The 224,564-nt window shown below is 48.1% G+C and overlaps 4 protein-coding genes across 18 annotated transcripts; 1 reads left to right on the top strand and 3 right to left on the bottom strand.

Annotated features, from left to right (window-relative positions):
• Positions 1 to 7,176: 7,176 nt before the first annotated feature.
• On the bottom strand, positions 7,177 to 54,124 carry MARF1 (meiosis regulator and mRNA stability factor 1). 13 transcript variants are annotated; one of them, XM_039911111.1, is made up of 27 exons: positions 54,091 to 54,124; positions 46,800 to 47,004; positions 42,861 to 43,547; positions 41,185 to 41,359; positions 39,768 to 40,012; positions 38,509 to 38,626; positions 37,940 to 38,112; positions 35,460 to 35,891; positions 35,007 to 35,176; positions 34,763 to 34,921; positions 34,101 to 34,293; positions 33,512 to 33,690; positions 31,264 to 31,344; positions 29,069 to 29,305; positions 28,108 to 28,227; positions 24,074 to 24,249; positions 23,157 to 23,377; positions 22,513 to 22,655; positions 21,422 to 21,555; positions 20,346 to 20,548; positions 19,572 to 19,799; positions 18,627 to 18,857; positions 18,289 to 18,501; positions 13,890 to 13,950; positions 13,651 to 13,815; positions 10,880 to 11,050; positions 7,177 to 9,799 (listed from the first exon to the last, which is right to left on the bottom strand). In XM_039911111.1, exons 2-27 carry the CDS (start codon positions 46,941 to 46,943, stop codon positions 9,558 to 9,560), a joined length of 5,301 nt encoding a protein of 1,766 aa, XP_039767045.1. In that variant the 5' UTR covers positions 46,944 to 47,004; positions 54,091 to 54,124; the 3' UTR covers positions 7,177 to 9,557. The 13 variants fall into 13 exon arrangements, with proteins under 13 accessions (XP_039767045.1, XP_039767049.1, XP_039767047.1 ...); XM_039911115.1 differs by having other exon boundaries at positions 13,651 to 13,791; XM_039911113.1 differs by having other exon boundaries at positions 34,101 to 34,290.
• An 8,328-nt stretch (positions 54,125 to 62,452) lies between these two features.
• NDE1 (nudE neurodevelopment protein 1) lies at positions 62,453 to 80,824 on the top strand. The gene is made up of 9 exons (XM_029057944.1): positions 62,453 to 62,508; positions 68,599 to 68,726; positions 70,304 to 70,457; positions 72,697 to 72,845; positions 73,109 to 73,245; positions 74,009 to 74,188; positions 75,117 to 75,208; positions 77,803 to 77,954; positions 79,160 to 80,824. The coding sequence occupies exons 2-9, from the start codon at positions 68,641 to 68,643 to the stop codon at positions 79,251 to 79,253; spliced, it is 1,044 nt and encodes a 347-aa protein (XP_028913777.1). The 5' UTR covers positions 62,453 to 62,508; positions 68,599 to 68,640; the 3' UTR covers positions 79,254 to 80,824.
• A 795-nt stretch (positions 80,825 to 81,619) lies between these two features.
• MYH11 (myosin heavy chain 11) lies at positions 81,620 to 183,893 on the bottom strand. 3 transcript variants are annotated; one of them, XM_007666036.4, is made up of 43 exons: positions 183,818 to 183,893; positions 173,163 to 173,524; positions 164,254 to 164,410; positions 147,517 to 147,544; positions 135,994 to 136,096; positions 134,377 to 134,397; positions 131,965 to 132,057; positions 129,934 to 129,997; positions 125,399 to 125,497; positions 124,975 to 125,118; positions 121,041 to 121,136; positions 119,183 to 119,301; positions 118,554 to 118,706; positions 117,519 to 117,692; positions 116,537 to 116,710; positions 113,668 to 113,782; positions 112,252 to 112,445; positions 110,968 to 111,089; positions 110,792 to 110,861; positions 110,475 to 110,635; positions 109,370 to 109,478; positions 108,121 to 108,252; positions 107,156 to 107,362; positions 105,870 to 106,007; positions 104,752 to 104,875; positions 104,166 to 104,337; positions 102,770 to 102,982; positions 101,811 to 101,955; positions 101,064 to 101,270; positions 99,097 to 99,201; positions 98,841 to 98,993; positions 98,075 to 98,323; positions 96,244 to 96,456; positions 95,373 to 95,585; positions 93,561 to 93,722; positions 92,471 to 92,599; positions 91,704 to 91,792; positions 90,930 to 91,053; positions 90,123 to 90,331; positions 89,260 to 89,368; positions 88,999 to 89,171; positions 86,847 to 86,879; positions 82,442 to 82,525 (listed from the first exon to the last, which is right to left on the bottom strand). In XM_007666036.4, the coding sequence occupies exons 2-42, from the start codon at positions 173,505 to 173,507 to the stop codon at positions 86,855 to 86,857; spliced, it is 5,832 nt and encodes a 1,943-aa protein (XP_007664226.1). In that variant the 5' UTR covers positions 173,508 to 173,524; positions 183,818 to 183,893; the 3' UTR covers positions 82,442 to 82,525; positions 86,847 to 86,854. The 3 variants fall into 3 exon arrangements, with proteins under 3 accessions (XP_001509016.1, XP_001508844.1, XP_007664226.1); XM_001508966.5 differs by lacking the exon at positions 86,847 to 86,879 and having other exon boundaries at positions 81,620 to 82,525; XM_001508794.5 differs by lacking the exons at positions 86,847 to 86,879; positions 134,377 to 134,397 and having other exon boundaries at positions 81,620 to 82,525.
• An 11,414-nt stretch (positions 183,894 to 195,307) lies between these two features.
• Positions 195,308 to 208,367, bottom strand: CEP20 (centrosomal protein 20). The gene is made up of 5 exons (XM_001509285.4): positions 208,285 to 208,367; positions 203,287 to 203,484; positions 200,901 to 200,985; positions 197,413 to 197,552; positions 195,308 to 195,531 (listed from the first exon to the last, which is right to left on the bottom strand). Exons 1-4 carry the CDS (start codon positions 208,310 to 208,312, stop codon positions 197,417 to 197,419), a joined length of 447 nt encoding a protein of 148 aa, XP_001509335.1. The 5' UTR covers positions 208,313 to 208,367; the 3' UTR covers positions 195,308 to 195,531; positions 197,413 to 197,416.
• Between the last annotated feature and the right edge of the window lie 16,197 nt (positions 208,368 to 224,564).

Raw genomic sequence — 224,564 nt, 5'->3', positions numbered from 1 at the left:
AGTGCTTGGGAGAGTACAATAGAGCAATATGCAGATACATCTCCTGCCCACAAAGAGTGTACTGTCTAGAGGGGCAGACATTATTATTATTAATAATAATAATGGTATTTGTTAAGCTTTATGTGCCAAGCACTGTTCTAACCTCTAGACACGAGGTAATCAGGTTGCCCCACGTGGGGCTCACAGTCTTCATCCCCATTTTACAGATGAGGTAACTAAGGCACAGAGAATAATAATAATAATAATAACGATGTTGGTATTTGTTAAGTGCTTACTATGTGCCAACCACTGTTCTGAGCGCTGGGGTAGATACAGGGTAATCAGGCTGTCCCATGTGAGGCTCACAGTCTTCATCCCATTTTACAGATGAGGTTCACTGAGGCATCGAGAAGTTAAGTGACTTGCCCAAAGTCACACAGCTGACAGGTGGCAGAGCGGGGACTAGAACCCATGACCTCTGACTCCACTCGCCCAAAGTCACCCAGCTGACAAGTGGCGGAGCTGGGATTCGAACCCACGACCTCTGACTCCCGAGCCCGGGCTCTTTCCACTAAGCCATGCTGCTTCCCAAAATAATGGTATTTGTTAAGCGCTTACTATGTGCCAAGCACCGTTCTAAGCGCTGGGGGAGATACCAGATCATCAGGTTGCCCCAGGTGGAGCTCACTGTCATTTTAAAATCCCCATTTTACAGATGAGGCAACGGAGGCACAGAGAAGTAAAAGTGACTTGTCCAAAGTCACCCAGCTGACAATAGGCAGAGCCAGGATTAGAATCCCTGATCTCTGACTCCCAAGCCCGGGCTTTTTCCACTGAGCCACGCTGCTTCTCGATATTTAATATAAACAAATGACATATACGGACATAAGTGCTTTGGAGCTCGGTCGGAGCGCGGGATGAATAAAGGGAGCAAGTCAGGGTGATGCAGAAGGGAGAGGGAGAAGAGGAAAGGAGGGCTTAGTCAAGGAAGGCCTTTTGGAGGAGATGGGGGAGAGTGATTGTCTGGCAGATATGAGGGTAGGCATTCCTGTCTAAGGTGGTGGTCGCGGGGAGGCCTATACATAGTTCTGCCTTCTCACCTCCTGCCCAGGGCCAGTGGGCTGGGTGGTCTAATAATAATAATAATTATCGTAGTTGTTAAATTCTGGGTGTCAAGCACTGTACTGAACACTGGGGTAGACATCAGTTAATCAGGTTGGACACAGTCCCTATCCCCCATGGGCCTCATACTCTTAATCCCCATTGTATAGATGAGGTAACTGAGGCCCAGAGAAATGAAGCGACTTGCCCGAGCTCATACAGCAGACACGTGATGGATCCGGGATTAGAATGCAGGACCTTCTGACTCCCAGGCCTGTGCTCTGTCCACTGATTATAAAAATAATGATGGCACTTCAGTGTTTTCTATGTGCCAGGCAATATACTAAGCACTGGGGTGGGTACAGACCGAGTTAGACCCATTCCCTGTCCCACGTGGGGTTCACTGTCTCATTTCACAAACGAGGTAACCGAGCCACAGAAAAGTGAAGTGATTTGCCCGAGGTCCCACAGCCGACCCATGGAGGAGCTGGGATTCGAACTCATGACCTTCTGACTCCCAGCCCCGTGCTCTACCAACTGCTTCTCCCTAGACCATCCTCCTTCTCCTTCCCAGCTAACATTCTGCTCCATTCCTCAGCCATTTTCTGCCATGATCAGAAGCAAAGTAGGACTCAGGGGAGACTAAGACAAATCTGCCTCAACGGCAACCTCTGTCTCAGGGAATTCTCCTTCAGGAATTCTCCTCCAGGACTGTCCCCCTGGGGCAGACTTCCCCAAGCCCAGCCTGAGAACGTGCTTCTGTGCGTTTTCCCGGAAAGCCGAGCCGTTTAAAGGACGAGACGACCAGGCAGGCTCAGGATCCTCGCCACTGGAACCCAGACCCTCGGAACCAAGAGGCTAAGCTCAGCCTAGACCCCCCCCCCCCCCCAGCCAATTCTTCATCAATCAGGGATTGATTTGTGGTTTGGGGATTAATCGGGTCTCCTGTCTCCTTCTCCCTCCCGCTGTGCAGCACCCCCGCTCCCCTGGGACTTCACCGGAAGATGGGAAGGTGAAGGGAGAGGAGGGGACGCTCAAATCAGTTCACGATGCTCCCTGACCGCAACATCACCAGAAAAGTTTGCAACTGGGCGAAAAGGGGAGATGGAGAGGGGTCAAGACTAAATCGAGAGTCTCAATCACCTGTGGACTTCGGGTAGCCAAGTTCTCCCTGGCCCCATTAGCCGAGATGATCAAAGATCAGCCTCAGCACTGATTCTCCGCCCAGCTCTCTCATCTACGCTCCTGTCCCACTACAGCCCAGCTTGCCCACTGGGCAAGTCGCCGGCTTGACTGGGAGAGATTCAAGGTAATCCAGACCCAGTCCCTGTCTCACATACAGCTCACAGCCTAAGGGGGAGGAAGATGAGGAAACGAAGGTACGCAGGGGTTAAGTGACTCATCCGAGGCCACCCGGCAGGCCAGTGACAAAACCAGGATTAGAACCCAGGTCTCCTGACTTCCAGGCCTACGATTAATCACTCAATCACGCTCTATCCACTAGGCCATGCTGCCTCCCCATTTTTTTTGGAGGAGGGGGGGGACACCTTAACTAGAATCCACCCTGGAAGTCCCATATAATGATATCGGAGGTCGAGGATAAACTGGGCCCCAGATTTACGGTACATCCCACACAACCCCAATCCCTGCTCTTTTCCTTTGAAGCTGTGACCTCAGAAGCTTGATCGAAACTTCCAGGCGATGCCTCAGGTGAACCAGTTAGCCCCGTGAGCCCTCTAGACTGTCAGCGCACTGTGGGTAGAGAACGCATCTAACGCATCTAACTCTGTTATATCGTACTCTCCCAACTGCTCAGTACAGTCTTCTGCACACAGTAAGCTCTCAATCGATGATTTTGCTACAGTAGATTTTTAGGGGCCTTCCTATAGCTGCTTATAACTTTTTTTTTGTATTTGTTTAGGGCTTACTATGTGCCAGGCATTGCGCTAAGCGCTGGGGTAGATAGAATGAAGTTGGACACAGTCCATGTCCCTCAAATGGCTCACGGCCTTAAGCACCATTTTACAGATGAGGAAACTGAGAGGCGAAGTGACTTGGCCAAGGTCTCAGGGCAGATAAGTAGTGGAACCGGGATTAAAGGACCTCCTGGACCACAGGTCAGGCAGGCCTCTGAGCGGGGCTCTCTGTTCTCCTTCGGCTTCGCCCCGGCTGACCCAAAGGTTACGAGGGGCTACGGCTGCCCTGGTGCCACCAGATTTAGGCACATAAAAGGAACTCGGATGAAGGCCATTCAGGTTTCAATCCACTCGAGACATCGAAACCGATTGAATCTGCGCACCTCGGCAAATTCAATTACACCAAGTCCTAGACAAAACATTTCAAATTAAGACGAATGGGACTCGTAACGTTTCTAAATTCCCACTGTTTCCGCTTTACAATCCGTCGGTTTGGGCTTTGTCGACCCCAGCTCCCTGTAAGGCACAAGCTCTAGAAGCCTGGGAACCGTTGGAAAAACTATTTTTTAAGCTGGGCATTTATTCAATTATTTACCTTGACTACTTTATTTGTGACTATTTTTATGTCCCTATCCCTATTGAGAATGTCAGCTCCTTGACTTTATTCTTTCTTGGTTACGTCTTTTCCAAATAACGGCAAAAACTGCTATTTCTACGATGAAGTTTGTCAGCTACCTTAATGTGGAACCTCTCAGTTTAAATGTAAGTACATTAATGTCGCTTTAACACTCACCTATAGCTGACTGATGACAGAATTCTTGGTCATTTAGGTCGTCAGGTGTCTGGTCTGTGGGAGCCGATCCCCCATTAATAATACCGATGCGCCTGTAGTTCCGAATGACCACAATTCGTAATGTGTCATTATGTAATAATAATAATGTTGGTATTTGTTAAGCGCTTACTATGTGCAGAGCACTGTTCTAAGCGCCGGGAGAGAGACAGGCTAATCAGGTTGTCCCACATGAGGCTCACAGTCTTAATCACCACTTGACAGATGAGGGAACTGAGGCACGGAGAAGTTGTGACTTGCCCACAGTCACACGGCTGACAAGTGGCAGAGCCGGGAGTCGAACCCATAACCTCTGACTCCCAAGCCCGTGCTCTTTCAGCTGAGCCACGGTGTCAGGCAGTAATGGCCAGTCATTTGTCGAGTGCTTACTGTGCGCAGAACACTGTACTGAGTGCTCGGGAGAGTGTGATAGAACAATATAACGCCATCATCTCCCAGCTTCCGTAAGCCCCGCCCAAAATGGAAGCCAAATCCCTCCCGGCCACTTCCTTCCCTCTCCTCATCACTTTTTTTTTTTTTCCTTTTATGGTATTTGTTAAGCGCTTACTCTGTGCCGGGCACTCTAAGTGCTGGGGTAGATAGAAGCCAATCGGATTAGACGCGGCCCCTGTCCCACATGGGGCTCACAGTCTTTTATCCCCAAGGTCGTCCACTACAAGTCAGAACTCTCCTATGCCGGGCAGCAGCGGCATGGGAGCAAGCCGAGGGTGAGACTCAAGTTTACTGCGCGGAAGAAGGCAGCGGTCCACCACTTCCGTACTTCTTACCAAGAAAACCCGATGGAGACGCTCTGGGCCGGAGGTGACTCGACAGCAGAAGAGAAGAAACTGAGGCCCAGAGAAGTTAAGGGACTTGCCCAGGTCACACAGCAGGCAAGAGGTGACGTTTAGACCGTGAGCCTGTTACTGGGCAGGGATCGTCGCTGCGGCCGAATTGTACATCCAGGAGCTTAGTACAGTGCGCTGCACACAGTAAGCGTTCAATACGATCGAACGAACGAAGCTGGCCGTAGCATCTAGGTCTCTCGACTCCCAGGGCCAAACTAGTCTCTTTCCATTAGGTCAGAGGATATAAGCCAGAGTGTGTGACTGGAGAATGGGAGGAGGAGACAGCAGAGCCCCTGTGAGCAGGAGAGGAATTTGCAACATAATCTTCACTTACCCCTAGGGCCGGGTCGTCAGGGTCGGTTCTGGACCGGAGCTCCCCAGATTAACGCGTATGTCGATGGAAAAACGCAATCCAGAAAACGGCCACACTCAATAATCCACGTGTTCGAGAACCACAGTCACGGCCGTATCACGGGGTACACTGTATCACGATGTAGAACTCGGTTTTGAGTCTAGACGCAGCTCTTCGGGAACCAACCGCGTCGTAATTCTGAGCCCCTGCTCCGAAACACTGATTACGGGAACTCCAGTCCTGCCTCTCACGGATATCTGATTTCACAAGCCGCTCGAATGTGTTCCAAAGAGCTGTCCTTCCCTAAAATTCATTTGTCTCACCTTCCCCTCCCTGACGGAAAATCCCCCGGACATCTGGTATTCAGAGAATCATTCCTTCCACTCTTCAGCCCGGGACAGGAGCCTTTTGGGACAGGCCAGTGGTCTCCTCTGTTGCACCCAGGACCCCTCTCATACCAAACGTATCGGAGAGAAGCGAGCCCCTGACCGCCATCGCAGTCTTTTTTCCCAGTCAGCCCCGACTACCCAATCCAAGAACCGTTGGTGACTCCTCGAGGGAGCCTTATTAAAGCAATTGCCAACACCTGCTGGTGCTCAGGCTAACAGCTGTGGGGAATGGAATGATTAAAAAAAAAAAACCACCCCATGAGCTTTTTTTTTTTTTTACTCCCCCTTTAGTTTGAAAAATATGACCCCAGTTTCCTCTCAAGAGCAGCCTGTACGCACCGTCTGGAAGCTGACGGTCGCAGGCTGATGGAAAAGAGAGGAAGCATCAAACCGATTCACTCAGTCCTCGGTGACTGTCAACTACGGAGGGAGGAGGAATCCTCCCCATGCCTGATTTTGAACTCTGAGCTACCCGGAGATAAGGACAGGTGTTGGGGGAGAGGCAGGGGCTCCCAGAGAGATCTGCCCTCCGGCTCGAGCTTCCCAGACTGACCTTAAAGGCCGGCCCCGTGCAGATATTTCTTCGGAACTGGCACAAGGTAGGGGGTGAGGGTTCAGAGTCAAGTCCTTATCAATCTAGCGCCTATCAACCTCAAATGTTTCGGTATCGGGCATTTCAAGTCCTCCATCTCGGCCGAGAAGAGATTCACCAGATGCTTTTGCACCAGCCATCCCAGGATGAAAGATCCAGGCGCATCTCCCCCAAGAGGCCTTTCCTCTTTCCCCGCTCATCCCCCTACCCAGCCCCACAGAACCCAGGTTCACATTTGCAATATATATATATATATATTAATGTCCATCTCCCCATCTGGACTGTAAGCTTGTTGTGGGCAGGGGACATGTCTGTTTATTGTCATATTGTCCTCTCCCAAGCTCTCAGTTCAGCACTCTGCACACAGTAAGCGCTCAATAAATACAACCGAATGGGCTCTAAAGAGGCTTCTCTTGTGTGTGGATTTTGCCAAAAACACGGATATCACAATGACACGATCTGCCCAGGCGTTAGGAGTCTCCGGTTCTAGGTCTTTCCAGATTCGGGGTGAGAGCGGCGGTCACGCCGAGCCCGGCCCCCACAGGACCCGCTCAGCCGCAAGATGAGCCGTCCGAGGCGAAGGACGACAGCTACCCGTGACTCCTCCCTGATCGCCGCCGACCGGGCAGCAGCTTATTCGGATAGAGAACGCACCTCAGCTGACACCGAGCAAAGAGCTCGATGCACTAGCCCAAAACTTAATTCATTAATGATGATGATAATAATGATGTTGGTATTTGTTAAGCGCTTACTATGTGCAGAGCACTGTTCTAAGCGCTGGGGTAGACACAGGGGAATCAGGTGGTCCCACGAGGGGCTCACGGTCTTAATCCCCATTTTACAGATGAGGTCACTGAGGCACAGAGAAGTTAAGTGACTCGCCCACAGTCACACAGCTGACAAGTGGTAGAGCCGGGATTCGAACCCATGACCTCTGACTCCAAAGCCCTCGCTCTTTCCACCGAGCCACGCTGCTTCTCCATGGCACAGTCAGAAAAAACCGAGTCCCTCTGTGATGAGGGACCCGGGGCATTTTAAACTGACTCGGCCCAAAAGATTGGGGGAAAGAGGCTTCGGCAGAAGACGGACGCAAAGACGATACGGATGTGTGGTTGAGAATACAATTCCCACCCCCCCACCATCCGCTCGTTTTCAGGACTACGAAACGGATATGCTTGCTTGTAAATTTTATTTGACAACTGTTTGGTCCCAACACACAAAACAGCACTTGAACCACAAAGTAGTGTTCAAACAAAGTAGACAGTTAAGGAAATCACTCCCTCCCTCCAACCCAAATCCAACAGTGCAAGGCAGAAGGGGAGTCTCTCTGACAATTTGGTGGTGGCCTTTTCGAATTGGCAAAATATAAATCGGTATATCTTTCCAACTGGAAATCCGAGCATGTCATTGTCCTAATTCTTTCAGATCAGTAAGTCACATCATTCGATTCAGTCTTTGGACTAAATGATATTGCAGTAAGATTGGCCGTCGTGTAATACACATCATGAACATAATTTTCCTCCGAATACACTTTCCTCCTTGCCAGGAGCACCTGCTGACCTCCACGAGTGGCATAATCCCCCACGTTCCCTCGACAGCACAGAGCTGTGACTCTTTTGTCCCTTATGACCTTGAGAGCCTGCTGTCCTGGACTGTTTCCCGTGATTAGTAATGACACCTCTTGCATCGTCTAATTGTACCAATTTTTTTTTTTCCAGGTCAACAAAAGATCCAAAATGCACAAATCCTATCATGTGAAGTCCACGTTGAAGGTGACAGATGTTCAACATTCATGAAGTCTTTTAAAAGCAGTCTTAAAACAATCCGTTCATCTGAATTTCCTCTTCCTGTAACCATCTCCGCGTGTAGAGGAAATGCACATTGAAAGGTCTCATACTGCGCCGTAACACTCAGAAAAACCTTTCCAGTGTGTGTCTCTCTGTCTGTCTGTCTGTCTGTCTCTCTTAGTGTTGGCTATGCGTTTAGTACTGGGGATGCCTAGCTTTCTTTTAAAAGATTTTTCAGCAAAATCTACCTTGTAAAATTCTCTCTGTAGCCCTTATTCAGTGGCATTTTCCAAATGCTGGCTATGAAATCTGAGCCCGTTTTCCGCCTTTCTTGTACATTACAAAATATATTCCCTCTGAAAAAGAAACCGTTCGACTAGTGGACGACGTTGTGCGACAGGTTTTTTCCGCATTGTGAGCAATGTAGTCTCTTTGCCTGACAAATACAATCCATTGTAAATGTCAGGTTTACCCAGAAGGGGTAAGAGGCCTTCTGTCACTGGACATTTCAGCCAACTCCAAATACGGTCATTCCACTAGTGGAGTGCTGCCTCCAGGCTGGCTTTTCCAAACGCCAACACAAAACACCACGACTCAGTACGCTTCCAACACTAGAAGTAGCCATCAGAATAAAAACAGCACAGTTAAAAGACAATATGCCATCTCTCTCCTCGCTCAGACACACACACACTCATACACACAAACACACACACACACACGCGCGCACACACACAAAGCTTCCCAATGGCCAAAACCTGCTTTAAAATGTCACACGCAAGAGTCAACAGAACCACCACGGCCTTCTCACGTGCAGATAGAATCTCTCTGTCTCCTTCCAGTGGAAATAGTATCGCTACCTCTTTGGTTAAAGTATTTCTCCTCGCCTGCTCTGTGATAGTTTATGCAACTGATGCATATTTTAGAAAATCAGAACCATCCTGACCCATCCTGCCTCGACACACAATCGCACGTGCGCTGTAATCCGAACACTTCCGTGGCGCTCCGAGACCACCTCCGTTTTCCTTAACCCAGTTCATGGCAAACTGAAACTCGACCTAAAAGGGAAGCTCAGAACACCCTCAAACTTCCCGGAAAGCTCCCCGACGGAATCGAAAATGCCGAAGATCGTTTAAAACAAATCTGGTAATGAAGCCACAGTCACCGTCTAGAGACACCTTTAAATGAACGACGAGGTGTAATTACAAGTCACACGGAAGCAAATGCTTTCAAAACCTCCCATCTGCTCATCCCAGTCCAGTGTGCTTTAACACATTTTAAATCGCTTAACAGGCTTCAAGACAATTCATTGGTTAATACTGTTCAAAAATAACATCAGTAAGCAATGGCCTAGAGAATATCGGTCGATCGGGGCACGATTATACCACTCGTGAGGCTCGGTTGAAAATTAAACCCATTTCTTTCTGGCTGAATTAGTAGCCCTTTCTTTTTTCACCCAACACCATTTGATTTGTAACTAGTAAGAAAATTTGGTAAAAATATCTCAAGGATTCTTAAATCAGTGCTGGAAAGTTTTTTCTTTCTTTCAAATCATATTTTTTTTTAAAAAAAACTTTTTCCGCTGGAAACTGTGTTCAGGGTAAAAAAGGAACCAAAACGGGGTGGACTATACCAATAAATAGAAATTTAGTGGACCGTAAGGGGTTTCCGTTAAAACGTGAAAGGAAGGGCGGATAACTTTGAACCTATTTTTGTGTGCAGAGTCAGACAGTTTTCTGTGATCTAATTCTATGTCAAAATCAAAAGTTAAAGCTTGGTTATAGGCGCAAAGGAGAAGTTGGCTGCCAATTTCACTTTGTTTTTGTGTTGTCTTTTGGCCGGGCTTTCCGTCGCATCCTTGCTCGGCCGAGACTCCGGGGTTTCGGAGGATGGACAGGGAGGCATTGGGAGGTTCTCCGGGGTTTCGGCTGCCCCGAGGTCAGGGCGTGTCTGCTCTTCTTTGCTTGCTGTCATTTTCTTTCCTTCGCCTTCTCTTAAAAGCGTCGTTTCTGGGGACAGAGACAGAAAAGCCAGCCCAGTCAGATGTCCGCTTCTGAAAAGCACCTGGCCGATCGAGTTTCTACGGCACTCAGGCTCCGACTGCGACGAGGGTTCTGGCAGAACCGCGCCCCTGGAATCACCCTAAGCAGGGGACCCAGGTGCTGAAGAATAATTGTGGTATTTGTTAAGCGCTTACTATGTCCTAGGCACTGTACTAAGTGCTGGTGGGGGGAGGGGGATATAAGCAAATCAGGTTGGACACAGTCCCCGTCTCGCCTGGGGCTCGCGGTCTCATTCCCATTTTACAGATGAGGTAACTGAGGCCTAGCAAACTAACTTGCCCAAAGGTCACACGGGAGACAAGGGGCAGAGATAAATAAATTGTTGGCGTATGTTAAGCGCTTACTATGTGCCAAGCACTGTTCTAAGCGCTGGGGTAGATACGAGGTAATCAGGTTGTCCCACGTAGGGCTCACAGTCTCCATCCCCATTTTACAGATGAGGGAACTGAGGCACGGAGAAGTTAAGTGACTTGCCCAAAGTCACACAGCTGACAAGCGGCGGAGCCGGGATTAGAACCCGTGACCTCCCGATTCCCAGGCCCCTGCTCTATCCACTAGGCCATGCTGCTTCTGTAACTGGTAAAACAGCAATAGGGAATTATCAAGGCCGGGGGGCCGAGGTCCTAGAGATGACATTTTCCAGGGGTCGATTACTGAGTCTGGGGATTATCCAGGTCTCTCTCTTCCCCGCTTTCACGTCTTTTATAGTTAAGGGCGCTAGCTCCTCCCTAACAGGGGGAACGGAGGCCGGGAGGGGACGCGATTGTCAAAAACTGCTGAAAGGGGGACGGGGCGATAGAAAATAGCGTCTAAAACTAAGGTTTTTTGGACAGTCGGGGAGGATTTCATTTCTCCACTCCATCTCCACCGGGTACGGAGAGTCGCCCTCCAGAAATAACGCGAGGCTGATTTGATACTCTCTGATTTTAACCTCACCGTCGAGAGACCACCCCCCAGCACCGACCTAGACCGAGGTGTCTTATTCTCGGGGAGGAGAGGGAGGAAAAAAACCCTCCAGCATCCTACCAGAGGGGGTTTGAGGACGTTCCTCGAACTGAATGAGGTCAGCAGACTCTAGGACCACCGGATCAGGCCTCAGCTGCGGGGAAGGCAAGCAGGAAGGGACTGGTTCACACAAGAGGTCGATGGGGGATGTATTGGTTAGGCACAGGAGCTCCTGTTCTGTCTGATTAGGACCTGTGGGAAGAGAATACAGCTCATCCACCTGGAAACGGCAGTCTTAATAATAACACCTGTTAAGTGCTTACTATATGATAATAACAACTGTCGTGATATTCTCTAAATGCTTATTACGTGCCAGGAACTCTCCGAAGCGCCGGGATCGAGACAAATTGGGTTCGACGCGGTCCCTGTTTCACATGGGGTTCACAGTCGTAATCCCCATTTGACAGGTAACGGGCACAGAGAAGTGAAGTGACTTGCCCAAGGTCACAGAGCAGACACGTGGCCGAGCTGGGATTAGAACCCAGTGTCTTCTGACTCTCTGGCCCGTGCTCTAGCCACTAGGCCATGATTCCACCACACTCCTATCCTCAAAACATGCAGGGATTAGAAAATGTCTGAGAGGTTAAGGGGATATCCGGTCACGCGGTTCTTAGGAATACTCTTTTGCTGAGGCAAAAATATGCAACCTCCCACCCACCAAAATTTGCTTTTTTTGAAGTCTTTACACAATTCTTCAGCACCCAAAGGGGTGGGATGGGGATCCAGGATGGAATCAAGCTGAGACTGGAAGAGGGTTGGTCAGGAAGGCAAGAGGTAAGCAGATACCGGGCCAACGACAAGGGATTCGACAGTGACATGAAGAGTGAACTGAGGAGGTGGGAGACACGACGAGCCGGGAGAGAGTGAGCTTATTCTGCATCGATAACCTTTGCGGGTTTTCCCAGCGGAATTTTACCACATCTCTTACGCAACGAAACCCAGAAGGCAGAAAAAACAGAAATCAGGACTGCCATTTATTCGAAAAGGATTTGCATCCAGACTACCTAAAATCAGCTTTATCTGTTAAACATTTTTTTCATCTTGAATAAAGATGAAAAGGTAATGTTTGACGACCAAACTGAGGAGAGGGGAGTAAACGGCTCACCTTACCATGATGGTAATTACCTAGTGTCCTGGGGGAGAGAGAGAGAGAGAGAGACAAACCCCCTTCTCCAGAAACTCCCTTACTTCGAAAAGTAGCTACTGAGACTGCCAGGTTAGTTCCTTATTCTGCTCTTGGTGATGACAGTAGTCTGGACTCATTCTTTCTCAAAGGCTCCCAGCTCGGACAGAGGGACACTGGAGGGGAGAAGACCGAAGATGGCAGCCTCAAAAAGGAGAGGAAAAGTACTGACGGCCAGTGATTTACTTGCATGGGACGGGGGTGCCAACTTGTCGGTCCTGGAAGGTGTTGCCCCTTTGAGGGGACTGTGCAGGTGGGTCGGGGGTTGGGAACGACACCAGACCCAAGATATGACACCAAGATTGGACCCATCTGGCCCAAGGACTATGACCCCCGACCTGCTATTCCCCGTGAAAGACCCTGTCAGCTCCCCCTCAGAGGATCTGGGAGCAAAGGCGACAGAGTTGCTGTCATGTAGAGAAGCAGCGTGGTTCAGTGGAAAGAGCCCGGGCTCGGGAGTCGGAGGTCAGGGGTTCGAATCCCGGCTCTGCCACTTGGCAGCTGACTGGGGGCAGGTCACTTCACTTCTCTGGGCCTCAGTTCCCTCATCTGTACAATGGGGATTAACTCTGAGCCTCACGTGGGACAATCTGATGATCCTGTATCTACCCCGGCGCTTAGAACAGTGCTCTGCACATAGTAAGTGCTTAACAAATACCAACATTATCATCACATAGTGGGGATGGGGAAAAAAACCAGCTGGGGGTTACTCAGCTTAACGATGGAATGCTAATCAGGGAGACTTAACTGTCTTCAGGAATAAGATTTGGGTGTTTTGTTTTTTTTAATATATAGGGAGGACACAGACCAGTTGTTTGTCATGTCCATCGAGAACCAAACAAGAAGAAATGGACTTAAACTGCGGAGGCACCCTTTGAACATAAGGATTGCTTGACTATTCTGGAGTTTCTGGAGAAGGGGGTTTGTCTCTCTCTCTCTCCCCCAGGACACTAGGTAACGTGCCGTCCAGGGAGGCCACGGAGTCTCCATCCCTGGAGATCCTCACGGAAGACGACCCAACCCCCTAGCCTTAAAGGCTTATTCATTCACCGTCCGGAGGTAACGGGCTGGACTGACCGGGTGGTTCCTTGGGGCTACGTCCAGCCCTATGATCCAAAGGGAAACACATAGCTTCTTGCTATTCAGGAAGGAGTTCTCCAGAAGATGGATTTATTTGGACCAGGTTCTAACCTGAAATTAATTAACCGGACCCCAGCCGTGTGGAAGAACGAACGTTCTTCCAAAGGTGAGCCATTTATTCCTCTCTCATCAGGATGAAGTGCTTGGGTCGATATTGTGGAAACCAAAAAAGCTTGAAAAATATTGCCTCCAGATGGGTTAACGAAAATAACTGATCACGTCACAGACTGACAGGACCCTGGACCGGGCAGACATTTTACCCAATACCGAACAGATGCGGGTTCGCCTCTTCCCTTGTTCGAAACCCAATAACAAATTGGGGATTGCTTGATTTTAACATCCACGGGTCTGTAATTTTGTCTTCTGAACCTCCTCCTCTGGCTTCCTAGCAGCCTCTCGGCTGGCTCACAACCCTCACCGCCTCATTCGAGTCTGAGCCTGCCATTCGCAGGCCGATCTTTTCTATTACCGTTGCTATATATTCCCAGTTTCAGTTCCAAGGAGGCACAGGATGCAGGTCTCTCCGGAATGAGTCCGCCACCGTCTGTTGGCTGACTTCCAGGGTCATTCACATGATTGTCAGGGGAAAAATTGGGTGAACTAAAACGAGCTACAGGAGAGAAAAATTGACAGTCTAAAAAGCGAAACAATGAAGTCGACATGTACCTGAATAAAAGCAACTATTTTGAAAAAAATGAGCTTACTTACTTTTCATGTCATTCTTTAATACTACAATTCTCTTATGACCATGGCCCTTTATCCAGACAACCTGCAGAAGAGACACATTTCCAGTTATCCAAGAGAAAATGGGGCAAAACTACTTATTGGAATTAAACCGGGTTTAGCTAGTTTAAGCAAAACATCCAGCGAATAATACGAGGAATTTCCATACCGCTGTCCTGCAAAGTGGTCAGAGCACTTCAGAGGCATAAACGAAATCACTACCGCTTCTGGGGGAAAGAGAGTGAGCAGAGAGTAGTGGATGAGGGAGGTTGCTAACGACATTCTGGATAGCGAGGGGGAAGGCACGGCAGATAGCGTTATCCTCGCTTTGCAGCTGAGGAATCTGAAGTGCAGTTTAAGTGATGGGCCCAACGTCGACGAGGTAGAGATGTGACACGCAGGGATGAACATTTGTCATTTCGGTCCCACTTCTGGCCTAGTATCTAGTGGCCATTTTTGCACTGGCATGGATATTGGCAGCGATGTCTGCTCGAGCGCTGACCGGATGGTGTCCCGCATAGCCTTCTCTGTGGTTCGCCTAGGCACGGTCGCGTCGGTTTCCCGTTCCCCACCTCGGCAGATCCTCTCCCGAATTCCCAGCCCCTGAGTTTAGTCTGTCCGGAAAAGATGACTGGGTCTGAAAGGTCCCACCACGTTAGCGGCCAACGAAGGAGCGGCAGAAACGACGCTTCAGGCTCCCATTCGTGGGACTGCTCCGCACGTAGACCCTCCCCCAGGCTCAGGGCGGGGCGTGTGAGAGGCACAAAAGCAGGCCCCGGAGCGGGCCAGCGAATCCCAAGTGGTGGCACACTAAAGATCTCCTGGAATCACAACTGGCAAGCTCTGCACTGTGCCCGAATGCCATTTCAAGAAGGCGGAGAACCTGAAGAATGACTTCTGTCCTGTGCCAATGCCCACAGTATTTCCTTTTCAATCCCCTAGGTAAATGATGACTAATGACTGATGACCAGAAGACATCATCTCACACTCACCCTCTCTATGCTCTGTATTTGATAAAGTCATCAATGAAATTCTTTCATGGTGTTTGTTAAGCGCTTAATGTGTAAGCATCTACCACGTGCCCGGCACTTTACTAAGCGCTGGGGTAGCCGCAAGATAATCAGGTTGGACACAGTTCCTGTCCTCCAAAGGGCTCACAGTCTTAATCCTCATTTTACAGAGGAGGGAACTGAGGCACAGAGAAGTGAAGTGATTTGCCCAAAGTCACACATCAGACAAGTGGCGGAGCTGGGATCAGAACCCAGACCCTCTGACACCCAGGCTCGCGTTCTATCCACTGAGCCGTGCCGCTTCTCGTGAGATTTGTGAGATGAGGCTATTTCAAGGATTAATACACGACAAACCTCTTCCACGCTCTGGGCACATAAAGACCAGCCTTTGACAGGCTGTTGTATTTTCTACTCTCGGGGCCGGCTGGCACTCTGGATCTCACTCGGTTTCATGAATCACCCCATTTCTAACTGTCACATGTTACTTGTTTCACAATCATGCTGCGCTTCTAAACATTTCTTCTTCTCCCTCTTAAAATAAGGTAAGTTGAACGTGCTGTGAAACGTGACCCGAAGTGAACCAGCTCATGAGCAAGTGAGAATGAAATGAGCTGCTTGACACGTCGATAGGTTTTGTATTTTCCTTTTCCCACGGGCTGGAAGCTGCTCCAGAGCAAACGTGTGAAAAGGGCCTATGAAGAAATTCTAAAAATTATATGCCATACTTTTTTTTTTAAAAAAGGTATTTGTTAACTGCTTACTACACGTCAGGCACTGTACTATGCGCCGGGGTAGATACAAGCTAATCGGGTTGGACACACTTCCCGTCCCACATTGGGCTCCTAGTCGTCATCCCTATTTTACAAATGAGGTATCTGAGGCACTGAGGAGTGAAGCGGCTCGTCCAAGTTCACACAGCAGACGTGGTAGAGCTGGGATTCGAAACGAGGTCCTAGTAGGCCCGCGCTCTATCCACTAGACCACGCTGCTTCTCACCTTGACTACTGCATCAGCTCCTCGGCCGACCTTCCTGCCTCCTGTCTCTCCACATTCCAGTCCATACTTCCCTCTGCTGCCTGGCTAACTTTTCTTAAAAAACACTCAGTCTACGCCTTCCCGCTCCTCAAGAACCTTCAGTGGTTCCCCATCCACCTCTGCACTCAACAGAAACTCCTTACCACTGGATTTAAAGCGCTCAATCAGCTCACCTCTTTCCCACCGCACCTTCCTGATCTCCTACACAGTCCACGCACTCTGCTCTTCTAACTCCGCCCTATACCTCGATTTTATCTATCTTGCCGGCGACCCCTTGCCAATGTCCTCCCACTTCATCGACCACCGCTCCCCACCTTCAAAACCTTCAGAGAAGCAGTGTGGTTTAGTGGAAAGAGCCAGGCCTTGGGAGTCAGAGGTTGGGGGTTCTAATCCCGGCTCCGCCGCCTGTCTGCTGTGTGACCTTGCGCGTGTCACTTCGCTCCTCTGGGCCTCGGTTACCTCATCTCTAAAATTGGGGATTAAAAAATGGGAGCCCCACATGGGACAATCTGATCACCCTGCATCTACCACAGCGCTTAGAACAGTGCTCTGCACATAGTAAGCGCTTAATACCATGATTATTATTATTAAAACTTTAATAAATCACATCTCCTCTAAGAAACTTTCCCCAATTAAGCCCTCTTTTCCCCTACCCCTGGCTCCCTTCTGCACCCCCCTTGCAACCGAACCTGTAATCTTTTAAGCACCTGATATTCACCTCACCCTCAGTCCCGTAACACATATACGTAGTTATAATTTATTTTAATATGTCTCTCCCCGTTGCCTGTAAATTCATTAGGGGCAAGGAACGGGTCTAACAGCTGTTGTACTCTCTCAAGGACTTAGCACAGTGCCCTGCACAAAATAACCACTCAATAAATACCACTGCTTGATTGATAGATGCTCTTCTGGATTGGAGTGACCGCAGGGAACCAGTCACCCCACTTTTAAATGACTGGAAAACCTGTCACTTCTTATGCAAATTTTTGTGCCCACAGGGCTATTTTGCTTCACCTTTCCTCCCCCGACCCTTGATTTAGTTCAGCGCACATCACTTTTTCCCCTTGTGACACTGGGGACCTCTCATCCACATGGATTCATCAAAAAAGACGCAGAACTCCTAGTCACGGTTACCTGTCACAGCACACCCTCAAATCTTCCATGTAAACCTCAGTCGATCTCCCGTGACGATGAGGTCCAGGGGAAAGAGCCCTGAGCTGGGAACGAAGTGACCTGGAATCCTCCACCTGCCCTTTTCCCAGATCTCCTGAATAACTGCCAAGTCACTTAACATCTCCAGGCCTCAGTCTCTCTCTCTGTCAAGCGAGGTCACGATTATTAGCCCACCCCTCAGGCAGGGTTGTTTGTGAGGACTCGTGTCAAAAGAGTGAAGTTGGCTAGCATCGGCAGATGAGAAGATGTTGTGGGTGGAAGAAGCTGTTCCAGGAACTGAAGAAAGGTTTTGGAGAGGGAAAGGGCTGAATGGCCCTCCATGAAGTGCAGAAGACCCGAATTGGAGACTGAGTAGAACAGAAGGGAATGACAAAGAGTTACAGGGCCCAAATTTATTTTCTTCTGTCCCCAGGTAGAAGGATAGTTTCAAAACCCGGCTAAGAGGTTAGATGGCAACAGGAGATAGATGTACAAAGGGACGGTGGAGAAAGGGAGCTGGGAAAGCAAGAAGGGGAATAAGAGTGAAAATCCACACAAGGGACTGATCTTATTCCCACTTCTTCTCATACTCTTCTTGCCTCCCAATTTGCTTCTGTTCCTGTGGCATCTAGAGATGTAAAATCTTTACAAGCAAGAAGGCTTGAAAAGAGCTGCCTGAGGGATTCATTTTGGGTGGTGGAAAAAAAAATCAATAGCTAAATTAGTTAAAAGACCGGTTATTACTAATTTAAAAGTGCAACTGAAAGAACAGTAACGTGAAGAGCGACGCGGTACTTAAAAGGAAAAGCGATGAAGACAAACTAAACTAACAGAATGAGAAGAATGTACATAAATGCAAGCGTGTATATTTGTCATGGGCAGGGAACGTGTCCATCTACTGTTATATTGTATTCTCCCAAGCAGTTGGTACAGGGCTTTGCACTCAAAAAATACGACTGAGTGAAAGAATTAATTTTCAACCAATTAGTGTACTTGCATCAAAATCTCCACGGGCACAACGAAACAAGCCCGCTGAAAATAAAGCACTGTATAATAATTCGACACATTTTTCTGATATTGTTAGCGGCAGGATGGATGAAAACACCAGTTTCCCAATGGGACTAATGCCAGCTCCCCGCAATTTGAGAACCGGGCAACTCCAGTCTCCATCAAATACAAACGAATACCTGTGGAATAGCTCCCAAGAGTTCTTCTAGGCTGTTATAGCCATAAGACTTGGACTGCAATACTTCTCCTACATATTTGGTATAGGCCACAGGAAATTCATGGAGGAAGATTTGCTGGTAGTGGTAAGTTTGGAGCAGAGCCCGCACGTTCTTCGCAAACAGGTAGAGACTGGTGAGTTTCACGTTTTCCTCTGCCACATCATTGGTAAAAACCTGTACACAAAATAGCACCCCGCTTTAGAACACAACTCTTATCATTTGGGAAGCCCACCCTGGATTAAAACTCCCCCTCGCCACACTTTTGAAAAGGCTTTTCTCACAGGGAATGACGCTCATACCTCAACTAAGTAAGGCAGACTCTTCAAGAGCTCCGTCAAGGTCATGAATCCATATTCGCAGGGGTTGAGGGGAGCACTGTGGAGAGTTTCATAGTGCCTCTTGAGCTGGTCAACAGAAAGAAAGGAATTTCCTTCCCAAGACATCAACAACACTAGCAACTGGGCAGTGAGAGACCGGAGGGACTTTCGATTTATCAGATGAATCTGTTTCCCAGACTCGGTGTCAGCAACCTGGGGACAAAAAAAAAATAAAATAAACTTCGATTCACAATTCAAATGATAATCTGCAGGTTGTCACCTCAGTTACACTGCTTTCGGGGATCTGAAAACCCTGCTGATAAAAGGGACGTGTGCTTGAGTTGTTTTTCTTTTAAACCGTGAAATCTTGAATGTCAGGCCAATATTCAGACAAAGGAAACCAAGCCACATTTTCTGGGACTCCTCAGGGTTAAACTTAGGAGTAAACTTCCCAGTTAAGACGTGAAAGGAGCCCATGCATTCCAAATGCATGACAATGGGCATTATTTGGCACACAGGGAAGAAGGGAAAATAACCTCGCTCAGTGACTGCCGAGCATCGGAAACTTGGGAAGGAATGTTTAAGCTATCTGAAGAATAATAAAATTATTAGTCAATCAGAGAGGACCCGGATTAGGTAGAGGGACACATTTCAATGCTCTCAGTCAATGGCATTTATTATGGCTTATTATGAGCAGAGCAGTGTATTGAGTGCTCGGGAGAGTACAATACAACAGAGTTAGAAGACACGCTCTCTGCCTAACGAGTATACCGTCTAGAGGAGTGTAAGCTATGACGCTGAAGTCACCTAGAGCATGGGGCCTACATTCGATAGTATTTATTGAGCGCTTACTATGTGCAGAGCACCGTACTAAGCACTCGGAATGTACAATTCAGCATCCAGGCAGTCCAAGAAGGCGACGTTTACCTTCACGACATGACAAAGTTTCTGCATTAAGGCCGGAACTGAACTGACGTCGTAATCTTGGAGGCGCAGGGTGTAGCCAAAGGTTTTCCCATACTCTGTAAGCAAATCGGTCATAAGAAGGCAGTTGTCTTTTTGCGACCTAAGAAGTTTAACAAACTGGGCAGCCAGAGCTTTGACTCGCTCTACCTCTGTCAATGTAAGGATCTTCTCTTCACCACATTCCAATACCTTCCAGTAACAAAAAAAAAAAAAAAACCAAACACCTGGCGGTTACCAAAGGGAAATGACTACAGAACCAACATTCAAATGAAAATAGCAAGGCAAGCACTGAGCGCAAGAATGTGATTGATAAAGGGAGGGTGAAGGAAAGGGAACGAGGAAAGAAAAAGAGACAAGGAGAAAGGAAAGAAAAATACGTCTATTTAACCTTACAACTTTCCTACTTAAATTTACGGCCATGCCCCAACTTCCCCTAAGGATGATAATAATGATAACAACAGGGGTATTTGTTAGGCGCTTATTATGTGCCAGGCACTGTAGTGAGCGCTGGGATGGATGGAAGCAAATCAGGTTGGACACAGTCCCTGTCCCACATGGGGCTCGCAGTCTTATTCTCCGTTTTAGATGAGGCGCCGAGAAGTTAAGTGACTTGCCCAAGGTGACAGAGCAGACAGGCGATGCCATCATCTAGCTAATTAGTTATTAAAAGGGAAATACTTTCCAAATATCACTTGAAAGAGTAACTTGGGTTTACAAAGTCAGACTTGAACTTACTTGTAAAACATCTGGTATGGCTTCAAAAAGTTCGAGTAGTTTGGTAAACCCATAATAAGCAAGCTTGCACTGACGACCAAAATGGTGATGGTAGGAGGGAATAAATTTGTTAAAAGGCATCCTGAAATGAGGCTGATGGCGCAGCAAATCAACGACCTCTTTAGAGAACTGCTTTGTTCTATCAATTTCTTCCTGGGTGCGTTCTGAAACACACGAAGACACAGAAAACGATCACCCTGGTCCACCTCTAGTGTTTATTAAGAACCACTTTTGTCTCACAGGATATACTGCCTTCGCAGAACATCCACCAGCCATTTCTATCATTTAGGAGTTTGTCTGTAGCCCCACTTAACACTTCTGCATATGTAACTGTAACTTCTATTATCTTGACTTCCTGCATTTGTAAATGTGTGCGTATGCCTCCATCCCCTCCTTCTCCTATCCATCGCCCTGTTTTAGAATGTAAATTCTCTGTGGGCAGGGAACGTGTCTTTGTTTTGTAGTCGGAGTGTTCAGTACAGCGCGCTGCACCAAGTCGGGGCTCAACGTCTCTTGGAGAATGGGCACAAACGGTAAATGTTTCACGTGATAGGGAATGGGACGCGTACCACGGGATAACTGAAAGCCACAGATATTACATAACCTCAGTCAAGCCAACAGGCTCAAGCTCCTCCTCCCCCAAACCTATTATCACTTCTGCCCGAAGGGAAAATTACCCCATTTGGGTTTCAGCTTCCCTTTCTGTCTCCTTCCACCCTCTCACAGAAGTGTTAACAGGCTGTCAAATAACCAGAGTATAATTTAGGAGGAGGGAGGAAAAGAAGCATAAACCACTTAGCCCTAATAAGGAGTCCCTGAATAATAGAGGGATAGCTTTACATGGAAAGTCTAGATTTTAAAAAAAAAAAAGATTTCGGGTGACTAGTTTGGGTGTCCGATATCAACAAAGTTGTCTAAGGCTAACTTACACACTTAATCTTCGCCCATTTGGAATTTAAATTGAAGAAGATTGAAGTCTATTGAAGAAGGAATACCCCGTGCACCGTGTCAACTGATCAGGTTTAAAATCAACATACCTCGTTTGGGGATACAGATCACCATTTCACTATCTTGTTGGGACAAACAGATTGTCGTATCTGGAATTTCTGATATTATATCAACCAACTCACATACGCCATATTCGGTAACATCCCAGTCCTTTGAGAAACACCTAAGAGTTGAGAATGAAAAGGAGGCAGGATATAAGAGCATATAGAGAAGTCACTTAGTCTGGGCCTCAGTTACCTCATCTGTAAAATGGGGATTAAGACTGGGAGCCCCACGTGGGACGGACTGTGTCCAGCCCATCTGCTTGTATCCACTCCGGCCCTGAGTACGTGCCTGGCACATAGTTAAGTACTCAACAAATACCATAATCATTATTACTTATTTAAACTAAGCGATTAAACAGCAAGTCACTCTTTATGATTATTAATAACAACGAGTTGGGCACTCAGAGGGGCTCAGAGTGTCAATCCCCACTTTGCAAGGTCACACACAGCAGACAAGTGGGATTAGAACCCGGGTCCTCCCGACTCCCAGGCCGGTGCGAAACCTGCTCATCGGCAATATCCCTTCCACTGGCCCTTCCTCCAACCGGGACGGTGGGGAAACGCCAAAAACAGAAGCCTGTTAAGCAATTCCCTGACACCAGAATGTGTCACCACTCAGTCAACGGGACTTCTGCTGGCCTCTTCCCCAGGCAGGACGGTGAGGATGCACCAGCGGCCCAACCTTTAGGAAAGCCTTGGCCAGTATCGCCTCTGGCCTGAGCTGCGAGGTGCCGCCAGCCACAAGGCCCTATTCCTCTAGTCAAATGTATCATCAATCTTGCCCTTGCCGTTTTTGCCTTTACTAGTTCATCTCTCCTTTTGGGCCAGTCGCCCAACCCTCCATCTCCCCCTATGTTTAAGATGGTGAACTCGTGACCGTTAAGGAACGGGGCCAATTCTCGCCCATGTGTTTCTTTTCCAGCGCTCGGTTCAGGACCTTAAACACTGCTGGGGCTGAATTATGGAACTCCTATTACTTGCACTAGAAAGGTGACGGGCGAATTCAGCACTGATTTTCTTTACAGCCCGAAAGAAGTTTGAAAAAAAAAAAATTTCTTTTCTTCTTCTTAACTTACCAATGATATGCCTGTAAGAACTCTCTCACAATAACCTGTTTACTGGCCTGGGATTTGAGAAGTTTCAGTAAATCTTGAGTAAAGCGCTTCACTTGGGCCCTGTGGGTTAGGGTCAACAAGCGTTTGGAGCCCATTCCAAGGATCTGCAAATCAAGCACATGAGATTTTTACATTCACCAGTCTCGGCCATTTCCCCATTCCTTCCCAACGGTTGCCTGCTTCCTGTTATGACCCAGAATCGCGAGGGACCGACCACCTCGAAAAACTTAGGTTCAACCGTAAGGGGCAGGGCAGAACAACCTAAAGAGAAGCAACGTCCAAGACCCCAAGTCCTTCCTTCTCTTTCCCCATCAACTCTGAGTGATAACTGCCCTCTCGGCTCTAGAGACAATTACGCCCCCGATCACCGAGAACTTCCATTCCGAGGAGGTGAAACCACCAAATGTGAAGCCAGAAGTTACGACTCTTGTCACGTATATGGTACTCGTAAGTCTCAGGCTGTAGAACAGAACTCGTTTTACAGACTGATCTTTCCCGAGCCGGTACCCAACTTCCACAATGCAAAGGAAATCTACAGGGCGCATCTAGTTAACTAAAATGAGAGCATACCATTTATTCCAATAAACCCCCTGCGCATCACTTACTTCTAACACGTGAGGCACGGCTTCTAATAATTCCATTAACTTGGAATATCCGTAGTCTGACACTCGGCACTGCTTTGCAAAATGGTGATGGTAGGTTGGGATGAATTTACCAACTGGTATGATACATGACGGTTGGTTCTTCAGTAAGTCGATCACTTCTCTGCTGAACTGGATAAGTTGGGGGTTACCTATGGGACTTTTAGATCGCAGAAGCCAAGGGTCTGGGGGGGGGGGGAGGAAGAAGAGAGTTTATGCTGTATAAAGACTCGTTAATGGCAAAGTTATCACTCAAAGTCAGTTAACCAGTCTTGCACACGGTTGAATCTTTGGAGAACACGGCTCATCCACACCAGGGTAGTAAGGCCAGTCTACAGTCATTTTGGACCATTCTGGGCTCAGACGCAAGGCTGGATAAAAACCACAAAAGTCAATTCACAACAGTGTTTCTTCGGCAGTATTTTCGGCTATAGGTAGAGACCAAAATCCCATTTGTGCCTTTTGTGGTAAAGTTCCTTTTGTTTCTGACGAGATGAGAGAGTCATGCCATTCGGAGGTGAAAACTATTTCCCTTATACGTTTAAAACCGTGAAAATGAACAATTAGATCATTCTCCACTTTAAAAGCCACAATGAAATCTACGGTCAAGGGGTAATTTTGTGGTTACAGATTTGTGAGTCTGAAATTTTCAGTTTAAATGCAGCCTAAAATGGTGCGTACGTCACGTGTAATTTCCAGCTGTCAAAAACGGAAGCCCACTCGATTCTACGTAACGTTTGCCGTTAGTAAAAGAGTAGATTGAAATAACCAGAGATAGATTTCATATGGCACTGGGCCAGGGAGTGACGGGAAGGCTAAATAAAATCGAGACGTCAGTCAACTAATCGGGGCAGTTTGTCTGGCCTCCCCAGAGCACGTACCTGCGGATGGAGGTGGAGGCTTATTGTGTATCCACTTAACTACTTTGATGCCATTTTGTGCAGTGGCAATGTTCACTCCAGGCACACTGGTAATGAGGTGCTCTAAGGGAACCCCTCCTTGATTTTCCTGCACTATTTTTAGATCACTGAACTCTGCAGAGTAACAGTCTGGAAAGCTACACGGAGAGACGGGAAAAAAACAGTTAAAAAGGAAACTATTCGATCTAGCTCAACAGAACTTAGCTATCAGTATTTCCTAAATTGATAAATCACTCCCATTTAAAAATACCCTTCAGCCATCACTTCGATTTGAATTCTTGTCTGCTGTGTGACCCCGGGCAAGTCACTTAACTTGTCTGGGCCTCGGTTAGCTCATCTGAAAAACGAGGATTGAGACTGCGTGTCCCAGGTGGGGCAAGGACTGTGCCCGAGCTGACGAGCTGGTATCCACACCAAAGCTCGGTACAGTGCTTGGCACGTATTAAGCACTTGAATACCATGAAAACGAAAACAAAAACTCAAAAACCTAATGTCTCATTTTAACGACCACTTCTATGCGGATGACTTCCAAATCAGCCACGCTAGCCCTGAACTCTCTCCTCCTCCTCAAACTCACACCTCTTCTTGCCTCCAAGACAACTCTATATGGATGTCGCACAGGCACCTTGCACTCATCATGTCCGAGTTTGGATATTTCATCTTCCTTCCCAAATTCTCTCCTCCTCCTGATATTCCTATCACAGCTGACCCCATCTCCCCACCTCCTGAGCCCGCTATCCTTCACTCCTGCCATTCATTAATTTGTTCATTTGTATTTATTGAATCTTCACTGTGTGCAGAGAACTCCACTAATCGCTTGGGAGAGTGAGATATAAGAGACGTTCCCTGTCCACAACGAGCTCACCCGTCTCTCTCAACCATTTTCAGTCTGTCACCAAATCCTGCTGGTTCCCTCTCTCCGCACGACTTCTCCAGAATCCACCCCTTCCTCTCCATCCAAACTGCTGGTCTGGCACTTGCCCCCTCCCGGCTTCACTGCTACATCAACCTCCTTCCCTGACCTCTCTGCCTTCAACCTCTCCCCTCCGCAGGCCACCCTGATGATCTGCCCTGACGGATTCCCTAAAACACCACACTGTGCTCACCTCCCCACTCCTCCACAGCCTCCAATCCTTACCTCCTCCTCTCCACTTTCAAAAAATTCTGACGCTCAGCTTTAGGTCACTCTATTGGCTCGCTTGGAGAAGCAGTGTGGTCCAGAGGAAAGAGTACAGGATTAGGGGGCAAGACCCGGGGTCTAATCCCAGCTCCACCGCTCAGGTGCGGGGTGAATTTGGGCGAGTAACCTCACCTCTCTGAGCCTCAACTTCCTCACGTGCCCGAGGATGCCTGTTCTGCCTTCCTCGGAGAATGGGACCCATGTGGGACAAGGACTGTGTCTGAGCTGATGAAATTTACATCTATGCTAGTCGATTAAATCAATGCTACCTATCTACCAATGCTGAGTGCTTACTGTGTGCAGAGCACTGTTCTAAGCACTAGGGAGAGGACAGTGTAAAAGAATTACTAGGCATAGTTCCCTTCCTTAAGGAGGTTACAGTCTAGTCGGATATTTAAATAAATCGGAGAGGGGAAAACGAGTTTAAGGACGGGCACACAAGTGCCATGGGGCTAGGGTGGGGCGAGAAAGGGGGATGTGTGGCTGGGGTGGGAAAAGAATCAAAATGCCCGAGGGGTACGTATTCGATCGGCAACACCGAAGGGAGGGTGAATAGCTGGGGAGATGAAGGGTTGGTCGGGGAAAGCTTCTTGGAGGATGTGTGACTTCGGTAAGGCTTTGAAGATGGGGAGAGTTGGGGGCCGGTCAGATGTTACGGGGGAGGGAGTTCCACGTTAGAGGGAGGACACGAGAAAAGGGTCACCGGTGAGAGGGATGGGACTGAGGTACGGTGAACAGGTCGGCACTGGAGAAGCCAAGCTTGCAGGCTGGACCGGGGTGGGAGGTTGGCAAAGTCAGGTAGGAAGGGGAGAGCGGACTGGGTGCCTTAGAGTCGGTGGCCGAGAGTTTCCGTTTGATGCGGAGATGAATGGGGGCCCGGTGGAAGTTTCTGAAGAGTGGGGAGATGTGGACTGAATATTTTTCTAGAAGCCTGATCCGGGAAGCAGACGGGAGAGGGGAGAGCCTGGAGGAAGGGAAGTTGGTGAGGAGGCTGATTCAAGGCGGGGATAGGGTAAGGGCTTGGACTAGCTTGACAGTAATCTGGATGAAGAGGAAGGGGGAAATTCCGGAGACGTTATGAGGAACTGACGGGATCTGGCGATAGGACTAGTGCTTGGCACACAGTGAGCACTTAAATTCCATCATCATCATCATCATCATCATCATCAGACGCGGGTTGAATCAATCAGTGGAATTTACTGAGTATCTGGTAGGTGGTCGAGTGGAGAGAGAATGGGCCTGGGAGTTGGAAGGATCCGAGCTCTAATCCCGGCTCTGTCACTTGTCTGCTGTGTGACCTTGGGCAAGTCACTTCATTTCTCTGTGCCTCAATGATCTTATCGGTAAAACGGGATTAAAACTAGGAGCCTCACGTGTGGACGGGGACTGTGTCCAACCCATTCTCTTGCACCTACCACAGTGCTTAGTACAGTGCCTGGCACACAGTAAGAGCTTTGATACCATTCTTTTTTAAATGGGCAGAGCATTGTGCTAAGCACTTGGGAGAGTATAACGATGAAAGGAATCGATAGAAGATAATGCCAAGGTTACAAAACTGTGAGACGGGGATGACGGTGGTATTGTCTACAGGGATGGGAAAGACAGAGGGAGGTCAAGGTTTGGATGTGATGAGGAATTCTGTTTAACAGGTTGTTTGAGGTGTCAGTAGGACAGACGAGAAACTATTACAATTATTATAATTTATCCTCACTCTTCTCCCATTAAGCCTCAGATCACATACTTCGATCCTTTAAAAAAAAAATCTAATGGTATTTGTTTTGCGCTTGCTATGTGCCAGGCACTGTACTAAGCACTGGGATAGAAAGGAGTTAATCCGGTTGGACACAGTCCACGTGGGGCTCACAGTCTTAATCCCCGTTGTACAGATGAGGGAACTGAGGCACAGAGATGTGAAGTGACTTGCCCAAAGTCACACACCAGACAAGTGGCAGATCTGGGATTAGAACCCGGATCCCCTAACAACCAGGCCCGTGCTCTATCCACTAGGGCCCCGCTGCTGCTCGCAACAACCTACTCTCACCGCTGATCTCATGTTCTTGCCCTTCGTCATCATCATCACCATAATATCTGTTAAGCGCTTACCCTGTACCAAGCACTGTGTTAAGCGCTGCAATAGGAACGGTTCAACGGGTCGGACACGGTCCCTTTCCCATACGAGGCTCCCGATCTAAGCAGGAGGGAGCACAGACATGGTGCAGTTGAGGAAACCGAGGCACAGAGAAGTGAAGCGACTTGCCCAAGGTCACGCAGCAAGCAGGCGACAGAGTCGGGGTGAGAGCCCAGGCCTGTGCTCTTTCCACTTGGCCGCGCCGCTTCCTTCTGCCTAGAACTCCCTCGCCCTTCCCATCTTGCAGACCACTGGCCTCCTCCTGCTCGAGGCCCTTCGGAAATTTCTCCGCAACTTCCCACCTCAGCCCTTCCGCGTCGCCTAAGCACTCTGGGCGCTCGCATCCCTCCCTTGAACTTCTGACACGTCTTTACACTTCATCGCTTCTTCCTACCTGTGATTTATTTTAGTGTCTGTCTTGCCTGAGAGATTATAAGCTCCTTGAGGACCTGAAATACGGGTGATTGACTGATAAGAGAATACACTGCTTTTCTCCTGCTCTCTCATCCTATTCAGATCTTCACATGGCTTGCTCCAGGTTTGGGGGCCTACAAAAGACTCAACCCAGACTTAAAAGCATGACAGACTACTGAGCTATAGAAAAGTATGCACTTCAAAAAAAAAAAAATGACATCTTGAATCAACATCTAAAGAAAATAAGTAAGGAGGAAAGTAAAAATAATTTACCTTAGTAAAGGCACAGTGCCCTCGTGAGTCTGCAGGAGACCGTGAACTTGGGGTGCAAATTTCTTCAGAGAGAGAATCACATAAGGAATCTGATAAGAGTCTGGATCAAATTCATGTTCACTGCAATAGGGAGGAAAAAAAAACTTTTAGGTCACCTTTTTTGGATTATAACTTGGTTGAAAATTAATCAAAATGTAGCATCGAATCACAGAATATAGGGTGTTCTCTACTGCAGGTTGCCAAAGAGCGTCTTCTTATGGACGGGGAAATCGCGTCATTATAATCGTTTCGGTAGAAATTCAAAGGTCCGGGTGAAGATGGGCCAAAGATTTCACCATAGCAATTTTTCGCTACAAATCCTGATAATTTATTCTAAAGTGCTCAGTACAGTGTTCTGCACAGAGTAAGCATTCAATAAATACGACTGAATGAATCTAAATCTAAAAGTCTACTTGGGAAAAGGATTTAGAGATGTTAGATATACCTGTATCTATTCCTAGCTATAGATATACTATAGGCTTTGTATCAAAAAATGCCACGGTAGAATCTTCCAACTATCTTCCCCTGGACCTATTAATTTCCACTAATTAGAACAATGCAATTTTATATATAAAAGACATATATATATATATATATATATAATGATTGACACCCTTATCACTGTTTGGTATCCTTTCTTATTAAAGACGGTAAAATTACAAAAATACAAAGGATCCCAAAGGAAAGATAAGGCAGGGACCATGGAATCGAAGAGGCAGCATCATCCTTTGACCAACGCCAAGAGTCAGCAGCTTCTTCTTCCACTGAATCGACCTGTTGGTCATGTTCTTCCTGAAAAGCGGCTCCTGTTGTGGGAAGCACAGTCTTTCCCACATCCCGTAACATCCCAATCACGTAACGAATTAGGCCACAGCTGGGTGGTAGAACTAAGATTTTTTTTTAAGAGACTTTCCGGGTATACCTAAATTCTTTTTTAGGGCAATGCTGTTTGCAGATGGGTTCGTGATATTCCAGTTCTTCGAATATTATAGGGCTGCAGTTGGTTGACGAACCATCGTGTGACTGGGAAGACCCTAAAGGGCTCTGTCGGGCTTGACTGCTGGGTAACAGACACACCAACCGGACATTCCCTTGATCACGCATCGCCACGATGTCGGTTAATTTAGACAAGTCCGACGCATTCAACTTGTGCCCAAACCTAAATGGGAAAGGAAAGAACCACGGGGGAAAAGTAAAAAAAAAACCCAACAACTTATATTTAGCTAGTTTTAGTCTTCAGAGCCAGGAAGTCATGACCGGTTAATTCTATTTCCATATAATTTACTATTTTGCGCAGGAACACGAGAACAATAAAACAAAAAAATGAACAAAGAGCTGAATCTATTTTAAATCCCAGAAGCTAATCATCCCAAACTTTAGTTAGTGCAGTTTGGAGATTTCTAATCGTTTTCCTCTGAAAGTCTCATCGCCTATTTCTCCGGTCACTTTTCTTCCCGAGCGTCTCTTCTACCCCTTCACCCCCACCAGGCTCTGTTCTGGATGCCCTACCCTTCGCGCTTTAAACCCACTCCCCTCACGGAACCTGAACGTTTCCAGAGCTTCGGGCACCATCTCTAGGCAGATCGATCTCACTTGCCTCATCCTCCTATCCGCAAGACAACTCCGCGTGGGTTTCTTCTGGCCCCTCACGTACAGTTCGTTGAAAACTGAACTCATCTTCCCTCTCAAATTCTCTCCTCCACTTGAGATTTAATTAATGTTGGTATTTGTTAAGCGCTTACTATGTGCGGAGCACCGTTCTAAGCGCTGGGGAAGACACAGGGTCATCAGGCTGTCCCACGTGAGGCTCACAGCCTTCATCCTTATTTTACAGATGAGGTAACCGGGGCCCAGAGAAGTGAAGTGACTTGCCCACAGTCACACAGCTGACAACGTCGTACGTCCAACCTTCCTCCCCGTGCCCGAAGCCCGCAGGCACGGCTCATTCCTTTCCTCCTTCCCGGGACCCCCGTCCCCTTCAAATCCGCCGGACTGCTGCTCGGCCCAGATCACATCCGCCCAAGTCTCATCTCGGCACTTTCCCGTCGTGACCTCTTCTGCGCAGAGATATTTACATTCATTCTCTGCCCTCTGGCCCTCCCTCCTATTTGTGAACTGCATTCCCTTCGGACCGTAGGCACTAGTAATAAAATTTACTGAGCATCTGGTAGATGTGATGTACTGTACTGAGTGCTTGGGCAGTATCATTCAATGGTATTTACTGAGCACTTATTAGGTGCAGGGCACTGTACTAAGTGCTTGGGAGAGTAAAATACAGTAGAGTTAGCAGACGCTTCCCCTGTACAGCTTGGCGCACGAGCTACGCTTCTTGAGGGAAGGAATTCCCTAATTAGAGAAGCAGCGTGGCTCAGTGGCAAGAGCCCGGGCTCGGGAGTCAGAGGTCATGGGTTCGAATCCCGGCTCTGCCGCTTGTCAGCTGTGTGACCGTGGGTAAGTCACTTCACTTCTCTGGGCCTCAGTTCCCTCATCTGTAAAATGGGGATTAAGACTGTGAGCCTCACGCGGGACAACCTGGTGACCCTGTATCCCCCCCAGCGCTTAGCGCAGTGCCCGGCACATAGTAAGCGTTTAACAAATACCAACATTATTATTATTACACGGGAAGCTCCTTGCGGGCAGGGATCGAGAAGCAGCGTGGCTTAGGGGAAAGAGCCCGGGCTTGGGAGTCAGAGGTCATGGGTCCTAAACCAGGCTCCACCACTTCTCAGCCGTGTGACTTTGGGCAAGTCACTTCACTTCTCTGGGCCTCAGGTACCTCAACTGTAAAATGGGGATGAAGACCGTGAGCCCCAAGTGGGACGACCTGATGACCTTGCATCTCCCCCAGCGCTTAGAATAGTGCTTGGCACATAGAAAGCGCCGAACAAATACCATCATCATCACGTCTACCGACTCCGTTACACCGGACTCTCCCAAGCACGCTGCACACGGTAAGCCTTCGATAAATACGACTCGAGGATCACGTTTTCGACCTTTACCCTCTCCCGAGTGCACAAAACAGTGATCTGCACCTAAGAAGGCTCTGCTCTCAATCAATACTACTTAACGCATGTTAAAGACATTTCCAGGTAAGAGTAAACGTGCATTCTGACTTACTTCTTTTCATAGATATCTGTGAATTTGAACAGAGGCAAACAACAAGCCGGGGCGTCCTGAAGGATGGACACTGTTTCTGAGCTGTAAGAGTGAGTGCATCCGGTTAGAACATCGTTGATCACTTTCGAGGAATTTCAAGCCAGATTTTTACCATCGCTGCTTATAAAAATCCCCGGGATCCTTCTCTGATCATGAGAGCCGAAGGCACCCATCCACCTTCGGGAATTCTCTAATTTCCAAATCCCGGATCTTCTGGATAAGAGCGCAGAGTACTAAGTTGCGTGTTTTTAACTCATTAATTACGCTCATAGGGGACAGTGCAGAATACGCAAACCTAAAGACAGCGGGTGGGCAGGAAACATGGCTACCACCTTTGTTGCAGTTGAGCGCTTATGGAGTGCAAATCACTGTACTAAGCGTCTGGGGGAGTAGAGTGTGCTCTCCCACGCACTTAGCGTAGTGTTCTGCACATGGGAAGCGCTCAATAAATACCACCGACTGACTGATTAAAGGCCGCAGAGTGTTTAAGACCCCCCGCAAACAAAACCAGTGCCGGAAATCGGTCATCACGGGCTGGAATTTGGCTCCGATGAAAGAAGAGGTCCCCGGAGCAATCGTTCCGATATGAAAATGGTTTGGCCACGGCAGCGGTGGCCTTCTCCTCCCGTGGGCGGTGGTGGCCGCCCCTGATCTCGCGAGCCCGGCCCAGGGAGGGGCTGCAAGTGCCCCCCACCCCGCCCCTGCTATCTCTTGGGCACCAGCAGCTGGCATCAGAGGCTGTGGGGGGGTTGGAGGTGGAACCAGGGTGATTGCTCCCCTTCTTGCCTTCTGCTGGCAGGACACCATTCATCCGTATTTACTGAGCGCTTACTGTGTGCGAAGCACTGTAGTAAGCGCTTGGGGCAGTACGACATAACCATAAACGGACACATTCCCTGCCCACCACGAGCTTACTTTCTACCCGGGCCCGAGAAACCCACACTGGGTGCTCCAGGCCCTGCCCGGAGGCTGACCTTCTGTCCCCCACCCCCCGACTTGGCCCGACGCTTTCTCACCGCTGCCGTAAGCGGCAGCATTCCACTCGTGACTCGTTTTTAACTTTCAGCCCCGATTAAAACCATCCACGTTTCTAGGAGGATTAGGGTGGATGTTTAAAATGATAAGGTTAACGAAGAAATGCAAACCCAACAGATATTTCTGGCTTTTCTATCATACTTTGCGTTCTACCTGCTCACAGCCTTCTGCCGGTTAAGCGATAAGTCGGTTTTAAGTAGCTCTCCGGAAGAATCCTGGTCCCCAAGAATAACAAAACCAGCACATTTTAAGGGCGATTCTAACACAAACAGAACCGCTCATCTACTCTGAACGGCAACATTGTCCCCAGAGACTCTCGGGTACGTTTAAATCTACGAATCAAAGGGCTAAAACGGTTCTCAAGAATTTATGGGTTGATGAATTTAGGTTAAGCACATACTGCCGGATATCCTTTCCTTGCGGAGATTTCTGTTCGTGAAAAGTCTATTGTCTGCCGCATGTTTTCCAAGTTAAGGTTTTAGATTTTTTTTTGTTAATAACGACGATTCATCCATTCTAGAATCCACTCGGCAGAGATGCAGTAGCTACTGACTGCTTTTCTTCTGACTGTGGAGTAAGATTAGCTGTACTTTAATTCATTCAATTGCAATTACTGAGCGCTTACTGTGTGCAGAGCCCCGTACGAAGCGCTTGAGAGAGTACAATACAACAGTAAACACATTCCCTGCCCACAACGAGCTAAGTGTTAAGATAGGCTCTCTTGATTTCTAAGCTCAACTTGCTAACAAACACGGCTTCATCTATAATCCGAAAATTTGAAGGGGTACGGAGGAAGTCAGCCTCGTGATAGATTCCCATCCCTGCCTCCCCGTACCCGACTCTACTCAGTCAAAAAGGCGCCTGAGGGTCAAAGCGTTCGCTTTGTAATCACTGCTCCGCCAGAGATGCCGGGGAGGGGAGACGGCCCGGAGCCCACGGGCGCCAAACACCCCCAGGAAACACTTTAGTCCTCGGAATAAACCTACATCTCTCGACATCGGTAATGCTGGACCCTTGGAACAAACCCGTCTATTAACTTCTACAAAAATCCCCCCCCACCTGCTTCCTCGCATAGGGCAGGAATTCAACTACGTTAAGATAGGTCTCTCCCGTCGTACTGCAAAAAGAATACTGTTTGTATTAAGGTTTTGGGTTGTTGGTTTTTTTTTTTTACCTTAACAAAGAGAGTGATTTGTTCGTAGTTCCTGTAGCCAGAGACACCTGGATCCTTTTGCTGCCCACTTTGAATCGGTGAAGGCTATTGACTGCCGTGATTGCTTCTTGTAAACTTTCCATCTGAACGGTAGCCTTCAATTGATAATCTGTGTGTGGACTAAGTTCTACATTCTTAACCTGGTGCAGAAAAAAAATGCAACATCCGGTGACTATGGAGTCACTTACAAAAAATGATCATTTACAATTAGAGCAATGTAAGTCAACCACAATAACTCCAAAAACCTCTGGGGTTTGTTTTGAAAGAGAAACAGAATGAAGTCCGCCACCCATTTCTTTCTTTCTGTAAAGGATAGTGAAGACATTTGAGGGTTAGAACTCTCCCTTTCAGACAATTTGGTATCCTCCAGCAAGTTCTGCACCCTCATCTGCAAACAAAGCAATCCAGAAGCGGTGGTTTTGAACTACGCTGATTTAAAGGGTTCATCCATTCAACGTAGCCAAACGGCATCCTTCGGCAAAGGGAGCGGGGAATGAAACCATAGCAAAAGAAAACGAGTGCTAAAAAACGATTTTCAGAGATGAATTACCTTGCCATGCTTGGAGAAAATTTCTTGCAAAACTTGTTGTAGGTCTTTCCGGGACAATCTGTAATCTATATTGCTGATCTGAATATCAGCACCATTTGCAAACGGGTCAGGACAGTCTGTCCCACCGGCGGGATTGGCCACAGTGAACGTAAGCGGAGAGGCTCTGTTCAAGAGGTTCGGAGACATACTCCTGCTTAAAATGAAAGGTTAGGGTGCAAGGCTTCGGCAATCGGATCCCTCTCCTTGACGACTAAAGCGTCTTCGGAGGCAACGAGTCAACGGGCATTTGAAAATTAGACAGTTTTCCCATTTCCAGTTCGAAAATCTGAATCGATTCCATCCGCGCCTACATCTCCCTCCAAATCAAGCACTAACCGCATTCATTCATTAGGTTTAATGATTCTGCCCTCTGACTTCTTAAAGGAAGATCACTCCTTCCTCAGTCCGGGTCATTCAAAGAGGCAGACTTGCCTTCTCTTTCGGACCTTCTCGGCCGCTCAACAGACTCACTAAAACCGATTTCAAACCAAGGCCCACTGATTTTCGGCTATACCTACTTATCGCTTTCAAATCACCTCCTATAAGGTGAATGCTGAGCCCGCGAAGGAGTAAAAATGCTCCCCAGACAGCTGTAGAAATTAATTTTCAAGCGGCCAACCTACCGAGACGACCAACTCGGAGACACGAGCAGAGGGCTGAGCTGCCTTGGCACTGGTAACTTGCTGAAAGCGGACGGGAAGCTGACTTGGAAGACGATTTCTTCCTTATCCTTTTTCTCCATAGGAGAACTGGTACTGCTTCGGGTAGTGAGAATTTCCTTTCTAATTAAAAGAAGAGGGAGCTTATTTCCACCAAGCCTCATTAAGAAAGTGACTGGATTTTTTCCGTTTTTAAACGACCACCTACTTCAGACTGGTTTTATACATCGCTTCTGCTGAGCCCGCATTTTTGGTTGTCGGAATTTCTGCACCGGCAGGATGCGAATTATTCTGTGGAGAAAGCGCTTCCAATCTCGTCGGATCTTGCTGGTGTTCGTTATTTCTATTACCGGACTTCGATTCCATGCGGCACAGCTCCTTCGAGAAACAGTGACAACATTGGTCTCGATCTGTAGGACGGCTACTTAAAGGAACCGTCACACATCAGTCCATCGCTCGACCCGCGGTGTTTACTGAGCGCTTACTATGTGCAGAGCACCTTACTAAGCGACTAGGAGAGTACGACACAACAAAACAGATGCATTTCCCGCCCAAGAGGAGTCCCTCCTTTCCTCAGTCACCGAAAACAGGGAGCAAAGCGGTTTGCAGACTCTACAGGAAAGATCAAAATCGGCCAGAAGGCCCCCGTCACAACAATTACCTGTAAACTTTTCACGTTTGTGTGTTTCGCAGCAGATCCGGAGTTTGCCGGCAACCCTCTTCCAGAATTGGTTTTGGTATTGGGAGATTGTTCGCTTGCATCTTTGATGAGGCACAGCTTCGGGTTCTTGTTCACCTTTTTGGGAGACTTCACCTTATCAGCAACGGTGTTGGAGTTCTTCGTTTCGTTCAGTTCTTTGTTTTTGGGCATAAAAGACACAACGATCCTATTGCCGAAGACGTCTTCATTTTCCATTCGCTTCTGGGCACGTTCCGCGCTCTCTTGGTTTAAGAAGCGCAGGATCGCGCTACTGCCGGAAATGCTTAGGACTTTCCCTCCACAGTTATCTGACAGCCGCCTGAGTCTGTTGCTGACGCTTTTACCGTCTCTGTTGGTTGGTAGATTGTACACATAGAGCAGTGTGTGGCACTGCTAGAAAAGAAAGAGAAACAAAAGAAACAAGTTTCATGACTCCAGGGCCACACTGTCATGAAAGAAGCAATCACAGTTTGGAAAAACTGTGGTATTTATTTGTGAAGTGCTTGCTGGGGCCAAGTCCTGTACTAAGTGCTGGGGTAGATTCGAAATAATCCAGTGAGACGGCGTCCCTGTCCCGCACGGGGCTCAAAGGCTAAAGGGGAGGGAGAACAGGTACTTAATCTCCATTTCGCAGATGAGGAAAATGAGGCACAAGGTCACCCAGCTGGCCAGGGGCACAGCCGGGATCGGAATTCGGGTTCTCTGACTCCCAGAGACCTGTGCTCTTTCCACTAGGCCACGCTGCTTCTCCAACCAAAAAGTCAAAGCTAAAGGGAAAAAAACAAAAAAACAGGTCACCGCCGACTTAAACAGATCATCTCGATTTTAAAGCACGATTTTAAACACCGCAATCTAAGGGAGAGCCTTCACTTGCTATGGAGAAAGGCAAATGTGATCAGGGAGGTCGCTGGAACCGAATTCGCTGTGAAATCAGAAGTTTTCCTTATTTTAGTCCGGGGAAGAGGTTAATTCTTTCTAAGATGCCTAAGATGCCAGAGGAGACCCAAGATGTCGACGTGGAATCCACCAAATGTCTTGCCCTGGCCACAGAGGGGTCAAAGGGCACAACCCTTTCCATACATTCTAATTATTTCCACCGTGTCTATACTTGACTCATCTCTTTCGCACTACTCTCCCTGGAGAGTAGTTCGATTAAAACCTTCCAAGGAAATAAAGGGTCTTAATTACCTTTAGTGAAAATGAAAACCTGGGCAAGGTAAAATGTCATTTTAGTCACCCGCGGTCATCCTTTGCCTTAGATACAAAGAAACGCAGCTCAGTGAGGCTACTGAGGTTTCCAAAGCAGACAGCACACAAGGGTGGGATGCAGTTTATTCCCAACTCCAAGACACTCAACGAGATCTCTCGAACCCTGCCAAATTTTGAGCACCTCACGGGCCATTTACAGCAACGGGCTGTAGGAACAAAGTGAGGATCAGGAAGCTATTAATATAGGGAATGACAGGCATACTGGGCCACTTGAGTGGACAGGTCACCTAACTTCTCTGTGCCTCAGTTTCCTCAACTCCTCCTACTTAGACCCAGTAACTGCGTCCAACCTGACTGACTTGTATCTACCCAGCCCTCAGAACAGGGCTTGACACATATCAAGAGCTTAAGAAATACCATAAAGAAAAGGGAAAAAAGGGATCGCCCCGAAGCAACTCAAGGACAACCTAACCGGAGAAGGCACCTACAATTATTAAGCTGCTTCGGACATGGAGTGAAAAGAAAAGGCTCTTTAATAAGCTCCAACATACTGTTCCACTTGATTTATGCAGCGGTCATATTCATGGAGCACGTACTGTATGCAGAGCACTGTACTGAGCGCTTCACCGGGCGGCAACATCTACATTCACTACTCATTCATCTAATTTCCTCTTTCCATTCTTTTGCTACTACTAATCGTTCGGCCGCACCCCAGCCTTTCCTCTCGCTTGTTGCACTCTGTGCCGTAGCTAGAACAGCTGACAGGAGAGAACGCAGGTGGGCTGCGCTACGTCAACGCTCACTGACTACAAATCAATTCCTTCCGGCAGGTTCTCGGTCCTCTCACAGGCCGAAGCTCACCGCTGTGTTTGAGAATAGACTCCGTCATCCATTCCCCGCCACGGGGAATCTCCTCCCGCTATTTTTCATTGATTTAGATTGGGAGCCCCATGAGGGACGGGGACTGCGCCCAACCTAATTCATTCGTATCTTCCCCAGCGCTTAGAAGACCGTCTGACACATAGTAAGCACTTCGCAAATATCATTTAAAAAAACCCACCAGGATCAGAACCCAGGTATTCCGACTCCTGGCCTGTGCTTTCCATCAGGCCGTGCTTCTTCCCTGAGTTCCAAGTTTTGACCTTACCCAGAGAATACAATTAAAAATATATTTTGGCGGGGGGGGGGGGCGCGCGGACGGGGGAGAGGACCTCCCGCCCAGAGACACTTACTGGAGTTTTTAGGGGTAACCTCGGCGGCAGGTCCGAAATGAATTCTTCAAATCGGATCAGTTCGTGAGCATGATGCAGCAGGGCTTCAGAGGCCTGGTTTTTGTGTACCAAAATGATGTGGAAACCATGTCTGTGTCTCAGATCGCTAATCTCCAATGCGAAGTTCACATCGGCTGAAAGAGAAGGTTGTCCCCGGCCCCCCCGAAAAAACAAAGAAATTAGGAAAAAAACCACCCTTCACTCTGAGACTTTATTCACAGAGTCTGGCCCTAGATCAAACCTTAATGTTTACACTAGCGATGCCTCAAAAGTTGATCTTTAGCTCATCTTGGCCCTGATAAGCAATTGCCTCACAAAAGCCCGGAGAAGGTGGGACTATCTCCATTTGGAGATGGTTTGCTCTTAAAACGGAGAGAACCATGAAATCCCAGACAGAAGTACTTTCTTTCCACAACTCCCAGCTTCCAAACACAGCCTCCGACCCAACCCCCGCACGGTGGAACTGACTTGGAATCCATTTGCTTCTGGAAAGGCCAGTCCCCATTCGCAAGCCGGCTCAGGAGACTTACTCGAAACGAGGACCACGGTGGCTGGGGCAGTGTGAGTGTCGGCAAACCTCCTGAGACTCTGTTTGAGTTTATCGTCGGCCGCATTTTTGGCTGTGGCGTTGATGTGTGCGACGGTCACCTGCGTCGGAACAACAGGAAGGGCCAACAGTTATTCTCTGCTTCCCCAAACAGCCGATCTCTGAAAATGTCAATTACTACACTGTCCCGGGAAAAAAGGTGACGCATTTGCCTCGGTCACGAAAGGAGGTAAAACGACTACTGTCCACGCTGAATTAATTCAAGTGTGATTCTGAGTGGCCGATTACTCTCTCTGCGCCCTGCTTCCTCCGCTCGTTTCGCTTTTGGCAACCGCTTATTCGCGAGCTCCTCCACGACAGTGGACGGAGAAAGGGCAGGAAGTGAAGCCGAAAAAGTCGTCCGACTCCTCAAGAGGTACGATACGGGTTTGGTCGGGGAGAAAGCCGAAGCTCATCATCAGAATGAAACCGGGGGATTATTTTTCCATCTCGGTAACTGTGCTACTAACACCTCCTCCTCCGGAACGGGTTGGAACAGGCGAACAAGCGATGTGAAAACAAACATATAAGAGGGCTCGAGGAGAACAAAATTACTCTTTTACAAATACATTTTAAAATCTCATGTTTGACACCAAAAAGTGTGGGTCTATTTCTCGAGGAACGGCTTGCAATTTTTTATTTTTTCAAAGATCCCAACGGCCACGGACTGGGCGTCGCGAGGACCTGGGGCCCAATCCCAACTCCGCCACTTGCCTGCTGAGTGACCTCGGACAAGGGGTCTCGACTTCTCTGGGCCTCAATTTCCTCACCTGTAAATTCGAACTGAATACCTGGTCTCCCGAGTCATACGTGAGGCAGGGACTCTACCTGGGGACCGGAAGCAGCGTGTTCTAATGGATCGAGCCCGGGCCTGGGAATTGGAGGACTTGGGTCCTCATCCCGGCTCCGCGGCCTGTCTGCTCTGTCGCCTTGGGCGAATCACTTCACTTCTCTGTGCCTCAGTCCCCTCATCTGCAAAATGGGGATTCAGCACGCGGTCTCCCTCCTACTTAAGCTGTGAGCCCCACGTGGGGCCCGATAAACTTGTAACTATCCCAGCGCTCGGCACCTAAGTCCTTAGACACCACGATCGTCATTACTATGCGACTGAATGAACTCCAGGGTCTAGCACGGCGCTCGGCGCACGCTGGGCAAATACCAGTTGCTCTTATCGTATACCAGACGGTCCTACAAGTGATTTACCTGGCAGTTATTCAGCTCCTGAATAACTTCTTTATTTTCCTTACTGATGTCACACACGCAGATGAATTCGGCTTCTCTGTGGCCTTTAAAGAACTTCTCACGGATCCGCTGGACCACTGCCACAGCTGAGCGGCCCGTGGGAACCGAGCAGTTTTCAATGTCCCAGAAGACTCCGATAGGGGGTAAGTTTTCCAGCACCTGTGCTGTTATTGCAACTTCGGGCGATCCTTCGGAAATTTGACAAGCTTTTTTCAGAGTTACTTGTGGCAAAGAAACGCCAATCGAAGTCAAATCGCTATCATTTGAACTGGCAATATTAGGTCTCTCCGTTACCACTGAGTTCCCCCAAAGAGTGAGATGGTATTTTCCCCATCCTTGGGCAAAAGCGTCATTCGGGTTTTAAAAAAGGAGGGAAACGGATCTAGAGACAAATGACCCGGTAAAGAGCATAATTTACTGCCCATTTAGGAGTCTAAATCCCGTTTAACCGTCACTCGTGGAGGGGGAGCCGCTCGCTAGTCGGTAAACTCCTCGGGGACAGGGAACGGGGTCTACTTTACTCTACCAAGTGCTCGGCACAGTGCTCTGCCCACGGAAAGCGCTTAATAAATCCCATCCGACGACTGATTACCACCGGAGATACTGCGGCTTTGAAACCCATTTCCCCAGGCAGACAAGGGAATTAAAGGAGGCCATAAAATGAAAAATGGCAAGATCTAGCCCAGCACGATGACCCAGTTTAACTTAGGGGCTACAGTGATTCAAAGGCCCAAAAACGGTATTTGGGGCCGGCGTTTCACTATACTGGAGCATTAAGAAATCTGGATACTGTTGGCTCAACATCAGGCTCCGGCTTTCCACTGGCAAGCCTAAAGTAAGGCCCGTTTTAATACCCCTTTTCACCACCCTCACACCACGCACCACCCAGACACACCTTCTTCCGAGAAGCAAAACATTCAGCCTCACCGATCCAGTTCATCTCCGTTAAACGTAACAGGCAGAGCGTACTCTGCTTCCCTAATGGGAAGAGCGCAGGCCTGGGCTCTTGCCATTTGCCTGCGGTGTGATCTTGGGCAAGTCACTTCACTTCTCAGTGCCTCGATTACCTCACGTGTTAAACGGGGATAAATAAAAATACCCGTTCTCTCTCCCTCTTAGACCGTGAACCCTACGTGGGATCCAGGCTGTCCCCCATCATCTGCCCCAGTGGTTAGTCCAGCGCTTGCCACGTGCTAAGCACTTAAATACTACAATTGCTATTGAAACATTTACACATGATTATTTGAAAATCGGGAAATGGCTAACGGGGATTTTTTTTTTTTAAGCTTCAGAGAAAAATGGATCTGTACTTGCAATACTAAAGTCCGAGAGGCTCTGAAGTCCCGCTCAACGAAGTCCTTAAAGAAACACCGTTTACCGTATTTCGCCGCTGCTTTGCCGAGGCTAGTTGCCAGGAGCAAAGTTGCTTCTTTTCCCGTTCCTTTGGTTCCACAGCCATTACACAGCGGGATAGAGAGAGGTGCAGCCTGAGTACTTGGAGGTGGAATATTTGGCCAGACTTTAGCCCCGTCGATTATACTATTTCTTCCTGGCTGTTAAAAATATTGTTTTCAGAGACACATTTTCAACGTCACAGTTATGAGCGACGCACGTTTCGAGAGAAGATACTTCACCCTCTTCCCACTCTCAAGTTAGAGACGAATCCCCATCATTTCTCCCGGAGCCACGTAAGTAAATGTTAAACTTCAAAACCTAAGTGGTGAGTCAAATGTGACCGCGCAAAACCAGTCTGCAGGTTTACGAGGTCAGGCATTCGGCCCCGGCAGTTCACACACACACACACACACACACACTCTTGGCAGAGGATCCGTTTACCTACCAAACTTTTTCACGTTAAAACAGCCAAAGGTTTAGGCTCCCAAAGCTACTTTATAAGAGGTTCTTAAACGTGATAATGCACCTTCTTTTATTTCAGATGCTAAAAAAACCGTATCTGCTTGACGTCCAATCCTGCAAGATCCACCTGCCGCAATACCTACTCTGGCACTCGGCACCCAGGGGGCTTTTATCTTCCCCGTGGGGCTGATCGACCACGTAGAAAAAGAGGAAAAGGCGATCTGGCCAACCGTCTACCTGGTGCTCAGACTCAAAATAAACTCGAGCCTACGTGGGCGCGTGTGCAAAGCGCAAGGACCACTCCCGTGTCACCGGTCTAACCTCTTCGGCCCGGGGTTAAAAATCGGCCTGACCTTTAGGGAAGCGCTCGGCCAGAGGTGCAGAGCGAGTAGAGTCGATGCTAAAAGATGACTTTTCCCACTCGGAAGCCGGGTCCGTCGCGCCAGACGGGCCCGAGTGACCACGAGGACCACCTGGTCAGCCGGGGGGGGGGGCGCCGAGAGCCAGCCTCGGGCCTGCTTCTTCAGAAGCGAAGGAGTTCGTTCAAGGTATCCTGCCTTTTATTTAGGCAGAGTTCAAAAGGCACGTGACTAGCACAACACCAAGCCCCCGTAGCCCCTGCCTCCTAAACCCGTGAAAGCTTCGCTGGGGTCCTCCTCGGCTTCAACCCTTCATCGGGACACACGGGGGCCGTGTCTAATTCCCACCCGTGCAGTCACTCCTAGCATCTAGGCCGGTGCCGGGCAAACAGCCGCCGCCGGGTACGCACTCTTCCTGCCGCCACCGAGAAGCCGCGCGGCTTAGCGAGAGGCCGGAGCACGGACCCGGGAGCCAGAAGGACCTGGGTTCTAATCCCAGCCCCGCCACTTGTCCGCTGGGTGACCCTGGGCAAGTCGCTTCACTTCTCCGGGCCTGTCGCCTCCTCTGTCAGATGGGGATTAAGAGTGTGAGCCCCACGCGGGACAGGGACCGAGGCGAACCGAGCACACAGCAAGCGCTTAATAAGGGCCGTAATTATCATCACCGCCCTTATGCTTCCGCCGTTACCGCTACTAGAAAGTGTGCCAAACGCCCCAACTCGCGACAATTCGCGCCTGGCGTTCTCACCCCCATTCGCGCCACCCGTGCCGCGAGTCCGCGTGCCCCCCTCCGCGCCCCCCCCCCCCCCGCCCCCGCCGCCAAACAGAAGATACGAACCTTGCTTAAACAGTCTTCGCAGTAGTGAGAACCCTTTAAACAAACCGACGGGGCCACGTTTAGGCGCAAAGGGTTGGTGCAGACGTGTGACGTGAGGTCCGACTGAGCCACGTGCTCTTCCAAGTGCCCCGGGGCCCCGCTCGTGAACTCGGAACAGGGGAAATAGCCAGAAGACGAGCAGCTCTGGAGAGCCGGGAACTGCCGCAGCTTGTGCACGTTACCGTGACAGGATTGGAAATGGAGTTTTCCGCAACAGGGCAGGTGCTTGCAGGCGGAGAGGTTACTTTCTAGACACACGGCGGGAAAGTCGCCGGCGACGCCCGCCAGGCTGTTCCTAGCCGGAGCGTTCTTGAGCGAAGGGGCCGCCTGATAGGCGAACCCGGACCCTACTTGGCACGTGATGGTCCCGGTGCCCGGCGAGTCTAACACGGTGCCGGCGTGAATCAAGCTAGCGGCACTTCCGCTCCCCGAGCCTCCGCCACCACAATGCACCGGAGGGGTCGAGGGGTCACTAGAGCAATGAGCGCAGCAGCTTACTTTGGGCCCAGCCGGGAGCTGGATGGGAGGCGGCTGAAGAGGACGAATGTCGGGGAGGGGGATTGCCGGAAAGAGGTTCGGGCCAACACGGAGAGGAGATGGCGTCTCCTTCGGCTCCACGGCAACTTTCTTGTTCTCCATGTCATTTTTCTGCAAGAGAGAAAAATCGGGGTACCGCGGACTGCCGCGCGAGGCCAGGGGTGCCCGCTCCTTTCCGACCCCGCTCTTAGACCGGCACGGAATAATCCCCTCCGGAGCCGGGTTTTCAACTGGGGAAGAAACAAAACGGGGGTAAGGACGGGCCCCGCCCCCTCGTTCTAACGGAAGGGCTCCGGGTCCTCGAGCCGGGGGGAGCTCCGACGAGAAACCAACCGCGCTGCCCTGAAAGACCGCGGAGCTCGCAGATCTGGGTTCCGCTTCTGCCGCTGACTCGCTGGGGGATCCAGGGCCCAGGTCACGTGCGAGTTTCTACAGCTGCCCTGCCTTTCCGTCCCTATAAAATATTCAGTAACTCCACAACTATGGGAGAGGTGAGGAACTCTCTGCGGGAAGAATGAGAAAATTTTGCACCCCAGGAAAGAGGTCGTGGGTGTGCCGCCTCAGAGGCGGGGTTCGATATTTCTGAAATCTGAAAACGGGGAATGAGACACGGCCGACCCTGCCGGCTACGGGAGAAATACAATCGTGTTAGGTTGAAGGTTCCTCGCCCTCAGGGACTGCTGTCCTTCGCCGCTGTCCCGCTCTCCCGCACGCTCGACCAAGCGCCCGGGGTACGTAAATGCCCCCGGCTGACTCGATGAGGACTACCGAGCTGGGAAATCTTGAACATGGATCGATTACGTCCGAGTTAATCGCGAAAGAGCGATACATTACTGGGGTAAGCAAACTTGGAACCACTCAAAAAATACTGGGAAGGAAGATCTCTCTCGAGTAGAAGTTGGCAGGTAAGGCCACGGGCCTTCCAAGCAATTCAACACGGCCCCGTGAGCCAGTCCTAAAACGGCCGTTTCCGCCTCTAGTGGCGCCTGGCATGATTCGGGGGGCAATCTCTTGGCACGCGGTGGCCGAGTCTGGGGTCTCACGGGGCCTAGTGACCTGCGACTAGCTCGGAGTCAGGCTGGGGCTCCCACAGAGGGACGTGGCTCCGCTTCTGCGGCCTAAGCCCCCTCCCAGCCTCCCGACTCTTCCCTGTGGGCTCACAAGCGGCTCCCCAAACCCGGTAAGCGGTCCACAGCCCGAAATGACCGCCCAGCCCGGTCAGGGGGAACCCGCTGAAGATCCGGGAAATAGTCAACGGTCTCAGCGCTGGTGTAGCCAGTGACGGCCTCTCTTCGCCTGAATCTCCGGTACCGCAACGGACAGCTAGACGGATCCGGTGGAAGATCATTTGCAGAGAAACAGGATGCGAAGATGATGAGAGGCTCTCTTAAACGCTATCATTTGGAAACGATGAGGCAAGAAACGGCCGAGGGCATATCGAAAGACAGCCCAGCCGGTCCTCTCATCTTCCCCGGGGGCGTCTTAACAAGGACAGGAGGACGGGGGAGGGAAGTGTCCCGGGCCCGAGCTGGCAGATCTGCGTCCTAATCCTTTCTCTGACTGACTTTTTCCCGTGACCGCGGGCCAGTGACACTCCGGGTATCTGAGTTTCCTCAGATGTAAAGTGAGGGGGGAGTGGGGTCGTGCAGTCTCCTCCCCGCTTCACAGGGATGTGGTGGAATAAAACGACGATCCCCGACCCGAGAGCGCTCCGGAAAGCTAAGCGCCGGGTGAATCTTCTAGCCTGAGTAAGGAGGTTGGTTGCTAAACCGAAACTCCTGCTTTTGTTCTCGTGCGTTTTCTGACCGGTTGGCATCGTGCTACTCTCCCGAGGAGAAAAAGAGTTGGCACGAAGGAGCTTTAGGGAGGGTTTAGGAGAGAGCGGCAGAGCTGGACTACCTTTCGTATTAGTCCTGGCCCAAGGCCGGTCTCTCGGGTGGCCTCCCCGTCTGCCACCACCTCCTCTTCCTCCTCCTCTACTGTGGTTCCTGCTATCACCTCTCAGGCGTGCCCCACCGCCGCCTCTCACACCCTGGCTCTCTCTCTCCCCTTGCCTGCCACCCCGCCGGCCCCCGGTGGTCCCTCCCTGGCCTTTCTGGCTGGCCCCTCACCACGTACAGGGGCCGATTTCTCCGGGCTCGCTAGGCATCTTAAAAATCCAGACCTACGACCCCGTCGCTCCAATTCTGAGACCCTCGGGCCTAGAGAGTGTCAAAATGGCTCCTGCATTTCCCGACAAGCGGGTGGCACAGAAGACCCGTTGTGCGGTCTGGGGGCTAGAATTCTACGACGTGACCGACTTTGGCAAACGACGGCCACCCAGTCCAAGCCGAATGAGCATCTGGATCGACAGGACTTCATTTCCCCGGCGGGATACCTCCCTCGCTCGGGTTGTGGCGGTCAGTTCGCCGCACACCGCGCGACCTAGAAGAAAACCACGGGGCTGCGCTACACCCCGGCAGTCCGTCCTGGCCGTAAAAGGGCGCCCGGATCTTTTCCCCGAAGTGTTTCCTCGTCCCAAGCCCCGTTCTCCTCCATTCCCAGGAGGGGCCGGGGCCCTCGGCGACGCGGGAACCCCGGCCGGGATCCAACTCAGAGTTGGCGGCGAGTCGGGCGAGCGGAGCCCCCCAAGTTGGGCTCTCTCGGGGTGGATGTCGGGGAGTGGGGGCGGCTGGGAGGTGCTGGGCTGATGGGAAGGGGATGGGGGCTCCAGCGGGGGGGGACTCAAGACCCCCGTGCTGCAGTCGGGGATCGCCACTAGCCCCGGTCACCTGACGGCACCGCCGATGAGAGAACGGTCTCATCGAATCCACGGAATTACATTTACGTAGCTTATTGGGACTGCTCTGGAAAATGGATCTTGGCTGCACGGATCTCCTCTTATCCTTCTTGGGCGCTATATCATTTTAATGCCGGGGGTCCTGACTTCTTCCAGCTCCCTCCCACTCCCAGACAGCTCCGATTTTCCAGGGGGCAAGGTGGCTCTCGGTGTGCAGGCTCCCTTCCGTCTCTCCCTTGGAAGTATTCCGCCTGACCCGAAGAGAGAGCTCCAAGCCCCCTATCTATCGACTCCGCATCCGATCCCGGCAGCTTTACTTAGCATCGGATACTCTAACGGCAGATCCCCCGGCGGCCTTTCGGTGGAATAAACGTGAAAGGGAACGCCGGGAAAACCGAGTATTTACCCCTCTACGCCCACAGAACCCGCTCACCCTTTCCGGGACCTCACGAGCAGGGGCATCCCGTGCGGGAACACAGAAGAAGCTCGGCATCGACCGCCAACGGTGGCGGAGTCGGCTACGCGAACCCCGCGTCTAGGAGAGGTTTGAATCTCCTGTGTTTTTAGCAATCCCGCATAGTTACCGTTTTGGGACTAAGTTGCGACGTCTGTTCGGGACGAGAAAAGCAATTAGAGAATTTCCAAAGCCATGGCTTAGCATCGTTATCTTGTCGTTGAAGCCATCCGAGGGATCTACTGCAGGGATTCCGCGTTCCGTTTCCGTCCATTATATGACCATACAGAATCGCTCAACATTCTTTCGGCCTTTCTTGCTTTCATTCTTCCCTTCTGTCAAAAGTTGGTATGATCGAAATATTACTTTTCTGAAGCGCAATGAAAACCACACTCACACAGACGGGAGGCTTCGGTGGATGTGGAAAAGGCAACGGGGCACAGAGCGGTAGTCAAATCTTGACAAACAAGGGAAGAAACAATTTTCACTTTCAGGTTATCTGTAAAGACGCGGAATAGAAGTTACTTTTACTCGTTCGACATCTGAGGGTATTCGACGACCCGGGATTCGGTCGTCACTCTCTGTTCACTTCATACGCCCGAAACCGTTTCGGTTTCTCACGCCAACCCGAAAGAGGTGCGGGGCTTGTTTTCCAGAATGCCAGAGTACTGGTCTTCACGAAAGGATGAACTGAGACTGGAACCCATCTTAGTTCTCCAACGTCTCCGCGTCTCCCAAATTCACCGCATTTAAGATTACTCTTCCCTTTGGATGAATTCCCACACACCTACTGGTAGGGAACTGCCTGGGGTCAACCTGTGACTACGCGGAGCAACGGAAAGAGCCATCGTTTCCAAAGGTCCGCGGGCGCACGGAGGCCCGCGGAGAGGCAGCGCGGCCCGATGGAAAGGGCACGGATCCGGCGGTCGAGAGAGCCGGGTGCCGATCCTCGCTCGGCCGCCGGCCCGCCGGGCGACCCAGGGCAAAATCGCTTGGCCTCTCAGTTCTCTCCCCCGTAAAACGGCTATCGTCCGTGAGCCCCGTCGGGGACGGAGATCGAGCTCGATCCGACCGTCTTAAACGTTATCCCAGTGCTCAGCACGCGGTAAGGGCTTACTGCCACTAATATTGCTTACTGCCGTTAATATCTTTTAATATCCGTGAATCCCATGTAGTTTCGAGACTTGGGGAAAAAATTAAGGAGAGGTCTATCTGTGAAAAATCGGAGAGGGGAGCGTAACTCATCTGTATCAGAACTAATGCTTTACGATCTACTGAGTGAACATGGGGAGACAGAAAATAAAAGACGGCCATTCTGCGCCTCATTCGTTTCACCGCTAACTTGGACTAAGTGTTCACAAATCAGAGCTCCCTAAGAGAACACGCCAACTGTTGTAGAAATCCGTAAATCGACGAAGAGCCCGCGGCCGGGTTCCCTTCCGGGCCCCCCAAAGCCCAGAGGCTCAGAGTGGCGAGAGCGCGCCCCGGGCTTGGGAGCCAGAGGTGGCGGGTTCTAATCCCGGCCCCGCCACTTATCGGCTCTGCGACTCGGGGGCGGGTCCCTTCGACTCCCCTGTGCCTCGGTTATCTCATCTGCAAGACTGCGAGCCCCAGGAGGGACAACCCGATCCCCCTGTATCTACCCCAGTGCTCGGCACGCAGTAAGAGCTTAACAGACGCCGTCATCATCAAGCGACGTGACGCCCCGCGGGTCGGACAGCGTATCGGACGACCGCTCGTCAGACCCCTGAATTCCCCAAGAGCCGCGGTCAGCGGCTCGGGGAAGGCGGGCCACCGCCCCCCTGGCTTCGGCCCCGGGTTTTCCGGTTATCATTTATCTTTCGGCCGGGGAGACGGTCAACCCTAGCCCACCCCGCTCGTTGGAGCCAGACAAGGAGCCGAGACGGCAGCTCCACTTACAGCCCTCCAGCTGGCAGGCTGCCTCTCCCCCAGCCTAACCCTGCCAAGGTCCCGCGTCGTCCCTCCAGCTCACCCCGGGAAGCAGCACGGCGTAGCGGAAAGAGCCGGGCCCGGGGGTCAGAGGGACCCGGGTTCCGGTCCCGGGAGTCAGAGGGACCCGGGTTCCGGTCCCGGCTCCGCCACTGGCCCGCCGTGCCACTTGCCCAAGGTCTTCTCCGGGCCTCAGTTCCCTCATCTGTAAAACGGGGACCGAGACCGTGAGCCCCACGTGGGACGGGAACGGTGTCCAACCTGATCGGCTGGCCCCCGCCCCGGTGCTCGGCAGAGTGCCTGGCGCACGGTAAGCGCTTAACCAATACCCCGATTATTATTAATTTTGTAGGGACAAGCCAGGGCTCTGGACGCTAGCTGGGAGCTGCTCTTAATTCCGGCCATCTGGGCCTCCGGGCATTCATTCAATAGTATTTATTGAGCGCTAACTACGTGCAGAGCACTGAACTAGGCGCTTGGAACGGACAAGTCGGCAACGGACAGAGACGATCCCCGCCCACTGACGGGCTCACAAGTCTAATCGGGGGGAGGCGGACGGACAAAAACGATAGCAATAAACAGAATCAAGGGGATGGACATCTCACTGACAAAATAAATAGGGTAACAAAAAATAGACAAATGAGCGGACGAGCAGAGCGCGGAGGGGAGGGGAGAGGGGGAGGAGCAGAGGGAAAGGGGGCTTAGCGGAGGGGAGGTGAAGGGGGAGCAGAGAGGCGGCAGAGGGAAGAGGGGAAGCTCAGTCTGGGGAGGCCTCTCGGAGGAGGGGAGCCCTCATCCATCTCGTGCCTGGCCAGAGAGTCTAGCAGAAGGTGAGGGCAAGTGGGGGGAGCTCCTCTCGCCCCGCCAGTTTGGGGACTGGGCCGGCCCGCTCTCGCCAGCCCCCCCCCGGGCACCTCGTCCACCCTCTGTCACCGGGCTCCGGTGCTGGTTAGCTGGGCCTTTCCCCATTCCCTCCCTCGCCCTTACTGCAGCCCGGGTCCGAGGCTTTTCTCGGGGGGTCTAGAGAAGCGGCGGGACTCAGCGGCAAGAGCCCGGGCTCGGGCGTCAGGGGTCGTGGGTTCGAATCCCACTCGGCAGCTGTGTGACCGTGGGCAGGTCTCTGCGCCTCTGTTACCTCATCTGTCAAATGGGGATGAAGACCGCGAGCCTCCCGTGGGACGACCCGATGACCCTGTATCTACCCCAGCGCTTGGAAGGGTGCTCTGCACGTGGTGGGTGCTTAACAAATACCAATTTTTTTTTTTTTTCCTCCCGTCGGCCCCTGGCCCAGCAGAGGCTCTCTGCAGCCCCCCCACCCACCCCCGGCTCAGAGAACCATCCCACGTCCTTCCCCGGGCTCCAGGTTTTCACTCCTGGCTTGAAACCCTGCCTGCACCTCAGATAGGCCTTTTCGGGGTCGGGCAAAGTGCGGCATTTTGAGCACCGAAATTCTTAAAAGGTGAAAGAAAGCACACGCTCCCGGCACCAATCCTCACGGCTACGGAAAAGCAGCTCTCCTGGCATTCCTCGGGCGCACACTGGGCAAATTCTGCATTTTACAGCTCAATTATCCGGCATCCAGGACAGAGCTCTCAAATGCCTGCTCCGCTCCAACTTTCCGGTGTCCTCCGGTTTTAATCTGGGAGACAACCAGAAAACACTCGCTATCGGACTGCCGGTTTTATCTTATTTGCCATCCGTCCCGTCTTTTAGGCAAGACCATTCCCTGCGCTGGCAGCAGAGAGGCGGCGTGGCTCACTGGAAAGAGCACGGACCTGGGAGTCGGAGGTCGTGGGTGCGAATCCCGGCGCTGCCGCTTGGCAGCCGTGTGACGGTGGGCAGGTCGCTTCGCTTCTCCGGGCCTCAGTTCCCTCACCTGGAAAATGGGGATGAGGACCGGGAGCCTCACGTGGGACCACGTCATGACCCTGTCTCTCCCCCAGCGCTTAGAACAGTGCTCTGCACATAGTAAGCGCTTAAATACCCCCATTATCATCATCATTATTATTACTGAGCTCGGCTTCAGATCATTTCTCTCTCTGCTTCTTGAAGACTGGGACCATCAGTGGAGGCAAGGGCTGGAGAAGCAGCGTGGCTCAGTGGCAAGAGCCCGGGCCTGGGAGTCAGAGGTCACGCATTCGAATCCCGGCTCTGCCGCTCGGCAGCTGGGGGACCGTGGGCAAGTCACTTTACTTCCCTGGGCCTCAGTTCCCTCATCTGTCGAATGGGGAGGAAGACCGTGAGCCTCACGCGGGACCACCCGATGACCCTGGATCTCCGCCAGCGCTTACGGCGGCGCTCTGCACGTGGTGAGCGCTTACCAAATACCAACATTATTATTAACTTTAGTAAGCTCCGCTCCGGCGCCCTTGTCAAAGTCCAAGCCGCGCCGTGTACGCAAGTATGACGACAGCGCGCATCCCCAAGTGTGGCCGAATCCTCCGTCGGCCCCTTCTGGGGGTCAGACGGCTCCGTAATGAGCTCCGCACGGCGGGGAGCTCGGTGGCCTGGCAACTTAATGCCACTCAGTGCCCAGGTCAAGAGGCCGACAGCAGGGCCACAGCCGACGATGACGGCGCCGCTACTTATTAAGCGCTCACCGTGTGCCAGGCACTGTTCGAAGCGCTGGACACGAGCAGACAATGATGTCGGTATCTGTCAAGCGCTTACTATGCACAAAGCACTGTTCTAAACGCTGGGGGAGATCCGGGGTCGTCAGGCGGTCCCACGGGAGGCTCACAGTTAATCCCCGTTTTCCAGATGAGGTCGCGGAGGCCCAGTGAAGTGACTCGCCCACAGTCCCACAGCTGCCAAGCGGCAGAGCCGGCATTCGAACCCAGGACCTCTGACTCCCAGGCCCGGGCTCTTGCCACTGAGCCGCGCCAGCTGTCCCACGGGGGACGCACGGTCTCCGACCCGCTTTACAGATGAGGGAACTGAGGCCCAGAGAAAAATAATACTAATAATAGCAGTAATAACGGTATCTGTTAAGCGCTTTCTGTGTGCCAAGTACTGTTCTAAGCGCTGTGGTAGGTACAGTAATAATGATGGGATTTGTTAAGCGCTTTCTATGTGCCTAGCACTGTTCTAAGTGCTGCGGTAGGTACAATAATAATAATAATAGTATTTGTTAAGTGCTAACTATGGGCCAACCACTGTTCTAAGCGCTGTGCTGGGCACAATAATGATAATAATAGCATTTAAGTGCTAATTATGTGCCAGCCACTGTTCTAAGCGCTGTGGTAGGCACAATAATGATAATAATAGTATTTGTTAAGCGCTTACTATGTGCCAAGCACTGTTCTAAGCGCTGGGGGGGGGGGGGGATACAAGGTAATCGGGTTGACCCACGTGGGGCTCCCAGCCTTCATCCCCGTTTTACAGATGGGGGAAACCGAGGCCCAGTGAAGTGACCTGCCCCAAGTCCCACGGCACAAAAGTAGCGGAGACGGGATTGGAACCCACCGCTTCCGACTCCCCAGCCCGGGCTCTTTCCACTCAGCCTCGCTCCTCCCCCAGACGATGGCGTCTCTCAAGGGCTTTCTACGTGCCCAACGCTGTACTGAGCGCTGGGGTGACGCAGGATCGTCGGGCCGCCCCGCTGTGGGGTTCACGGCCGTCATCCCCATTGTACGGAGGGGGGAACTGAGGCCCAGAGAAGTGAAGGGATTTGCCCAAAGTCACGCGGCTGAGGAGTGCTTAGAACGGTGCTTTGCACCTAATGAGCGCTGAACAAAGTCAGCCCGCTGGGAAGTGCTCAGAACAGTGCTTTGCACCTAATAAGCGCCCAACAGGGCTGAGGAGCTCAGAACAGGGCTTTGCACCTAATAAGCGCCTAACACGTGGCTGAGGAGTGCTCAGAACAGTGTTTAGGAGCTCAGAACAGTGCTTTGCACCTAATAAGCGCCTAACACGTGGCTGAGGAGTGCTCAGAACAGTGTTTTGCACCTAATAAGCGCCCAACAGGGCTGAGGAGCTCAGAACAGTGCTTTGCACCTAATAAGCGCCCAACTCGGCTGAGGAGTGCTCAGGGAAGCAGCGTGGCTCAGTGGAAAGAGCCCGGGCTTGGGAGTCACAGGTCATGGGTTCGATTCCCGGCTCTGCCACTTGGCAGCTGTGGCACCGTGGGCAAGTCACTTCACTTCTCTGGGCCTCAGTTCCCTCCTCTGTCAAATGGGGATTAACTGTGAGCCTCACGTGGGACGACCCGATGGCCCTGGATCTCCCCCGGCGCTTAGGACAGTGCTCGGCACATAGTAAGCGCTTAACAGATACTATTATTAGAACAGCGCTTGGCACCTGATAAGCGCTTAACCAATGCCATCATCCTCGTGGCTCCGTGGAAAGAGCCCGGGCTGGGGAGTCAGAGGTCATGGGTTCTGATCCCGCCTCCGCCCCTTGTCAGCTGGGTGGCCTTGGGCAAGTCCCTTCACCTCTCTGGGCCTCAGTGACCTCCTCTTTAAAATGGGAATGAAAAGTGTGAGCCCCACGTGGGACAATCTGATCACCTCGTATCTCCCCCCCCCCTCCCCCCGGGGCGCTTAGAACAGTGCTTGGCAACACAGTAAGCGATTAACCCATGCCAACATTATTACTATTATGGAGGGGCGGAGGGAGGGATTCGAACCCAGATCCACCGCGTTCCCCACATTTGCATGATGACTATGGAAGGGCGGAAGGGGGATTAGAACCCAGGTCCGCCGTGTTACCAACACTGCCATGATTAGGGGGGAGGGGCGGTGGAGGGGGGATTCGAACCCAGGTCCACCGTGTTAACAACATTATTATTATAGGGGGATGGAGGGGGGATTCGAACGCAGGTCCGTCGTGTTACCAACATTATGATGACTATGGGGGGGGGGGGTGGAGGGGGGATTCGAACCCAGGTCCGCCGTGTTACCAACAGTATTATTTTTATAGAGGTGCAGAGTCGAACATCGGGTCCGTCGTGTTATCAATATTATCATCATTATGAGGCTTATGGAGGGGAGGGTTCGAACCCAGGTCCGTCTCGTTACCGACAGTATTAGGATTATGGGGAGGTGGAGGGGGGATTCGAACCCAGGTCCGTCTCGTTACCGACAGTATTAGGATTATGGGGGGGGGTGGAGGGAGGATTCGAACCCACGTCCGTCGCGTTACCGACAGTATTAGGATTACGGGGGGGTGGAAGGGGGATTCGAACCCAGGTCCGCCTTGTTACCGACAGTATTAGGATTATGGGGGGGTGGAGGGGGGATTCGAACCCAGGTCCGACGCGTTATCAACATTAGGATGGGAGGGTGGAAGGGGGGGGGGGGGTTCGAACCCAGGTCAGTCGTGTCACCAACCGTATTAGGATTATGGGAGGGAGGGGGGATTCGAACCCAGGTCCGTCGCGTCAGCGACAGGATGAGGATGGGGGGGGGAAGGGCCTGAGGGCAGCGGGGCCCGTGTGAGGGGAAAGGCCCGGCCCCGTCCGCGGGACTCACCTCAGCCTCCTCCTCCTCCTCCTCCGTCGCCGCCGCCGCCGCCGCCGCCGCCGCGGTCTTCACATCCCCGGCCTCCGCCCGTCCGCCTTTCCTTTCCTTTCCTTTCTTTCCTTTCCTTTCCTTCCCTCTCCCTCCGGCCGCCCGGCCTCCCTCCCTCCTTCCCTCCTTCCCTCCTTCCCGCCCGCCCGCCGCCCTTTGTTTTGGTTTCCGGGCCGCAGCGCCCTCCGCCGCCAAGCGCTGCCGCCGCCGCCGCTGCCGCTTCCGCTTCCGCCCGCACGACGTGTCGCAAAGCGGCCGCCCTCACTTACGGCCCCGCGCGCCGCCGTCGTTGGGCCGCCACCGCAAGGGAGGACGGGAAGGAGGAGGCCCCGCCCCGCCCCCCCACGGCATTCATTCGTCCGCCCCTCCGTCCGTCCGCTCGCCCGCTTACCCTTCATTCATTCATTCATCCATTCATCCATTCGCTCGTTCCTTCGCCGTTCGTTTATTCATTCGTTCATTGCTCATTTCTTCATTCGACCATTCATTCGTTCAGCCGTTCATTCATCCGCCGTTCATTCATTCCTTGTTCGCTCATTCGTGCAACCGTTTGTCCAGTCCCCGTTCATTCATTCATTGTTCATTCATTCATCCACCGTTCATTCATTCATTGTTCATGCGTTCGTTCAACCGTTCGTTCATTCCCCGTTCATTCATTCATTGTTCATTCTATTCGTCCGCCGTTCATTCATTCATTGTTCGTTTACTCCTTCAACCGTTCGTCCATCCCCGTTCATTCATTCATTGTTCATTCATTCGTTCAACCGTTCATTCATTCATTGTTCATGCGTTTGATCAACCGTTCTGTTCGTTCCCCGTTCATTCATTCATTCATTGTTCCTTCATTCGTCTACCGTTCATTCATTCATTGTTCGTTCGTTCGTTCAACCGTTCATTCAGTCACCGTTCATTCATTTATTCATTCATTCATCAATTCAACCGTTCATTCGGCCACCATTCATTCATCACAGTTCACTCAATCACTGTTCATTCATTCAGCCGTTCACTCATTCATTCACTCATCCAACTGTTCATTTGTCCACTATTCATTATTCAACCATTCATTCAATCATTCATTCAACCATTCATTCACCTGCTCATTCATTCATTGTTCCTTCCTTTGTTCATTCATTCATTCATTCAGGCACCATTCATTCATTCATTCATGCATTCACCGATTTATTCACTCACTTACCATTCATTCATCCGTTCATTCATTGTTCCTTCCTTCCTTCACTCATTCATCACTATTCATTCATTCATCTGTTTATTCATTCATTCATTGTTCGTTCCTTCCTTCATTCACCACTCAATCGTTGTTCCTTCATTCATTCACCATTCATCCATTCGTTGTTCATTCAGTCACTATTCACTCATTTATTCACTCATCTTTGGTTCATTTATTTATTCATTCATTTACCGTTCCTTCATGCATCTGTTCACCAGTTCACTCATTCATTGTTCCTTCCTTCACCATTCATTCATTCATGTACCATTCATTCATTCATTCACTTACTGTTCATTAATTCACTCATCATTCATTCATTCATTCGTTGTGCCTTTCCTTCCTCCATTCATCCATCCATCCATTCATTCATTAGAGAAGCAGCATGGCTCAGTGGAAAGAGCGCGGGCTTGAGAGTCAGGGGTCATGGGTTCGAATTCTGGCTCTGCCCGCTTGTCAGCTGTGTGACTGTGGGCAAGTCACTTCACTTCTCTTGGCCTCAGTTACCTCATCTGGAAAATGGGGATTAAGACTGTGAGCCTCATGTGGGACAACCTAATTACCCTGTATCTCTCCCAGCGCTTAGAACAGTGCTCTGCACATAGTAAGCGCTTAACAAATACCAACATTAATTCACCATTCATTCATTCATGATTTCTTTATTCACTCATTCACTCACTCACTCAGCATTCACTACAGAAGCAGCGTGGCCTAGTGGATGGAGCCCGGGCCTGGGTGTCAGAGGTCGTGGGTTCTAATCCCACCCCCGACACTTTATCTGCTGTGTGGCCTTGGACAAGTCACTTAACGTCTCTGTGCCTCAGTTCCCTCATCTGCAAAATGGGGATCGAGACGGTGAGTCCCACGTGGGACAACCTGATGACCTTGTATCTACCCCCCGTGCTTAGGACAGTGCTTGGCACATAGTAAGCGCTTGACAAATGCCATCATTATTGTTCATTCAATCAATCTTTTAATCATTCATTCCATCATATTTATTGAGTGCTTATTCATTCATTCCATCGCATTTACTGAGCGCTTACTAGGGGCAGAGCACTGTATTAAGCGCTTGGAAAGTACAATTCAGCAACAGATAGAGACAATCCCCACCCAACAATGGGCTCACAGTCTAGAAGCGGGGGGAGACAGACATCAAAACAAGCAGACGGGCAGCAAGGGCATTATTATAACTAAATAGAATTATAGCTATATGAACATCATTAATAAAATAAATAAAATAATAAATATGTACATATAGACACGCTGTGTGCAGGGCACTGTACTGGGCGCTTGGGAAGTTCAGTTCAGCAGCAGAGAGAGACAATCCCTGCCCACAGCAGGCTCACAGTCTAGAAGAAGAAGAAGAAGACTGATGGTACCTGTTAAGCGCTGACTATGTGCCAGGCACTGTTCTAAGCACTGGGGTTCGTACAGAGCGATCAGGTTGTCCCACGTGGGGACTTTTAAACCCAATTTGACAGATGAGGTAACGGAGGCCCAGAGAATGTAAGTGACTGGCCCAAAGTCACAGAGCAGACAAGTGGCAGAGCTGGGATTCGAACCCATGACCTTCTGACTCCCATGCCCGTGCTCTTTCCGCCAAGCCACGCTGCTCCTCGAGCTAACAGGCACAGAGAAATTAAGCGACTTGCCCAAAGTCACACAGCTGACAGTCATATATATTGACGGCTTACTGGGTGCAGAGCACCGGACTAAGCGCTTGGGAGAGGACAACAGTAAACGGGCACATTCCCTGCCCACAAACGAGCTCACGGTCTAGAGGGATGGACGGAGACATCAATAGAAGGAAAGAGACATCACTATAAATAAATAAAATGACAGATCTGGATCTAAGTGTTGTGGGGAGGGGAGGGGAGGGAACAGCAAAGGGAGCGAGGCAGGGTGATGCAGAAGAGTGGGAGATGAGGAATTCATTCATTCACGCCCGGCACATAGGGAGCGCTTAATAAATAGCACAATAACCATCATTCATTCCTGCCTGGCACATAGGAAGCGCTTAACAAATACCACAAATAACAATGATCATTCATTCAGTCGTATTTATTGAGCACTTACTGTGTGCAGATCACTGTAGCCCTAAGTGCTTGGAAGAGTACCATGCAGCAATAAATCTCCCTCCCTCTATAAATCTATATCTCAATATAATCTCTATTTTACAGATGAGGTAACTAAGACCCAGAGGAGTTAAGTGACTTGCCCAAAGTCACCCAGCAGACAAGTGGCAGAACAGGACTCGAACTCAGCTCCTCTGACTTCCAGGCCCACGCTTGAACCACTAGACCACACTGCTTCTTACCTTCCTTCTCCCCCACCCTAAACTGGCAAAAGGTTTAAAGATATTGATTTACAAGATATTTAAATTGAAACCTCTTTGGAGCATAAGCAGTAAGTGCAATATATGATAGAGCATAAAAGGGATACAATGTAGCAACAAATGCCAAAATCAGAAATAGAGGAAGAAAGAAGGAAGGAGAAAGAGAGAAAAAGAAAGGAAGAAAGTATACAAATCAAATGGATGTTTCAGGATGAAATAAAGGAAGGAAGGAAGAAGAAAAAAAAGAGAAAGAGAAAGGAGGAACGAAGAGAGAGAGAAAAGGAAATAAAGGAAAAAAGCAAGAAAGAAGGAAAGAAAGAGAAAAAGAAAGGAACAAAGAATTAATTCATTCAATAGTATTTATTGAGCGCTTACTATGTGCAGAGCACTGTACTAAGCGCTTGGGATGAACAAGTCGGCAACAGATAGAGACGGTCCCTGCCGTTTGACGGGCTTACGGTCTAATCGGGGGAGAGAAGAGAGAGAAAGAAGAGAAAGAGAGAAAAAGAAAGGAAAAAAGGAAGAGTGTACAGATCAAATGGATGTTTCAGGAAGAAATAAAGGGAGAAAAAAGGAAAGAAAGAGAAAAAAGAAAGGAAGAAAGAAAGAGAGAAAAAGAAAGAGGAAGAAAGAAAAAAAAAGGAAGAAAGAAAGAGTATACAAATCAAATGGATGTTTCAGGAAGAAATAGAGGAAGAAAGGAAGAAAGAAGGAAAGAAGGAGAGAGAGAAAAAGAAAGGAATAAAGAGTATACACATCAAATGGATGTTTCTGGAAGAAATAGAGGAAGAAAGGAAGAAAGAAGGAAAGAAGGAGAAAGAGAAAAAGGAAGAAAGAGTATACAAATCAAATGGATGTTTCAGGAAGAAATAAAAGAAGAAAGAAGGAAAGAGAGAAAAAGAAAGGAAGAAAGAGTAGACAAATCAAATGGACGTTTCAGGAAGAAATAAAGGAAGAAAGGGAAAAAAGAAGGAATAAAGAGAAAGAGAGAAAAAGAAAGGAAGAAAGCACATACAAATCAAATGGATGTTTCAGGAAGAAATAAAGGAAGAGAGAAGGAAAGAAAGGAAGAGAGAAAAAGAAAGAAAGGAAGAAAAAAGAGCAAAAGAAAGAATCCAAATCAAATGGCTGTTACAGCACTGTCCTGCAACCTAGTGGAGAGCGTGGGGAAAGGAGTTACTTTAAAATTAAATAAATAAAGATTTAGCAAGGACGCGTCTGGTGTAATTCTTCACCCCGTAAATAGCTGTGACCTCTTCTAAAGTTATAATTCTGCCCGATTCTGTTTATTGAGCACTTCCTGTGTGCAAAGCACTGCCCTGAGCGCTAGGGAGAGTGCAACAGAACAACAAAAAGACCCAGTTCCTGCCTTCAACGAGGGGGACGCAGACATTCATAGAAATAAATAAATTAGAAATCGATAATTATTCATTATTATTAAATTACAGGTGTGTACATACGTCTACATAACACATCTGTATACGATTGCCTGAGTGAACGACGGCACTATATCCTTATGTCTGTTCATCATTACATCGTTTTCTGCCAAGCGCTTAGCACAGTGCTTCGCGCACGCTAAAACCCTCCATAAATACGATCGAATGAATGAATCCGATTTAACGTGTATCTACCTCAGCGCTTAGTACAGGGCCTGGCACCCGGTAAGCGCTTAAGAAATACCATAACAAGTGCTCGATAAAGAATAAAAATTGTGATATTTGTTAAACGCTTACTACGGGACAGGCCCCGGCACCCGGGAAGCGCTTAAGAAACACTGTAACAAGCGCTCGATAAATAATAATCGTTCCGATATTTGTTAAACGCTTACTGTGGGGCAGGCCCTGGCACTCGGTAAGTGGTTAAGAAACACCAAGACAAGCGCTCAATAAATAATAACAAATGTGATATTTGTTAAACGCTTACTATGGGCCAGGCCCTGGCACCCGGTAAGTGCTTAAGAAACACCATGACAAGCGCTCAATAAATAATAATCATTCTGATATTTGTTAAGCGCTTACTATGGGTCAGGCAGGCCCTGGCACCCGGGAAGCACTTAAGAAACACCAAAACAAGCGCTCGATAAATAATAATAATTATGATACCTGTTAAACGCTCACTATGGGCCAGGCCCTGGAACCCAGGAAGCACTTTAGAAACACCATGACAAGTGTTCAATAATAACTGTGATATTTGTTAAGCGCTTACTATGGGCCAGGCCCTGGCACTCAGTAAATGTTTAAGAAACACCATGACAAGCGCTCAATAAATAATAATTGTGGTATTTATGAAACACTTACTATGGGCCAGGCCCTGGCACCTGGTAAGCACTTCAGAAACACCATGACGAATGCTCAATAAATAATAATCATTATGATACTTGTTAAACGCTCACTATAGGCCAGGCCCTGGAACCCAGGAAGCATCGAAGAAACACCATGACAAGCGCTCAGTAAGAATTGTGATATTTGTTAAGCGCTTACTACGGGCCAGGCACTCGGGAAGCGCTTAAGAAACACTATGACAAGCGCTCAATAAAGAATAATTATGATATTTGTTAAACGCTTACTATGGGCCAGGCCCTGGTACCTGGTAAGCACTTAAGAAACACCGTGACAAACGCTCAATAAATGATAATCACTGTGATACTTGTTAAACGCTTACTATGGGCCAGGCCCTGTCACCCAGGAAGCACTTAAGAAATAATAATAATGTTGGTATTTGTTAAGCGCTTACAAGGTGCAGAGCACTGTTCTAAGCGCCGGGGGAGATCCAGGGTCATCGGGTGGTCCCACGGGAGGCTCACAGTTAATCCCCATTTTCCAGATGAGGTAACTGAGGCCCAGTGAAGTGACTTAATAATAATGTTGGTATTTGTTAAACGCTTACTATGTGCCGAGCACAGTTCTAAGCGCTGGGGGAGATCCAGGGTCATCGGGTGGTCCCACGGGAGGCTCACAGTTAATCCCCATTTTCCAGATGAGGTAACTGAGGCCCAGTGAAGTGACTTAATAATAATGTTGGTATTTGTTAAGCGCTGTCTATGTGCCGAGCACTGTTCTAAGCGCCGGGGGAGATCCAGGGTCATCGGGTGGTCCCACGGGAGGCTCACAGTTAATCCCCATTTTCCAGATGAGGTAACTGAGGCACAGAGAAGTTAAGTGACTCGCCCACCGTCACACAGCTGACAAGTGGCGGAGCTGGGATTCGAACTCATGACCTCCGACTCCCAAGCCTGTGCTCTTTCCACCGAGCCACGCTGCCTCTCGATAAGCTAAATAAATAAATGAAAAATAAATAAATGGTGGTATTTGTTAAGCGCTTACTACGTGCAAAGCACTGTTCTAAGCGCTGGGGTAGACACAGGGGAAACAGGATGTCCCACGTGGGGCTCACAGTCTTCATCCCCATTTTCCAGATGAGGTAACTGAGGCACAGAGAAGTGAAGTGACTGGCCCAAAGTCACACAGCCGGCAAGTGGCGGAGCCGGGATTCGAACCCATGAACTACGACTTAAATCCCATACGAAGCGCTCGATAGATAATGATAATTACGATATTTCTTAAACGTTTACTACGGGCCGGGCCCCAGCACCCGGTAAGCGCTTCAGAAACCCCACGACAAGCGCTCAATAAATAATAATCACGATGAGATTTGTTGCGCGCCGCTGCCTATGGGCCAGGCCCGGTCCGAAGCGCGGCGATCCGCGCCAACGGGGTCGGACCCAGTCCCCGTCTCACACTTTTAATCCATTTTAATCCATGAATCCCATCAGAGAAGCAGCTTGGCTCAGTGGCAAGAGCCCGGGCTGGGGAGGTCAGAGGTCATGGGTTCGAATTCCCCCCCCCCCCTGCCCCTGGTCAGCCGGGGGACTGTGGGCGAGTCACTTCACTTCTCTGGGCCTCAGTGACCTCATCGGTCAAATGGGGATGAAGACTGGGAGCCTAAAGGGGGCCCATAATAAGAATAATGTTGGTATTCGTGAAGCGCTTACTAGGTGCCGAGCACTGTTCTAAGCGCTGGGGGAGATGCAGGGTCCTCAGGTGGCCCCACGGGAGGCTCACAGGCTTCCTCCCCATTTGACAGATGAGGGAACTGAGGCCCAGGGAAGGGAAGTGACTTGTCCAAGGTCACACAGCGGACGCGTGGCAAAGGTGGGATTAGCACCCACGACCTCTGACTCCCAAGCCCGGGCTCTTTCCAGGGAGCGCTTAGCACAGTGCTCGGCACAGAGCAGGCGCTTAACAAATACCAACATGACTAGGATTATTTTGCAGAGGAGGAAAGTGAGGCCCAGAGGAGCGACTAGCCCAAGGTCACCCAGCTTACGAGTGGCAGAGGCGGGATGAAAACCAGGTCCTTGAGGCTCCCAGGCCCGGGCTCCACCCAGGAGGGGGCAGGGATCAAAAGGGTCCAGTGATTGATTGATTGGAGGGCTGGAGGGATTGATTGACAGGCGGATCGAGCGCCGGCCCGGCGGAGGGATCGGGCTCCAGGGGCGCGGCCCAGCGCGGACGCACTCGCGCAGCGGGAGGCGCTGCGGCCCCAGCGGGGGGGAGGGAAAAAAGTTTCCAAAAGGCGCCCCGAGGCTCCGATTGGTGGAGGCGGGGGACGCCCGTGGCGCCGCAGCCAATGGGGAGCGGCGCCGGCCGAGGGGGCGGGGCCTGCGGGCTGGCTCCGCCCCCTCCCTCCCTCCCTTGGGCCGGCGGCGCGCGCAGCCGCCCCCCCCCCCCCCCTCGACCCCCACCGTCACCCGGACCGGACCCCGCCGGGATCGGACCGGAGCCGGAGCCCGAGCTGCAGCCCGGAGCCCGGAGCCCGGGTAAGTGCGGACCGGACCGGCTCCAACCGCCCCCCAACGCCCTCCCGCCCCTCCTTCCTGCCTCAGTTTCCCCTTTTCACCCCACCCCGCTGCACCCCCCCCCCATCCGATCACCCCGCTCGGCCTTATTATGATGATGATGATTGCTCCTCCTAGGAATAATCGTATTCATTCAATAGGAATAATGTTGGTATTTGTTAAGCGCTTACTACGTGCAGAGCGCTGTTCTAAGCGCTGGGGGGAGATACAAGGTCACCAGGTTGTCCCCCGTGAGGCTCCCAGTCTTCATCCCCATTTGATAGATGAGGTCACTGACGCCCAGAGAAGTGAAGTGACTCGCCCAGTCACCCGGCTGCCAAGTGGCAGAGCCGGGATTCGAACCCATGACCTCTGCCTCCCCAGCCCGGGCTCTTTCTGAGCGCTTACTATGTGCAGGGCACTGTACTAAGCGCTTGGGATCTTGATGAGATTGACGCCAGACTACTTGTTTTGATCTGTTTTATTCCGCTGTCTCCCCCGTTTGGACTGGGAGCCCGTTTTGGGTCAGGGATGGTCTCTATCTGTGGCCCAGTTGTACTTTCCAAGCGCTCAGGACAGTGCTCAGCACGTAGTAAGCGCTCAGTAAATACGATTGAATGAATGAATGAATGAATGAATGAGAGGACACTAGACTCACAAACGGACCCATTCGCTGCCCACAACGGGCTCACTTGGGGGACCCCGCGGGGACCCCCCCCTGCTCCCGTGGCCTGTACTTTCCCTGGGTCTCCCCCAAAACTTTGAGTTGGGACAAGCTGGAGGCAGGACATTTCTGGGTTCCCCTTGGCCGTCTGCATTCCCTGGGCTGGGGACCGCTCTGCGGTTTTCTTTTCTTTTAATCAAGCAGTCTTTAACAATAATAATAATAATAATGGCATTTGTAAAACACTGAGTGCAAAGCACTGTTCTGTTGAGCGCTTACTGTGTGCAGAGAGCGCTGTACTAAGCACTTGGAATAGTGTAATACACGACAGTTGGCAGATTTTATTTCTTTTCATTCATTCACTCAATAGTATTTATTGAGCGCTTACTATGTGCAGAGCACTTGGAGTGTACAATTCGGTAACAGAGAGAGACAGTCCCGGCCCATTGACGGGCTTACGGTCAAATCGGGGGAGAAGGACAGACGAGAACAATAGCAATAAATAGAATCAAGATAAATAGAATCAAGCAATTCGCAAGTCCGTACTCTGTGCTAGTCACTCTTCTGAAGGCTGGGGGTAGATTGGAGACAGGTTAGACAGAGTCCATCTCTTGCATGGGGTTCACGGGCTATCCCCAATTTATAGATGAGGTAACTGAGGCGGAGAAGTGACTTTCCTAAGGTCACACAGCAGACGAGTGGCGGAGGCAGGGTTAGAACCCAGGTCCCTGGCCCGTGCTCTATCCACTAGCCTGTGCTGCTTCTGAGGTGGAGGGGAATCCCGTCTTCTGCGTGACCCATCCTCCCTGATGTGCACTGGGATTTTTCTCAGAGCCATTTCAGATTGTCAGGAGAATTTAAGGTGCCTTGGCTCACTTCTTCACAGTTTGCAAGAAGAGGCCGGTTCTTTTTACCTTGGGGCCGATGACCTTTTTCGCCTCCTTTTAAAGAAGTTGGCCTTTGCCGAGGATGCTGGTTTGGAGTCTGATGTGTGTTCCTTTCCGTCGACTGCACCGGGATGCCACATTTCAGTAATGGGGAGGGTTTTGGGTGATTGACGGGGCTTCCCGGCCTGTTTCTTCCCCCTAGAGAGCTATCTTTGATGTCTGGCAGTTTTTCAGTCCAAGGTTTCTCCTCCCCTTGGGCTCTGAAGTTAGTTTCAGGCTGAGATGAAGGGTGCTTAAGAGTCTTGCTTGGGAGAGAGAGAGGGAGAGGAAAGACAGAGAGGAGAGACAGAGAGAGAGGAGAGACAGAGAGAGAGGAGAGAAAGACAGGGAGAGAGAGAGAGAGGAGACTCAGATAGAGGGAGGAGAGACAGTGAGAGAAAGAGGACAGACAGAGAGGGAGAGACAGAGGAGAGAGACAGTCACAGAGGGGAGAGAAGAGACAGAGGGCAGAGACAGAAAGAGACACACACTGAAAGGAGAGAGAGGAGAGACAGAGTACAGAGACAGACAGCGGGGAGGCGAGAGACCGGGAAGCAGCGTGGCTTAGTGAAAAGACCACAGATCTGGAAGTCGGCAGACCTGGGTTCTATTCCTGGCTCTGCCGCTTGTCTGCTGTGTGACCTTGGGCAAATCAAATCACTTCTCTGTGCCTCAGTTACCTCATCTGTCAAATGGGGATTACACGGTGAGCCTCATGTGGAAGATGGACAGCGGCCAACCCGATGAACTTGAACGTTCCGCAGCTCGTAGGACAGTGCCTGGAACACAGTTAGGGCTTAATGAATGCCATTTTTAGAAAAGAGAGAGAGGGGAAGGAATGGCCTCCACGGCCCCTGCCTTTCCTTGTCCCCGGTCCAGTCAAATGACCCCTTTTGGAAACCACAGCACATCATCCTTCCAGGTATGTTATTATTCTTTCACTCGGCCTGGTTTGTTGATGTCCCGAGCCAGGGCTTTTGCCCTCCCCATCTCTCGCAAGACTATTTCATAGGACTCTGAGTCATGTGAACAGGAAGCCTGTGTAGATGTTCATCTGCGTAAAGCTTTGGAAGTACACACACATTCAAGTTAACTTTCCTCCAGAAGCCGGTCTCGCCGGCTCTGACCACGTTTGCTCCGGTGATATCATTTTTCCAGGATGTGAGGCTTGCATCATAATCGCAAAGCTGTTGGAGAATGTGCCGATGATATTTGGCAGCTTCTTTTTGGGTGACTTTGTTTTGTTTTCTGGTCAAGAGGGGAGGAGGAGGAGGAAGAGGAGGAGAGGGAGGAGTGTGTAACATCAGTTCCTGTTGGCTTCATGGGTTTTTGTAATGCCTGAGACTAGCTGTGCTGGCAGATTGCAAAAACCTCAACAAGAGTGTTCTGCTTTTTCTGCGAATTGAAATCAGAAGAACACCCCAAGTGTGTATTTTTAAGGTAGACGTTTTTGGTCCGATGGCTCTAACCCATAGCGCGTGGCCTTCTGAAAGCGAAACGACAGAATTTTACGAGGGTACGCGTCTCCCGTTCATATGCGATCGGTTCCAGTTTTACTCCTCCTGAGCACGCGTGTTGGGGCAGATATTTCTACTGTATCCAAACCCGTCAATTTTGCGGACAGATTACGTCTCTCTTCAAAGCAGCGATAGAGGGAAGAAGCTGGGGCATGCATTTCTCGCTAATCGTGGCCCTGGCAGGCACACACCTGCGGAATAGGATTAAAGCCAGCGAAGCACCCTTCTTGCAGAGAACATTTTACTTTGGCAAATGCTGGCTTCTGCCTGAATGAAATATGGAAAAGGCAGGTGTGGGGGGTCAAGGTGACAGGCTTAGATGATGTTTCTTGATGCTGGTCCCTCTTTGCCCCCAGAAGCAGTGGGACGGTAATAATAATAATTGTGGTATTTGTAAGCGCTTACTATGTGCCTGGCACTGTACTAAGCGCTGGGGTGGATACAGTCGGGTTGGACACAGTCCCTGACTCACCTGGGGCTCACTCTCAATCCCCATTTTACAGATGAGGTAACTGAGGCCCCGAGAAGTGAAGTGACTTGGCCAAGGTCACACAGCAGAGAAGTGGCCGAGCCGGGATTAGAACCTTCTGACTCCCAGGCCTCAGCTCTATCCTCTACACCGTATTTTTCTCATAGATCCCATTTCGGGTTGTAGGTGTGGGGATTGGGGCTCTCTCTCTTTTTTTTTTTGGTTTCATTTTGTTTTTTGATGGTATTTGCTAAGCGCTTACTATGTGGCAGGCACTGTATTAAGCGCTGGGGTAGATACAAGCTAATCAGGTTGGACACAGTCCGTGTCCCACTGGGGGCTCACAGTCTTCATCCCCGTTCTACGAATGAGGTAACTGAGGCTCGGAGAAGGGAAGCGACTTACCCACGGTCAAACAGCTGACAAATGGCGGAGCTGGGATCAGAACCTGGGTCCTTCTGACTCGCGGGCCCGGGTCCAGTTTTTATTTGGACCATGAAAAATGTTGTTTTGGGCACCCAAGAACATACAAATCGGGGGAGGAGAGACATCCAGCCCTCAGGATGTTTGATTCCCAGGACAAAAGCTTTGAAATGTTTCTGAGGGGTACTAGAAAACCAAATTAATGCCTAATTGTGTGGTAGCAAGTAAACCTCTTGCTTAGCTCTGCCCGAGAAGTGATGGTGGAAGTCTCCTGAAAACTTGCTTTTAAGATAGAGGCATTTAATATGTAGTCAATCCTTTCCTCCGAAATTTGTCTTCTCGATTTAAGGCTTGAGAAATAGTGCTGGATGGTGGTAGTTAAGTGCTTTACCATGTGCCACGCACTGTACTAAGCACTGGGGTTAGATTCAAGATCATCAGGTTCCCACATGGGGCTCACAGTCTAAGTAGGAGGAAGAACAGGTATCGAATCCCCATTTGGCAGATGAGGAAACCGAGGCCCAGAGAAGTGAAGCGACTCGCCCGAGGTCATAGAGGAGCAGGTACGTGGCAGAGCCGGGATTAGAACCCCGGTCCTCTGACTCCCAGGCCCCGGGCTCTTTCCAGTAGGCCATGCTGCTTCTCACACTGCCCCAGTGTAAGTAAGGTGTGTGACATTACCCTCAATTCCTCCCTTTTCCCAGGAGTGCCTGACTGGGCCTTGTGTAATTAGGGCCTCGCTCTACACTTCAGAGGGCATTTGCTCCAGAAATATTCCTGATTTGATCCTTTTCACCTCTCCCTCAGGTTAGGAAGCATCAGAAAGCTGGCACGTCCAGTAACGCTAGGATCTAGTCTTAGAAAAAGCTTTAAACCGAGAGCTCCTCGCTCATTTTACAGTCAGGGCTGTTGAGATAATTAAGAGAGAGCACTTTACCAAAGTTCATTCTCTTCTAGGTACACGGTTTTAAAGCTTTGTTTGCTTTTTCAACAACTGAACCTAGCCTTTTACCTCCTTGCCTGACGCTATTAATGTCTCCTGAGGAGATTCCTCTTTATTTCGAGATGTGGACTCTGCCGTGGAGGGGGAGCCTCTGTGGGCCCCTTGTGAATTTCTTTCTCGCTGCATGTCGTGGTTATCGTCATCTGATATTTGAGTGCTCTCTGGTGCATGCCACTCTTTTAGGCACTAAAGGGATTTTATTTATTGCAGAATGAAGATGATGTAACCCAGACACTTTGGAAAGGGAGAGATAGACATATTTAACAAAAGCAGGAAGCCGAACAAATGAACAGTTTTTAAATGTTATTTATTAAGTGCTTACACTGTGCCCGGCACTGTACTAAGCACTGGGGTAGATACAAACTGATCAGGTTGGACACAGTTGGGGTGCATGCCTTGTGGATAGAGGACGGGCCTGGGAGTAGGAAGGACCTAGGTTCTAATCCCAGCTCTGCCCTGTGTCTGCTGGGTGACCTTGGGCAAGTCACTTAACTTCTCTGGGCCTCAGTTTCTTCATCTCTAAAATGGGGATTAAGACTGTGAGCCCCATGTGGGACAGGGATTGTGGCCAACCTGATTACCTTGTATCTGCCCCAGCGCTTAGAATGGTGCTTGATGCATAGTAAGTGCTTAAACAACATTATAATACCATTATTATGACCATTATTGTCATTATTAATAATCCCTATTTTACAGGTGAGGTAACTGAGGTCCAGAGAAGTGAAGTGACTTGCCCAGCGTCCCATAGCTGACCAATGGCAGAGCTGGGATTAGAACCCAGGTCCTTCTGACTCCCAGGCCACTGCTGTGTCTACTAGGCCACACTTCTTCTCTAACGCTTCGTCACACAAATGTCAGTTTACATGGGGGTTTGCCCCTCTCCCTAGTCAGAACTTTTGTTTTGGGGGTGGTTGTGTCATGAAATGTTTGGCTTTTTGTTCTTTAATATTGATACTCTGGCACAGTTTGTCTCTGGAGGATAAAAAGAACATGAATGATGTGAGATCTCGACTGAAGATTGAGTTTTTGTGATGTCAGATGTGTATGTCATTTTGTGCCTCTTCCTTCAGGCACCATGAAGTGAGCTCCTGAGCGTACTCCACAGTTTCATCATGGAAGACTCAGGAAGAAATAGTTTCAGCTCTGTGGAGGAAGAAACAAGTTATTGGAAAGACCTGGCTATGAAGTATAAGCAACGGTGAGTTCAACAAATGCCAACCATTCTCCTCCGTGCCCCCCCTTTTGCCCTTGTGGATTTTGTATTAGATTTCATCAATGAATCAATGGTTTTTATTGAGTCCTTACTATGGGCAGAGCCCTGAACTGAGTACTTGGGAAAGTTTGCATTCATTCAATCTTATTTATTGAGCGCTTACTGTGCGCAGACTACTGTACTAAGTGCTTGGGAGAGTACAGTATGACAATAAAGAGACACATTCCCTGCCCACAATGAGCTCAGAGTCGAGAGCGGGAAACAGACATTAATATAAATAAATAAATGACAGGTAGGTACTTAAGTGCTGTGGGGCTGGGCGGGGGGGAATGAATAAAGGGAGCAAGTCAGGGCGAAACAGAAGGGAGTGGGAGAAGAGGAAATGAGGGCTTAGTCAGGGAAGGCCTCTTGGAGGAGATGTGCCTTTGATAAGACTTTGAAGGGGGCGAGGAGGGTAATTGTCCATCGGATTTGAAGAGGGAGGGAAGTGGCAAGACATGGGCAGTGAGAGAGATGAGATCGAGGTACAGTGAGAAGGGGAGCGAAGTGGATACAACAGAATTTGTAGACGTGTTCCCTACTCACAAGGAGCTTGCAGTCTACAAATATCCTGTAATTGTGAGAATCAACTAAAGGCCTCTCTCCCCAGGCTCAGCGTGGTGGGTTTCTTTAATCAAATCTTGGTTTCGGGGTGACCATACATCAGTGTCCAAAAAGATAGCTTACGGCATTAAGTTGCCCTTTTTATTTCTCATATAACTCAAAAGAAAAGGTATCATTCCAGTGGTTCTTATTTTCTGTAAATAGGGATTTAAAGTACTTTAGAATAGGATTTGGTGTTAGCCCTTTAAGTTATTTATGTATCTGTTATGGCATTTAAGTGTTTACTCTGTGTCAAGCACGATTCTAAGCTTTGGGATAGATACTAGTTAATCAGGTTGGACACAATCCCTGTCCCACATGGTACTCGAGTAGGAGGGAGAAAAAGTATTGAATCCCCTTTGCACAGCTGAGGAAATTGATTAATTAATTTAATTTAATTTTGGTATTTGTTAAGCGCTTACTATGTGCCGAGCACTGTTCTAAGCGCTGGGGTAGACAAAGGGGAATCAGGTTGTCCCACGTGGGGCTCACAGTCTTAATCCCCATTTTCCAGATGAGGTAACTGAGGCACCGAGAAGTGAAGTGACTTGCCCAAAGTCACACAGCTGACAAGTGGCAGAGCCGGGGTTCGAACCCATGACCTCTGACTCCAAAGCCCGTGCTCTTTTCCACTGAGCCACGCTGCTTCTCAAATTGAGAAGCACAGAGAAGTTAAATGAGGTGCCCAAGGTCTCCCGGTAGACAAGTGGCAGAGCCAGGATCAGTACCCAAGTCCTCTAATTCCCAGGGCTCTTTCCACTGAGCCTCTCTGCTTCCCAGGAGTTGGGGAAGTGATCCGGGAATTGGGGAAAAAGTTGGAGGATCAAGAGGTGGCATTTTAGAGGGTGTTTATTAAGTTAGTCCAAAATGTTCTTGGTGAACACCAAGAAGTAATCTGGGGATGGGGTATTCTGTTGTAGGGCAGAGAATTCAGAGGAGGAACTGCGTGAATTTCAAGAAGGAAGCAGAGAATACGAAGCGGAACTAGAAGCGCAGTTGCAACAAATGGAAACCAGGAACCGGGACCTATTGTCAGAAAATAATCGCCTCCGCATGGAACTTGAAACAATTAAGGTAAAGGAGACTTGACAGAAAATTAAATCGTGGGAGTTCGTGGGCTTCTAACTGTGAGGAGAGAGGGCAAGATGTGCTAAGGAAATTTTTTTATGATTTCCTAATTTTTGGTAGGTCAGAGCTACCTTTGTGCAGTTAACATAGTACCACAGGCAATCCTCTAGGAGCAATCAATCAATCATATTTATTGAGCACTTACAATGCGCAGAGCACTGTACTAATGTAACAGAGTTGGTAGATACGTTCCCTGCCCCCAGTGAGCTAGACGGGGAGACAGACATTAATATAAATAAAGGATATGTGCGTAGGCGTGCTTTAATGTCTGGAAAGTCCTTGGAGACCCTCTGCCGGGAGGGGAAGCCACCTTGATCACTAGTCATAGAATTAATTTTCCCTCTGGGTCCTCAAAGGTAAAGCAGAATTGCCTCCATTTCTCCTCCAGAGCTACAGGTCAGTAGAAATTTAAAACTATGAAATCCCATTAAGATGACAGTTATCCTAGATCATAAGCTCCTGCCCCTTCCTCTTCCCCTTCTTCCTCCTCCTCCTCCTCCCCGCCCCCACATATTTATTAATTGTCTGTTATATTCAGGACCCTGTTCAAGGTGCTTTGGGAAACATGCAATAGGAGAAGACAAAGTCCCTGTCATCAGTGAGTTTACAATCTAATGGACCAGCACTTAACACATTTTGGAAGTGCAAGAAGTAACACCGATGGTGGAAGATTAATTCCTCAAAACATCCCAAAAGCTCCTAATTGGGAAAGGGATAGGGAGATAGAGTAGTGGAGCGAATTGCAGCTTAAAAAAAACCCTCTCACAAAAAAATACCCAAGCGTGTATTAAAAAGTAAGACTCCAGGATAAAAAAGATTTCATTTTAACACACTCTGTTCCAGTACGCTCCTAAGAGAGCAGCTCGTTGACAATTGACTCATTCATTCTGATCCGACTATAAAAGCCTGTGCGGGAAGAGACAGAGAATCCATTGAGACTGCCTCAGCTGACGATTTATTATAATTAGCAGAAAACAAAAGCGGAACATCTCAGCGACGGTTTTTCTCCTCCGACTGTCGGAGAGAAGATTTGAAATCTCGATGTGTAAAGAGGTCGGATAGCTTTGCTCTCAGGACCTGGGTCCGAATTTAGATCAGTTTTCAAGCCACACACTGTATGTGGCTCATCCACCTCCCTAGGTTCTTGATTGAGAGTTTATAGAGAATCTGCAAATAAATGATGTAATACTAGCAAAGCCTTGCCTAGGGCCTCTGGTATGAGCGTAGGGGCGTTACTGGGAAGTGACATCTCCTCTGCTTCCTTGTTTGGGAACTTTTTATCTGACGCTGATACCAGAGTCTCGGAGCCAAGAACCAGAGCTCTGAAGGGAACAAAAGCTGTAAGAATAGAGAATGTATTTGCTGCTGTCTCCCTGTCATTAATATGCAAGTTTCTTGGAGGTTTTTTTCATGCTCTAGGCCTCGATTACATCATTTACTGCACTTCCAGTGACTGCCTCCTATTTGATTCTAGAGATGGCTTTGTTTACACAACCAGTAAAGAAAAGGAGTGGTACTTTTTTAGTTTTAAATTAGACCGTCTTCCCAAATGAAAGCCTCTGCTCTGAATGATTCAATCCATTTTAGACACCAGGAAAAAATTAATGATATTCTACCACTGATATATAGAAAAATCAGAGGCAAGATTTGTTTTTTTCCCTCTTTTTAAATTTTTCTTAGTTAACCGATCTGTAATCCGAATTGCTAGTTTCATACAAGTCTTTGGAGGTCATCCCTCCCCTTTCTGAACAGATAAACAACCCCCAAGATTAACCTCTGTAAATCATTTTTTATAATGAACATCTTCCCACCAGTAAGCATTCATGCTTCTGAGTCCTTCTGGCTGCAGGGAATATGCTTTTGTTGTCAGGAACACACATTGGAAAGATTGGGGGGCGGGAGGGGGGAGGGGAAGAATCCAATCAAATAGGCCCATTCCTTGAAATGTATTTTCCAATTAACAGAAATGATGGCTCCGTATTAATTGAATGGGTAATCCTTGAGATGTCTGGTAAGGTAAAATGTTATCCTTCTTTCCTGGATAGATTCCGGGAGAAGACTCTAGGTAATTCAGTCAGTAGTTGGGATCCGGATTTTAATTTTGTGAGGCAAGAGGGAGATTGGGTAAATATGCACATCCGAAACACTGGATCACTCACGTGGCATTGGTTTTATTTTTGATTAGGAAAAGTTTGAAACGCAGCATTCGGAAGGTTACCGGCAGATCTCCTCATTAGAAGATGACCTGGCGCAGACTAAAGCAATTAAAGATCAACTGCAGAAATACATCCGAGAGTTGGAGCAAGCTAATGATGACTTGGAAAGAGCAAAGCGGTAGGGTGAAGAAGAGAAAGCTTCGGTTTTGCAAACTGTAGGCTGGTTGAAACTGGATCGGGTGGTAATACGATGCGACAGGCGGGCAGCATTAGATGTGCTTTCTGTCCTCATTCGTTCTCCGGCCTCTCCAGAAGAAAGAGTGGCGGCGATTTCTCCGAGAAAGGGATTCTTTATCTGCTTTGGCCACAGACCTTTCCTTTTGTCTTTTGACACGGTGGGATCTATAGCTTGAACTCCCGGGTCACTTATCTCCTCCTCAGGGCCACGATCATGTCTTTGGAAGATTTTGAACAGCGGTTGAATCAGGCCATTGAGCGAAATGCCTTTCTGGAGAGTGAACTGGATGAGAAGGAGAATCTCCTGGAGTCCGTTCAGCGATTGAAGGATGAAGCCAGAGGTGAGGTTGAGCCCCATGCCACGTGGTCGTTTTGACGGGCCCTTTCGCCCCTACTTTTTACTCACCCCACTTTCTCTTCTTCACCCTGAACGGCCAACGCTAACCAGCTAGCTCCTCCTCTTGTGCCGGGAAGCCATAGCCTCCCTATCGACCGGTGATCCAACTAGACCCTGACTAAACCCTCCTTTCCTCTTCTCCCTCTCCCTTCTGCGTCGCCTTGACTTGCTCCCTACATTCATCCCCACTCCCAGCCCCGCAGCACTTTGGTACATATCCGTCATTTATTTATTTCTAGTAATGTCTGCCTCCCCCCCCAGACTGTAAACTCGTCGTGGGCAGGAAACGTGTCTATTTATTGTTATATTGTACTCTCCCAAGTGCTTAGTACAGTGCTCTGCACACCGTAAGCGCTCAATAAATACGACTGAATGATCAGGTGAGGGCCGACTGGTTAGGCTTCCCGGATTTTTACAATAGGGGAGACACCCTCGTCCTGGTACCCGTCCGAGAGAAAAGGTTCCCTCAGGGCCATGTGTAAAACTGACCCTTTGGCAACGTTGGCAGAAATGATTTCTCAACAAAGCATTCTTCTTAATGGTATTTATAAAGCGCTTACTATGTGTTAAGCACTATACTAAGCGCTGGGGTAGGTACGAGCTAATCAGGTCGGACAGTCTCTGTAATAATAATAATAGCAACAATAGTAATAGTAATAATTATGGTTCTTATAAATGTACCCTCTCTCCACCTCCCGACCCTGAAGACTTACGACAGGAGCTGGCAGTGCAGCAGAAGCAAGAGAAACCCCGAACCCCCGTACACACCTCGCAGGCAGCCGAGAGAACGGACACAGCCGTGCAGGCCACCGTGTCCGTGTCTTCAACGCCCGTGGGAAATCGGGGACCTGGTGCCGGTATAACAACACCTGCGCCCCTAAGGAGAGGTAAGAGTCTAAAGAAGCAAACTTCCTGGGCTGGGGAGACGGGAAGCTGCGGTTAGAAAATGATAGTTTCAGAGCAGGCGAAATGGCTACGACGTCGTGGACTATGCAGTCTAGCCAGAAACCAAAAGCGTGTTTTCCGACACGGCCCCTGCCTGACTGTTGTGGCTCCCGAGAAGGCTGAAGCCTCCCTCTGCCTTGGTTTCCCCATTTTTGAGACAGAGCTAATAATACTCCTCTACTTCCCAGAATGAGAGCGAGAGTAAGCAGTAAATAAGATTCTCAAACTTCCTTTTCTATGCTATCAATGGCTTGTTGGCTTTGTAGAGTTTGTTAGATTTAAATGCAGAAGGATACTATGGGAAAACGTGGTCGATCTCCTTAGAAAATGGGTCTCGTTCAGAGAGGCCCTCTTCAACTCAACTGTTAGTGGTGGTGGTGATCAGACTATAAAAGGAAACTTCTATAGTATGAGCTCATGCGGTCATGGATCCCATTTTCTGACTCTTTGGCACTCTGCCAAATGCTTAGACACCGAGCCCTGACTGTGCACAGAGGAAGAGAAGCAGCGTGGCCTGATGAAAAGAGCATGGGCCTGGAAGTCAGAAGGACCTAGGTTGTAATGCCAGCTTTGCCATTTTTCTGCTCTGTGTGACCTTGGGCAAGTCGCTTAACTCTTCTGTGCCTCAGTTACCTCATCTGTAAATGGAGGAGTAAAACTCTGAGCCCCGTGTGAGACGGGGATTGTGTTCGACCTGATTAGCTTGCGTCTTTGTGCCTGGCGCACGGTAAGGGCTTAACAAATACCATTTTTTAAAAAAGGAGGCACTCAATAAATACCACTGGTTGAACTCTTCAGAATGAAAACGTAAGTGGAAACGTAATTTGGGAACTGAACTCACCTCTGTTTTTTCTTTGCTCTTATCCGAAGGTTTGGATGAGTCCTGCAGTGGGACTCCTCTCACACCGGCAGCCAGAATATCCGCCCTCAACATTGTCGGAGATTTGCTCCGGAAGGTGGGGGTAAGTGAAAGGAGGTGCTTTTCTCCCGCGTTCTTGATGAGATCCCTCCACTCTGTAGACGTTAAATAAAAGTTGGGTAACAATACCAGAAATTGGATCTATCCATGGGCAAATTGTTGGAAGGAATTTGTGAACTTGGATTTAAGCTCTTTCTGCAGCCCATTTTAAATTTTACTCCTGCTTCTCACTAATCCAAGCAGGCCATTTGGAGCCATCGAATAGTTCAGCTTTGAAAAAAAAGCGATGCGTAACATTAAAGGGACCATTTCATCGACGTCCGCAAGGTCTTGGAAGGAACCAGTTGAGGCAGATTTTCACTTCCCTGTGATAACCTGAATGAACCCTGGATCCGGCAGTTTGCCCTGGATCACAAAGCCATTCTAGCCCTTTGCCCAGTGAGGTTGTGTGGTCTAAGCATTTCTTCGTCCAGATGCACCATTTTTCCCAAAGTACATTTTTCAAATGCAACCGACAGATTTTCTCAGTGGAGAAAGTGAGGGAGAATGGCTTACCGTTTTACAACCAGATCCTCTTTACCTCTTTTTGTCCATCCAGGGGTTAATTTCATCAACAGAAGCAGAGGCCAATTCAGAGGACTTGACCTTGCAGGTTTGAAATTAACTATAGGGAGGGCTGCCTTTGTATTCAGGGAACAATATAGGCATTCTTTATCATTTTTTATAATGCCCTGAAGGTGACGGAATTTAAGCACAGCCTGTTCTCTTTCATACAAACAGGTAGAGTTTCTTGGAAACTTGGAATTAATGGTTGGTGATGCTGCTTTAATTTTAGAAGAAGAAAAAAAAAACCCCATCCTCACGACCTTTACTTGTGGATACATTTTTATTGTCCCGGATTCTTGTTGCCAGTGTTGCAGAGAATCTGATGCTCTCTGAGTGCCGTTTTGCTTTATTTTCACGGTGGCAAAACCTTTGCCTTGGTGAACCTATTTAAGTCCAGTGATGGATTTCCGGTAGGCCACAACCTAGAGCGGCAAATTTTGGAGGAGGAGGCTTGGAAATGTTTCAGGGAGAAAACAGTGAAGGAAAAATAAAACAAGGCCAAGCAACATTTACATGAACAGCAAGGAGCTTATAAACTTTTTTCACTTGCCAAGTGTGCCGTACAAATGATATAATAATTTGATAATTATGGTGTTTGTTACACGCTTGCTATGTACCAAACACTGTTCTAAGCAATGCGGTAGATATAAGTTCATCAGGTCGGATAGAACTGCTGTCCCGTATGGAAGTTGGTGGGAGATCAGGTATTGACTTTCCATTTTACAGATGAGGAAACAGGCCCCGGAAAGTTGTGACTTGCCCAAAGTCACACTGCAGGTAATGTGGCAGAGCTGGGATTAGATAGAACCCAGGTCCTCTGGCTTCCAGACCTGTACCCCTCCTAGTAGGCCACGCGGATCGGAGCACTCTTTAAAATTTTTCGGGGGGAGGGGAGTTTGAATTTAAGTGCTTACTATGTGCAAGTTACTGTACTAAGCCTTGGAGTAGATATCAGCCAATCAGGTCTGTACCCCTCCCAGTAGGCCGTGATGATATGAGCACTTTTAAAAATTATTTTGGGGTTTTTTTTTTTTTGAATTTAAGTGCTTAGTCTGTGCACGTTACTGTACTAAACCTCGGGGTAGATTTCAGCCAATCAGGTTAACGGCAGTCCGTGCCCCACTTGGGCTTACAGTCTTAATCCCCATTTTACAAATGAGGTATCTGAGGCACAGAGAAGTTGAGAGACTTGCCCAAAGTCATACAGCAGCAGACAAGTGCCCGAACTGGAATTAGAATTCACATCCTCTGACTCCGAGGCCTGTCCTCTTTCCACTAGGCCACGTAGCAAAGCAGAGGCCTAGGGTCCAATGTGGCAGGATTCCCTCTACAGCTGCAGCATTTTGGGAGTGAGGACGGACAGAGAGAATGCCTTTTTCTCGTAACCACAGAGTGGGACCCATAATAGTAGTGTTGGTCAAGCGGCTGGGTGGCAGAACGTCAAATCCACCCCGTCCGTGTGCTTCGGGCATGGCCCTTGGAAAGGACACGGACCTGGGAGTCAGAGGAGCTGCGTTCTAATTCCTTCTCGGCCACTTTACCTGCTGTGTGACCTTGGGCGAGTTACTTAACGTCTGTGAGCCCCACGTGGGACCTGTTTATCTTGAATCTCCTCCAGCTCATACTTCAGCATTTGGCACAAAGTAAGTTCTTAACAAGCGCAATGATTAGACTGTAAGCCCGTGATTAGGCTGTAAGCCCGTCAGAGGGCAGGGACTGTCTCTATCTATTACCGATTTATACATTCCAAGCGCTTAGTACAGTGCTCTGCACATAGTAAGCGCTCAATAAATACTATTGAATGAATTATTATTATTACCGTCATCGTCATCACCTGGGAATTTGTTACAAATTGTAGATGGGGACCGAAGGATTTGAAAAGCCTCTTTGCTGATTCCATTATGTGGCAGATTCCTTTGGAACTGAATTGGAGAGCCGATCGAATCCCTTTGGCCAACGAAGACCTGTGGACCAACAGATAAGGTTCAGTTTTCAAATTTTTAGAGCTGAAATGTATTTATTTCTCTTTAGGCCTTGGAGTCTAAACTCGCATCTTGCCGAAACTTTGTGTACGACCAGTCTCCGAACAGGATAAATGCCTCATTCTCGGGGCGAGGGAGCAAGATCAGAGACAGCGGCGACAAGAGGCCAGCCAGCACCAGCGTGCCTTCGGGAGATAAAGGGTCAGTGCCATTTGACAAATTTCCTTTGTAGCCGTAAGAGAGCTGAGCTCGTATTTCAGGCTGCGTCTCTAGTTGTGCTGAACCAAGGTGCCAGCTATGGAAAAAGGGAAAAGAGCAAACAGGTAGCTTCCTTTTCTGCCGGGCTCCACGTGGGTAGCTTTTCTAATGGCTTGACACTTGCTGGGGACGAGATTTCTAGTTTGGATAATCCAGTTTCTTGTTTGGGTGTGGTTTTTCTGGTTTATAAATGGATTTTCTCAGAGCTGGCAGCTGCCTCTTCAGGCCTCTATTCTGAATCTGCCGATGATTCTTCGGGCTTCGGACCCTGGCACCTTTTCCCAATAAGTGTATTTCGGTTTTTTTAGAGGTTCAGGAAATTGGACTTCAGTGTAGAAATAATGATTGCCGCTCTCTGCCATCTGCTTCTCTTTTCAAATGAAATAGAACACCAGATTTAAGTTGTTTATTCGGAAATCTACTTGCTAATTTCTTAAGGCAGGAAGTTTTGGTGCGTCCATGCCAGATCTTAAAAAAAACACAAAAAAAACAGAGGCTTAAAGTTTTGATTGGTTTTCTTTTTTTAAGTCATGCTTGGGTTCTAATTTCAGAATTGAAAAGCAGCTCGGCCTAGTGGGTAGAGCATGGGGTTGGGAGTCAGAAAGAATTAGGTTCTAATCCCGGTTCTGCCATTGGTCTGCTGTGTGACCTTGGGCAAGTCACTTCTCTGCCTGTTACTTCATCTATAAATTGGTGATAGACGCTGAGCCCCTTATGGGATAGGGTCCGCATCCAACCAGATTAGCTTGTATCTGTCTCCGTCCTTAATTCGGCACCTAGGAAGTCCTTAACAAGTACCATAAGTAAAAATTGTTAGGAGGCATTAGTCTTCTAACCATGAAACTCTCATAAGTCTTTATCCAAGCATTTATTCACTCAGTCAGTCATATTTATTGAGCGCTTACGGGGTGCAAAACACTGTACTCAGCACTGCCCGGCAGGGGAATGGCAAGTGTTCTGTTTCCCATTCCAAACGTGGGGAAAGGGACTCCTAGAGGTTGAGAATTGTCCTGGGCCTCAAGCTGTTCCCCAGGGGGATGGGGAGAAGGGGTTGCTCTCTTCGCAAACTGTGTTCCCGTCAAGTTGGGGTGGGTCATTAATCGCCGTCCACCATTTCACCCTCTTACACTGGTCGTTTCCCTCTGCAGGTTGGGCAAACGGCTGGAGTTCACACAGATGCCTTCGAATGGCCCCCCACAGTCACTGCCGTCGCCTCAGGGGGTGGTTAAGATGTTGCTCTGAAAGGATCCCGGGAGCGGAAGGCCCGGATGTCCGTCCAGTCCCATCACCTTATTTTTAATTGTTGAAAGAAGGCGGCGATTTACAGTTTGAGCAAAATAACCCAAGCAGCCCCGGTAGCCTAGCGTTCTGGGAGCCGAGAGGAGCCGGCGGAGACGGCTTGGGGTCGAGAGCTTCCACCCTCAAATTCAGTTTGGTGTGCCGGATTCTATGCTGGTCTGCTGCTTCAGGCGATACCAGTAAGAACTTTTCGTCCTTCACTCCGTGTGAAAAAGACTCCCGAATTGGACCGTGACCAAGGCCGTGTTGGATGCTCAAGTATCCCGGCGGTCCTGGCGGCCCCAAGAGCCTCATCCTGATCTAACCCTGCTCGGTTGCTAGGTCCCGCTAGCGGCGATGTTTTTCTCCAGAGCTTCGAAGGGACGGGTGAGCTCGCTTTCCTCTCTGCTCCTTCAAGAAGAAGCTCTCCCTGGGTCGAGGTAGCTACCCGGCCACCTTCCCCCAGAGTCGATCTCTCAGTCCGTCCGCTATCGAGGTTGTGACTCTTCTGTCCCGACGCTTCTCGTTTTTAGCTCCTGGGTAAAATTGTCTTTCGACTACGGTCAGCCGAAGTCTCTTCGGTTCGGCTTAAGTGAATCCCCAGCCTCCCCTGCCTCCCCCTTGGGACCATTTCAGCCTTGAGCTTTGTGACGTACCATTAGGCTAGAAAACTGGGTATGCCAGCCTGCTTTTCTTTTTTTTGTTGCTTTTTTTGTTTCAGGGAGGGTTTTATTTAATGGGGGCCGGCTATAAACTGGCCCAGCCTTTGAAAAGGGAAGACTTCTTTTTGGAAGCCATCCTAGCTGGCATGGAGAGAGAGGCCTCACGCCACCAATTCCTTCCTAGACCTCTGGTGACATTCACAGCGGCCAATCCGTCGCTCTCCCCGTCTTCAGATCGGATGGGGGAAAGAGCACCAGCTTCGGGAGCGTCTTCTTAGCTTGATGCATCGAGAGTTCTGGCTGACAGCCTTCCTTTTGTTATTGGACTTTTAGTGGGAAAAGGGGCAGAGAGGCCCAATCTTTCCTTTGAGTTGGGTTTATGGTCCTTTTTGCTACTGAAATTTTTAAGGGAAAGAATGACCACTGATGATGTTTTCTAACCTAAGGAATATTCTTAACCTGTATCAGAAAGTACTTTATTTTTCTAAAAAAAAATTTTTTATTCGAGAAAGTAATACTACAGCTCGTCTCTAAGTAGTGCTGTTTTAAATGCCATTATAGGCATCATACTTTACAAATGTCACATGTGATCTAAAGTTTGGTTTTTTTTTGTCCTTTTTTTTATCAAGCGACTAAGTAGGAAATTTCTGCCGCCTTATTTTTTAAAGAAAGCGTTATTTCCTCACAGGTAACCTTTTTAAAAACGAGGTATTTGATTGGTGGGGGCACTGATAAGGGGGTTCACGTTATATCATTTTATCTGGGACATTTAGTTTTTATTCTCGGGAGTAACCATTGTCTCTAATTCCCCTCTCTTGAATCTACCGTATCTGGCTGAGTCCGTATACCGAATAAAGATGGATCTGAATGGAATTTGTCTGTGCAACCATCTGCTATCCTTAAAGGTTGAGTTCCTACCCTCTATGGACATTGCAGCAGCTCCTTCGAAGTGTCCCGTGTTGCCCAAGCTTGGAGATATGCTTGGAAAATTAGGCACGTCATAGTTTTCAGAAATAATCATTGTGGTACTTGTTAAGTGCTTACTATGTGCCAAACTCCGCACTAAGCACTGGGGTAGATACAAGCTGATCGGGTTGGACTCGGTCCCTGTCCCACAAAGTCGCTCGCTTTGCACATAGCAAGCGCTTAACAAATGCCATCAGTTATTATTAGTATTACTCCCCATTTTACAGATGAGGGAACTGAGGCCAAGAGAAGCGAAGTGACTTGCCCAAGGTCACACAGCAGACAGGTGGCCAGGTCGGGGTTAGAACCAGATCCTTCTGACTCCCAGGCCCGGGCTTTTTCCACTGGGCCATGCTGAAACCCACCCTTGTTCTGCTTCTCTTAGATGGTGATCCACCCCCTACCCCCGGCAAGGGACGGGGGCTGCGTCTAATCCCTACCGGTGTCTTTTCTCTCCCAGTGCTTAGTAGAGTGCTCTGCACACAGTAAGCGCTCAATAAATACTACTTCTACTCATCCCATCAAGTAGTTTGGCCCTAGGCCCTGCCTGAGGGTCGCCACCCAAGCCTCTTGGCGGATGAAACGTCCCCCTGGGACAACTTTCTCAAATCTCACTCCTCCACCGCCCTCTCAGAAGTAGTCCACAGCTCCTCCAGACTACAGAAATGGCCTCTTGACAGGAAAAAAACCCAAAACACCTCATTCTAGTGATTTATAGCCTTTTATTAGTGAAAGTGTCCTTAAGCACAAAGTGCGTATAAAACAGTGTAACATTTCTGCTTCATTACTTCGAACAAATTATATTTCATTTTTAATACGGGTGGCTAATGAAGGAAGGCACTTGTTGGTTCGGTGAACGGTGCGTCAGAGGTGTGGGAACCAGAAAAAAAAAAAGAGAAAAACCCGGCTCCAAATAAAGGGTTTTCTCAAGACAAACGAAGGGGATGGAGGCTAGGGAAAGAACTGTGGGGGTCGGTTGGGCAGAGGCCCCTGCTCAGGTGACTATCTCCCCTCTGCATGTAAACTAAAGCCCAACTGGGATGGAAAATTGCCACTCAATCGCTGGTATTCATTGAGCACTTACTATGTGTGGAGCACTGTACTAAGCACTGGGGAGAGGACAATACAATAGAATTAGCAGACACGTTCCCTGCCCACAACGAGCTTACAGTCTAGAAGTGATCCTAATACCACGTTTGTGTTGGCTTTCTAAAAACTCCCGTCATTGCACGCTTCCAAAAAAACCCATAAACAAACCAAAAAACCCCAAACCAAAACACCACGATTTCCCAGGAATGCTTTCCTTTTAGGACATCGCTTGAACACATCAGTTTATACCCTGGGTTGTGATTTTTGTCATTCTGGTAAGGGTGTTGGGCGGTGTTGGTGGTATGAGAATCGAAAGTTAATTTATACAGTGCTAAATATTGTCCTTTGGGAATTTCTTGGTGCAGTGAGGTACGCAAGCAGGTTGTTTATTCACTGGCTTTGGTTCCATTGAAATCTGCATCTCTCGCGTCGGCTTCCTCATCTGAGCCTTCTGCGTTTTCGATTATTCTGCGACCTCCGGATCTTCGAGAAGGAGCGAAAGATGTATCATTTCCTCGCCTGTGGGTTTTAAGAAGATGAACAGATTTGAAAAGAGCTATCTTTCGCAAGTCAGGCTTCTGTTGAAGTGGGGGGGGGGGTGGGGGGGATTAATATAAAGCGGTTTCAAGTAGTGGAGAAATTGATTACGCTTCTAAAAAAACTCAGCTCTGCCGATCCAGAAGTTATCTGGCTACTCTGGGCTAAGGAATGTCCAATTTATACTCTGAAAAGGGCCCTTCCTGCCTTTTATGTTAAAGCTGACCTAACTGGGGACTGGTATTAAGTTGATTAGCATCAAATTTTCACGTTCAATTCCTTCGTGTGACTTAAAAGGCAAGTCTACTTTGGGCAGGAATATTTTTAGAAAGGATTTTGAGTGGGGGGAAAAAAAATCAATTGTTGACCTCAACCTGGTCTCAAAGCTCACAGTAGCAGGGACGTCTCTATGCAGACAGTTAATATTTTGGCGGTCACGTCATCTTGGTTTCCTTCCCAGGAACCCTGACGTCCTCCGACAATGCTGTACTTTTACCCCGTCGGGGCAGGGAATGTGTCTATTATTCTAGCGTACTCTCCGAAATACTTAGTACAGTGCTCTGCACACAGCAAGCGCTCGATAAATACGATCGACCCCGTCGTCACCCGGTGGAGGTAGTGGACGGGAGGGTGGGGGAAGGCGGGGAGAAACATAGGGTGGAACACCAGGAATCCAGACAGGCAGCGATAACATGGGAGTTAAGAGAAACTTTGCTTCTGACTGCAAGATAGGCTGCTGTAGCTGCTGCCATTCTAATAATAATAATAATAATGTTGGTATTTGTTAAGCGCTACGTGCAGAGCACTGTTATAAGCGCTGGGGTAGATACAGGGTAATCGTGTTGTCCCACGTGAGGCTCACAGTCTCAATCCCCATTTTACAGATGAGGTCACTGAGGCCCAGAGAAGTGAAGTGACTTGCCCACGGTCACACAGCTGCCAAGTGGCAGAGCCGGTTTTCGAACCCATGACCCGTGACTCCCGAGCCCGGGCTCTTTCCACTGAGCCACGCTGCTTCCCCAAAGTAAAACATGAGAACAGCATGAGCTACTGGGTTTACTCTTCCTACTAATAATAATAGTACTCGTTAAGCACTTACTATGTGCCAAGCACTGTTCTAAGCCCAGGGGTAGATACAAGTTAATCAGATTGGACACAGTTCCTGTCCCACAAGGGGCTCACAGTCCCCATTTTGCAGATGAGGTAACTGAGCCACAGAGAGTTGAAGTGATATGCTCAAGGTCACACAGCAGACGTGGTAAAGCCGGCATTAGAGCTCAGGTCCTTCTGACTCCCAGGCCCGTGGCTCTATCCACTAAGCCGTGCTGCTTCTCAAACTGGGTTTGTCCACAGGTGTCCCTATTCACAAGTGGAGGCTGCCACAAAACCTAGTTCGGCAAGCGTTTGCAGACAGCGAGGAAAGGATTAGCGGTGGGTTCACTAGAACCGGGCCAGATGACCCAGGCTGACAAAAAAATGCACACTCCGTAGGCCCCTGAACCGCATGAATTTCAGCCATTCTGTGCTCCCTAAAAGCTCTGGTTCCATTTCCTTTTGTTGCGTTGCAAACAAGGCTCTATCCATTGGTGAGAGGAAATCGGATTTTATTTTGATTTTTGCCCCCCCACACCCTCCCCGAAAAAAGGGTAGGCTATGAAGTCCACTTCATTTCTAGGAGAAATCAATAACTACTCTGATGGAAGGCAATGAGCGTACTGTGTTCAAGTGGTATTTCCAATTCATGCACGGCCCTGTCCTCAGGGACAGGGCCTGCTCTTCTCAGGAAACCCAAACACAGGCATCTTGGGCCCAGACCCAAGTTCGATTTTGGAAAATGGATGTCTACCATCCCTACTGCTGAGGACACAGCTACGTATGCCGTTAGAACTCTGAAAGGAGCAGCCGAAGACCGGGAAGACCACAAGCAGAGAGGCGAGGCCCCAAATTCATGATCACTGAGGACGGAGGCCCAGAGGTTCGAGGCCATAATAATACCAGAATGTCTATGAGAACATCGGCGTGGAAATATCACCAGAGTTTGGAATGGCACAGTGTTTCCTGAAGTGCAGCAATCATGACTAAATAGTTAAAGGTGTATCATGTCCCCGCCAAAGAGACTAGGCCAGCTTCACTCATTTCACCCAGTGTGGGTTTGTAGGCTTTAGAGGGCCTCAGAACTTGTAAGGGCTCGGGCGGGAGGCCTAGCAGCAGTTGAAGTTTTAAAGGGGCTGTATTTTCCACACTTTCGGAAAGAAGAAAAGGGCAGAAACTTTTTTTACCTGAGGAAAGAGTCCCCAGCTTCATGTTTAAATTCTAATTCTCCAAGGCCCTTTTCTGCCTGAGGCTCCTTTCGCTGTTGTTCCCGCTAAAGCCATTTAAGTTCCCCCACCTCTTTCAGAGCCCTACTGAAGGCACATCTCCTTCAAGAGGCCTTCCCTGACTAAGCCCTCCTTTCCTCTTCTCCCACTCCCCCCGACCTGCTTCCCATCAGTCATCCCGCCTTCCAGCCCCACAGCACTCATGTGCATATCTACAATTTAATTATATTAAGGTCTGTCTCTCCCTCTGGGCTCTAAGCTCGTTGCGGGCAGGGAATGCTTCTGTTTAGTGTTAGACTGTACTCGCCCAAGCACTTAGTACAGTGCTCTGCACACACTGAAGTGCTCAATAAACAAGGTTGATTGACTGACTGGAAAAATCATTACTTGCTAAATTGATGGGCAGGTGGAGAGAATTTAGTCTCTAATTAGTAGGCTTAGACTGCCTCCCTGATTCCCTGACCTTTTCCTCACTTCCCTAACCTTGGGAAGCCTGTCATGACTCCGTCTGGGGTCACAGTTCATGGAGATTTAAGGAACGAGCCAATGTCTTAATTTAGTTTCTAATACAAGGAAGGCATCCACATGGGCTGTTCCTGTAAAAAGACAATTGTTGTGACCTTTTTGTTTTACTAAGGACTTAATCCCGGGAGCTCTGTTCTCCAGGAGTCAGTGGCTCAACCATAGGTTTTAATCCTGCCCAGCAAGGCAGGCTCATTTCTGGCCAATTTCCAGCACCTTGGCACCTGGAGGGAGCCCATCTCACCCCTACAGAGTTCTCACAGAGAGTTCCTCTCTCTTTCCTACAATCCCCAATATCAGACTACCTACAATGCAGAATGCCAGGTCGAAGCTGGGTCTTTGAGCCAATCAATCAGTGGTATTTACTGGGCACTTACTGCATACAGAGCACTGTCCTAAGCGCTTGGGAGAGTCAAGTACAATAGGGTTGGTGGACACGTTCCCTGTCCGCAAGAACCCGAGCGTGGGTGTGTGCGCAGGGGAGGATTCTGCAGAATTGGAAAGTGAGATGTGAAACCGACACCGAGGCCCTTTGCCAAGACACAATTCATCTTTAAGTATTTGGGTAGCGCAGCGAAGCAGAGAGTTTCCAAAAGAGAAGTTGATGCAAATATTACGACACGGGGTGGCCTGGCCTCTTCCGGGCTCTGGAAGGAACAAGGCTACCGGGGATGTCATCACGACAGAGCGTCGTCTTTGCTGGGAATCCGGGTTGTCCTCGCTACCTCTGGAGAAGGAGGGTGCCTAGGCCGTGGCTTCCTTGAAGGGAGGGGTGTCTTCCCAAGTGACATTTTGTGGGCCGGGGCCACAACTCTGCTGTGAGGCCTGGGTTTAGAAGGCAGGGGGGCTCACTCCAGGGACAGCTATTCCCACATCAAAAGCATTCTCAGGCTCATGCAGTTGAGAGACTCAGGTGGAAGAACACTCGGGTGAGACGTCCATTCTCTCTACTACATTCAGGCTTTCCCGACCGCGCAGCCGTGGCCGTGTGTGAACACCTTCCTCAGCTACGACCCCCTTAAACACTGGGCCTTGGCTACATTTCGATGCGAATTAGAATAGCCGAGGTAGAGCTGAGGGAATATTTTCTTCCTCGACACAACCGCTTCTCGACGGCCAAACACTCAGCTTCATCTCAAGGTGTCTTAGCAATGCAGGAGAAGACTTCTTCATGCAGACGGGAAAATTCCAAGCAACTCACTCAACATTCAAGCCTCTAAGCCCCAACTGTGGAAAAGTGACATCGGAACGCTGCTCGGCGTGGAATCACATGCCAGGGTTTTGCCTAGAGGTAGGGGAGGACAACGAGTCGAGGGTGGCGGATAAGGATGTCTTGTAATATTCGCCTCTTTTGATAAAGGACAAATTGGGGTACCGAGATATCCAAGCCTTCAGATTTTTCAGGAATAGAAAATGGAACCTTTGTGCAACATGAATGAGCTGCAAAGTTGAAGGCATGGTACCTGTCGAGTCATTGCGGAGGTTCCTGTGGCCCTCTGAAATAGAGAGAGAGAGTCCCTGGTGGTTACCGTCGGCAAATGGGGAGGATTCCGTTCAAGCACGCTACTTTTTTAAAAACTTGAAGGCATGAAGTACATCACTTTACGGATACCCAAGTCCCGGAGGTCTTTAGAAAGGAATGCTGATTTTTACATCTTTTACTTTCAGTAGCAAAGGCTTGGAGCCAGGAAAGGTATAGGGGAAGGATGGCTGGGGGCTGGTAAATTTGGGTTCTTAGCTTCGAGCCTTCCTTAGCAGTGTCAGCTTTAAACTCTACAAAATGCTTTCCAAAACCACCCGCCTTTCTGTTTAACCACTTAAGGGAAGTATCTGAGTGAGCTGGCTCGGAAGTCTGGTTTTTGGAGCCGAGATAAAAGTGCTCTACCTAGAGATCTGTGGTTTGCTACAGAACCTATTCCACCTTGAACTGAGTCCTCTGCATTAAGAGAATGGGGAATAGATGCCCTTTGCCCAGAGTTTAATGATGATTGGGAAGATGCGATCTTTGTCAGACGACGGCAGAAGGGAGGGGGCCGCAAGCCACCATGGTTCACGATCCTCTTTTGAGATCCTCCGGCTTGTGAGAAGGTACGACCTCTGTTCCCCTTTGCAGTGACGCTTACCCTTTCTCTGGGCAACTGGCATACTTGTGACTTCTGGTAATAGCCAGGAACCTGGATTCCCCAAATTTCAGGCTTCTGGTTCCCCCTTCACTGTTCTTCTCCCCTTCACCCCCATGCACACCTCATTACAAGAAACCAAATCAGAGCTATTCAGGGAGGAGAGCTATAAAATTTTGCCACATGTCTGTTTTAGGCATATGTGTTTCCGTTATTAATCTCATGGACATTAAACCATTTTGACCAGGTGCTGTCTTTTTTGTCTAGACTCAATTCAAAGTTTTTTTCCCTGTCTTCTCCCTGAACTGTCCTCTCATTCCAGAGTGCTTAGTATAGTTCAATAGCAGGTACTCTGTGGGCACCAAGTGCGGTTTTTTTAATGGTATTTGTTAAGCACTTACTAGGTGCCAGGCACTGTACTAAGCACTGGAATAGATACAGGACAATCGGTTTAGACATAGTTTATGGCCCACATGGGGCTGAAAGTCTTAATCCCCATTTTACAGATCAGGACACGGGCACAGAGAAATTAAGTGGCTGGCCCAAGGTCAAACAGCGGACAAGTGTCGGAGCCGGCATTAGAACCCAGGCCCTTCTGACTCCCGGGCCCATGCTCTATCCCCTAGGCCACGCTGCGTCTCTTACACGCCCATTAACTAGTAAAAAGATGTAAAGTACAAGTAGCAGTGGCATTTATTAAGCACCTGGGTGCAATGCACTGTCCTAAACACTTGGGAACTGATCAGTTGATTTCTTCTGGATCAAGAGAAGAGGGCTAAGAACTCTTCCAAGGAACCATGTGCTACCTCGAGCACTTGAGAAGTTATTACTATTAAGCCTGGGGCGGGTGATCTCTGCTACTCTTAAATGCTCATCTGAATAGCTGAGACTAGCGTGAGGCCACCTTGCTCCCTTAGTCTGTGAGTTTGGGCATCTTATGTGGCAGAGTGTCTCCCAGGGCGTTGCTTGCCCATAAGGAGGTGAACCATCGTTTGCTTTTCTTCCTGAATGGGGTTGATTCGGAAGTCTGCTCTTCCCTCCCGTCAGTCGCTCATGCCTGGGTCCTTCCCGGAACGACCACGGAGAGCCCAGTTAGCAAGTTCACACCCAAGTGACCACTAACCCTAGGCCCCGCTCTCTGGGGAGAAGGAGGGCTTATCGGAAACTTGGCTAACTCTTCGACGCCTCAGAGTTCTTCAAAGGATCAGGGTCCTGACTGGTCAGCACACCTCCTCCTAGTGAATAAGGCGGGGGAATTTCGAAGATGCAGCAAAGAAGGAACTCAGGGAATGATAGAGAAGATGGTAATAGTTGGCCATCAGATAGCTGAGAAAACAAAATGATTACTCCCTCCACCAGCCCTACCCTCTTCTTCCCCTTCCCCAGATTCCCTAACCGAAGTATACCTCCATCCCTTCCTCTGGGAATGACAGTTCTGGAAGACCATCTGCCCCTTCAGGACATGATTTCCTCCAATCCCGCCCCCGCACTTTACCTCAGTTTGCTCTTAAGGGCGGTCACTTCCCGGCCCATGGCCTCATTGCTCTCAGTGGCTTCATCCAGCTCCCGCTGGAGCTTCCTGCGATTGGCATTGATGCGCTGGGACTCCTCCTCCGCCTCTTCCAGTTGCCTCTTGAGCTGCTTGACCCTGGTGTTGCCCTTCTCGGCCTGAGGAGAGAGGGAGGAGTCAAGAACGAAGGGACAGCGTGTCAGTCAAGACCCACATCAGGGCAGGGAGATCCTGGAGCGGGGTTACCTGTTCTTTGTATTGCTCTGCCTGCTTCCTTTCGTCTTCCACTTGCAACAGAACCTCCTTCAGTTTCTTGTCCTTTTGTTTCAATGACTTGGCTGCTGCCTGTTTCTCTCTGCAAATAAAAGGGGCAGATATGAAGGGCATTTCAAATCATCAGCAACATTATCATCGTCATCAATGGTATTAATTGAGCGCTTACTATATGCAGAGCACTGTACTAAGCGCTTGGGAGAGGACGGGACAAAAGAGTTGGCAAACGTGTTCCCCGACCACGATGAGGTGACAGCCCAGAGGGGGAGACAGACAACATTGCAAATAAATAATACACAATTTAAAGACAGCTACAGAAGTGCGGATGAGGCTCTGCGGAGCCTGGTTGCATTTGATCCAAACACTACCAGGCCCTCCCCGCTTGAACTGCCCAGTTGGGTGGTAAACACTTCTTGGGGGTGCCCCCAAATCTCGGGTCCTCAGTTCATAATAATAATGATAATAATTGTGGTATTTGTTGCTGATGATTTGTATATGTACCAGGCACTGTATTGAGAGCTGGGGTGGATACAAGCAAATCAGGTTGGACACAGTCCCTGTCCCATGTGGCGCCCACAGTCTCAATCCCCATTTTACTGACGAGGTAACCGAGGCGCAGAGAAGTGAAACAACTCGCCCAAGGTCGTACAGCAGACGAACGGCGGAGTGGGAATTCGAACCCACGGCCCATCTGCTAAGTGGGGATATTCTCCCCCTAAACTGACTTCCTACCAAAATACACCGCTTTGAAATTCTTCTGGGGTGATGAAGGCTTTGGCTACTTGATGACCCTACAGAGGTGCAGGCTGACCGGTGTGGAGAGGAGAGGCCAATACCTGGCTTCCTGTTCCACTTGCTCCTCTAGCTGTGCGATCTTGGCCTCTAGGGCAGTGATGTTTGCCTTGAACTTGGACTTGATGGTCCCCTCCATCTCCTGCAGCTTGCTCTTGAGCTCCTTGTTCTGCCTCTCCAGTTGCTGCCGGGCACTCTCGTTCTTCTGGGCAGCACTGCGCTCGGTTGCCAGCTCGTTGCTGAGTTGTTCCGACTGAAATGGGATGGGAAAGGGGAGCCAGGGCGACGGGGAGGAAAGGGGGAGGAGGAGGAGAAGCAGCGGCATTTACCGAGCGCTCATCGTGCTAGGTGCTTGGGAAGTACAGAATAAAAAAGTGGCACGTGTTCTGCCCACCAGGAGCCTACAGAATGGGAAAGAGAGGGAGGCCCGGGGCCCTAGGTGAGAGGGAAAGGAAATCAGTCTGATCATTTCAGAGTCCCATCGTAATAATGATATAAATGAATGGTATTTGTTAAGCACTTTCTATGTGCCGGGCACTGTACTAAGCGCTGGGGTAGACACAAGATAGTCAGGTAGTACACAGTCCCTGTTCCATACAGGGCTCACAGTCTTCAACCCCATTTCTCAGATGAGGGGACTGAAGCACGGAGAAGTGAGGGGACTTGCCCCAAGTCACACGGCAGACAAGTGGTGAAGCCGGGATGAGAACCCAGGACCTTCTGCCTCCCAGGCCTGTGCTCTAGCCACTAGGCCATGCTGCCTTCTGTGGGAGAGGCCTCCCAGGATACTCTGGGCATGGGGAGAGCGGGTCCTAGACCTATCATCCCGGGAGCTCGTGGCAAACTCTCACCTGCTGGGTGGCTTTCCTGGCGCGATCACTCATGACCTCCGTGTTACTTTGTTCCTCCTCTAGCTCCTCCTCCAGTTGCGCGATCCGGGCCTCCAGGCGGCGTTTATCGTCCTGGAGGGTGTTCCTGGGCATCGGAGTGACAGGGAGGGGAAAGAAAAACACCCACGATCTCTTTCCCGAGGGGGCTTCCATGGCTCCCTTACCACGGGCTGAGAGACAAACCCGAAAGGGTTGGCTCATCCTATTGGCTACATTAGCCGACAACCTATTTCCCAGCTACTTCTCCCTCTGTCCTTGGGGGAACTGGCTTTTTAAAGGCAAAGCAAACCTCTCTTCCTCAGAGGAATCTGCTCTTTAAAGGCAAAGTGAACTGTCAAAGGGCCTGGATTTTGAGACACCCACCCCGTCCTCCCTCCCAAAATACCTTCTAGACTTTAAGCTTCTTGTGGGGAGGGAATGACACTGTTTATTGCTGTATTGTACTTTCCCAAGCACTTACTACGGTGCTCTGCACTCGGTAAGTGCTCAATAAATATGACTGACTGACTGACTGAATGAATGAACATTGCTAAAATCTGCCAACTGGGCTTGTGACTCGACGTGTCAAGCACAGTTGAGGACTTTCCCACGGCGGGTTCGCTTCGACAGAACACACTGTGTTTAAAGACCAGGAGACCGCAGAGGAAGAAGTTCAGCAACTGCCCCCGGGTTGGCCTCTTGGGTTTTGATCCCCTGCCCCCACCCGAATCCCCAAACCCGCTCATCCCTGCTCACCTTCCGGACACACTGCTGGCCAACTCCTCAGCCAGTTCCTCCTTTTCCAAGTCGGCTTGCTTGCGAGCCCTCTCTGCAGCGGCCAGGTCCTGGGGGAGGAAGAGATCGACAGTGGGAAACTGGGGGATGACACTCAAAGAGGCCGAGACCCCGCCACACCTGGAAGCTCTGAGCGTCGTGACGGGCCGTGGTGCTGACCGTGTAAGCAGCAAGGCGGCAAGGGACCCAGGAGCTGGGTCCTGGGTACTGGCTTGGAGCCATTGAGGACCCAGGTTGGGGGCAGAATAGTCTTCCACCCACTTGTTCTTCAGCGTGATAGCTAGAAGTTCTTCTTCTTCTTAATAATAATAATAATAATGATAGTCATATTTGCCACGCACTAAGCACTGGGATAGATACAAGCTAATCAGGTTGGATGCAGTCCCTATCCCATATGGGGCTCACAGTCCTAATCCCCATTTTAGAGGTGAGGTAACTGAGGCACAGAGAAGTCAAATGACTTGCTCAAGGTCACAGAGCAGACATGTGGCAGAGCTGAGATTAGAAGCCACGTCCTCTGATTTCCAGACCTGTGTTGCTTCCACTAGGCTACGCTGCTTCTCAGTGGCAGTTTCACCAGCAGTGGAAGAGTTCCCAGTTTTCCATCCTGGCATCCATGACACATTAAGCCCCTTATATTTCGTGAGCGTTGCCCCTCATCCCGGGTCAGATGATCTCTGGCGGACCCCTCCCTGACTGAGGATTTTATCAACCCAGGGCCAATTTACCTCTTGGAGCTGCATGAGGTCTGCTTCCAAGCTCTTGGCTTTCTTCTCGTTCTCCTTGGCAGTGGCAAAAATCTCTTCCCTAGAGGCCCGGGCATCTTCCAGCTCTCTCTGGTAGTCCTTCATCTGAGCCTGGATTGAGCCAGTGGGAGAGGAGAAAGGGAAATCCATGTGTCCCGGGGAGGGCTTGCTCTTCACTTACCCCGGTCGTAGTTACCGGCCTCTGTCTCCACCCAGACCCTTCCAGTCTCCCCTCTTTTCTCTCCTGATCAAACCCCCGTGGCCTGGACCCATCTTCGGTGTGCAACCAAAATGCCATGTTTCATTCATTCAATTGCATTTATTAAGCGCTTACTTTGTGCAGAGCACTATTCTAAGCGCTTGCGAAAGTACAATATAACAATAAACACACCCAATCCCTGTCCACAACAACCTTACGGTCTAGAGGGGGAGACAGACATAAATATAAAGAAATTGCAGATACGGACATAATTGCTACGGGGCTGGGACGGGAGATGAATAAAGGGAGAAAGTCAGGGTGACCCTGAAGGGAGTGGGAGAAGAGAAAAGGAGGGCTTAGTCAGGCAAGGCCTATTGGAGGAGATGTGCCTTCAATAAGGCTTTCAAGATGTGGGGAGAGTAATTTTCCATCAGATTTGAGGAGAGAGGACACTTTAGGCCAGAGGCAGGATGTTGGTGAGGAGTCACTGGTGAGACAGATGAGATCGAAGTACAGTAAGAAGGTTAGCAATAGAGGAGCGAAGTGTGTGGGTTAGAGTGTGGTAAGAGAGTAGTGAGGTGAGGTGGGAGGGAGCAAGGTGACTGACTCCTTTAAAGGCGATGGTGAGGAGACTGTGTTTGACGTGGAGGTGGATGGGCTTCAGAGGGGTCCGTTTCAAAGTCCAAACCCTGTGGGCCTCCCCAAGGGCTATCGTCTTATACGATCCGCTCTGGGAGGGCCTTGTCTTTGACTCACCATTGAAGCCGGGGCCCTAACGAGGCACTCTGCCTGGGGGAAACTGAGGTGCGGCCCACATCAGACAGACCCTCCCGAGGACCCGGGAGAGGGCAGCAGTTCCAGAGAGCCACTCACCTGGAGTTTGCGAAGCTGCTTGATGGCCTCCTCCCGCCCCTTGTTGGCTGAGTCGGCCTGCAGCTCCAGGTCTTTGACGTCAACTTCTAGCTTCTTCTTGGCTGCGGCTGCCAGGGCCCGCTGCTTCCGCTCGTCTTCCAGTTCCGTCTCTAACTCGTGGAGCTGTGGGAGAGAAGTGGAGGAGCTTGTCGTCTCTCCTGCCGGACCGTAAGCTCCTTGTGGAGCTGTGAGAGAAAAGTGAAGCTCACCTTCTCTCCCGCTAAACTGTAAGCTTCTCAAGGACAGGGACCGTGTCTTTTAACTCTACTGAACTCTCCCAAATGCTCAGTACAGTACTCTGCACGTAGCGGCTGCCTCAGTAAACACTACCGATTGATAGATTGCTCCTCCCTTTTAGGTATGCATCCAGAATCTCGAGGATACTGCTTGGGGACAGACTGGTTCAAGCAGGCCAACTCAGGCCAGAGGCTCCTGCAGCCAGGGAAAGGCAAAGGCCCGCGGAGTGTCTTAGTGCCACTAAGGATGGCGTCTGGGCCACGCCACAGAAGGGCCTGCCCGGAGGTCATCGCTGGCCCCGCCTCAGCGGGCAATGGGGAAACAGCACGGTCTAGAGGATAGAGCACGGGCCTGGGAGTCAGAAGGTCATGGGTTCTAATCTCGACTCCACCGCTGTCTGCTAGGTGACCTCGGGCAAGTCACTTAACTCCTCTGTGCCTCAGTTCCCTCACTTTAAAATGGGGGTTAAGACGGTGAGCCCCATGTGGGACGGGGACTGTGTCCAACCTAATTATCTTGTATCTACCCTAGCGTTCAGAATAACGCCTGGCACTTAGTAAAGGCTTACCAAGTACCATAATAATAATAATAGTGGCTATTATTATTATTAACGGATACATACTGGCAAGGTCACAACTATCCAACACAGGGCTGTCTAGGTTTAAGAATCGGCGTGGCCTAGTGGATAGAGCACAGGTCTGGGAGTCAGAAGGACCTAGGTTCTAATCCCGGCTCTGCCACTCGTCTGCTGTGTGACCTTGGGTAAGTCGCTTCACTCCACTAAGCCTCAGCGCCCTCATCTATAAAATGGGGACTGAGATCGCGAATCCCAAGTGGGATAGGGTCTGTGTCCAGCCCAATTATCTTGTATCTACCCCAGTGCTTAGTACAGTGCCCGGCACATAGTAAGCACTCAACAAATCTGCCTTATGCCGTCGAGTCTTCTCCGACCCGTAACGACTCCATGGGCACATCTCTCCCAGAATGCCCCACTCTCCATCTGCAATCGTTCTGGTAGCGTATCCGTAGAGTTTTCTTGGTAAAAATTCAAATACCATTTAAAAAAAAAAGAATCCAGAGATCTAGTTTCATCTCCTAATTTTGCTTCTACTGTTTGTATCACTTTGGTCAGGCCACAACTTTTCAGAGCCTTGGTTTTCCTGGCTGTACAATGGGGAGAATCAGAACTGCCTCCCCCTCACCATGCTGTTGTGCAGATAAAAGTGCTATAGAAATATATTTATAGCAGTTCTTCTGGCTGAAGAAACACACCCCTGAATGGGAAATTCACCTGTTTTTGTGGCTGAAAAGGCTAACCCTACTCCTGAACAAAACCGCCTGTTTTCGAGGTCAATGAAACAGCTCTCAAAATGGAGCTCGACCCAGGCTGGCCTCAGTGAGCTCTGAGGATGCTTTAATCCAACTGGGGAGCCGCTTCGAGATTTTGGCTGGGATCTGGGGAAGGCACTTGTCGCAGCCCTGGGTTCGATCTGTCCTCCCCGCTTTTCCCCCTCCGCCCGGCTCCAGGCACATTACCTGCTTCTGGAGCTGCCTTCTCTTCTCCTCATTCTGCTCATCCCTGGCTTGAAGGTCTCTCTCGAACTGGCCCTTCAGGGCTTGCATGTTGACTTCCAATCGCAGTTTGGCATCCTCGGTGGCTTGCAGTTCGTCCTCCAGCTCCTCCAGTTGCGTCTTCATCTCCTCCATCTGGGTCTCCAAGGCTCGTTTGGACTTCTCTAGTTCGTGGACCTTGCAAGTTAGAGGAACCCATCGTGAGCCAATCACATCATTGTGACACACGATACTGCTCATCAAGGATCGCTTTGGACTCCGTGGGATCCCAATGTCCAAGAGTCAACCTTTTCCCGGGAGAGGTAGTCACTCCGACAAAACCTGTCTGACGAACAACTTCTCTGGCGTGCAGCGGAGCTTGGAGGAGGAGAATCAGGGCCGTCCTGGCCCACAGTCCCCCTTCTGCTGCCATCTCCACTCCCTTCATTCAGGACCAAAGGAGGGGTTCAAATAAAATGGTGGCTTCAGCGGGGCAGAGTGGTGAGCATGGTGAGTTGGGGCCAAACACTTATAATGATGACTCCATGCTCATTTTCTCTCACAAGTCCCCTCTTCCCCCTCCCCCACCGCCACACATACACCATCATCACCAATTTCCTCCTGACAGGAAATTCTTGGGCTCAATTTAGGACCGCTACGGTCCACCTAGATTGTAAACTCCTGGAGGACAGGTAGCTTGTCTATTAATTCAACAGTGTTCTCCCAAGGGCTCAGGACAGTATCTTGCAAACAATAAGCCCTCAATAAATACTTCCGCTTGATCGATTAGGGGAGTAACCTATACAGACGGGGTTGGAGGGAATACAGGTACCGTGAGCTCTTCGAGGGAACTTACGTTCTTGCCCACATCATCCTTGGAGCTAACCAGGTCTTCCATTTCTGCTTTCAGCATCTTGTTGGTTCTCTCAAGTTCTTCCTTGGATTCCAAAGCTTCCTCGAGGGCCCGGGCTAAGGATAGAGCTTTAGTTTCTTTTTCTCTGGCTTCCGCCTCGGCTCTGTCCCTTTCGTCTGCATATTTGGAAGAGATGTTCTTCTCCTCAGCTAACAACTGCAAAATGACAAAAAATAATAATAATAATGTTGGTATTTGTTAAGCACTGACTATGTGCAGAGCACTGTTCTAAGCACTGGGGGAGATACAGGGTAATCAGGTCATCCCACGTGAGGCTCACAGTCTTCACCCCCATTTTACAGATGAGGTAACTGAGGCCCAGAGAAGTGAAGTGCCTTGCCCACAGTCACACAGCTGACAAGTGGCAGAGCCGGGATTCGAACCCATGACCTCTGACTCCCAAGCCGGAGGTGAGCCCATAGGAGGAATGTGAGCCATTTGCGGGGAGCCATGTTAGTGGCAAATGCTTTTATTTGCTTTAGTAAATTACTCCTAATTGCAGGAAAAAGCCCCGCCCCCGGGCCTATTCAATTTATGCAGGAGCATGAGTAAATAATTCAGCAGATTGCATACATAATTTCAGCTTTTGTTTTCTTAATTGACCAAATTAGAAACCAACAGCAGCTGAATCTGTGTCCACAGTTAGCCCCAGCAAAACCAACCTAAAAAAACCCAATCCAGGTGTCACAGATGTGCAAATATCGACAGTCTCATTTTCCCTCCAACAGAAGGAGGCTTTGCAACATTGTTTTTTGAACCGATATATATGGCTAAAGTGACAGATTTTTGTTTGAGGCCTCTGAATTGGCTGGGGTGTCCTCTGATTGACTGCTGCTGGCTAGAGGGCAGGGGGGGCTGGTGACTACCTGCCCCTGCCATTCCCTGAAGTTCTCGGGACTGTAAAAGACAGGGAGGACAGGGCCAAAGAGGACGGAACAGTACAGGATGCCAGCATACCCGTGGGGAGGGAAGACATCAGGAAGGACCAGTTGTACATAGTTACAGAAACATGAAAATGGCCTGCGTAGTGCAGGCTCTGGCAATGTTTATAATAATAATAATAATAATGGTATTTGTTAAGCGCTTACTATGTGCAGAGCACTGTTCTAAGCGCTGGGGGAGACACAGGATAATCAGATTGTCCCATGTGGGGCTCACATTTTTTAACCCCTATTTTTGCAGGAGGTAACTGAGGGCCAGAGAAGTGAAGTGACTTGCCCAAGGTCACACAGCAGACAAGTGGCGGAGCCGGGATTCAAACCCATGACCTCTGACTCCCAAGCCTGGGATCTTCCAACTAAACCACGCTGCTATTTATCCCCATGAAAAGCTAGCCCCAGAACAAATAATTTCCCCAGAATATTCTTCTCCAAAAAAGGCCAATCCCAAATTGAGATGATCTTTGTTTCTGACTTTCCCAAGTTCGACGGCACATCATTGCCCAGTATTCTCAAATATAACCCTATTGATGGAACCGTTTTCACAAGCAGACCCTCTTTTAATCAACGGGCCTCAGGCTTGAGAGTTTCACCACGATGACGGGTCCCAGTATGGCATCTACGCTCTCCGCTCTCATTCCCGGTGACTTCGGGGAGCGTCGGGGGCAAAAGCCGTCGCTGGGGGGGGAGAGGCTAGTGGGCAGTCCACGGCTGCTGGAGAAACACCACGAAATCTCCCCCTGCAGCAGAGGGGTGTTCCCCCCTTTCCTGCTTGACCAAATCGTTGTCCATCATTTCTCCCAGGACACGAAGGTGGGGCAGAAGCGGCTCCCTACCTGGTCAAATTTCTTCTGCTTTTTCTCCAGGTTGGACACCAGCTGACGCTGGTTGTCCAGGTCCACAACCAAGTCATCCAGCTCCTGCTGGAGCCTGTTCTTGGTCTTTTCCAGTTTGTCGTAAGAGGCTGCCTTTTCCTCGAACTGCTGGGTGAGGCCTTCGATCTCCTTTTGGAGCTTCTTCTTGCCTTCCTCCAGGTTCTCCACCGTGCTTGCCAAGTCCTGTAGCTTCTTCTTTGAATCGGAGAGCTGGAATGGTTATGGAGAAAGTGAGACTCGGGCTGAGCACTTCTCAGCAACCAACCGTGATGTGCTAGACTCCAGTCAGTCAGTCAATCGTATTTATTGAGCGCTCACTGTGTGCAGAGCACTGTACTAAGCTCTTGGGAGAGTACAATACAACAATGAACAGACACATTCCCCGCCCATAATGAGCTTACAGTTGAGAGGGGGACGGACATTAATATAAATGAATTACAGATATAATTTATTTTTACAGATATAAATATCATTATAATTAGCAATAGTCATCCTGGTCAAGACACCCAGCCAAAGGGGCCTGGAGCCTCAAAATACAATGCCTGGGCTTGATCCCAGGGTTCTGTCAGGGTGACCTTCCTTCCTTCTCCTTCCAGCCCTCGAGCCTGACCGTAAAACCCCAAGGAGCTTAAACCAGGGTCAACGCGACCTCATCTAACAAACCCACCGGCCTCATTCCAATCCCTGCCCTTCACTAGACTCAGGGTGGAGACGTGGCCCACGGTACCTGGACGTTCAGAGTTGAGACGTGGCGCTCCAGATTCTGCTTGGCTTCCGTTTCCTCGTCCAGCTGCTCTTGTAAGCTGTTCTTCTCGTCCTCTAGCTGACGGAGCTTGGTGGAGACGTTCAACTTCTGTCGGGTTTCTTCTTGGAGCAGCTCCTAGAACGAGAACCGGCCGGATTCCCCCCCAGCCCCGGTGAGTGCCTCTGGTCAGGGCCCAGGAGATGGCCCGCTCCCACTTCGAGAGGGCAAAAATGCTCACCTGGGTATCCTGCAGCTGGGAACTCAGAGATGCAACGTCTTTGGCCAATTTGATGGTCTTCCCCTCTGCCTCGTTGAGCATCCCAGTGACGCTCTCCACTTCGTTCTAAGTACAGAGGGCAGAAAAACTCCCCATTAGTTGGGAACTGTAGAGTGTCTCCCCACCCCCAGCCCCATTCCAAGAAGGTTTATGGCTTAGGGAAAAGAGCACGGGCCGGCCTGGGAGTGAGGGGACCTGGGTTCTAAGGCTGGTTCCACCACTTATTAGACAGTCAATTGTATTTCTTGAGCACTTTCTGTGTGCAGAGAACTCTGCTAAGCTCTTAGGAAAGTACAATATAACAATCAACGGACACAGTCCTTGCCCACAACGAGCTTATGCTTGCCTGCTGTATGACCTCGGGCAAGTCAAATAACTCCTTTGTGCCTCTGTTTCCTCAATACCTGTTCTCTCTCCCCTTAGATGAACCCCATGTGGGACAGGGCTAATGTCTGACTGACTGCTGTATATCTATCCCCGTGCCTAGTATGGTGGTTGGCATAGAGTAAGCACTTAACAAATATTCATTCAGTCGTATTTATTGAGCTTTATTCGTTCAATAGTATTTATTGAGCTCTTACTGTGTGCAGAGCACTGTATTAAGCGCTGGAAAAGAACAATTCGGCAACACGTAGAGACAATCTCTACCCAACAACGGGTTCACAGTCTTTGTGATAAATATGACAATCGTTATTATTGGTAATCGTCACAACTTTTCTTCTCCCCAGATCATATCCTCCCTACTATCATCTTGGTACTTCCGCACCATCTTAAGACTCCTGGGCCCAGACATCTCTTCATCTTCATAATACCCATCCACGACATCTCTCGAGTGCCTAGTGGGTGCAGGGCATTAATGGTAGGTGTTTGGGAACATACAAAAGAAGCGAAAAAGCAGTTCCTGTCCTCAAAGAGTTTAGAGTTGATGCAAGATGACCAAACATCATGCATTAAATGGGACAGTCACACCATCTCCATTCATTCAATAGTATTTATTGAGCGCTTACTACGTGCAGAGTACTGTACTGAGTGCTTGTTGGCGTCTGTCTGCCTGCTGCCTATAAAGCATACATTCGTACTCTCCCAAGCGCTTACTACAGTGCTTGTTGACTTCTGTCTGCCTGCTGCCTATAAAGCATACATTTGTACTCTCCCAAGCGCTTACTGCAGTGCTTTACACACGGTAAGTGCTCAATAAATACGATTAATAGCAATACATGTACCCAAAAGGTGACCCATTGCTTAGGGTTGGTAAAGTGCCCAATCGCCTCAAGGCAAGGCAATCGACTAACTGACCTTTCAGGTCTCTGGCATTAAAAATAGTTCTGTGAAGGAGGAAGCGAATGATGTCGATGCGGCCCTGGGGCTCCATAATAATAATAACGACGATATCTGTTAAGCACTTACTATGCGCCACGCACCATTCTAAGCACTGGGGGGGAAATAAGGTAATCAGGTTGTCCCACGTGGGGCTCGCAGTTTTAATCCCCATTTTACAGATGAGGTAACAGACACGGAGCAGTGAAGTGGCTTGCCCAAGGTCACAGTGCAGACAAGTGGCAGAGCTGGGATTAGAACCCATGACCTATGACTCGCAAACCTGTGCTCTTTCCACTGAGCCAATGGCATTTATTGAATGCCTACTGTGTGCAGAGCATCATCATCACTATCATATCATTAATAATTATGGAGAGCTTACTATGTGCAGAATACCATATTAAGCGCTTGGGAGAGTACAAAACGACAGAGTTAGTGGACATGTTCTCTACCTACAATGAGCTGACAGTCTAGAGGACTGTACTAAGCGCTTGGGAGAGTCCAATCTAGCAGGGTTGGCAGACACGTCCCCTGCCGCCAAGGAGCTTATGATTTAGAGGCTCCAAAGCCAAATCGCCAGATCCCCTCTCCCGGCGGGGGCTTATCCTCACCTGGAGTTTGTGGACCTTCTCGTTGAGCTCCACCCGGACCCGCTCCCCATCACTGTATTTGGACTGCAGTTCTTGAAGCTGAACTTCTAGCTTCTTCTTCTTGTGCTCCACTTCCTGCTTCACTTGGTTGAGGGACCTGAGCTCATTGGCCAGGTCAGCATTGTCCTTCTCCAGCGTCTGCTTATTCTTGTCCAAGTTGGCCTTGGCCTGCGGCAAAAAGAAAGGGGAAACATTGCTCCAAACTCTCCCGCGGGATGGGGCCGGGCAAGGCTGTGCTTTCTGCCCATCCACGGTACAGGGACGGAGACTCTGGGACCCAGAGCGAGGAGGGTGGGGAGGGAGGGATGCACCAAAACGGAAGAAAATCTGCCTGGAAATAGGAGTCCAAAGCGGCCTGGGGCCGTAAGGAGTGTGGCTCGGTCACCTCCAGCTTCCCCCTCCACTGACAGCTTGAGGAGGTTGCTCTGTCATCTCTCCTTCTCTCTCGCCATTGATGGCTCACCTTTTCCCCCAGCTTCCCTTCACCTTTTAGCCAGAAGGAGGGAGAGATCGAGGATCCCACCCAACCCTTAAATTTATCCATCTTTCATATTTATTGAGCGCTTTCTACGTGCAGAGCCCCGTAGTGAGCGCTTGGGAGAGTACAACAGAGCGAGGAGACCCGGCCCCTAATGAGCTGACTTAAGGTCGGCCACCCTCCTCTGCTAACTGTCCCCGCTCAAGGCCTGATCCCGGAGTTCTCTGTACCCTCTTGAACTGTTCCAGCTGTTCGGTGAGCTCCTCCACCGCCTGTGTGTGCTTCTGCCTCATCTCCTGAACCTGGGCCTCATGGGTTCGGGTCTCTTCATCCAGAGCCTTCTTCAGCACAGTCACCTCCTGCTCCCTCTTGGCTCTGAAAGGCAATAGGATCGGAGATGGGAAAGGTAAGTCGGGAGGAGTGCGACTCCCTGGCAATTTTTTTTTATGGTATTTAAGCACTTACTGTGTGGCAGGCACTGTACTAAGCGCTGGGGTAGATACAAGCTTATCAAGTTGGTCACAGTCCCTGCCCTACATGGAGCTCACAATCTGAATCCCCATGCAACAGAGGCGGGAACTAAGGCACAGAGAAGTGAAGCGAGTCGCCCGAGGTCACACAGCAGACAAGGGGCAGAGGTGGGTTTAGAACCCAGGTCCTTCTGACTCCCAGGTCCGGGCCCTATCCCCTAGGCCATGCTGCTTCTCAGTGGCTGTAGGATATTATTTCAGGATTCTGCTTTTTGACATGGTTTATCAAGGAGGGGCTGTTTGGGCCAATCCTCATCATCAGCAGAACAGCGCTCTGCACATAATAAACGCTCAATAAATAGCATCGATTGATTGATAAATGGTATTCACTGAACGTATACTGTGTGCAGAACGCTATACTAAGCACCTGAACGTCTACCTGTCCGAACAGGGACTTGAACCACGGACCCTCATTTTAAAGACTGTTGCTCTACCAGATGAGCTGTCTGGGCTGTTCTCCTTCTCTGTCCCCAGGAGTTAGGTCCTAGTCCCAAGGCATATGATCCCAGGCAAAAGGGGACCTGGAGGAAGATGGCAAGAGCCAGGACAGGCAAGCACCACACATCGTAGCGACACTCCGCCCCGCCGAAAGAGCCAACTCAGTCCAGCGGGGGAGGACTGGTGGTTCCCGTGGACACGGGCGGGGGGTTCATTCGGACCTGAGTTCCTGTTGCGTGGCTGTGCTGTCCAGTGTGTCCTCCAGCTCCGTCTTGAGGGCCTCCAGCTCTTCCCCCAGGTCTCTCTTCTGCTTCTCCGCTTTGTTCCTGGCCGCCCTTTCCGAGTCCAAGTCCTCCTGGAGGTCAGAGATGAGACCCTCCAGCTCACGGATCTTCTTCAGGGCGTTGTTCTTCTGACCAATTTCATCGTCGAGTCTGCCAGGGTGAAGAATACACCGTCGATCACCTCCTCAACCATCCTAACCCAAATTTTAAGAAAAGGTCCTTGGACTTTCGGACTTGTTCCCAGCACTTGGATTCGCACCCTTTAGTCACCCCTCCCTCAGCTCCACAGCACTTACGTACCTATCCATAATTTACTCATTTATATTCAAGTCTGTCTCCCCTTCTAGACGGTAAGCTCGTTGTGGGCCGGGAACGTGTCTATCGGCTCTGTTCTATTGCACTCTCCCAAGTGCTTAGTACAATGTTCTGCACAAAATAAGTGCTCGAAAAATACAATTGATTGATTGATTAGGTCCTGCCAGGAAAAAATTGTCTTTTTTTATGGTGTTTGTTGAGCACTTACTATGTGCCAGGTACTGTACTCACTGCTGGGGTAGACACAAGCTAATCAGATTGGACACAGTCCGTGTTCCATGTGGGGCTCATAGTCTTAATCCTCATTTTACAGCTGAGGGAACTGAGGCACAGAGAAGTGAAGTGACTTGCTCAAAGTCACACAGCAGACAAGTGGTGGAGCTGGGATGGAAACCCAGATCCACTGACTCCCAGGCCCATGCGCTACCCACTAGGCCACGCTGCTTCCAAAGGCTCTCTTGCCGGCTTTCCCTCCCTGTGCCTAGGGTGCCGGATCAGTCCTTTCCCTAACCCGCTAAACAAGCAGGTTAGCATGGATCTAGTTCTAAAGCCTAAGAGAAACCAGGCAGTGGACAAGCAGATGCTAAGTAAAACAAAAACTGCAACTCACAGCACTTGTTTTCTACTAGCTGAAGCCCCTGATGTTTGCCAAAGTCATCTGCAACTCTGGGAAGTGGGAAAAGATCTGGTTGGCTTGGAAAAACTCAGTGAGATAATACTTAAAAGCATTTTTTTAAAATCGCTTTTAGATTCCCAAAGAACTTTCGCATCAACTATCTCATTGTATCCTCACAACATCCTGGGGCAGACGTTATCCCCACTTTACAAATGAGGAGGCTGGGGCCAGAGAGGTTGAATGATTTGCCCAAGGTCTCACAGCAGGCCAGGGGCAGAGTGGGACTAGAATCTGGGTTCCCCGAGACTCCTAGTCCCCTGGCCTTGGCATAGACCACGAACACCTTGTGCTCGGAGACAGCATCGAGTCCCGGGGTGAGTTTTACGTGTCCGAGTCAGGTACCTGGCCAGAGCAGCCTGCAGCTCCTCCTCCTTTTTGGCAAGTTGCATCTTCAGCTCGGCAATCTGGGCCTGAAGATCTGCAATCTGCTCGTGGAAGTCGCTGGCTTCTCCCTCTAATTTTCTCTTCATTTTCTCCAGCTCCTGCCTGCTCTTCTCTTCTTTCTTTAGACGGACTGGAAAAGCCAAGAGCCCCTTGGGATGGCAGAACTGACCCTGGGAACCTGGAACTCCCGGGGCAGCTCTGAGGAGCTCTACCGTATTACTGGGGCTCTCATCAAAGGGAAAAGAAGGCCGCAGCCCGGATAATGGATGCAATCAACTGTTGAGGCGCCATCAGCCTCTCGGGGCCCTAGTTGAGGTAAATGGTGACTGGGGTGACTTTGGAAAAACCAAACCTTCCAGTGATTCTCATGATATTTCTTGTTTCTTCCTCTCAACACTCTTTGCTGGCAAGATTCATCCTGAATTGAGCTATTACTCTTATAAGGTATTTTCCCTGACAAAAATAATCCCCCTTTCCTTTCTGATTTTTTGCATTTAAACAAGAAAAACACCTCTAAGCCCCTTTTCTTGGTCATCACATTTACCTTCCAGTTCTGAAATCATAGATTCATGTTTGTTTTTCAGCTTGGTAAGGTTTTTGGCTTTTTCTTCCTCTTCTGCAAGATTGGTGGTTAAATCACTGATTCTCTCTTCGAGGAGTTTTCTTTCCTTTGGTAAAGAAAGACAAGAGAAACATCACCACCGGGAAGTTGAAAATACTTTGGGGACTTTATCAGATAAAAGAAAACAGCCTGAAACCTGAAAGATGGAGGGAAAAGAACACCCATCAGTATCAGACAGCCCTAGGGGAGCTGATCATCACCTATTATTGATCAGGAGAGGGGCAAAACCTCAAGAAGAACCTGGAAGCAACTGTAGTAGAGAGGAACCCTAGGACTAACCTATGAGATGCCCTTATTTTTTAACTTCTTGGAGCGGGATCTTAACCCCACTGTGCTGTTTGAGGAAAAAAGAGCAAATCCTTCAGCTCTACTTGCCCAATCTTAAATGGGCACTGAATTTTCAGCCCACTTCAACTACACAGTTACCGGTTTTGTTTTTCTTGTAAATGTTCTGGATACATAATAGCTAACAGCAAAGGTATGGAAGATCATCATTAACCTCAATATTTATTGCAGGCCCTATCGTAAGAGGTGCTTGGGAACATACTTTGGTCTATCTCGCCGCTGACCTCCCGCCCACATCCTGCTTCTGGCCTGGAACGCCCTCCCTCTTCATATCCTCCGCCTGTACAATTACTCTCTCCACCTTCGAATCCTTACTGAAGACACATCTCCTACAAGAGCCCTTCCCTAAATCCTTCTTTCCTTTTCTCCCACTCTCTTCTGTGTCACCCTGATTTGCTCCCTTCATCTTCCCCCTCAGCCCTACAGCACTTATGGACATATCTGTAATTTATTTATTTATAAAAATGTCTGTCTCCCCTTCTAGATTGTAAGAATATTGTGGGCAGGGAATGTTTCTTTTATGTTGTTATACTGTACACTCCCAGGCACTTAGCACAGTGCTCTGCACACGATAAGGGCTCAGTAAATACGACCGATCGATAGACACATTAGGAATGAAAAGGCCCGGCCCCTATCCTCAAGGACTTAGTCTCAGTTACTCTGTGCTTCTTAAGCAGAAAGCTAAATTCCCTCACTTTGGTTAGCTTGTTGTTCTGGTCATCCATGACCAGAATATCGTCCTCCATTTTCTTGATCTTGGCCTCGGCTGTGACTTTCTCTAGCTGGAGCTTTTGCCTCGCGGCTTCTTCTTCTTCCAGCTGTTCCTCAAGGTCCTTTGGGGACAAAAACAAAAATGGGGAAGCTTTGAGGCTTGCAGATATGGAAGCTGAAGGTCATACGTTACCCAGTTCCTCTAGGGAGGCCATTTCATCACCAAATCTATAATAATAATAATAATGAAGATAATAATAATGAAGATGATAATAATAATGGCACTTACTGAGTGATTAGCAGTCGTCAAGCACTGTGTGACATAATGGGATAGATGCAAGATAATTCAACCGGACATAAACCCTATCCCACATGCGGTCCCCAACTAAAAGTGAGGGAGAACAGGTATGTCATCCCCATTTTACAGGTGAGGAGTCTGAGGATCAGAGAGGTGAAGGGCCTTGTCCTCGCTCACACATCAGGTCTCAGTGGCAGACCTAGACTAAGACTGGGTTCTCCTGACTCTCCTGACTCTCTTTCCATTAGTCATTCCATTAAGTTGGACCCAATCCCTGTCCGGCATGGGGTTCGCAGTCTAAGTAGGAGGGACAGAAGACGAACTGAGGCCCAGAGAAGTCAAGTGAGTTGCCCAAGGTCACACAGCAAGCATTTGGCAGAGCTGGGATTAGAACCCAGGTCCTCTGACCCCCAGGTCCATGCTCTTTCCACTAGACCACGCTGCTTGTCTGTAGCCATGCCCTATCTGTTTGGAGTATCTACATTTTAGGGGATAAAATCCCCTAAATCTAATGGCCATGAGGATGGGTGAGCTACAGCAGGGGGATAGACTAGATGACTTCTACAGGTGTCTTCCAAGGGGGACCAAAGGTCCTCTGTTATCACTGCTGTTATTCTCTCAGGGCCTGTGATGAGATAAATGTGAGGTTTCTAGAGTTTTGAAGCTCCCTGCTCTGGGAAACTTTATGATAATAATAATAATCACCATGATATTTGTTAAGCGCTTACTATGCGCCAGGCACTGTACTAAGCGCTGGGGGTGGATACAAGCAAACGGGTTGGATATAGTCCCTGTCCCATGTGGAGCTCACAGTCTCAATCCCAATTATCCAGATGAGGTAACTGAGGCCCGGGGGAGTGAGCGGAGTGAGGTCACGCAGCGGACAAAAGACAGGGCTGGGATTAGAACCCATAACCTTCTGACTCCCAGGGCGGTGCTTTACCCACTACCCCATGCTGCTTCAGGCCTCACCAGCATCTGTTGTGCCATCTTCTTCTTCTCGGCCTGCAGCTGCTGGCCCCGGTCCTCCTCCTCCTCCAGCCTGTTCTCCATCTCGTGCAGGATCTCCTCCAGCTCCTGCTTCTTGGCTGCCAGGCGCACCCTCATCTCCTCCGCTTCCGCATACAGCTCTGTCTCCGCTTGCAGCTGCTCTTGGAGGAGGTTCTTCTCTTCAGACAGCTGGATAATAATAACAATAACGATAATTAATAACTGCGGTATTTGCTCAGCGCTTACTCTGTGCCAAGCGCTGTTGTAAGCACGGGGTAGAGACAAGATAACCGGGTTGGACGCAGACCCTGTCCCACATAGGGCTCACAGTCTTGAGCCCCGTTTTATAGATGAGGGAAATGAGGCACAGAGAAGTTAAGTGGCTCGCCCGAGGTATTTCAGCAGATAAATGGCGGAGCTGGGATTAGAGCCCACATCCTCTGATTCCCAGGCCCGTGCTCTTTCCACTAGGCCACGCTGGAGGTTTACAGTAATAACGATAACAATGATCACGATAATAATTGTGCTTATCTGTTAAGTGCTTACTCTGGGTCCAGCACTCTTCTAAGCGCTGGGATAGATATGAAGTAATCAGGTTGGCCACAATCGCTGCCTCACATGGGGGCCACAGGCTAAGCAGGACTGAATCCCCATTTTACAGATGAGGAAGGTGAAGCACGGAGAAGTTAAGCGACTCGCCCAAGGCCACACTACAGGCAAGGGGTACAGACTGGATTAGAACCCAAGTCCTCTGACTCCAAGGCCAGTGCTCTTTCCATTACGTTCTTCAGGGATTCCCACAGCCCCAGCTTCTTCACTCCTGTCAGCACTTCCTGCCGGGCCCTGAAAGGCACGAATGCTGAGCCCATTAGACTGATTCTTCCCTACCCGGGCACTGACCAGATCTCCAAACCTTCTTCCCCTTGGGCACCTGAGCGCTTGGGTACCTGAGTGTGCTTCAGCTCCAACTCTTTCAGTTCGCTCTCCGCTCTCTGCTGCTTCTCCTTGGTCTTCTGCAGCTCATCATCCTTCGCTTGCATTTCTTCCTCTTGACGGGTGACTTGTAGTAGGGGCTTCACCTGGAAAATAGCGGGGGCATGGTCACATCTACCTGTGATAGGTGATGCTCGGAGTCAAAGGCAATGGCTCGCTCTTTGGCACACTGTCAGAGTGGGTTTAGGGAGGTGGGGATTTAGGGGTGGAGGGTGAAACATGAGGAAGGGAAGGGAGCAAGCTCATCGGTGGGAAATGTTTTCAGGTGACCCTTTCCCTCTGGCTCTTTTCTGCCTTCCCTAACTGCCATTTTGGGAAAAGTGGAACCCCGCTACTGAATCCACCTTGCTTCTTGAAGTCAACTCCTCACTCTTCTCTCCCACCACCCCTTCTGCCATCTTTGACCACTTGCAGCATCGTCTGGCTCCAGGTGGGAGATCTATGGCGGGTGTATGGATGGGCGCCTAGTACTGCAGCCCAAAATGCAATACATCTGTGTCTCTGAAGCCCCACCCAATCTATTTTAAGTGTTTACGTACTGGGGGGATAATTTAGTTTTAGAGGGAAAGAGGTGTTCTAGTAGCCATGAGGATGGGTGAACTAGTGGCCTAGACTCCTTTGCCCTCACATAGCATTGATCAACACAAGTTCAAAGTCTTTTGCCATTTTAATAAGACAGGTGACTTCTTGCAGCATCCTTACCTGTGGGAAGGGGAAGGACTTATTATCTTTCACTAATGGGCAAAAAGGCCCAGAGAGGCCAAACTGTTTACTTATAATTGCCCAGAGAACCAATGTGGCAGAAATGGGGGTTTGAATCCCAGTCTCCTAACTTTTTTTTAAGGTATTCATTAAGAGCTTACTATGTGCCAGGCATTGTATTAAGTGCTGGGGTAGATTCAAGTTAATCAAGTTGGACCCAGTCCATGTCCCACATGGGGCTCACAGTCACAGGTGGGATAACCTAGGTCCAGAGAAGTGAGGAGACTCGCCCAAGGTCACACAGCGAAAAGCGGCAGAGTTCTCTGACTCCTGGGTCCATGTTCTACCCACTAGGCTGCAGCTACAAGTATCATATTGGTTCGGCCCCTTCCCACCCCCTCGACCTACCCCGCCTCAAGCGTGCAGGCCATATCTCTTCCCACTCCAGCCCTCTCCGTTTGGATGGGTTCTTAGACAAGAGCTGAGGGGGAGTCCACTCACTTTCGTAAACAGTCTCCACCACTGCCAGTTCCTCAACTTGAGGTAGGCGGCACAGTTCCTTTGGATAACCTTCATGGCGGTCAGCTGCTGTTGTCTCTTGGCAAAGGCTCTGCAAATGAAGACAAAATGGTTTGCTTAAAAAAAAAAAAAAAAAAAAAAGCCCTTGGGGAATGGAAGGTCTGACATGCGTGGGGTAGGATACCCTTGTCCAAACAAGGAAATCTGGCCTGGCTTTTAAGGCCTGCATTTGACCCAGATGCCCGATCCCAAGTGTCTTGTCAGCCATAAGCATTGATCACTTTTGTTTTGCCTGAAACTCCAGATCATAAACTGCAGAGGGCAGAGATCATGGCCAATTTAATTCCAATTTTGACAAGAATCGTACGTGCAGGAGCCCTGCACACACCCATCGATCAATCAATCCATCAATTACATTTACTGAGCGATTATGTGTGCACGGCCCCATACTAGGGTCTGGGGAGAGTACAACCCCAGGAGGCAATGCCCTGAACTAAGGGCTTGGGAGAGAGTTATAGAAGCATGAGACACATTCTCTGCCCACATGGAGCTCACATAACCACTCAGAGGCCCTTTTTGAGAGTTATTTTAATCTACGTTCCACTAAATTTGAAAAACAAAACAAGGCATTCCACCCCATCCCCCAAGATGAGAAAAAGGCTTATCCAATTCACCGGTCCTTTGCTGCCGACTTTCTAATTAGCTCCTTGTGGACAGGAATAGCCTCTACCAACTGCCTGTTTACTTGTTTTGATGTCTGTCTCCCTTCTTCTAGACTCTAAGCCCCAGGTGGGCAGGGACTGTCTCTCTTTATTGCCAGATGATACTTTCCAAGCGCTTAGTACAGTTCTCTGCACACAGTAAGTGCTCAATGAATACAACTGAATGAACTGAATGAATGAATCCAACTCTGCCAGACTGTACTCTTCCAAGCACTTAATTCTGTGTTTTGCACACAGTAAACACTGAATAAACGCCACTGATTGATTATAAATGAAATGCCCTAATTCAAATAACTCAGTTTTTTTCGGGGGGCAAGGGGCTGCGGAAGGGGAAGAGCGGATATTAAGTGGGAAAACATTATTACTTTCTTGCGAGGTATCCCCGACTCATTGCCTGGAATGCCATAATGACATCTGTGATCTTCAAGTCCCGCTCCTCCTCCAGATGTGCCAGGACACCGGTTCTGAAGAAGATTTTACTCTGCCCAATCCTGTACAAGTTGGGGTCAAGTTCGAGCGCTTTGATCTAGAGAGGGAAAAACAGCTCATTTTTGTTGACAGATGATATGGGAGGAGTGATAGCAACACTTCTAAAAGGTCCCGCTCCAGAAGCAGCAGCCGCCCTTTGGAAACTACGTGTCTACGGAAGACAAGGGTGGGCCTAGGCAGGGATTCTACTCACCATGAGGATGCAGGCTTGTTTCCCATCCATAAACCCTTTAGGAATGGCACTCGCCGCCAGGATCTCATAGCTGGAAGTAAACATGGTGGAAGTCACTCGGAGTTGTTCCGACATTTCCCCGTCCCTCAAATTCAGCATCCGAGTGGCGGCCCGGTGAGCAGAAACAGTGGCCCTACCGTTGGCGGAACTCTTGGAAGACGATCCTGTTGGGGAAGCCTTGGCGACAGATCCGGATGCCTTCCAATACCCCGTTGCACCGCAGTTGCTCCAGCACGAGGAAAGCGTCCAGTTTCCCAGACTGCAAAAGCGTGTAGGGATGGGAAGGAGGGACGGAAGGAGAGACACAGAGAGAGAGAGACAAACACACACAGAGTGAGAGTCAGAGAGAGAGACACACACAGAGAGAAAAAAGAAAAAGGTGAGCGTGGTGCTGCCTCCAAATTTAGGTAACGGGAGGAGCTAGCTACCCCCTCCAAACCACATCTGCTGAGTTCACGCGGCCATTCGAGGCAGTGTCCCATCAAGGACTGAAATCCCAATGAGAGGAGTTTTCTGTGGGGCTTGGCTCCGTCCTGCCTCACACCTTCATGGCTGGAAAATTCTCCCATGAAGGCTTCTTCCTCTCCTTTCTACCTTCAGCCCCTGATTAGTGTCGGGTGATAGGAAGGCGGCATACAGAGCCCTCGTCACTGACCAGTAATGGGCACAGAAGTTAGACCGTGAGCCCGGCGTTGGGCAGGGATCGTCTCTATCTGTTGCTGAATCATAAATACATTCCAACTGCTTAGTCCAGTGCTCTGCACACCGTAAGCGTTCAATAAATACGACTGAATGAATGAATGAAGTGGATGAAGCTAAGGATGCAGCTAGAGAGTTGTGATCTCTTCCTACTCCAGGCCTACTCCAGGCCTCCCAGACCCTTTCTCAGCAGGGGCTCCAGAGTTTTCTCTCACCCTGCTGGGAGGCCAACCTTGCTATTTTCCTTGTGCCTCAGAATCTAATCCCACTTTTCCCTCAGGAAAGGAAAAGAAACAGAGCCCCTTAGCTTGGTTTCAGTGAGATCCTCGGAGGCAGGGCTGAGGTTGCTTAGGAAAAGGACCGTGACGGGTCTTGGGCCTTACTGAAGGCACGTCTCCTCCAAGAAACCTTCCCTGACTAAGCCCTCATTTCCTCTTCTCCTACTCCGTGTCACCCTGACTTGGTCCCTTTATTCATCCCTCCTCCCAGTTCCACAGCACTTACGTACATCTCTGTAATTTATTTATTTATATTAATGTCTGTCTCCCTCTTTACAGAGTAAGCTCGTTGTGGGGAGGGAATGTGTCTGATTATTGTTATATTGTACTCTCCCAAATGTGTAGTACAGTACTCTGCACACAGTAAATGCTCAATAAATATGACTGCCTGACTCAGTAAATAGCATTGATCGACTGACTGTGGGGGAGAGGCTGGGGCTTTACCCTCTTCTCATGGTTGGGGATGATGCAGCGGACAAAGTTGGGAGTGGTGTTCCGGAGTGTGGTCATCAGCTTCCCGAGCTGCTCCTTGTAGAGCTGCCCCACTGTTCGGAACATGCCCTTCTTGGTCTTGGAGGCGCTCGGCAGGGAACTCTCGGTCATCTTGGCCATTTGGTCCAGGCCCACGATGCGGTCCACTGTTGAATGGACAAAATGGCAGCATGAAGTTCTCCCGCACTCCCAGATCTGAGGGGCGAGGAGTTTCCTTTGGGGGAGGGGAGTGGAGACGGGGTGAGGGTTTCTGGGAGGAGAATGTGGGCCTGGAACCCTCCTCTCCATCCACTGCCCTGGGAGATGATGAGTTCTCTTTGGTCAACCAGAGAGGCACGGCCAAATTCACATAAAAATTCTGCCCCCATCTCTCAAGGTCTTTGCCTCGTTGGCCTGCCAGTGAAGGAAACTGACCCGAAGTCCTGTCTGCTGGGTAGAACCCAGGGCACTCCTGAGGTATGGGTGGGAAGTCAGGAGCAGCGTGGCTTAGTGGGAAGAGCATGGGCCTGGGAATCAAAAGGAGCTGGGTTCTCATCCCAGCTGCACAACTTGCCTGCTGCATGAACTTGGGCAAGTCATTCAACTTCTCTGTGCCTCAATTTCCTTAACTGTAAAATGGGGATTCAATACCTGTTCTCTCTCCTGCTTAGACTCCATGAGGGAGAGGGACTGTGACTGACCTAACTTCCTACTACCCCAGCGCTTGGAACGGTGCTTGACACATAGTAAACACCTACCAAATATCATAATTATAATTATTATCTTTGACCTGATTATCTTGTATTTATCCCAGCACTTAGTACAATTACTACAGTGCTTGGCACAAAATAAGTGCTTAACAAATACCACAATTATTATTATTATTATTATACCATGACTTAAGGGTTGGCATTGTTCAAAAAGGATCCCCAGGGTCAAGGGTTGATGTCTGCTGGGGTACGGCTGACTCCCCGAATCATTTCAAAGAACCATGAAAACAGGCACTGGTCTATTGGCCTCTGAAGAATGAGGTTAAGAAATATGAAAACAAAGCTCTTCTGTGGGGCCTTAGTTAGTATTTTATACGGTATTTTGTATTCACTAACTTCCACCGAGTCACCTCAGTGGAGGAAGGGCCAGTATTTCTTTGGAATGTTTCGACTGAGGTGGGCCGGGGATGGTCGTCAGGTCTCTAGGCCAAACCCGGAGATGGCTCTGAGAATCTGGGGTGTGGCTGGTCCTGGATGTTGCCTTTCCCCGTCCCTGGGAGGAGCGCCAAAAGCATGGGCGGTGGGAACAGGTGAGCAGATTTTCTGTCTGGGATGGCGTCCGTGGGCCGGGTTGGGGCGGGCGGGGGAAGAGGGATGGGAGGACGTTATCTCATCTCACCATCTTTCCACAGGTCAGCCACAAACTTGTCTGAGGAGGCGTTGAGAAGAGACGTCACGTTGTCGTTCAGGGGGTCCATGTTCTTGGTCAGCCAGGCTGTGGCATTGTAGTCAACCTGTCAGAAGCAGAACCCCTTAGGAGCCTTCATCTCAGGGAATGCCTCTGTCTACCCTTCATAGGCCGTAATTATAAAACTGTTAAACAACAGCATTATTCTCAGCAGTGAAAATAACCAGGCCTAGCAGAGAAAATTATGCCACTGCCTTGGGTCTAGTTTCCCAGATGGCAGAGAGATTTATGTATGCAAACCGAAGGCTATGGAGAAAGATTCCAATTTACACATGGAATTAATGGGCAGTGGGAAGAATTAAATTAGATATAAGAATTTCTATCCCCCTGTTGCCTCTGGCGTTCTGCTGTCTCCTCCACCTGGCTGCATGAAACACTACCACAGAATTAGGAAACATACTACCTGCTTAGAACGTGATGCCGTTTCGGAATAAACGGTATTGTGGGTGCATTCTGGGTTGAAGCAGCAACCTCAGAGAAAATCTATGTTAGTCGCTTGACCACCAGGCCAGAGAAAGCTCTGCTGGCCAAAATGGGTGGATGGGGAGGAATTGCCCAGTCCCCACACCACTAGAACCCCCCCAAGAGCCCTGCTCTCCTCTAAGGGGGCCGGGAGAAGTAGCAGCAGGAGGCCTTCTCGAATTTAAAGAAGGTGTTCGGTTCTAATCCCGGCTTCACCACTTGCTTGTTTTGTGTGACTCTGGGCAAGTCACTTCCCTCCTTTTTTTTTTTTTTAATCTAATGGTACTTGTTATGCCCTTACTATGTGCCAGGAATAATACTAGCATAGATGATCAGGTTAGACACAGTCCCTTGCCCATGTAGGGTGCACAGTCTAAGCAGGAGAGAATAGGATTTAATCCCCATTTTACAGATGAGGTAACTGAGGCCCAGAGAAGTTAAGTGACTTGCACAGTGTCACGCAACACACAGTTGGTAGAGATGGGATTAGAACTCGGGTCCTTTGACGCCTAGGCCCATACTCTTTCCATTCGGCCATACCTCTGTTTCTACATCTGTAAAACGGACATTAAGGACCTGTTCTTCCTCCTTTTGAAACTGCGAACCCCACTGTGGGACAGGGAATGAATCTGATCTGATTCTGTTGTATCTTCCCCAGTGCTGAGTAAACTGTAAGTGCTTAATAAATAACATTTTTTTTTTAAACTGAATATTTGGGAAGGCTGGGGTTGTGGTGGAGGACGTGACTTTGGTGACTGTTGGATTTGGGGCCAGGAGGAGCCTGACGCTCTGCTGCTCTAGCCACCGAACCCCCTTACTCTTTTTGTTCTTGTCTTTCATGCTGTGGGGGCTTTTTATCATTTTATCGTTTCTTATGTATCTGCTGCTAGTCCCCTCTCCCCACTTTATTCTTGGATCGCGAGCCTCTTGAGAACCAGAGACCAGGTTTAATTCTCACACTCGTTACCTTTTCCCCTCACTGGTTGCGGTGCTATGCACACAGCAGGCATCTAATAAATGCTCTTACTGCTAGGAATGAACCCCCTAATTCAGAACTATGAGATACTAGATTAGGTTTTCCAAGTGCTTAGTACAGTGTGCTCTGTCCACAGTAAGCGCTTAATAAATGACTACTGAATGAATGAATTATGGATCATCTCCTCCTTGAAGATTTTAGGAATGAAAGAGCCCTCATCCATCTGGGACAGTCAGTCAGTCGATCATATTTGTTGAGCTCCTACTGTGTGCAGAGCACTGTACTACGCGCTTGGGAGAGTACAACAGAACAATATAACAGACACGTTCCCTGCCCACAGTGAGATTACAGCTTAATGTAGGCTTGGAAGAACTGCGTTGGTCCATTCTAATCCTAGGATTTCGTTAATACTCCAATTCTGATTTAAAATGGATAATCATATACTAGATTATTTTAATTTAGTGGCCCTTAGAAATCTTCTCTTCATCACTTTCCTTTCCCCTAACTTCCTGTCACCATTGTGAGTTTGGTAACACTGAGGTCCAGATTGAGCTTTATGAGAAGCAGCCTGGTCTAGTGGATAGAGCATGGGCCTGGGAGTCAGGTCATGGGTTCTAATCCCGGCTCTCGCTGTGAGGCCACGGGCAAGTCACTTCACTTAGAGAAGCAGTGTGGTTCAGTGGAAAGAACCCAGGCTTGGGAGTCAGAAATCATGGGTTCAAAACCCGGCTCTGCCACTTGGCAGCTGGGTGACTGTGGGCAAGTCACTTCACTTCTCTGTGCTTCAGTTCTCATCTGTAAAATGGGGATTAACTGTGAGCCTCATGTGGGACAACCTGATGACCCTGAATCTACCCCAGCGCTCAGAACAGTGCTCTGCCCATAGTAAGTGCTTAACAAATACCAACATTATTATTATTATTATTATTGTTCTCTAGGTCTCAGTTTCTTCACCTGTAAAATGGGGATTAAGACTGTCACCCCATGTGGGACAGGGACTGTGTCCAACCTGATTATCACGCATCTATCTCTGTAGTTAGTACAGTTCCCGGCACACATAGTATAGGCTTAACAAATACCATAAATAAATAAAAAATAATGCCCTGTCCCAAACTCCTCAGTGAATTGGTGTGTGGTCTCACACATGCTGGCTCCCTCAGGAAGAACTCCAACCTCAGGAGGGCCATTATAAGGGCTCACTCATTCTTTTTTTGACCTTAGTAAAAAATGGTGCTTTTACTTTCAGGTCCTAGTCTATCTTTCCCACCTTGATAGGGTAGGTTCCTGTCTGGGAATGAGATTTCCCAAAGATAGAAAAAAACCCTCCCAGACGAGGGAAGCTCCACTTGAGCTGGCTGATACCTTTCCGGCATAGTGGATGATGGAGAACTCAGTTTTGTCCTTGATCTGCTTGGGCTTTTGGAACTTGGCATTGTTGGCCAGCTCTGAGCACAGCTTCTCCACGAAGGACTTGTCTGTAGCTTTGGGGAACCAGCACTCCTCATCCAACAGGGCCAGGACACCCGGAGGGTTGTTCTGCAACACAAGCAAGAGCAGGTGGGTCTATTGCGCCTGTGTCATGGACTGGCACTAGCAATCCATTGCAGAAGAGCATCCGAGCTGGGCGAGCTGAAAAAAGTGGCCAACGTGCATGCCATTTTGCATTCACTTTGCATGTCCTTTCGTGTCACGATGCATAAACACTCTCCCAGTTTCTATCACATACAGTTCCTGCCTTCTTGTCACTCCCTCTTCCTCCCACATCCCTCAATCCTTCCCCCAGCTTCTCTCTCTCCAGCTGCTGCTGGATCAGGAAGGCTGTGATTCAGCTTGGAAAAAACGTCCAGTCGGTCTCTACCTCTGCCTGTCCCGCTTCAACAGTCGAAAGTCACCCCCAAAGGGGGTTAAGTCAAAAACTCCCCTAGACCGCACTATATTGCCTGGCAAACCTTACGAGCACATGGAAATCTGAAGAAATCAGAGACCCACTCAACAGCCAACCTTTCTGGTTCGGCTTCATACTTCTCGATTCGGGAGTTGAGACTAGAGCACTGCCTACAGAAGGGCGGGAAGAAGGAACACCCTGAGGGCATTTTGAAAGCAGCATCAAACAATGAGCCATTGCCCTGGATTCCTGGGAAACTGCAGCGGCAGGTAGATCCTGCAGCAATAAGAGCCCTTGGCCGTTTCTGCAGCCAGTTCAACCCAAAGACGCGTCTTCACGCATAAACGGCAAGGAAAACACGGCTCGCCCTGTCCTCTTCTGAACCCCACCCATTCAGAGGGACCGTAACACTGTCTTCGAATTGGAAAGGCAGAGGGAGGGTCGGAAAGGGATACTCACCGGCCTTTCGATCAGCTCAATGCAAGGTTGAAGGTCGAGGCCAAAGTCGATGAAATTCCACTCGATGCCCTCCCTCTGGTATTCTTCCTGCTCCAGGATGAACATGGTGTGGTTGAAAAGCTGCTGAAGTTTCTCATTCGTGTAATTGATGCACAGCTGCTCGAAGGAGTTGACCTTGGAACAAGATAGAGTCAGACGTGAGGACCAGGAATTTGAAATCATAGGAAAAAACAGATGGACTAAGCAAACCCTTTCCTGCTACTCTTTCCCAGTGGAAGTAGTTGCCATTCGGATTTCGACCGTCGAGGGGGAAGGCTTGGGGAAGACTTCTAGACAAATGTATGTTATTTTTAGAAAAGTGTACTTCAGAGACACATTTCGACAGGTGCCCACTTGGCAAGAAAAGATGTAAAACTCAACTGGTAACGAAAACTTTATGACGTGCCCTCTGCAAGTCATGCATGAGTAGTCGAGTAAATTGGTATTCTTTCAAATGTACTCGGTATTCTTCTTTAATTGCTTCCAGTGGGTGGCTGACATAATGTGAGTTTTATGCTATTCAAACACAGGCTACAAATGAGGGATTTGAATACAGAACAAGTATCCTAGATACACCTGTAAACAGACGATCCTAACACGATCTGGAATAACCTCACACTAAGCCATCCTGCATCTCTATTATTATTATTATCGCTAAAAAAGAAAGGCCTAGGAACTTTACGTTCTTGTCTTCTTCGGCCTGTCGATGTCTCCTGTATTAGAATGGCAAGATTTCATCGCCCTTAAAGGGGGTAAACCTAACTCTTCCCTTCTTCCCATCCCCCATGTGAAACAGAGACTAAGCCTGACCTGAAAGTCTTGTAGTTACCTCAGTGCTTAGCGTTTAGTAAGCATTTAATAAGTACCCTAAGAAACTCACCCCTTAATACCAAGCTTCTCAAAATCTGGAATTTCATCACAATTCCTTCTCAAGGGGGTAGCCACGAAGAAGGGATGGACAGCTTGTTATACTGCTTTGAGTCCACACTGCCATACCTCAAAAATCTCAAATCCAGCGATGTCCAGGATACCCAAGAAGGAGGCTCCTTGTCTGTGCGTCTTATCCAGGGCCTTGTTCACCCGGGTGAGAATCCAACGGAAGAGACGCTCATACGTTGCTTTGGCCAATGCTTCTATAGCAAAGTCGGCCTGCAGAGGGGAGAGTTGGAAGGCAATGGGAGGAAGCCCGGCACTCCCTTGAGGAAGCTGGGGAGTAGGGTAAATTTTGGTTCAGGTTTATATTATTTTTCATTTCAAAAAACAACCCCTTAGGAGAAAAGAGAGGTAAGAAGAAATGAAAACGACAGACCTACGGAGGGGCAGAAATAGAGTAAACTGACTTTCCACGGTGGTAAGAGAAATACAGAGTAGACCAAAGGAATATCTAGGTTCATGACCACCTCAATTTTGGTGATTAATTATGTGCCAGAACAGGCTCTCAGGGGAAACTGTAGAATCTCCCATCCTTCAGAGCTCTGCCAATAGAACAGACAACCATTTGTCTACAGTGGTTTAGGTGAGGCCAGCCTGGAGTCTGGGAGCTGGGTTAGACGATTCTTGGAATCCCTTCTGGCCTGTTAACATTCTGAGGTTCCAGGAGAAAACATGCAACCTTATATCATTACCTGTTCCTTGGTCTGGGCTTTCTGAACCACATCCCGTCCAACTTTAATCCGGGGTGTGAGGATTGCTCTGGTGAAATCCGTCACATTAATACCCATCAGATGACACACTTTCTGAGCAGCTAAAGGGAGCAGGAGGAAACACTTCTGAGTTTGACACCAGCGTTGACTGGTAAGTGAAACATTTTCAAAGGACAATTTGAGAAGCAGAAAATACGTAAGTTACTCCGGTCATGCAAATGATCACACACTCATAAACCTAGAACCCTGGAGAAATTAAACAAGGCCTCAAAGAAATTAAGGTGGGAAAGAATCTTGATTAAAATGGAAAATGGGATTTCCATAAGTAAGATTCTGTTCTGCCTTCAAGCTCTTGATGCTCTTAGGTTACAGCAGCAACCTTGCTTTGCCATGGGGAAGGAAAGATGGAAGAAATTTATGGGGGAGAAAAGGCTGTGGAACTATCTTCTAAGGCTGCATTAATTTTTCCCTAAGTACATCTTGGTTTCCTGAACACCTAGCTTAATACTCTGAACACTTTGTTTAATAAATATTACATACTGTTGATAGCAGAAACAACAATTCTGAGGCATGGCGTAGGAGTAATGAAATACACTGACTGGAATAACTAAGTAGATTCTTGCCTGGAAGGCAGAATTATTTGGAATTCTCTGTAGAATTCTAGCCCTCGAATTAAGTAGATGAAGCTGCAGGGGACCAAACAGACGATCATTTAAAGACCAAAAAAAATCCCCACTCCCTATGTTTCTTAATGGTAGAAAGGTTTGCTGCCTTAATCTCACTGTAGTAGTAGGATAAATGTGGAAAAGGGGGTAATCTGACTGACTTTATCCCTATTTATGGGAATCACTTGGAAGCCATTTCTTGCAGCCTTAGAGGTGGAATATATTTTGGTGATGAGATGTTTTCACTGGACCCAAGTCTTGATTAGTCCCGTTGCTAGGTGGAGGGGGAATTTTATCTTTACTCATCAAGTAGTGTACAAATTCTTCTTACCTTCAACAGCAGGCAAGCACTCATGGGTGATTTTTTTTTCTGACAGCTTCCCAGAATGGGGGCAAGCAAGACAATGAGATAAGGGGAACGAGGCTAAGAAATGGTGAAAAAGCCTTAAAATGCCATTTGTCCTTGATGGCAGGATTTCCTGTGTGGGCTTTCTGCAGGGGCTTAGATAATAACAGTGACAATCATAATGATAATAAATCATTAAATATCCCCTTTGTCTGCCCTTAGTCGGCATTTATTTGGGACCAAAAGTTTGTTGTGACTGGGCCAGTGTGGAGACCTCTATCGTGCTTAGTACAGTGCTCTGCACATAGTAAGTGCTCAATAAATACTATTGAATAGCAATAGCACCATCAGTGGTATTTACTGAGCACTGTAAAGCACTTGGGAGAGTACAATACCACAGAGTTGGCAGACACACTCCCTGCTCACTATAAATTTAGTCTAGTGGGGGGAGACAGACATTAATATAAGTGGATAATTTATAATATATAATTGATAGATATGTTCAAAAGCGCTGTGGGTGGAGAGGCTAACAAATGCCCGAAGGTTTCCAAGTGCAATATCCAATATCCTCTAATAAAAAAGATTTGAGCAGACTCAGACTATGCTTCTTGGAATTTCCACACAATAAGCTTTACAAATCACAGAGTTTCAAAGTGTAGTCCTCAGAAGACTAATAATTGCAAGTTTGCAAAATGAAAGACGAAGAGCTGAGGTATCATCTATTCGAAGAGTCAGTGACTAACAGTCACCTCCAGGTATCATGATGAAAAATGACTCACTTTAAAAAGCAGATTCTTTGCAAAATATTTTCAAAGAGCAGCAGAAATACCTGTGTTATCTGGCATGGATGCCTGATCTGTATTTCTTTCCTTCTTGAATACAATATTCCCAAGCTGGAGGACGGATGAAACAACCTTCAACATGGCTGTTATTTACAGGGAACAGACCAAAACACAGAAACACAAAATGAAGACTTCTTGCGGTTTGACATTTAAAATCATTTATAGGTGGAAATTACCTAGCGGATTTCTTCTATGGTGCTCAAAGCACTTCACACACATTACCTCTTACAACCTCCCAACACTGTTATAAAGTTTGGAGAAAAGTACTGAAGGGTAACCCTCCACTTACAGACGGAGGAAACCGAGTCATAGAGAAGTTAAACGACTTGCCTACAGTTACCCACTGTGGTTCGGGGAGCAGGATGGGTCTCCTAAATCTCCATTTAATGGTTGTTCCATTGGAACACACTGAAAATCTATTATTATTGGTATTATTTTAATATCATAAAATGCATATTAACAGTTGATTACTAACATTATGTTTATATAGTGTATATCGTGTGATATTAATATAATGTACTATTGTCACTATTAAAATAATAATATTAATTGTGGTTTTTGTTGAAATTGTGTAATTGTGGGAAGCAGCATGGCCTAGTGGATAAAGCAAGGGTCTGGGAGCCAGAGGACCTGGGCTTCTAATCCCAGCTCCACCTCTTGCCTGCTGTATGACCTTGGATACGTCACAACTTCTCTGTGCCTCAGTTTCCTGCTCTCCCTCTTATTTAGTTGCGAGCCCCGTGCGGGACAGGGAATGTGTCTGACCTGATTAACTTGTATCTATCTACCCCAGTGCTTACAACAATGTTTGACACATCTTAAGCGCTTAACAAATAGCATAAAAAAATTGTTAAGCACTTACAAAGCATCTACTAAGCACTGGGATGAATATAAGATAATCAGGTCCCACTTGGGCTCACACTCTAAGTAGGACTCATCTGTAAATGGAAATTTAGTATCTGTTCCCATGTGGGCAGTCCCATGTGGGCAGACTGGGGCTGAGAAGTTGCCATTTTCTTTATCTTCCCTCTTTCCTGCAGTCCGATCAGGGTGTGGCTGGCTAAGCCCCGGGTGGACAAAGGCCCAGGTTCATGCATTTTTACAATTCAAAACCTGCCTGTCTTCACACCTACTCAGTCCCAGCTGTCTTGTAGGGTCACACCAACTCAGGCTGTTTACTCCTATTCACTGGCCTCTTCACTCCCAAGGCCCCAAGGACAATTCGACCATCTCCTCAGGGTTCCCCTAAACACTGGATTTAACTCTCAAAGACCCAAGGACAATTCATCCACCTCCTCTGAGTATCACCAGATTAAACTGCAGCAGAGTGAAGTGGGAGTGAACTAGAGTGGGGAGAGACAGGAGGCTGGGAGGTCAGCGAGGAGGCTGATGCAGTAATCCAAGTGGGATTTTTTAATAATAATAATGTTGGCATTTGTTAAGCTCTTACTATGTGCAGAGCACTGCTCTAAGCACCGGGGGATACAGGGTGATCAGACTGTCCCACATGAGGCTCACAGTCTTAGTACCCATTTTCCAGACGAGGTCACTGAGGCACAGAGAAGTGAAGTGACTCGCCCAAAGTCACTCATCTGACAAGTGGCAGAGCCGGGATTCGAACCCATGACCTCTGACTCCTTTTAAGCGTTTACTATGTGCCAGTCACTGGGGAGCAAACAAGCAAATCAGGTTGGACCCAGTCCCTGTGCCCCGGGAGGCTCACGGTCTCAATCCCCATTTTGCAGATGAGGTAACTGAGGCCCAGAGAAGTGGTGACTTGCCCCAGGTCACACAGCAGACAAGTGGTGGAGCCGGGATTAGAACCCATGACCTTTGAACTCCCAGGCCTGCGCTCTATCCACTGAGCCACGCTGCTTTCCCGACTAAGAGCTGGGATAGGTTCCAGCTAATCAGGTGGGGCACAGTCCCTGTCCCACAAGGGGCTCACAGTCTGCTTCTGGAATACTCTCCCACATGCTCACTACGGTGCTCTACACAGAACCTGCACTCAAATATAATTCATTCATTCGACAGTATTTATTGAGCGCTTACTATGTGCACAGCACTGTACTAAGCGCTTGCAACGTACAATTCGGCAACAGATAGAGACAATCCCTGCCCATTGACGGGTTTACAAATATAATCCATTGATTGGTTGACTTTCGTTATCATCATCACCGCCGATGGTATTTATTGAGCATTTACTGGGGGGGAGGGAAGACTAGATTATGACCATGATCAACGACTGCTGGGAAGGAAAGTGGAAGAGGCAGATGTTCACCTGTAAAAGTCATCTTTCTCACGAGTTCCTCCCCCACCCTCAATCTCTGGAAGCTCTTGAACGTCTGGCGATGATGTCATGGGACGGTCAGGATCAGTAAGCCAACCCCACCCTCTCCCGCACACCCAGTATTAAGTCAGTCGGTGATTCACTGGGGCCCCCAAACCAAATTCATTTTCTTAGCTTTACGCAGTTCTCGCCTTGGCATAAGAAGCAGTACCTCTTTAGTGGTATTCCCCAGAAAAGCAATAATAATAACGATGATACTAATAACAGCATTTGTTAAGCGCTTACGACGCGCTAGGCACCGTACTAAGCGCTGGGGTGGATACAAGCAGATCGGGTTGGACGCGGTCCCTGTCCCAGGTGGGGCTCACGGTCTCAATCCCCATTTTACAGAGGAGGGAATTGAGGCTCAGAGAAGTGAAGCGACTTGCCCAAGGTCACCCAGTAGACAAGTAGCAGAGCCAGGAGTAGAACACAGGTCCTTCTGACTCCCAGGCCCAAGCTCTCTATCCACTAGGCCTCACTGCTATGGAAATGTGCTGTTTTAGGGTCCGAATTTAACCTCGGGCCAAACTACAGGTTCTCGTTTCCAAGAAAAGAAAATCCACCATCGGCTGCCCGAGTTTTCACACTTCCTCCAAGAGAGCCCTATATAACAGTCAGAGACGAAGATGGGCACCAGGCCCGGGCCTCGGGAGGCTTGGGGCAGCTCTGGGGTAGCCGGTCCTCTAGGATTGCCGGGGCTCCACAGCCCTGAGCCAGGGAGGGAGGGGACCACAGGGTTTTCCCTTCCTCCCTGACCAGCAGATGTCACTTCACCCTAAGGAATCGGACTGTGGGACCTGAGGACGAAAATCATCTCCATTTGCTCCCTGCTCTCCTGGAAGCTTTCAGGAGGGTTGCCAATCCAGCCGCGACTTCAAAGCGCTAGGCCAAGTGCCCGCTGGCTACTGGTGAGGAGCCCTGACTGAACCAGTTATAGATTTCCCGGGACGGCGATCATTTTCCAGTGATTAGTCTGTAAGCCCGTCAACGGGCAGGGATTGTCTCTGTTGCCCAACTGTCCATTCCAAGCGCTCAGTACAGTGCTCTGCACATAGTAAGCACCCAATAAATACTATTGAATGAATGATAATGCCATCATCATCATTATTATTGTGCCACTGCGACTTTATTGTTTCCTGCAGATTCAAAGGATCTAAGGAGGAGGGGACGGTGTTTCCTGACTGATTACATCTCTGCATGATTCTTTTATGTCTAAACGGGGAAAGTCTTAAAAAGAGCTTCACTTTCGAGAATAATTTCCCCTCTTCATCGCATCAGATCGGCATCTGATCTCAGAGCGGGTAACCCTGTAACACCTTCATCTTTAACACGAAATAGGAACTGCGGATTTTCTCTTTTCTAATGATCTCATTAACACGCCTGACCTTTAACTGCTGGCTAGAAAAGAATATATTATTTTTCCTAAAGAGAAAAACCCAAAGATGAGCCTAGGGGTCAGAATCCAAATCTCTAATACACGGGGAATGGAAATCTACGTTGCTCATAGAGAACGAGACGTGCAAGAACTATTTCCATCCAGGGTTCTCTCCTGGGCTGTGGTAATAACCTGAGGTTTCAGAGACTCTTACCGATTTGTTCCTCGACACTGAAACCCATAATCCCCATGGCCTCCAAAGTCTCCTGGAACATCTCATCATCCTGGGCGGCGGGGATGGGCACATAGCCGTTGGACAGAAACGTATAGTTGTTGAAGCCTTCGAGCAAGAGGTCATCTAGGAGGAGAGAAGGGGGGCCAGAATGTGAAGGGCCCCAAACTCTGCCTTCAGCAAGACACGGAACCAACTAATGAAGCCTTCCGGAAAAGCCTCAGACACTGACCAATCATCTCACACATTACCTTTTTCTTCCCTACTGGCTCCGCTCCCTCCCACGCATACAGGCAAGCCATGATAAAATCTTTATTGTCCCGCTGGCAGAGACTTCAAATAACCCCTTCAGGAAGAAAAGTTGGAACTGTTCAGTTAAAAATCCAACTGGGAGCCGGCAACTTACTTTTCATTTGATCCTTTGCCCCGGCAATCATGTAATAAAAGATGTGAAACGTCCTCTCATCTCTAGCTTGGCGAATGGCACGTGACTTTTCTAGCAGGTCTGGTTGGGATGAGTCAAGGAATCTAGGCTGTTGAGGGGCAAGAACTTGGCCATTACGACCCAGCCCACAGTGGCCCAGATGTCTCTTTAATCCCAGTGGTGGGCCAGTACATTCCTGGCAAGTTGTCACCCTCGGGAGGGCCGAACCTAGAGTTAACATGATTCCTCTAGCTGGCGGCCCAACTATCAAGTTCTTTACAATTGCCCCTATGCCTCTTAGAGGGCAATCGATTAATAACATTTCTCGAGTGTCTTCTGTGGGCAGAACTCTGGGCATAAAAACACTTGGGAGAATTCAGTAGAGTTAGAAAACACAATCCCCACCCTCAGTGAGTTTACAATCTAGTGGGGAAGACACACAGTAAAATAAATTACAGATAGGGAAAGTAGGTAGAGTATGTAAGATATGTACAGAGTGCTATGGGGTTTGTGGGAATTTAAATGCTTAGGTGGTGGAGAAAAGTACAAGTGGCTGTTGGGAGGGAGGAGATTAGAGCTGAAGTCAAGATGCGATTTCAGAAGGGACTTTGAAAATGGGGAGAATTGTGGTCTGCCATATATTGGTGGAGGAGGACAGTTCCAGGCCAAAGGGAGTGGCACAAGCAAGGGATGGGCAAATTGAAGAGTTTGAGGCCCAGTGAATAGGTTATCTTGAGAGAAATGAAGACTATAAGCTGGGGTGTAGTGGGAGAAGAGAGTTGATAAGTAGGACATCTATAAAATGGGCATTCAATACTTGTTCTCCCTCCTACTTAGACTGTGAACCCAATGTGGGACAGGGGCTGTGTCCAACCTGATTAACCCTAGTGGTGCTTGATCCATAGCTAAGTGCTTAATGAATACCGTAATAATAGTAATAGGAGGGAGAACACCTATTGAATGTCTTAATGCCAATGGGTGGAAATTTCTCCTTCAGTCGTAATGTTTTCAACCAATAGCATTTATTAAATGCTTACCATTGCAGTGCCCTGTACTAAGTGCTTGGGAGAGTACAGTGTAATAGAGTTGGGAGGAATGTTCCCTGCCCACAACGAGCTTACAGTCTAGAGGGGGAGACAGACATGAATATAAACAAATACGTTATGGATATCTACATAAGTGCTGTGGGGCTGAGGCAGAGGTGAAAAAAGGGCGAAAAGTCAAGTGACGGAGAAGGGAGTGGGAGAAGATGATGTGAGAGGATGTGGAGAGGAATGGGCAGTCACTGGAGGTGCTTAAAGAGTGGGGTGATATGTGTAGTGTGGAGTTGGAGAAAAATAATCAGGGCAGCAGAGTGAAGAGAAGGGAACGGAGAGACTGGAGGCAGGGAGATCAGCAAGGAGGCAGACACAGAAGTTTAGTCGGTGTATGTATGACAGGTGCCTGCACCAGTGTGGTATGGCCGTCTGTGTGGAGAGCAAGGGATGGATTCTGAAAATGTCACGGAGGAAGAACGGACAGGATTTGGTGACCGACTGAATGTGGTGGTTGAAAGAGAGAAGCGAGCTGAGGATAATGCCAAGGTTGTAGGCTGGAGTCGGGAAGGACGGTGGTGGGGTTAACTGCGATGGGACAGTGAGACGGAGGAGAGGATTAGGGGCAGAGGTTGAGGAATTCAGTCTTAGACATACTGAGTTTGTGGTGTTGGCAAGACGTCAATTTAAAAATGAACTGGAGCTTCCTTCCTAGGAATGGAGTCACATCACAAAACAGAAAGTCAATGTCTTAGGATGCTTTGGCCCTGCCTCAGAAGAGCCTTGCATAATTCTAGAAGCAGGGAGAGAACAATCTCATCTCAGACTGTAGACTAGGGCAGAATGTGGGTCTGGGAGTCAGGAGCTCTGGGTTCTACACCCAGCTCCATTCCTCTTTCATTGTTTGCTCTGGGAAAATCACCCATCCTCTCCGGCCTTCATTTCTCCATCTGTAGATGGGGGAAGATGCTAGCTCTTCTTTCCCAGCTGTCGGGGATATTGTGAGGACAAGTCAGATTATAGGTGTTGCAGCATTTTGAGCTCTTTGGAAAAAAATGGTCTAGTGAATTAAAAGAATTATTGGATTGTTACACGAGGAATGGCAATGTGGTCATTTGCCTTTAGGGTTGGTGTGGCAGGGAAGAAAAGGTCCTTTTCTTTTCTTTCCTCCTCCTCTGACCTCAGACCAAGGGCCTGGCTGTGGACCATGAGACAGCCAGCGTGGCTCAGTGGAACGAGCCCGGGCTTGCGAGTCAGAGGTCACGGGTTCGAATCCCCGTTCTGTCACTTGTCAACTGTGTGACTGTGGGCAAGTCACTTCACTTTTCTGTGCCTCAGTTACCTCATCTGGAAAATGGGGATTAAGATTGTGAGCCTCACGCGGAACAACCTGACTACCCTGTATCTACTCCAGTGCTTAGAACAGTGCTCTGCACATAGTAAGCGCTTAACAAATACCAACATTATTATTATTATTACTTCAGGCAATAGAACGAAGCCGTTTTAAACCTAATAAGCTACCTCACTTTGGGAACAAGCCAGCGGGGCCATGTTCGAAGTTGAGAGAGTTGAGAGTTTCTCAGTTAAGTAGTTAGGAAATTTATGACTATGTGACAAGCACTGACAAGCACTAAAAGCTGGGATGGACACAAAATAATCAGTCCCTGCCCCACGCAGATTTCACAGTCTAAGAGATGAGGATAGCACATCTGCCTTTTGCAGAAGAAGGAACAGAGGAGTAAAGTGACTTGCCCAAGGTCACGCCACAAGCCAATGGCTAAGCTGGCACTATACGTTGGTTCTCCTCTCCCAGTCCCATGCTCTTTCCAAAGGGTGAAGGTGGCTTCCTGACACAGTGGTTGGGGCTTTGAGGGTGGCTGGTAACTTCTTGAGCACAGAAAATTGTAATGGAGAGCAGATCAAGGCGGTTGAAAGTGATGGGGATTGACCGATTGGTAGGAGATGCCGGGTAAGAAGCAGCACGGCCTAGTGGAAAGAGCACGGGCCTGGGAATTAGAGAACCTGGGTTTTAATCTCCACTCAGCCACTAGTCTGCTGGGTGCCCTTGGGCAAGTTGCTTAACTTCTCAGGGCCTCAACTATCTCATCTGCAAAATGAAGATTAAGACTGTGAACTCCATGTGGGACATGGACTGTGTCCAAACTGATTATCTTGTATCTACCCCAGAACGTAGAAGAGTCTGGCATATAGTAAGCACTTAAATAGCATTTTTTGAAAAGGGGTGGAAAGTGGCAATTGGCCACAGTAAACAAGGTTTTGGCGTTGCTTCTTTTCACCAGTAAACTGAAGCATGGAAATGATAGACTAACTGAAGGACAACCCGCATTAGGAAAGCTACACCTCGGAAAGCCAGGGTCCGTGCTTAGCGTAAAGCAGAGTGGAGAGAGATTCAACACTTATCCAGGGAACTCAAGTAGTGTGGACAAATATTTAATCGTTCAAGCCAAAGGAAAACTCTTTCCATTCTACAACGCTGTTTTGGTTTTGTCTGCCTGAATAACCCAGCTGATTCTCCTAACTGCCTTTGTTTTGTTGGTGGAGACATGGCCATAAAGTCAAGCACTGGATTCCTAGTTTTAGGGTCAGGGATATCAAAGTGGTTGTGGGTTTTCCCTTCAAATAAACACGAATTCCAATTAGGGGTAGGGGGGAGAATGTAATCAAAATAAAAAGATTTCTTTTAAAGTTTACCCAGTCACTGTCCCTTGGGCATGCCAAGAGCTCTCAGCCCAAACTCCCAGACTCCGGAGATGATGATGTGGGGCTGGTGTCAGGAGGTCCTTTTATATTAATGTCTATCTCCCCCTTTAGACTGTAAGCTTGCTGTGGGCAGGGAATGTGTCTATTTATTGTTCCACTGTACTCCCCCAAGCGCTAGGCACAGAACTCTGCACATGGCAAGCACTCAATTAATACGATTGAATGAATGATTCTCTTAAAATGTTATCAGTTTCACTACAATGGTGTTCCCTGGGACCCCATTACTATGCCCTGCTGTTCCTGACTCCCTCAGATTTCTGACTCCAGCTTCCTCTGAAGAAAAGAGAAACTTCTCTTAGCACATACCCATCATCCATATGTACTTCCAGTCTGTTGGGAGTGAAAATTGGGCAGCAATTTATTCTTCAAAGAAGATAAATATTTTGGGGAGTGTTTTTCAACTGTGGTGAAACCATGTCTGATCGCTGATGTTTACAGAAAGGGGAGGAGAAATCCAATGAGGATCATTTCTAAATGGAATGAACATAAATTATGGTCCAGGAGGAGAAAGAGAGAGAGAGAAAGAGAGAGAGAGAGAGAGAGATGGATATCTGTGTAAATAATGGCTCCTCTCCCTTTTGTTTATGTCATCCTCTGGGCAACTTAGTTTTCTCAGAAATGCAATTGGGTGTGTTTAGGTTACTCCTTTCTGTTCCCTCAAGTTGGGCTACCCCACCAGGTTGGGGCCATGGGAAAGGATACAGGTTTCGATGTTTGCTCCCACGATGTAGCCGGTGACATCAAAGTTGATGCGGATGAATTTACCCTGTAAATGAGAACACACTGTTTTCGAGGCAGCCGAATCACCATATTTAGTTCGGACCCGGGTGGAAGGAAAGGTTGGAGCCACACTCTCAAAGACTTTTCTTAAGAGAAGAGAAACAGGTCCTGTCTCTCCTCCTCAGATCAAATGACCTCAAATTTGCTGATATCTTACAGCCCTGCTCAACTCTCAGCTGGGCTGACTTGTATCCAGCTAAATGTCTAAATAGTAAGTAGCCAGAAGCTTGTTCTGCCCTTGAGTGGGAGTTCAATAAGTACTGTTGAATCTGTTGTGCTAGATCTCAGTTGATGAGTTAAAAATCTGCCCTCGAGGGGAACCTACATAGGAAGGCTGGGGATCGGTTGTGGGGGAGGTGGGAGGAAGGGAGGAGGTGGGTGGGTAGGTGTGTGTGTGTGAGAGAGAGAGAGAGTGTGTGCGCCCATGTGCCGGGGGAATGGGTTTGGAGAGAAGAAAGGTTAGGGAGGTTGGCTCTATAGTCTAGCCTCTAGACTGTGAGAGAAGGCCAAATATCTGAAGTGGCTCTTTATTCAATCAATTGCATTTATTGTTTTCTGTGTGCAAAGCACTGTACCACTGGACCTACAAGCTGAGAGACTTCAGCAGGACAAACCTGGGAGACAGAGTGTGAGCATTCAGCAAGGCTTCCTATTGGCTCACTCAATCAATCGTATTAATTAATTATGGTTAAGCACTTACTACACGCCAGTCACTGAAGTGCTGGGGTGGGTACGAGCAGATTGGGTTGGACACAGTCCCTTTCCCTTGTGGGGCTCACAGTCTCAATCCCCATTTAGAGATGAGGTAAGTGAGGCACAGAGAACTGAAGTGACTTGCCCAAGGTCATACAGCAGACAAGTGGTAGAGCCGGGATTAGAACCCATGACCTTCCGACACCTAGGCCCATGCTCTATCCCCTCCGGCATGCTGCTCCAGCGCCGTTTGCAGAGCATTGTACTGAGCGCTTGGGAGAGTACAATAGAACAATATAACAGACACACTACCTGCCCACAATGAGCTTACAGTCTTGGGGGAGACGCAGGATGGGTCAAGTGAAGAAAACATTCCTGCTGGAGAGGCAGAAAGGAGAGTCAAAGAAAACCAGCCATGCTGGGCTTCCTCTCAGGGCCAGGACCAGGTTAACTGCTCTTTGGTCTGCTCTGAGGATTGGCCTGTTAAGGAAGATTGCTTTGAGAAGCCCTGGAAGTTGACCCTACCTACCTACCTTTAGGGTAGTGGAAGAGTGGGCTTTGAGTGCATGAGGTATTGTGAAGGATACTTCCCTTCAGACTCTGCACACTGCCATCTAAAATCCCCCTCCAGCCAGCTCGCTGGTCCCCTATCCCGCCGAAACCTCTTCGACCGATACAAACAGTGACCTTCACCGGGATTGATCCACATTCCAGGTAGGAGGGCCCAGGGTGGATCTGTATTTAATCGGCATACCGTTTGGATCTGCCTTTAAACTACACATAATTTGGATTTGCCAGCTTACCATCATGTCAACATTTGCTTACTCATCTCTAGAAAATTTCCATTCCTGGACTTTTCTCTCTCCCTTCCCATCTACCCAAGACCGCTGGTCCTTGCTCAAACATTTAGTGTCGAGAAAGCTCTCCCTCTAGACCACAATTTCACTGTGGGCAAGGGAATGTGTCTTTTATATTGTTATATCGGACTCTCCCAGGTGTTTAGTACAGTGCTCTGCACAGTGTAACCCTCAATGAATATGACTGATTGAGAGCCCCACAGCCCGTGGAAGGGGAAGGAGGGAGGGTGAGGCCCACCACTTTATTTTATAAAAAATATTTGCTGAGACTGTTGAATTAAAAAGACCCTGGCAACCATCTCAAGGTAGACATTCCCCCTCTCTCCCGCATCTGCTCGCCACACTGTGATCTCATATAGTAGTTGCCCACCCCAAACGCATCCCCTAAGTACCGGCTACTTACAAATCTCGAGGAGTTGTCATTCTTGACGGTTTTGGCATTTCCAAAAGCTTCCAGAATAGGGTTCGCTTGAAGAAGTTGCTTTTCCAACTCACCCTAAAATTCATTCACATTTAGTGATCACAGAAACAGGGAGAGGGCCCAAACTATTCCAACCCCCAACCCCCTAAGGTGATACCCAGAAACTAAGGGGCCCAGGAGGATTGGTACGATCCCTATACTTCTGGCAGATTCGAAGGGCTTTTGAAATAGTTCTCTATTCATCTAGGGACTTGGTGGAGAGACAGTGCAGGGGGCCGCTGTACTGGCCAGTAAATGAGAATATGACCCTCTCATATGACTCTCCTCTTCACAGATCAAAGCAAATTTATCTCTGTAACATCTTGGACGCTCACATTTAATGAGAAGGGCTAAAGTACAAAAATGCTGGGCTCACGATGCCAAAAACGATGAAGCCCGGAAAAAGCAAAACAAATCAAAATTGAGCATGAAGAGTTTTCTCCCTTAGGTTCCAGCTCCGAAGTCTTTATTCCTTCACTTCGGAAATGATGATATAATGAGAAAAACTTTGAGAGTATTTTTTAATCTCCTGCTGCACACAAGCTACAAAGCAGAGCACATCAGCTCCATTAATCATGTTAAAGGCAGCAAATCCGGAGGCTGAGAATGGAAATGCGCAACGTTTTACCTAGACAAACGCCCACGAACTCCCATGCAAAGATGCGGGCATGTTGTTAATCGTGACAAGGGACGGCGGATTAGAAAGTCGTGCCGAGAAAGCAAATATGCACTTCACAGTTCTCCACACCCAAACAAGGGGGCTAAACCAGGTCTGCCTGCCAAGAGAATTGCTTATACATTCTTTCTCCAGCCCTTCGCTCGGAAGCTATTCATCTTCCAAAGGCTTTTCATTACTCTGCCTCCTTATTAGTATATGTGTCTTCTCTTTTTTGGTCTCAAGATTGCCGGGGCCTCTCAGGCGAGCTCAACAGAGTCTCGAGGGCTGCCCGAGCTGAGAAGGATGGCCTCTAGCTCTGGCTCCATCTTTTAGGGCTCCATGAAGATTTGCTTGAGGGGAGAGAAACAGGAAACTAGCATTCGTTTACATTTATATTTATAAATATGCCCCTGCTGCAGGACTCTTGAAGGACCTGACGCAAAAAAAGGTAAATTGAAAACATCATTTTCACGATTAATGGATTGCCGACAAATCACTCGGGCACCTCCCCAACCTCAGGGGAAATGAAAGGAAGAGACCGAGCCTTCCATTAGCAAATTCTGAAGTAGGAAGTCAGTGGCTCCATTCCATATAGGTGGAAAAAAGACCCAGTGTTTAACTGATAATAAACACTGTCGGGACTCCTGCAAGCAGCGGCAAGCGCTCCAGCTTTGGAACATGGAATGTCCAGCCCAGAGAGGTGTTGGCTGTGATCTGCCCAAGCTCAGGGATCGTAGGGCTGAGTCCCAGCAAGCCAAAGTAAGCACTGCTTCTTTCTCTGGGATTTTCCTCTTAAGGCAGCCATCCAATCCTTGCTGAAAAGCAACTATTTCCTTCCTTGGGGGAATCTTTAAGCACGGGGCCGGCTCCCCGCCTGTCTAAAATGGGTTAGATGTGATCCTTCCTGGAGGAAGGGGGGTGTAGTCTTAAATGACTTTGGAGGTCCCTTCACAGCCCAAAGATCCTGGTTGCCGTGAGCAACTCTTAATGATAGGCTTGCAGATCCTGAGCGTGTGGGACGGCCTCTGGCTCTAGAACCCAGCCTTAATCAGCTGCCGAAGCCTTTGCTTTTGCCAATCCTGACAATGATATCCGTGATGCCCAAATATGAGGGATGAACTGAGGTAGCAAGACAAGCAGCATGCAGAGGCGTGCTCACACGTACACACTCACATACACACTACATGCCACCCTCCCTCCCGCCCCCCCCCCCGACACACACACCGAGTGCACACGGATATGACCGCAAAAGAGGAAGCATGCTGCCATCGTGCTGCCCGCTAATCAAGCTGCGAGGCTTTGAGGTGTATTCACGACAGTCCTAAAAAGTTCAACCTGGTGGACAGAAATCTTTGGATAATTTTCAGTAAGAAGCTTTTCGCGGCCAAATTTCAGAGGGATTGGCTCTTTCAGGATAGTAGGGAAATTCATTCTTGATTAGGAAGATCCCTGCCCACAAAACAGAGTGGTAATTCCAAAGAGGAACCTCCGTGTGTCACACCACAGCCTCTCCTGATGGTGTCTGACACAGGAAGGGTTGATGCATGTGAGTGTTTTCGTGCTATTGTTGCTTCAAGTTGTGAGTCAGAAGGATCTAAAAAAGTTCTACAATCAACTATCCTGTTGGTGCAACAATAGCATGCAGATCTACACTCTGTGTCTTCCACACACACCCAACAACACTCTAAATTACTCACGTAAGCAAAAGATGGACCTTGCTGTAGTTGAATAATGTGGTATAAAACAAACGTCAATGTTATTTCAATCCCATATACATTAGGTCTTGGCAGGGGTTTTTCCCCTAAATAAAAATAACCAAGAAGGATCCTCGGGCAAAATTAGAGGAGGGCAAACTGGAATCACTCTCTCTCCCCTTTTTTCCCCCCTCATCTAGCCGATGAAGACACAGCCAGATATTTTCAAAGGAACTACTCGTCAGTACCTATATCTTCCCTTCCTCGCTGGATCTGGGCTAAGTCAAAAGAAGGGGACTGTTGGAAGCTTCAAATGAAGTTTGCCGGTCACCACTGTGGTCAGCACTTGGCTGGTTTCAGTGTTCAGAAGTCCTTTAATGAGGATTTTCTTCCTTTGGCCTTTGAAAGGATTAAAAACCAAAAGAAGTACGTGGCAAAGAGCAGTATCTTCCGGCACGTGACAAGGAGCACAATCTTTCCCAATTGGGCAGCTTAGCTCCATGTAGTGGAAAAGAGGGCAGATTTTTGGAATGATTCTCCCAACACATCTAAATTATCCAAAGTCACAAGGCCCAGGAGTGCATTACAATTGGAATACTATTGTTACTAATAATTGTAATATTTGTTAAGCACTTGCTATGTGCTAGACACTGTATTAAACACTGAAGTGGATACAAGGTAATTGGATTGGACAGAGTCCCTCTCCCACATGGGGCTCACAGTCTTAATCCCCATTTGGCAAATGAGGTGCCTGAGGCCCAGAGAAGTTAAGTGACTTGTCCAAGGTCTCATAGGAGACAAGTGGTGGAGCCGGGATTAGAACCTAGGTACTTCTGAACTCCCAGGCTTGGACTCTATCCAATAGGCAATGCTAGAATCCCCAAACTTTCACCTCATCTAATAATCCCGAACCTCTCCCACACCAAACCTCTTGCTGGAAAAGCAGACATGACTATAGTTCCAGTCTATATCTTCCCCAGCTCCGGTTGGCCAAGGGAATGGCCAAAAGGCAGAGAGCAGGAGGGAGAAGGAAAAAGAAGTGAGGAGTCTCAATAATCCACAAACAGAATAATCAATAGTGGACCCAAAGGGGCTCAATTTGGGAACACTGTTAGATTCTCCCACACCTTCATCCGGAGACAAGGAATATGTGGAAATGCAGAGTAAAAAAACCAAAACTCAAGTGACATCACTCAGAAGCCTTCAGGATTAACTTGTAGCTGTAAGCCTCATCCAAATCACCTTGGGTGCTGGAATTGCATGTTATTTCGATCCTCTCTAAGTGGATTAGCTGCCAAGGAGTAAATGTTACTTAGGGATTCAAGTTCCTGCAGAACCGATGTGGGTCTCGGTTAAAAATAGATGATATACATGTGGAAGCTTCTCCTGCAGCAGAGCACATTTCTATTGTGTGCCCAAGGGCCTGTCAAACAAACATTCTTTTTCCATCAACATGAAGCAATGATTTAAATGTGTATTCTTAATATGCCACATTTTTGGCAAGATACTTGGGAATCAAGCATTTTGGGCCCACGAAATGACTTTCTGCTACCCGCATCAGTTAAAATGTTAGGGTATACGATGACAATAATGAAACTTGAACAGGACTGAGCCACTTACTGTGATGCTAGTGTCCTTTTTCCCCTTATGAGAGGAAGCCACCACAGCCAGATACTGGATGACCTTCTTGGTGTTTTCTGTTTTCCCTGCACCAGATTCACCTCTGAAAGACATGGGAAGAGTAAAGCATTATTCACTCTCTCCTTCTCTTGCTCTTTCCTGAAAGTCACCCGTAACCGACGTGACAGGATTTCTCTAATACAGATGGTGGTTGGCCCTGCCTCAGGCTCTAGAGGCAGGAGATTTGAGGCCCCTTCTGAACAGGGTCACGAATCCTGAGCTCTGAGTTCTAATCCTGTCTTCCCCACTCCTGGCCCACACTCTTCCCAAGAACACAGGAGGAAAGCATCTCGTCTCTTCGTTTCAAACTAGAGTTTGTAATCAGAACCTGGACCAGACTCTGCTATCACTCTTCTGGGCTGTCTCCCAACTGTATAGTAGAGTGCTCTGTCCATAGAAAGCATTCAAAAAATACCACTGATTAACTGATTGATTGGGGAAAGTCTGCCATCCAGCCCTTGCTCCCAAACCTGAAACAGGAGCTAGTCTCCTTGAGGCTGTCACTTTCCTTGCCCTGGACCTCAGTTTTTTGACCAGCAAAATTGGGCTAATGACATTTTCTGTCAACTACCCAGGAGAAAAGTGAAGAAAGGAATCAATCATACTTACTGAGCACTTATTGTATGCAGGGCACTGTACAAAGTGCTTGGGAGAGTACAATTATTCACATTAATGCCTGTCACTCCCTCTAGACCGTAAACTAGTTATGGGCAAGGAATGTGTCTGCTAATTATGTTGTACTGTCCTCCCCCAATTACTTAGGGATCTGCACATAGTAAGCACTTAATATGACTGATTGATAAAATATAACAGTATAACATGCACATTCCTTGCCCACAAGGAGCTTACAATTTAGTAAGCTTATCTAGAAGGAAACCAGGATTGTAATTCTTAGCCAGTTGTAACAAACAGCAAAGAGGGCCATTATACTTTGAGCTGAAGAGCCGAAGGCCATCTTTTTCAAAAAGGTCTCTGGCCAAGTTGCTGGTCTCTCTTAGGTCAACGTAGGATGTAGCGTCTTTGGAAAGACCCCAAAGTCCCAGCTCTGTGGGGGTGGCACACTTCTGGGAAGGCATGCCAGATTGCCAGAAGAATGAAACCAAACTGTAGAGAAAACCACAGACCAAAACATTTTATTTCCACGGCTCATCCTGGGAGATTGTTTCACATCATTTTGGGACACCGTGAGGTGAAAGGACAGAGAAAAAGAGTTCATTATGGGCAGGGAATGCGTCTTTTGATTCTGTTATATTGTACTCTCCTGAGCACTTAGGTAGTAGTCTGTACATAGTAAGCACTCAGTAAATACCACTGATTAATTGATGCAGCCAGGACCTTTGACAAAGAAGGGAAGAACCTTTGCCAAGCCATGATTCTACAAAGGATTCTAGATAAACTGCAAATTGAATTGTCTTCTTGACACAGGGAGATGGTGCACCCTTGAACTAAGACGATTTAAGCCCAGCTATCTGAATTTCCCTCACTGCCCAAACTTCTTCTTGGTTTAGAACAGCAGCAATACAAAACGTTCTATCTGATGCCAGCATCAAATCCAAACAGAGGCCTTAAACATTAAAGCTAAACAGAGAGAAGCCAAAAGACCCAGTAACCAGGTCCTCAAGGCTTTTAGTAAGGGGGAGGAGAAGGTCTGCCCGAACTCTCTCCCTTCTCCAAGCTTCACTGCCCTGGGCCCGGCCCTGGCGGTTTCCCCAGTCTCCTCTGTTGCCTGAGACTGTTAACAAAGACTCGAAATGAGTGGTGCTGACTCTGTGCAAGGTTCAAGGTTACCCTGGAGGGCTGCTCAAGCTATTTAGGCTCCTTCTCTGATTTCTAATTGGAAAACGGAGAAAATAATTTTCTCTGCCTAAGGCCTGGGAATAACCACTTATGTTTTTAAAAAAGTGTCCGGGCTTTTCAGCGCTGTTTCTAGGAGCACTTTTCCAAACAATCCCTTGGACCTCTGAGGGCTCCCTAAACTAAAAGTAGCAGGGATAATAATGTTGCTTAATAAGCACTCACTACGTCCTGAGCACTGAGTAAGCTAACAGGGAAATCAGATCAGAGATTGTGCCTTCCAAGGGGCTCATAATCTTAGAGGTAGGGAAAGCAGGCAAGTTATACCTATTTTTCAGAAGAAGAAGCTGAGGCCCAGAGAAGTTGGCTAGCTTGCCTAAGAATACCCAGTAGTCCAGGGGAGGAGCTGTCCCCAGACCTATGCTCTTTACACTAGACCATTAGGGTCATAGCATGGCCTAATGGATAGAGTACAGTGGTGGGAGTCAGAAGAACTCGAGTTCACTCATTCAATAGTATTTATTGAGCGCTTACTACGTGCAGAGCACTGTACTAAGCGCTTGGGATGAACAAGTCGGCAACAGATAGAGACAGTCCCTGCCGTTTGACGGGCTTACAGTCTAATCGGGGGAGATGGACAGACAAGACTCCGCCACTCATCTGCTCTGTGATCTGGGGCAAGACGTTTAACTTCTCTGGGCCTCAGAAACCTTAACTGTAAAATGGGGATTAAGACTGTGAGCCCCATGGGGGACATGGACTGTGTCCAACCTGATTAGCTTGTATCTACCCCAGCACTTAAATACCACAAACAACAAAAAGGCTGGGAAGGGCTTCTATGGGTTTCTCAACCGGAAAGAGAGAGGATCTCATCTCTGACACCAAGGAAGGTGGAAAGTGAACTGGCATTTCAGGTGGAGTGAGTGGCCTTTGTTTGGGTGCTGGGTCCTATCCCCCCCCCCCCCCCCCCCCCCCCCCGACTAGACTGTAAGCTCCTTCAGGGGGATCGTCTCTGTAATAATGGTAATAATAATAATGATAATTACAGTATTTGCCAGGTGCTTACTATGTGCCAGGCCCTGGACTAAGTGCTGGGGTGGATATAAGCAAGTCATTTGGACACATTTCCTGCCCCACGTGGGGTTCATGGTCTCAATCTCCATTACCCAGATGAGCTAACTGAGGCAGAGAGAAGTGAAGTGACTGGTCCAAGATCACTCAGGAGACACGTGGCCGAGCCGGCATTAGAATCCAGGTCCTTCTGACTTCCAGGCCTGTGCTCTATCCACTATACCATGCTCCTCTATACCTGGATTTCCCAAGTACTTAGTAAAGGGCTCTGCACAAAGTGAACTCAAATACCACCGATTGAGTTCTGCTCCTTCAAGAACTGACAAACCAAGGTAATGTGAGGTGGGGCCTCTATGCGGACTAAGGCCGAGGGCATATCTAACGGCTCCTTTTAAGGTTCCCTATCAGTGCCTGACGGCTGAATCTCTGCCTTCTTGCTCCCACAGCTCAAGGCCTGATCTGCTTCCAGGTCCTGCCCTGGGCTGCATGTGTTTGTGTGTTTGGGGGTGAGGGAGATGTTGGACCCTCAGTTTAGAAATCTGCTCCTCCCTACATGGCCTGCTCAGCTGAAACCCTTCCATAATTTATTGATAAAAATAAAGTGTCCTAGGCAGACAGCCAAACTAAGCACACCAATTCGCCGTTTCTTTGGAGTTTTCAAATCGATTCCACTGAAAATTTCCTTAGAAAAAGCAAAAACACTTCTTTCCTGACCTTTCTTCCTCACCCCCCAGTTTATCAAACTGCCCTCAATGTGGGGTCCCTTCTTTACGCCCTGTCCCACCAACGATATTGCATTTCCTTTCTCTCGGGGTCCCCCCATGCCCATCTCCTGGCCCTTCCCCTCAATCACTAGGGATGTGACCATATATGGCATCGCTTTCCTTGCGTACTGACCCTACCAGACTGTAGGGCCTCAGGAAAGCTAATATGGCCTCCTGGCTTACTCCACTTAACCTCTTGCTTCCCAAAAGGTTCACCCAAGTTTTCCCATAGTATCTGCGGCATTCTGTTTATTTTTCTGAGGAGAGTGAAATGTATTCTGGGAGAGAGATAATTACGTGAGCTCTTCCCACCCCTTTTCATAACACTTGAATCCTGGGACCTTGAGAGGTCACTGTGGTCATTCTCATGTCTCTTGGCAGGACTGGATTCAAACCATTCTAGAAAGATTGCTGTTTACCCTTTTCATAGACAGGAAAGGCTGTCGAGTCATCTTTCAACTTTCTCTATTTCAAACAGGCCTGGAAATTCCCGAGACCCTTGGTCGCAGGTAGAAGGACTCCAATAGGTGGGATGTGGGGGCTTTGGAGAATACCTGCAAGACTTTATCGAGGGGTGAGGCTAAGGGCTGGCCAGAGGAACTTCTACTCCGGCTTTGGAAAAAATGCAAAATGAGTTGCTATTCCATTAGCCGCCAGGCAAATTCTGCTCCAGGCTAAATAAATGCAGCTCCGTTAGTTTTGTCTTAAAGGGCACATTTCCCAAATCTTCTCCCTCACAGTATTGTCTTTTTGCTCATGTGGGCAGGGAATGTGTCTGTTTATTATGCCGTATTCTTCCAAGCATTTAGTACAGTGCTTTGCACACAGTAAGCATCCAATGAATACGATTGAGGAATGAAACTACTATTCACTTGACTAAGAAATCCAGGCACTTAGTAGGGCCTTGCTGAATGGACCTCCCTTAAAGCTCTTCATCTATTGTGCCCTGACTATGGGACCCAAGTCTATAGGTGTAGATCAGCTGACATGAAGCTGAACCCAACTGAATTTAAGGGGGATCAGACGAGTTCCCCTTGTTCTTGCTGCTTTTGTCCCATTGCTGGGCTAAAGAGTGAAGGGGAGGAGAAAGGAGGCTAAATGTGTCTTCACAATGTTCTGCTTTGCTTTGTGCCCCATGAAGAAGCTTAGGGAAGTAAGCCAAATCAAAGAAGACTATTTCAATCCAACCTCACCTTGCCTTTGGGCCTGCTGTTGGTGCTGTCATACTAGAGAAGCTAAGACCACTCTGGCCACGCAATGGGTTCATCCAGAATCACCTCAGCTACTTAAAGTGGACCAAGCCACATTTTACTCACAGACCCAACCTGGGCCAGTCTTTAAACATAAAATTTCAGGGTTCAGTCAGGCTGTGTCCCAGATTTCCCACGACCATTTGGACTTGGGCAAAATTGGGCAGCAACACAAACAACAGGTCTGTGGAAGGTTCTGGCCTCCAAGGTGTTAAAAATGCCAAGCAGCAAAATTTCTCCAGCCCTTTCTGTTCTCCTGATGTCAGAGCATGGCTACGGGGAGAACCACTCATCTCACAGATAATGTTCCTGTGCTTTGGGTCACGCTGACTGATTGCTTTGCAGGAACAGCCTAATGTCTTCCAGGCTGCGGACCCGTGTCCCTGTTTCACTTTGTCCAATTCAATCTAACCCCCTAAGAGAATGGTACTAAAAGCACAATATGTAAACACCAGGACTACTAGTCATTTGCCAGGCCTCTTAGAGAAGATTTGGGGGCAAGCTTCAAAGGATGGGAGCTTCCAGTCAAGGGTGGGGCTCCAAAAATAATGGCAAATCAAATAGTGATCCCTGAGGGAAAGGATGGATGATTCTGGAATTCAGAAAACCTCACCTATCCCCTCCAACCCACCAGGAGGGGTGGGATACAGTATTCCACCTGTCTCTTCTTTCTCTTGGCTTACCTCCCTTGGCCAACTGATTAACTTCCATTTTCCTCCATTATCCCCTCTCCCAGTGTTTGTCTTGCTTTTCCTTCCCCTTTTCATTAAATTCATTCAATCGTATTTATTGAGCACTTACTGTGCACACAGCACTGTATTAAGCATTTGGGAGAGCACGATACAACAACAAATGGTCACATTTCCTGTCCACAAAGAGCTTTCCCTCCTCGCCTCATCCCTTTCAACATATCTTATTTCCCCTCACGTTGGCTTCTCTCTGAACTCTCCACTCAAGGTGGCCAGATGTCCTAGAACTGTAGCATCTGTCCCATCTCCTGCTTTAAGTTCTTTGGAACACATTCACCCTAACCCTAATAGCCTAAAGGATAAGAAACATTAGAGTGTCTGTGGCTCAGCTGATGGAGGAGAGGATGTGGGGAGAGATCATGCAGGGAAGCAGAGAGGAAAGGTTGAAGGGAAAGATAGGGTAGCCAAGGCACTCAGAGATATGGGCAGTGCCTTTGCTGATCCAGAAATACCACAAGTTACACAATGTAACATACTGATGTCATATGGAACCTTTTCTGGGTTTCACAAAGCCTAGAGAGCATTCCTAGGGGACTCTTCCAATCCCCATGACCCCAAACTGATTCATTCATTCAATCATATTTCTTGAGTGCTTAACTGTGTGCAGAGCACTGTACTAAGCACTTGGGAGGGTACAACATTAAACAGACTGATGCACTCTCTCCCTGATTCCTGTAAGAATAAGCACCTCTTCCAAGACACAGGCCTCAGGTGTGAGGGCTGAGGGAGAGGGAAGCCAGGAGTTTAAAATAAAGGCATCGGCTGAAAAACCCTTGCCAGACTTACAGGGGGAAGTTCACCTAAAAACCAGATTGCCCAGGGTAAGAGTGGACAAACTGACACCTTACCTGACCCCAGAGCAGGGTGTGGGACTCAGGCAGCTACCCAGAAAACCAGTAGGCTTGGCAGAGGTCTGTACTTATAAGCTTCCATCCTCTTCCTCCCCATTCCCTCCCACCTCTATTTCCTCTTAAGCTCCTCCCTCATTTTAGCCACAACTCACTTCAGGTGGTCAAAATGGCCACCTGATCTCCAGTTCATGCCTGACCAACTTCGGAGAGTGGCGGACATCAGCTCAGAGGCTCACTGATTCCTCTCAGCCCCCGTTACGGGTACACTTCCATGGCGATCCAGATCTCCACAGCATCCCAGTTTCCCAAACTGCCAGAGGATGCTAGATCAGCACAACAGTAAAAGGTCGGGAAACGCTCCAGGGGCGGACTGGCCGGCCAGCGGATCGACACGTGAAGTTCAGCCCAAGAGGAGACAATACCAAATATCCCTTTCCCACTTCGCTTGACTCTCGTTTCTCCTCCAATAAACAACATCCTCCGGACACAAAGGAGGATGGAAATCCCGGTGATCCAGCTGGGAGGACAGGAACCCACAGCTTAAAGCCGAGGATCCAAACTAATTGGGATGGAAGACGGTTCAGGCAGGACAACAAATATAGTTAGGTCTGACTTTTCGGATAGACACTTACCCTTTTTTTCCAGGGCAGGGTGAATCGGTTATCCAAACTCAAATAACTGGCTCTATGATAGCTCAGGTTCAGGTGTACACAGTTCTGCTAGTTTGGTTTGTGCCCTATTAGGGAGTTAGGGGGCATTTGCCTGCTATGGTGAGCCTTATTGGATGCAGCATGCCACGGTGTGGAAGGAATGGCTGTGAGCATGCATGTGGGTGTGTGTGAGGCCCTAGACACTAGGGGTACTACAATGTAAGTCATCCTGAATGTGAGGTTTTGCAAAAAACACAACCCCTATGTTTGGGAGGCCTGGGTATAACTGGATCTCTATGTATCCAACTTCCTTTCTCCATACTAATGGAAGAGACAGTGCCATGGAAAACAGAAAACACCAGATATGATGATGATGTTGGTATCTGTTAAGCGCTTACTATGTGCAGAGCACTGTTCTAAGTGCTGGGGTAGACACAGGGGAATCAGGTTGTCCCACATGGGGCTCACAGTCTTAATCCCCATTTTACAGATGAGGTAACTGAGGCACAGAGAAGTGAAGTGACTTGCCCACAGTCACACAGCTGACAAGTGGCCGAGCCGGGATGCGAACCCATGACCTCTGACTCCAAAGCCCGTGCTCTTTCCACTGAGCCACGCTGCTTCTCTATGTTTCTCTATATCAAAATGCCACGGCAGGAACCTGGCAGCAGGGGATAGGATCCTAGGCCCTGACTGTGTAATGGTGAGGGCTCTGCAAGGCACAGGACCCAAACAGGTAGGTTTAACAGTTTAACAGGTTTTCAAAGCCAACAATAAAATTAATAGTTATGGCATTATAACGCTAAGAATTGGGATGGAAAAAGGTGAGCAGATCATAGTCCTTGTCCCAACATGGGTCTCACAGTGTAAATCCCAATTTACAGATGAGGGACCTGAAACCCAGAGAGGTTAAGTGCCTTGCCCAAGAACATACAGCAGACCAGTGGTAGAGCTGGGGTGAGAACCCAGGCCTCCTGACTGCCAGTTGACAGTAGGAGGGAAAGTCTTAATGACTGAATAATTAAGAACCAAAGAGATAAAGGGGTTGGGAGGCCGGGAAGCCACAGGAAGGCTTATGGTTATCCATTCATAACCTTCCATCGTCACTGGAAGCACATCATAAAAAGTTAAAACAAGGCATAACCACATCCTAAATGTGAATCAGAGGAATCTGTGGCACTGGGGCTGCACTGCCAGAGGGGAAGCATTGTAATCTAGGCCTTCAGGAGATCCTTAAGGCATAAGGTATGGCGAGGGACAGGACCTGTGTTCTGATTCCAGATTCTCCTTTGAAGTAATACGTGATTTTGAGCAAAGCACTTACTCCCTTTAGACCTCAGTCTTGCCACCTGTAAAATGGGCTTGTTATGGAGGTGATCTCACTGGGGCACCTATCTGCAACCCAAGCAACAGGACAGTTCGTTTTCCTCTCCGGTCACTCAGCTACAGATGTATCTAGCCTTGCAGCAGACAATAAGGGGGAGGGGGCAAGTGAGGAGAAGAAATGCCAGCAACTCAGGGGACCTTTGGACACCTGTGTCATAGGACCAGTTGAAGGGTTTTTGTGTTGTTTTGTTTTTTTTAAATGGTGTTTGTTAAGCGCTTACTATATGCCAGGCACTGTACTAAGTGTTGGAGGAGATAGAAGCTAATCAGGTTAGACACGGTCCATGTCCCACATGGGGCTCACAGTCTTAATCTCAATTTTACAGATAAGGTATCTGAGAACCAGAGAGGCCCCCGTCGGCGTACTATTGTACATTTCTTCCAACGTGCTTGTACCTATAGTAATTATGGTAGTTCTTAAGTACCTACTATGTGCCAAGCACTGTCCTATTCTGGAGAAACTGGGGTCATCGCTTGGGTTGAAAGAATTAGGGTTGTTCAGCCTGGAGAAGAAAAGGCTTTCAGGAACCTAAAACCCATCTTCCAGGACCCAAAAGGCTATTACACACCACCACACAGAAGCAGAGAAAGCATCTAAACTGTTCTCCCTCCTAATTAGACAGGGAACTCCATGTGGGAAAAGGACTATGTCTGACCAGATTGACTCGCATCTCCCTCAGCGCTCAGTATGGTGCTTGGCTTAATAAATACCACTATTATTATTATTAGAAACTACAGCAGGAGGGATTTGTGTGAGACCAGGCACAAGGACAAAGTTACTGGCCCTGAAGCCTTTACTAACAGGCTACCAGAAGAAGTCTGTGGAGATCTTTAAAAATCAGATACCTACCTCTCTATCTAAGATGATGTAGGTGTCTTTCTGCCTGGAGGCAGGGAGACGGACTAGATGACCTCAGTCCCTTCTGGCCCGAAGATGTTTCGATTTTAAGCAGAGCTCGCTGCCCTACTTGGGATTTTTCAAGCTAACGAGATTTCCTAGACCCTAGAAGACCTTCCTCTACACCCTTCCAAAAATTCAGTAGTGCTCATAAACTCAGGGCCAAATATTAAAGAGTTAAAAAGGCAGAACAGTGACCCAAATGGAAAACCAAAATGAATCAAGAGGGGGACTAGCCCAAAGGGCATTTGAGTCACAAGCGAGACATCTTGAAAGAGACAGGATTTATCTTGGGAGATGAAGTGCACGGACAATCTATGGTCCATCGGAAATATTGCTTTTTAATGGGTTCCACCTCTGATCCCCAGAAGATACGGATTCCAGCTGTCGGGTGAGCTGTGTCCCGGGGAGGAGATAACCACAGCTCTTGCCCCATAGCACTTGTATCCATATCTGTAATTTATTTATTTACATTAATATCTCCCTCCCCCTCTAGACCGTAAGCTCACTGTGGGCAGGGAAGGTGTCTCTGTAATAATGTTGGTATTTGTTAAGCGCTTACTATGTGCAGAGCACTGTTCTAAGCGCTGGGGTAGATACAGGGTAATCAGGTTGTCCCATGTGAGGCTCACAGTCTTCACCCCCATTTTACAGATGAGGTAACTGAGACACAGAGAAGTTAAGTGACTTGCCCACAGACACACAGCTGACAAGTGGCAGAGCAGGGATTCGAACCCATGTCCTCTGACTCCCAAGCCCGTGCTCTTTCCACTGAGCCACCCTGCTTCTCTATATTGTTATACTGTACTCCCCCAAGCGCTCAGTTCAGTGCTTGGCACACAGTAAGCGCTCAATAAATACAGCTGAATGAATGAATGAATGAACCACCCCTGACCAGGGCCCCTACGGCTGTTGCTGGAGATCTTGGGCCACACCTGTCTAAGCCCATGTTCCCCGACAGCCCCGGGGAGCAGGTCACAGGGAAGGAATCCCAGAGGAGCTTCCCGGGAGACTCGGAATGAAACAAACTTTCTTCAGGTTGCGGAGTCCGTTGAGATTCGCCTAGGGTGGAGCTGACTCTTCCAGGCTCCAAAATGGGGATTTTCTCTCCCCATTCTAGACCGTAAGCTCATTATGTGCGGGGGAATGCTTCTGCTAATTCCTCCTGCACTGTGCTCTCCCAAGCGCTTAAAACAGTGCTCTGCACACACTAAGCCCTCCACAGATACCACTGATTGATCGATGCGGGCAGATCAGCATGTCCTGGGCTGGGAAGCCGGCTCACCCCTGACGGCAGAATGTGACACTTTCCATCCTCTCATCATTAACAGTACTGTGTAGTTTTGTGCCGTGGACTGTACTGAGCGTACAGGGAAATTATAAGTGCAGAATCAAATTGGGCCTTTTCCCTTTGGGGAAATCAGCAAACATAAATCACGAATGTATAATTAACTTGTACCTACCCCAGGGCTTAGAACAATATTTAACACTTAACAAATTATATATATATATGTATATATTTATAATTGAATCACAAGAACAAGAGAAGAGCAAGAGGCTTAGCTTAGGCCTCAAGAAGCAGCGTGGCATAGTGGATAGAACACGGGCCTGGGAGTCAGAAGATCACAGGTTCTAATCCCAGCTTTGCCACTCGTCCGCTGTGTGACCTTGGACAAGTCACTTCCCTTCTCTGTGCCTCAGTTCCCTCATCTGCAAAATGGGGACAGAGACTGGGAGTCCCACGTGGGACAGGGACTGTGTCCTACCCGATCTGCTTGCAACCACCCCAGTGCTTAGTACAGTGCCTGGCACATAGTAAGCGCTTCACCAATACCACGATTATTATTAGGTCTTTCCTCGTGGCCGCTGCTCTGTCTTTCGGTGTCCAGGACAGCTTGCCGGGTAAGAGAGGCCTTCGAGCCGGGGAACCTGCAATCGCGGGATTGTGTCCGTCCCTCTCCTCGCCTCCTCCTGGGCCCACTGCGTAGCTCCGGCTTGAGGCAGAGGACCCGGGAGCAGAAACCTAGAAGACCACGGCCTCTCCACTTACGTGCACAGGATGGACTGGTCCTCGCGGTCTGCGAACAGAAAGGGACAAGAAGTTGGGGTTAGAATGATGACAGGACAATCGAGCCCCTGAGTTGTCAAAGCTCTTTTCAAGCCTGACAGCCTTCTGTCCGTCCTCACCCTGGGGAAGGACCGGGTGGACCCTGACGGGCTGAGAGTTTAGCAAGTGGGGCAGCAGTTAGAGGGCTCTTATCGCAGAGAGGCGGGTGCGTGTGGCAGGAGGGGGAGGGGGGGTGATGTATTTAAGTAGTAATAATGATGATTATGGGCAGGGATTGTCTCTATCTGTTGCCGAATTGTACATTCCAAGCGCTTAGTACAGTTCTCTGCACATAGTAAGTGCTCAATAAATATTATTGAATGAATGAAAAACAGGACAGACAGGCAGCTGAGCAGTTGCCTGTTACTTAATGTTCCCTTTCCCCAATCTGATCTTATACACCCTGAGGCAACGAGGAGCCAGATTTCTCACTTAAGCTTCCACAGGGTTTAGTTGGCAGTGGGCTTATGGTGCCGGAATTTCAGGACAAGAAGTGAGAAAGTCTTTTGTTCTTTCTAAATGAGTTTCTTAGGCAACTCTGACCAGGAGCCAGGTGTGAGAAGACATGGGCCGTAGAAGTGGGGAACCTGAGTGTTGGAAAGCTCAAACCTGGGCAAGTCTGAACTCCACACTCTGAGTGGATAAGAGTGGAGCGGAGTGGAGAACTGATGAAAAGTCCTGGGCAGAGGGATGGGGAAAATGAGGGCCAGTGCGCAGGAGAGAAGAGTCTATAAAATCAGAGGTCAGAAGCAGAACCCTTGACTCTATTTATTGCCATTGTTCTTGTCTGTCTGTCTCCCCTGATTAGACTGTAAGCCCGTCAAACGGCAGGGACCGTCTCTATCTGTTGCCAACATGTTCATTCCAAGCGCTTAGTACAGTGCTCTGCACATAGTAAGCACTCAATAAATACTATTGAATGAATGAACTGCAACATAGGAAATGGACCATTTTCCCCCAAACCAGGCCTCTTGCTCTTTTTGTGCTCTTATGTTTCAAACATTTTTATATAGAGAGATACATATTTTTACGGTATTTGTTACGTGTTTACCTTGTTTCGAACACTGTTCTAAGTACTGGAGTAGGTACAAGTTAATTATATGTTCGTGTTTTATGTTTGCTTGTTTCCTCAAAGGGCAAAGGTCCAATTTGATTCCGCGCTCATAATTTCTCTGTGCACCTAGCACAGTCCATGGCAAAAAGCTACACAGTACTAATGATGATGATGATGAGTGGATAGAAAGAGTCTTATTCTCCGGGATGAGTCAGATTCCCAGCCCAGGTCATGCTGACAGTGGGTCCTTTCAAACGATCAGTGGTGTACGCTAAGCCAGCACTTCTCAACCAGTGGTGCCGGGATTTCCAGCTGGCCTTTGGATCTCTCTGCTAGTCTCCCAGGTCAGCCCTCTGGAGTGTAAAGCCCCTGTTGAGCGGCTTTCTTAAGTAAGGATGAAGGAAGTTTGTGCGTTTGATTACGTGATGTAGGCCGAGGTGTTTCTCTTGACCAAAGGCTCTAGAGAGGCTCTGCCTCTAGCTCACTCCCCAGGGGAGAAAGCCCCCTGATGTTTACAGGCTACACCCCAGCGTGAGAGTCCAATGTACCTCCTCTTCCTTGTCTGCAGCACTACCGTCCCCTCAACTAGCTCCAAACACCTCCCAATATTCCAAACGATAGTGTTCCTCGTCTGTACGTGTGGTCTCCTGACTCCCAGACCCCTACGCTAGCCACTGGGCGTGCCCTTAGTGTGGGAGCCTCGTGTTGGGCAGAGACTATGTCTTATCTGATATTCTAATATCTACCCTAGCATTTAGTGCAGTGCTTGGCACATAGTCATAATGATGCAGTTTCCTGTTGAGAACGATGGATTAGCCTCAAGCATGAAAGGATCGATTACAGCGTGTAGTCGTTTGCTTGTCGTCATTCGTTTTCTTTCATCCCTGTCCGTTAAGTTCCAGAGGGTCACAGAGTTGGCCCATTTTAGGCGCTTGATAACTACCATAATGACGACTGTGGTAAAGGGGGTACCCAGAAATCTGAGCCCGAAGAAAAAAATATATGAATGGAATTGATTTATCAATTCCAATTGCGTGCAATGACATCTTCTCCTGCTTGGTGTACCTAGCCTTTAGACCGTTTTATTTCCTGAACTCCATAAAACCAACTCTGGAAAAGTTCAACTTTAAGAATTTAAGATTTATTTTAGCTTGTTGTGGGCAGGGAATGTGTCCACCAACTCTGCCGTACTGTACTCTCCTAAGCGCTTAGCACAGTGCTCTGCACATAGTAAGTACTCAGTAAGTACCACTGATTGATATGGATCCTGACTTCTGGATCCCCCTGCCCATTTTGCATCTCTCAGCTTCACGGCACTCCCATCGGAGAGTCTCCGGTGGTACGAGATGGCGGGGGAAGGACAAGCCACAAAACCAAAACAATCGAAAGGCGGGTGAACGTGCCGCGCCGCTTAAGTCAGTACAGCAGAAAGCAAGGCGATCAGTCTCTCGTCCAGCTACAAGACTAGCCGAGCCACAGGGAGGGGCATCTGCACAATACTTGGGACTGACAGAGAGCCGGGCTAGTCTCCGCCTGGGCAACTGAGCAAGGACTGGCCCTTACGCACATTTTGCTTTCTCCCTTGTCTGTGTGAAGTTGATCCTCCTTTAGTCTGTCCGGGGTTTTCGGTAGCAACTCTCATTTTTGCAAGGGGACATTTTGACCTCAGTCAGATCTCAGTAGGGAGAAAGATATTTTCATCTTCCTTCTATTTCTGGGCCCTCCAGGAATCAGACCATGTGACCAATGGGGGTGGGGGGTCAAAGACTAATATTAAAGGAGAATTCTGAAGTCTCCCACAGACCACAGGGAGTCTAGGTTCTACCAGCAGGGCAGAAGCGAGTGAGGCTGGGGATGAGGGAAGAGAGAGGAATGAGGAAAGGAAAGGAATGGGGTGAACTTTCTTTGCTTGCGAACAGGTTTGTCCTGATCAGCAGACAATCCTTACAATGACTAACATGCCCCCATGAATCATCTCTGCCTTTCTGAGTGACCCCCAGATGGAGGGAGGCAGTGTGGTCAAGTGGAAGAGCATTGGACCAGGAATCAGGAGACCCAGATTCGAATCTCAGATCTGCACTAGCCTCCTGGGCAAGTCATGGAACCTCTCTTTGCCTCAGTTTCCTCCTCTATAAAATGGTAACTGCTCTCCCCACATCTTAGATTCTAAACCTCTGGCATGACAGGGACTCTGTCGGATCAGACTGTCATATGTCCTTCTCAGGGTTTGGCTCCTAGTACAGGCATAGTGGATAGAACATGGCCCTGGGGGTCAGAAGGCCATGGGTTCTAATCCCGGCTCCACCACTTTTCTGCTGTGTGAACGTGGGCAGGTCACTTCACTTCTCTGGGCCTGAGTTACCTCAGCTGGAAAATGGGGATTAAGACTGTGAGCCCCATGTGGGACAGAGACTGTGTCCAACTTGACCAACTTGGATCTACCCCAGTTTTTAGAACAGTGCTTGGCACATAGTAAGCACTTGACAAGTACCAGAATTATTATAACTATTACTAAATGATGATGATGATGATATTTGTTAAGCACTTACTATGTGCCAAGCACTGTTCTAAGCGCTAGGGTAGATACAAGGTTATCGGGTTGTCCCAAGTTGGGCTCACAGTCTTAGCCCCCATTTTACAGAGGAGGAAAATGAGGCACAGAGAAGTGACTTGAGCAAAGTCACACAGCTGACCAGTGGCAGAGCCGGGATATACCTGCATCTTCCTAGTACAGCTTCCAATCAGTTAGATTTTGACCCGCACGGCACACTAGAAACACATCTAAGGACCTTTGCATTTTCTAAGATCTTTAGCCAACTCGTCAGCGCCTGCTGTCCCATCCCTTCCCACCCCCGATTCATATCACAGTGAGGATACGCCAGATGGCATGGAGCCACAGGAGCCCAAAGAAAGGTAGGATCAGAGCTCAGGATGCTTTCTTATCTTGAGTACATTTCTAAATTGCCTGTAGCCAGATTTCTCTGAAGCTTTGCCTAATTTCTTTGGGACCTTGGACCTACGGGCTTCTGTCCCTTGGTAGGAGCGTCTCAAGCTGCCCCTCAGTCACGCTCATAACCTTCTCTAGGACAGTTTTAAGAAGTGAATACTATTATGTCCATTATAAAGATGAAGAAACCGAGGCCAATGGGGACCACACTTATGTTAGTGTCACTGAGGCAGTGTCTAAATAATCCTGGCATTTATTAAGCATTTACTACGAGCTAAGCTTTGGGGTATATACAAGGATATGAAATCCAACATGGGACTCACAATTTATTGTATCCCCATTCTATAGATGATGAAACTGAGGCCCAGAGAGACGCAGTGACTTTCCCAAGGTCACACAGTAGGCCTTTGGTGGACCTGGTACAGGAATCCACATTTCCCGACTTCCAGGCCCGGGCTCTTTCCACTAGGCCAGACTGTCTGCATATTAATTCTCTAAAAGTTCACTTAGGTGAAGCAGCTGAACCTTTTGGGTAATGCCAATTTGGACTTGTCAAAGCTGAATAAAGAGAACTTTGTGAGTAGACCTCTGCAGAGTGGTTCAGTTGAGGAGAAAAATCCTAGTCTCCCTAGTTGTAATCTCCTCCTTCCCAACTTCTCCATTCTTCCCTCCCCTAGGAAGCACCTACCGGTCCCACATTACTCTCCACTCTTGACCCTCCACCAGAAGCAAAGCCCCCTGGGCAATGGAAGAGAATGATCCAGATGGATAAAAATGAGAATTCAGGAGCCAAGAAAAAAAGCCCAGTTTTAAAGCAGCTTGTGAAGAGATAATCTCATATGGCAAGGATTGTGAGGCAAAATAAGCAACATGGTTATTTTAAGATGTGAATATAGAGACAAACAAGTTTTCTCGATCCATTTTCTCCCAGTAGCCAGAAAAGGCTGGGCTGAAAATGTAGGGAAAATACACGTCGGCGTCAGGCTGCAAGACATTTCGTCACAAGGCCCTGGGAGCAGATGCAGAGGGGGGTTTTGGAACCCAGGGGGCTCAACCTTCAGGGAGATCTCTGACAGGGGAATTCCTAATTGAAACACACAATTTACAAGTGTGGGAAGTCACTAGACCATAAGTTAGCAGGAGAAACGTATAAGCATGTAGTTATCTTTCCATGAGGATGCTGGAGTTATGAAGGCAGGAATCTTGGATTTCTCCTTGTTTCCTAAGGATTTTCTTCTTCAAGCACGAGCTGGTGGACAGACCGTGGGGATGAGGGAAAGGAAATTTTGGTTCCCTGTCTGGTTCTGCCCCTGCCTTCCTGGGGCACCTTGAGCAAGTAAAGCAGGTGCACGGTGCCCCAGTTTTTTCATTAACAAAATCACAACTCTCCTCATTCTCTGCCAATAGATCGAGAGAGACACTGTATGCAAGATGAGTCGTGTCCTTCGGGCCAAGTTGAGAAATCCCACTGATTAAGAAGCATGTGGCCTCATGGAAAATGCACGGCCCTGGGAGTCAGAGGACCTGGGTTCTAATCCCAGGTTTACCACTTTTCGGCTATGTGACCGTGGGCAAGTCACTTAGCTTCTCGGTGCCTCAGGCACCTCATCTGTAATACGAGGATTATGGCTGTATGCCCTCTGTGTCCAACCTGATTATTCTGAACTGCTCCAGTCCTTAGTACAGTGCCTGGCATATAGTAAGTGCTTCATAAATACCAAAAAAAAATTAATACTGTTAACTAAATTCATTTACATTTAAGGGAAACCACCAAGACTCTTTTCCTTTCTCTGAAGATCCCATACTCGGTGTCCTTTAGTGAGCTGCCATCTCATACGACTCTGCCATACCCAGCTCCACAGCATGTCTCAGTGGAAAGAGCCCAGGCTTGGGAGTCAGAGGTCATGGGTTCGAATTCCGGTTCTGTCACTTGTCAGCTCTGTGACTGTGGGCAAGTCACTTAACCTCTCTGTGCCTCAGTTACCTCATCTGTAAAATGGGGATTAACTGTGAGCCTCACGTGGGACAACCTGATTACCCTGTATCTACCCCAGCACTTAGAACAGTGCTCGGCACATAGTAAGCGCTTAACAAATACCAACATTGTTATTATCTTTCTGAGCGACTCTCTCCACCATATGCACAGTAGTAGTAATAGTATTTATCAAGCTCTTACTGTGGGTAGAGTACTGTACTAAGCGTTGGGAAAGAAAACGCAGGTGGGAATTAGACATGGTCCCCATCTCTTGGGGGGCTCCCAATCTAAAAATATAAAGGGAGAACGGGGAGAGGCAACAGGCAAGTGAGGAAAAATGTAACAGAACCCGAAGACAACATGAAGACAAAAACCAAGATCGGTAGGGTGCTGTGGCTCCTGCTCTCATGTAGCAGGAGAGGCGGCATCAGAGTCTGAGAAAAGATAAGGCAGAGGTAGGGGCAGAATAATGGAGGCTCAAGCATCTTTCTCACCCCATTCTGCTCCGGATGTGAAACCCTCTCCTCTGACCAGCACCAACAGTCCCCTCCCTCACAACAGCAGGTTGGGAGCATCCTGACTAGGCCTGAGGAAGTCGGAGATGCCTCGCTCGCCATATCTGAGGCATGGCTCTCCCCAACCCCCTTCTCTGGGGGAGCGTTCTAGTCTTGGATTTCTCACCTCCTTAAAGGTGTTTAACATGTTGAAACCCCCCCAGGTGGGGACCGCTATTGGTGGAAGGGGAGGGTGGGAAGGGGTGGTTTTTCCAGGGGGTGAATTGGCCAGATAACCTCCCTTCCAGCCCGATCTTGGAATGATTACAGGTCCCCGGCTCCCAACAGACCGGCTATTTCTGCCTGATCGCAAACACGATCTGATGGTTTATCGCTAGGAAGCAGCAAGTTGGCAGCCTTACCATAAAAGGACAAAACCGGACCAGGGCCGAGAGCAGACACTGACTTACTACTCCTTTACATTCACTCTCCGCCAACTGCCCCAGGCGGACAGTTCCCGTGCCAACCAAGCTGGGGTCCCGCAAAAAGGGAGACAATCTTCTTTCTGTATATTTCCCACCCTCTTCAACTCCAGCAAAACACTACAACTCATCTTGTTTGATCTCTGACTTCTCGGCAAGTTTCTGCTCTTTCGCAGGGTCAGGGAGATATTCCAACCAAATCTTCTCCCCAAATCCCAGCACCACATCTCGAAGCGGGGAGCTGGATCGGTTGACCTCGGCAGGTTTCTTGCAGCTCTAGGAATCTATGATCTAGAAGAAGTTTGATTTCTTTTTCTGTAAGGACTCTTCTGTTATAATTGAAGGGGCTTTTCCTATGACACAAGTTTGGCATCAGCTCTTAATTTTGGTGTATCAACTTCGTAATTTATTTTATATAAACGGATTTCTCCTCACTCCAGCTAAGCCATTCTGGATGCAAAATTATGATATTTCCAAGTGAACCCAAAGAGAAGCTTGTACATAAAGGGATATCTGAGGAGTTGAAGAGACATTGAGTAATTCTAAAAGACGTTGAAAGTCCTCTTGGGCAATTTTTCAGAAAACCAGAGGTGACTTTTTGAGAGGGTATGAACGCAGCCCTGTTCAAAGGTGAAGGGATGAATTAGATGAATTCTTGAGGTCTGGTCAGCCTGACAATTCTTTATTTGGGATGGATTTAGTTATATCAAGGTTTCTTTATTTGGGGGTGGGTTTGTTTGTCTCTGGGGGCACAGTCCTTCCCTGTGGCCATTAAATAACCTACATGTCCACTTCCAGGGCCTGCTATCCCTGGAAAAACCAGAGAGACCCAGGATGGGAGAGGTGTGCCAGAGGGTGCCTGAGGTCGCTGTGTTGAGTCATACGACGTAGTCCTCTGAGAGAGGAAATAGGGGAGGGAGGGGAAAAAGGGGTAAATACAGGAAAGGAGAGGACCCGGGGGCAGCAGGATGAGGAAAACTGTTCACCTGCTTCCTCTACTGCTGCTTCCTTGCCTTCTGGCCCAGGTACCCCAGAGGGACACTTTGCTCAAGTTGAGCCAGTGGCCCCGCTTCTGCCTGGGTTGCAGTGCAGACCCCGGCCCTGAATCGACTGTCCCATCTTGGACTGTGTGGCTACAGCGGTGGAAGCATGAAATCCTTCCCTGCCTCCCCAACCCCGTGCAGGCAGTAGACCCTGTCCACATGGAGACAGCGGTACTCTCCCAAGCACTTACTACAGGGCTCTGCATACGGTAAGTGCTCAATAAATTGGACTGAGCGAATGAATGAATGCACAGTACACAAGAATAGTGGAATTGGTAGAAAGTTAGCCCTATCCAAGTGAGAGAGTGGAAAATATCCCCAAGTCTCTGGCCACATTTTCTCAGGCCTTAAAGAGACAGATGGTTCCAGAGAAGATCAACCAACCTGACTGAAGGATGGAAAATAGATGAGATGATTAGAGGAATTGGGGATGTTTAACTTGGATGAGAGAAGACTAAATAGTGACTGAATCACTGCCTTCAAGAATCTGGAGGGTTTTCAAGGGAAGAGTGCACTCCAGTTGTTCTCCATGTCCCCACTGAAGCCAAACAAAATGAAATGGGGTTAAAGAAATTAAAGCAGAAGAGATTTCTGTTGGACATTAGGAAGAACATCTTGACCATCAGGGTGATAAACAGTGGAATATGTTACCAAAGGAGGCACTCTGGAGAGGTAAAAGGAAAGAATGGACAACATCATTCTGGGTGGTTTAGTCTAGTCACATGGTTTAGAGGACCTTGTTCTGCTCTCTCAGTCTCTAATATAATAATAATAATGTTGGTATTTGTTAAGCGCTTACTATGTGCAGAGCACTGTTCTAAGCGCTGGGGTAAACACAGGGGAATCAGGTTGTCCCACATGGGGCTCACAGTCTTAATCCCCATTTTACAGATGAGGGAACTGAGGCACAGAGAAGTTAAGTGACTTGCCCACAGTCACACAGCTGACAAGTGGCAGAGCTGGGATTCGAACTCATGAGCCCTGACTCCAAAGCCCATGCTCTTTCCACTGCGCCACGCTGCTTCTCGAGGATAGCTACAGGAGAGTCATCTATTTGTGGAGAAAAAAGAGAAAATGATTGAAGACGGAGTACTTTACCCACTGTAATCTTGGATTGTCTTGTAGGTTCAAATGAGAATGGACGATGAAGGGCTGGAGATCAGTTGGGGTGTGTTGGGCCCTCAAACCTATTGGCTGACAAAAGCCTCGATGAAAACTTCTCTGCTGATTTTCCTGCCAACCCATCATTAAGCCCCGGTGAATGGGGAGAGAAAAGGATGCCAGGCTAACAGATTGGGGAATTCACAAAGCCAATTCTGAATTAGCAATTCACCCATTTCAAGGTTGGCATTTAATGTCGACATCTCTTTTGGTCATTTGTCAAGAAAACATGTCAAATAGAAGAGCCACTTCTGAAGAAGGCACAGAAGGTGATGGGATGGTCTGGGGAGTGGGAGAGTGGCTGGGAATTTGCGAAACGGTTCCAAAGACGGGGAAATTGAGCAAAGTCATGGCCATGATGGGAACATAAGACTTCACTTGAGAAATGACCTGAGTGAGTCTAAGAAGACTATGAAATCTCCTTATCAACTCTCCCGTTGGCAGCCAAATGTAGGTAGAGCTAAAGGAGCATTTTGGTCTGGATTTTCCACTTTAATCCAGCTGGTTTTCAGAAACATCATCAGGAGATCAATGAGAAACTGGGGAGTTCTGAGACTAGACTCAGTTCACCAGGACTAAGCATTTCTATAGGACCAGAGATACTGGGTGATGAAAAGGTGAAACTTGATGAAAGGGCCCTTACGGAATGTGAGTGTCAAGAAAAGTGTCTGCCAGGGAGGCTCTGGAGTGGCTGTCCCCAAACAATGCCCCTCACTGATTCAGTTTCCTGGAGATTCTCCAAACCTGGGGTCACAGACAGTGAGATGCTTCCCTGATGTGCTCTGGGCTTCTGGGACACTCTCTTCTTAGATGGGTTTCGGGAGATCCAGCAGAGAAGGCGAAAATATGAATCCTCTCCCTAGACCATTTCCATTTTCAGAGAAAAGGCTGCACTCAAATCCCGGGAGCCTGGGCTCCTGGCCAAAGGCTCAGCAAAAATAAGCACTATGAAACGAAGCCGCTGGTCTCATCCTGTGGGTGGGAGTCGCTATTTAGACAGCCTATATACACAATATACATCTCCCCCTTATACAGCTAAATATTTACCTTGGGGTATATGTCGGTGTATACAGCGGGGGTCATCCCTATGCTTTTGGCTGCAAGCCCACACAGAGTTTGCCCTCCAAAACTTGCCCTGACATTTCTCGATATCAATCTGTTGAGCACTGCCAGTGGGGAGATATAGACAGCTCCCGATTCGGCAGCGGCCAGGACAGAGGGGTGGTATTTTGGGATCTTCGTGACAGTCCGTCCGGCTAGGTCCTCCCAGAGAAACCAGCAGATACAACATGGGCCTGGGAGTCAGGAGGCCTTGGGTTCTAATTCCGGCTCTGCCACTCGCCTGCTGTGTGACCTAGAGCAAGTCGCTTAACTTCTGTGTCCCTGAGTTACTTCATCTGTAATGTGGGAATGAAGAATGTGAGCCCAATGTGGGATGGGGCTGTGTCCAACCCAAATACCTCGTTTCTACCCCAGTGCTTAGTATAGTGCCTGGCACATAGTAGGCACTTAACAAATACCACAATTATTATTATTGCTATTATTATTAATAAGGGAAAGGTCCAGAGGTTTCTAGAGCAGGGAACCTGCCCCTTTTCAGGACCCCTCTCAGAGGGAAAGCTTACTTTAAAGAGGATGTCAGTCACTCAAGAATTTTTGGGCAAGGGGATAGGAGAGTGGAGAACCAGTTAGCCCCTGCCAAGCTTCAAATGGGAGGAAGCATCATGTTGGCATTTGCCAGAAAGGCTGAGGGTCAGCTGGTGAACTACCAGGATTGATGTGTAGAAGGAGGGTCCCAGAATAGCCACTAAGGGAAGCAGCATAGCCCACTGGAAAGAGCACTGGTTTGGGTGTCAGAGGACCTGGGTTCTAATTCCGGCTCCACCACTCGCCTGCTGGGTGACCTTGGGCGAGGCGCTTCACTTCTCTGTGCCTCAGTTACCCTGCAAAATGGGGATTAAATCTTCCTCCTCTTAGTTAAGACTGTGAGCCTTCTGTGGGACAGGGACGGTGTCCAACCTGATGAACTTGTATCTACCCCGGGTTCTTGACACACAGTAAGAACTCAACAGATACCATATAAAATACAAGTAGAGCCAGGGTCCGGAGAGGCCGTAACACCTGGGTTTAAATTCGGAACAGGTTCTAGAAGACGGGGAGGTGGTTATTCCAAGATCTAAGATTAGGTTGCAGAGCTACTGTAGCTGTTGAATCCCTCAACTAAGTAAACGCTGTCTGTTTATAACCAAAGAGAATGTCGTAAAGTTCTGGGGGAGTGGGGGGAGGAGGAACCTGATGGTGATGAAGATAATGATGATGATGATGATGGAATCTCCTGTTGTAATTCAGATACTTGTTCCCGCAAGGAGAGGGTGGGACATTTGGCATTCCTCCAAATCTCAGCCTCCATCCCTAAGGGGCAGGACCGGCTAACTGAATCCAGAAAACTTCCAGCGCCTTCTGGGGGGCCCCAAATCTAAGAGTCGTGGCATGGTGAGGGCAAACTACTTGAGCAGTCCCAGCGAGTTCCAACTTGGTCACCATGGACACCGGCATCCTGGTGTCACAAGTGAGTGGCTGACCGCAGAGTGACTCGGAACATCACCAGTTTGGGTTAAACTCCGACAGGTATTCCCCACACCCACGCAGAGCTTCGGATGCTCCACAGCAGCAGTGTCAAAGCAGCGTAGCTTAGCGGATAGAGCCCGAGCCTGCGAGTCAGAAGGACCTGGGTTCTAATCCTGGCTCTGACACATATCTGCTGTGAGACCTTGGGCAAGTCATTTCACTTCTCGATGCCTCAGTTATCTCATCTGTAAAATTGGGATTAAGAGTAGGAGTCCCATGTGGGACAGGGGCTTTGTCCAACCCGATTACCTTGTATCTATCCCGGCACTTAGAGCAGAGCCTGGCTCATTGTAAGCGTTTAACAAGTACCATAATAATAATTTCTATAGTTGTTATGAAATAAGCAGGCGGGCTTCAGGGTTGTGGGGATGCCAACAATACGGAGGATTTCACAGAGCTGTGGGTGGGTGAGAAGGTCTTAATAGCCACCAACCAGACTTGGATGGGTTTTTTCCCTTGTATTCTCTTTTTTTGGATGATTGTGCTGCTACCCACTGACCAGAAAGAGTCAAAAGTAAAGTTTCAGCCCAGCACAAGTCTCCCTTGAAGGGTGAGTTTGCTTTCCTGTTCATGAAGTAGCAAGCTTGGGAGTCCCCCAAGTCCATCAGTCCTCCAGCGCTTAGTCAAGTGCCTGGCACAAAGTAAGCGCTTAACAAATACCATAATTATCATTATTATTATCATTAAGCAGTCTTGCCAACTAATTAAAATAATTGTGGTATTTGTTAAATGTTTACTTTGTGGCAAGCATTGAACTAAGCGGTCGGGTAGATACAAGGTAATCGGGTGTAACTGAAGCCCAGTGGAGTCTCCAATCAGGACCTACGAAGCAGAAAGTGAGTCAAGAAAGGAGAGTCTGACCAAGGAAGCAGCTGCTGCTATGAAGCTTTCTAGTTGGGAACCAGAAAAGGGGATCCGGATATTTGAGGTGGCTGGTCTTCTCCCTGGCATGGCTGAGAAAGGCCAGTTTTGCCTAAGTCTCTGGGATTTAGCTTAGGACTGGTCTGAATGGGACTGATCTGACCAGAATTCCTCAGGGTGGGAGTGTGTGCATTGCGGGGGGGAGAGAGGGGAAGTGGGAGGTTCACTCCCATTGGGTTTTTCCTGGTCCGGCGATTGCAAAGAGACCAAATCATCATCTTCAACAATATTCATTGACCATCTACTTTGTGCAGAGCACTTGGGAACGTGGTTCATTACAGCGCAAGTTCCCTGTGGGCCGGGAATGTGACACTTTTTTATTCTGCACTTCCCAAGTATCCAGTGCAGTGCAATGTACAAAGGAGGCCTCGATAAATATGGATGTTATTATGACAGAAGTAAAATGTGTAGCCTCTGCCCTCAAGGAGCTTACAGTTGAGTTATTTGATCAGTTCCCTGCTCCCTTGTGCAGGTCTCTGCCTCAGTTCAGAGATGTCCTAGACTGAACTCCACTCCCTGGTGAAGAACTACAAGCAGGTGGCAGGGAGGGCAAGAAACGGCCCGTCTTGATCCAAACCAACATGGGACTTTCCACCTTGGAGTTGCTGGGAGTCAATGGCAAGCCTGCAACTTCCCGATTTTCCATCTTCAATTCCCAGCTATAGAAACGTGCAGTAGGAAAGATTTTGCCAGAAAGATCAGAGGCTTGTTATATCTCTTAGGCTGACCCAGTCTTGCAGAGGGACACTATCCTACCTCAACTCCAGATTGAGTAACAAGTCACACCAGATCAGTGGAAACGGAAGCTGATGCCTTTCACTTTCCTCCAAGTCTTTCACCGCCGCTATACAATTCTGCTCCTGATTTTCCATCTGCCATTTGGCCTCAAGACTACAGGGAGATGAATGCCCTTCATTCCCCGCTGCCCAAGAAGATAAAGACCGTAGTACGGCAGCAAGTAACCAGGGCAGTTCAAGGTATTACTCAGAGGCATATAGGCGATCTTCAATTTAAGATGTTTTGAGTTACGACATTTACCACAATTCTACATTTACACTAGGTTTCAGCTTTACAACTCACTGGTATCAACTTTACAACACTAGCTTCCTTTATGACACTAGCTTCTAGGGTTCAGGCCATAGATGAATGGGGATGGAAGGGGCATAAGAAGAGGGAAATAACTGTCAAGTCACGATGGGGGTGAGAGGAAATGGAGGCAAAGTTTAAAATGGTCATGAGGTGAAGGGAGGCCAGTGGATAAAAGCCAAGAAGTGGACAGGGGTTGGCAGTTCCCTGACCGCCAGGTAGACAGGTAGACAGTTGAGGGGTCAACATGCCCAGTTTTCCTCTAAGGTAAAAATTGGCAGATAAGGTCAAAATTGAGGAACTTTTCTGATTCAGTATAAATACATGAATTTACCTGCATTACTAAAACAAAACAAAACAAAATAATGTCCTACATGTCCAAAGTGCCTTTGAAACCACCTGACCATTACAATTACAGAAGGGGCCACTTTCACTTCCACCAGCTCTCTGGGCAAAAATAGGAGCTCAAACTCCCAGTAGCCTCAGCATGGGGCTGTCTGACATGTCACCTTGACTTCGGAATCCCTTCCCGCTCACACTCTAGAGAAAGGGAGGGGAGGCTCCATCCTGCCCGGGCTCTAGAAGCCCGAACACTCCTGGGGCTGGGCTTTTCTCAGCAACTCCCGGGATCCATCTTGGAGGCACCTTATTTGGTCAAGCAACAACTAGAACTAAGTATGCACTTCAGGGTAATTTTGATAAAACTAGGGTGTCTGACTTTGGTTCAGGAACACAACCCCCATTTATTATAGTGTTCTTATGAAAAAAAAATGGCTCCTCCTTAAATTTCAACTTAAGGTGCACGTCTCAGAAACCAACTGGACTCTAAGTTCACGAACTGCCTGCAATTAAAGTGTTTTACAGACATAGTGGGCACAAGTACCAGACTGAGAAACTGGAACTTACAGATGATCCAAAAGGCTCCGTGCCCACATTTTGCTCTCTTGGCTGGATGGAGCAAAATGAACAAAACTGCCACAGAGACGGACCCCCACATCCTGGAGGGCAAAATCACTATATTTACAGGCCCAGGGGAGGGATGGATGCGTGTTTAAAGTCTGTTTCCACAAGAGTCGCTATTTAGCTATAATTGGATAAGAAGAACATTTCCAGTTGGTATCTTGCTCAGACACTACTGAAAAATACCAAAGTTTCCTTTCCATATGTCAGAGGGTAATCTTATCTGACATTCACACCCAATAATGGGGGGTGAGGAGGAGCTGGGAGGGAAAGGGCTGCTTAGAGTGCCTTATTGACAGGAAAGGCTGATTGTGCTTTCCTTACATCTGCTGCTTCAATTCCTCTGTGCCCTTTAGCCCTTGGGGATTGAAAGAGACCGATACGGAGAACTAGGTGTGTGGCTGCTGTCTACCAAAGCCCACATGGTTTTGGGGATGTTGAGTGAGACTCTGTTGTCACCAGCTCTCTGCTGGAGCCCAGTGTGTGCTGCTGAAGCCAGAAAAACATCGGGAAAAAAAAAGAAAAACACACTAGTAGCTTCCTCAGGGAAGAGAGGGAGCCTCAGGCTCTTGGAGCTCAAGGCTTTGGCCAAATTTCCTGGAGAAACAATAGCTAATCACTGAGTGGGCTAGTCACATGGCCATGCAGCTCACGCATCATTTCCTCATCCATGTGCTGAAGAGGTTAATTCCTTCATTAATTCTAGACTGTGAGCCCGTTGTTGGGTAAGGATTGTCTCTATCTGTTGCCGAATTCTACTTCCCAAGTGCTTAGAACAGTGCTCTGCACACAGTAATCGCTCAATAAATACGATTGAATGAATGAATGGTATTTATCGAGAGCTGGCTGAGAGCAGAGCACTGAACTAAACGCTTGGGAGAGTACGATATAACAATAAACAGACCCATTCCCTGCGGAGGTGTAAGGGGGTCATGGCCAACAGCCCAAGCTCTGCGGTTGGACGTGATCTTTACTGACTTTGCCATCGTTTGAGAACTTTGAAAAACAAAATAACGTCCTACATGCCCAAAGTGCCTTTGAAACCACTTGACCATTACAATTCCAGAAGGGGCCACTTCCACTTCCACCGGCTCTCTGGGTAAAAATAGGAGCCCAAACTCCCAGTAGCCTCAGCATGGGGCTGTCCGACATGTCACCTTGACTTCGGAATCCCTTCCCGCTCACACTCTAGAGAAAGGGAGGGGAGGCTCCATCCTGCCCGGGCTCTAGAAGCCCGAACACTCCTGGGGCTGGGCTTTTCTCAGCAACTCCCGGGATCCATCCTGGAGGCACCTTATTTGGTCAAGCAACAACAAAAACCGACTACACGCCTACCCCATTTTCAACAAAATGTGATTTTCTCTTTCTCGTGGACATACATCTCTTTAACAAATAAGCAAAAAAAAAAAAAAAGGAAGGGGCAGGAGGGGTGGCTGAGGAGAAGGCGGAGGTGAAATAGGAGGAAATGAGACGGCACGCCAAGCCAAAGAGTCCTTTATCCCCACACTGAAGTGAGGGACTTCAGCCAACCAAGTGGATCTAGCTGGGCTCGGCTGCTCGACTCGAACGCAGTGAAGAAGGGAAAGACGCAGAGCAGGGAGGGTTTCGGGAGAAGGCTCGGCCCCATCCCCCTGCAGCGGAGGAACGCTGCCTATGACCGTATTTGCCAAAGCTATTTGCTTCCCACTCCAGCCGGTCGGTCCGCCCGCCCTGCCTGCTGCTGGACAAGGGAGCTAGTGGCTGGTTTTTCCCTTTTTCAGTCACGCCGTGCGGGTATCCGCCACGCCTGCCAAAGCGTTCCGAAGTCTGGCCAGGAGAAGCTCAGAAGGCCCCCGGGCACGAAGGGAGGCATCGGAGCCCCCTCAGGGATGCCCCCTTCCCCGCGACCCAGGAGGGAGGAGCCGAATGGGGTTGGGTTCGGGGGCTTACCTTGCAGCATGCTCCGGTAGGCCGTGTCTGCAATCGCGTAGATGTGGGGCGGCATTTCGTGTCTCTTCTTTCCTTTGTACATGTCGATAATCTTCTCTGAATAGATGGGCAGGTATTTGTAGGGATTGACCACAACGCAGAACAGTCCCGAATAAGTCTGTGATAAGAAGACCCCCCGCCCCAGGGGATAAAGTCGTTTAACTCTCTGTTTCCTTTGGCAGACTGAAAATCCAAACGCAAATAAATCGAGTATCAGAACTCCACCTGATTCCTACGCCCCCAAACTTTGCCTTTCTCTAGCATTTTCATCTTTCTCTGCATAAGGGGTGAGAGAGACAGGGTAAACGCATCCATTTCACAGAAGCAACCGAGGCCCAGAGATCTTCCGATATCCACCGGTGCCTCTGGGCACCCCCTTGTTTCAGGCTGGATTCCGGCCATTGCAGAAAAGCAGCCACCAAGGTGGTCACTGATGGTATCTGCGGGTTCTTAAACTCCCAGATGCCCCTGATATTAGGTGGGGTAGTCAGGACCTGCAGCCTAACGCAGCGATGTCACACAGAACATCGTGCAGAGGTCCGCCTGAGCCCTGACCGTTTCCCCTCGGGGGACCACTGCCTGCTCTCTTGCTCCAGAGCCATTGTGTTCCCTTTCCAGGTCCTTCTGAACACTAGTGTTGCTTCCAAGCCATGTGACCCGATAGCAGGAGGTGAGGCGGAAGGAGGCTGGGAACTTAAAAATCCTTGAAATAAAAGCATCCAGTGCTGAATAATAATGATAATAATGATGGCATCTGTTAAGCGCTTACTGTGCATCAAGCACTGTTCTAAGTTCGGGGGTAGATACAAGCTCATCAGGTTGGACACAGCCCTGTTCCAGTGGGGCTCCCAGTCTTAATCCCCACTTTACAGATGACGTAACTGAGGCAAAGAGAAGTGCAGTGACTTGCTCAAGCTCACACAGCAGACAAGCGGCAGGGCTGGGACAAGAACTCACGACCTTCTGACTCCCAAGTCCATGCTCTATCCACTACAACATGATGCCTGGGCATGGGGCAAGCCATTGGGAAACTGGACTGTTGGGTATAAAACCAGAGAAATCACTCCACTCGTTACTCCACTTATGTATTGGGTTCACAAGGTGCAGGAGTCTTGTAATTACAGCCTGCAGCAGGCTTTGATGGGGTTCACTATCATATACAGGCTGAGTGCATGCATGAAAAAGTGCCTTTCAGGACTAAGACCCGGACCCAATTTTGACTCCCTCAGATCCAGGATGGGCTCTGACCCTGCGGGCCCGGAGGCTCTGCTAGACAGCCAGATCTAAAGTGTGCTGGGAGGGGTCCAAGGGAATGGGATTAACCAAGGACTATGCCTCCAAGGAATTGACTTGGATGTGGGAGAGGACTGAGAGTTTCCCTGAGCCCTGCTCACCAGTCTGCTGCAATATTTGGGTATAACTACTGGAGGCCACTGGAAGCCCCTGGGAATATCAGACCAGGAGTCGGACGCACTAGACACAGACCGGCAGTGTGTGTTACGCCTACAGTGTAATGTGATTATTAGCACTGCTTTCCAGAAGTGGACCAATTATGTGTGATCCTAGAGTGTTTCCTCTATGGGGAACCCTGAACTCCACCATTTGCTCCAGAGCCTTGCCTTTCCCCACCCTGGCCCGTAGGAACTCCAGATGCGGTCTGAGCCAAATAACTCCATGGCAGGAGCTACAGTGGAGGGAGGCTCAGCATTAAAAATTAAAATAAAGGACAAAAGGGGGTCCGGTGCCATAGCAGTAGTGGACAGAAGACAGACTGGCTGAAAAGCAAACTTTCACCTGTAAAACTGTATGAGTTAGACCTCATACTTAGACTGTAAGCCCCGTGTGAGACAGGGACTGTGTCCAATCTGATTATCTTATATCTACCCCAGTGCTTAGTACAGTGCTTGGCACAGAGTAAGTGCTTAAAAAGTAGAGTAATAATAATAACTGGGCACACAACCTGGAAGTCACCAGCGGCTTGCCAAGGATATCAGGTGGCCATCCGCTAACCTTCTGCCGCTCATAATTATAACTGTATTTGTTAAATGCTTACTATATGCCAAGGACTACTCCGTGCTGGGGTAGATACAAAGTAATTGAGTTGGACACAGTCCCTGTCCCACATGGACTTCACAGTCTTAATCCCCATTTTACAGCTAATCGAGGCACAGAAATGTGAAGTGACTTGCCCTAGGTCACATAGCAGGCAAGTGGTGGAGCCGGAATTAGAACCCAGGTCCTTCTGACTCCCAGGCTGTTGCTCTATTCACTAGGCCACGCTGCTTCCTCCTCCTCCTCCTGGGCTCTGTTTTCTCCCACAGGGAGGGCTCCCAGAGGGGATAGGGCTATTCCCAGGGATAAGGTTGAACGGGTGTGCACTGGGCAAACAGAGGGATGAAAGGGATTCTGCCCGGCCTTGCCCTCTGGAAGAATCTCCTGCCAAAATCACTCTTCAGGAATGGGCGATGCCAGGTTAAGTCGCCTTTTAAATCTAGCAGTGACACTTTCTTTTTTAAAATCCATCTGCCTGAGAGCTCCCATTTTGACTAAGGAACAACAGGAATTGCGGCAGACTTTTTTTTCCCTGTCCTCCCGCTGTGCCTGCGGAAGGGGTTAGGCCGTCACCCCCACCCCTTGAGTTCTGCCTGCACCAGCAGGCATCTGTGCAGGCTCCTCGCCATGGGCAGGCCTCATGTGAGTCCAGGGATTCCCTCTTGTGACCGTATTAGGAAGCTTAAGTGTTCACCGAGCCTTTATATGGTCAGCCAGCTGAGCCCAGAGCCTCCGCTGCTGGTGAAGCCGACTTGTTCCACACCGGGCTTGGCAGGAGTGCAGGGGCAGCTTTTTCAGGGGGGCTCTGCTTTCCTGCCACGTCCAGAACCACCTGACTCTGGGATGGCTCATCCCGTCCAGGACTTCAAATCAGGGACTCTTTCCCTGGAAGGAGAGCCACCGTGCTCCGGTGTGGAAGAACACGCTCCCCTCCCTGATCCACATTTAGAATGGCTAGTTGTCCCGACTCATTCAGGACAGCCTGAAATTCAGCTGGCCCATCCCCATCCACTTCCATTTATCCGCCCCTTCACATCCGGGTCTTTTCATTTCGGCACCGAACCTTTCCCGGTCACGCCTCCTGTCGCGAGTTCCACCGTTTGGACCCAGCACCAGACATCTCACTGAACGGGGTGGGGGTGGAGCAAGTCGGAGCATTTACGGGGTCGTCCCCACTTTGAGAAAGTCAATCTGACCTCATAAATCCACATATTTTCACCAAATGGCTTCAGCAGTGTCATTACATCACTGTGCATGCCTGGAGTAACACGCATGATACCATATGCATCTCCTTGTCTGCCACATAGCAGGGCTATCAGTGACCACGCTACTCCCCAAGCAAAATCAATCAATGGTATTTATTGAGGGCTCACTGTGTGCAGCACTTGGGAAAGTACAGACCAACAGAGTGAGAAAACACCCTCATGTGCACGCCAGGAACTGACGGAGAATCCTGGAGCTTGGAAGGGACTCAAAGATTCAATTGCTCCAGTCTCCGACATCCAGCCAGGAAAGTAGGAAAGTGTCTGAGACATCCCATGACAAAATGTTGTCTATTTAAAACAAAAGAAGATTTCCAAGGTTGAAGGCTTCACATACTTCCTCAAACAGTTCACAAAAGGCAATGGGGATCAACTCCATTGAGTACTCAATCCTGATATCATTGAGTTGGATTCAGAGGGGCCTCTAAATCAAGGCAATGACTAAACTACCCAAGCCAGCTCGTGGTAGCACAGTCCAGCATCTAACACCCTGATGAACAAGAATTCTCCTCTCTGTACCTCCTTAATGAAGGCAGAAGAAGCTAAGAAGCAGCCCAGCCTAGTGGAAAGCATACAGGACCGAGTGTCAAAATATCCGGCTTCTAATCCCGGCTCTGCCATTTGCTTGCTATGTGACTGTGTGCAAGTCACTTAACTTCTCTGGGTCTCAGTTTCCTTACCTGCAAAATGGGGACTAGATATTTGTTCTTCCTCTCCCTTAAACTGTTAATCCTACATGGGGCAGGGATTGTGGCTGCTCTGATTGGACTCTGTCTACCTCAGCACTTGATACAATGTTTGGCATATAGTAAGCACTTAACAAAACCCATAATAAAAACAATTATTATTTAAGTCTACTCCCTTTCATTCAATCTTCTTGAGTCAGGGAGAACAACTTGTCAGCTCTCCATAAAAAGTCTTCATTTTCTTGAAGGCAGTCAAAAGTTTTATCCTTTTTTTCTGGCCAAATAACCACAATTTTGTTAAATTTTTGCTCACAGCAGTAGTGTGTGGTCAATTTTAAATACCATGCGATAAAGTAGGGTCACATCACATCACATTCCTCCACAGATATAGAAAAATCATAGTGCATTATACACTCCCAAATGCCTAGTATAGTGTTCTGCACACAGTAAGTGCTCAATAAATACCACTGACTGATATAACAATCCCAGTCGTTTCCCCAGTTTCCCAGAGAAGACTGAAGGTGATTATAATCATTCAATCAATAATACTTATTGAGCAACTACTGGGTGCAGAGCACTGTACTAAGTGCTTGGGAGAGTACAATAGAATTAGTTGCTTTTTTATGGTATTTGTTAAGTATTTACTATGTGTCAAGCCCTGGACTAAGCACTGAGATAGGTGCAAGTTTACCAGGGTGGACACAGTCCCTGTCCCACATGGGGCTCACCGTCTTTCGAATCAGTAGGATTTAATCCCCATTTTACAGTTGAGGAAATTGAGGCCCAGAGAAATTAAGTGAATTTCCCAAGGTCACACAGCAAGCAAACGGCAGAGCTGGGATTAGAACCCAGGTCCTCTGACTCTCAGTCCCATGCTCTTTTCCACTAGGCCATGCTGCTTCTCTGTCGACACAATCCCTGTCCTCAAGGATCTTAGAGACTTAGGATGGGAGACAGACACTAAAATAAAAGACAGATGGTAAAACGTCTTGGTAAATTCATGACAGATAAGGGGAAACAATTCTCACTGAGCAGAGTTCATACCAGAAGTCTTGCAGGCAGAAAATAACAATAGGTTCAAGAAGAGTTCAGTTAAATTTAGGTTCAATAAATCCATATTTGGTTTTTAGAGGGGAAAGTGAGAATGCTTCAGGGTAACATTTTGGTTTTTATACCGTTCCAGGTTTTTTTGTCCTGTTTTGTTTTTATGGTATCTGTTGAACGCTTACTACGTGCCAGACACCAAACTAAGCGGTGGGGTAGATACAAGCTCAAGTTGTACCCAAAGTATGTCCCACATGGAGCTCCCAGACTTAATCCCCATTTTACGGATGAGGTAACTGAAGCCCAGAGAAGTTAAAGCCAGGGTCACACAGCAGACAAGTGGCTGAGCGGGGTTAGAACCCAAGTTCTTCTGTCTCCCAGCCCAAGCTCTATCCTCTAGTCAGCACTGCTTCTCGATGACCAATCCTGGAAGAATTATTAGAGGGGGAGTTTGGGAATGTAAGATGGCCCATCACTAACCACAAGGAGTTGGTTTAGGAGAGGGACTACCCCACCATTCCTCCAACCCCTGTGGTGCACTGTCAGAGCCAGAAAACTAATAATAACGATGATAACCATGATATTTGTTAAGCACTTATTATGTGTCAAGCAGGGTTCTTAAGTGCTGGGGTAGATACAAGATCATCAGGTTGGACACAGTCCCTGTCCCACATGGGGCTCACAATCTTAATCCCCGTTTTGCAGATGAGGTGACTGAGGCACAGAGAAGCTAAGTGACTTGCCCAAGATCACCCGGCAGACATGCAGCCGCCCTGGGCTGACCCATCATACCTTATGCTCATTAGAGAAGCAGCGTGGCTCGGTGGAAAGAGCACAGGCTGGGGAGTCAGAGATCACGGGTTCAAATCCCAGCTCCGCTTGTCAGCTGTGTGACTTTGGGCAAGTCACTTAACTTCTCTGTGCCTCAGTTACCTGATGTGTAAAATGAGCATTAATTCTGTGAGCCCCAGGTGGGACAACCTGATCATCTTGTATCCTCCCTAGTGCTTAGAACAGTACTTTGCACGTAGTAAGCGCTTATCAAATGCCATCATTATTATTATTATTATTGCTTTTAAGGTAACATTTACTTTCCTTCTTGATTTCCAAAGTATAGGCAACACTGTTCAACTTAATATCTCCCGCAGCTCCTATAAGCATGCTATCAATTCCCACATCTATGCTGGCATTTGACTACAACCCTCCAGACTGTAAGCTCCTTACGGGCTAGCAATTCTGTTACACTGTATTCTTCCCAGCGCTTAATAAGGTCCTCTGCACATAGTAAGCGCTCCATAAATATGACTGATGGATTGACAGAAATGGTCCTAGATTCTCTTCCCCAGGACTGATCCAATAAACCCCTGCAATGTATGTGTCAGGATAAATAACCAGCAGGCAGCCTATATAATACTGATGAAGAAGCCATCAGTAGGTGCCTAAATAAGGCAATAAATGTATAATTGGGGACCAAAGTCACGTTGGGAAAGAAGCAAAGTTTGTCCTGTGATCTTGGATAAAGTCAGATTCACCTTGTATTTCTCTGATATGACGTGGCAAGATCACAGCATCACCTTACCACCTGCCTTATTGCTTCTGAGAAGTGGGATATCTTATTCTGCTCCTCTCTCCCCTCCTTCGCAGTGAGTAGTTTCTATTAAGTGATTAAACTGACCACAAAAGCATTCTCCAAGAGGAATGATCACAAGATGAGAAAGTCTTTCATCTCCTCGAGCTTGAGGAACGTAGCAGCGATTTGGGGTTTGACTCATTTTTAATCTCAGGCTGGAAAGATATGTTTGGTCCTGGGTTTTATGTTTTGCTACATGTGCAAGACCTAACTTTATCCTTCATTCAGGGTTATGATGATGATGATATTTATTAAGCGCTATGTGTCAAGCACTGTACTAAGCGCTGGGTTAGATACAAGCTAATCAAGTAGGACACAGTCGCTGTCCCACATGGGGCTCACAATCTTCATCCACATTTTACAGATGAGGTAACTGAGGCACAGAGAAGCTAAGTGACTTGTCCAAGGTCTCAGAGCAGACAAGTGGCAGAGCTGGGATTAGAACCCATGTCTTCTGACTCCCAAGCCCCTGCTCTACCCACTAGGCCATGCTGCTTCCTGAGGCATCATCTTCAGGAAAAGGAGCAAAGACTGGAATTTTTTCTGTCCCTGATCCTCCGGTGAGGACTCGGAATTTAATGATGATGCATGAAGTAAGGATATCTGACATGTCTCCTAGTTCCCTTCCTGGAAGTAGGAGTTTAGGGAGTTTATAGCTGCCCTCTTTGACCCAGCAACCCATTGATTTTTCATAAAACAGCAACACTGACAGGGCCATTTTTCTCCACAACTCCTTCTAAAAATGTCCATTTCCCAGTTAGAGAATTATTTTTATCTGAAGAAAAAATGAATTCTGTGACTTTGGCCTCTCGGGTTGAACTGAGAATAGAAAACCCCATTGGCTCAGGGAAATTTCTAATTATGATGGGAAAAAGTTGATGGGTCCAGGGAATTTTGTCTTCCTCTCCCAGATCAGTCCAACGTTGGGGGCACCTTCTGTACCAAAGGAGTCCAAGGCCGTGGGACTCCATTCTTGCTGCTCCAACCCCAGAGTGTCCACATGATCTGGCTAGGTTGGGGGCCCTTCCCACATGGCCTGTGGGATCTGGAAGTCAGAATTTGCTCCTGGAAGCAGAGTAGCTTAGTGGAAGGAACCTGGGCTTGGGAGTCAGAGATCACGGGTTCTCATCCCGGCTCTGCCACTTATCCGCTGTGTGACTTTGGGCAAGTCACTTAGCTTCTCTGTGCCACAGTTCCCTCATCTGTAAAATGGGGATTAAGACTGTGAGCCCCATGTGGGATAACTTGATTGCCTTTTATGTACCTCAGTACTTAGAACAGTGTTTGGCACATAATAAGTAGGTAACAAATACCACTACTATTAAGGTGGCCCTACGTGTGTCAGATAATACCCTGAATTTATAGAGTGATTTAGTTTTAAAAAGCCCTTTTACATCAATTATCTCATTTTTGACCTTCACAACATCCCTGTGAGATAGGGAACAGCATAGCAGGCTCTCCCCATTTTATATGTGGCTCATCTATAAAATGAAGCTAAGATACCAGCTCTCTCCCCCTCTTAGACTGTGAGTCCTGTTTGGGATGGGAACTGGGTCTAATCTGAGTATCCTGTATTCACATAGCACATAAAACATGCTTAATAAATACCAAAATTATTACTATGAAGAAATTGAGGCCCATAAAGGTTAAGTGACTTGCCCAAGGTCATATAGCAGGCCAGTAGCAGAGCTGGGGCTAGAATTCAGGTCTTGTGGCTAGAAACTTAGCCCCAGATGTCTTCCAATAGGCCACGAGCATCTCCTATTTGAGATGGATGCTCAGGTCCTCCAAAACAAAGACCTGCACCTCCAGATTGAGCCTGGAACGGCCCTGAGATAGAGTCCAGCTTGGATGTCCTTTACAGGGAGAGCTGAAAAACCCTTTGTCCAAAAAGCCACAAGCCAGCACAGGACTCCAGGGAGGGGTGGCTAATTTTACACATTACACATCCATTTTTATACATGATATGCCCATTGCTACTCAACATATAAGGTGTAAATGTTGCTTTTTCAAAGAAGTTCAAAAAAGAAAACTGAAGGGGGGAATTGAAGCTCCCCAGATATCTGGGGCTGGTCAGGATACACGGCCAAGGGGATTTCTCCCAGGCTCCTATCTGGGTTTGTTGCACCTTGTCCACAGCCCAAAACCAAATGGCAGGGGAGGGGAGGGGTCTCCCAGCCACCCCAGGCTACTTACGTAAATTAGTCCTGAGAAGTATCTCTCCCTCAGGTTGTGTAACACAGACGCTTCATTGAGACACGTCAGCTCTGCCATGTCTTCCACTTTGGAGAACTTGGGGGGATTCATTTTTTGGATGTCATCTTTGCTCACGGTGATTTTCTTGCCATTTTCTGTCAGCTCCACGACCACCTCATCCCCCTTCTCTTCCTTGATGCTCGCAGCCTCAAAGCCCTGCTTCTCAGAAGGGACCCAGACTAGTTTTTTGGCTGACCAGTCCGCCTGGGCCATTGGGCTGTTGATGAAGTTTTTGTCCACAAAGAGGAATTTCTCATCGTCGCTGAGCTGGCCTTTCTGTGCCATGTTGACTCAGTGACCACCTGGAGAGTGAGGAAAACAGGATCTGAATCAGGTTGGAGTCAAAAGCCAAACTAACAAAAAACCTCTCAGTGGGTTGAAAATGGTTTGACCGTTACCTAGCTCCATGGCATTGAAGGAAATGTCACTCAATGTCAGGAGGTCAAGAAGTGCTTAATTACGGTTACTGTGGTATTTGTTAAGCGCTTACTATGTTCCGGGAACTGTACTAAGCACTGAGGTGGATACAAGCAAATCGAGTTGGACACAGCCCCTGTCCCATGTGGCGTTCACAGTCTCGATCCCCATTTTACAGATGAGGTAACTGAGGCACAGAGAAGTGAAGTGACTTGCCCAGGGTAAGAAATGTTTACTGATCACCCATATGATAGAGGGAGGTCTGGACTAAGTGTTTGAGCCCCAAGTTAAGGAACGGAAAGTACCTTCTAGAAGGTCATAGTCTAGTTGGAGAGAGAGTGTAGAAGCACCGGCTAGCGACACAAGTACGTAGAAGTAAATGCAGTAGAAATTCCCCACAGATATCATCGCAAGGATGAATTGAGTAGGGAGTGGATAAGGGTCACAGATGGTGTTGGTGGATTGGAGAAGGTCCCTGGAGGAAAGGAACCTTGAGCTACGATTTTAAAATGGGAAAGGAGACAATAAGATGGAAAGGAGCAGGGAGGTATTTATGAGTTGTCTACTTTGAGCTTGAGGTGCAATTATGTGCCCCAGGTCATGAAGTCTCTGAATATAATGCAGTCCTAGTCTTCTGGAGTTTATTTTTGGAATCAAAGTCAATCAAACAATAAATCAATGGTATTTATTTGGCACTTACTGTGTGCAGAGCACTGTACTAAAGGCTTGGTTGAGTACAACAGAGTTGATAGACATGTTCCCTAACCATAAGGAACTCACAGTCTCTATTTGTCTAGAACTTTTCTTCTGAAGATTCAGCTGCTTTGTGTTACCCAAGTGCTTAGTACAATGTTCTGCACAGCGTGGCTCAATGGAAAGAGCCTGGGCTTGGGAGTCAGAGATCATGGGTTCAAATCCTGGCCCTGCCACTTGTCAGCTGTGGGACTGTGGGCAAGTCACTTCACTTCTCTGTGTCTCAGTTCCCTCATCTGTAAAATGGGGATGAAGACTGTGAGTCTCACGTGGGACAACCTGATGACCCTGTATCTACCCCAGCGCTTAGAACAGTGCTCTGCACATAGTAAGCGCTTAACAAATACCAACATTAACATTACTATAATAAGCACTCAACAAATATCACTGTTCTTCCTTAACTGCTCTGCTTAAATCTGCAAAATGGGGATCAAGACTGTGAGCCCCAGAATACCTTGTATCTGCCACAGCGCTTGGTACTGTGCTTGGCACATAGTAAGTGCTTAACAAATACCATAGTTATTATTATATTGGATGGAGAAAATATGGGTAAAATGAAAATTGGGATTTACTTGTGGACCTGAATTATCCCAAGATAGTTTCTTTGACCTCACTGTAACAGAAAACCAAGAGTGGACTATATAGAAATACTTCACTACTGTCCCAATCAATCAATCACATTTATTGAGTGCTGACTCTGTGCAGAGCACTGTACTAAGCAATTGGGAGAGTGCAATACAAAAGAATTCGCGGGCACATTCCCTGCCCAAAACAAGCTTACAGTCTAGAGAGGGGAGACAGACATTAATATGAAGATTGGTAACTCTCTGCAAAGCATGATTAAATGCTTCCCAGTGAGGTCTAACGGATAGAGTACAGGCCCGGGAGTCAGAAGGACTGGGTTCTAATCCCAGCATCACCACTTGTTTGCTGAGTGATCTTGGGCAAGTCACTTCACTTCTCTAGTCCTCAGTTACCTCATCTCTAAAATGGGGTTTAATATGTGAACACTATGAAGAACAGGGACTGTGTCCACTTCGATTGATTTGAACCTACCCCAGTGCTTTGCCCAGTCCCTGGCGTATACTAAGCACTTAACAAATACTGCCACTCCCCCCTAAAAAATCACCCTTAAGAGGCAATTTGGCCACGTGAACTCCTACTGCACATCACCATTTCATGGAGGAGGACGTTAGACCGGGCATTTTCCTGAAGTGTCTTTCAGTTCTATAAGCAGTTGATCCATCAGAGATTTTTTTTTTGAGGGCTTACTGTGTGCCGAGCACTGTACTAAACAATTGGAAGAGGACAATACAGTCGGTAGACATGATCCCTGCCCACAAGCAGCTTACAGACTCATTCGTTGATGGAGTTCCAGCTGCTTCATGGACAGATGTATAACAGAGGGAGGCTGATCTTTTATAAGCTAATTTAATTCCTCGCTCCGGAATGACAAAAGTCACTTCTTTCTAAGTTCCCCACTCTCTTGGACTTTTAACCGTAGGAGTGGAATCTTTGTCTGACAGTCTGTTGTGAACAGTTCATCCATAGCACATTGCTGCTTTACAAAACATGCTCCATCAGAATAACGATATATGAAGCCGGCTGTTATCTTACACAGTGACTATTAGGACTCCAGAAAGAAATATTTTGGAGGTTACAGTGAAGGTCGTGGCAATGATTTGGCTTCTTCAAAGTCACATGAGAAAGTTTCCGATTCTTAGACTTGTCTATATTGTGGGCACTGACTTTGCAGAAGCAGACTAAATAGTCTTAAATCCCCTCACTCCACAGCGGAAGGGGCCCGGCTAAGGCATTCATTCATTCATTTATTCAATCAATCGTATTTACTGAGCCCTTAGTGTGTGCAGAGCACTGTACTAAGCGCTTGGAAAGTACAATTCAGCAACAAATAGAGACAATCTCTCCCCAGCAACGGGCTCACAGTCTAGAAGACGGGCGACGGACATCAAAACGAGTAAATAGGCATCAACAATATCAATATAAAATAGAATTATAGATAAAAACACATCATTAATAAATAGAATAATAAATATGTACATATATACACAAGTGCTGTGGGGCAGGGAGGGGGGTAGAGCACAGAGAGCGAGTCAGAGTGATGGGGAAGGGAGGAGGAGCAGAGGAAAAGGGGGGCTTAGCCTGGGAAGGCCTCCTGGAGGAGGTGAGATTTCGGTGGAGCTTTGAAGGGGGGAAGTGTGTTAGTTTGGCGGATTTGAGGAGGGAGGTCATTCCAGGCCAGAGATTGACGACGGGAGAGGCGAGAACGAGACACGGTGAGGAGGTTAGCGACGGCAGAGGAGCGGAGTGTGTGGAGTGGACTGTAGAAGGAAAGAAGGGAGGTGAGGTAGTAGGGGGCCACCTAGAGCTTTGAAACCAATAGTGAGGAGCCTTTACTTGATAAAGATGTTGACAGGTAACACCTGGAGATTTTTGAGAAGGGGGACAACATGCTCAGCTCCTAGAAAGGGAACTATCTTCCAATAGCAGAACACAACTAAACTTTGCAAAACCACTGGAATGGCCAAAAAACACTTAGTCCAAGGAGAGAAGCTTGACCTTTTTGAAACAGAAAAAAACAAAACAAGACAAGTCACATAGATCCTTCCACTCGACAAACTTCAGTAAGAAAGGGGCTCCTGTGTCCCTGGAGGATTGGTCTGATAAAAGGGAACCATGAATCATTCCTCAAATCTAAGCACTTTTCCTTATTTGCTTTCTGCCTAAACTTCATGGGAGATCAGGCAGAAGAGGAAGAAAGGATTTAAATCTGAATCTGCCATTCCATAATTTCTGTTTTCTTCAAAGTGTTTTCTCTAGGATTCTAGCAAGAAAAAATTTCTCCTCCCTGACTGTTCTGGGGCCCTTTACACAGTCCTTATGTTCTTAAAGGGAAAAAACACCTCGATTCAAACCACTCAGAAGCAAACGAGAAAGGCAGAAAAAGAACCCAGGAGCCTTTGATCCCAGAGGCTTGCTCTCATCACCACAGAATGTGGTCCCTGAGAGCAAAGCTGAGATCAACAGCAAAGAGCAGGTTGTTCTCCAAAAAAGGAGAGAAAGCCCAGTTCTCCTTACTAAGAGGATGCTGCCTTTCATTTCACCAATGATTCTGACAATTATGACCTGCTAATACTTCTTTAGTCTAAAGAAAAGGAGGTTATAGCAGAAAGAGAGAATGGGGTTTGGGGGGCTGATGGGTGAGAAGCCCCGAGAGGTGCATTTTTCATTGCTTAGTTTTTGTCAGGATAACAGTGGAAGATAATTTCCAGCCAAAACATCACATTTTATCTTGTCCCGTTCTGTGGTATTTATTGAGCGCTTACCATATGCAAAGCACCGTACTAAGACAATATAACAGAGTTTGTAGACAAGTTCCCTACCCACACCCAACTTACAGGCTAGAGGAGGAGACAAACATTAATATAAATAAATAAATTACAGATAGATACATAAGTGATGTGGGACTGAGGGAGGGGTGAATAAAGGATGCAAATCCAAGCGTGAGGGTGATGCAGAAAGGAGTGGGAGAGGAGGAAATGAGGGCTCAGGTGGTGAACCAAGCGAGGAGGAGCGGGGGAGCCTCACTTTTATCAGCAGCAGCAGCAGCAGCAGTATTTAGTAAGAGCTCTGTGTACACAGCACTGTATTATCTCCCCATCTTCAAAGCCCTCCTTTGGTTATATCTCCTCTGTGAGGCCTTCTTTAACTAAGCCCTAACTTCCCCTATTTGCCTTCCCTTCTGTGTCGCCTATGCCCTTAGATCTGAACCTCTGAAGCGCTTTGATTTTCTCCCCACTTCCACAGCACTTATGTAACATTTTAATGTCTGCCTCTCCCTCTAGTCTGTAGATTCCTTCTGGGCAGGGATTATCTTCATCTCTTCTAAGGTATGGTACTCTCCGGGGCTTTTAGTACAGTGCTCTGCAGACAGTAAGTGACCAATAAATGTCGCTGATTGATTCATTGATTGGTGTTTCAGAACACATAGTACAAGTTGGAAGACACAGTCCCTGGCCTTGAGGAGCCTACATTTAATGGGGTAGATGTGAATTGTGTGTGTATATATATATATATATATACACACACACACACACAAATATGAAACAAGAAAATGGGTAAAAATGAAAGTGAGCAAAAACGAATAAATAAATGGATGTAATTATGACTTTGTGCCAGCCTGCCTAACTTTATCTAGACTGTAAGCTCACTGTGGACAGGAAACGTGTCTATCACACTTATTATAGTGCTGTGCACACAGTAAGCACTCAATAAATATGATTATATGAATACCAATTCTGTTTCCTTGCACTCTCCCAAGTGCTTGATACAGTGGTTTCTTCGACGGGGCAGGCTTCAGTAAGTCAGTGAATATTCACTTTGGGGCTCTTGGTGTTTGGCTCGGTGAACTAAAGGACTGAGAAAGTTCTTCATTGGCTTTAGGAATCTTTCACTGGTTTGCATGAAACTTCACTGGTTTACAGGAAATCTCCTGACATCCCAAAAGGGAAGCCTATATAGCAAATTATCTGAATATTCAGGGCCCAAAATGATACATTAGCTTCAATTACCTGGCTTTTTCGGGTAAAAGAGAGATGGGTTTTTGCCTCAGAGTCATTTAATAATTTTCTGGTTTAGATCCAATCAAAAAGGTGTTATGTCAATCCAGATGGCTAATTTTCTTTTAATGTTTAGATTAGCAGCAGCGTTACTTTGTAGACCAGATGAGGACCGAGATATTTCTCTTTGGTTTGGTATGAATGTAATAATGTTGGTATTTGTTAAGCCCTTACTATGTGCCGAGCACTGTTCTAAGCGCTGGGGGAGAAACAGGGGAATGAGGTTGTCCCACGTGAGGCTCACAGTTAATCCCCATTTTACAGATGAGGTAACTGAGGCACAGAGAAGTGAAGTGACTTGCCCACAGTCACACAGCTGACAAGTGGCAGAGCTGGGATTCGAACCCATGACCTCTGACTCCCAAGCCCGTGCTCTTTCCACTGAGCCACGCGCTAGTGTCCTAAGAGCCAAAGCAAAGAGGGCATTTTGTCTCATGTGCCGTAGCTGAACACTCTCAATCAATCACATTTACTGAGCTCTTACTGTGCACAGAACACTGTACAGAGAGCTTGGAAGAGAACAACATAAAACAGAGTTGGTAGACACGTTCCCTGCCCACACTGAGCTTACAGGCTACAGGGGGAGAAAGACAATGATATAAATTACAGATGTGCGGGGAGAAAGACATTGATATAAATTACAGATATGCTGTGGGGCTGAGGGAGGGGTGGAAAAAGGGGACAAATCCAAAGGAACAGTACCCACGTGGCATGCTTTTCTTAATAGTAATAATTATGCTATTTGCTAAGTGCTTACTATGTGCCAGGTACTGTACTAAGCCCTGGGACGGATACAAGCAAATTGGGTGGGATACAGTCCCTGTCCCACATGGGGCTCACAGTCTCAATCCCCATTTTACAGATGAGGTAGTGCTCAGTGCTTAGAACAGTGCTTGGCACATAGTAAGTGCTAAACAAATACCATCATCATTATTATTATTATTATGGGGTAACTGAGGCACAGAAAAGTGAAGTGACTTGTCCAAGGTCATAGAGCAGACAAGTGGAGGAACCGGGATTTAACATTATCAATAGCATTTATTGAGTATATTCTGTGTGTAGAACATCGAACCAAACTCTTGGGATAATAGAGTAGAAATGAAAGGCACAGTCTCCGCTCACAGGGAGCTTACAATCTAAAAAGGAAGCAGGGGAAGAAACAGAGGTTCAGCTGGTAAGAGCCATTAGATGCTAAGTCGAATATCTATATAAGGAATTGACTAAGTAGAGTAAGTGAATTGCCATCTTCCTAGGTGCTAAGGACAGACTGCTAAAGGATGACTTGATCTAGGTGCTTAGAAATTCGTTCTTCAGAATGATTCTGCTTTTGACTCTAGAGATACTTAACACCTGAAAGTTACTGTTGGGGTCTTGTCTTGTCTTATGCTGTCGAGTCGTCAGTTTGGGTACTAGATTAAAAACCCCCCATAAATAAAGGGATAGGAAACCTCCCATCCTAAATGAAAGCAATAAAAAGCAGAGAAACAGCATAGCCTACTGGATAGAGCACGGGCTTGGGAGTCAGAAGGACCTGCGTTCTAATCTCGGCTCCGCCACTTGTCTGCTGTGGGATCTCGGACAAGTCACCTCACTTCTCTGTGCCTCAGTTACCTCATTTGTAAAACGGGGGTTAAGACCGGGAGCCTCATCTGTGGCAAGAACTGTGTCCACCCTGATTGCCTTGTATCTACCCCAGCGCTTAGAACAGTACTTGATACATAGTAAGCGCTTAACAAATACCATCGTCATCATCAGTTTTGTGGAAAGATGCTGGTACAAGAGATGGCATGTATGTATGAGCCCTAGGGAAGGCGATGCAGTAAGTATTCAGTCAACAAGAGGAGGGGAATGGTAAGTGGACATTAGTAAAAGATAAACTATCCAGTGTTGGAATTTGGCATCTTTGCAGCAATCAGCTCTGCTCTGAAGGATGCAATTAGACTCCCTTATCTGGACACTACTTCTTCACAAGCATCCTGTCCTCAGGAAAGAGTTGAAAAATAAGTCTGCCTCTTCTAAAGCCTCCACATTTTCAGTTGCAGTTATTTCTCTAGCAGCCTGATTGGAGAGAGACGATATTCTAAGTAGGACTGACTGTTTTTTGAATGCACGCTGTAATTATATCAGAAGTGTTATCCCTTTGGAGAGTCACCCCTGCATGAGAGAGCCAGAATGATTGGGAAGTAAACCCCACTGAATTTGGTGGTTTATGGCTAGGCAGTAACACTATTGTAACGAGTGGTTCGAACATGCTGGAGATGGAAATCCAACAGTCTGGGAGGGATTAGGCATAGCCCTGCCTGGGGGGGCTGGGCAATGGACAAGATGACCACTGAAAGACCTTTCCAGACCTGGTAGCCTCTGCTTGTTTGCAGCATATCTGGCTAGACAGAAAAATCTCATCAAAATGACATCACAGCAGCAGCAGAGAACACTTTCCATCGAATGGTATCACTGATCTCCTAATGTGGAATGTTCCAAATCTTGGACTCATCCCATCCTGAAATAGTGAATACACAAGGCAATCGCCACCAAATTTATTTCCCAATCTTGGACTCATCCCAGTCCTGGAATAATGGCTATGAGGGACAATTGCCACCCAATTTATTTCCTCTTCTAAAGCTGGTTGACAATCTCGCATTTTTGGAATTATTTCTTGCAGCTGCAAAAAAAGCACTTTTAGATTCTCCTAATTCTTTCATCAAACTCTGTCTTTTCTCTTTCCTTTTTTAAAGAAGAGAATCTCAACTGGCCAAACAGGTAGACTGCAACCCCCCCCAAGGGATTCATTATTTAAACTCTGTATATGATGTAGCTGAGGTACTCAGGGCAGGGCATCGTTTTCCAAGATAATAACATTTATTATGGGTTGTGAAAAGTGATGCGGGTTCCACCAAATAATGTCCGACAACAGATCGGGCTTCTCTTCCAAAAGGGTATACATGAAGAGAAGCAGTGTGGCTTAGTGGAAAGAGCCCGGGCTTGGGGGTCAGAGGTCATGGGTTCGAATGCCGACTCTGCCACTTGTCAGCTGTGTGACTGTGGGCAAGTCACTTAGCTTCTCTGTGCCTCAGTTACCTCATCTGTAAATCGGGAATTAAGACTGTGAGCCTCATGTGGGACAATCTGATTACCCTGTATCTACCCCAGCACTTGGAACAATGCTCTGCACATAGTAAGCGCTTAACAAATACCAACATTATTATGATTAAAGTAGGGCTGAACCTCGTCTCCTTCTTTTCCTTAGGCGTCCAAGTTGCTCCACATCTTTGACAGCGAATGGGCTTTTAAAAAAGTGAAATTCACAACTAACAAGCCTGAGTACTTGAAAAGAACCCTGGGCGCCGGGCATACGCACACTACCATATAAGGACAAGTTCTTCTCAATACTAGCCGTTCCACAAAAATGTAATGATAACAAATTCAAAACAAATACCTTGTAGGGAATAATATTCCTATTACAAATGGGATAATAAAGATGCAGGGTTACATCAAAAGGAATGCCACGATAGTGTGGGAGAACAAGTCAAGAAGTTCCAGTATTTGCTATTTTGTACTTTCAGTTCTTTCATCCTAAATATCAACATAAACTACGTTGCCAAATTATTAATAAAAAGACTCCAGAATTTGGAAAAGTAATCTGATTTTGACAACACATAAAAGGTCAAGATTTTTCTTATCATAAGGGGGTTAAACAAAAAAATGAGTTTAATCAGAAATCACGCAAGATACATTTTGGGGAAATTTTTCTCCCATTTTGCACTTGGAGGGGGCAACAAAATAATTTACAATATATTTTATTGTGACAACCCAAGATATTGCTCAAACTACAGTACTGCCATCTACTGTACTGACTTTTTAACCAGTTTTTCAGTTCAGTATTTCAAATGAGCCTGCTGTTGGGTAGGGATTGTCTCTGTTACTGAATTGTACTTTCCAAGCCATTAGTACAGTACTCTGCATGCAGTAAGCGCTCAATAAATACGACTGACTGAATGAATAAATGAACATTAGTCACCGTTCCCTCTCAGAAGATAAACAGTTTCTCCAAGCCCTTAAATTCACTCCAACCAGAGGAAGATTAGGCAACATAACAGTTTAGTATCTGCCTTCTTTTAACCTCTACTTTTAAATGAAGACATCACAGCATTCTATTCTGAAATATTTTCTCTGACTATTTTACAATCGCATCTAAGGACAATGAATTTCTGACATACTCTGCTCAAAAACTGGACACCTAATAGAATTGCTCATGAGTAGTCTGGATCAATCCCAAGGCTTGCAAACCCAGAAACACCTGTAACCTGTTACTTTTAACTAAATGATTTTCATAAGCACACACACATAAAATAGACCTAGGACTACTGAATAAACCCGCTTTATCAATTCAACCGTCTACATCATTATCTACAATTAAGGTCCCACATTGGCAAAATACCTTACAGTCTGTAAACCTTCCAGAGATTTTTAAAGTCTCATTTTTGAAAGAGATTCTAATGAAGATTATGATAACCATAATAATGTTGATGACGATCCTGATGATCGGCTATTCTGCTGGAACATCAGGGACAGAGAACAGGGGGTCCAAATGTTTTCTGCTGAACTGAGCGGTGTCTCAAAGCGACACTAATAATCAAGTCATCTTTCAAGAGTTTGGTTTTTTTTTTTTCTCTTTTATGATGCCTCTAAAAAGCCAGTGCCTTTGGGAGGTACAGTGAGGTAGGATTTCTCTATGCCCAGGAAGACCCCCCTCCTTCCCACTGTCCACTCCCCAGCCCCACTTACAGATGCTCAATTAGGGAAAGCAGATGGGGACCTGGAGACTCCGGAACCTGCGCAGCTCTGACCCTGGCTGAGACAGTCCAAACCCCCCTGCTTCTGCATCCTCCCTATATAGTCTCTGCCAAGAGGGAGGGGGTGGGGGAGAAGGGTAGGAGGGCGGGGCAAAGGGGGGGCGTGGGGCAAAGGGGACCGGGCGGCCCGCCCCTTGCAGGGAGCCGACAGCTGCCCCGGCAAGTGGAGAGAGCGCAGCTCCGAGGCTCCCAGGTGCGCCCAATCCAAGGCTACCACACGCGTGCCCTCCGAGGGGCCCAGGTGCACCCAGTCCGAGGCTCCCACATACTTGTGCTCTTCGAGGCTCCCAGGTGCGCCCAGTCCGTGGCTCCCACGCACTCGTGCTCTCCGAGGCTCCCACGTGCGCCGAGTCCGAGGCTCCCACACACTCGTGTTCTCCGAGGCTCCCAGGTGCGCCGAGTCCGAGGCTCCCACACACTCGTGTTCTCCGAGGCTCCCACGTGCGCCCAGTCCGAGGCTCCCAAGTGCGCCCAGTCCGAGGCTCCCACACACTCGTGCTCTCCGAGGCTCCCAGGTGCGCCAAATCCGAGGCTACCACACGCGCACCCTCCGAAGCTCCCAGATGTGCCTAATCCCAGGGACCCAGGTGCACCCATTCCGAGGCTCCCAAATGCGTCCCCTCCGAGGCTCCCAGGTGCGCCAAATCCGAGGCTACCCCACGCGAACCCTACGAATCTCCCAAGTGCGTCCAGTCCGAGGCTCCCACATATTTGTATTCGCCGAGGCTCCCAGGTGCGCCCAGTCCGAGGCTCCCACACACTCGTGTTCTCCGAGGCTCCCAGTTGCGCCCAGTCTGAAGGCACCACACGTGTGCCCTCCGAGGCTCCCACACGCGTGCCCTTCGAGGCTCCCAGGTGCACCCAGTCCGAGGCTCCCACACGCGTGCTCTCCGAGGCTCCTACACGCGTGCCCTCCGAGGATCTCAGGTGCGCCCAATCCGAGACTCCCACACGCGTGCCCTCCGAGGATCTCAGGTGCTCCCAATCCGAGGCTCCCACACGCGTACCCTCCGAGGATCTCAGGTGCGCCCAATTCGAGGCTACCACGTGCGTGCCCTTGGAGGCTTCCAGGTGCGCCCAATCCGAGGCTACCACACGCGTGCTCTCCAAGGGTCCCAGGTGCACCCAGTCCGAGGCTCCCACAGGTGCGCGTTCCGAGTCGCCGCCCCCCTAATTTTACCTCCCGCTCGGCCCCTCCGCGAACCCCAGAAGGGAAGCAGTAGTCGGGACTGCGGGAGAAAAGCTCCATTCCGTGTACATTCGTGGTTGGAAAAAGAAAGGCAAGAAGGTTTTTGTGTTTTTTTGAGGGGGGGGGGTGTCTTCCTTGGAGGTTTGCAAACTGGGAGCTGCGGGCCAGCTTGCGGGCTTTAACCCCTGTCCCGGCTCGAGAGGGACAAGGAGGGGGACCAGAAGGTCAGGAGCAAAGAGAGAAGCGGAAGCAAGGCCCCCCACTAAATCCCCTCCCCAAACCTTTATTGCCGTCGACCCAAAGTTTTAAGGGGGCTTTTAGTGGGGTGGGGGCAAACGATGGTGATGGAGAAGGCCACCTTGCCTAGGGAGCCGGGGAACGATAAGGGGCAGACCCGAGCTGTCCGGCTTCTCGTTCATTCGATCGTATTTAACGAGCGCTTGCTGTGTGCGGAGCACTGTACTAAGCGCTTGGAAACTACACGGACCCGAGGCCCTCTTAGCTCCGGGGAGGGTCTGGTTTTGCAGTTTCTCCTCCTCTCCCGCCACTCCCGGGACCGGTCCTCTCGCCGAAGCAGCTGGGCTTCGCCTCTGCTGCTTGAGAAAGGCCAGCTTTGGGTCATTTTCAAGAAAGAGGAGAAAAATCCCCTTCTCTAGGCACGCGCGCCCGCCCTCCCTCTGTCCATAAAAGGAAGAAGAAGAAAGAAGGAGGAGAAAGAGGGAGAGCAGAGCCAGGGGCAGGCAGTCTCTGGGGGCTCTGGGCCTCGTCACCCCCCTCCCATGTGGCCGTCCCCCTCCTCTCCTCCCTCCTTTCTTCTCTGTGGGTCCCCGGCAGGGCCCTCTGGCCCCAGGAAAACAGCTCCGGGATGGTGCGGAGGGCCCAACTAGGACAGACCCAAAAAGGGAAAACCAAGGATGGTCCAGGAATTCCCATCAGCGGCATGCCGGATGCAGGGCGGCCCTCTCCTCTCCCCCTGACTAAATATGGTCCCCCCGGCCTGTCTGTGGGCCCTGTGCGGCCTCCCGGCCCTGGCATCCTACTGGGGTTGTGGGGGGAGTGGGGGGAAAGACCACCTAGCCCCCAGACCCAAGCCCTCCCTTTTCCTCTCCGGGCCTGCGGAAAAGGGGGAGCCCCCACACCCTGACTGAGGTGGGGAGAGCCGAGCTGCCTGGCTCTTTAGAGCCACTTGTCAGCTGTGTGACTGTGGGCAAGTCACTTTGCCTCAGTTCCCTCATCTGTAAAATGGGGATTAACCGTAAGCCTCACGTGGGACAACCTGATTACCCTGTATGTACCCCAGTGCTTAGAACAGTGCTCTGCATACAGTAAGCGCTTAACAAATACCAACATTATTATTAGAGGGAATTGATCTCATCCCCCACCTCTCTTCGGCTCATCCTTTTTCCCCCTCCACAGCCCAGCCCCGTGCTCTGGCAGTGACAGAGAGAAAGAAAAGGAGGGACAGAGAGATTTAGAGAGAGAAACATATAGAGAGATGGAGATGGAGGGGAGAGAAAGGGAGCTTCAGAGATGGAGAGGGGAAGAGAAGGAGATAGAGAAATTGAGGGGGAAAGACCCAAGCCCTTACCGAGTGACAGGAATAATGTTGGTATTTGTTAAGCGCTTACTATGTGCCGAGCACTGTTCTAAGCGCTTGAAGAAAAAGAGGGGCAGAGATATATAAAGAGAGAGACATACACAGAGACAGAGATGGAGAGGGGAGAGAGGGAGATACACAAATGGAGGGGGAAGAGAAGAAGAGACAGATGGAGGGGGAAAGAGGAGGTGGAGGGGGAGAGAGGGAGAGACAGATGGAGCTGGACAGATGGAGAGACAGAGATGGAAGAAAGGGAGAGACAGAGATGGAGGGAGGCAGAAATGGAGGGAGAGGGGAGACAGAGATGGAGGTAGTGAGAGAGGACAGGACAGATGAAAGAGAGATGGAAGGAGGGAGCAGGGAGAGAGGGGTTGGGGGGAGAAGAAAAGCTGGGGCAGGCCAAGGGGTCCGGACCTCCGGCCTGGCTTGGCCTGGCCCCCCGGGAAGTCTGTCTGCAGCTCCTCGGAAAGCAGTACATCTCTTTCTGCCACACATGTGCATTTTAACAACATGCACTTTAAAAGGAGTGGAAATTGTTCCCCTGGAGGGAGGGTGAACCCGGGGTGGTTCTTCACAGCCTTTCAAAACAGAGTGCACTGGGGCAAACAGTACTTCTGATGAGAGATGGAGAAGGGAAGTGTGGACACCAAGGAGAAAAGGAAAATAATCCCAGTATTTCTTGAAATGTTTTAAATTAAACTGGATAACAACCAAGAAAAGAAAGAACTGTCACGTGAACAGCATCGCGAAGATACATGGAGCCAGCATTTTCGTCCCTCATATATTGAAATGCACTTTGGGAGGGAGCCCAACTCTGAGACCTAAATGGTAAGGAACAGTGTGGCCTAGTAGAAAGAGCAGGGGCCTGGGAATCGGAGGACTTGGGTCGCGATCCCAGCTCGTGCCATTTGCCTGCCTTGTAACCTTGGGTGAGTCACTTTTTTAGGGTATTTGTTAATCACTTACTATGTGTCAGGCGCCGTACTAAGCACCGGGGTAGATGCAAGCTGATCGGGTTGGACACAGTCCATGTCCAGCATGAGGCTCATGGTCTTAATCCCCATTTTACAAAGGAGGTAACTGAGGCACAGAGGAAGGGAAATGACTTGCTCAAGGTCACAAAGCAGACAAGTAGGGGAGCTGGAAGCAGAACCCAGATCCTCCTGACTCCCGGGCCCGTGCTCTATCCACTAGGCCATGCTGCTTCTCGTACTTCGTTTCTCCGTGCCTTGGCTTCCTCAACTGCAAAACAGAGATGCAATACCTGTTCCCCTTCCTACGTAGACTGTGAGTCCCATGTGGGACAGGGACCGTGTTCAACATGTTTAACTTACATGTACCCCAGCGCTTCTTCTCGGGGTCGCACCTGGAGAGTTTCTAGTACTCTACCAGTCTCGACTATGGGAGCGAGAGTCAAGCAGAGGCCTATCCTCTCCATTCCTAGCTTGGCCAGCGGCTAGCGAGCAGAAGGCCATCTGCTACAAGTCAAAACTCATCCATGCTGGGCAGCAGTGGTATGGGAGAGAATGAAGGGTGGAGACTCAAGTTTACTGTGCAGAAGGAGGCGATGGTAAACCACTTCCATATTTTGACCAAGAAAACTCTATGGATCTGCTACCAGAAGGATTGCAGATGGAGGCGGGGTGTTCTGGGAGAGATGTGTCCATGGCGTCGCTATGGGTCGGACACGACTCGACGGCATAAGCCGAGACAAGACCCCGGCACTTAGAGTAGCGATTGACAGAAAGTGAGCACCTTAACCAATACTATTATTATCCTATTGGCTCAAAAGTCAATATTTCTCCCGAAGTCCCTAACCTATCACTAGAAAATGCTCTTAATCACTAAATGGTGGCGAATAGTGACTCACGGGTCAGAATGTGTTTGTTTATAGTTATATTGTAGTCTCCCAAGCGTTTAGGGCAGTACTCTGCACACAGTGAGCACTCAGTAAGTTTGATTGACTGGCCGACTGACTGACCCTTCTGGGTGAGGAAACTCCTACCCAGGTGTAAATTTGGTAACTCAGGGTAGACAATAGCTCTTCCCCGGCCACTAAAGTACCATTTACCAAAATGGCTTGGCAGGGTTTCTGAAAGTCCACTAACTGATATGTGTTACGTGAATTTGAGTGGAAAAGTTTAAAATGGAATCATTTCTAGGTTCTTCCTTCAAGGAGTGACAAATCTGGGGGAAGGGAGATTTTTGTCTCTGCTCTTAAATGGAATATTTCCGTGCTATAGTCTGAGCATTTATTTTGGTAAAAAGTCATTGAAATCTCCGACCTATCATCTTTTCTTTCTGACTCGATTTAATCTACCGGCTGTTTTAGTGGAGGCCATGTCTTTGTTTTCATGCCCTTAGGCACTCGAAGGCTAGCTGTTTATAGATTTTGCTCTTTAGAAGGAAACTGAAGTTTCACAAGATGGTTTTTGATTTTCTGTTTTGAAATATCAATCATCCGTATTTATTTATGGACCGCTTAAAGTATGCAGAGCACTCTACTAAGCACTTGGGAGAGGACAATATAACAGAGTTGGAAGACCCATTCCCTGCCCACAAATCTAGAGGGGGAGACAGACATAAATATAAATGAATAAATTATGGACATGCACAGAAGTGGTGTAGGGTTGAGGGTGGGGTGAATAGAGGCTGCGAGTTCAAGTGCAAGGACGATGCAGAAGGGAATGGGAGAAGAGGAAATGAGGGCTTAGACGGGGAAGGCCTCTTGGAGTTGTGCTTTTAATCAATCGATCGATCGACTGTATCGAGCGCTTACTGTGTGCGGAGCATTGTACTAAGCACTTGGGATAATTCAGTATAACAGAGTTGGTAGACACGTTCCCTGCCCTCAGCAAGCTTACAGTCTAGAAGGGAGCTTACAGCCTACGGGGGGGATTTAATAAAACTCTGAAAATGGGGAGTCTGTCAGATATGAAGCAGCAGGAAGTAGTGTGGCTTAGTGGACAGAGCCCGGGCCTGGGAGTCAGAAGGAGCTGATTTCTAATCCCTGACCCTTCCCTTGTCTGCTCTGTGACCTTGGGCAAGTCACTTCACTTTTCTGTGCCTCAGTTAACCTCATCTGTAAAATGGGGATTAAGACTGGGAGCCCCGTGAGGGACACAGACTGTGTCCAAACTGATTAGCTTGCGTCGACCACAGCGCTTAGTGCAGGGCCTGGCATATAATAAGCTCTTAACACATACCATGAAAAAATATGAAGGGGAAGGGAGTTCCAGACCAAAGACAGGACGTGGGTGAAGCGTCGGCGGTGAGATAGGTGGGAGTGAGGTACACTGAATGGGTGGCATTAGAGGAGTGAAGTGTGCAGGCTGGGTTGAAGTAGGAAATCAGGGAGGTAAGGTAGGAGGGGACAAGATGCTTGAGTAGGGGTTTCTGTTGGGGGGAGAGGTGGATGGGCAACCACTGGAGGTTCTTGAGGAGTGGGGAAACGTGGACTGAATGGTTTCTTGGAAAAATGATCCGGTTAAGCAGAGTGAAGTACGGCCTGGAGTGGGGAGACACAGGAGGCAGGGAGGTCAGCAAGAAGCCTGATGCAGTAGTCAAAGCAGAAGCAGCGTGGCTTAGTGGAAAGAGCCCGGGCTTGGGAGTCAAATGTCATGGGTTTGAATCCCGGCTCTGCCAGTTGGCAGCTGTGTGACTGTGGACAAGTTACTTAACTTCTCTGTGCCTCAGTTCCCTCATCTGTAAAATGGGGATTAACTGTGAGCCTCACGTGGGACAACCTGATTACCCTGTATCTACCCCAGCGCTTAGAACAGTGCTCTGCACATAGTAAGCGCTTAACAAATACCAACATTATTATTATTATTTACTTTCTGTCCTCTGCCATAATCCCCCCTCCTCGCCCCGCAGCACTTGTGTTATCTTGATGATGTTGTGTTTGTTTTGTTCTGTCTTGCTTTGCCATCTGTCTCCCCCGTTTAGACTGTGAGCCCGTCACTGGGCAGGGATCGTCTCTGTCTGTGGCCGAATTGTCCATTCCAAGCGCTTAGTACAGTGCTGTGCACATAGTAAGCGCTCAATAAATACTATTGAACGAATGATTGAATGAATAAGTGCTGTGATCAGTGAGGTAGCAGTTTGGATGGAGAGGAGAGGGCAGCAATGTTGACAGGATTGGGTGACAGATTGAATATGTGCGTTGAATGACAGATACGAGTTGGGAATAACTCCAAGGTTATTGGCTTGTGAGACGGGGGGGTGGTGGTGCCTACTACAGTGATGGGAAAGTCGGGGGGAGGGCGAAGTTTGGATGGGAAGACGAGGAGTTCTGTTTTGGATATGTTAAATTTGAGGTGTCGGGGGTACCTCCAAGAAGCGATGTCCCGAAGGCAGGGGGAAATACGAGACTGCGGAAAAGGAGAAAAATCAGGGCTGGAGAAGTAGATTTGGGAATCATCATCATATCGGACGTACTTGGGCCCGGTCTGAATTTGGTTTAACAATTTCCAGTAAGGGATCTATGCAAGAGTCTGTGAATACCACCAATGAAGCATATTGGAATGGATAAGTCTCTTGCTTCAATTAGAAGAGTCCAATACCCGTTTACGCTGATGCTGGTAACTTCCTTTGACTTTCAGGAATGGCAGATGGGACTTGGAAATATGTCACCCTTGTGTGTCTTTCAAGATTTAAGAATCTCAAAGGGTTTTCAGGGCTCCAGTGCATCCGGTTCAAAGTCTGCAAAAGTTGCACCGACTTCATGTGAGTACATCAGTGCCATCGACTGCCTCTATAAAATGTATTTTATAGACACTATTTGAATCTGAAAGCTAAACTTCCTTGGAAGCCTCATTTGTTGAGGGGGTTGGGGAGGTGTTCATTAGCAAGCCACTATCATTTCCTGATAATACTGTCCCAAGCGCTTTGTAGAGTGCTCTGCGCCTAGCAAGGGCTCAATAAATACCATTGATGATGATGATGATATGAATACTGGATGCTTAGCTATAATCGACTTGAAGACCTTATCGCTGTGATTGCCATCTACTGATGCCCTATTGATTGTTAGATTTTCAGCATTTTGTACAGAGATGCACATACTGCATATTCTTTTTGGTGTTAGATTTTTGGCTAAAGGCACATTATCAAATTGTTGAAAGTGTTAAGATAAATGTTTGCAAAACACTGCATACAAAATCAGTGGGAAATCTGATGATCACATCCAGTAGCACTTAAGCATCCATCCTTACACTGTTACTTCTCCCTACCGGCAATTTATTTTGGTTTGTCCCCACTGATTGTAGGCTCCTTCGGGGTAAGGGAGCATGTCTTCTAACTCTAAGGTAGTCTTCTAAGCAGTCAATGTAGTGCTCTGCGCAGAGTAAATACTCAATAAACACTACGGATTGATTTGGTGTTCCATCTTCCCAATGCAAAATAATGGAACTCTAGAGTTTTTATTGAAACTAGATCTGCACGATTGTAATTCCTGAGCAAACCAAATGGTTCAGTGTTAACACGGTTGAGGGGCTGAAATATTTTTAAGATGAATCTTGATAATATTTCCATATGCAACACCACAGAACTTACGCTTGCAATCATGTGTAACATATTTAAATGTAAAAATAAGACTTTTGTTAATCTTTTGCAGATTTTTGCAGATTTTCTACAGCATGATTGTTAATCGAGACCGTAAACTCTATGAGGATGAGGAGTGTAGCTACTAACTCCATTATAGGCTCCCAAATGCTTAGTATAGTGTTAATCATGATGGCATTTGTTAAGTGCTTATTATGAGCCGAGCACTGTTCTAAGCAAGTGTTCTGATTGTGAGCCCCGTGTAGGACAGGGACTGTGGCTGATTATCTTGTATCTATCTCAGTGCTTTGTACAGTGCTTGATACATAGTAAGCGCTTAACAAGTACAATAATTATTGTTATTATTAATAAATACTAAAAAATGATAATCGATTGCTGGCTATTCCAAAAGTGATTCAAGGGGTGTAAGAATTTTATGCCTTTAGCATCACTGTTTCTCTTTCGGTCTTGAAGCATGAATCGTTACCTAAATTTTTGCCATTATCACTGCCGATCAAATACACCAGGAATACCACACTGCAAAAAGTGTCAAATCCTAAAACCTCCACACTAGATGTATGAAGTATAAATGTGCATAATTTGAATAAAACTATCCTAGGGATACACTATTTTGTTGAGTATGCTCCTATAAATTTGTGGCAGGTGTTTTCATTAGTGGAAGATATCAGAAAATCCCATTCTGGGTGGGCCCAATTACTCTAATTAATGTTGAAGTTATATCTTAGAGGTTTGGGACCTGGCCACGCACTTCATTGAGAAAATTGAAACCATCAGGCATGATCGCCCTAAAATCTCCCCTACTACTCTCCAATTCTGCCCTCCTCCTCCTCCAACTCTCCCACCTTTCCCAGCAATATCTCAAGATGGGATCTCCCGCATCCTTTCATACCTTATCAAAGCACTTGCCCCCACCCTTCTTTCCTCCCTGACCACCATTTTTTATGGCATTTGTTAATAATATAATTATGGTATTTGTTAAGTGCTTACAATGTGCCAAGCACTGTTCTAAGCACTGGGGTAGATACAGGGTAATCAGGTTGTCCCAAGTGGGGCTCACACTTTTAATTCCCATTTTCCAGATGAAGTAACTGAGGCCCAGAGAAGTGAAGTGACTTGCCCAAGGTCACACAGCTGGCAAATGGCAGAGGCGGGATTAGAACCCACGTCCTCTGACTCACAAACCCGTGCTCTTTCCACTAAGCCACACTGTGCTTAGTATGTAGTAATAATGATAATGATACATTTGTTAAGCGCTTACTAGGTACAAAGCACTGTTCTAAGCACTGGGAGGGACACAAGGTGATCAGTTTGTCCCATGTGGGGCTCACAGTCTTAAGCCCCATTTTCCAGATGAGGTCACTGAGGCGCAGAGAAGTGAAGTGACTTGTCCAAAGCCACACAGCTGACAAGCAGCGGAGCTGGGATTAGAACCCATGACCTCTGATTCCCAAGCCCGGGCTCTTTCCACTGAGCCACACCGATCAAGCACTGTTCTAAGGGCTGGGGTAGTTTTTCAAGTTGGACAGTTGCCCTACGTGGGGACTCACTGTCTAAGAAGGAGGGAGTAAGATTTAATCCCTACTTTACCGTTGCAGAAACTGAGGCATAGAGAAGTTAAGGTCACATAGCAAACGATTGGCAGATCTCAGCCAGCGTGGCTCAGTGGAAAGAGCCCGGGCTGGGGAGTCAGAGGTCATGGGTTCGAATGCCGGCTCTGCCGCTTGTCAGCAGTGGGACTGTGGGCAAGTCACTTCACTTCTCTGTGCCTCAGTGACCTCATCTGTAAAATGGGGATGAAGACTGTGAGCCTCGCGTGGGACAACTTGATGACCCTGAATCTCCCCCAGTGCTTATAACAGTGCTCTGCACATAGTAAGCGCTTAAAACATTCTCATCTCTTTCATTCAATCCACATATTCAATGTCGGCACATATACATAACTATAATTTTATGTATTTGTATTGATGTCTACCTCCCCACCCCCAACCTCAGACTGTAAGCTCATTGTGGGAAAGGAATGTTACTGTCTATTGCATTGTACTTCCCCAAATGCATAGTACAGTCCTTGGCACACAACAAGCGGCTCAATAAATGCAGTCGAAGGAATGAATGAAATCCTGTTGGTTCAACCTTCACATCACACACACAGCACTAATTTACATATCTGTCATTTATTTATGTTAACGTCTGCCCCCCCCCCCCCACTCTAGACTGCAGGTAAGCTCTTGTGGGCAGGAAGCGCATCTACCGACGCTGTTTTATTGTACTCTCTCAAGCGCTTAGTTCAGAGCGCTGCACACAGTAAGCGCTCAATAAATGTGACTTAGAAGAATGTTTGAACATTTGAAAGTTACAGGATACGTCTTCCTGTTTTGAAATAAAAACTGATTTGTATCAAAAAACTATTTAAGCAATCAGACGTGTGTGGGAGAGGCCCTTCCATAGCTCATCTTTAGTTGCATAACTGATGACCAATTGGAGGTTGAACAATGCGATCTTTTAAAAGGATAGATATGTTCTGGTTTTTTAACTCAAAGCCTGTCCCTTCATGCCTGTTTCTTCACATTCCACATAGAGCAAAATAGCCTCTTTGTTATATGGAGAAAATTAAAAGAGCTATTTATTTCTACTTCTACCCCAAAATTCACTATTTCAAAAAAAATCCACGAAGACATTTGAGTTAAAAAATTCAAATTTCTAAAGCAATTTAAAGAATAACATTATCTATGAACAGTTGGCTACAATATCAGCAACTTGGAGAACAATCGCTTTTCTGGAATTTTTGGTTAACTCCAGTAGTCTTCTGATTTTTAACTCCCTTTGGACAACTTTTTCTTTTCTTTAACCTTACTTTTTAAATGGAGTTTCCTTAATACTTACATATTTTTAGTTGAAAGAGGAGATTTAATATAGAATGTCAGAGAGTATTTGGCTAAATATAGTCTTTTTCCAGAGGAAAGGGGTGAGAGGTAACCCAAAGCATTCTTATTTTCCATTAGTTCTGAGTCCTAGAAAAATGGATGCTTTCAAAGACTTAAGCTTTCAGTCAAATCCAATTAAGATAGACGATGAAGTTAGGAATTACAGGATTTATTCATAAAGAAAACAGACATTAGCTACAGATGTTGCAGAAACTTAAAAAACACTACGGAACACATTTATTTGAACTGTTGCTATGTTTCGGCAATAAGTCATTTAATCTGTGTATAAAATGTAAACTGTCATCTGTTCGAGCTCCCGGCAATGTGTTTATCTTCACCGCTAGAACCTGCCGATCTCCCTTGTTCCAGAATGTTTCCTAAAATATAAAAAGGCACAGTGTTGATATTCATTATAAACTGACTCAGGGATGGCAGAAAGGCATTTCAATATAAATTTTACTACGACCACTTCCATTTTTAAACTTGATGAGTAATAAAGAGACTGTGGCCTAGGAGAAGGAAGTCTTATGGGCTTTCCTCTTTCCCTCCCTTCCCCTTATTTTCAACTCAAAATAATTCTTTCCTTACGATAATAGAATTAGAAATGCCATGAAGGATCTAGACTACTTAATAGGTTGGGTCTAATTTTACAGTGTCTTTTAGGAATAAAACCTCATATGATGAATTGAAATGAACTCTTCCGCTCTACTGAAGGGAATGAGATTCTAATAGAAAACCTTACGTGGGGTGTCTTCCTCAGTATATTTTTTTTAATGGTATTCGTTAAGCACTTACTCTGTGGCAGGCTCTGTACTAAGCGCTGGGGTAGATACAGGATAATCAGGTTGGTCACAGTCCCTATCCCACCCAGGGTTCACACAGATGAGGAAACTAAGGCACAGAGAATTTAAGTGACTTGCCCAAGGTCACACAGCAGACAAGTGGCAGAGCTGGGATTAGAACCCAGGTCCTTCTGCCTCCCAGGCCCATATTCTATCATACCAGGGAATGCTGTTCTCAGAGAGAAAATTCACTGTTATTTATGGAAAAGGCCATTTTCCATCTAAAAATATTGATTCCCTAGCACCCTCTTGTGGGGTGAAGAAAAGTGCTATGATTTTTAAATTTTAAATATTTTAGAATTTAGATTTTAATGTCATTATAGGGAAATGAGTAAAAATAAGTCAGAATATGTTATAGGACATGTAGTTACCATCTTTGCATGAGAAGCTCATCTAAAACGAGAAATTTCTGCTTGAATCAATTTCACTCATTTTCCCTTACTACCAACAGGAAGATATAATGTAACAGCAAGGTCAATCCAAAAATGAAAAATAATTCAACATAAAGAGCAGGTAGTAACCAATAATGGTAATGGGGAAAGAGAGCTTGCGTGGATATGCAGTAAAGATAGATTCTTTAATTGTAATGTGCTTTTCAACAGGAACAAAAACTTCAACATTAGAAATAATTGTTGGGGGAGGAAGGAAGGGAGAAGGCAAAAAGGTAATTATGCAATTCACATTAAAAAAATGAAACTGTCGTTCCAGGAGGAGAGAGACGAATAATGAGAAACGGAAACAGACTTGCTAGAAAAATAAAGCAATATTTTGGCACAGGGATTTGGACCGTTCCCACTCTTAAATGCAAGTTCTGGCAGTTCATATTAGCAGTTGACATCAGAATATCCTGACTTTTTAAGCCACTGGGTTCTAGATTTTCATACCTCTCTCTATAATTTATCTTGAGCTTTAGGCAATTTCACTATAGACTAAAAAAATTCAGTCTTATACAATGAGAGTACACTTTTTTACTTTTAATAAATTTATAGAAAACTAATGACAATGGAGATGTGTTCTACTTTACAATCCAAAGTGGTGGTTTTTCCTTCCAACTACAGAATTTTAGAAACCTCCGTCATCTATTAAAAAAAAAATCTACTGCTAAGATTATTTGGATCCTGCACTTTCTAATCGGATTTTTTTGCCTGATTTTATACACTTTCGTGAATGTGTATATTATACACTAAGATCTACGAGTTTTCCTTATAGTCATTACCATGGTATTAGTATTTTCCTGCATGGGGATGTGGGAAATGATAGGGAATGAAATACAACTAGGATTCGAAAGAGTTGAGAAAAAAATAATTAGTCTGAGGACTAAAATGCATAATGCAGGGAGTTTCAGATGGGAATAACTGTCAAATTGGCATTTAACACATAAATCCATAAATCCACACATAAATAAAAGATCCATACCCATTTAATTTCTTTCACTGGGTGGTTTGCCAACATTCTGTCTTGGAAGTTGAAGTGAAGATCCTTGCAGAAATGCATTTTGGATGCCTTCTTTATTACTCCCATGCAAGAACTGAGCTATAATTCCATATAAGAGAGGTCTGATGCAGTAAGAAAATAAAAACAATCAATAAAAGAGGAACATACTGTACAGAGATTACAAAGAAACTCATAATACTTGAAAGGATAATCCTGGAATTCAAAGAAGCCACAGGCCCAACATAATTCCTAAGATCACTAAAACCTTTTTTGGTAGAAATGTCTTCTAGTCTCTCCATGTTTTTATACAACAAAAGTCAGTATTATTTTGATGTCAAAGGAAAAAAAGCAGATTAGCTATTTTACCAGTTTCTATCAAATTTTAACCCAAGATCTCCCGTGGTCTCGACTTCCTGGAGAAGCAGTGTGGCCCAGTAGAAAGTTAGGGAAATCAGTGGGAGTCAGAGGAGTTGGGTTCTGATCCCATCTCTTAGTACAAGTGCTTAGTACAGTGCTCTGCACATAGTGAGCTCTCAATAAACACGACTAACTGAATGAATCTCTATTTGCCTTCTATGTGTAACCTGGGGCAAATCTCTTCACTTCACTGTGCCTCAGTTACCTCGTCTGTAAAGTGCAGATTAAACACCTGCTCCCCCTTCTTAGACTGTGAGCCCTTCTTGGTACAGGGACTGTATCATCCAATCAGTGGTATTTATTGAGCGCTTACCATGTGCAAAGTACTGCACTAAGAGCTTGGGAGAACACAATACAACAGACTTAGCACACATAACGAGTTCACAGTCTACAGTCTATCTGACCTCCTTATCTCGTATCCACTGCAGCGCTTTAATGCAGTGCTTGGCGCATGGTAAGTGCTAGCGCTGAGAACAGTGCTCTGCCCATAGTAAGCACTTAACAAATACCAACATTATTATAAATAAATACCATAATGAATTAAATAACTGCAGCCAGGACTCTCCCAAGCACTTAATACAGTGCTCTGCATACAGTAAGAGCTCAATAAATACGCCCGAATGAGTGAACCATGGCATGAAGGGACTATCGCGGGGCTGTCCGAGGGAGGGGAGGCTGTCACCTTGTGCTAAGACCTGGGAAGCCGTGCAATTGATCCACTCCTCCCAGCACCCTCTCCCGCTGTCCCACCTTGAGGGTGACAGGTCTGGGCACTGGTGAGGTCTCCCCCAACTGCCCAGGTGGCCGAAAGAACGCTGGAGGGAGGGAGGGAGGCAGATGGGTTTGAGTTGATGATGTGGCTCAGGCAGGGTGTCAGTCACTCCCGAAACACCACCAAGGGAGCTCGGATGACCTGTACTGGTTCCCCGGGTCCCCCCGCCACCCCCAGAAGTGGACTAAGGAAAGAAGTGCTGAAGGGGTTGGCTGGAAATAGGAGATTCTAGGGTCTCTTCGGTTTAGTCACTCCCAGCTCAATTCCAGATCTGGTGTGGTGCAGGAGCCCAGGCCCGACACTGTCAGCATCACAGTGACTTCTACTCGGCCTCGACTTAAATACCATAAATACCATAATTAACTGCTTCTTTCACATAGAATACGATAGGGCGGTATCAAAAATCTAGACCTCAGAAATCTGGAATATTTTACGAGAGTCTGAGTAATAACTTGGTGCTTGTTTTTGGTCTTTTTTTGGCTCTCTTCCTTTGCTCCGTCCTCCTCCACAGCGGCGATTACTAATAACTCTTTTCCCCCACTCCCTTTTCCTTTCAGAAACGAGTACCGCTATTGTCTGGTTAAGAAAGGACACTGCTTGTTCTTCCTTGTTTTTGTCCAACGCAAACCAAAACCCTAATGAAAAAAAAACCTAGTGGAATGACAATTTCAGTAGGCTGCTCTACTATATATATATATACATTTGTACATATTTATTGCTCTATTTATTTTATTAATGATGTGCATCTATCTCTGGTTCTGTTTATTTTGATGGTATTGATGCCTGTCTACTTGTTTTGTTTTGTTGTCTGTCTCCCCCTTCCAGACTGTGAGCCCATCGTTTGGCAGGGATTGTATCTATCTGTTGTCGAATTGCACTTTCCAAGCGCTTCGTACAGTGCTCTGCACACACAGTAAGTGCTCAATAAATACGACTGAATGAATGAATGTTCTAGAAAATGCATTATTTAGAAATCCCCCAAAATAAAAACCCAGAAACCCTAGCATTTTCCAGACTACAAGCGTTCCAGACCTTTCGGTTATACTATATCCCAAAATTATTTAATAGCTAGTTTCTCATTAGCCTCACACCCAAAATTATACTTCTTCAAAATCCAGAAAATGTTTGGCTCTTACACCAAATTTGTCAACTTCCTGACCAAATTGTTACTGTAGGCTGTATTAGACTGTATTAGAATTCTCTGCAGTGGAAACTATTATTTCGACAGGGGTCTAATGTAGCTACAGACTAAACTCACTTAAGAAAACTGGAATTGATAGCAAAATGCTTCTTTTTAATAAAACGTTAGTATGATTTAAAAAAATATATACAATTAACTCTGGATAGAGCAGTTCTAACTTGGTATAATTCATACTTGATTACTCTTCAAAACTGGGGATGTGAACATTTTCCTAAAAGGTTATTTTATTGCTGAATGATGCATTCAGTAAAATAATCATTCAGGAGAAAAATCTTTGCTTAAAAAATGGAAATACAACTGATAATTCTTCAATTCCTCTTCCTTTCAGAAGATTAATACCTTCACAGTTCTCAGAACATGTTTGTGTAAGCTCACAAGAGACACAGAGCTACAAAATATTTGACCTATATATATATACACATACAAACGGCATATATTTTTACACAGGGTACAGTTCCTAGATAAATCTTTAACTTGTTGGCACAGATACAAGTTTTGCGCCAAACAACTAATTTTCAGAAAATGAATCTATTTCATCATATTTTTTTAAAAATGTAAATCATATAGGAAAGCTGCATTTTATGGGCAGGGAATGTGTCTCCTAGTTCTGTTGTATTATATTGTCCCAAGTGCTTAGAACATTGCTCTGGGCATAGTAAGTGCTTAGTAAATACCAGTGATGGACTGATTGAGTAATCCGGGAAAATGAAGTGTGGGAGAGGCATATAAAGAGACACTTTCAAAAATGTCTGCATGAATGTATTCTCATTTAAGTGATTTTTTTGGCCAAACGAGTGGTTTACTTGCATAAATGTTCCAGCAAACAATTCCACTTTATAGCAAATAAGGAAAAAGAAGAGGAGCAGTTGGTCTGGGAAACTTTAGGAAGAATTATTTGGCTGTCTTATAATTGGTTTGTTACAATAGATGGAAACAAATATTTCCATTTTGGAAGCCTATGATGAAATAACTTTTGTTAGCACCTAAAACAAATGAATAATTTGGAAAATTCTTGCCCGTGCCGATGAGACGTGTGCTTTGAATATATAAAAATGAAAAACCTCTGAAATATTTTCTTACATATCTTTCCCAGTTGGATCTTCAACCGCATTTAATTCATTGATGAGAAATTGTCTATCCAACGGAACTAGAGGTTGACCAGATTCTGAAAAGCAAAGTAGTCACTGTTTTTACTAAGTCCTTAAATAAAAAAGTACAAATACGATTCTGCAAATAGTCTGTTTCACATCACTTAGGCTTTATCATTTTACGAGCATTAGGAAACACACGACCCAGTGTAATTAAACAAAGCATTCTGTTTCCTAAAACCATACATAAAACCTACTCTCTAAAAGAATGGATACTGAAGATTAAATTCATAAACATATTATATTTCCTCATATGTAAGCATTCAAAAAAGGGCATTGGGGCATAAACATTTTGGGGAAGATTTCCTCGTTTTCTGACTTATTGATAGGCTTCCTTCTAAAATGCCATCAGTACCAAATTTAAACAATTTAAAATTGACCTCATAAAACCTCAAATCCATGATATGCAACCACTGTTTAATGCATTGGAGTTCATGGGCCCTTAATCTAACCATGTATTTTATTTTTTTTAGCCTTTGAAACATGGTCATATCTTTACGCAAACAGTTCCAAGCTCACTTAATAAATGATAAGGAGTTCGATTTTCTCCACAGTTTCCTCTTGACTCTTTAGTTCATGTCTCCCTTGCATTTCTTATAATCTTTTTTATGATGTTATGTGTTAGATTGTGAGCTTCTGGAGGGCAGGGATCATGTCTACCAACTCTACCGTATGGCGCTCTCTCAAGAGCTTAGTACAGTGTTCTGCTCACAGTAAGCCCTCAATAAATCCCACTGATTGATTTTAATTTACTATAAAATTAAATGAGAAATGAATAGAACAAGATAATGCAATTTTTCATCTTTGAATCTTTTTGATATTTAAGTTACCCTAACTGCAAGACTGACACTAGCTCGGACTACGTACCAGGGTTCATCCTGACAAGCAAGTGTTCAAAATAGCTAGCACTTTCAGGGACATAAAAGCCCTTTCGACGTAAAAGGGACAAAGCGGGATGCTGACCCTAATGACAGGGTTTTCCACAATTGATTTAGGAAAATCAAATATCAAAAACCAATGAACTTTTCCCATTGATGCTGCTAATTTAATTTGTAGCTAAGATATGTATGTACAATATATATCCTTTGGTCTCATTTTAACACAGCATTTAGAATCCAGAAGCGTTTTTACTGTCGGAGATGAGGGATACGGTGGGCTCCGCTAGGACAGGATACGATATACTTGAATTCAGACTTGCTTTTCTCAGCTAAAACGCCGGTCGTCGACCGACTCTTATACTGTACTCCCCCAAGCGCTCAATAAATAAAGTTGATCGAGTGCATAATCGGACTTGGCGGCCTGTTCACTGTTGAGTTCGGGCACCTGGTTTAAAAGCAGCGTGTTCTTCCCTCCCAGCTCTGCCTCCCTGATGGTTAAATTTAAATGGAGCAGACGGTTAAATTTAAATGGAGCAGGAGCTAGAGAAGAGAGCAGAGGGCTGCTGCTAAAAAGGGGGAATCCTCAGGGTAGCTTACACTTTACTGTCAGCCCGTCAATGGGCAGGGATTGTCTCTATCCGTTGCCCAAATGTCCATTCCAAGCGCTTAGTACAGTGCTCTGCACATAGTAAGTGCTCAATAAATACTATTGAATGAATGAATCGAATGAACCAGGAATAGCAGCAGTTCAACACCTCGATAACTCCTGAGGTGTCTGCAGAGAGAAACCGGGAGAAGATAAAATGCTCCAAAGGGCTACACTAGCTCTCTCAGTAATCACCGGATCCATCAAAAGTATTGATCGAGTGCTTACTGTGTGCAAAGCACTGAACTAGGAGCTTGGAAAAGTACAATACAAGAGAAGTAGGGTGGCTCGATGGAAAGAGCCCGGGCTTGGGAGTCAGAGGTCATGGGTTCTAATCCCGGCCCCGCCACTCTTGTCAGCTCTGTGACTCCGGGCCAGTCGCTTACCTTCTCTGTGCCTCGGTGACCTCATCTGGAAAATGGGGATGAAGACTGTGTTGTCCCGTGTGGGACAACCTGATTACCTTGTATCCACCCCAGTGCTTAGAAGAGTGCTTGGCACATAGTAAGCACTTAAAAATGTCATCAGTGTTAATAGCGTTGGTAGACACGCTCCGAAACATTTAATAAAAAAGATCCTATTGTTTTTTTAAAAAAAATCTAAAGTTTTCTATACATTATGAAACAGCTAAGATGCTTTTGCTGGGCTATGGAAAAATACCAAGAGTGGTGTCTCAAGTAACATTTTATGACAATGTTTGGTCATTTGAGTCAGCAAGGTAAATCACCTTCTGTTTTTCAGAAAGTGTCACCACATTTAGGAAAACGGAAGCCTAGCAGCCAGCTAATGCTTACCTGCCGTGAGGACCGATGCTGTGTACTTATATTTGTTGAATTCCAAGTACTCGCGAATTAATTCATTGATTAAGAGGTTTTCATGAGACAGTGGTGGCCGTGGCTCACTCTGATCATCGAGGGCGTTAAAAACCTCTGCTCGTATCCTCGCTTTTAAGTGTCCTAAAACTCCTCTTTTCTCTAAGGTGTCCTTTAAAACTATTAAAACAAAAAAACAAAACCAACTATTAAAAAAACTATTAAAGCCAAAAAGAGAAAAAAACGTAAGTTAAAAATATATAAATAGTTCTGGATCAAAGACCACCAAATTTCTGGGGTTTGACTCTAAAAGGAGCTGACAGCTTTCCTCTTTCTCTTCCTTTTCCTGTTTTTTCCTGGATCATCTTGTCATTCTCATCCCAGTGCTTTTTTCATTCATTCATTCATTCAATCGAATTTATCGAGCGCCTAGCGTGGCTCAGTGGAAAGAGCACAGGCTTAGGAGTCAGAGGTCATGGGTTCTAATCCCAGCTCCGCCGCTTGTCAGCTGTGTGACTTTGGGCAAGTCACTTAACTTCTCTGTGCCTGTTACCTCATCTGGAAAATGGGGATTAAGACTGTGAGCCCCGCATGGGACCTGATTCCCCTGTATCTACCCCAGTGCTTAGAACAGTGCTCGGCACATAGTAGGCGCTTAACAAATACCAACATTATTATTATTATTATTATTGTGTGCACAGCCCTGTACTTTCCGGCACACATCCAACGAACCAGACCCCTCAGATCAAGATAATGTAGTTCTGTTTCTTTTTTTCAGCAGCCAAATCCTGGGGTTAGGTCAGGGGCGCTGGTTGGGCCACAGCTTCCCGGACACTGATCCGGACCCAGCCGGATGGTCAGGGAAACCTTGACCTTGGCTCCTTCTGGGGTCGGGAAAAAAGTCCGGAGAGGCCCAGCGAAGGCCAGGTTTTCGACTGTGTAGATGTGTGTTCTTTTGACTCCCAGGCCCGTGCTCTATCCATTAGGCCACACTGCTGCTCCCAGCAGGTCTTAATAATAATAATGTTGGTATTTGTTAAGCGCTTACTCTGTGCTGAGCACAGTTCTAAGCGCTGGGAGAGATCCAGGGTCATCAGGTTGTCCCACGTGAGGCTCACAGTCTTAATCCCCATTTTACAGATGAGGTCACTGAGGCCCCGAGAAGTGAAGTGACTTGTCCACAGTCCCACTGCTGATAATTGGCAGAGTCGGGATTTGAACCCATGACCTCTGTCTCCCAAGCCCGGGCTCTTTCCACTGAGTCACGCTCCTGCTTGCTAGGATGGAATTTGCCCTACCCTAGGGCTGCCAGGGTTTCATTTCATTCACTCGTATTTATTGAGCGCTCACTGTGGGCCGAGCATTGTACTAAGCGCTTGGAAAATACAAGAAGGGATGCCTTCTCACCCACAAATGGCCTTAGCTGGGAAATAGAGCTTCAGGAGTAAATACAAATGCAGTGTAAATACAAATACAGTGGAAAGAGCCCGGGCTTGGGAGTCGGAGGTCGAGGGTTCTAATCTCGGCTCCGCCACTTGTCAGCTGGGTGACTTTGGGCAAGTCACTTGGCTTCTCTGGGCCTCAGTTCCCTCATCTGGAAAATGGGGATGAAGACTGGGAGCCCCACGTGGGACAACCTGATGACCTTGTATCTACCCAGCGCTTAGAACAGTGCTTGGCACAAAGTATGCGCATAACAAATACCAAAATTATCATTATTATTATTATTATTACATAGGCCTCTGGGATTCTTAGATCCCTGGAAAGCAGGCGGATCCTATAGGGATTAAACACATAGGGACCGTGTCTTCATAGATGCGTACAGATCCTGGCCGTCCGGGGGAAATAACAGTTTTGTGCCCTTTAACTGATCCCTGATCCACAGCAGGGGAAAGGGAGGCAGAGATAATGATAAATCTACTTATCTAGAATAGATTAATTAACAATTGTATAATAATAATTGAGAAAAGGCAGGTCTGGGCAGGAAATATGTCTACCGAGTCTATTATATTGCACTCTCCCATGCAGTCCGTGCTCTGCACGTAGTAAGACCTCAATAAATACAGTTGGTTGATTGATAAGGGTCTGAAAGAGCCCCAAGACAAATAATAATAATGGTGGTATTTGTTAAGCGCTTACTATGTGCAAAGCACTGTTCTAAGCGCTGGCGAATACAGGGTGATCAGGTTGTCCCACACGGGGCTCACAGTTTTAATCCCCATTTTACAGATGAGGGAACTGAGGCACGGAGAAGGGAAGTGACTTGCCCAAAGTCACAGAGCCGGCAAGCGGCAGAGCCGGGATTAGAACCCACATCCGGAGACTTGGTTTCTAGTCCTGGCTCCACCCAGGTTTTAGTGGGTAACCTAAGGTAAGGCACCAACAACCCGTGCCTCCATTTCCCCACCTGTTAAATGGGGATAGTAACCTCTTCTCTGGTTGTGAGGACAAACCCGCAGCGTGGCCAAGCGAATAGAGCACGGATAACGTCAGGGCACCCGGGTTCTTAATCCTCACTCCACCACTTGCCTGCTGCTGCGTGACCTTGGGCAAGTCACGTAGCTTCTCTGTGCCTCGATTAGACCGTAAGCCCGTCAAACGGCAGGGACCGTCTCTATCTGTTGCCAACTTGTTCATTCCAAGCGCTTAGTACAGTGCTCTGCACATAGTAAGCGCTCAATAAACACTATTGAATGAATGAATCAGTTACCTCGTCTGTAAAATGGGGATTAAGACTGTGAGCCTCAGGTGGGACATAGACTGAATCCAACCTGATTAAGCTTGTATCTTCCCAGAGTTTAGTACAGTGCCTGGCACATCGTAAGCACTTGATATCCTTTTTTAAAAAATCTGGTTATTTACACCTTCTTTTCTCCTCCCAAAGATTCTAAAAATTGCCCTGTAACCATCAATTATAAGAAGCAGCGTGGCTCAGTGGAAAGAGCCCGGGCTTGGGAGTCAGAGGTCGTGGGTTCGAATCCCAGCTCTGCCGCGTGTCAGCTGTGCGACCTTGGGCAAGCCACTTGAATTCTCTGGGCCTCAGTTCCCTCATCTGTAAGATGGGGATGAAGACTGTGAGCCCTACGTGCGACAACCTGATCACCTTGTAATCCCCCAGCGCTTAGAACAGTGCTTGGCACATAGTAAGCGCTTAACAAATACCAACATTATTATTATCAATTTGTAAGGCTTTTTCACCCAAGTAAAATCCACGTCAGCTCTTTAAATTATCACTACTATCAACAATTACTGAATGTGAACTATTAATAGGGTGAAGGACGAAAGAGTACAGAGGATGTGCCTTGCTCTTGAAGACCCGGCGGTTATTCGAGGAAACCTGTCTCAGATCTTCTTTTTTCTGTGCTGTTCCGAAGAGTTTATATTTGTGTGCGGTCATTCACGGGGTAGATTTCAGCCGACGGAGTGGTCTCACCCCCTTTTGGATTAGATCAGGGAAGCAAAACGAAAGGGGGAGGGAGGCGTAAACCCGACGAGCGCGAGGGCCGGTTACACCTTGAACTCAAATCCTCTGAGAGGAAAGGATTCTCCTTTCCGAGGCCTGACTACAGGTTATAGCCAATGAGCCCGGTTTGGGGCAGGGATCGTCTCTCTGTGGCCCAATTGTACCTTCCAGGCGCTCAGTCCAGTGCTCTGCACATAGTAAGCGCTCAATAAATACTACTGAATGAATGAATGTCTGTCTGTCTCCCCCGGTTAGACTGTAAGCCCGTCAATGGGCAGGGACTGTCTCTATCTGTTGCCGATTTGTCCATTCCAAGCGCTTAGTACAGTGCTCTCCACATAGTAAGCGCTCCATAAATACTATTGAATGAATGAATGAATGACTCCCAAGTCTGTGCTCTTTCCACTGAGCTATCCTACCCAACAACGGGCTCACAGTCTAAAAGTTGTTGGGCAGGGATCGTCTCTCTCAGTGACCCAATTGTACCTTCCAGGTGCTCAGTCCAGTGCTCTGCACACAGTAAGTGCTCCATAAGCAGCCTGGCTCAGTGGAAAAAGCCCGGGCTTGGGAGTCAGAGGTCATGGGTTCGAATTCCAGCTCTGCCACTTGTCAGCTGTGTGACTGTGGGCAAGTCACTTCACTTCTCTGTGTCTCAGTTCCCTCATCTGTAAAATGGGGATTAACTGTGAGCCTCACGTGGGACAACCTGATGACCCTGTATCTTCCCTAGCGCTTAGAACAGCGCTCTGCACCGAGTAAGCGCTTAACAAATACCAACATTATTATAAATACTATCGAATGAATGAATGACTCCCAATTTTGTGCTCAGGGCACCTAAGCAGCATGGCTCAGTGGCAAGAGCCTGGGCTTGGGAGTCCGAGGTCATGGGTTCAAATCCAGGATTCAACCACTTTTCAGCTGGGTTGACTTGGGGCCAGCCACTTCACTTCTCTGGGCCTCAGTGACCCCCATCTGTACAATCGTGGCTCAGTGGCAAGAGCCCGGGCTTGGGAGTCAGAGGTCATGGGTTTGAATCCCGGCTCTGCCACTTGTCAGCCGGGTGACTGTGGGCAAGTCACTTCATTTCTCTGTGCCTCAGTGACCCCATCTGTCAAATGGGGGTGAAGACTGTGAGCCTCACATGGGACAACCTGATGACCCTGGATCTCCCCCAGCGCTTAGAACAGTGCTCTGCACACAGTCAGCGCTGAATAAATACCAACATTATTATTATTACAATGGGGAGGAAGACTGTGAGTCCCAAGGGGGACAGCCTGATTATCCTGTATCCTCCCCAGCGCTTAGAAGGGTGCTTTGCACAGAGTAAGTGCTTAATAAACGCCATCATGAATGAATGAATGAACGAATGAATGAATGGAGGAAAAAAAGATGGTAAGAAAGAGAAGGCCGTGCCCTGAACAGGGAGGAGGGCGGCCAGATGCTGCTTTTTATCCTTTATTCGTGTGGGGAAGCAGGCCGTGACCCCGTGACCCTTGACCCCTCTCCTTGACCTCTACCTGCTTTCAGCTCGGCCATGGACGCCATTTTCCCAGGGCGGCAGCTGCGCTGTGCGCATGCGCCGCCCGGCACCGCCCCGCCCCGCCCCGCCGAACGCGGAACGGGCCCTGCCGGCCACCGTACCAGCGCCAAACTGAAGAACCGCTGGGGGGCGCTCGACCCGACCCCGCCGACTGCGCCAAGCCAAAGAGCCGCTAGGGGGCGTTGGATCAGACGCACCGACTGCCCCAATCCAAAGAGCCGCTAGGGGGCGCTGGATCCGACCCCCCGACCGCCCCAAGCCAAAGAGCCGCTAGGGGGCGCTCGACCCGACCCCCTCCCGACTGCCCCAAGCCAAAGCGCCGCTGGGGGGCGCTCGACCCGACGCCCCGACTGCCCCAATCCAAAGAGCCGCTAGGGGGCGCTGGACCCGACCGCCCTAAGCCAAAGCGCCGCTAGGGGGCGCTCGACCCGACCATCTCCCGACTGCCCCAAGCCGAAGGGCCGCTAGGGGGCGCTCGACCCGACGCAGCGACTGCCCCAATCCAAAGGGCCGCTAGGGGGCGGTCGACCCCATCCCCCCGACTGCCCCAATCCGAAGGGCCGCTAGGGGGCGCCCGACCCGACCCCAGGGCTGTCCGGCCTCCTGGTCCTGCCACTTGTTAAGCGCTTATTAGGTGCCAGGCACTGGGCTAAGCGCTGGGATGGATGCAAGCAAATAGTCATAATTATGATGGTAATAATAATGATGTAATTTCTTAATAATAATAATAATAATGTTGGTATTTGTTAAGCGCTTACTATGTGCCAGACACTGGACTAAGCGCTGGGGTGGCTGCTAGCAAATAGTCATCATAATATGGTATTTTGTTAAGCGCTTACTAGGTGCCAGGCACTGGGCTAAGCGCTGGGGTGGCTGCAAATTGTCATCATAATAATGGTATTTGTTAAGTTCTTACTAGGTGCCAGGCACTGGACTAAGCGCTGGGGTGGAGGCAAGCAAATAGTCAGCATAATAATGGTAATAATAATTATAATGAGGATGGTATTTGTTAATAATAATAATGTTGGTATTTGTTAAGCGCTTACTAGGTGCCAGGCACTAGGCTAAGCGCTGGGGTGGAGGCAAGCAAATAGTCATAATGGTAATAATAATAATGATGATGGCATTTGTTAATAATAATAATAATAATAATAATGTTGGTATTTGTTAAGCGCTTACTTAGCTTACAAGCACACTAAGCGTTGGTGTGGCTGCAAGCAAATAGTCATAATAATAATGGTTTTTTATTAAGCACTTACTAGGTGCCAGGCACTGGACTAAGCGCTGGGGTGGATGCAAGCAAATAGTCATAATAATAATAATAAAGGTAATAATAATAATGATGATGGCATTTGTTAATCATAATAATAATAATAATGTTGGTATTTGTTAAGTGCTTACTATGTGTCAGAAACTGTACTAAGCACCGGGGTGGATGCAAGCAAATAGTCATAATAATAATGGTATTTTTTTAAGAGCCTACGAGGTGCCAGCCACTGGACTAAGCGCTGGGGTGAATACAAGCAAATAGTCATAATTTGTTAGGAGCTTGCTATGTAACAGTAACTGTACTAAGCGCTGGAGTGGATACAAGCAAATAGTGATAATATTTGCTGCGTGCCAGGCACTGTACTAAGCGCTGGAGTGAATACAAGCAAATAGTCATAATGGTATTTGTTAAGTGCTTACTAGGTGCCAGGCACTTTACTAAGCACTGGGGTGGATACAAGCAAATAGTAATAATATTTGCTATGTGCCAGGCACTGTACTAAGCGCTGAAGTGAATACAAGCAAATAATAATAATGGTATTTGTTAAGTGCTTACCAGGTGCCAGGCAGTGGACTAAGCACTGGGGTGGATACAAGCAAATAGTAATAATAATAATGGTATTTGTTGAGTGCTTGCTATGTGCCAGGAAGTGTACTAAGCGCTGGAGTGGATACAAGCAACTAGTAATAATATTTGCTGTGTGCCAGCCACTGTACTAAGCGGTGGAGTGAATACAAGCAAATAGCAAAAATGGTATTTGATAAGCGCTTACTACGTGCCAGTCACTGCACTAAGCGCTGGGGTGGATACAAGCAAATAGTAATGATGGTATTTGATAAGCGCTTACTAGGTGCCAGCCCCTGGACTCAGCGCTGGGGCGGATACAAGCCGATCGGGTTGGACTTGGCCCCCCCTCCCACTTGGGGCTCACGGTCGCGGCCCCCATTTTACAGTCGAGGTCACTGAGGCCCAGAGAGGCTAAGTGACTAGCCCAAGGTCACACAGCAGACAAGTGGCGGAGCCGGGATTTGAACCCATGACCTTCGACGGGCACGCCCATGCTCTATCCACTATGTCGTGGAGTCCGGGGAAACGAAAAGGAAAGCAAAGGGGGAGCCGGGGGAGGAACAGGTGCTCTTGCCTTGGCGCAGATCATTCGGTCGTATTTATTGAGCGCTTACCGTCCGCAAAACAGTGTACTAAGCGTCGGGAGAGTACAGTAGAACAACAGAGGGACACATCCTTGCCCACAGTGAGCTCACAGTCTAGAGGAGACTTGGAGGACTTGCTCCTCCAAGGTGGAAGCTGGTTGCCCCCGAGGTAGCCCTTCAGACTGATTTAGGGCAGGGGGTGAGGGAAGCATGGGGAGAAGGAGGCCAGGACCTGTTTTCCAATCTCCCTTCCAAGGGGTAAGGTAGCTTTGGCTGGGGGAGGAGGACCCCACTTGCCCCAAATGGGTGTTTTCCAAGGGGGTAGGGTAATTTTGGTGCCCCTTTCAGGGTCGCTGGGGACAAAGACCTCCTTGCCTTGCTCCAGATGGGCATTTTCCAAGGGGGGTGGGGTAGCTTTGGCACCCAGTTCAGGGTCCCAGGGGACAAAGACCTCACTTGCCTTGCCCCAGATGGGTGTTTTCCAAGAAGGTAGGGTAGCTTTGGTGCCCCTTTGAGGGTCCCAGGGGACGAAGATCCCCCCTTGCCATGCCCCAGATGGATGTTTTCCAAGGGGGGTGGGGTAGCTTTACCACCCAGTTCAGGGTCTCAGGGGATGAAGACCCCCCTTGCCTTGCCCCAGATGGGTGTTTTCCAAGAAGGTAGGGTAGCTTTGGTGCCCCTTTGAGGGTCCCAGGGGATGAAGACCCCCCTTGCCTTGCCCCAGATGGGTGTTTTCCAAGAAGGTAGGGTAGCTTCGGTGCCCCTTTGAGGGTCCCAGGGGACAAAGACCCCCTTGTCTTGCCCCAGATGGGTATTTTCCAAGGGGGTAGGGGAGCTTCGGTGCCCCTTTCAGGGTCCCTGAGGACAAAGACCCCCTTGTCTTGCCCCAGATGGGTATCTTCCAAGGGGGTGGGGTAGCTTTGCCACCCAGTTCAGGGTCCCAGGGGACAAATACCTCACTTGCCTTGTCCCAGATGGGTGTTTTCCAAGGGGTCAGGGTAGCTTCGGTGCCCCTTTCAGGGCCTCTGGTGACAAAGACCGCCCACTTGCCCCAGATGCGTGTTTTCCAAGAAGGTAGGGTAGCTTTGGTGCCCCTTTGAGGGTCCCCAAGGGACAAAGACCCCCCTTGCCGTACCCCAGATGAGTGTTTTCCAAGGTGGTGGGGTAGCTTTGCCACCAAATTCAAGGTGCCAGGGGACAAAGACCCCCTTGCCTTGCCCCAGATGGGTGTTTTCCAAGGAGGTAGGGTAGAAAGAACATCGATTCTTTTGAAATGTGGTCTTGGAGAAGGTTTTTTAAAACTACCACCGAGTCCCTGAAAAACAAATATGGATCTTAGAGCAAATTAAGCCAAAGGGGTCTTTGGAAGGCAGAATGACTCGACTTAGGTGAGCATATTTTGGACACCTAATCAGGAGGACTGATTCTCTGGAGAAGACAGAAATGCTAGGGAAAATCCTGGGCAAAGGAGGTGGAGGCAGACCAGCAGCTAGATGGCTGGAGAAGATCACAGTGATAAAGGAAGAACCGTTAGAAAGGTTGTGGATTATGGCAGAGGACAGGACGTTCTGGAGAAAGTATATCCATGGAGTCGCTATGAATCGGAAATGACTCGACGACATTTAATAATAATAATAATAATAGGGTCCTGGGGGACAAAGACCCCCCGTGCCCTGCCCGTCGTGCTCCGCATCTAACACTGTGAACTGCCAGGCAGGTCCAACCCCTTCTTCCCCCTTTTATTTTTGATGGTACTAAGCATTTATTATGTGCCAGACACTGGGCTGAGCGCTGGGGTGGATATTGGATAATTGGCTATAATTATACATGATTTTCAAACCAATTGATTAGTTTGGAAATATATCTGGAAAATTGAAGCCCATACTGATTTTAGACCTAAATTTCGCTGGTATTATCCCGTCTATCTGGCCGCCAATCTCTCGCCCACATCCCGCCTCTGGCCTGGAACACCCTCCCTCTTCAGATCCAACAGATCCACAGATTGGTGGATATCGGGGTGGTGGGGTGCAGATTGGACGCGGTCTTAATCGCCGCTTTATAAATGAGGCAACTGACACACAGAGCAATCAAGAGACGCGCCCGAGGTCGCAGAGCAGACAAGGGGTGGAACTGGGATTAGGACCCAGGTCCTCTGACTTCCAGGCCCGTGCTCTTTCCTAATAATAATGTTGGTATTTATTAAGCGCTTACTACGTGCAGAGAACTGTTCTGAGCGCTGAGGGAGATACAGGGTCATCGGGTTGTCCCTCGTGAGGCTCACAGTCTTAATCCCCATTTTACAGCTGAGGGAACTGAGGCCCAGAGAAGTGAAGTGACTTGCCCACGGTCACACGGCTGACAAGCGGCAGAGCGGGGATTCGAACCCATGACCTCTGACTCCCAAGCCCGGGCTCTTTCCACTGAGCCACGCTGCTTTTCCTCTAGACCACTCTTCTTCTTACTGCCTTGTGATGGGCTGGCCTCGTGGAAAGAGAAGGGGCGCAGAGGCAGCCGAACCAGGTTTTTGGCCCAGCGCTGTCTTGCCGTGTGACTTTTAGGCAAACCCCTTAACTCCCTCCAGATCTCAGCCTTCCTCATTTGTAAAACAAGGAGAAAATAGATGGTGGGCCCCGTGTGGGGTAGGCATTGGGTCCAATCCGCTAACCTTGTATCTACCACAGCGTGTGGAAATAGTAAGCTGTTAAAAAATGCCGTAATTTTTACATTCACTCCAGGGGCCTCAATTCAGTTTCCATTTCAGTTTACTTGAGGGCACAACACCCTGTTCGACGGGCTAGAGCTCAATCCCTTCGGATCAAGTACATCCCCTCGAACGTCTCCAAGAAATACTACACCAGCTGAATGGGCAGGTAGAATAAACAACAGGAAGCACCGACCCCTTTGAGCTGGGGCCTTTTGGCATCGAGGAGTAGCTTAGCGTAACAACCTTTCTCCGCCACCCAAGCTCACAAGGGTTTTAGTAGGGATTTGGCTTTCTTAAGAAAGCGTCAGCTGAAGAACTGCCGGCCAGAGAAAGAGGTCTATTTCCTCCTCTATCTCTTGCTCCTTTTGTGATTTTAGGAAAGCTATTGCTCTGCTGGGCCACCGTTTCCCCGTTCTGTAAAATCGCAGTGTACAGTGCCCTGCACGTTTGATAAATAAATTGATTTCTTCCCTCAGAGATGCTTACGAAGGAAATTTCCAAGAAAGAGGAGAAGGGCTTATCTGGTAAGAGAGGCGGCACTAGGAACAGAACTCAAGCGCTTAGTACAGTGCTCTGCATAGAGTAAGCGCTCAATAAATACTATTGAATGAATGAATGAACTCGGGAATTCTTGTCCGCATTTATGTTCTGGACCTTGGCTCACTAGAAGAGGACTTCTGACATTATTTCTGTTGAATAAAGCCTGATGTTCACTGGGGACGTGGCCGTAGAGAAAACAGAATCATAGCTAGTGAGTCTATTCTTGCAAATCACCCATCGGTCAAGCAATCGATCGTATTTATTGATCGCTTACAGTGTGCTAGGTGCTTGGGAGAGTAAAATAAAACAGTCGGTAGACGACATTCCTTGCCCACAACAAGCTTAGAGTCTAGAGGGGGATAGAGACATGAATATAAATAAATTACAGAGATGAACCCGAGTGCTGCGGGGCTGAGGGAGAGGGTGAGTGAAGGGTGAAAAATCCAAGTTAAGTGTGACACAGAAGGGAGTGGAAGAAGGGGAAGTCAGGGAAGGCCTCTTGGAGAAGATATCCTTTAAATAAGGTTTTGAAGATGGGGGTAGTGATCGTCTGTTGGATCTGAAGAGGGAGGGTGCTCCAGGCCAGAGGCGGGATGTGGGCGAGAGATTGGCGGCCAGATAGACGGGATAATACCAGCAAAATTTAGGTCTAAAATCAGTTTGGGCTTCAATTTTCCAGATATATTTCCAAACTAATCAATTGGTTTGAAAATCATGTATAATTATGGTCAAAATCTATCTCGGGAATCGGAATTTAATGGGATTATTTTTGGTTCGTGAAGTCTTAGAGAGATCTCTCACCTCCACCCGCCAGAGTTGGGAAAGTACGGCATATTCAAAATCCCCCTGCATTTTTCAGATGCGAACATTTTTGAAATATGAGTTTGTCCTTCCATGGGGACAGGGCTAGCCTCTTGAAGAGGCATTTGGCAAATCTGTAGTAGGTGATTTTCTGGAGGGAAAGCAATAAATTCATGATTTCATGTTTACTTGGGGATTAGAGATTAAAGGCATGACTGTAGTGCCTGCTTGGTGGGAATTTGTTCTGTTTGAGATTCTAATGTGGGCCATTTTGTCGCAATACTGAAAATGGCAGTTTACTTGAATTCAAATGAACTTCAGTGAGATTTAACATGATTAACCCAAGCTGTCAAACTTCGGGTCTTTGATGGATGCTCTGTTGTAAAATATCGTCAGAAGCTTCTGAGGGAATAGATAAGAAAGCGATCAATTGGCAGGGTTGGAATTTCACAAATTAGAGGACCGCTAGGCATGTTCACTCAATGTTAGATTAGCTTTCTACATTTGTCTCACATCTGTATTCCAGAAATCTCTATTCCACGAGAACCCACCGCCGGTGCGAAACCGCTCCTATGGAGAAAAAACCACGAGCCTTGGGCGAGTTTATAATCGAGTTTATAATCCTTTACAGAGAAAGGAGGGAAGCAGTATCACAGCGAGAACCTGCGTGTTGGAAACCCAAGTGACTTTCTTCAGCTGCAAAATAAGATTGATAACAGTTCCTGAAGGGTTACTGCGTGGAGAATGATAACCAATCAATCAATGGTATTGATTTAGTGCTTATAAGGTCTATATCTCCTTGATTCTATTTATCTCGAAGATGTTGTCTTGTTTTCGTTTTGCTCTGTTTCGCTCTGCTGTCCGTCTCCCCCGTTTAGACTCTGACACCCGTCATTGGGCGGGGAGGGTCTCTATCTGTTGCCAAATTGTCCATTCCAAGCGCTTAGTCCAGTGCTCTGCACATAGTAAGCGCTCAATAAGTACTATTGAATAAGTAATAAGAATGATAATGTTGGTATTTGTTAAGCGCTTCCAGTGTGCAGATCACAGTTCTAAGCGCTGGGGTAGATACTGGGTAATCAGATTGTCCCACATGAGGCTCACGGTCTTCATTCCCGTTTGACGGATGAGGGAACTGAGGCCCAGAGAAGTGAAGTGACTTGCCCACAGTCCCACAGCTGCCAAGTGGCAGAGCCGGGATTCGAACCCATGACCTCTGACTCCCAAGCTCGGGCTCTGAGCCTCGCTGCTTACTATCCCAGACACCTGGGAGAGCAGAATGCAATAGAGATAAGTAGGCACAAACCCTACATCTTCCTCTCCAGCCCCGACCTATCTCTCCTCCTCGCTGGAGTCTCGCATTTCCTCCTGCCTTTACGACGTCTCTCCTTGTACGTCCTCCCATCACCTCATGTCCAAAACAGAATTCCTCATCTTCCCCTGTCCTCCCCGGGATTTTCCCAGCGCAGTAGACCGCACCACCCTCCTTCCCATCTCGCAAGCCCCTGACCTCAGTGTTCTCCGTGTCTCGTCTCGCTCAATCTCCACATTCACTCTTACCCAATCCTGTCGGTTCAACCTTCACACCTTGGCAAACCTCCGCCTTTTCCTCTCCATCCAACCTGCTAGCACGTTAATCCAATCGCTTCTCCTCTCCTGCCGAGTCTCGGCCTCGTTGCGGACCTCCCTGCCTCCTGCCTCCTGTCTCCCCCCGCTCAGTCCATACTCCACTCTGCCGCCCGGATCTTTTATCTGCGGAAACGTTCAGTCCACATCTCCCCGCTCCTCAAGACCCTCCGGTGGTCGCCCGTCGCCCCGTGCATCGGACGGAGACTCCCTTCTTTGCAAATCCAAAGGCTTCTACTCCGGCCTCATCCTCCTCAATCCCTCAGCTACTTTCGGCTGGAGAGGACAGTTGCAAAATTATCGCAAGATTCATTCATTCAATAGTATTTATTGAGCGCTTACTATGTGCAGAGCCCTGTACTGAGCGCTTGGAATGGACAATTCGGCAGCAGATAGAGACCATCCCTGCCCAAAGACGGGCTCACGGTCTAATCCTTCTAGAGAAGCAGAATGGCCTAATGGAAAAAGAGCTTGGGCCTGGGAGTCAGAGGACCTGGGTTCCAATCTCGGCTCTGCCACGTGTCTGCTTGGGCAAGTCACTTCACTTCTCTGTGCCTCAGTTACCTCATCTGTAAAATGGGGATTAAATCCTACGCCCTTAGACTTTGAGCCCCATGTGGGACAGGGACCGTGTCTAACCTGATTAACTCGTATCTGCGCCAGCGCTTAGAACAGTGCTTGACTCGTAGTGCTTAACGAACACCATTATTATTATTATTTGAAAAAAAAAAACTTTTTTGAAAGTCAGACTGCTCTAATATAGTGGCAAAATTCCCCCAGTGTTTTTACAGTTTGAGTGAGTCTGCCGTGATGTTGTATAGAGAAGTAAGTAAAATCTTGAAATTACAGTGACCGGTCCACCGCTTGTCGGCCGTGTGACTGTGGGCAAGTCACTTCACTTCTCTGTGCCTCGGTTCCCTCATCTGTAAAATTGGGATTAAGACTGGCAGCGTGGTTCAGTGGCAAGAGCCCGGGCTTGGGAGTCGGAGGTCATGGGTTCGAATCCTGGCTCTGCCACTCGGCAGCTGGGTGACTGTGGGCAAGTCACTTCACTTCTCTGGGCTCAGTTACCTCATCTGTAAAATGGGGATGAAGACTCTGAGCCTCACGTGGGAAAACCTGATTACTCTGTATCTCCCCCAGCGCTTGGAACAGTGCTCTGCACGTAGTAAGCGCTTAACAAATACCAGCATTATTATTTTTTTTAAACAGAAAACAAATCAAAGGACAAAGTCTTGAAATGTAGCTCTAATTCTATTTATTTATATTGATGCTACTGATGCCAGTTTACTTGCTTTGATGTCTGCCTCCCCGCTTCTAGACTCTGAGCCCGTTGTTGGGCAGGGATGGTCTCTATTTGTTGCTGAATTGCACTTTCCAAGCGCTTAGTACAGCGCTCTGCACACAGTAAACTCTCAATAAATACGACCGAATAGATGAATGCACGCTTTGCTCTTCCAATGCCAACCTAGTCACTGTACTTCGATCTTGTCTATCTCATCGCCAACCTCGCACCCACATCCTGCCTCTGGCCTGGAACGCCCTCCCTCCTCATATCCGACAGATAATTGTTCTCCCCCACTTCAAAGCCTTATTTAAGACACGTCTCCTCCAGGAAGCCTTCCCTGACTAATCCCTCCTCTCCTCTTCTCCCACTCCCTTCCGCGTTGCCCTGATTCACGTCCTTTGTTCACTCCTCTCCCCCCACAGACGCACCCCTCAACCCCACAGCACTTCTGCACGTATCCATAATTTCATAATGGGTAGGGAATGTCTTTTTTGTTCATTCAATAGTATTCATTGAGCGCTTACTATGTGCAGAGCACTGGACTAAACGCTTGGAATGGACAAATCGGTAACAGATAGAGACAGTCCCTGCCCTTTGACGGGCTCTCAGTCTAATCGATTAGACTATAAGTACAGAGTTGCAGTTCGGGTCTAATCCATCCAGGGAAATAGCACCAAATAAATTAACAATATTCTAGATATGTTCTACTGCATTCCCCCAAGAGCTTAGTATAGTGCTGGGCACCCAGTAAGCGCTCAATAAATAGAATTAAATGAATGAAAAATGAACTTCTATTAACGTCTGGCTCCCCCTCTAGCCTGTCAACTCAATGTGGGCGGGGAATGTGCCTACCGACTCTGTTAGATTATTATATTGTACTCTGCCAAGTGCTTAGTGCAGCGCTTGGTACCCACTAAGCGCTCAATAAATATGATTGTTGACTGAATAGTTCATTGATATATCGATCCCTGCCCAGCAGGAATTTATAATCTAGAGGGGGGCAGGGAGTGGGCGACTTTCAATGAGAAGCAGCGTGGCTCAGTGGAAAGAGCCCGGGCTCGGGAGTCAGAGGTCATGGGTTCTAATCCCGGCTCCGCTGCCGGTCAGCTGTGTGACCTTGGGCAAGTCCCTTAACTTCTCTGCGCCTCAGTCGCCTCATCTGTAAAATGGGGATGAAGACTGAAAGCCCTACGTGGGACAACCTGGTTAACTTGTATCTACCCCAGCCCTTAGAACGGTGCTTGGCACGTAGTAAGCGCTTAACAAATGCCAACATTATTATGATTATTATAAGTATAAATAAAATATACATGTAAATGTCAGAAATATAAATAATCTGTAAACCCCTCTTTGGGCAGGGATGGTCTCTACCTGTCGCCGAATTGTCCATTCCAAGCGCTTAGTCCAGTGCTCTGCACATAGTAAGCGCTCAATAAATACTACCGAGTGAATGAACGAACGAATAATTTATAAATAATGAATTATAGCAAGGCGAAATGGGAATATGCGAAAGTGCCATGGGGCTAATAATGGAAAGTTCTTTAACAGGGACAGATTGACGTGCAGAGGTGCAGAGGGGAAATGCTTTTTGGAGAAGGTGTGATTTTTTTAAGGGAGCAGGAGTTCTAGGCCAGAGGGAGGATGTGGTCTATGGGTCGATAGCGAGAAAAACACAACGTCAGAGTACAGCGAGTCGGTTGCCATTAGAGAAGCAAATAAGCAGATGGGGGTGAGTAGGAGATCAGAGAAGTAAGGAAGGAGAGGGAGAGCCCATCGAATGCCCTAAATCAAGGGTCGGGAATTTCTCTTTGATGCGAAAGTGGCTGGGCAACCACTGGAGGTTTTTGAGGAGTGGGAAGATGTGGACTGAACTTGTCTTTTTGGAAAACTAACCTGAGCAGCCCGGTCAAGTATGGGCTGCAGAGGGCAGAGGCAGAAAGCAGGGAAGTGAGTGAGAAAAACCACCCACCTACGCCGAGAACAGAAGAATAGGAAATATAATAATAATAGCGTTGGTATTCGTTAAGCGCTTACTATGTGCAGAGCCCTGTTTTCAGCGCTGGGGTAGATACAGGGTCATCCGGTTGTCCCACGTGCGGCTCACAGTTAATCGCCATTTTCCAGATGAGGGAAATGAGGCACGGAGAAGTGACTTGCCCACAGTCACACAGCTAAGTGGCAGAGCTGGGATTCGAACCCATGACCTCTGACTCCCCAGCCCGGGCTCTTGCCACTGAGCCACGCTGCTTCTCAGTCAGTCAGTCAGTCAATCATATTTGGGTGCTTACTGTGGGCAGAGCGCCGCACTGAGTGCTTGGGGAATGGCCTTAGATTGCAGCAGGAAGGATTTGGATCAGCTGTGCGGATGGACCCCCACGAGTTGAGGTTGCAGAACATCTTGGAGGGGAAAGGAAGGTTATGAAATACCCTTTCCCGGAGATGTTTAAGAGCAGGTTACACCCCTACCGGACTGTATTAATTTAGGTCAGCGTCTCCCCGTGTTTTTCTTTTGTTTTGTGATTACCAGAGATACAAAGTGAAGTTTCTCCATCAACAAATCCCAAAGATCTAGAGTTAAGGGGTGGCACTTGGGCTATTTTTTTGCGTCTCTGGTGTGCCTTAAAGAAAGCAAAAAGATCCAGAACTCTCAATGGTGCATATTTTTGGGGCGTGTGCCGAAACGCATGAACAATATATTTCCACACGGTAGATACCGCTGGGAGGTAACCAAAGCGGACCGAGCCAAAACAATTCTTCCCCAGACAGGTGGATGGTTGACGTGCCCTTTTGGGATCCCCGCAGTTTTATGATTCCCAGAATAATCAGTTTCTTGGTACCAAACCACAAAGTTACTTCATCTATTGGTTAGTGCTTGATTGTAAAGGGTTGAGTCCTAGGCGTGCCCTCTCTCCTGTATGGAACTTCTTTCCGTTTCATATTGGTATCGTTATTATTATTATTTTTATTATTATGTAGACCGCCACTCTCCCCATCTTCAAAGCCCTCCCTGAAATCACATCTCCTTCCGGAAGCCTTCCCTGATTAATCCCTCATCTCCCTCGTCTTCCCTGGTGTGCCTCCTAGGCACTCGAGTCCATTTACGCTCATTATAATAATAATAATAACGTTGGTATTTGTTAAGCGCTTACTACGTGCAGAGCACTGTTGTAAGCGCTGGGGTAGACACCGGGGAATCAGGTTGTCCCACGTGGGGCTCCCAGTCTTAATCCCCGTTTTACCGATGAGGGAACTGAGGCCCAGAGAAGTGAAGTGACTTGCCCACAGTCACACAGCTGGTAAGGGGCGGAGCTGGGATTCGAACTCATGACCCCTGACTCCAAAGCCCGGGCTCTTTCCACTGAGCCACGCTGGAGTAAGTCGGCTATTAGAGGAGCAAAATGTGCGGGCTGAGTTGTAGGCGAGCAGCGAGGGGAGTTTGGAGGGGCCAAGTTGATCGAGCGCTTTAAGGCCAACGGTGAGGAGTTTTTGTTTGGTGCAGAGGTGGACGGGCAACAACTGGAAGTTCTTGAGGAGGGGAGAAACGTCCCCCAAAGTCTCTGTAGAAAAACGATCCGGGCAGCAAAGTACGGACTGGAGTGGGGACCACACTGCTCCGAGCGTAGTAAGAGTTCAATAAATTCACTCATTCACTCGATAGTATTTATTGAGCGCTTACCATGTGCAGAGCGCCGGACTAAGCGCTTGGAATGGACAAATCGGCAACAGATAGAGACGGTCCCTGCCCACTGACCGGCTCACGGTCTAATCGGGGGAGACAGACAGACATTCATTCATTCACTAGTATTTATTGAGCGCTTACTATGTGCGGAGCATTCGTTCATTCAATAGTATTTATTGAGCACTTACTATGTGCAGAGCGCCGGACTAAGCGCTTGGAATGGACAAATCGGCAACAGATGGAGACGGTCCCTGCCCGTTGACGGGCTTACAGTCTAATCGGGGGAGACAGACATTCATTCATTCAGTAGTATTTATTGAGCGCTTATTATGTGCAGAGCGTTCATTCAATAGTATTTATTGAGCGCTTACTATGTGCAGAGCGCCGGACTAAGCGCTTGGAATGGACAAATCGGCAACAGATGGAGACAGTCCCTGCCCGTTGACGGGCTTACAGTCTAATCGGGGGAGACAGACATTCATTCATTCAGTAGTATTTATTGAGCGCTTACTATGTGCAGAGCGTTCATTCGTTCAATAGTATTTATTGAGCGCTCACTATGTGCAGAGCGCTGGACTAAGCGCTTGGAATGGACAAATCGGCAACCTTTGATGGGCTCACAGTCTAATCGGGGGAGACAGATGGACAAAAACAATAGCAATAAATAGAATCAAGGGGATGGACATCTCATTAACAAAATAAATAGGGTAATAAAAAAATATCTACAAATGAGCGGACGGGCAGAGGGCTGAGGGGAGGGGAAGGGAGAGGGGGAGGAGCAGAGGGAAAGGGGGGAAAGGGGGCTTAGTTGAGGGGAGGGGAAGGGGGAGCAGAGGGAAAAGGGGAAGCTGAGCCTGGGATAGCGCTGATGAAGCAAGGGCCTGGGAGTCATAAGATCACGGGTTCGAATCGCAGCTCCCCTGCTTCTTTCCGTCTGCCGTGTGGCCTTGGGCAAGTCACTTCCCTTCTCTGGGTCTCAGTTCCCTCATCTGTAAAATGGGGGACTGGGACTGGGAGACTGGGTCCCACCCGTTTGGCTTGGATCTCCCCCCCATCCCCCCCCCAGCGCTTAGCACAGTACCTGTCACAGAGTAAGTGCCGGACAGATATCACAATATTATCAGACAAGGATCTTTGGGGTGGCGGCTTCCAGGACTGAGGCGCGGGGCTGGGACCTCCCTTTTAAAGGCTTCCCACACCCAAGACCGCCCGCTTAGCAAGTAACCCCCCGATTAGACTGATTGTCTCCCCCGATTAGACCGTGAGCCCGTCAGTGGGCCGGGATTGTCTCTATCTGTTGCCGAATTGTTCATTCCAAGCGCTCAGTACAGTGCTCTGCACATAGTAAGCGTTCAATAAACACTATGCCATGAATGAAGTAACCAGAGAAAAGGGAACGGGCCCTGCCTCTGTTTCCCCTCCAGCTCTCCCGGGGCCATGCCAGTGTAGCCCCCCAGGCTAGGGAAGCGGCGTGGCTCAGTGGAAAGAGCCCGGGCCTGGGAGGCAGAGGTCATGGGTTCGAATCCCGGCTCTGCCACTCGTCAGCTGGGTGACCGTGGGCGAGTCACTTCACTTCTCTGGGCCTCGGTGACCTCATCTGTCAAATGGGGATGAAGACCGTGAGCCTCACGTGGGACAACCTGGTGACCCTGGATCTCCCCCAGCGCTTAGTACAGTGCTCGGCACATAGGAAGCGCTTAACAAATACCAACATTATTATCTTATTGCCCCTGAGGCCCTTGGGCACATAGTAAGCCCTTAACAGTGGAAAGAGCCCGGGTTTGGGAGTCAGAGTTCATGGGTTCGAATCCCGGCTCTGCCACTCGGCAGCTGGGTGACCGTGGGCGAGTCACTTCACTTCTCTGGGCCTCGGTGACCTCATCTGTCAAATGGGGATGAAGACCGTGAGCCTCACGTGGGACAACCTGGTGACCCTGGATCTCCCCCAGCGCTTAGTACAGTGCTCGGCACATAGGAAGCGCTTAACAAATACCAACATTATTATCTTATTGCCCCTGAGGCCCTTGGGCACATAGTAAGCCCTTAACAGTGGAAAGAGCCCGGGTTTGGGAGTCAGAGTTCATGGGTTCGAATCCCGGCTCTGCCACTCGGCAGCTGGGTGACCGTGGGCGAGTCACTTCACTTCTCTGGGCCTCAGTTCCCTCATCTGTAAAATGGGGGTGAAGACTGTGAGCCTCACGTGGGACCACCCGATGACCCTGGATCTCACCCAGCGCTTAGAACAGTGCTCTGCACAGAGTAAGCGCTTCACAAATACCAACATTATTATTTTATTTCCCCCGAGGCCCTTGGGCACATAGTAAGCACTTAACAAATATTACTATTATTCCTCTTAATAATTAAAGATTAAAGGAGGCGGGGCTAAGGTGACGGGGGATTAAAAGGGGCGGGACTAAAGTGGACGAGGATTGAAAGGGGGCGGGGCTAAAGTGGATGAGGATTAAAAGGGGGCGGGACTAAAGTGGATGAGGATTAGGAGGGGCGGGGCTAAATAATAATAATAATAATAATAATAATAATAATAATAATGGTATTTGTTAAGCGCTGACTGTGTGCAGAGCACTGTTCTAAGCGCTGGGGGAGATCCAGGGTCCTCGGGTTGTCCCACGTGGGGCTCCCAGTCTTCATCCCCATTTGGCAGATGAGGGAACTGAGGTCCAGAGAAGTGAAGTGACTCGCCCACAGTCCCCCAGCTGCCCAGGGGCGGAGCCGGGATTGGAACCCAGGACCGCTGACTCCAAAGCGCGTGCTCTTTCCACTGAGCCACGCTGCTTCTCTGCTAAAGTGGATGAAGACTAGAAGGGGGCGGGGCTAAAGAGGAGGAGGAGGATTAAGGGGGGGCGGGGCTAAATGGATGAGGTTTAAGAGGGGCGGGGTTAAAGTGGATGTGGATTAAAAGGGGCGGGGCCAAAGCGACTGCGGATAAAGGGGGCGTGGCTATGTTGGGCGTGGACGAAGGGGCGTGACCAAAGGGGGTGGAGACAAAGGGGGCGTGGCTTAGGGGGATGCAAAGGGGGCGTGGTCAATGCAAATGAGGGAGACAGGGCGTGGTTAATGTAAATTAGGGGAAGGGGCGTGGCCAAGGGGCGCGGTCAATGGCGATGAGGCGGGCGGGGCGTGACTCAAGGGGGCGTGGCCCTCGTAAAAGATGAGGGGGCGTGGCTAGAGGTGATGAGA

The sequence above is a fragment of the Ornithorhynchus anatinus genome, chromosome 2 (genome assembly GCF_004115215.2).
Source record: "Ornithorhynchus anatinus isolate Pmale09 chromosome 2, mOrnAna1.pri.v4, whole genome shotgun sequence".
Lineage (NCBI taxonomy): Eukaryota > Metazoa > Chordata > Mammalia > Monotremata > Ornithorhynchidae > Ornithorhynchus > Ornithorhynchus anatinus.
Note: the sequence above shows the minus strand (reverse complement) of the source record. Positions and strands in the feature narration are given on the sequence as shown.

Bases quoted from the DNA above. Each gene is read 5' to 3' on its own strand.
- CEP20 (XM_001509285.4), bottom strand. From the start codon at position 208,312: ATGGCGTCCATGGCCGAGCTGAAAGCAG. The intron at 203,485-208,284 runs GTAGAGGTCAAG...TTGTTTTAATAG, and splicing joins CATGGCCGAGCTGAAAGCAG to TTTTAAAGGACACCTTAGAG. The intron at 200,986-203,286 runs GTAAGCATTAGC...TTTGCTTTTCAG, and splicing joins AGCATCGGTCCTCACGGCAG to AATCTGGTCAACCTCTAGTT.
- MARF1 (XM_039911111.1), bottom strand. From the start codon at position 46,943: ATGGACGGAAACGGAACGCGGAATCCCTGCAGTAGATCCCTCGGATGG. The intron at 24,250-28,107 runs GTAAATTATTTT...CTCTCCGTGTAG, and splicing joins GGCACTGTGCCTTTACTAAG to CTTTCCAGACTGTTACTCTG. The intron at 18,502-18,626 runs GTATGAGCGTCA...TTTTGTGTACAG, and splicing joins GTCTGCCTTACTTAGTTGAG to GTTTTTACCAATGATGTGGC.
- NDE1 (XM_029057944.1), top strand. From the start codon at position 68,641: ATGGAAGACTCAGGAAGAAATAGTTTCAGCTCTGTGGAGGAAGAAACA. The intron at 75,209-77,802 runs GTAAGTGAAAGG...ATTTCTCTTTAG, and splicing joins ATTTGCTCCGGAAGGTGGGG to GCCTTGGAGTCTAAACTCGC. The intron at 77,955-79,159 runs GTCAGTGCCATT...TTCCCTCTGCAG, and splicing joins GTGCCTTCGGGAGATAAAGG to GTTGGGCAAACGGCTGGAGT.
- MYH11 (XM_001508966.5), bottom strand. From the start codon at position 173,507: ATGGCACAGAAAGGCCAGCTCAGCGACGATGAGAAATTCCTCTTTGTG. The intron at 102,983-104,165 runs GTACCTGACTCG...TCACCCTGGCAG, and splicing joins CTGCAGGCTGCTCTGGCCAG to ACTCGACGATGAAATTGGTC. The intron at 98,324-98,840 runs GTACCGTGGGCC...TAACCATTCCAG, and splicing joins TCTCAACTCTGAACGTCCAG to CTCTCCGATTCAAAGAAGAA.